Source organism: Numenius arquata, chromosome 8, assembly GCF_964106895.1.
Source record: "Numenius arquata chromosome 8, bNumArq3.hap1.1, whole genome shotgun sequence".
Taxonomy (NCBI): Eukaryota; Metazoa; Chordata; class Aves; order Charadriiformes; family Scolopacidae; genus Numenius; species Numenius arquata.
The window spans coordinates 50,517,645-50,758,663 of record NC_133583.1 but is presented as its reverse complement, the minus strand read 5'-3'; the positions used below and the strand labels follow the sequence as shown (position 1 = coordinate 50,758,663).

The following is a 241,019-nucleotide window of genomic DNA, read 5'->3' as shown; positions in this document are numbered from 1 at the left end:
CCCTGCAGAGGGTCCCCAATGAGACTTGTGCCCGTTGGCAGCGCCATCCTGGGAGACGTGGTGGCTCCCAGATGCAGCCAAGGCAAACTCCACGCGTGTGCCATATTACATTTACAGCTGACGCTGGGTTTGCTGAAGGCTGGAGTTGCAGAGCACAGAGGGGACAGGAGGCGGTGGCCCCAGGGGACACGAGGGGGTGAGCCGGTGGGGAGGGGAAGAAGTGGCCGATGGACACTCCGGGGGAGGTGGTGGCCACCGCCGGGCGGCTGCCCGTGCCTCGGCGGGGCCGGCGCCGCGTCGTCGTCGAGGCGCGGCCACGCGGCGGGGCAGAGCGGAAGGAGGGAGGCGGAGCCGAACTACAAACCCCAGCGTACCTCGCGCCGCGGCCGCCAGTGTGCGCCTGCGCGGAGGGGCGCGGCGGGGAGGAAGCCCCGCCCTCGGCGGCGGCAGGCGGCGCTGCGGTTGGCCGGCGGCGCTGCCACTCAGAGCGGGGTCGGGGGTCAGAGTGCGCGGAGGTGAGTGGCGGTGTTGGGGACTCGTGGTGCGGAGTGTGTGCGGGGCGGGGGGGGGGCGGGCAAGGCCGGGCCGGGGCGGCCCCCGCCGCGGCGGGGGTGGGGGGGACACGGCGCCGCTGGGCAGCGGGCGGCGGCACGGCCGCGGCGGGGCCCGGCCGAGGCAGGGGCCCGGCAGGCCTGGCGGAGGCGTGGGGCCGCTGTGGCCCGGGGCGGGGGGTGGAGGCCCGGGCCGGCGGGAGGGGGGGGCGCGGCCAGGCCCCCCGGCGGCGGCGGCGGGGCCTGAGCCGGGGCGGCGGCCCGAGGCCGGGGGTGTGGGGCGGCGAGGCGGGTTGCGGGCCGGGGCGGGGCGGCGGCGGGAGTGTGGGGAGGCCGGTGGGAACGGAGCGGGGGGCAGCCCCGGGCGGAGGTGGGGGCGCGGGGCGGCGGCGGGCAGGCGTGGCGGCGCCTCGTCCGCTCGACGCCGAGCCCCGGCCCCTCTCTGCCGGTGCTTGGGGCTGCCGGGCCCTCCGCTACCCCGGGCTCTGCCGTGGGTGGAAGTCTGGAGGGTGGCGGTGGCAGCGGTCCCCCGGGTCCCAGCTGGAGCCGGGTCAGTTGGCGTCAGGGCTTGAGGAAGGGAACAAACCTGTCTGCCCAGGGAGCGGGGGGCCTGTGTGGGGTGAGCGAGAGGCAGCAGCAGCCGGGGATTTTCATGTTCCTTTTGGGATGTGGAGGCTCAGAGATGGAGGTGATGGGGGCGTAGGAGGCTTGGTTTTATTTATTTTTTCTTTTTTTTTTTTTTTTAAATCTTTTGAGATTGAACTGGTCACCTGTCTCAGATCTTGAGACTGAAGTAAACTTGAGAAGGCTTAGAAGTGCAGGATCTGTTTACTTGTTTCCTGACTGGCAGTAGGATTTCCTTCTCCTTTTCTTGCTACTGTACTGTTACAGGTGTTTCTTCTAAACTGAGATGTATGAAAAGGTGTTGTCGTTTACTCCTCATGTTTTGTCTTTTACAAGTCCTGTGTCTGGTGGATTTTTGTGGTCATTGCTGGCCCGTTTGCCATTTGTTTTACTACATCTTTACTTATCCCTTTTCCTTACTGAGCTTTTGGTTTCAGAAATGGGTGCACTGACAGCTGCTGCTTAGTCTGAACTCTTAATATTCTTTCAGCTGCGATGCAAGGGACCAGCAAGTTATCTAATAGGTTAATGCTTGCACTGTGCCATAAGAAGGATGAGGTACAGGGCTCCAGGCAGGTACATCTTGAAGGTGCTTGTCCCATCAGATGCTGTTAGACAGTTGTTTGAGGATTTTTTTTATTTATTTATTTTATGGTAACTTGATTTATTTTTTTTTAATCCCTTAGTTGCTCTTTGCAACAGTATAACATCTCTTGATGTTAAAGTTGGCATTTGAACTTCTATTTCCAAGAATGGATTATTCTTAAAATAAGGAATGTGTTCAAAGTCCAGTTGGTTACTCTTCGGTGTGTGGGCTTGGGAAATTTGATTTCATGTATTTTTGTTTCCCTTTTCAAGTACTGAATTCTGGCCTTTGCAACTGAATTTTCATGTTAATTTTTAGTGTGGACTAAATGCTTGTTTTGTTTCAAAGAGCGGCCCTTTTGTGGTTCTCGTTCCTCTCAAACTTTGGGTTGCTCTACATGAATGGTGTGTTGGGGTTTTTTTGTTGTTGTTTTGTTTGTTGGTTTTTTTTTTTTTAAAGTTAGTGTGTATAGCCAGACAGATTTGAATGTTACCAAAACGCAAAAGAAGAAACCCATTAAAGCATTAAAAATAAAGTTCTGGTGTGCTTGATGCTAAATAAAGAAGCGCTTGGATTGAATATACACTGGTACGACATACAGTTTCTGCTCTGCAGTTGAGAAATACTTCACTCAATGTGATTCCTTTAGGAGGCCCAATTACAGCTGTTTCAGTGCTCATCTTGTTTTGACTCTGTTAACTTTGGTAGGGCTTGATTATATATATATATATATGTATTTTTAATATTATTTTTTTCCCCCTTAAATTTTGGAATGGAGTTCTGGAAGAGACCTAAATGTGAGAAGGTTTTGCATTTGACTCTGCCCCTGTATCCATCCAGTAGCCACCTCCCATAAAAGAGCACGAAATGCAGGTCTGGTGAGGTTCAGGTAAATGGTGCAGGACCGGCCTTATGGGCTGTACCTATAGAACACTGAAGGCTATAAAGCAATTATTCATTTGTCACAAGTCTGTCCTTTGGTCTGAAGCACGTTATTGCTTGCCGTGGTCATCGTGCAGACTCCTTGTGTTTTACTCAAGTAGTGCTGAGTTAATACACCAGCATGGTGCCAAGGCAGGCAGGGGAATGAGGGGAGAGGAGAAATTGAGGCTCTCGAAGTGTGACCTAGCGCCAAGGTGCTGGCTGTTGCTGCTAGATACCATTTGGCAATTTTTCTCTCCCTAACTAAGAGAAGTTACCTGTGCTGACCAAATGCCGGCTGAGAAGTTCTGTATTCTCTCCAGATATGTTGTACAGGTAAAAATACTTCACTCCCAACCAAAAAAAAAAAATTTTTTTTTTTTTTTTAATTTCAGCTGTATTTGTTACAGTCATTACTTTTTCTAGGGTTAATATTAAGGTCGGCATCTTCTCTGGCTGGTTTTCCGGGTGCACTGAGACTGGTTTGTGTGGAAACCATGCCCCATTGTAGCTGCTACTCTGTTTGGAGTATTTGCCTGTCTACCAGGACAGAGCTTTGGCAGAGTACAGACTTTCTTTTAACATTTCTGGAGTTCATTTGTGAAGATCAAAAGTGACCAGTGTATTGGGTGATGCAAGTGTTGTCTCCCTGAATCCAGACTGAGATTCATTTGGCACTCTCAGGTGAACTTGGGTTCATTTTTCAGGTGGTGTGCAGCTGTATAAGTGGTTTGAACAACTGTGGCATTCATGTGTATGAAAATCAAGTAATTATGCATGCTAGATTCCATTAAACAAAGGGCGGTCTGCTGTGTCTCCTTTCCACTAAATTAGGCCAATATGCAATAGTAGCTCTTACTGACTAGAAGCGTAGTAGCTACAACTCTCTTACTTCTGGCTCTGGGAGCTCTGCTGTGGATTGAGAGCACTGAAATGCCATAAATTTCCTAACTCCCTCCAAAGACCAGGGTTGGGAAAGTTTGAATGAAAACTAAGATGTGTTATTTTTTGACAGCGACTGGATTTGACCAGTGGAACGAGCTGTCTGAAGGTAGTGGGGAGTCTCCATACTTGATGCTGCAATCCAAGGCCAGAAACTTTTCTGAAAGATCTTCAAGTCCTTGGGCTCAAATCAGGAGTAATGAAGTGGAAACTTTATGGCCAGCATTACATGAGGTTCAGACAGGGTGGTCCGATGGGCTTTCCAACTGTGTTCATGCTGCTGGAGCCAAGATACCTTCTCCGTTTCCTGCAAAGTGCTACACGCCATCCCAGGTGTACGTACTCTGGTCTGAGTATGGGGTTTGGTGAGTGGCTGAGCCGACCAGTGGCTCCCAATGGCTCATCTCCTTCCCGCTTCTGCCCATCCCCTCCTTTGAGCTTTGGCACTCATCCAGCCTGGCCCCGAGCTGATTTGTCTCATGAAACCAGCAGGAAACTATCTTGTTTTAATTGTGTTTTATTCCGGCTGCATTAGCCCGTTTATAGGTTCCTGTGGTTGAGTCAGCTCACAGAGGGCCCGGAGAGGCTCAGGAACTGGTGGAAGGTAATCAGCCAGGAGAGTAGGACCAAGAGGGAAGGACAGGCCTGTCTCCTTCTGGCCTCCTGGAACTATTGGCATGCTTTACCCCGTTTTGTGTAGCTTCACCCTGGTGCATTTTCTTACGGCTCACACACAGAAGGAGGAGACTGGACTAGAGGGTTCTTGGTCCAATCCTCTGCAACTGTTCTCTTCCTTCATACCAAATCCACTCTTCCACTATGGCTTTCCAGTCTTTTGCTGTACTCATCTCTGTTGTTGCTTCTTTTTTTTTTTTAATTTTTGTTGTTTCCTTCCTCTACATTTCCTCTAAGTGACCAGTCCTTTACTGTGTGGAACTTCTTCAGACTTCAGCTTAGACCTGTTTGCCTGTCCACAGTTACTCTTGGAGAAGTTTTAAAAATACACAGCAAAGCCTGTCTTAGGAGACCAGTCCAGGAGCTGACGAAAGTGGGTTGCCTAGCGGAGGTGGCCTAATAAAATTGGAGTGGAATTGTACTGTGCATCTTTGGGACAGCTTCTGGGTGGTCTGTTTGGACGAGTTCATGTCCTGCTGGTGTGGAGTCTCATGCGGGTTTCACTGTGTTGTCAAGTGAACTGAGATGTGTTTGTTTCCCAGCCTCATAGGGTGCGATAGCCCCGGCAAGTCCTTCCCTAAGTAATCAGCGCCTTCGGCCTCACTCATTGTGATCTCACAAGCCATCGCGTCTGTGATGTCACAATGGAAGAGATTCTGGTGCTCTGAAATAGCTGACATATCTGGTGGTGCCTTTGACATATCAGCCAAGGAACGCAGCGGGAAGAATGAGCTCAAGAAACGGGAGAGACCTTCCTTAACCCGAGAGTGCCCTCCATCCTTTAGCCAACCCTTTCTGTGTTCACTTACCTCTTCCATAATGCCCAGAGAGAGGGAAGCTGATGCCTATAGAGATTGAAATTTTTTATTTATTTTTTTTTTAAGTTAAACTACCGAGAAGCATGTAGCTCCCAGATGAGCAGTTGCCTGACTTTGCTCCTGTAACCCTCGTTCTTTGCAGTTAACCCTCACTTGTGTTGCATCCAATTCTAGACTGTAAGTTCTTGAGAACAGGGACCTCTTCCATCTGGAGTGGGAAGAGGCTGGGTGCGATTGCGGAGTGCTGTAAAAACCAAAATGATGAACGCCAAGTTGTATCTGGGCTGAGCAATGATGGGACAGCATATAGGCATCCTGTGGCAATGCTTTGAGAAAGTTATGTTGTGAGTTTTCCAAAACATGGGCTAGGTTGTCTAGCAGCGCTGGGGACATACCCAACCAAAAGCGAAGGGAGTGCAACCATGGAAGTGTACTGGATTAATGTTCAAGGGATGATACTGTGAGGTTAACAAAAAAGCAAATTTACCTGTCTAAAATCATGTTACATTATTAAAATGGTTCTAAAAGCTTTGTGTTTTGTTGTTTGTTTTACTTTATGTATTTTCTTTTAATTTTTTTTGCAAGTTTGGACAGTGACAAGTGGGTAAGCTGGTTTTGTTCATAGTCTTTTGTTTCCTGCCTCGCAGACTAGCCAGGTGCTGTCATTTTTGTACTGTAGTTCATCTAATGAAATATTTGGGTTTAGGTTAAGACTGATTTTAAAAAAAAATGGAGTTGTCTCTATTGTTCTTCAGTTATATCTTCACGCAACTGAAATATGGGCTCACATTTGACCTCTGAGTATGTATTTGAACAGCTACCAAAATGGAAGTCCTGCATTTTTTTGTTACACTCTGTTCCAGGTGTTGTTAAATGTATGCACGTTTGTTCTACAAAAAGCACCTTTATTACCCTATCTTTTTCCTTTTTATAATTTAATAAAGTAAGACACTATAATTTAATAAAGTAAGACAAACCTGCCTTACATTTTGGATGGGTTTTGGTTGCTTAGCTGTGAGTTCAGTTGTCTGTTGGAGGCCAGGAGTCATAGCAGCCCCTGCCCAGGGGAATAAACTGAAGCGTATGACTCCCAAAGCTTGCTTCCTTGCTTTTATTTTTTAATTTTAGTTTATCTTGTCCTTTAGTGTGGGGTTTTTTTTTAGTTTGTTTATTTTTTTAATATGGTGGAGGGCCATATTGCCACAACAAAGTAATTCAGCTTATAAGTGGAGGTTCTTGTAAAACATGATTTCTTGGGTCACCCCTCCAATGTGAACTTAGGTGTTTGTCTTCTTGTCCCCTCCCTACATCACTTAATCAAACTGGACGTTGAAGGGGAATATTTTTGGGTTAAAGGCAAGCAGTTAAAAGTTATGCCTTCTCTTGCTGCCAGGTGATTTTAATTAGATGGGGTTGTAAAAAGTAAATATTAATGTTATGTGCCCATTCAGCTCAAGTTTGTAGGCTAATTTGTCTTGCCATTGATGAATTTGAATCCTCTGCAACTTGCGTGGTGCACATCTTTGCATGTGGCTTTGTGGCTGCCCCGCAGGTGGGGGAGAGCACTTGCAATGCCCTGCTGGCTTTTGTCACCAGCGTTCTTCACGTGGCAGGAGTTCCCGATCTCGCTCCTTGCCACTTGTGGTTGCCCTTAAGCGGCTTCCCCAGTGGGGATCCTGGAGCGCAGCAGCCACCGGTGCAGATTCTCCACTTTGCACTCAGTGGGGCTCCTGGCAGGCTGATGGCTACAGCTGGCACTTGCCTTTCTCTTGGCTTTCCTTACTTGATGGTGATCACACTGTCGGGCTTTACTATCGTGTGCTTGGACCACTAACAAGGAAGAGCAGCGGTCAGCCTGAGCTTGTCCTGTTACTTGCAGCTGATATCCAGAGATTTATTTTTTTTTTAATTATTTTTAAAAGACAGTTGCGGTTTATAGCCAGTGATATCACGTGTGGCACATGCTGTTACACAGCACATAACACAGACTTTATCTCCCAGCCAAAACCCACCACACGTAGCCGCTTCCCATGTTATTGGGTGTTGCAAATGTAAAGTGCTGTCACATTTTCCTAGGTCTGTGTACAATCTGTCAAAATAATTCCTGAAGTCCAGCCTCAGATCATGGTCCCATTACGTTTCATATTTATCTGTGTAAGGAATTGGAGCTGTGTGATATGAAATATTAACCTAGTAGGGTTGAATGCCAGATGTGACAGCTTGCACTGTCTGAGATTATAATCTGACCCTGTGTGCATAAGAAATATATATGTGGTGTTTTACGTAGGTTTGGAAATGGAATCACTGAACATGTGGATTTATATGGATAGAGCTGGGTTTCTAATTTTTGAAGCTGCATTGCTTGTACTGTTGTCTGTTGGAGAAAAAAAAAATGGGATAATTACTAGTGCTTTGCATTGTCATAGCCATTATAAATGCTTTACATGACTTCTAATAAAGTGTGTTTGCTCACCAGCTATCTCGTGCTCTGAGGCATTCTGACCTTGCCAAAGAAGATGATGTGAGGTCTTCCCAGGGCAGCTAGAGCAGTGGCTGTGTAAACACGCAGTTAAAACTTCATTTGGCTGAAGGCGCAGAGTTTGCGGTGGGGTTGCTCTTATTTGTATGCCGTCTGCATGGGGGAATCAGGCTGCAGTACCCCCCTCACACACCTTTGTTGGGAGCATCTCTGCTACGTGGGGGAGTGGGGAGGGAGGCTTCTTTTAGGATGGGGAGCCTGATCCTGTCATTAGACAGGGACCACCTGCAGAAGTTCTTAGCATAAAGAGGCGCTAGATGTTGGCTGTTACTTCCTTCTACTGATGTCCCACAGTATCTGTGTAACACAGACCTGCCAGGGTCTGGAGTGGTGCTGCTGTGTCCGTGTGGTGACGTGCCTGACTCCTGCCGAGGTGGCCAGTTTATCTTTGCCGTGTGGACTCAGTGGCTCGGGGACCTGAAAATTCATGAGGATCGTGGTTGATGCCCTAGTCTTGCCTGTTAAGATACATTAGAGAAGTACTGATCTTGCTCTGTGTGGGTGGATAATGTATGTTTTATTGCCTGTGTTTGATACAGGGGTTGGAGCCTGCGTGCCTCCCCCACTCCAACTGTGTATTTTACTTTATGCAGTAGGCTAAAGACCAGCTTTTACCGCAACTCACTCACAAGCTGCTTTATTCTGAGATACTGTATTTGTTGTGATGGGCCTTTAGATTCATAGCAGGTAGCTTGAAGATTTAAAGCACATATACCTTAAATATATCTTATGTGGGGCAGGTTAGAAGTGAATATAACTACTATTTGGCTGTAATGCATTTATTAATGACAGTAAAAGCTGTAGACGGAAAAGCAATAGGTAGAACTGAGCCCCTTTAGGATAAATGCAATGTTGGACTCTTTGGTACAGTTTTGTAACTTGAGTTTTCAGTTTGCTGGGTACCTGCTGCCTGGGACACTGCTTTAGTAAAGCAAGCAGCCCCCCAAAACGTGAAAGTCACAAGGTGGGGATGCATTTATGCCGTGGAATTGGCAGTGTGGGCACTGGCTCCATCTTAAATTTCTCAGCTCCCTCGATTTTTGCCTTTCACTCAAAACCTTGGAAAGAGAAGGTTACCAAATGCGTGTTTACTCGAAGCACACAACCTGCTCAGCCGCAATTATCTCCTAATCTGGTCCTTTCGAGTTTCTCTGGTCTCGCAGGTAAATACAGATTTAGCCGTTATTCAAGGCATATTATTTACCTCATTAAGTGTGTGTTTTGGCACGTGCATTATTTACCTGACGGACTAACGGATGGGAGAGAGCAAACGCTGTCTTTTGTGCAAACAGCGACTTTGTTCGCAGGCGGCGAGCCCTCCGCTTCGCCTTGCCTGTTCCAGCTCCGTGTCCCTTCCTGGCGGAGTGAAAAGCGAGTGCAGGCACAGGGAGACCGGGCTGGGAAACCAGGCGGGTAGGTGGCACGTGGTGCAATGGAGCTCTTGCCCAGAGCCACGAGCAGTGGGACCAACCGTGGGGATAGATTTAAATCTCCATGTCTATTTAGCGAGGTGTGTGTGTATATCTATCTATCTGTATATATATACACACATAGAGTTAGAGGGGGTATTCATATTCTTGTTTGAGAGGGCTGGGTGGTTGTGATTTGCCTGTTTTTTGCCATTGGTCACTGTACCAGCTATGTAACATCTCCATGAGTTTGGCTTGAACTCTCAAACCAATAAATGTGTATCTGAACAGCCCTGAGGCTGGCACACCTTGGGCAGTGACAGTCCTGTCAAGCTTTTCCTGCAGCGTTTTAAAAGAAAAAGGCTATGGAGGGAAATCCAGGCAATCTCACATAGATAATGCAATTTATTAAATAGCATTTGTTAAGTAGAAGCATCAGAAGTTGATGGCTAGGTCAGTTATTTTTTGGGGGAGGGAGACCGTAACCTATAGAGTGCTGCTTGTGTTTTACGGTTCCTGCAGTTCATGTGTGGGTTTGTTGAATCAATATCCTCCTCTGAGAAATACCTGAAGTAAGAAATCAAGTGTAGCACTAGAATCACATTTCTGAGAAGCCTCGTACACAGAGCAAATGAGAACTTCCCTGGGGAGGAGCCTTCCATCCACCAGCCGCCTGGATTTGTTACGGAAGTGAGAGATTTCGGTGCAGCTAACAGGCGTTTCAGGGCCAAGCTGTTTGGATGGGTTGTAGTGTCGATGTGTGTATTGCTGTATTTAATTCCTGACGTGTATCAGAAGTTGCATTGTATATGAATAGATGAAAGGCCTCCTCAGAAATTTCAATGGGGTTTAGATCAGATTTTCTGTGTTTAAGTGGTTTGTGCTGTGTTCCGCTATGATAAGGTTCAGCAGGCGGGTGTGATCTGGTGCCTGGAGCCATGACTGTTGTGTGTCTCATAGTTCTTAATTTAGAGCTGTTTGCAGAGGTTAATTTCCAGTCGCCTGTGATTCTGGGCACCTTGAGCTCAGTCCAAATGTCATCTGTCGTGCTTAGAGCAGGTTACTGTGTTATTTCAGGTTTGCACTGCTGGAACCTCCACCGGGAAGCGCAGAGAAAATCCCTGACAGAGGAGGCCAGTGAAGAGATACTAGCAGAGATGAGATGTATTTGTGCATGAGTAACGTGAGTCTGTCTTCAGTTTCAGATGCCTCTGGATGTTCAATGATAGCACTTCTCCATACTGGAGCAGCAAAGTTTCCCCAAAACTTACTTCCAAGGGCAAGACAAGCTGTGTGCTCCCTCCTCCCGGCTGGTGTTCTCAAAGGGTACGGCTCCATCGTAAGCAGGAAACTGGCGTCCCACAGCTTTGGAGCTTCCATGGCAGCAATGTCATCCTTCCCTCCACAGAGATATCACTACTTCTTAGTGCTGGATTTTGAGGCTACGTGTGATAAACCACAGATTCATCCTCAGGTAAACGGTCAATCCTGTTAATTATCCCCTTGCAAGTTGCTGCTGCTGTTCTGAAAGGTGGAAGGAAAAAGCACAGTCCTAGCTCACTTGTTTTCTCTGGTTTGTCCCATCTCCTTTCTGTTGCTGGTCCTCCAGGGCTCTTGCCAGTCACCTGCTCTCTCAGGAGCAATGCCAGGACTGTTCAGTGGAAATGAAATGAAGGAGCCTGATTTCCATCAAGGAAGTGACAGTGCATGTGTTATCAAAAACATCTTTAAGTCATGTATGCTTGTCACCTGCCTGAACTGGGGAGGGTCTAAAATTTTTTGGCTGGGAACCTGCATTAATAGAGTACTTGTGGCAATCTTGTTTGATTCTGCAAGGAAAAAGACTGTTGGTAGCCAACAGCTAGAAAAAGAAGAGGTTGAATGATATGAATATGTGCAACATAATGGTGTTTCTAAGTGGAGAAGAACAATAGTTTGGAGCTACCCGATCTCGCAGAGGTTACCTTGCCTGGCTGTTAACTCTGGAGTGTAATGAGACAGGAAGAGTTCAGCTTCAGAGGATTTTCCAGTGCCCTACCACTTGAAATCCAGATGAAGTACAGAGGTTTTTCTGCAGACAGTTCTTCCACAGTAGTGTAGAGCACGTTGGCAAATATATTTTCCGTTGTCAGCAGGATGGACCTAGGGTTGCCATTAAAATTAGAAAAACACGCTAAAAAGAAAGAGACTAATACTGGGTTGGTGTCATGGTTTAACCCCAGCTGGCAACTAAGCACCACCCAGCCACTTGCTTGCTCGCTCGCTCCCCCGCAGTGGGATGGGGAAGAGAATTGGAAGAGTAAAAGTGAGAAAACTCATGGGTTGGGATAAAGACAGTTTAATAGGTAAAGCAAAAGCTGCTCACGTGAGCAAAGGAAACCAAGGAATTCAATCATTGCTTCCCATCAGCCAGCGAATGTTCAGCCATCTCCAGGAGAGCAGGGCTCCATCATGCGTAATGGTTACTTGGGAAGACAAACGCCATCACTCTGAACATCACATCCCCCTCTCCTTCTTTCTGCAACTTTATGTACTGAGCATGGTGTAATATGGTATGGAACGTCCCTTTGGCCAGTTGGGGTCAGCTATCCTGGCTGTGTCTCCTCCCAGCTTCTTGTGCCCCCCTGGCCTACTCACTGGCAGGGCGGTGTGAGGAGCAGAAAAGGCCTTGACTCTGTATAAGCGCTGCTCGGTGGTAACTAGAACATCCCAGTATTGCCAACACTGTTTCCAGCACAGATCCAAAACATAACCCCATATTAGCTACTGTGAAGAAAATTCACTCTACCCCAGCCAAAACCAGCACAGTTGGTAATGAACAGACACAATTTCCGAGTCTCTAAATTGAACTCGGGCTTCTCACCCCCATCTTCCAGTGGGGTATTGTGGGTAATACACGCAGTAGATCAGAATAACTTCCATTTGCTTTGTTAGGAATATACTAAACGCTGAGCGGTTTTTGCTGTGGTGTTTCATTACTGAAGTGATGCGATGCAGCATGTTCATTTCCCAGTGTAGCTTGGGCTTGTCCTGTTAAAGGGATCCTGCAAGTTGGGGTCAAACTTGGCTCCTCTCTTCCCCAGTAGCGCCTTGTTGAGTGCCACCTGCCCCTCGTGTTTCCTGAAAAATGGCCAGTAAATTCCTTGCTCTTTTGCTGGGTCTTTGTGGGAGGCTGTTGTGGCTCTGCATCCCGTTCCGCCAGCAGAGCCTTAACCGCTCTCCAAGTGAGATGTCAGGCTATTTCCTGCACGCTCTGCCTCGGGTGCACAGACCTGTCAAAGCTGTAAATTGGATCTACCTTGTCCCTTTGGATATGGGTTTGGTCTGTGCACATTTTGATGCAAAACCATGATGCATGTGGAGCTGGTTTACAGCTGGCAGTAAAAAGGAGCATGAGTGGAATATGATTACTCCTGTTTTAAGGATCTTTGTCCCCAAGTCCTTGCCAGGGAAAGTAATGGTCTGGGCCAATGCAGATCTGCTATATATTTTGTTGGTGCGATGGCACCTTTAAGGTGGAGATGTTCTTCAGTGTTGTTTTTCCAGTCTGCTTCATATCGTGTGTGGAGAGGGCTGTCAGTCCCTCACATCCCCACAAACAAATTAGTTTGACAAATAAAGAAATGGCTCTTGCTGCATGGGGATCAGTGTAGCTGGAAAGGTGGTAGGTGCCTACCAGAATCGGGCAACTTTATAAAATAAGATTTTAGTCGATGCCAGTACCTACATCTAAACTTTTTGCTGCCCAGCATGGCTTTTGTCCTCTTCACAGCTGGGCTGTATGTCATGGTGAGCAAACTGTGCAGTGTATTTCAGCGATGTTTTGTGCAAGGTTTTTACTGGCAGGATCTTTCACTGAAGCAGTGACAGACAGGTTTTGGAGATACTGTCTAATGACAGACCTGGGAGCTAGGAATGGTCAGGTGCTGACCTCCTTGCAATCCTGATCCTTCTGCTTTTGTTTTATTGCCTGCGAAATAAGAAGTCTAGATACAATGAAATTCAAATGCATTGGGATTTAGCGAGGAGGCTACATATAGAGCTAAGCCATGATCCAGGTTACTTGAAGTGGGTAGACATAGCTCTAAATTCAGCCAGCTCAGCCTAAAAGTCTTGCAGAGTGCACTTGCCGCTGTGCAGCACACTTGAAATTTCCTACTAACTGCTCTTCAAAATATCCCAGCTTCTTGCCAGAGACTACTGAAAGAGCTATCTTTTTATCTGCACTAAGTTGTGTGATTGCCACATCTGCTCCCCCTCCTGCTGTATTTACTTGTGCTCCTCTGCCGCCGGTGGCCTCGCTGCCTTTATCCCTGGGGAAGTCCTTCATGCTCATTTGGGAGCCCTGAAGACTCCTTCATTTCCATTCCCTTTCATGCTGCCCCATCTCCCTCCGAGGTCTCATGGTATGGCCTCTGTAATGGGGATCAAGGAGGGTCAAGGACAGCGGTATTCCCCTGGGAAGCTGTCTTGCATCATGGCTCCAGTGGCTGGAGTGCCTTGTCGCTCCTGCCCTTTGCTTTGCTACTTCTGGGACGAGCACGGAGGCTTCTTCATGTTCCTTGCCCTGCAGCCACAGAGGAACAATAGCATCCTTGCACTCCTGACTTCTGATGGCTTTCAACAGATATGCCCCTAAATTGCAGCTTGGCTTTTGGGTTTTTCGGATATATTTATGAGTAGTGAGACCATCCCAAAGAGAAAAGAAGGTGTGGGTTTAACTGCACTGTTCCGGATGGATAGATGGGAAAACCTGAAAGAATAGAGGCACAGTCTGTGTCGTGTAGTGTTTTAGCCAGCCAGAGGTCAGTAGGGGTTGGCAGCAAGGCATGTTTATGGCTGGCCTCTTGCATCTCTTTAAAGCTTACCTTGTGCTTTTGGGATTTGATCCAAAGTCCAGTGGGGTCAGGTGGGAGCTGTCGTTCTGCGGAGGTTGGTGGACCTCGGACCACGATGGTAGTAGTGTGCTTCATTTTTCAGCTCTAACTCTGACTTTTTTTCCTTTACTGTCTGCTAAGAGTTTGTAAGTACCTGCAGCTTTTATATGCTGTCAGCTCGTAGAGCCGGGTACATATGGTGCATTAGCTACACAAGAGAAGATGCATTAATAAGTGAGAGTCTCCGTCTTTTGTCCCTTTGTCCTTGTATACACCAGTGTTTATGGTGGTCAGTGCTTTCAGTGGCTGTGTTAAGGAGCTCCCCAGGCTCGGATCTGCGTCTGCCTGTAACCTTATTTTATTAATGCAGTGAGTGGGTGTGCCTCTTTCAGTCAGCAAGCCAAGTATCTTGCCTTCAACTTCAGCAGAGTGGAAGAAAAATGATGATTTTTTTAAATGTAAAAAGTCTGAAGGTAGAAATCAGTTCTACTCAAAGCTGAATTTGAAATTGGGCTTCTACATAGGATGTTAATCTCTCCTGTAATTTGTTAAAGCCACTTAAATGAAAACCAAATAAAATTCAAGCTTTGTATGTCTGCTGCCTGGAAGTGTAAAAGAATATCAGACTCCTGACCTGGCAGAAGGAGCTGGATCTAGGAGGCCCCGAGTTGCTAAATGAGCTTTTGCTAATGATGAAGTTGCTTTTTTTTCATGCCTGTTTTTTCAGGTACTTGACTTCAGTGTCTCAGATTCACTCAAATTTGTTAATCAGGTGGGAATTAGAAATTCGCCTCTTCCAAACTCTCTGTAAGAGGAAAGTATGAAATGTTGAGATCTCCTAATTGCCGAAGGAGGTTGTGACCAGAGGCAGAAGAATAAATTGTTTACGGACAGTATTTTCCTTGTTGTCTTAAACAGCACATTTTAAATACAAAAATATCTTGATATTTTTCTTTAGTGTATCCTACGTATTTCGAGTTTGCGTAGCATGCATTTTGATTGTTATTTTGGGGGAATTTTTAATTATAATTGCCGTCAAATGAAACTGGACATAATAATAAATATAGAACATCACTCACCATTTCAACATAAAACCCATAAATGCTGAGATTATGAATAAGCATATGTTCAGTTACTAATTTGTTTTTAAGTGTACAAACAAATCTGGATGATCATAACACATTTCCTGACTGGCAAAAGCATATTAACAAATCGGAGCCAGTCCTTCTGTAAGATACTATTAAGTACAAATGCACGACAAGGTTAAATGGGGTTCAGGCAGCGTTTCCTCGAGTGCTGGTGTAAAAATGCGTTGAAGGCGTTTTTTCCCTGAACATCCGCCTGGCGATTCTGGCCGGTGGTTGCCAGCGGGTGCAGCTGGAGTGGCTGTGATGGTCGCTGCCTCCCTGCCACCCATGCTCCTTTACCCGTGCTCTCGTTCCCATGGCAGGGACGGCTGAACAATGTCTCCCTGCTCCTGAGCCGCCGTGATTTATAGACTGACCTTGTAATGGGAATGGATGTTGATTTCCACCAAATTTAGGCTGTAGCAACAGATGTACAGTCCTTGCCGAGCTCCCTGCGCAGGGTGAGTAGATGGGGGTTAGGCAAGCCACCCTGGGAGCTGTGGCCTACGCTCAGAAGACTTTCTATGAGGAATGTGCCCCTCAAATCAAAAACCTGCTGTGGGAGGAGGTTATGCAGGATCTACTGGGATGTAGGCTGTGAGGTGTCTTCTGCATGCTCTTCAAGGGGGGCTTAGCGGAGCCTGGATCAAGGCAATCCTCGCTGAAGGCCAGGATGGGATTGCAGAAGGTGGCTCACAAAGTAACGGAGCTTGTCACAATCCTGCCCAGAGGCGGATAATGGAGATGTGCCTGTGTCTACCTCTTCTATCTAGACATCCCTGCGTAGCAGCTTTCTTCTTGCACGGTTTTTGTGTGGCTGTTAAGCTCAGTGCATTAAAAATCACCTGCCAAAACCTTTATTAAGGATGATCATGAATTGCTAGAAAAGTGAAGAAACTCAGGCTTGTTTCCCATGGCAACTTTAACTCTGCACTCTTGTGCATAAGTATTACGGTGGAATATTAATCTGCAATTACCGGTCTTCATGCAGCTTAGGCTTGGGTGTAGGTTTAAATAACTACTTCTCAATTCAGCTTCTTACAATGTTGTTTCTAGAGGAATGCCATTAAAAATGCATGTAACACAGTCACTTAAAGTCTTTTTTTTTTTTCTTTTTACTAAAACTAAGTAAAAAAATATATATATTTATCATCTCCTTGCCAGTTATGGCTGTTGTTAGCATAACAACTTCTTATGTTGGAGTGCTTTAAGTTCCTAGAGTGGAAATAGTTCATATAAAAGCTGTTTCAGATGGGTTTTTCTGTTTGTGTTAATTTTTTGAACAATCTTTTGGAAAAACTTTTTGAGGCGTTGTGGCTAGTTCCCCCGAACAGTTAAAAGCTCAGTGAAGAGCACATGAATATCCATAGCTCAACACACTACAAGGTGCATCTGAAATTAAAAGAGATGCTGTTCTTTTTTTAATCTTATTTTCTGCATGTCGTGTGCTTCATTGCAATTCCATTGGACTGTTGTGAATTCTTATTTTGACCAATGTGGAGAATAATGTCTTTATTTTAAAAGATGTATTGAGAAGCCCAGTGTTTTGGAGAGGCTTCTGCAGGGTCTGAGACACCAGGTGTGGTGTAACCCTCAAAAGCTGCATTCTCTGCGGCTGTCACTTTGCCGTGCAGACCTCCCTCGTTCTCCCAGTAAGCGGGGACAACCTTGCTGTGACCCATATGAATCTGACAGGTCGGGTTATGGCTTCAGGCAACAGAATTAGCTGTATTTATTTAAAACCTGAGGAGCTAGAGAACATGAACAGTTACTGAACCCAAATCTCCTCGAGAGCTCAACCACGAGACCACCAGGCAAGACACCTGATGTATGAGAAAATATTCAAAGCGCTTTCTTAATAAACGCAGCATTATTATAGCAACAAGCCTAAAATACCAAGGTGCTCAGGTGGCCAATTGCTGCCGTCCCAGCCTGACCCAACCTGCTTAGCTTTGGGCTGGTTATTGACAGGCCGATGAGATGACTACTTTAAAGCAATCAGTCATGTTGCCCTTTCCCTCGCAGGGCGCGGAGACCCCCACATCAGTTATGCATCCCGGCGTGCGGTTCCCCACCTGTGCTGTTTGAGTACTGTGTCCTTAGCTGTGCAAACATCACACATCGTTTAGGTGACAAGTTGCAAAGTTAAGTAGACTTGTTGTTACAGCAGAAGGTAGTTGAGCGGCAGTCACCCTGAAAAGAAGAGATCCAGGCGGGCTCGGGAATGTGCAAGGCCACCGTATTGTGTTTAAAGGTTTCCTCGCCTCTCTGCTGGAAACGTTCACACCACGTGCGGTTCTGAAGAAGGGAACGGGTGCTGCAGGTTTGTACGTTCTCTGTGCGCATGGCCCTGTACGGCCGCCGATGATCGGTGTGTGCCTGCTGCTGTTTCGCAGCCTCTGAGGCACGAGAGGGTGTTTCGCATCCTTCCCAGCGTGATGTTTTAAAAACAGGCAGTGTTCTTCCGTTCTAGAGTGCTGCACGGGGGTGCAGCTTCGCAGGCTGCTGTGGTTCCTGAGGAATGGTCATTGCTGCACTAAAGTGATCTTCTCCTAGTTTTGAACCAATCCTTCCTGCTAAAGAGAAAGTGCAGCTCAGCAAATTTTGGCGGGACGGGAGCAGGACATGCCTAAATCTCGTGTTTTCTTCCCCTTTGTGCCAAGCTGGCTGTGCAGCCATCCCTGCGTTCTCTTTGTCGGTCCGTGCACTTGTTAGCTGGCAAAATAGCTCTTGGTTACATTATTTAGTTCCTCTCTGCCAGGCAGGAATGTGCTGTCACCAGCAGCTAGTTGTGATGTTTGTAAAAACCCTGGGTGTTCATTTACATGCACCAGCTTGGCCTTTTTTACCCATCCCAGATGTTTTAGTGTTGCTGAGATCATTGATCATTTGTGCTGCTCGATACCAGGTGAAGAGGCTGGGTCTTGAAATGATTTGATAATTCTGCCATGAGGACTGCACAGGCTGGTTGCCTGCGGTAGAGAGGAGCGGACGTGAAAAAGGATATAGTGTTAGTTGTCATCTTGCAATGGAAAGGTAATATTTGGAAATGTGTGTGTGCTGTTTGTAACCTGGTTTGAGTACTAAACTTCCCCCAAAACTGTCAAGCTTAAATTGTTGTTGGCTTTGTCGATGGAGATTTTCTGGGTGGTTAAATATATGTCAGTAGTGCTTGGAGAAACAAGTTGAAATGTTGATGTCTGTTGGTCTATATTTCTCATCCCAGGCGTGGAAGAGGAGGGAGGTTCTGCCTTATTTGTGATGTCTGCGTGCTGCAGGAAAGATCAAAATAGCTTTGTGGGTTTTGGCAGGTGAGCTGATGCTGATGTGGAGAGGAAGGAGCCAGCCTGGGAGCAAATGACTACCAAAAATTTTCTTCAGGGTGGCAGGAGAAGGGTTGTGAGCCAGCCTGTGAGATTTCAGGTTCAATGGCAGGTATGAAAGAAGTCCCAAAGACCACAGTGATAAGTTTAGGGTGAAAATGGCATTTGGGAGACATGTGGATCCTGCTTTTCTTGCCCCTGTAAGAAAAGACCTCAGCTGGGGAAGTGTTTCACTTTGAACTCTGTACTTTAAAAAAAAAACTAAAATAAAAATTGAGATCGTTTCAAGAGTGTCCAAAAGGGAAACAGTGAAAGTGACCAGAGGGTCTGCAAAACACAACCTGTGAGCGTGGGCTGGATGACATTGGGTTGTGTTTAGTGTAGTGAAGAGAAAGGTATGTATGATGAGGTTTTCTATTACAAAAACGAGAAAGGCGGTGTTCTGGCTTGTGTCTGCTGTGGGTAGGAAGAGCAGTCATGAATTTAAACAACAGCAAGGGAAATTCTGATTAGACATTAGGAAAAACTTTCCAATGATAAGACTAATGAAACGGGAGCGCAGAGTGCCTGGGGAGCGCGTGAGTCTCTCTTATTGGAGTCTGTAAAAACAGCCTAGACAAAGTCAGAAATGATTTAGGGGGAGGTGATGCTGCCCTCGGGCAGGTGCATGGACTAGATGTCTCTCTTAAAGCTCAAGCTCCTGGAGGCATGTGATTAGATGGGAATTTCAGCTTCTATTAAAGAAAGAGAAATGGTCCCTCACAGTTGTAAGGAAGCACCTGAAAATAAGAGCTAGGTTTATGCCAGTGCGGAACCCCAAACCCAACTTCATTTATCTTTGAGGAAATCCAACCTTTGACATTGGGCTCCAGTGTCTTGAGTGTTGGGGGTAGGCAGTGAGGCTCACGTAAGAGCGGGGGGAGGCAGAAACTTTGGATATTCAATAATCGGGCAGCAGAATTTACCTTCACATCATTTTATCCCACTGTTTCACGATCTTTTCATATTCCTGCCAGTTCCCTTGTGTTTTGATTTTGATGTGTATTTCCTCCCCTTTGCACTTTTCCGGGATTTATATCCAGTTGTTTAAATGCATTCAATTGTTGGGTGTGTGCAAATGTGTACTTTAAGCTAGGTAGTGATGGAAAAATAAATTTGGGATCAGCTGTTTCCCCAAAGACCTTTTGGCAGGATTAATCAGTAACACGGAGTAACTTACCTAGGACATAAGCGCTGAGAGACTCCTCACCGTGTGTGCAGGTAGGCATCCTCTGGAAAGTCAGCGTAGCCCTGATTCAGCAGAAGCCCTGCTGTCCCTCGCTGCAAAGGTGTTGCCTTTATGGGACTTGTTTTGGTTAGTTTAATAAAAATTTAGAAGTGGGGAAAAGACCTATGAGGTCATCTTGGTTACTGCCCCTGAGGGCCAGTGCAAGGCTGCTCACTTGGAAATGGCTTTAGTTAAAATAATAATTAAGGCAGAGGATGGAAACAGGGGAGGCAGATCTGTGAGGCTAGTGCTGTCCTTACTATGTCCCTTTTCGATTTTAATTGCCTTGGAAAAAAAGGAAAATCACAAGGCTTTAAAAGCTCTGATTCTTCCTGCTCTTCACCCCCCCCGCCCCCTCCCCGATCTTGGAGGCATCAACTCTCATCTGTCAAAGTGTAAATCAGCAATTAAAACACAAACAGCGAAATGCCAAAGATGACCTGAAGCACAAAGCAACTGACAAACAAGTCCGGACAAATCGGCGGATAATTTATAAGCATTGCCCTAAAATCTAATTATTTGGCAATTCGAATTTGCAGCCGGCCAGGGCTGTGCAATAAATTTAACCCGCCATAAATTATTTAGGAGCAGCCCGTGGTGTAAATCAAAAACACGAGTGTTTGTTTAAGAAATAAGCTCCTTGTGCATAAAATGACTTTTTTTTCTTTAAAGAGGGAGGGGAAAAAAGCATCCCTGAACAAAATGAGCTGGTGCTGAGGCTGTGTCCCCTCCATGAAGACTCCCTTGCCTCTTCAGCCCTTACCTTTTTTGAAGGTGTAAAGGGGTCTTTTTGTAGAAAGTTTTATGCTTTTCCTTATCAGAAAAAATCCCTTCCTCTCAACAGTCTCTGCTTGTTTTTATTGCGTTTTGAACAGTCAGCTCTGATTTTTATGGGCATCTTTTATTCTTGTGTTTATTAAACTTCTTCACATGGGGGTGGGCATAAGGGATAAATTATTCTCTGGTAGCTTTTGAACTGTCACCACACGGTCTTCCTCAAATATATAAATCAGTGTCCTGAAGTGTGCCCTGTTCCACTTTGCACATGGGCTTCTGGATTAAAAGGTTTTGAGAGCTGGGAAGTTCTTGCTGGGCATTGTATTTTTTTCATCTAGTGATATCAGTGCTCCCCGGATCCAAAATGATAAGCCAAAAGATTCCTCTGTGGGAATTAGTGTAACTTCAGGTGCTTTCTTCTCTGAACTCCAGAGATCTGTCCGTTACAGAAAATTATTTAGCAAATATAGCTGTGTGTTTGTTCATTTCTTTTATTAGTGTGTTAGAGGGAGAGGAGTTTCATTTAGGACAGTTGGGTAGGGAAAGGCTGGGTTTATAGCAGTGCTTTCACATGCCCTTATGAATTTTTCAAATCCCTCTTAAAAGGAAGTCCTTGGCCATTCCGCAGTTACCCTGCAGCCCCCTGCTGCTGCTCAGCCCACTGGCCTGGGACAGCCAGGTTGCACAGGCAAATGGGACCTCTGTTTTTTTCTTTTGCGAAAATTATTTTATTTTATTTTTTTTAAAGGCAAAAATTCTGAGTGAGCTGTCACACAGATTTGCTTGAAGTACCGTGAAATCATAAACGCAAGATTGTTGTAAAGAGAGTGGACCTGGTAATGGATATGTATAAGCCTGCGGCTCTGTAGGTTCCTATTGTTACCGCGTTTGGGGGCGCAGCTGAGGGGAGGGACAGGGTGCCGATGTCTTTTTCTTTAAGCGTGTTAATATTGATTTTAGAAGCTCTGTGTTCCAACAATATAAATGCAAATGCCTTGTAATTGGGAGCCGCGTGCAGAATTTCTCAACAGAAAACATGTTCAACTTTTCATGACAATGAAAGGAAAATAAAAAGCCTCTTATTTATTGCTGGTGGTTTGAATCCTGGATTTCCTTTCAAGTTACTTTGCGGTGCTAAATAAAATACCTAATTGCAGTGCTCACAAAATTCAAATGGGTACATTTGTTCTTCTGGTAGCTTGCGGCTATTTGCAGCCTCTGGACACCCTCTGCATTATTTCAGCAAATCCATAACTTCTGGTTCCGCTGTAAGGAAAAGCTGTGGGGGGGGGGAAAAGACTTAGAAGCCCCGAATGCTGCTGGCACAAATCACCGCTGAAGTTGGAACATGTGCTCAGTGTTGGAAATGGCAATCGAAATGGGTGATGATCTTAAGGTAGCACTTATGGATGGTCAGACGCTGATAAAAGAAAGGAAATGTCAGTGAACTTCTTCCTTTTAATTGCCTTGTGCTGCTCACCTCCACCTTTCCCACCTGGGAAGAAGAAGCGAAGGTCCTCGGCGGTGGAGGTGGAGATGGTGCTGAGTGTGTTGAGCTCACGGGGCTGCTGTGAAACGTGAGAGAGCGCCCGGCTGCCTTCCTGCATCACCCTCTGTTGGGGGGTGGTGTGTGTGTGTGTGTGTCTCCAAGTGCTCACCATTTCATAATAATTACTAATGAAATTCTAGATCTGTAATAACATTTTGGATATCTAAAGCAAACCATATGCTTGTAAAAAAAAAAAAAAAAAAAGGAGAAAAAAGTGGAAACAGATCAACTTTAAGCCATAAATTCTTGGTAATAGAGGCCTTTTTTTCCTTTTTTTTTTCCCCCCTTTCTGTTTATATTTGATAGATATTTTTGTTTCTGCAGGAATGTCAACTCTTAATTTCATGATGTATCATGGGCTTAAGAAAATTGAATTTAATAAAGGCAAAAGATGAATGGCACCTTTAAAGGTCCCAACACTTGTCTTTATTAGCAGGACAAACTGCAGGGTCTCCAAACACTGCTTCTCTCCAAATGAAAGTTTAAATGAAAAGTACAGCAGTGTCACAGGTTAAATTTCATTGCAGGACTGGCTAACGTCGTTAGTGAGGAGTGGGGCTGATTTCATGGGGCTGGTATCTGTTGCCTTAGATACCAGTGGAGCAAACACTGCCAGAGACTGGAAAAAATCTCTGCTATAGGAAGCGTGCAGATAAACAGCCTTTTGGGAAAGGTCCTTTACCACTTGCTTCAAAAACTGACCAAATAAGCCCAAGAGGCTGCGATTTCTCCTGAGACGTTCAAGTCGCTCCTGGGGTCTCACCCCCGCTCCTGGCTGCATGCTTCCCACAGTCCTGCAGTAATTCTGAATATTGTTAAATTTTCCACATTGTTTTTTTAGTACTGGTTTTTATTTCCTCTGTCTGTCTTAATCCGACCCTCCTGGAAGTGCTTTTTGCCTTTGGTTCTGGAAGGCGAGGGACGCCTTTGTGTATCAGATCAGCAGCGGGGCTGTCTTTCAGTCTCGCTTTGCATCCAGCCACTTGATGGCCCCTGAGGATGTTTGTGGTCCCTTAGGACCGATCTCAGCGTGGCAACGCAGCCCTGCTCTGAAGTCCAGCCGGTGCGTGTCCCTCTCTGGGAGAGGGAACGCTCATCTTGCCCTGCTATGGGCTTGCCCACTTCCATGGTCACCCCCTGGGTGGGATGCAGACCTAAGGGGCAACAAGCCACCCCAGCCCGCTTTGAAGGATGGGGTGGTGATACCCTGGGGTTAAGCCTGGCTCTGTTACGCCATCCTGTCCGTTGGCTTCAAACTTTTCGGTCCATTTTCTTTCTGAACAGAAATCTGCTGCTTTCAGAGCCTTTGTGTGGTTAGTTGTTTTGAAGGGAGAATCAGCTGTATCCAGTTGTTTCTTACACAGATTTTCTTGTGTGCCCTTGGTGGCTGAAGTTGGTGAGTTTGGCTGTGCCACAAGAGGTGATTGGGAGTGATGCTCAGGTGTTTTGCCTCTGTGTCCTCCTGTCCTTCCATCCCATGGGTGGAGTTTTGGCTCTTTCTTTGGGAAACTTGGTGACTCCCCGTGGGGTGGTACGGCCATGGGGAAGGATGCGCCGTTCTGCCGTGTCTGCACGGCACACACCGAGTGAGGCACAGTTGACCGTGGGGAAACGGTTAAACACTATGTCTTCTGCAGCTTTACTGCTTGGTGTCTACACCTGGGCACTTCAGCACTGTTCATGCTTTATTTTATTTTAATTTTTTTTTTTTTTTTTTTTTAACTAACTTCCCATCTCAGCAGCATGTGCTCCCCACGTGCCCTGGTCTGGGCTGTGTGCCTGCTGCTCCTGGGAGCCGCTCTGCTGTGCCACGGGCTCTGACCACCGTGGAAATTGGGTGTTTCTCCCGGCTATTTAAATTATTTGTTGTTTCCATTTACCCACCCATCCTCTTGCCCTCCCTCTGCCTGCTGGGGTGATGATGTCATCAGCTCATATGTATGACCTCACAATAATTTCCGCCTGCGGGTCATGGGGTTTGCAGCCAGGGTCCAAAAGCTGTGTTAGTTCCTCTGCAGCGGCTGCATTTTCCACATGCTAATTTTACTCGCAGGAGTTGGATTTTTTTTTTATTTTTTATTATTTCTTATTTGTCTCTTCCAGATGTTTTCAGGCAATTTTTTTTGTTGTTAAACTAATTCCATTCATGTTTTAAAAATTTATGAAAGCGCTAATAAAAATGTCAAAGTGGTAAAAATGTTAGCTTTTGCTCTGCTTTGATTAAATTTTGCAAACTGTTTTTGAATATTAAAAAGCAATATTTTTTTTATTCTCTCTCCCTCTCTCTGTTTCTCTCCAGAAGTGATTTGAGAGGCTTGTTGCATGGATATCACTCAGCGGGCTCATTTGCACTCCAGAACCTCGGTGCCATGCATCTCTATTAAATAACATAGACAAATTATTCTTTAAAGACACCAAACAAATTGTCACTTCTCCTCTTACATTAAACTGGAAGGAGGAGAGGGAGTGGGGAAGGAGGGGGGTGAACACAAAGGATTTTATCGCTTTTATTCAGTGGGTGGCTTTTTTAATTTCATGTATATTTTTTAATAATTGAGAAATCCATCGCAACTGGATTTGTTTAAACTTTTTATTAACAGGTCCATGTAAATTTTTGATTGCTGATTATTCAAATAATTGAACATTCTTCTGATGAAGAACGTTTTTATTTCCCTATCAGCATAAATTGGCTGCAAAGAGGAAAATGAAGCGGGGTTTGCTACTGTGCTGTATTCCATAGGGATAGGGTTTGGGGAGGGGGGGCTTCCAGCTCCTCTCCTCTCTCTGTTGGAGGAGGGCAGTGCTCCTGATGACTTTGGTTTCAGCCTCTCCTGGGAAGGAGGTGCTTCCTGCAGTAGCTTTGTTGTCTGTCTGGTGGTGTCCTCCCCGAAGACAGCACTGTGGAGAGGGTGGGACTGGTTTTTGGGAGGGCACAGCCCCTGGGGTGTCCTTGCTAAATAGATGGGACCCCATTGCAAGTGCACCTCCGTGTTCCCTGGGTGGTGCCAGCGTGTGCGAGTGATGCTGGACCCTGTTCCTGGGGTTCGGCTTAGGCAGTGATGTGTGCGGATGCTGCTCTGAGCACAGAGACATCCCCACCACCCGTCCCAGCTGCAATCAGCATCAGCACCATCTTCCTCTGTGCTCCTGTCGTTGGATGTGCCCTGTGCTCCCCCACCACCTTCCCCCCTCATAGTGCAGAGCTTCATGTCAGGCTTGTTTTTGTTCGGGAGTGTCAGGCCCCTCTTTTTATAGCCAGCTTGCTAATAGGGATGGTTTCCAGCTTCACTTTTTGTTTGTTTTAAATGAACAGCTGCTTTTCTTTTTGCCCTATTCAGGAAATCATCGAATTCCCTATCCTGAAGCTGAATGGCAGGACGATGGAGATCGAATCCACCTTTCACATGTATGTTCAGCCTGTGGTGCATCCCCAGCTTACGCCCTTCTGTACAGAGGTAAAGTGCAAAGGTTCCCTGGTGCTCCAAGAGTCTCCCTGGGAAGCAGGTTTCCGTTGCACCAGGGGTTGGGGTCGCCTCTTCACGGTGCGGCTGCGAGGCAGTGTGTCATGCCAGCCTCGAGTTAAGGACAAGGGGAATCATTTTTTGTCATTGCGGTGGCGTGTAAAGACCTCGGTTTGGATTCATAAATAACACTAGCTGTGATCTGCTGACTAAGATCAGTTGTATTTACAACTAATGAATGTCTGACTGGGTGACCACAAAATAAAAGCACTCGTGTTAGCTGATGCTCAGAATCCTGTAGCCTTTCTGTAAGCTCCTCATGACTGTGCCGAGCTGCTCTTTGGTGGGGAAGGTCAAATAGAGCATGGTCTGAGGGAAGAAAGTGTTGTACGGCTGCCTGGTTCAGAGGCTGTAAATGACTCTCCCGTGGGCCTGCCTGTTGGGATTTGATGAGTCCTTGAGAGTGGTAAGGTAACCCACAGCTGTATTTTTAAGACTGTCTTTTTGATGTCGTGCTTGTGGGGCACTTGAAATGATTGCTGGAGAAGTGGCCTCTTGTTACTTGGTTACTGTCATTGCCAAGGACAGCTGCTCTCGAGCTGCGGCCACCTTTCCCCAGATACAAACCAGAAGATGAAGGTGGTAAATGTGATCCCTGGCAGTTCAAAGGAATAGGGAGCGGGGATTGTTTTGTGGTTTTTTGTTTGGTTGCTTTTTTTCTTCATTCAGCACAAAAAGTTAACTGTTTCTGCAAGTGCGTTCTTCCTCCCTGCTGTAGTCATCAAAACAAAGTTTCTAAGTTCCTTATGCTTTGGGCTTTTTCCCTTTTACTCCACTACTTTGATGTTGGCCAGCTCAGTGACCAAAGTGTTGACTCAGAGAATCTGGTTATCCAAGTTCTTCGTTCTGTCCCAGTCTCATCCATGATCATTGAAATCTTGATGTGTTTCACCCAACCTCCATGGCTCCAGGTTTAGGTCCTTGAAGGGCTTGTTCCGTGTGTACTAGCTTGATGAAAAATGACTCCTCTGTGTTAGGTGGAGTCCCCTCCAGGACCAACTAGCCCCTTCCATGTTTCCGCGTTGTAAAAACAAATACTTTTCTTTTTCTTTTCATTCTCTTGTAACTAAAAACCAGCTGAAGGTATTTTATTTAAACTTAAAAAAGAAAAAAAGACTAAGCACAGAAAACATTATTCCCAGGTGAGGGGCTTTCAGAAAGCTATAAATGTGTGAAAACAGAGGGTTATAATGGAAACAGTTTTGCAACCTTAATACTAGAAGGCTGGACAACTACTTTGGCTGTCCTTATCCCCATGAGACTTGCTGGACATATGCTCGTACAAATGTGATAAATCTCACAGCTTGCACCTGATCTTTGTTAAGAGCAATGTCAGCTTCTAGAGTAGAGCCCAAAATGTCCACTTTGTATGTCATCTAAATTCTAGAGAGAACTTGTCTCACTCATTAACTCCCACCAAAATTCCTTTTTCTGGAAATTCCTTTGTGTGGTATCCTTCCCCCCCTGCTGCTAAAGGCTCTGTTCTTGCACGAGAGTCTGGGTGACTTGCTTGGTGTGGCTGTCCTGAGCCCAGTGGAGCCTCCAGCCTGCTGCAGCCTGGGGACATGGAGAGGTTCTCCAGGTGCTGAGTGTGTGACACAGACATTCAGCCCATCTCGTGTTCCCACACCGTGGTGCTGGTTTCTCTGTCTTCTCTTGCTCACGGGAGCCTGGAGCAGCTGTTTGTGTCTCTACAGGTTTGTGTCTCCTGTGTGGAGCCCTCAAGCAAGCGAGGCTGTGTGTGTGTGTGTGTGTGTGCTGGCTGTGCGTTTGCAGCAGTCCCCAGGACAGGCACGGGCGTCCCAGTTGCAGCATTGCGCTGCAGATTCTGCCACTGACTTCGGTCTGGTGTCTTGTGTTCAGAGTTGAACAAAAATGGGCACTGCTGAGGCCAGCAGGCAAAATGATCGCAGAACCCCCACCAGTGTGTTATTGGTGGCACAAAATGGTCCAACTTGCCAGGTTTGGCAAGTTCTCTGTTATTAGCAGTGTGGGTTAGGGAGCTGGTTTTAATCGTAGCCTGGAAGCCACCTCGCTGCACCGCATGGCTCCTGTCTCTCCTGGCTTGGTGGTCCCCTGCCTGTTGCAGGGGCTGCCACCGGGTCCAAGGAGTGGGATTATGCTGGAGGCGTAACTGAGCTTATCCCTGAGCCCTGTATCTGAGCTGACTTTGAAACCCTGCCCTAAGAGCCACAGGTGAGCTGGTTATACTGAGGACCTTACTAAACAGTTGCAAAACTATCCTTTCGTATTTGCAGCCACTCTTCTGCAGAGGCTGTGGTGGCCGTGTAGAGACCTGTAGGGTCAGTGGCTCCTTCAAGGAGATGCAGGGGTCAACCCCATGCTGCTGGTGTAGGTTCCCCTGAGACCGTGAGGACACAGCCGGGGCATGCTGTGTGTCCAGCTCCTGCGGAGCCACTGCCTGCGCACCTCTAGTGTTTGCCATTGACTTTCAGCTGGTTTATATTTTCTGAAAAACACCTATTTTGCTAAATGCCAGTAAAGGGCTTTGTCTAGGCACCTCTACTTACAAAGGGTGAGATTTATTGCCCTCTTTGTCTACAAAGAAAGACCAGGCCTGATTATCAGATTGTACACCAGAGACAAGTGCTTAGGTAATCAGCAAACTGTCTTGGAGTAGAAATACGATGGTTTCCCAGATAAACTCTGTAGGAAAAGCAGTGGTGTTGACATTACACGGGAGCTGTGCTGCTGATTTCCCCTCCGCTTGCTGCCTTTGCCGGGAAGCTATAGGACTGCTTGGTATAGACTGCGTGTGGGAGGATTACCGGGGTTGCTCAATGTTACTTCTTGGCTCTGGACTACCCCTCACCTCCCTCTTCCTTCCTGAAGAAGACTGGACAGCATGGGAAGGGTGTCTGCAAGCGGAGATCTCATGGTCACCCTCAAGGCATCCCTTTGCTTAGGTTTTGGTGTGTCTGTGCTTTCCCCTGGCTACAAGAGGTTCCTTCGACTCCCCACACCACTTGCCAGGAGCACATCTTCCAGCGCTGGCTCAGTCTGTAGCCCTCGTCTGGTGCCCTATCTCTTGACCTGCATCTGTAAAGCAACAGGTCATGAGACTCGGTTATGATGAGGGGTGTGCTGAACATTTAGACAGAGAAGGTGAAAAGTGCTTACAAGTGGTTAAAAGCTGTTGTTAGGTATATAAAGCTCATCATGCCCTTTTGGAAGATGCAAGTGGTTTGTCTGATGCCCAAGAACGTTCATGCCAGGAGCTTAAGTGAAAGATTCCCTCTACACAGGAGGTGCTTGTACAGGCTTTTTCATGGTACTTTGCTCTCTTTTTATGATTAATTTTTATTGATTTTTTTTTTTTTTTCCTGAAGGAACAGACAATAAAAGTACAAAAAGATAAATGCCTTATAGCTTGTTTATGTTCCCAAGTACCATGTGCTTCTTAGGATCGCCAGTGAAATTTTACAATTGTGTAGTTTTATGCTTTTATACTTTATCAAAGCTGCAAGACCAGATAATGCTGCAGAGACCCAATGCACTAGGTTGGGTGTTACAGATGGGCGTAACTGAGAACAGAAAGGATCAGAAAGGGTGAGAGAGTAGAAATCTGGTCCCTTTGAGGACTCTCTGACCTGTACTGAAATGTAGCCATGGAGCAGGTATATCCCTTTGTATTCATGTGTGTGATTTCTGCAGCGTGAATCTTGCACACGTGTGTGCTTGGTGATGTGTTCTTGTACGGATGAAGGGGAGGAGGCAAGGAGTCTTGGGCAAGATCAAGCAGAGACTCTTTGTTGGGACTCAGCCCCTGGCACTGCCTTCCCATCCCTCCCTCCCCGTGATGGGAAATGTCTGGATAAGGCCATTTCACCCCATCACCATGGCCATTAGGGGTGCGGCACTGAAGAGATGCAGCCCTGAAGATATCCAGAGCAGTGGAAGCCATTTATGTCAGTGCTGGCTGTGACACCGAGAAGTTGCCTGTCATCCTTTCCCAAAAGCTCATCCGCTTCCAGAGGTTTGATTTGAGCTGCCCTCTGAACTGCCAGCACTTTGCAGCTGGCAAGCTTTCCACCTCTGCCAAGGAAATGCATGGAGAGATGATGATTAAGGGATTGGAGCATCTCCCGTATGAAGAAAGGCTAAGAGAGCTGGGACTCTTTAGTCTGGAGAAGAGAAGGCTGAGGGGAGACCTTATGAATGCCCATAAGTATCTCAAGGGTGGGTTGAAGGAGGAGGGAGCCAGACTCTTTTCAGTGGTTCCCAGTGACAGGACGAGGGGCAACGGGCACAAGTTGGAACATAGGAGGTTCCACTCGAATATGAGAAAGACTTTCTTCACGGTGAGGGTGACAGAGCCCTGGAACAGGCTGCCCAGGGAGGTTGTGGAGTCCCCTTCTTTGGAGATTTTCAAGACCCACCTGGATGCAGTCCTGAGTAGCATTCTCTAAGCAATCCTGCTTCAGCAGGGGAGTTGGACTAGATGATCTATATGGTCCCTTCCAACTCTAAAAAAAAATTCAGTGAAAATTCAGTAAATTCAATTCAGAGGAAGATGGCGAGAAAAGCAAAAAGCAAGCCAGTGAGCTTTAAAAACTGCTCAAGAGCTGTGCATGAATCTCTCAAATCTATTTGCTTTTCAGAGTATGGGAAGTCTGTAGGTAGCAGCTGTTCCCCAATTAAAATACAGATTAATATAAAAACAGTTCCTGGAATATAAAAGAGTGTCTGTGTCCCTCTACTTCCTTAAAATTCCACCTCATAATGACTTGATGAACTTGAGAAACCCACCTAGAGGAACTCTGCATTCTTAAAATTAAAATACTTCCCCTAAAAGGTATATATTACCATTCCATGGAAGTCACTATGAGAAAATAATCTTTCCACTTACAGCTTATTCAGTGAGTCAGGTATTTGGTATTCATTAAATGTAATTACAGTTTAATTGGAGTTTAATCTCTTCTTCTTTTCTTTTTTTTCCCCCCTTCTTCTGAGTTCAATGCTGTAAGCCAAGCAGCCAAAGAAACAAAGAGGTAGAAACCATTGAGCTTCTTTCAGTTGCCACGCATTTAATGAAGCAGAGCCGTGTGGTTTGTAAGAAGGGCTTGTGTTTTACGAGTCGGTTGAGCAGGGCTGCGTGGAAGAGTCACTCCTGGTCGATGGGGGGGCTGTCAGCACCTCTCCGCTGGATGCTGGGGCTTCTGGAGGCTTGGATGCATGTGCAGGCAGCAGGGCATGCTCCTAGGCTGTGTTTGACCTTTATTTTATGAAAACGTGTGAGATGTGTAGCTTCAGGAAAGTGCCATATGAAGTGAAATCCTGTAGTGTGCACTTGTTTTAATAATGATTTTTTTAATTACTTGGGTGCATTGATGGCAAGCTACTGACCTCCGATATTCAATATGTTAAAAGACAGTTTTGTCAGTTGGAAGGCAGACAGAAAAATTATCTGTTTTCCATGTGCCTCAAGCTATCCTGGGCAGACACAGGCAGAGGCCCATGAGACTGCATCTTTTTATGCGTGTGTCTAGCTTTTAACAGCCAAGCAGTCTGGGTGCAGTCAGTAGGACTATCTGTTGGCAGGACCTGTTCCTAAGGAACCTGAAAACCCAAGGAGAGCAAGGTTCTGGGAAAAGGTGGTTTTCTTCAGGTTTTGTTCAGTTGTTTTAAATACAGTTTCAAAATGCAGAGGGATGCTGTGGTGGGCTACAAGAAAGCAGGTGGGCTGGTTGCCCAGCTCAGGGGAGGATGACTGGCTCCACTCTGGGTCTCACCAATAGGAGTCTGTTCTGTTCATCTAATGCTGTGCTGTTTCGGTGTCACTGTGGTAGCGAGGGAATGATCAGAGACCCCAGCAGTTACCACTGCCTGTGTAAGTCAGGGCAACGTCAGAACTGGTGAAATGTATATTGAAAAAAGGCAGCGTTTCAGTCGTTGTGCTGGTACATGAAGTAGAGGGCACCACTGCTCCCCAAGTGCATCCTGCCCCATTGGGAGTTTGCTGTTTTATAGTGTGGGTAGGAGCCTCCCTACCTTTGTGGTTTTGGGAGGAAGCTGTGCCCTTGCCCGTGGCTGGGGAGCTGCCAGGGTCGCTCTGCTGTGGCTGGCTCTTCAGCAATGCCCGTGTGGGTCACAGGAGCATGTTTTGGTTGCAGCGAGATGGATAGGAGAGGAGACCTTTCTAATGATCTTTTTGAGTGCTGCTCTGACGCCTGCTTTCTGTTTGTCTCTCGTTTCAGCTGACTGGGATTATTCAAGGCATGGTGGATGGGCAGCCGAGCCTCCAGCAAGTGCTTGAGGTAAGCAGAGTAACCTTTAGTTCCTGAACTCTGACCTCTGGTCTTGTCGTCCCCTCTTCATCTCTTTCTCTGCACCTCCCCTTGCTGAAAATCGAACCGCGTAATTTGACTATGATTACAGCTTCATTAGAATAACATTTGCTGTCACGTCGGTGACACGCTGCTGAGAGTATTGAACCATTGATCTGTCATCTCCAGCTGCTCATGTCAAGGGTGCTGACAAGATATCCAAACTCCTGCCAGTGGATAGGAGAAGAGGCGATTCTTGCTTGAGCCAGTTTTAAAGCACCAAGACATTGCTCAAGACCACTGCTCCAGGAGGTTCTGCCTTCATTTTTCTTTCTCCTCCCTCAGCACTTTATTAAATTAATTTTTTCTACCTATTTAAATGCTCGATAATACATGTAGTATAGAAAGAAAATGCCTCTAAAATCTAATCTGGAGGATGTGCAAATGCAGATATAGCCCTAATAATGCCGTCTGCTTAATGTTGAATTCCTACAGCATTTAGGGCTTAATTAGCTTGGAAGTATTTCTCCATCAATAGCTTTTGTTGGTAGTCAAATAGTGAAGGAAACCTCCTTAAGCAGAGCTGGCTCAGGCTGCAGGTTGCTGTTCGATGCGTTGTCTCTGTCAGGATTTCCACTGCTGTGTTACCTAATTGTTCCTAATCAGAATAATTGCAACAATTGCTTATGTGAGGAAATCAAATTAAAGGCTTTAAAATCCTCCATGGAGACAGCACTTCATGGGCGCTCACATGGGGGAGTTTAGAAAGGTTACCACTGCTGTCCCTCACCCCAGGGAGCCTTGTGTGGGGCTGGCTGGGAGATTCCGGCAGCCCAGGGGACCAGAAGTGTAGCTGAGCGGCTGGATGCTGCCCTGGTTGGAGCTTTACTCCAAAGGGCTGTTGTACAGTCAGTTGCAGAAAGAAGCACCGTCCTCTGCTGGAGGGGCTGCATCAGTGACACGAGGTGCTCTGCAGAGTTGACATCTTGCATCCGTGCAAGCCCCCAGCGTTCTGCGGTGCTCTCCGGAGAGCACATGGCAGCGGTGCGTGTCCGTAAGCATATGGATGCCTGTGCCTGCTTCCCCCGGCGGGAGAGCCCTCTTTGCCTGGATGGGTGAACGTACATCGCCACTGGAATATTACAGAAAATGGTTCATTCTGTTTCTATAGGAGCTTCTTAGAGTGTGGAAATATTTCTGTAGATTTATTTTTTTTTGTTTGGACTGAAAAGGTGTTCATATAGCAGCATGTTTCTAGGCTAAAATGAGATCCGGGTCAGGCAGCTTCTGGGCCATGCTAGTTTATTCAGGAGCAGAAGATGTCAAGTGAGGGAAAAGAGGAGGGATTTCTCTTGCTGAAGCACTGGAAATGCTGCTAGTAAGGCTGCATAATAGCAGCTGATTGCCTGTCACCTGCCACCAAAAGATTTTGGGCATGTCATTTGCTAGTTCTAGCTGGAATAAATGTCTCTGCAGGAGGTTTAGTCTAGGTTAGTTCTTCCTGGTTAATCCCTGAGGTGGGTGTGCATCCTCCAGATTAACATGGCCTGTTTCTGAAGTGGATCCAGAACATCTGTCCCTATGGGAAGTTGATCAGGAATAGTGGATTCACTTTAAATCCACAGTGTACCCTGAACAAGCACCTCCTCAGCACTGTAAGGAGGAGAGACACAGCCTGGAGAGGACGGAGACACATGGCTTTGCTTGTGACTGCCACACAGTGCTTGTGTGTGCCTAGCCCTTCCATTTCTCCCCCTCTCCCATATCCCCTGTATGAAGCTGTATGAACTGAAGCACATGAGAAGTGCTGTAGGTGAGAGATGCCGACCCAGGATGCCCGTGTTTTCTCCTCACTGCAGGGGGGACAAGTTCTGCTCACTGTGAGCCCATTTGGTGCAGGGAGAGGAAAAGTGGAGGAGGAACGGCAGGTAACAGCGCAGTTGTATCGTCCCGTTAATGCTGCACAACTTCCATCCCTCCATGAGCAGAGCTGCTGTGGTGTCTGATAAGATCATCTCTGCTCTGGTTGCCTGATGTCTCCTATCAGAAATCTTCAAAGGTCCAAACGTGCTGTTGTTGAGATGGCAAGCAAAGAGAGAAGAGAGAGGGAGAGGGTGGATAAGATCACAATTTTCTTCTCTCTTGATTGCAAGCAGCTTATCTGAGTTTAACCGTTGTGGCTCGGCCTGTCTCTGCAAAACTCATCCCTTTTTCTTGCCTTCCTTTCAGAGGGTTGACGAGTGGATGGCGAAGGAAGGCCTCTTAGATCCCAGCGTCAAGTCGATTTTTGTGACCTGTGGAGACTGGGATTTGAAAGTGATGTGAGTATGGAAGGGGAGGGAGATTTTTCTTGGCTTTATTGCTCCCTGCTTGCCTGTAGTGTATACATCTTTGTCCTTACAAGCATCTGACTGTCCCTAGTCTTTGTTTCTTAGGGAAATAGTTGTTTGCTGTGCATAATTGGGAGTGGAGGGTTCTTTAAGAAGACAGGTAGGTGCTGGGCATAGTGCAAGATCACTGCCTAGGATATTCCCTATAGCAAATGAATCCTTTCAGAACCCCAAGAAAGGTTTAAACTGGAGTATTGTGATGTTTTCCCTTTATTCAATATACTTTCCAAAGGAACAGATATTTCTGAGTGCACACATGGAGCTCTGTTTCTGTACACTCAAATCAAGCAATGATCCTTACCTGACTTAGGCATGCAAGGCTTTCTCTCTCTCATTTTGGCACAGTAAGTAGATGTGAATCACAGAGTGTCTTTGGAAAGAGAGTACAAGCCACATCTGGCATGTTTCATTGGTGTTCTTGTCGTTAAGGTTATCTTCATCAGCTGGGTGACTGTATCTAGGGAGTACCAGACGGGGACCTGCACTGGGATCTGCACAAGTCAGTGTATGTGTGTGTTTTGTTATGAAAGTAACTAGACCACCAAACTAAAAATGTTATTTAAAAAACCCGAGTTAAATGTCTAAGAATTAGATTAGCTTAATCTGTAAGGTGTTTGCAGATCAGTGTCATATTGTGCTGAATTCACTTGGATTCCTATAATCTCGTGTCAGCTTTTCATTTCCTCAGAGTGCTGGATAAAGACTCCTGTTGTTATCACACCGGTAAAGCATGGACTTGACACATCCAATGCTAAACTGACATCCACAACTCGTTAGTAGTGTTACTTGGGTTTCACTGTGACATTGGTTTCCCCAAGTCAGAAGCCTAAATAAACTGCACACAGCCTGGGAGCAATCAACACCAGTTCTTCCCTGCAGAATGGTCTTTGTAGAGTGGCAGCTCCTTGCCTCTTCTGGGTGTGATTAGCGAGACAGGAGATACCAGGACCGAAGAAGCAGCACAAGCACTACTGGAGATGAGAAATTTGCCATGCTCCAGACAGGAGTGTAGTATTGCAAGCTTTTGAGTCAAAATCTGTGTCTCTGCTCGAGCTGTGTCCAGAGGTGGTGTGTATTGCCAATTCTTGTCTTACTGGTTTAAATTAAGAGTGAGGCTTATTTTTCTTTATACATCATGTTTAAACTTTTATTAGAGACCAGCACAAAGAAGACAGCTGCAGGGATGTGCTAAACTTCTGTTTCTCATCTGTTTGCTTTTCTCAGTTCTTTACTCCTGTATTGCTGTTCTGAGAGTCCGGTTTACTGGTTTTGGTGGTGGTCGTGAGGATCAGAGCTGTCTGTGCTCACAGTCCATCCTTCCATCCCTTTCACAGTGGGACAACAGGGTTTCCAGATGACTTCCTAACTTGCTGTCTGAATGGAATGGGCAACCTTCTAGGTGTTGGGGGGGGGTTTTGCTTCAGAGGTCTACAGTGTGGAAATAGAGGTGAAGATGAGCCCTGTTTCTGGTGAGCCGGCCCAGCGGGACATGCGGTTCCGGAGCAGAGATACTCAATTCACCATTTGCAGTGGTTTCTCACATGGATTGTGCCTCACTAGTCAGCTGGAAAAGAAGACTCCACTCCTGGCCATGAGGTTGCAGCGAGTGGTTCATTCCTCTTTCTTCCTTTTAAAAAATTTTTTTAAACCATTAACTTCAGAATTCAATCCTGAAGCGTCTCCAGGGCAGAGCAGAAAATACATTGCGTGTTTCCATCCACATGGGTAGCAGGAGTCTGGCTGCAGCCGCTCGGTGAGGAGCACATCACGCCGCTCCATCGCCGATTGGGTGCAGCCGCCTGTAGCGTCACATCTGATTAGCGCCGTGCCAGTGAATGAGGCTTGAGTGAGGACTCCCTGCCAGCTCTGACTTGTCTCATTTCCCATTACTTTTATCCGTCACCGCAAATGCCGACTCTCCCTCCTGAACTAATTAAGTTTGCGTGTGTTTAGACACATTGCCAAATAGGGTTTAGCAAAGCAGAACTGAGCATCTCTTTTTAAAGAGGGAAGGCAGAGAGCTGAAACAAGGCCGCTCAGATAGGGAGATAGAGCCTCAGAGATGTGGAACATCTAGGATTCCCATCCAGGGAATCACCCCATGCTTCCCTACAAGACTTGCGCTGTCACTGATGCCCTTTGCTACCATGTCAGGACCACATGCTGGGCATGGAAGGCACTGGGGCACCAGGAAGGGAGATGGTGCTGCTTGTCTGCATTTGGAGGAGTGTGTTGCTGGAAGCATTGCATGGTAGAAACCCCACTGGGTTGCAGAGACATTCAGGACAATGCGGTGAGTGCAGTGCTTCTGGCTTAGGGAGCAATGATTTGGGGCAAGTCCGTTCCCAGCTCTGCTGCTCATTTTCTCCGCTTCCTTAGTGATGACAGCTCCTCGCACAGCTGCCTGCAGAGCAAGCTGTGGTGATCTTACTCAGTGTCTCCTATGGTGTGGAGCTCCTGTCCTCTGTTCTCCTTAGCTCAGCTGTTGATGGGAAACCATGCAGCTTTGTTCCTGGCTTCTTCTGCAATGACCTGGGTATTTAGTTTGGCTACTGTCTGCTTGTGCTGTTGAAGAGGTGAGGCGTGGTGTCTTCTGGACCCACCTGCTCTACTGTGGGTATTTCCAGTGGCTGTCACTGGGAGGCACATTGGGGTGAGCAAGCTGGAGGGGAGTGGATGGAAGAAAGAGGAGGAATCTACAAGCCTTTTAGTGGTGGATGTGAGGACAAGGTGGGCAAATAGCCCTGTCAAAGCCAGGAGTTGCAACATGTGTAGCACTCCTAGCTCAAAGAGAAGCAGCAGAGGAGTAGCGATTGTCAAGGACCTGCTTTCTGCTGGTGGTGTCTAGCACTATCTGAGGCTGCAGGATTCAAGATGGAAATGGACCTACGAAGCCTCTGCTTGGCTTGGGGATCTTCAGGGAATGAGGCACTGTGGGGCTGCAGACTTGATTTCATCTGAAGGTTGGAGCTTTCTGGCTTCCCTCTGACAACAGGGAGCACTACTCACAAGGAGCTGGGTGCCCAGAAGAGGACACCAAGCATCTGGGAAGGGCTTGTGGAGGTTCAGCATGAGTCAAGGTCTTCAGCCATGCCACCAAAGGCTTTGTCATGGGTGTGGTGCAGCATCAGAAGGAGAGTCCCTGTTGAAAGGATATGGTCGCTGCCAGAGAGAGCCTGTTGTGCGAGAGAGCTCAGAAATGGAGTGCTGATCCTCTACGAGCTGCACTTGGATCAAGCAGCTCCCAGCGCTCGGTGTGTGTGAACCAGGCTGGAGTCAGGGAGACAGCAGCTCTCCTGCCGCCCCTCCCCTTCCCTCTTGTTAAGATGCAATTTCTTTAATGAGGAAAACCTCTTGAGTAGGAACATCACCTTTCTGAAGGCTTGTCCTGACAAGGCAGTTCAAGCCGACAGAGTCGCATATCAACTTCAGCAAATATCAGTCACTCATTACAGAGACTCTTCTCCCCCCCACCCCCCAGCAACACCCCTCGTTCCCAGACAAGGGAATGAATCACACTCCTGCTCTTGAATACATCATGACAAGTTGTGGTTCTAATGAGAGAGGGCCATTCATTCTGGGTGGAAAGTTCCCTGTGTCGACACAGAAATGTTATTAATTAAAGAGAGCTACCTGAAGCAAAAGATGAAAGGAGCACCAGACCTGCCAAGCTAAAATATGAGTGGGGATACAGCCTCGTTAGGCACACGGTCCTCGGGCCTCCGAGCGCTCAGCAGGAGGATTCCTTTAGCCTGTTGCAAGGAGCTATCCAAGTTTAACAGCTCCAGGGCCGGATTCAGGTGGCTGGTGTAGTCTGCTGTGGTGCTGGGACCTCATCCTGCACCTGGGATGGAACTGTCACTAGTGATTAAGCAAATTGCATTGATGTGGCATTGGGTGGTGAGGGTACCGTTGCCTCGGAAGGGCTGAGGGAGCTGCTGACGGCAGGAGAGGGTTTTAGTGGAAAGAGGGTACTTGGTGTCTGCCAGGGTTGAGCCCTTGTAATGTGAGCTCTTTAGTGTGGTTTATCTCCTCTGAAATGTCAAATTGCCTCCTTCCGTGTATGGAACCGGTTTACCTGCTCTTGAGCACAATGTGAATTAATCTTGGCAACCACAGAAGCGTTTCTATTGTGTGTTCATGGCTATAGAGCTGAGCTGCGGTGAGGTTAAGTGACGTGCCTGTGGTTGTGCAGGCACGCAGAGGCAGAGAAAGGAGCTGAAGCCACATGTGCTGAATCTCAGACCTGTATCTCCATGTCAAGACCATCAGTTAATCCTTCTTCCAGTTTTGGATGATTCTGCAAACACAGTGAACATAGCTAAACATGCATGTGGGCTTTCATCTGTATACCTCCGACACGAAGATGCTTATACTGCACTTCACTGTGGCTGATCAGAACATGCTAATTTATGTCTTTACAGGAAACTGCTGCTCAGAAGTTTTTTATTTTCTTAAATAAGTGTTAAAAGGCAAGTACTCTCTAATATAGTGATAAAACACAGTGAAGTGTCTCGAAGTGTTTATAGCCCTTGGTGCTCTTCCTAGGTTGCATATTAGTAAATTCTGAGCAGTAAATTATACCATTGCTTAATTTTATCTTACTGTTTCAATTCTTTCTTTGCAAGTTACACAGGCTGGGAGCGTGCTTGCCTTCTCAGACCAGCTCTGAGTGTGGCAATGGGTTGGTCTTTCCAGCCTTCTCTCCTGGAGGCTTGGTTTGAGATCAACCTTAGGTCAAGAATGAAGAAGGATTGATGGTGTTGGTGTCCCTCTTGCATGCTGTTCTTTATCACAGGACTGGGACGGGGTTGGTAGCCTCTGCCTGGGGGAGAAATTGCAGAAGGCCACTGAATGGAATGACTGGGACCACTTGGGTAGCTGTGGACAAAGGCAGGAGAATGTGTAGGGAGGGCTGGTTGGGTGGCAGCAGGGCAGGAGGTATGTTCAGAGGGTGGCTTTGAGAGTAACAAGAAAGAGCTGGTAACAGAAAGATAACATAATAATCTGCTTTTAAAAGTACTAGAACAATTCCTTTCCAACTAAGGTCTTTGAATTGGCTTATTGTTGTTGTTGCTTTTAGTGGGGATCGTTTTGCTGACCAAGCCTATGGTGTATCTCTTCACACGGTTACATTGGCTGAAGGAAGAGGGTGGCGTGAACTACAGCGCAGGGACGGGACTGAGCATCCAGGGTCAGGAACCTTTCAAGTCAGCTTTGCTGATGGAGTCGTTCATGTAATTACCTTCTAAAGTGCTTTGCCGGAGCTAAGCAAGGCAGCCTTGTGAGCATGCTCTTCTCTAGCACTTACAGGGAGTAGCACTGACCCCATTCGCTTCTGCGACCCTGGAGTCCAGCTTTTTGTTTTTAAAGGAAGTGATATCACTTATGCAAAATAAATTTTGGATTTTAAGGTTCCCAATCTGTTCACTTGTATTTAAAATTAATGTAGCACACTTGACTTTTGTTATCCTTATGCAGCAGTTCCCCTATCTGTCTCCTGTTCTTGGCTTTTGTTTGAAATCCGTTGGTAGCACAAGTTTATGCAAGTTATGTTGTCTGAGCAGTGTGACTCTGGGAATGCCTTTGGGTTAAGCTTTCACTGAATTTCACTGAATTTTTAGAGTTGGAAGGGACCATAAAGATCATCTAGTCCAACTCCCCTGCCGAAGCAGGATTGCCCAGAGCATGTCAGAGCATGTGACTCAGGACTGCATCCAGGCGGGTCTTGAAAGTCTCCAAAGAAGGGGACATGGGAATGGACATGAAGCCTTTGCATAGGGATCATCATGCAGTGGACTGTCACCTTCAGGTCTGCTACTTGTTTGGCACGTCATAGCAAAGACATTTATCATAGTCAGGGCTGTAGTGGCCGCTGGTTTATTGAGCTGTGATGCCCAACACACTCTGGGGAGCGTGGACTCTGCTGCCTGGGAATTGGGACCAAAGATGTTGGAAACAGTGTCAAAGATGGTGGAGAAACTTGGAATAAATTTAGAGTGTAGGGAGAGAATGAGACGAGAATTGCATCAATTACTTTATTTCCAGCACTGAACCATTGGGCTGGGGTAATGAATGGAGATGGTGGATTTTCCATCCCTGGGTAACTTAACTCAAGCTGTGTTTGGAAACAGTCACACTGAACTGAGTGCAACCATTGGACTTGGTGTCATCTGCTCATACAGTAAGGAACCATAATTGCCTCTGCAGCAGGAATCGCGAAGGTGAATTCTGTGTCCAGTGTCACAATGAATTCAGGCAAAATGGTTTCAAAATCAATGGATTCATAATGGGTATTTGGTAAAAAGCATGCCCTGGCCTCTGCCTGCGTGAGAACCCTCCAATAGCAACTCATCATCGTGGTTATCCTGTGCCCTGGGGAACTGAAAAGCTGGTTGGCTTGGGGACTACAGAGGATAAACCACTGGAGGGCTGTTTGCTGTCCGAGTTTTGTTGTCTGCAGCATGTGTGAAAAATAGGATTAACTTCACAAAGTGTGAATTTTCTTTATTACTTCAAAAAGCTTAATTTTTCTAGCATTAGACAGCTGTAGTGTTTCGTGCTGGCGCCAAAATGTCAGCTGTCTCCCTTTGGATCCCAGCTCTTCTTACTTCCCAGACGAAGCAAAGCAGTTGTGTGTTGGCACCAATGCTGCCCTCCCAGTGGCTTGGCTGGGAGTGATGCTCTCATGGCTTCTCTGCTTAGAGAGCTCTGCTTGAAAAATACTGCCAGCCTGGGAGCAGCGTCCTTCCCCTTTCGCTTGCTCTCTTCAAGCCTTGTGTAAGTCAGTAGCTTTCCTGAAAGCTTTTTATTTTGTTTGTGTGTTTGTTTCCTGTTGGGAGCCATTTTCCTGGATGGGTTCAGTCCCTTTTCTCCTGAAGCTCCTGGCTGGCAAAGACCTACTGGGCCATCTTGAGGTCATCCCTGGTATTTTCCCTCCAGCATATTCTCAAGTGCCTTGTCTGGCAACTCTCCGTATCCCGAGGAGTGGATGTCTGGGTGTGTGCAGGACTCTCGGGAGGATGCCAGAACTGCAGACTTAACTTTTGGAGCTGAGTCCATTCCACGTTGGAGTCACCTTTTTCTCTGTGTTTAGCCAGGGTGTTGCCCTCAGCCTGGCACCCCAAAGTCTTGTGCTCTGGACCGGGTGTTAGCAATGATGTGAGGCATGTGGAGGCGGTACTAGAAGAAAGAGCAGAACAGTGGAGTCTGGGGGAAGAAGACTGAGGAAGCAGTGCAATATGCTGGCAGGGCTGTGTGTGGGAAGCTCATGCTAACCAGGGCTTTCTCCTGCCTTGGTCCCACCAGTTATGTCTGTGTCTCTTCCAGCGGGTCTTTATCCTCCCCTCTGCCCAGCACTTACGCTCTGGGACACCCTTCATTTCCCCTCCTTAGGTGCCTCTTGGTCATCTCTAGTTCCCTTGCTTCAGTTTTTCCATCTGGGTGTTGAGCCAGGTCTCGGTGCTGACCATCAACCACAGCATGCCAGAAGTGCCTGGCCACCGGCTGAGCTCAGCTCCTTGTCCCTGCCTGGAGTCACGTGTGTCCCCTGCAAACTGGGCAGAGGGAGGAGGCTGGTGGGAGGTTGCCAAGACCTCTCCTCCAGCTCGCTGTTCTCCCAGCTCTGAAGAGAACTGTTACATTTTATGGACCATTTAGCTTCCCAATGGTGATCCTAATTCTTCACAGCATGTATGTGCCATTTCTTGGTTATTAAAAGGACCCCTGAAAAGGAGCTGCCCTCTGAGTCAGTGCTCTTCCATGCAGTTAATTGCAGGAGGGTTTTGCTTTGACTGCGAGGCTTAATGTTTCCAAACTCTCCCTGTGCTAAGAGGGTGAATTAATACCCAGGTCTTCCCGTGGCTGCAGGGACTGACCCTTGTGTGCCGTCAGTAAGCAGGCAGGGGAAAAACGCTTCTGTTGGGAGTAATTCAAACTTTGAATGGCTCTGGAGGAAGTCCACTTGCTTTCTGCATAGAGATCAAGGGCGCTTTAAGGACTGGCTGGCCAGGTGTCTCAGTCTTTCATCTCTACATCCTTATATTGTGTGACACTTCAGGTGCCAAAATAGCTTTCGCTCCTTGGGGGCCCAAGCGAGCTCCACGCTTAGTGGGAAAGGAGTGATTACCTTGGACTGACAAGTTAGCCGAAGGATGGATGGCGGCGGTTGCACAGTAGGTGTGAGATGGATGGATGGGAGGTGGTTCAAGGGGAGGTTCTTGTCAAGTTACTGCGCTGTGTATGAGAAAACAGAGACGGCAAGCCATTAGGCTGTGTATTTCAGGTGCGAGGAAGCTGCTGAGGTCCCCTGGCATTGCGAAATGCCAAGTGTAATGTTACTGCCACGTGGAGCACAGCAGAGTGCCAGAATTAATGAGACCAGTGTAGGGAGAGCACATGTGGCTGGTCTGGAGGGTTAATGTGTGCGAGGGCGATAGGCTTAGGCAGGGCTTTGTCATCAGGGTTGCTATGCTTGGGAAGCGCGGTCTAATGGCAAGACCACATGAAAAGAAATTGGAGCTTGCAAGGAGAGTGCTAAAAGTCATCAATTACCAAAGTTTTTTTGCCTTTGCTGCAGGCCTGAAGCAAATCGCTGGCTTAAGGGGCTCTAAGCACCTGGGTCTTGCACTGGATTTACAGGTAAGGTGAAATTAGGAGGGGGCTAAGTAATTAATTCCTCTTGCTGTGACCAGGATGGGAGATGATTCTGACTTGCCACTTCTCCTTAGAAGTTTCTTCAGAAGCTGGTAAGGACTCTGGTTATGAAACCCAGGAAGCAAAGAGGATCCCTGGGTGCCTGACAATTCCTTTTCTCTGCTGGTTCTTTCTCGCAGGCAGCCTCAGGCTGCCTGTCTCTTTGTTAAGAGAGTGACAGCAATGTGACACCGTGAAAATAATTACTAACAAATCACGGTGGTGACTGCAAACAGCTCGCTGTCTTCAGAGGCATGTCAGGGAGCATTAGAGCAGGGCCGTGGGAGCGGCAGAGCGGCTAGGGGCTCTTTCTGTGCTCTAGGCTGAGGGAAGATCTTTGGAGACCTTTGGCGCCCGCCACCCCCACACCATTCCCTTCTCGTTGGCTTTTTCTTTCTTTCCTCCCTTCCCTGCCTTTGCCATCAATAATTAAGCCCATTAATTGCTCAGTGAGTTCAGGAAAGCTGTGAACGGTAAGACCGGGCTTCTGCCTTCCCTAGATTCAGAAACAACCCACAGAGCAATGGAGGAATTTCTGGAGTGGTATTGTGGGCGGAAGCACATCCAAGCTGTGTTTCCGAACTTGCAGCCCTTGTGGGCTGCCCAGGGCAGTAATGTTTAGCTGTGTGTCCCTAGGAATTCATGAGCTGCTGGTACAGTTGAAGAATGGCCTGTGTCCTTGTCCCTGGGAGCCTCCAGTCTCAGTGAACCTGAAAGTAGGTTTGTATTTGTGTAGAGCATCATGGCAAACCTGCAGCTGACTGGCATCTCCAGCAAAAAAAGAATGGGCAGAGGAATGAGAGGTCTTTTCATGATGCAGTAGGGTTGGTGCTGATCATTGTGGTTGAAGCTGCAGGTGAAGAAGATCCTTCAGAGAATAAACAGTGGGACAGGTCATGGGTGAAGAAGGTGGTTGGTACCAAACAGAGCAGCTGGAGGAGTGTCTGCAGGGATGAGACTGATGTGGCTGTGCTGAAGTAGGGACCCTTCTCAGAGCTACATGGATGCAGTCTGAGGGGAAGTTCTCTATAAAGCCTCTCTCGTTATGTTGCTATAAAGATCTCTCCAAAGGGAGGGTCCAGCAGAGACACTGACAGGAAACTAGAAGGCAGCTGCTGGTTGAAATGTCCTTCAGCAGCATTGGTGATCAAACCTGTTTTGCCAATTGGCAACCTTTGCGAGGGGAGCTCACAGCTTCCCCTCCTCATTCTTGGTGGTATTTCACCCTCTGGCTTGAGAACGGGCCGTGCCCTCGGGCAGTTTCCCGTGCAGAGGAGCACCCTGCAAGGGGAAGCAGAAGGTGCGGGTGGGAGCCTGCTCCACCGAGCTGCCCTCTTTCCCATTTCCCTGGTTACTCAAGTGATTTTCCCGACTGTCACATCTGTAAATAATGTTGCTGGCGTATCTAGCTAGATGCAGAGTGGCGATGGAGGGGGGAGGGCTGGCGCGGAGGGTGGCTGTAGCAGCCCATCTTCCCGACTCATACAATATTTATGCAGGGCTGGGAGTCGGCGGCACTGACCTCCGGGTCGTGCTGTTAAACAGCTCCCGCAGCCCCTGCATCCTAATTGCTGCACTTGTCCTTTGCTCTGGAGGATTCGCTGCTCCTTCTCTCCGGCGAAGCAAATACTAATGGCAGCTCGTGCTTGGAGGTGGGGAGTGGTCGCTTCCCCACATGGAAAAGACAAACTTGTTTCCCCTCGTGCAGATGCGATTTGCAGCTGCAGAGAAACCACGCAACGTGCCGGGCTCCCTGCTGCTACCAGGCTGCAGGCTGTGCCAAGAGCTGTTGTATCTGTAATTTTGGGTCGTGTATGATCAGAGGGGATGGGGAGGGTGTTTACCCCGTCCCACTGTCTCCTTACAGGATTTCTGTCTTCTGCTTAGTGGGGAGAGGGAAGAAGAGGCAATCACAGAAGTCAGTCGGGAGATTAGACCTGGATGATGTGGTGCCAGAGGAGGGCACAGACAGTATCAGGAAAGAAGAGAGGTTCCAGGAACATCACAATACAGAATGGCATAGTTTCTTGCAGGTAAATGATTTGATGAATGGGAAGAGAGATGATGAAGAAAGTTGGAGACCCTCTGTGTGGGTGAGGGGCTCCTGCCCCCCTTGCAAGTGGTACAGCCATGGCAGGAGGTGAGAGGTTTTTCACCTGGATGGCAGGGACTTTCAGCTGATTCAAGTGGTTCAATAAAGCCCAAAAGATAAAGCTCTTTGATTACTAGAGCTGCCATAGCTTTCCCCCATGCTGTTTGGCTTGGCTCCGTCCTGCCTGGGGCTTCACGTCGGGTGTCTGCGAGTCCAGTGACCCGACTGGCCACCGACATCCCTTCTGCTGCCTTCCTGAGTTGGTATGTCCCCTTTGTGCCTGGAGAAGTGCTGTTTAGACTGGAGACTAATGGCTTTTAAGTGACATGATTGTATTATGTTAAGCGTCTATAGGCTTTACCATTAGGCACTAAGCAGTTTATGACTCATAGCAGAGAAGCTCTTGTCCTGAAGAGTTTATACACTAAATGGTCTGGACAGGTCAGGCATGGAGGAGGCGAGGTTTCCTCCTGCCTGTCGCACAGCAGGTCTAACGAAGAGCTGGGACAGGACGTGTCTTCTCAGTCTTAGAGCAGTGCCTTGCTCTAGGTCTTGCACACTCCAGTTTCCTGGGGAGAAATATTTTTTCAATGGGTATTGTGCAGTGGGAGGCGAAGCACATTTAATTTTAGCTTAATTTCTGTGCGTGTTTTGGTTTTGAGGGGGCTTAGACACGATGCATTGTGGGTGCATCGGTTGCATCAGATGTACTCCCTTACTCAGTGTGTAATTACAGCATCCTGCAGCAGCAGTGTGAACACTCCTTAAAACAGCTAGTAGGCAGAGGACCAGGCGATTACTAAATTAGTGTCTGTATGAAAGACTTCATAAGAGACCACATAGACGGAGAAGGGACGCACTCTGTGTAATCAGGCTCCGCTGCAGTGTGAATCACAGAATATTTTAAATAGAGATCTCTAATCCAGACCCCTGCTCAAAGCAGAGCAAACTTCAGGCTTAGATCAGGTTGCTCAGGGTCTTCTCCAGATCAGTTTGTCTCCAGGGGAGAAGATTCCCCCACCAATCTGTTCCAGCACTTTATTTAACCTACGCGGTGAAGAGTTTTTCCTGATGGCAAATTCGAAGTTCACCTGCTGCAGCCTGTGGTCGTGACGGGTGGCTTTTACTGAGAACATGCCTGTGTGGTAGATGTGTACAGTATCCAGTTTTGTACACTCTCATTCATAAGATGCTGTATAATGTTCTATTTAGTAAGCAGATGGGCTGTCACAGCAACCTTGTGTGTAGAAATCTGTTTTTAAGGGGTTTTCATAGTGTCAGGTTCCCAAGGCTGGGGGGGGACAACCTCGGCCTTGGAGGCTTTCCAGTTTCTCTTTCCTTGGGAGCAGCATCATGCATTTCTGATGTCAAAGGGAAGTCCGCCCAGTCGTCCTCCCTGTCTGGAAGGGCTGTTGAGAGCATTTGCTCTACCCCTTCACTGATCTGGAGGACTCGGTATGGAGGAGTGCAGAGCTTCTGCCTGCTGCACTCCTAACCTCAGCTGAACCGTGGAGCCGGCAAACTCTGGTTTCCTGCATGGTAATTAAGTAGTTATTTAAAAACCAAAAGGCTCAATTCTCATCCTGCTCTCACTGGCTACTTACTAACTCCACGTAGGGTTACTCCAGATTTACTCCCACATGCATAGCAGCAGAATCAGGCCCAGTAAATAGAGCTATGAATCTTTTTAAGAGAAGCTGTTAAGCGGTAACACATAGATTTATTGTAGCATCATGTGTGTGCAATTGTTGATGAACATCTTCTGTTGGAGGCTGAATACCTGCTGTGTTACGGCCTTGCTTTTAATGTTGAGATAGCATCTCTGCCAGCATCTAGCTGACGCACAGACAGATACCCATAAAAGAGCCAGATCTCACATGGTGTTAAATGCCTTCATGTTTCATTAAGGTTGATGACAGTGGAAGGCACACAGTGCTTTGCAGGATGAGCAAGTCACGGCGAGCCACTTGCCCTGTGTGGTTTTTGCAGCAGAATTATTTTCCTAGTGTATACACTGCTCCGGTTGCAGCCTGGGGTAACAGCCTTTCCCATTTGCAGGCTAGCTGCTTGGAAAGCATGGGTGCTGAGATTGTCCCCAGTTGCTTAGTGCCCAGCAAAAATTTAGAGAAGAGGGATCGGGCTGTTGGCATATGATGGGTGGTGGGTGTTCAGACATTTCAGCCAGCGCTGCTGTGAGTCCCAAGGCTTGCAGCTTACCTTTTAATCTTCCTAGGCAGGAATATGCCTGATAGAGAGAAAAAGCAGCACTGTCCACAATGGACATCACAGAAAACGAAAGGAAGGTCTGAAAGTGCCAGGTATTAGCCTCGCTGCTTAGCTTGGGTTTTTTGGCCTCATTACCCTAATCCAATTAACGATTGATGGAAAAAGATAACACACACTCCAGTGAAGAGGTTTGTGTGGAGACTGTGTTCCTTCCTGGGCAGCTGGAGTGGCCCTGGTTATCTTGTGCATCACCACACCTCCCCGGGCCCTGGTGCCTCCACATGCCATGGTGTGTGCTCTTCTCCTGCATCGTGTCTCTCTTATTACTAATGGAGCATGGATGCATTTTAGCTGCTGGTCAGCCCTCATTAATATCCAGAGATGACAGGTTGACATTTGTAAAGAAGACTTGCCTTGACCTTCATGTTGTGCATCGGTGCGGTTGCCATGCGGTGCCCTGTGCTGGATGCTTCTTTCTGCGCTGCTTCGGGAGCGCGTTTGTGTTAGCAAAGGGACAGGCTGCTCTGTAACCCTTTGCTGCTGCTGGGGACGCAGGCAGTGTGTCTGGCTGTCTCTGCATCCCTCTGCCCATCCCAAGGACCGTTCCCTGTAGAGCCTCCATCCATCACAGTGAACGGGACTTGAGGGGTGTTGGGGTTGCACTTGTGGCTCCCTGTGGTTGTTATTTGGGTGCTGGGACCTTAGTGGAAGACAGCGTCATGCCAACGGCAATGTCCCGCCTGCTTCCTTTTCCTGGCTCCTGTCTGGGGATGCAGCAGAAGAAAAGGCTGTGCTGCCCAGGCATCCTGAGCGCTGTCAGTCGCCTGTTTCTCCCCCGACCCAACCCATCCCGGCTAGAGGATGGCTGCAGCCCGCTCAGCAATGACATTTATTAGCAGAGGGGGCTTTGAAAAAAAGGCAGGCTGCTCCTGCAAAGGCTCCTCTCTGTAACTCTGTCTCCTCCTCTCGCCAGCCCGTCTGAGGCAATGGCTGCTGGTGTTGAAATTCATTAGTGTTTCCTGACAGGCGATGGAGGCTTGCTCTGTCTGTTCCCACTTCCCTGCTCTCATGTCCCCGCTTCACGCATGCTGATATTTAAAGCTGATGTGCGGCTCGTAGGCTTGTTGCACTGTGACAAGTTTGGGGGTGGTTGAGAGAACTGAGAGGGTGGAAGGAAAGCAAAGAGGGAGGGAGATGGGACCTGTCTCAGGGTTTCTGTGAAAGCCCAGGGCTTTTCAGTCCCTCTCCAAATGTATTGTCTTTCCACAGCTACTGCTTGTGAATTTAAAGTACAGCCATGCTGGGGTGGTTTGGCCTGCAGTGATGGGGGACAGAGGGATGGTCCATGGGTGTGCTTGGTGAGAGTGGGGTGCAGTCACCCAGCAAGGGTTCATCCATTGGGAAGCGAGGGTAGATGGGCTCCTCTGGCTCCTTGGCAGGTCTGTGGGGCTGAGGACTGTGTGAGTGGGATGCCAGAGGTCTGGCAGGGGGTTTGTCCCTCACTTTTAGACAGGAGCATGAGGGGAGACTGGCTCTGCTCTTGCCTCTTTACACTGAGTGGCATGGTGACTTCAGTGCTGGGGAGGAGACATCTACCTGCCAATGCCTTGGATAATGCAGGAAAGCTGCTCCAGTCTAACTTGAATTATTAGGATGGAGGAGTTGGGGTTTGGGGGTTTTTTTGGAGGTGTGGGTCAGCATGCTTCAATTCCTGCAAGGTGTGGCGTGGCTTGGGCTGTGCTGTGTGCCCAGGATGCTCTGCTCACATGTGGGTGCTGTGGCATCAGGCCACCAGAGCTCTCCTGGCCCAGCATGGTGGTTTTTGCAAAGTCCGGCCAGCCTTTCTGTGTCTCCATGGGGAGCTCCAGCAGCCTCGGTGCTGTGGAGCAGGGTCTTATCCCTTTGCATCCCCAGGCCGTTGAACCCTGCTGGCTGGGACTTACTGTTTTAACCAAGTTTGGATCAACATAAGGCTGCCTCTTTGGGAGGGTGTGGGTTTACCTAAACTGCTTTAAATGTCTAGCTTGACTCCAGCTCACACGAGGCTCAGTGTACACAGTTGTGGCCTTGCTCGTGGTGCTGTTTCTCTGCTAAAACCTCTCAGGTGCCTTAACACACAGGATGTTATTTCCTTGGTAGCTTTCTCTGTTAGGAGAGGGCACCCAAGCTTTCCTCTCGGCCTGGCAGACATCCCACCCTACCTCTCAACAGAACAGCAGCTCTGCACCACGTGGTCTAGAGTCATGTCTTGACCAGCCTTGCTTTGAAACTAGGGTGCAAGGCTGAGATGGCTCCTCTCTTTGGCTATCCCCTTGTTGCTGTTGTGTGCTGCAGCGTCTAAGCAGCTTCCTTCAGGCTTTCCAGCCCTCCTTCAGCAAAGGATTTCCAGGGTAGGAGCCTGCCTGCCCTCTCCTTTGCAGCTTGGTGCAGTGAGGTTGGTCAGGACACAATTAAAATGTTCTGCATCTCTTACAACTCAAGGTCTCCAGTGCATGGATTTTTTGGAGGGCTGAGACCAGGTCTATAAAAACCAAGATTTAATGTCCCTTTATTTTTCCCATAGAGGGACTCGTTCTTTTAACTGGCTCAATATCAATACACCCAGCTTGTAGAAAGTGGCCCAATTTCTTTGTCTTCTGACATCCTGAACCCAGAAGCAGATGGACGTTAACCAGCTCTGATTAGTTGGGAGAATCAAGCATTAATTTTTTATACGCCAGGACCACCTGAGTGACGGAAATCAATTACAGCTGCCCCTCCCCCTTCCATATTAATGTGGTGGCTCCGAGCAGAGACAGAGGAACCTGTTGAAATGAGAAACCCCTATTTCTTAGTTTGACCCCCCAGATAATTAGGGTTAAATTGATATGCTATCGCACTGGTGACACATTTTATCTGCCTCTGTTTGTACAAGAGGATACAATAGTGGAGGAAGGACCAATTTGTGCCCCGCTTTAGCTAACCAGACCGAGATAAAAGGTGTCACTAGTACGATAACGTTCTTGTCTCATGCTCCTTTATTGTTGCTCAATTTGCCTTTTTTTTTTTTTTAATCCTGTTCTTTTTCTTTCAATACCCTTGGTCATATTTTAACTCCATGCCATCGCATAATGACGCCCTGCTAAATGTGTGTGGAGATAGGCAACTCTGGCTGACAGCCTTCCCTGATAACCGAATTCCAGCCCATCCATCACTAGGCTGCTCTCCTTAACTTAAGGAAAGTGATAACTAAAGCAAGGCCGTTTATCACCGCCGAGCTGTGCGCTTCTGCCGCCTTGGAGAGAGCTGGCTTCAACAGGAGAAATGCAGCCATGTCACCTCGCCTCCCATTTGCATCCCGTTCATCTCCAGGCTCCATTTACCCTGTGGAGCAGAGAAGCAGAGCTGGGTGGAAATCAGAGCCTGGGCTGGTGAAGCTGTCTGAAAATGGGGCAGAGCTGCCACTTCTAACCTCAGTCCAAGGAGGACTTGGTCTTGCTTGGCTGGCAGAGGAGAGCGTGCTACCTGCTGTCACTTGTTCCAGGGGGACCTGTGTTTTGGGAACAGGCTGAGGTTATGTGCTTGCATCTCTGCTTCTGGGAGGGCAGACTTTACCAGAGCTGCATTGGAGGCTGGAAAATCCCACAGCCATTTTCAGGTTTCTCTCTATCAAGTACAGTCATACCTGAAGCCACAGTGTTTGGCTGACAGGGTGGTTTTGAGAGCCAGCTTCCTTCCCAGGGAGTGAGAGCTTCAGTGTTTGGGGAGGCAGCAAGACCTCGTTGAAAAGCTGGAAGGATCATGCAGTGTTGAATGCAGTGAAATGTGCCATCACTTCTCTTCTCCCTTACCTGAGGGAGGGCTGAGTCCCCCCTCTGGGGGCAAAGCTGCCCCCAGTGATCAAGGTTGAATTTTCTGAAAGTGAGGAGCCATACTGAGCATAAGAGTGCATTTACCAAATGAGCTGCTCAAATAAATGGTGACCCTGGTACATGGAGATACTTCTTTACAGGCCCTGGCACTTCTGGTCCCAGGAGAGCTGCAGGTGTGCCTTGTTCACTCCACCCTGGAGAATATGCTGGAGAAAGTTCTGCTTGGTCACCAGGCTGAGGAATGGGGGACCACTTCAGGTGACAAGCTTGGACCTGGGGAAAAGACAACATAGGTGTGGTTTCCTTCCCATTGCTACCTGGGGACTTGGTTTCTGTGCAGTGCGAACCCCTGGTTCCCTGTGCTGGGAACACTGCATACCCAGACTAGACCAGGAACAGGTTGCCCTAAGAAGTTGTGGATGTTCCATCCCTGGAAGAGTTCAAGGCCAGGGTGGATGGGGCTTTGAGCAACCTGCTCTAGTGGGAGGTTTCCCTGCCCGTGGCAGGGGATTGGAACTTAGATGATCTTTAAGGTCCTTTCCAACCCGAACCGTTCTATGATTCTATGACAATCCTTCCTAAAGGATTAGGGGAGTGCATTGAGTGGCTGTATCCATGCTGGCCTGGAGCCACCAGACCTGCACCTTCCAGCTCAGGAAGTAGACTGATGGTTTGGTCCATGCTGCTGACAGCCCACCGAGGTTACAGCATGAGTGTAGGTCTTCTAGTGCTTGAAAAACTTGGTGAAGTCTCTCAGGTGCTAACATGAAATGAGGGGAGCACAAGCTGGGAGGGGGAGGGAGAATGTCCTTAGGTCACACAGCTTCACAGGCAGTTTCTGGGGTTGTTACTTGTTTGCAAAAATGGGTCATTTATTTAGTTGACATATTTATTTGGAGCATTTATTTTCTCCAATTAAAGACGTACTGTCCAGCGCCCAGGGCATACTGCCATCAGTCTCAGGGTGGAAGTAGAACCAGACTGTCCAGTTTGTTGGGCCTTTTGGTCCCACAGGGATGGAAATGCTTTAGATGTCATTCATTGCACTGGGTGGTTAGCTGTCAATTCCTGTGGCTAAGAAGAATGATGCTGTACTTGCTTCTTCTGGGCCCTATCCAAATGTTAAGCGAGATGATAATTATTCCTCTAACTGGAGCTGGGCTGAGACCTGTATTAATGAAAACCTCTTGGACTGGGAGGAGAAACCCAGCTTTTAGTGACATACCTTGTGCTAAGTGCTGTCATCATCCTCTCTACCTAATGTGAGCAGTGTAAGGAGAGGTTAAGCTGATTATGTGTCTGTATTAGACTGGTCATTTCTTTTAGATGGTTCCTTTTCTTGTGATCCTTTTTTTTAATTTGGGCACCAATAGAAAGCAGCTTTTCTGGAGGAAGAGCTTTCTTAGTGTGCTGCTTGGGGCTGGTGGGGTCTGTTCAACTACAGGATGTCATGGACGTATGTGTAATGGCTGTAAAACGCGTGGACCAGGCTGCTATTTATGTGACGGCTGTGCAATTGCGAGGAGTGACTCCAGGTGGTTTATTTCAGTGCGATGGTGCTAGCATCAGATGAGCCATGCCCAGAGATGAGACCACGCTGTCAAGTCACATTGCTTACCCTGCAAATCGCCGCAGCCCTGCTGCTTGCAAGCTCGTTCTTTTGACAGGCTTCCTGCTTTCAAAGAGATTCCTCTGGACCTCCTTATTGAAATGTGTTTGTATGACTTAAATTACTGCTCCTAAATGATGGTATGTGCATCTTTTTGGGACCAGGCATTTTGGTTTAGGCGCAGAGAGTCCATTCCTTTCTTAGCCTAAGCAGGGCTCACAAAGCCAGTACACTGCTGGGGCCCAGTGTGTGCTGACTTCGTTGGCCACATATTCCCAGGAGATTTCTCTGGATATGTTTGCCAGATTCCTTCCTTTTCTTCCCATAGAAATGGAGGCAGCACCGAGACCAAACCACTCTGGTTCTGCGCTACCCCGAGTCTCACATTATCTGCAAGTATACATTATCTGTGTCCCTCCATCTCGTTATGTGGGAAACTGCTTATAGGGCTGAAGAGATGCTGCCCTGTTCACCAGAGGGTTTGGAGCTGGACTGAGCTCTCGGGTGCTGCATGAGGTGCTGATGGTGCACACCAGCAGTGTATCTGGCTTTTACCCCCATCTGTCCAGAGCTTGTTCCTGAATTTCAGCCTGGAGCCTGAAGTCCAGGCTGGATTATTCACTCTTTCCCCTATGGAGAGTGGGAGAAGACTTTGCCCTGGACATGGTCTGTGTTGGGATGTTTGAGCAGCTGATGCTGGCACTCGCAGCTCTTCCCTCCTCCCCTACAACCTCCTTGACAGCCCCCAGATGCCCGAGGAAGTTATGAGATTCCCCACCCCCCTCTCTTTGCAAAAGCCTATTTCTGGGGTTGTGGCTTTTAACATGCACAAACGGCTCTAATTTAGTCATTTATTTAGTTGACATATTTATTTGGGATGTTCCTTTGCTTCAGTTAAAGATCCTGTGACCAGTGCCCCAGGCGTGCTCAGCAGTACGTGAATGAGCAAGATCCATCAATTACTCTTGATCAGATCAAACCGGCCAGGGAAAACTCACGTAACTCAGCTGCCTGCAGAGGCTTGGCTGGAGCCGCACTCAGCGGCTTTGCCACTCAGCCTTCCCTGTCTGCTGACAGAGAGGAGGGACACAGCATCGCTCCCCTGCGAAGGCACTGGCCTGGGCACAGCGTGGGAGAAACAGCTTTCCAAATCCTGGGGTCCTGCTGTCCCGTCAGGCAATCCGCCTCCCTTACTGGGGCCGTTTTGTTTTGTAAGTCCTAGTCCAGCGGCTCCCTGTAGCAGGGAGAGGTTAAATACATGTGCTCGGAGCTCTGGCTCCTGGGGCTCAAGCCCGTAGTGAGACAGCACCTTACATCTTCAACGTTGGGACTGCTCTCTTCTTCCAAGCACCTGCTTGGAAAACAGCCTCTGTGTTTTAGCCTTAAAACGTTGGTCTCGCAGCATTACTACCCCCAAATATAAGTGCGTTGGTGCCTCCTTCTCTCCCTCATGTGCTGAGGTATTACAACACCACACTCAGTGTTTTAACCACAAAGGCCAAGTGGAAAAGCACCAGGGCATGACAAGTGAATTGTCAGTCCTTCCGTCTGCACTGTAAGCCGCTGGCTGAGCAGGAGGTTTTGCAGGGATTTGTGATGAGTTCATTTAGCTAAGGACAGCCTGGATGCTCCAGTTGTGTTTGTGTGTTAGCCCCTGTGGAGGAGAGCCATGTGCTGCACTTGCACACAGCTCCTGTTGGAAATGTTCAGCCTGAAAGGTGTCAGCAGCCTGGATGTGGCTGGATGGATGTAAGTCTTCAGCCAAGCTCTGCTCTCGTGAGATTTTTATTTTTTTTCTGCCCAGAGCTATGGCCCTTCTGATGTGCAGCGCGTTACAGCCGACTTGAGGGTCTCTTCCATCTCCGAACGAAATGTACTTAAGAAAACAGAGTTTGTGTTGTCAGGACGCTGATTGAATCAAACCTGCTCTCTCTTCTCTCTTACAGGTTACCAGGACAATGCCAGTACTTAGGGCTGCCGGTTGCTGATTACTTCAAACAGTGGATTAATCTGAAAAAGGTACTTTTGTGCAAACTGCCATGGTCCCCGTCTCCCTCTCTCCCCCCTCCCCTTGTCCTTCTCCTTTCCTCTTGAAGGAGGTGTCTAATAACTACTGCTGTTTTGCATTGAAATGAGTTATTTTCTCAGAAGCTGGGCTGAGCGAGTCCTCCGGCTCCCTATTGTATCTCCTCTAATAGAGTCTTACTGTACTTGATGGGATGTGTTCTGCAGCTGGGGAGAATCCCATTGTGGCAGGCACAGTGCGGTGTCTCCGCATAATAGTGGGACACTGCGAGGCCCCTCTTGAGCAAAGGTTGTGTTGGCCCCAGTGTTGCTGACGCTGTTTTGTTTTGCAGCCGTGTGAGGCTCGTAGGAGCACAGTTCCCTTGAGATCGAATACTGATTGATAAACATGTGGAATTATTCCAGTATAAAAATCAGCATTTCCCTTTGTGGTGTGGGGAAGAAGGGAGATGTCTCAGAAGCACGTCCACCAGTGGTCACTTTGCAAAGCAAAATGCCTTGCACTTCAGTGTCTGGTGTCTTGTGTCGCTCCACACCTTCTGTGGCTGGTTAAGGAGCAGCCTGCCATGCGTCCAGAGAGTCTCCTGGCACAGCTACTCCATCTGCCCAGCGAAATGTGGTGATGCCATAAGTCACAAATCAGTGGGAAGAAAAGAACAAATGTGATTGCAAGCAGTAGCAGGGTGCGGCAGAGGCTGGGGTCTATGCACAAGAGAAACTGGGGTAACCCTCCTGGTTAAACCTTTTGATTCTCTTCCCCCATCCAATTTAATGTTTTATTTGCGTTTCTGTGCCTTTTCCTTATAGTTAGAGGTCTTGGTAAGTGGAATTTGCTTGTAAACAGCTCATTGTACTTGTGGGCTTTTCTTTTCTTCTTTTATTTATTTATTGTTTTAAATGGAAACGTGAGTGACAGGCTGAGCGGCCACAGAAGGACAATTTGCATGATCTGTTCCGTCAAATAGGGTAGAACATGAACTTAACAAGGGATGCTGGCAGCACATTCCCGGCTGAACTTGTCAAAGGGTCTTGTATTTCCCTGCTGTCAGAGCAAATCTTTTGGCTGATTGCTGGTCCTTGGTAAATGAAATCTGAAAGCACATTGGGGCATTCTGCAGTTCAGTGACCATTAATGATTGCCATTTGAAGTTCACTAAACTTCCGGTGAATGGATAGCAGCTATATAACCAGCAGGTTGATGGCTGCAGAATAATAATATTTAAAAAAAAAAATAAAAAAATCCCAATGTACTGTGTTGTTCACTAAGAAGTAGGTTGATCCAACTGTGCTCCTCCTCTGGACCTCAGGATGAATGACTTACGGCTCTTTCCCATAGTTCGAGGCTCCTGGATTTAGTGTGTTAGGAGCTGGGATTCATCATAAGATGGACTTCCAGGCAAGTGGCTGTTTTTCAAGATGGGTCTTCATGTATTGGGTATCAGCAAATACTGTGATACTAAGCTGAGGGCTGGTGAGCATCCATGAAGTACAAAGCACAGGCCTAAAGGCAGGAGGAGGAGGAGGAATGCACTCCCCTGCCAGCTCTTTGGAGGGATCGCAGGCTAAGTGTGTGGGATAGGGGCACATGGGTTGGGGCCTGTGTCCTCTTGTCCCCCTCTGCAGATGTGTTACTCGGAAAGTAAGGTTCAGTCTCCTTCAGATACCATGGGGAGTGGATGTGTGTTAGAAACGTTCATCTTCCTCCAACCCCTCTAATCCCTTAAAAATCTGAAGTTTTTCTGACTCTAATATCTGATGCCATGTGACATAGGGTGGTTACAAGGGTCCCTGTACCCCTCTGGAAAGTGACCCAGGTTGAAGACGAGAGCAGGGACTTCTGTCCTGTGGGTAAAGAGCTGCTTCCCTTGGGGCTTGCCTTACCTCAATGAGGGTCTTTTCATGCTGCTCACTGCCCTGCTCTCTGGTGGTGCTTGTAGGTGAACCACCTGTGTGTTTTCATGAGAGAGGATTACCAGCCTAGATCAGTAATTCTGGCCAAGCAGCTGGACCCAATGGGACCTCAGTCTCTTTTGAGTGAGCTCCCAATTGTGAGACAAATGAGGTTGGACAGGTATCTAGCTCTCCTGCTTTTCCCTGCATAGCTCAGGTGGCCCCTCTTCCCCTCCCTCTGGCATGTTCCTGACTTAGAAATACCTCTTAGGCTGAGCCTGCCTCTGACCTGATCCATGAAGTGAAGGTGTTGGGGAGCACGTGGCATGAAACTGCTAATTTGTAGGTCATGGATAATGCAGAGACTTGAATGTTTCAGATGTCAAGAAAACAGTTCATGTGAGTGTAAATGGCATTTGTAACTGAGAGCAGTTTCCTGCAGCGTGGCCCCACCGGTGTCTGCGATCTGTCCTTTGGGTCTCTGCTTGTGAGCAGTGATACCAAGAGGATTCTACTGAGATAGGGAACTCTAGAGGATGCTATTGACTTGACAGGCTGAAAGAGTTGGGGTTGTTCAGCCTGGAGAAGAGTAGGCTTTGGGGAGACCTTATCACAGCCTTCCAGTACCTAAAGGGGGCTACAGGAAAGATGGTGATAGGACAAAGGGTGACAGTTTTGAACTGAAAGAGGGTAGATTTAGATTAGATATTAGGAGGAAATTTTTCACTATGAGGATGGTGAGACACTGGAACAGGTTGCCCAGGGAAGGTGTGGATGCCCTACCCCTGGAAGTGTTCAAGGCCAGGCTGGATGGGGCTTTGAGCAACCTGGTCTAGTGGGAGTTGTCCTTGCCTATGGCAGGGGTTTTGGAACAAGATGATATTTAAGGTCCCTTCCAACCCAAACCATTCTATGATTCTGACTGCTGATGCAAATACAGGGCAATGCAAAAGAGTGGGATTACATATGGAAAAGTGTGTGTATGGGGCAGATGTGTTTGTGTACTTGTGTGCAGTGTGGTAGCAACAAAATATGTTCCAGATTTCCTCTGCCCATGCCCCCATGGCTTCAGTTCCTCTTTGTCTCCTTTTTGTTTAATTTGAAGAAGCAGTGCTTCCTCTGTGCTGCCTCTACCAGAGAGTGGGGATGCTCCACGGCTCAGCAGTCCCTCTTCCCAAGGTGGTGAGATGGTCTTTCTCAGTGTTCATTGTACAATAAACTCCTTCCTTTGTCACTTCTGTGCTGTAGGAGCAGTTGAGGCGAGCATCCTGTGTCTCCAGGCCTCTTTCAGAGTTTCCAAGACTTGCCACTTGGGCAAGCTGAAGATGGGAATCAGCCCCCACTGGCTGCCATGCTTGTTTTGCCTCAGGAAACCTTCTTGGATTGATCTGGATATGCAGGTAGTGGTGAGCTCCAAACCTGACTGCTGTGATGGTGGATTCGTACATCCACACAGTGTCTTGGGATCCATGAAAAAGCTGTCTGTGGAGGACAAAGGGAGAAAAGCTGCCTGTGCACTTGACCGCGTTCACTGAAGTTTTACCTTGCCCTACGCCCCCCCAGCCTGCTTATGCATCCCTTCCGTCAAGCCTGATCGGTGTTTGCTGACGTTTTTAATGTCACTGAGCGATCTTGTATCTCTAGTGAACTGTCAGTGTAGAGCTGACTCGGGGCAGAGAGTTTATCATGTTCTTCTCTTCGGTTAGCTCAGCCTTGTGGGAGGGCAGCAGAAAGCAGAGGAGGCTGCTTCTGAATGCTGCAACATTTCCGATATCCCCCTAAACCATCTTGATAGAGAGCCACCATCCCGGCTGCCAGTTCTCCTTATGTGCCTGTCATGTCGATGCGCAGAGGCCCTGTGGGTTAGGACTGAGGTGCAGAACCTGAGCTACGTTGTTGGAGCTGGATGCTCAGGATGGAAATAGCAGAGAGCGCTCGATGTCAGGAGTGAGGGGCACCAGCGGAGAAATACGTGCAGAAAGTAGGAGGCTGTGGTTCAAGATTTACGTGAAAAGGAAGGCTGCTGCAGCTAACGAGCTACAACCAAGCTGCTGCCCCAAAAGTATCCTCAGGTAGCCTGGATAAATTCGTTAGTGCTTACTCTAATGCAAGGATCAGCTCTCATTTGTGTTCCCTTTGCTCTTTCGGGAGCCTCTGTGGTTGCGGTTTATTGTTGCAGGCCCTGCTTGAGTTAGCAGTATGGTTGGTCCCGTGATGGATCCTCACCCTGTGGGGATGGAGCTGTGTTAGGCTGAGGCCGTGGTGCCTGTGATCGCAGGGTGGGCAGAAGCGTGGGAATGGGAAACCTGGCAGGGAACAGGAGTGCCAGCACGCTCGGTTTGGGAGCACATCACAGAGCGGAGAGTGATTTGATGAAGGGAGGAGGTGGAAGAAGGGAGGGGTGAAACTAGATTTTCTTACAATTATCTTGTGCAAGAAACACATTAGGAGGATGATGAAGGTGTCAAAATGGCCAGACCGAAGTTCTAACACAGATCCACTCTGTGCCAGAGGCCAGTAGCCAATGCTTGCAGGTGTAACAAGGAGAGCATGGCTCGAGTTGGCTTTCTCTGGTTCGCACCTCTTTAAGGACTGTGAGCTGACAGCTGCCCCTGGACCACTGTGTCTAACACCCACTGGTTTTACCACGTCTGTCTACCAGAAACTTGTATGTCCTTTTCTGAATCCGCTCATGCTTTTGGTTTCTACAGCATCCTGCAGCAATGAATTTTGCTATTTAATTATGCATTAATTGCACTCTGTTTATTCATGTGTTGTGTGAAGATGCAGGTCCTTTTGTTTCTTTTAAACCTACTGTCAGATCATTTTCTTGTGCCTAAGTCTTACATTGGGTGACAGGGCAAATAAGTGTTTCCAGTTCTTCCCCCTTGTGTTATTCTTGATTTGAGACCTCAGCCCTACTCTTGCTTACTTGTTCCTCTTCCAGCGCAGCATCACTTGTCAGAGGGCTGCCACAAAGGTGCTTGCAGGCTCTATGACTCTAGAACTGGGTTGTGGAAGCTATTTTTAACACCGTATGCACAGTCCTGATCTTCCATTTCTTCTCTGGACATTATGCAGTTAAAAGGTAACAGAGGAATATTTGATGTAACCACTGAGGGTTTGTTTTATTCCTTGTTTTTCAAATGATATTTTATTTCTTTTTTAAAAAAGGCAATCTTCATACCCATCACAGAGCTGCTGCTTTCTCAGGACAGCTGTCCTGGCATGTCTGACCATCTGTGATTTCTGTTCACAGAGGGCAACGTGTCTTTAGATGCAGTAATAGTGGTTGCTTTAGAAATGACAGAAAACTGGTCCTAGTTTGACATCATCCTAGAGTCCGGGAGAGGTTTTTATGAAAGGCAAGAGTTGAATGATGTGTGTGGATGAATGCAGCTTTCCTTCTCTGGGCATGACGAAACAGAGGTTGACGGAGCCTTGGGGAGCACAGCGTGACCATGCTGGGGGTGCCATGGCTGTGTGCAGAGCTGGCCTTTTCCAGGCCCACCATTTATTGATCTGTAAATACTCAAAGCCTGGAAGCAAACTATTAGTACACATGCAGAAATGTTTTAAGGTCACCCACTCACTTTGTAAAATCTGACAGAGGAAGCATGTAATAGGATGTTTTTGTTAATATTTGGCAACTAGAAATAAACACATTCTAGACAAACAAAGATTTGCTAACAGCTTTTTGTTTCTCCTCTGAATTAACAATTCCTTCTGCCTTTGGGGTGGGAAGAGGATCTCTGGATGCTTCTCAGACACTTGGTGCTGAACTGTGTTTCATGCTTTGGGCAAAGAACATTTAAATGGGTATAACTGAGAACTGGTTTATTTTTTGGCCCATATGTCTGGAAGTTGCTTTCGTGAGGTCTAACTTCTTGAGGACTTACTGTGATTGTTACTAGTTGCCTGTTTATTGAGTTACTGGCTATAGGGAACATAAAATTCCTAGTAAGGTTAGAAATGGTGGAGGAGGACTCCAGGCAGAGTGCTTCATGGCCAAAGCATCAAGCACGTGAATGGCCACTTAACTGCAAAGAGCTGCTCGTATTCCCGTGGTGCTCAGAGCTTTGCTGGTTTACACCATGGATGAGTGCTCTGAGACCCTCTCACACCTTCCTTCAGTGGGAGCTGTGCTTTCCGGGACTCCTCGCCCCCGGCTGCAGAGCTCTTGGCTGTGGAAGGTCTCTCTCAGAAGGCAGGAATGCAAGAGGTTGTGAAAGGAAACAAAAGGAGAGGTGTGACTCCAGGGTTAAGGAGAGTGAGAGTGTCTCTTCTGTGGAGATGAGGAAAGAAAAGTGCTTGTGCAATGGCACTGGTTCATAGTTGGAAGGAAGTGGAAGAATTGCTTATAACAGCAAAACGATCATGTTTAATAAATACTTTGCTGTGCATTTGCAGAAAGGCAGAGGATGCCATGTCGCTGAGCAAGAGGTTTGCTGTTACAACACAGTTATCTGATAAAGTGGTGGCTTTCAGTTGGCATTTTGCATAGCTGGTTTACAAGAGTTTTGAAAACGCTGGCTGAGAAGCCCTGGACTGTTAATAAGTCTTTGAGCATGGGGGAAGTTCTAGAGGACTGGAAGAAAGCTAATGTTGTACCAGTAATTTAGAAGGGCAAATGGGATGACCGATGAAGTAATTATAGCCCTATCAGCTTGACATTAATTCTGGGCAAAGTAATGAAAAGCCAGATATCATAGTTGATTAATAAAGAATGAAAAGAGGGTAATATAATGCCAATCAATGTGGATTTATGGAAACTAGATCTTTTTCAAACTAACTTGATATTTTTTTTATGAGACTACATGTTTGGTTGATAAAGGTAACCATGTCAATGTAATATACTTCTAGAAGGCATTTGAGTTGGTACCTTATGACATTTTGATTAAGAAACAAGAGTGATACAAAATCAACATGGCACACATTACATTGATTAAGAACGAGCAAACTGACAGCTCCTAGCATTTAATTGTAAATGGGTAATCATCATGGAGTGCATGTCTTCCTAGTGGGGTCCCACAGGGATCTATTTCTCAGGCCTCTTGTATTTAACACTTTTATCAATGCCCTGAAAGAAAACATAAAATCATTTTCGATAAAATGTGCAGATACTGCGTCCAGGAGGCGGCTGCTATTGGATTTATAAACAGGCAATGGTGAGTAGGAGCAGAGGGGCTGGATCATTTCTTTCTTTGGGACTGGTTTGACCAGTACGGAATGCTGGGTCCTATCTCTGCATCGGAAAGGATTCTGGAAACTTGAAGACTGGATGAGAACTGCAAGACCCATGGGAACACTCGCCATGCAGTAAAGACCCTGGGAGCCGTTTAGGGTGCTGGAGAGAAGGGTATGGGAGACTTGACTAAGTATCTAAAGGGAGACCCAAAATGTGGCGAGAGGCTCCTTCAGTCTAGCAGACAAAAGCTTAAACAGTTCCAGTGCCTGGAAGCCAAAGCGAGGTAATTCAGGTGCAGGTTTTTACAGAGAGGGTAATTAACCATTGGAACAACTTACCGAGGGCTGTGGTGGATTCTCCAGTTCAGCAGGGAAAGGTTTTTCCTAAAAAGGTCAGCTCAGGTTCAAACAGGAATTAATTTGGGGCAGCCTCGTGGCCTGTGCAGGTCAGGCCAGCTGATCGCAGCGGTTTCTTCTGCCGTGATAATCGTCGACTGTCCGTCTCGGCGTAGCTAGCTCTGGCTGCTCCGCTCCCTTGCGGTGAGAGCACCCTCGAAGGCTCCTGACTTGGGGGAACGAATGCAGGTGGCACGAATGCCAGGAGGCTGGGGACAGAAGGGACAGCATCCCGGGGAGCGCGGCACTGCTGGCACGGGCAGGGGACCCTCCTGCTCCAGGGGCTGGAGCACGGCAACCGTCCACGACTTCTCCTTTAAATCTGTCGTGCAGCTGTCTGAACTCTGAAATTTCTTTCACTCTCTCCCTCGCCTTGTTAACATGTGTTGCCTTTGGGGTAATCAGGGAAAAAATATTATGTCCTTTTACAATTACCGGGTTTTGGAATATTAAAATGTCTCTCTGCATCGGCAGTGTTATTTTGATTGGTATTCTAACCTTTGACTAGCCCATAAAGCGAGCCGCTCTTCAAGCCAATATTGCAGGACTGAAATTTAATTCCGAAATGATTCCAGATAATAGGGAGACAGATAATATATGCATGAAGGATATTATGTTTGGACTAAATGCAGCAGGGCCAGGGCTTGGGAGTTGAATAATAGCCCAGAGTGAGTTATAATCTGTGGGACAGAAATACCTTACTGTCAGGGCCAGGAGAGGAACTCTTAAATCAAAGGGAGGGAGATGAGGAGGGAGTCGAGGATAGTCATCTCAAAGGGAAAGGGCATCCAGGAGAGGCCTTAAAGGAGCAGCCCTCTCTGTCCCACTGCAGAGGGACCTGTCCTCCCTTTCTTATTTAAAACACGTTTCCAAGGAAAACCAACAAGCAGGCCCTTGTGCTGGAAAGAGAGGGTGAGCGTCTGTAAGTTCCTGACAGTCTTTTCCCTTTCCTCCTCCTGGTCTCATTAGAAGGGGATACAGGATGGGTTGATGCATCAGACTTCTTTGCTTTGGTTTCCCTAGAAGCAAAGGGTTGTTGATGTGGGTTTGCAATATGTGCTAAGGTACAGTGCCCACATAACACAGAATGACAACTGGGGTTGGGTTTATTATCCACTTTCACATAAAACAAAGGAAGGGGAGGCACAGCGTGTGGGCTGCACGGCCAGTAGCTGTTTAGGGCTCTACTTTCCCCTCCTCAGCCTGGGATTGTCTGGTGAGTAGGGTTATCTCCCTCCCTCAGCGCTGCTGCCCAGGCTGGTGACTGGAGACACAGAGTGGGAGCATCCTACGTGACAGCTGGGTGCAAATTCAGTGCCTTTTAAATACTGGAGGCTTTAAGAAGCAACACCCCCCTCTGGGCTCTCTGCCCCAGGGAAAGAAACTTGGGGGTTTTTGCTGTTTGCTTCTCTGCAGGTGGCACTTTGTGCTTTGCTGGCAGCTTCCCCAGCGTGGTGGAGCAGTCAGCGAGGTATGTTTTGCTCTGCAGTAGCTCGGCCCTGTAACTTTAACCTGCTGGGCAAGGAGTTGGGAGTTTTTCTGTAGCTTGACTTCGCAGAGCATCGCGGAGTTCCGTGCCGGTAGCTGTCCCGGGAGGAGGGGAGCCGAGCAAGCGGAGATGGAGAATGATCTCTGCTGCTGGGGTGACACAAACCCATGTCGATATAACAGGCTTTGGCTCAGTGGCACGAGCTTATAGTTTCAAAGTAATGATCCCAGCCTCGCATTTCATTTCCTTTTCTTGCAGTCTCAGGAGCTGGTCTTGCTACAGCTGAGAGGGGCTCTAGATGCAGCCTGGAGGCTTCACTGGTTTTGGATGACTTGAGCGATAACACACATGCCCGTCCCAGGAGGGCAGAAAAGAGCAGTGTCCATCTTCGCCTAAACCATTTGATTTTGTGTGTTTCCCTCTCCTTTGGCTTTTGTTGGTGTTCTTTTCACTGCATCCTAAAAGCACAGTAGCGATTTTCTGTGGAGCATGTGCCTGTACGAACTGTTCTGGGAGCAGACAGGAAAGATGCGATCCTCAGAGGGTTAATGTAAGTTTTAGGTCTTAATTCATCGGAAAGTAGCTAAGTTTCCCGGCTTGCAAAATGTCAGATTAGTTTAGTAATTCCTTCTGGCCTTAAAATCCACAACTGTGTGAAAGAGCACCCTTCTCACTGCCAAAGCAGAAGGTTGTGGACTGGGCACAGGCAGACAGTTCCACTCTCACTGCTATTTAGACTCTGCTGGGTGGGTAAAAACAACCTCTGACAAGGTCCTTTTACATGGAAGCCATTTAGAGCAGCTACACAAGTGCAAAGGGGACGTGTCAGTATGTTGGTCCTATTAACAAGAAGCTCTTCCTTCCTTCCTTCCCATAGTTACCCTGCGTGTGCTTTAGCTGTGTTCATCTCGCACACCAATTAATTTCTTTACCATCAGGGCTTCTCCTACTCTCTTTTGCTAATACATATTGAAATTGCATGACAAAATCTCACCTCTTTTCATAGGCAAGGTGTTTTGGAGCTCAGTTTTAGCCTTTGGGTAAACCAGTTTTGCATACTACACGTGGGGAGGACCTGGCACAAGTGGAGAAAGCCCAGAAGATAACAGAAGAAGAATCAGAGAGCTGGAAGACATGGCCTCCAGGGGAAGATTTAGGGATCTGGGATGTTCAGCTTAGAGAAGACTAAACAGAAGTTGTTTTTGTAGGAATGAAAGTGCCCAGAGGATGGGCAAAGTTTATTCTGGGTGGCTGTGGTGGACAACTTTTAGTCATGTCCTTACCTGCTGCAAGGAGATCAGTAAACATCTCTGGGTGGGGACAGGGATGCAGGACCTTTAGCTCTTGAGATTTTCAGAGTTTAGAAGAATACGGTGGGGATGGTTTGGATGGAGCTGGTCCTGCCTTGAAGCAGACACTGTTGGGTCATCACTTCTCCCTTCCTACTGTGTTTGCTGTGACACTTCCTGCTGCCTTGCACTTGGCCACAGGCTGTCTGCTTTCCTTGGGACACGTTGCTGAAACTCTAGAGTACCTGAGCAGGGAAAGAAGGGGCGGTTGCCTTGGGTGCTGCAGTCTCCACTCCTCTCCTGATGCTGTCTGCCCACATCAGGATGTTTGTACTGGGGAAATCCAAGACAGCCTTTATTATTTGACAGCACCTTCAGGCTCCAGCAAGGACCAGGGCTTCCTGGTGCCACGTGGTACAGAAGTCTCTTGGATAAGGCAGGAAGTGGGTGATTCAAGAGAGAAACTGAGGAGCACAATTATCTTACTTGGCCCCATGCAGCCTGCAGGTACTGGACAAAGAGAGTAGAATTTGTTGCTTTTGTGGTTTTTTTTAACCAGCGCAAAAGCTTTGCATTCGAGATGAAATTGTAAGCAGCAGTTTGCCAAGTACACTGCAGTGGTTGCTTTACCGAAGGCATCCTTGTCTACGCAAGTGGTTGGAGGCAGGTTGGCATTTCTGGTTCTTCCCACATGCACGTCGCCGCAGGCGAAAGGCAGAGAGGCAGCTGCTCAGACCTCGCGTGCTGCTCTTCCTGCTGAGTGCCATATTGCTCTGCTGCACCTCGCTGTGCCCGTGCTTCCCTTGCTGGGGGGGACTGGAACATCTGTCCCCTGCTCTGAGAAGCCTCCTGGTTCCCATCTGGCTGTATGCGTTGCTGCTGCTGAGGTTAAACGTGCTGCTCAGACTGTTACACCATGAGTCTGGTTGCTGCTCGCAGGTTGAGGAAGGATCCACGCTTGCTCTTCGGGTCCTGCCTGTTTGTGGAGCAGTGTGCTGTAGGCGCCAAAGACAAAGTTCTGGAAAGAAGCATTTGAAAGCAAGCAAAATAAACCACAATGAAATCTAGGCAACTTGTGCTTTTGATAAGAAGTCTTTCTGCTATCTTAAGGTTATGCAGGCTGAAGTGGCCTGTTGGTCCCCATGGCGGGGTCTGGACCGGCAGAGAGTTGCTGCAGGGCTGGTCATGGTGTTACTGGGACCTGTCAGCTGGATCTCGCTGTAGCTGGGGGTAACGGTGTGTACAGCATGACCACAGCATGGCTGATGCACCACACACATCCAGACTTGCCTTGCAATATGCCCTTGGCATTGGCGGCCCAGGAGCAATCCAGAGAAACCATAAGCATGGTCAGAATTAGTCCCTCGATCTCCCAGGAAGCGGGTATCTGTCTGGCACAGCTCTGGCGTTTCACCTGCACGCAGGACCGTGGCTGTGCTGCTGGGGCACCGGTGCTGTGGGCAGAAGCTGTGGGCCTCCAATCTCACGTTCCTGCTTATGTGAAGGTGTGGGGCAGCCCGTGTTTTCCCATGTCTGATGCGGTCAGCCAGAGAGGCTGGAGCCTTCTGCATGCCCTGGTACTGCGAGAGGCAAGCCTGACCCCGGGCCTGACACAGCTCCCCACAGTCAATACCAGAGCAAGGCAAGAGGAGAAGGGATTAGAGGCAGGGCATGTTTTACAATAATCCTGCAACGTGTGCTGCATTCCAGGCCAGGAGGAGCTGGGAGGCGAAGGCACAATGCGTGAAAGATGGCCTTTCCCAGAGTCCTGTGGATCAGGCAAGGGGCAGAGCATCCCTGCATCCCAGCCCATCCGTTGGAGCTTTATGTGGGTAAATCCGCCCCATTGCACAGAGGCGTACCGTGGCTTGGCTTTTGCTTCTCATGGGCTCAGTGTAAAGTGGCAAGAGATGCTGAACTAGGAGACAGGAGATACAGCAGTGGAATTTGTATATTAATAACTTACAGTGCTTCACACTCATTAAATTAATTAATTAAATCCCTCAGAACCCCAGGGCTACTGAGCAAGTTGATTTCAGAATTGGATTGGAAGTCTCCTGCTGCCCTTCCCCCATGCTGGCACAGCACTTCTGGCTCCATCCTGGCTTTTGCTGTCTCCACACGCAGCTTTCCTCACTTGAGCTCTTAGCCTTCAGCTTATGGATTGGCTCTATCACAGTGGCTTGCTAAGAACTGGCTGGGAAGTCTGCAGATGTGGTCTGCTTTTGTTTAGGAAACAGCATATCCTTTGCCTTCGTCTAGGCATAAACTTTTCCTATTTTGTGGCCTGTTGTGGGAGGAGGCTCTGATCTCCCCGAAGCATAAGCCCAGCCAGGGTGTATCTCACAGTGGCTGGTTTTTCCAGTTGCATGGACAACTGTCTCCTACAGTCTGGGACCATGTTCTTCTTGGGTGCTCTGGCGTGAATTTTGCTGGTGGCTCTCTGGGCCATCAAAGCTCCTGAGCAAATGGCTGTCCTGAAGTCACGGTCTGGATTGCTGCACTGTAGCCTTCCCAAGCTTGCTTGGTACCCATCCAGTTCTCAGCAGTGACCTTCTGGATGTCAGTAGGTGTGGATGCAAGATACTCATATTTGCTGTCAACGTGCATCTTCCCTTCGTCGTGTTGAATCTTGTGTTGAAAAAGCTCATAGTGATGTTCTTTGATCCTAGGCATCCTATCCACAGATGAGTATGCAGGTCTCACTCATGGCTGATGGATCAGCTCCTTCACCTTTCCTTGAGCCAAGATACTCTAGCATTTCTGCATTGCACTCATGATACCCTAATACCACCAATTTCTATTAAGCTGCCTAGGATGGAGTATAGCTGGGCTGGTGTCTCTCCTGTGTGCAGTGGTGGGCTTCCCCGGTGGGTTTCAGTGGCGTGGAGGTGAAACCTCAGTGCACTATTCTGCCACCGCTGCTCCTGCTTGCATCCTGCAGATGCGTTTTTAAACAAACTCTGGATATTCAGTGTATGGTCTTGTGCCAACTTCAGGAAAGCCTGCTCTCTGTGCTCTCCCAGTGTTGTAACCTCTGTCAACCTGGCTCTGATTGATGCTATTAATATTTTAGAGATCATTTAGGATCTCCGCCTTGGCTGTGCTCAGGGAAGAGCTGTCCTGCGTGGATGCCTGCAGCTGCCAGAGGAGCAGTCTTGCTGTCCGCTGGTGTGTTTTGGAGGAGGCAGGTCTGCAGGGTTAGCAGGGCCACCAGAACTAATGAGAGCGCAAAGCCTTCAATGACTCAATTGCTAACCAAACTGGCCCTTTCTGTAGGTGAGGGTCTTTCAGCCTCCCTGGGACATTGCCTTCCATCCTTACCTTTTGGTGAAGGGGCCAACACCCCCTGGACATTGTTCTACTGACTGCATTTGGCCAAGGTCCTTTGTTGTGAACCCCATGCCTCTGCTCAGCCCTTCCAGTTCCTGGAGCTGGCCTCAGCAGAGCTACAAACCCAAAAGAGAGAGCTCTGCATCTCTCGTGTCTTGGGCCTCCCTTTGCCATTGCACCATGTATGACTTGGCCCCATGGGGTTGGTTCTGCTGCCACCTCCTCTGTGGGGTCAGTCTTGAAGCTCAAGTTGCAGAGTTCACACATGCCCTGGTGGTTCCCAGATGCCACCCTGGTGCTGAGCGGGAGGTGACCGACATCCTCTGTCACTACTCTGCAGCGCACCATCTCCGACTGTCTCTCAGGAGCTGCACATGGACCCATCCTGCACCTCCCAGCCTTGTGCTCTGCCCCTCCGTCTGCTCTACGCAGTGGAGCAGCGTGGCTGTTCCTCTCCGTGCAGGAGAGCTCTGGTGATGCTCTGCTTGCTCAGCCTTCCCCATGGGGCCCAGCTAAATCCAGCTGTAGGAATGGGGCGGACGTGCTGCAGGGACGGGGGCTCTGGTAGATCCAGGAGACAGTGAAGCCGTGTGGCTGAATCCCAGACTGTGTTTGCTCTGCCTAATTATCAAAAGTATGAGTTTGTTCTGCTAGGTGCACATTATGCCTTTATTGTGGTGTAATTATGCCAGCTGCCTATGTTTAGTGTCATAAAAAGGAATAAAATGCCCATTACCCGCCTAAAGAATTCTTCTTGTGGGTTTTTTTTATTTTTATTGCTCTGGAGTACACAGTGGGGATATCTTTGATCGGCAATTCTCCATGTAAAATAGCAAGTGAAATACTGTGCCTTTCGGAGAGCTCCTCCAGCCAGCAGCCTGCGAAGGCAGCTGGCCCACCAGCCTCACCTGGCGCTGCCTCTGCTGCTCACTGCCAGCCCGATCTGCTGGTCAAGATGGTGAAGCCACCACGGTGCCACAACACCGCCCTCCCCTGCGGGAGCTCAGCTGCTTTCCGGCAGTGTTTCCCTGCTGCCCTCCAGGTCCCAAAGCTCCCGCCTGCCAGCACAGCACCCAGGAGGTGTGGGGTGCTTTGCAAGCCTGGGAGAGGACACAGCCTCTCTGCCTGCAGGAGCTCTTCAGGGAGACACAATGGAGGTCTGGCTGAGCTATTTTTTGGACAGAATAATGTGTCAAGGAGTCCTGTGCTCAGGGGAAGCCCATAAGGGGGTCAAGGGAGCAGTGCAGAGTGATGTGCAGGTGGGAGCGGTGTGCTCCTTCACCCTGCTTCGTCTGGAGTGCCAAAAACTCAAGCCAAGTGGTATCAACCTACCAACTGGTGGTGCTCTTGCAAGAGCAGGGATGCTAAGCCTCATCCCCCAGCCAGCCCACAGCCCCTGCGATTGGGCTTTGGCTGCTTTGGGGTTTCTTGTGGCATCTGAATATCTGGGGCCATGTTTCTGTGGTGGTGAGAGATGCCTCCTAGGAGCCACGTCCTCCAAGAGTTGAGGTTCTGTGCAAACATCAATTACCAAAACACATACCCTGCCAGGGAAGAGCGGAGGGAGGCTTGCTTTGTGTGTGTAAATGCTAGGGGCGTTTTGGTGATCTTAAATAATTTCTGATGGAAAAAAAAATACTGAAAATCCCAAATCCAAACCCCACATCTTTAGAGGTTGTTAAAAGCTGCCTCTCTGCCTTTCCTTCTTCTAATAGTTTCAGTCTCTAATTGGAAATGGACTTTATTAGCCTCATTAGGAGTGGTTAGCGCTCGCTATAGATAGCTGTTAAATATACGGTTTCAGTAGATGGTAAATCTGTTGGTTTAGTTGGCTTATTTTTCAAGTTGACGATATTTTCAGCAGTTCCCTGGTCCCCCCAGCCTGGCTGTGCCACAGATACCTCGCACAACGTCCCTTTTAATTCCCTCCGCTTATTTTTTACGTCAGGTGTTCCTTGAAGTGGCCTTCACAGCTCTCCACCCTTTCAGCCGACGACTACGTCAGGGGAAGATGGACTTGCGCCCTCCCCGCAGCTTCATTGCATATGCACACGCCGTCTGCCCCGGCAGCACGATTGCCTTGGTGAAGAATCCAAGGGGCTGCTGATAGCAATCATTGATTAAGAGGGTAATTGTCCTGAAAATTCAGATTGATCAAAAGGCAGAAATGATAACTTGTGTAACTGTGTTTAAAACCACGTCCTGTCAATAGGGGAGACTGAGACGTGGCGAGCAGAAAGCAGGGAGAATTGGATGTGCGAGCGGGTGAGTGTGCCGGTGGTTTGGGGAGGAGGGGGAGCCATTCTTCCTTGGGGTCCGTAGCAGGATGTTTCTTGTCACTGACGCTGGGCTATTGGAGATTCAATCACTTTTATCTTCCCCTCTCTCTCAATCCAAATGCCTTTTCATATTAGAAAATTAGAATCAGCTCTGCTCATGCAAGATTTATTAGCTCTGCTGAGCAATACCACAGAAGAGTAAATGATGTCGCATTTCAGGGGCTTTTTACACATTATGACCAAACTTGGAACTTCTTAAGTATTCTTCCATTGAGCCACTGCAGGGTGCGAAAGGGGTGGGGAGACAAACTTCTCTCTGGAAATAGTTCTGCACCAGTCCGGATGTTTCTTCTTTATTATTGAAATGATTGGATTTGGTTGCTAATACAGATCTTTTCTTTGGGCTCAGTTTCTGCGCTTACTGCTCTTGAAATCAAACTCTAAGAATTGAGCCTGCTTATTGCATTTTTTTCTTGGTTCCCTTTATAGAAGCACTTTTCGGCTGAAATGTATGTCTTTGGAGCTCTGCTGCTAGCTGGCACTCATTTACATCTGAAGAAGAGAAATCTTGTTTCCTGCTCAAATTTTTTCCCTTGTGTTTTGCACTGGGTGGCTGCTTTTTTAAATGCCTTCTGACCTTATCTTGTACACAGCTCATGCTTTGCTTAGTGACTAAAGCCCTTTAAAGACATAGCATCATAGAATTGTCTAAGTTGGAAGGGACCTTTAAGATCATTGAGTCCAACCATCAACCTAATATTGCTAAAACCACCACTAAACCATGTCCCTCAGCACCACATCTACCCATCTTAAATACCTCCAGGAACGGTGATTCCACCACTTCCCTGGGCAGCCTGTTCCAATGCTTAATAACCCTTTCGGTGAAGAAATTTTTCATAATATCCAACCTAAACCTTCCCTGGTGCAAACTGAGGCCATTTCCTCTTGTCCTATCGCTTGTTACTTGAATGAATGCTCGTAACGCTCAATATATAATATTCTGGAGATACTGAGGCACGAGCGAGTTGGAAGATTTTCCTGTGAGTCCGTATCAGAGACTGGAATAGAAATTAGGTCTCACCTCTTCTACTTCTGGGCTTCAGCCACGAAGCTTGTTTGTGAGTCTTTTCATTTTCAAATTGCTTTGCAGGCGTTAAATCCAACGCAGCATCCTGGTGGGCTGGCTGCACAGGAGGGTCACTCAGCCACAAGAGTCAGAACAACCGGCTCTTGGGACCCTCTGCCTGAGGTGCTGTTCAGAGTCTTTCTCCCCCTCTCAAAAATGAAGATATTTGAGATTCACAATATTTCACTGGTGATATACAAATCCCTGGTGCTCTGCAGCACTCCACCCCTCTCACAGTGGGCATTGTGTATGTAGCCCCTATACAGAAATAGTGGCTGTTGTTAAGGTAAACACCGTTTTTCTGCTAGTTCTGGTTTGGAATATTCCCAAAAGGGAGCTAATTTTTCTCCAGCCATCATTATTTAGGAAAGTAGAGAGCACCACACAGGGATGCTGATACCACTGCTCAGTGTCTCACACCAAAATCGGCGTTAAACAACAGAAGCCGGAATCAAGCTGTGGAAGGGAATAATCCATTCGTAGCTTCATCTGCTGTCATCGTCCTGCGGTGGAGCCCAGTGCCTGCAGCTAAGCCTCTGCCAATCTCTTGTCTGTTTGGGTCTGACTTTTCCTTGACGCGGCCGAGCTGCTGGGAAGATTCAGTGCAGACAGGGCGGAGGAGAGGTTGGGGTGGCCTCGTGCTGAGATCCTCTCTCTCACCCATCAGCGTAGCCAACTCGGGGCATCTGCATGGCTCATCATTGTGGGCTCCAAATGCTCAGCATCATCTTCTGCTTGGCAGATTTAAAGGGGCTTTATTAACAGGCAGTACTAATTACATTTAAAACTACACCATACTTGGACCTGTCCAAATGCCAGTCTCACTTGGCGCAAAGTTTTGCCATTCATCTTAGCAAAAGGCATTTGTGAAGAGCTGCTTAAAGCTGTGGCTGGCTGGCAGGGAGGTTTCTTGTCAAGTGTTGGTGCTTGGGAGGCGGATACACTTGACAAGCAGAAGGACTTGACTTTTTTCCCCTTCCGTGTACAAGCACTATGTATTATTCAAGGTCTTCTTAAGTCAATGCTGAGTTATTAATCGGTCGCTTCTCTGCATGTTAAATTTGCCTGCTAATTTCAAGGCTCTGGAAGAGGACTGCAGCTATGAGCTTGCACAGTATTTTCCCTCCATGAGCCTCCCTACACGATTGTGTGCGGTCTGGGGCTGCTGCATCCCCTTGCCTTGGGTTCAGATGATGTGTTGCTGCCTGTGCACCAGTTGCATGTGGAGGTGAGCTCCAGGTTATTGACTTAACGTTCCTGTTTCCAGATAGTCACTGGTGGTGTGGGGGAGCCGGGGCAGAGCCAGAGCAGTAAAAGCCTTACTGAACCTTGAGGGGCCAGCCAAGACCCCAACAAATGACTTCCTAAGGACTTAGGGATACTACAGTCCTGGGTGACGCTAGAGAGAGATAGTGGTGTCCAGGTCTGGGGCAGGCGTTGTGCACAGCCCAAGACAGATACGCTTCACGAGACAGGGGCTACCCACCTCCCCTTGCCTCCTGCTCGGTTTGCAGGCTGATGTAATGAGTTATTTGCAGCTGGTTTGGAAATCTCTGCGTCTTGGGGCTCTTCCTCCCCTGTCCCCCAGCCAGGCCTCCATGCTTCCATCTCCTCTCCTTCCACAAACTGGTGGTGGTAGGCAAGGCACGCAGGCCAGCAGTGCCTGCGCGTTCCAGGAATCACGTCAGCTGTCATTACTTACATTACCTTGATTGGGAACAGTCAGTTATGTCACCGTCCATCATCGTGTCTCTCCCGGGAGACACTGAGGAAGGAGGAGAGGAGCAGGAATTATAAAGCGCTTCTGCGGTGCTCCGCCAATCCCACTGCTCTGTTGGCTGAACATCCGTCATCAGACAGCTTGAAGAGAAGGTGCTTTGTCTGATGGATCTTCCCATTGTAGCTCCACAGGGAGGAGTTTTCTGCAACACCAGGACTACCCCGAGGGAAGAGCACTGGGAGCTTTTGTGGAGTTTAACATGAAGGGAATGATGCCGCTGCCTGGAAAATTCTGGGGGGGACCACAGGAGAGCCTGCTGGGCAGCTGGTGCTGTAGGCTGGGCTCTCCTGGCTGAGGGCTGCTTTGGAGCTAGGAAGAGTTACCAAAACTGTCTCCCATCCGAGTGGGGCAGAGCTTGGACTTGCACGTTGTCCCCACTCCTGACTGCGGAGGATTCCTGGCCATGTCTCAGGTGGGAGTTCATCCTCCCTTTGGCTGGGAGCTCCAGATTCTCTGAATGAGAATGAGCTTTGGCTATTGATGAAGGAAACTTCTTATTTCTAATGGAAAATGATCTGGAAAGCTTCCAGCCCTCCTTGCCCCGATTGATTTGGGACTCTGGCTCCAGTTCCAGCAGTGAGTCTCCTCAGCTGGGGTCCCCCTCGCAAGCTGGGGGGCAACACGTGGCAGTGGCTGTGTCCATCTCTTGTGGCAGAGCCCATGGTGCCATATGAGGACAGTTCGTCTGTCTAGCAGCCTCCTGTGAATAAATTTGCACCTGAACTCAAGGTGGGTTGGAGGGTAAGGAGGAACAGGAGCTCTGTGGCTGTGGCTGGGAGGTGCTCCAGGGCTGTAAGGCCAGGTTCCCCGAGGCATGTGTGACCACATCCGTCAAGGTTGAAAGCGAGAATGGTTCAAGAAGTACACATTGCCTGGCAGGACACCCTGGGAGGTGGGGAAGACAGTAGTGCCTCCTCCTTGGGTTTCTTGCTATGTCCGTGTTGATCCTGGCACTGTGACTTTGGGAGAAATGCTATGCTGTTAAGCACGGTGCTCACATTTTAATTTCTGTTAGCTGAGCAGGGAGCGAGGCTGGTCTGGCAGCAGCTGGACCTCAGCAAGTCCCAGGGAGGTGGGGGTTCAACCCCAGCTGGGGTTCAACCCTCTGGAGGCCTCTCCAGAGATCAGGCAGCTGGAGGGGAGGAAAGCCAGGGCAGGAGAAGGCTGCACCCAGGGACTGAAGTGGGGAAGAGAAGTTTCATGGTTCTGTTCTCCCTGGAGCAGCTCTATCAAAGGCAGGAAGGTGGTTCAAATGGAGATCCTAAAACACACAGCGGAGCTGGCTGGTGCCAGCAGTGGCAGACGGGTGCTACATGTGGGTAGGACATGGGTGGCTGAAGCAGCCTGGTCTGAGCCAGAGCTATTCAAGGCATCTTGTGCGAGTACAGCCAGCAAGCTCTGACCTGTAATCCATCCTGTCACTTAAAGTACTTACTTGCACTATACAGAAGTGATGCTTTATGTGAGTCAGGGGCATCGCTGCTGTAACTCTTAGCTGAGTTTGAAGAGCTCTTGCTGTCCCCAGCTTTAGGTGTACGCTTTGTTGTGCTGGATGGCCCAGGTGCATGGAGCTTGCTAAGCAAAGAAAAGATTGTAGAGGGTACGTGGAGCAGAGGAGAGGTGTTCTGGATGTGGGTTTCCATGGTGGGGGGATAGCTAGTGAAGTGAGTAAATACATGCTATAAACATGTTCAGAGCATCTCTGCGTGAAGAACCCAGCGCAGCCTTTTTGAGTAAATAGAAAGAGAGCCTGGGTTCAGTTCATATGTCTGTTTTCTTTTCTTTTCTTCTTCTGGTCAACTGTGGCTGTAGATAAGAGTTTTCTATTTGAAGTTCAGAAGGGAAGGGAAATCCATTGTTAGAAGAGGAGACTTTCTTTTTGCTTGATATCTATCTCCAGCGACACAGCAGAGAAGGAAAAGATTTGCTATGATAAAGGTTGCTTAAAAAAAAAAAAAGAGGCACACTGAGTGTTGCTTTTCTCTGTACTTCAAAGCCTGGAGTAATATGGAACAGTGTAAAAGAAGAGAGGAAAAAAACAACCTAGCCCAGCCTCTGCACGGGGGCTGTGAATGCAGAGCCGTAACAGAGCGCCATCCTGGCCAGAAATCCAGCGCTCTGCCCCAGCCGTTTGTCTGGGCTTGGCATAGTGTTATTCAGTGTGCACAGCACCCGCCAGGAGACCACGGGGATGGGCTCGAAGGGGGTTCTCATTGTGGGGGGAGCAGAGGGAGTGTTTTGCAGGTGTGCATCCTATGGAAGGACTGAACCAAGGGAAGTCACTCACTGGAAGGAAATTCAGACAAGTCTGGAAGCTGTATGGGAAAAAATGTGCCAATAAACATTTAATTATTAAAATAACTCGGAGATTGCATGGAGTGTTCAATATGGTGTGGCAGAGTGAAAAAGCTGAACAGCGCAGCTCCAGTGAGGGCTGTGGGTGGGAAATGGCTAAATGTCTCCAGGGTTGGTTTCCTGGGGTCCTGGGCTATGGCATCAGCTTTCCCCAGGGCTCAGGTTTCTCTGAAAGAACCAGAGCAGAGGAGCGCTCGGGAGGGGGTGCCTGTGGCTGCCACCCCCTTTGCTTGGAGCAGGCATGGCATACAGAGGGGCTTCAGCCTTCAGAATCACCAGCGGGACTTGGGTGGCCCAAATGTGGGTCCAAGCTGTGCAGCATGAGCAGGGATGGGAGCTCCTGCCAGGGGACAAGGCAGGGGGCAGAGAGGTGCAGCCCAGGGAGCTGGCACTTGTGATGCCCCCATTGCAGTACACCTGTGTCCACCTAGGTTTCCCCTTTCCTCCGGCCCCGTGGGTGCCCTCCAGCCAGACTGGTGGTGTGGGTCCCCACATCTGCTCTGCTGCTGTCACGGTTTTGGTCTTCATCCCCATCCCAAGCTCCACGCATGGTCCTGGCTTCTGGGACAGCCCTTGCTGTGCCAGCCCCCTGCTGCTCTGCCAGCATGTCTTGGGCTTGCTGAGCTGCTGGGGCACCCCTGGAGCAGACACCGGCCGAGACTCCCCGTTCCCCTCCAAGAAGCTTGTGTAAGTAAAGGAGAGAGCAAGCATGTGCTGGAGGCTTTGCCTCTGCAGGAGTCTGGGGAGAAACAGGACGAGAAACCAACAAACTCATTTTCAGTGCTGACCTGAGCGGAGGCTGGAAGTGAAAAGATTTCCAGCAAACCTGGGCTGGTCAGGGTTGCTAACGAGCCTTTCCTTTGAGCAATGTTTTACATTCTTTAAAGATCGCAGGGAGCTCTTGGGGAGAATCTGCTAAAGTAAATGGCAGAGTCAAGTGTGCCGGCTCCTTTCTTTCCCTTTTCTTTTCCCTTTTTTTTTTCTTTCCCCTTTCTTGGTTCTCTTTATTATGTGGAGTTGCTCTGGCTCTTTCTCTCACTTCTGTTTCTCCTTTTGTTCTCTCTTTGTCTATTTATCACACTGTGAAGGTTGAAAGAGATGTTATTAATCTGGGAGAATGAAGGCAGGATTAGTGGTATGAATCGGATTTTGAGAGCTGTAATGATAGAAAGACTCGCTCTGCTGGCGGGCTGCGTGAGTTTGATAAATGGGGAGCACTCCAAACTGACTCGCGCCTTCCTCCGCACTGCTCGCTTTGCCCGCTGGGGCGTGCCATGCTCTCAGATCTGCCAGCCATCCCACACCGCTCCTACCTGAACCAGAGCAAAAAGCCAAGGGTAAATCAGAGACAAATATCTCCCATTGCACTTAAAGAGATCATTTCTTTCAACATCTTTTTCAAACAGAGTCCTGTCAAGTTCTTGGACAGCCTCGTGTAGAGGTAGGATCCTTCCTTGGAGGATGGCTCGGATCTGCGGCCATGCGTTATTGTCTCCTGCTGTGGCTTTGCAGAGAGGGGGGAGTTGGTGTGGCCGCAGCAGAGCTCCTGTCCTGCATGGCACAGAGAAGCAGGATCATCTCTGTAGGGCTGCACCCTGCTGTGTTTGCCTCCTGAGGGTTGCACCAGGCTTCAAAGCCCCATGGGGCTGGGAAAAGGCAGGGCGTATTTCCTCAAAAGTTGCTTTGGGGTCTTTGCCCTGAAATCTCCTGAATGAGGGATCCTACCCTTGCATAATGTGAGTCAGGTCCCCCATTATGAAGCTTTGTGGGGGCAGAGCAGGTTCTAGGGACAGGCAGGCACAGCAACATCCCACAGCTATGGGGCAAAGCAGGACTGTCAGGACCAGTCGCATCTTTAGCGAGTAGGGTCCTTTCCTGAGATCACCCCACTGCACGTTCACCCACTTGAACCCTTCCTCATCCCCACCCTTGGATGTGTGCTGGTCCATATTGCACCCTACAGACCCAGAAAAACTAGGGATAGACTTGTAGGTGTATGGTATGTGGCACGTTGGAGCTGGTTTGTGATTGCCAGGCACACTACCTTGTTGTGGTTGTACCACCAGGCACAGCACCATTGTGCTAGGTCCCTCTTGGTGGTCTTCACCCCAGCCTGTGCTATGGCTTTTGCTATGAACATTTTGGGCTCGCTGCACGCTGTCATGGCTAGGTTTGGGTCTTGTGGGCCAGCCCAGGTGTGTGCATTTGCTGAAGTGAGATGTGGTCACCTGAAGGCCATGTGCAACGTGTTGGGAAGGTGCATGTTGCTGTGTGCTCGGTGCCCCTTGCTCCAGGGACTGTGGACGTGGTCTTGCCCCTGCAGCCCAGCCAGAGAAACAGAGTGTCTGGTTGTGAGTGCAGGACCACCCAACACCACAAGGGTTGAATTTCACCTGGGTTGAGCAGAGGATTATTGCTCAGCAGAGGGGAACGGCGGTGGGTGGGGAGGACCCTGCTTCGAAGTGGGAGTCAGAGCATGGGCAGCCCAGAGTTGTCAATGTCCCTTTAACTACAAGGTAATGGACTCCCCCACGCTCGGGCTGAGCTCTTCTCCTGCCTTTGCAGGAACGGTAATGATTGTCAAGGTAGAGCTAATGAGACGTGCACATCTTTAAAGGATCGTGACTTCTGAGACAAAATTAAAAGAAAAAAAAAAAGGAAGGGATGGAGGAAGGAGATAAAGTCCTAGTGCACTGCCTTGTGCAGCGAGGGGTCCGTCCGTCCGTCCGTCCGTCCTGCCAGCCCCTCAGCAGGATCACCCCTAAATGACTAGCAGGGTCTCTTTGGTTGCTGCTGCAACTACCATTTGGCCCTGGGAACCTCCTTGTCTCCCTGAGGCCCCGCGTGGTCTCTCCACGGGCTCTGGTCCCCAGGATGAGGGACTGCTGGGTGTGTGAGAGTGTGGCCAGTAGTGGCTTTGCTGGGCTGCAGGAAGAGGAGGAGGAGGACAGGCAGCCCAGCTGCTGCGGGGACAGCAGAGCTGGAAAGCAGAATAGAACGAAGGCATGCAAAGAGATGAAGGAAAACAAGAATGTCCTGTCCTAGGTCGGTTGAAGATGTGGGGATGGTGGTGCTCTCAGTCCTGGCTGGCTCATCCCTCTCTCCATCTCTTGCTCCCAGGTCTGGGATGCTGCCCTTGGCATTTCCAGGCCTACATAAAGGTGCTGTCTGGATGGATGCCAGAGTTAATGGAGTTAATGATCCCTCCCAAATGCCCGCCCCACGGTGGGAAGGAAGAGGTGGCTCCCCTTTGGTGTTGGGAAATGCTCCGTGGGCACTCCTGGCTCAGGAGAGGCTGTGCGGACCAGGCTGAGCCAGGATCTGGCCCTTTGGGAAGAGCTGGTGGGAGGGCTGGGACGTTGTGTGCGGTGCATGGTGTGACTCCCAGCACACACGTTTCCTCCCGTTCTCACTATTTCAACTTCGCAGGTTGAATTGGTTCAGAGCAGCCAAACTAAATGAGGAGAGAAATGATCAGTCAAATATTTCTTAAATCCTGTCTTTAAGAGCTAAGTGCTTGGCTGGAACTTTAAGGCAAGTAATGAGGCTCTCTTCAGATCAGCTTGTGATGTGGAAACTGCTAGATTGACCAGGCTGCAACTGGAAGAAAGCTCTGTCACGGCCGGGAACGGTGCGGCATGGGACACCCCATGTCCCGGCACTCTGCTCCAGCCTGCTGCCACCCACGGCTCCCTGCCACCTACACCAGTCTTCACCCTCGTCCTGCAAGGAATAAAATACAGCCGTGAACTGGGGGAGCAACCTGGTTGCACAAAACTATTTGACTCTCCTCCACATAGGGGAAAATGTGTGTCTTTGGAGTCCAACCCCAACTTGCTCCTGGCATGTGGATGAGAGCTTGGGGCAGAGGCAGTGACCCAGGGGACCCCTGTCCCTTCAAAGGATTCTCACTGATCTTCAGTTTTAAGCCAACAGATGTGTTTTGCTGCAAAAATCAGAGTGACTTCAAGCCTTACAGTGGCTCCATGAGGTGTGGGGCCTTCATCTCTAGCTGGTGCAAGGGAAGAAGGAAAATAATGTCATTCTTCAGCACCCTGGTAAGGATGTGTTGGTAGGATTGGTCCTTCCTTTTCAAGACACCATCCTTCCCTCTGCAGTGGGACACCAGCAGTGCTTGCCTGCAGCAGGACGGCACCTTTGCAAGGCACTTGGGGTTGGTTTGCTGGAGGAAAAGTGGCAGCGCAGGAGCAGCAGAGGAGAAGGCAGCAATGCTGGGCAAGATGCGATGTGTCAAGTGTCTCTTCCCAGCTCCAAAATCCTTTAATCTGAGGCTGAGGAAGAATCTGGTTGTTCTGCACAAGGCTGCTTGTGCAAAACTTCTGTGCCCTTGCTCCTTATCATGCCATGCCTGCCTGGCAGCACCTTGCCATCCTGCTCTCCTTTGAGTCTCTCCTGGCCAGGAGCTGGGGACCCTCTGAGCTTCCTGCTTTGTATCCAGGTTTTTTAGGCCTTCTGTTGTTAATTATTGAGATGTAATAATGTGATTAGTGCACTATTAAAAAAATCGCTGATATGATTACCATGGATTTAATATCACATGATATATCATTACATTGTTACATGGTGACAGATGTAATTGAAATACACTTATTGGAGCCTGGGGTCGTGTTTCATTCAATCACAGCAGCACCTCCGGGGGGCAGCGCAGAAATGGCTAAAAAAAAAAGAAAAAAAAAAAAAAGAGGTGTCAGGATTGGAAATTGTAATGAAAACAAAGAAACTTGGAGCCTGTTCAAGTCCGGGGCAGCTGCTGCTTTGGCTGTTTCTCCATAGGAATTTACAAAGGTGTAAGTCGGGAGCACTGTCTTGTGGGTCAGCTGGAGGAGATAAGTCAGGGGACAAGTAAGAGGACTTGTGTCATGGACCTGTACCCAGAAGGCTTCCAGCATCTTGCAGCACGTGAGCCTAGGTGCTATGTTGCTATACCAAGTCACTTGCCAGCCCCGCTTGGCTCCCTCTTAAAAGGCAGGTAGACCCGAAGATGGTGCCCGTTGTGCTGTGGGAAAGCTGCTGCCCACCTTCTGCCTAATTCTGCCTTTTTTTGGAGACAGGAAGGCAGCAGTGAGCTTGCCTGCAGGACTGCCACCCGGGTCGTGTTTCCTTCCATGTCAGTGAGAAGAGGTGACATCTGTCTCTGCCACGTTATCCTTGGGAGGATCTGCACGTGGGCTGTGGGCAGCGGGGGCGAGGAGAGGAGCGGCTATCGTGTACCCTTTGCAGAGGCAGCCAGCTAAACCGGAGCCTGGGCAGGGAAGGGACTCTGCTCTCTGTGCCCATGGGGCTGGGGCAAGGCTTGGGCTAGAGAAACGTGCCTGCGGGAGAAGCATGAAGTCCCTACCTGCTGCTGACACAAACGTGCTACTGGTCCTTCTCAACATGATGGTGAACAAGGAGCTGGTGGTCAACATGGAGGTCTCCTTTTCCTCCACCTACTCCCCTTCCAGGGAAACAACTGTCACCCACCCTCCCAGTCCCCCCAAGGCAAGTAATAATTTAGGGTTGTTGCCTTGGTCAGGATGGGGCTGTGGCAAGACCTCAGAGACACAGCGTGACATACTTAATGTGCATTAATTGCTCTGACCATCACTGAGTGCTAAGTCTCCTTCTCCTGTAAAGATGACCAGTGAGGGGATGTGGCACCCCAGAGCTTTGATTAGGACTTGGGTATGGCTGTCCCCAACCCTACTGCAGGTCCCCATTGTTACTTTATCCCTGCGAGACAGCGTGTAGGTGACTTTAAACACAGCACCTTCAATTTCAATCTCAACCTCATCCAAAACAAAGGAAGAAAGAAGAATTTCTGGATGGACTGAAGATCGACTTTTCCAACCAAGAGGGGAATGGCAGGGTGGTGAGCTTGAGACATCTGGATGTTTGCATAATGATGCGCCGGCATCTGGCCCTGTGTCGCTAGCTCGGCATTCACACGTTCAGCACGGCATCACCCCCTGCTCCAGCGCGTCTGTCCCAGGAGCTGGGTTACAAACCATGCTGATGCTTGAGGGGTCATTTCTATTTCAGGCTTTCGATTCTATGCCTTCCCTCCTAAGAGTGCTCCCACCCCCCTTTTGTGGAGCCAGCATGCCGCCCTGGAAACTCTCCGCGTTCCCATTATAAGCCCTTGTTTTGCTGGGAGCTGTGGAAATTCATTTGCAGCTGGTGTGGGAGCGCTCTGGCTGGGAAGGCTCTGGCAAGCATCTTTCTTTCGAGGTTAAAAACATAATTTCAGTCTGACCTCTGAGTTTCGGTGCTTTTGTTGGTTTTCTCCACCCCCAGATGGTTTTTGTGTGTGATTTTAAAATAGCCTTCTTCTCTTCGTTGAAGCTAGCTGATGCGTCCGCTTCTCATTCGAGGATTGTTGTGTTTTATTAATGCTGTTATTATTCCATTACTGTCATTGTGCTCTTTTATAGCAAATAGCTTAATTTAGTTGAGATACACAGATGCTGAGAGTTTAAGTGAAATCTTCACCACTTGGTATGCTGGGCACTGAGCAGATATTCCCTAAGCACTTTGGTATAAACCTTTCACTTAAAACCAAATGGGCTGCTGGGGAGGGTGCTGGGTGGCGGGAGTTTGGGAGAGGGGAGAAGGGGTGGGGAGTACCTGTTTAGCACCCTAGGGAGGACCTCGTAGACAAAAGTGACTATAGGTTCTCAGGAATAAAGCTCCCACTGAGGGTTTCACCCCCAAGATGGGCTGCAATGGGGCCTTCTTCCCTACAGGTGCTGCAGGACAGGGGGAATTACACAACCAGCATTGCTGGGGTGCTTTGAGTTGGGGTTTTTTAGGGGTGGGAGGGGAGATTGTGCTGCATTTTCTGCAGCTGAAGCTACACGGGTCCTGGGAGAGGTGGGGACTGGTCACTTTGTCACCCTGGAGTGGAAGATACAGTGCCATTGAAACCAGATTAATCTGGTTGAAGAGCAACGTGGCTGCTGGAAAGCTGTGCTGTGCTGTAAGTAGTTCTTGAGGTGGAGAGAGGGGTTGAGAAATAGCATTGGTGTCCAGATGACTTAGGGGCCAAGGGTCTGGTTGTTAGGCCTGACTTGGGTGCTTAAGCCTCCTGGGAAGTTGGTGCAATCGAGGCTTCGAAGTACCTTAGCTACTTCTGAAATTTTACCTCTTATTGTTGACAGATGTTCATCTGAAATGGATGCTTCTTGCTCAGTGCCTCTGGGCATTCATTAATGTTAGTGATAACAATTCCAGATTGTCTCCTACACCTCTCTCCCTGCCTCCATCTTTTAAAAATTACAAAGGTAAAGCCAAAACCCTTTTAGTGCCACATTATTTGTGCACTTAACTCTTACTGCCTTGGCAAAACCTGCTAATCTTGGTGCTATCAGTGCCAAAATTACTTTATGTCGGGCAGGGAAAGCCAAGAAGGGAGTAAAGTAAAATGGAGCAAGCAGGTGCCATGCAGGTTGAGGTGGTGCTGATGGTAACATCAGCTCAAGTCAGGGTGTCCTCTCCACTTGGCCATGGCGGGGAGGGAGCTGTGTCCCTGCAGGACAGTCCTTCGGGGAGCAGCCCTGTGTCTTCCTCCTCTCCCGCCCACAGTTCTAGAACACTCTAGTCTTCCTGGGGAGGGCTCTCCCCTCTCTCAAGCCCCTCATGGGCAGCCTCTTTGGGGTGCAGTTGGCAAAGACGTGCTAACCCCACTTTTTCCCATGTCTGAGCGAGGGAAGCAGCTCCCCGTGGTGTGGTGACAGGTCGGGGAGGAGGAACATGCTGGCCTGTGCTGCCTGTCCCTGGTGTGCATCCATAATAGCTTGGGGATTCCTGGGAAGTTGTCGGGATCATTTTATCTCCCTGCTTTGCAGCAGCTACGTGGCTTTATCTGGCTTTGGAGGCGACCGGGGTAGCTAACAACATGCACGGAGCATCCTCTGCGGAGGAGGCCCGGCGCCCGGTTTTGCTAGAGGTCTGCTTTACCACTTATGAGAAACGAGTTAACCTCCCTTTGATCTCGGTTCACGGCTAACCCTTTAACAAAGTCCGGGATGTGCGAGGAAATCAATACTCAAGGCATTGAATTTAACACCAGCCATCAACTCAAGCGTAACGCACACACTGACTGACTCCGATTACAAGAAGCGGGCTGGTTTGAAGCTCGTTTGCCGGCTCTCTGGGGTGGTGCGGGGCGGCAGCGGGGAGGGCAGGCGCGCTCGCACGGCTTGCTGTCACTCGGGGAGGGGGGAGCGAGAGGGACCTGGTGCGCTCTGCCATGTCCTCCCCATCGGCTCTGCCTCCTGGTGCCCCTTCTCTCTCTCTCTCCCCTTACGCCTCTGGTTTGCAACCCCGGCAGCTGTTCCCCGACGCGGGAACAGAGAGCTTGGATGCCACGCGTGGTGGCTGAACGCCTGTTTGTGTACACACATAATTGCTCTTTGCTGGTGAGGGGCTGCGGCAGGACTCAAGGCAGGGCAGGTTCTGCTGAGCCGGACAAAAAAGGTACTGCAAGTTAAAAATGTGAAAAATAAAATGCTGCAGGCGGGAAAGGTTGAGTGTCTGGTCAAGGAGGCAGCTGTGTCATTTCTCCAGCTCCAGTCCTCCCCGCAGAGATCTAATTAGATCAGTGGAGGGCTAATTGGGACACCTTGTTCCATACCAGCCGCTTGCTCTTTGCTGGCACATTGGCAGGAGGCGGCGGGTAGGCTGCCTGGCATGGCTCTGCGGCCAGGAAAGCCGCGCAGTCCGTGGCCAAGTGCTTTTTTAGACAGCCCATGAACCTCCTCGTCACATCTCAGCCCTCCAGCCCTCTGCTGCAGACCAGCTGCCCCCCCCTGGGGGGACATTTCTTCTCGCATGCTCTTCTTGTTTCCACCACCCATAGCCAGAGCTGAGACAGCACATGTAGGTTAGGGACAGGTTCATGGGGCAGGTGAAGGATGCTGAGAGGGGTGGGATGAGCCTTACGTGGCCCCATAGCTCTGTTCTTGTACCATGATTGCCTGGGGGCTGTTCTTCTGCTACCCACACTATGTTGCATATGTGCTCCTGGGACCTGCTCCTCCTCCTGATCATCAGCAGGCAGCAAATAGGCAAATCCTAATGGCATTTCCCAGGAGCGCTGGCAGGGAAGGGCCAGACGAGCCGCCAGATCCAGTCCTTGGCAGTAGCAAAGAGATGGTTCCTCCTTCTACGGGGAGTGGGGCCTGAGGGCATCCATGTGGCTGGGTGTCAGAGCCCTGCCCAGCACCTTACAACAGGCAGAACTGCAGGCACGGCTAAAAGCCATAACCAGGGTGTCCCAGCTTGCCCAGTAAGAAGACCCTGGCTAGCTCTCTGCAAGAGAGGGTGGTCGCTGCCTGTGTCCTTGCAGGAGCCCTGGCTGGAGGTCAGTGAGCCTGGTGGTACCAAAGAGCCTTTTGCTCCCCTGAGAGATGTGAGTTGAGGCCTTGGGGACCCAAAGCCTTTAATTTTCTATTATCATCCACATCATGATCTCCTCTTTGACCTTCTCAGCACCATACACAGTGCTGGTTCTCTCTTCCCAGTCCAGGTAGCCAGTCCTGCCCCCAGTTCCTGCCTGGCTGTAGCTGCTACGGTTCATCCCCCCACACCTCCTTTAATAACCTCTTCTCAGGACCTTGTCCCGTCCTCCACTCGGGTCCCTTTATTCTCTGCTTTCCTGACCTGTCTCCAAATCGATTCTCTTGCGGCGTGCTGCCTTGTCCCTCGGACCATCTCCTTTTGTTTGCTCTTCCATCAAAATTGGGGACCCTCAGTTTTGCCACCTGCTGCCCGGGGAGGCTGTGCTGGCTGGGCACGTGTGCCTTGCCTGCTTGCCTGGTGTTTGCATCCATCAGAGTTCTTAGAGGCGCCTCTGCTTTAACCTCCTCAGTCTTAACCCTGACCTGAGTCAACAGTCGTGAGGAAGAGCTGCTGCTTAGATGATCCAGTGTAAACTCTACCTTTGATTAGACAGGTATCATCCCCAGGCACCGGCACGGCAGTGCCTTGTTAAGTTTTCTTGGTGTTCCCTCACTGCAGCCATAAGAGCCTCCAACGTGGGCAAGGGACACGGCCGCTGCCCTCGTAATCTTTATTGATCTTTTTCCCTGGTGCCTTGTGCATTGTATTCTCCTGCCTTTCTCTTACTCTTCCAGCTGCCTCTCCTCTGAGTGGCTTTGCATCTTGTGGGAGTGCTGAGAAACTGTTTTATTCGATTCTTGCAGAGCAGTAGTACTCAGACAGCTCTGTTGGGTTGGTGCTTTGCCAAATACGAAAGATTTGGGTTTTGCACGTGAGAATCTACTGTCTGGGAAGAGGAGGTAAGAGGGAGTAGGGCACATCTTTCCATGCCCCTCTGGTCTGTCCTTGATGGGCCAGTTTCTTTGCATCGTGCCAGAGGTGAGTTTTGGAGGTCATATGTCTTGTCCCAGGAAGGCGTGGTGGACATAGAAGTTGTAGGATGTGAGCAGAGGGAGGGATGAATGTGATAAGACGTGCAGGCAGGCGTGTAGAAGAGGTGAGAAGGTCCTGCAGGATCATCCTCTGTTTTCTTTCCCATCTCCCACGGCCTGGGTTTTAGGAACAGGTTATGAAACTGAGATGTGAACCTGCTGGTCACCCAGCACCCCTCCCTTGCTGCCACTTTGCAAGCACCTGACCTTGACAATGCCAGCTAGTGAAAACGAAAGGCTTGAATTGCCTTGTCTCACACCTGCAATGTCAACGGGTGTGTAGTTGTACAGCACCTCACTTCACTTTTCTCTCAGTAACCTGTCCATGGGTCTCCGCCCTCCGTGGTTCCATCCTCCCCCTATCTGGCATGTTTGTGCACAGCAGCCAAACTGTCCCCAGATGTGTCCCTTCCAAAAATGTCCAGAGCACCCTGTGCTGAGACGTGCCATGCGTGGTGCAAAGGAGCGGTGTGTCTGCTCTGGACAGATGGCTTTGTTTTGCCCTGGAAAAACTGGAGTCAAAGTGTCACGTCAGTGTTCCGCGCAGGAATAGATCGCTCCTTTCCAAAGGGCAGCAGCTCTGTCACTGGGTTTTACTTTGTGGTTCCCAAGCAGAGCTGTTCCCAGACAGTGAAACAAAACAATATTTTGGCTTTTCCATCCTGAAAGGATGAAAGGTAATGTCAGAGCATCAGTTTCAGTGGGGTGGACGTGGTTTCCCAGCCTGTTACAGCAAGAGCACGCTGCCTGCCAGGAGGCGAGGATGAGTCCCAGGGATGTGCTGCTTCTGCTTCCAGCACGTTTGATCCAGCCCGGCTCTTTCAAGGTGTGTGGAAATGAGCTACAATCTCATCATTCCTGCAGAGGCTTCTCAGAGGAGATAGTGGAAGGGTCACAGCGCCTCTGGAAATCTCCCTTCAGGCGATGTGCCGTCGCATTTCACAGCAGACAGACAGAATAACCTTTAGGGCATGGTAAGAGGCAGCGTTTTGAACTCCAAGCCGGGGAGCTCGGGAGCTCATTTCTCTGACACATCATCTGTGTCCCTGCCGCTTCCTGCATCCCCCTGAAATACCTTTGTCCTAATCCATCACTTCCTTAGCTGGAATAAAAAAAAAAAAAAAAAGCTGGGGAGTCAGTCCCTTGTGTGCCGGCCACACAGTAAACAGCCTTCCCTGCAGGAACGCACCCAGACCCTCTGCCATGGCCAATTTTGCCTTAATTTGAGCCTCTCTCAGCCTGTGTGGAGGTTGGGGGCTGCCCTGCCAAGCCAGCCCCCAGCAGCGGCAAGGCTCCCCTGCCTTCTCTCGCCTTCCCTGCATCCCAGCCTTCCTGGAGATGTGTGGTACTTGGGTCCTGAGTTGGTTTTTCCCCCCGTATTTCTCTGAGGGGATGCATGTGCTGGCTGGCACGGGCTGCCCTTCTGAACTGGTGGCTCCCACGGCAGCTCCGTGCCGTGCCCTGTGCGACCGGCTGTGCAGCACCGGGAGGAAAGCGCTGGCTCTCCCTCCTCCCCTCTCCGGAGTAAATAATGGTACTTTTTATTTAGCTATTATTTCCCAGTGGCAGATATCTCCTCGGCTGTCTGTTTAACTATCTTTATCTCGCCCTCCTTCTCTGTTTGATATAGTTATAGATAAACAGATAGCTACCTTAGTAAATAACATGTTTTTAAGAGACCGGTGGTATGGTTAACATAGTGCAGCAGCTGTTGATTTGTCTTTCACTGTTGGATTTTTTTTTCTTAAGGAAATGCTTTAAATAAGGGATACTTCATCTATTAAAAAAAAAATACACTTGTAGCAGCTGCTAAGCCCATCCATAAGCCTGCTTTACGTTGTATTTGTGATGGGACTGACAGTGCATGGAGGAGCCTGATTATACACAATTCCATTTTAGCAAGCCCTGCGATGTAATTTCACAGGGCGATCAGTGTTTGAATGTAATAGCAGCCTGTGCTAAGGTGTCAGAATATTAAAGGCGCTAATGGAAAAGCTCCCTGGTACACAAGGGGGACAGCATTACAGGAGACGTCGCAGATGGCTGGGCACTAAACTAATGGGGCAGGATCCAAGAAGGGAAAAAAAACCTAGAGAAGGGAGAGCTCACGGGAGCACGGGCACCTGCTTCCCTCTCACACGGAAATTAAACAGCGAGTGAGGGAGAGGCGAGCGTGTGCGTGTGTAAAAATAGAAATCGAGGGGGGAAAATACCCCCTTCGGAAGGGCTTGAAGGTTTTGACAGCGAGCCCAGCGCTGGCTTTGCTTGGGAAAGGCTCAGGGTTGGATTAAAGTGGTGCATGTTTGGGGGACTGTGGGGCACGTCTAATTATCACAGCCATCGTTGGTGGCCCTGGAAAGAGAAAAAGGGTGTGATCGGTGGATACCGTTACACGTCCTTGTGTAATACGGCAAAACCACACCTCACTCTGGTGGTTGTTAATCTCCAGCTAAACCCAAGGAGGGGGAGACGTGTCCTCCTCAGCGGCTCAGCTCTGCAACACATCTGCTGGGGGCCCGTCATGCTGTTTTCTGTCCTCATGTACCCAAGGGCTGACGGTAGGTCTGATTTCGGGGCAGTGCCAACATTTGCCTGCTTTCCAGCACTGTTGGAGGCCTCTTCCCTTCCCTCTGAACCCCCAGTTTCCCCAGGAGCAGCCAGAATTGGACCATGGCTGCAGTGAATCATCCACAAAGTGTGTTTGTGGGTTTTCCTTGGTGTCATACCCGGCTTCCCCGCTCTACCGACCACGGTGCTGTGGTGGGGAAAAGCTCAGTGCCGCTTTCCTGCTTGAATTGACCCCACAGAGGCCGGTGTGATCCCCGGGGGATAGCACCGCAGGATGTGAACCCATCCTTCACAGTCCTTCCTAGGGCTGGAGGGGTAAATCAGCCACGTGTAGTTACTCCCTGGTAGCTGTCTGTCATGTCCTCGTGTGTCTCTGCCTTTCAGGCACTAATCAGGAGTTATTTGTGCATCTCTGCATTGGGAGCTGATGGCATACATCACCGTAGCTCAGCCTGGATCTCAGTCACCCTGTGGTGCGACCAGAAATGCCAGGACACCACTGGGAAAGCGGCCCTGTTCAAAGAGATGTGACCTGCGGCTGAGGCAAGGGCAAGGCCACTTATTCTAGACCAGGAAAGGCACTGGGCATGTGTCCTCCAGCCCCTTGTCTCTGCTACAGCTTCCCTGTAGTGCTCTGGGGGGACCCCGAGCCTGGATCCCCCAATCCTGCCAGCAGCCCCCATCCTAGAGCTGCTGTCTTGTCAGTTTACGGCTCTGCTTGTCCCCTCTCCTGGGCCAGCGCTGGCTTGTGCAGGCTCCAGCTCTGTTTCCCAGCCCTCCAGGGATCCAGACCTGTAGCTTTGTTTTGCTTGTGACCAAACCCAAGGCTTGGACCCAGGTCTCCACGGCATTAACCTGGTGTGTCGCCAGCCGCAGAGCACACAGCAGTCGAGAACATTTTATCCAGGATAATCCCTAGCCTGGGAGCAAGGCAGAGACTGTTCTTGTTCAAACACAGGGAAATGTGAAGCCTAAACCGCTTGGCACTTTGACACTCCGGAGTCAGGCACACCAGCGTGTTTCTATTGCTGCCAAAGCCAGGGCACGTGCTAATCCTGTGCGGTGGCAGGGCCACCTCCTCACCGCCCGGTGGGGTCACAGCATCCAAATGCACCCCGCGGAAGGGCTGTTGGTGGCTACGGGGTCCATCCTGCCCCTCCTGCAGTTAAGAGGAGTTTCGACAGCAAATTTGCACAGCTGTGGCTGAGTGAGGGTATTGCCAGGACATGGGCAGGCTGAGGCTGCTCAGGCACGTGTCAGGGAGAAGGGACAGAGATGAGATTGTTGTGTGCCTCAGTTTCCCTTTTGTAGTGCTCCTGCGGACAGAGATCTGATGACATGGCCTGCTTATTTTAATAAGGAGAAAGCACACTCAGTTAGGCTGCATCCTCTGCATCTTGTCTGATACCTTGCTGCATTCCCTTAAGTCTGACCTCTCCTTCTCCCGTGCGCACTTCACCTCTGTGAAGCGCTTCCCAAAGGTGGGCAGAGCCAGGCAGCTCCTGTGTGCCCAGTGCTCACCTTTCCAAAAATAAGGCTGTTCATTCTCTTATTTGTTTAATTTACTGCCTTATGTGAGGCATAAAGATGTGGCTGTTTTAACAAGCAGATTGCAAATGGACTGAGGTGGACACCAGCTGGGCTTGCCAAAGGTTGCTCAGCAAGGCCAGGTAGGGCTGGCAAGGTGGCTCGTGTACTGAGGGCTCCCTGCTCATCCAGGACATGCAAGAAGGTGGCTGTGTGGCACTGTGCTCCAAAAAACCTTCACATGCCATCACATGAAGAGGACAGAGGACCAGGCAGTGTCCCAGCACCTTTTCGGCAACGTGGGAGGATTGTGTCCAGATCCCGTCCTCCCACTGCAGGGTGCTGGCAATGGCAGGAATTTCCAAGGGCAGCACTTGCTTCCACCTAAGTGGGGCCAGACTCATTTGTGGTGTCCCCACGTTTTGTGTATCAGTCCCTCTCCTTCCCTGCACAGCTCTCGGGGGCTTTGTGCTCCAGAGAGGAACATTCTCTGGAAAAGGGCACCACTCGCATCTTCTCCTGTATCCTCCCATGTCCAAGCCCCAGCCAAACCGCCTCCTGCTTGGTGGCACTGCGGATTTATTTGGCAGAGGACAAACGCCCTCTACTCTCATCACCCCCACCCCTTAATTATTAGCACAGATCTTTAATCCGAGGCTTCGGTGGGTGCCACGTTGGGCAGAAGTTGTTTTCGTGCACCCGGTGCCACTCAGGACTGTTCGGGGAGCTCAGTGCACCGAGAAAAACTAATTAAACGTGAACAGTGTTAATGCTGTACCTGGTCAGTCTGGAGGCCCCTCTTGCCGCTGCGTTTGTAAGAAATTAAATGCCTCTTATTAGCGGCACAGCATAGATCTGTAATACGCGTGGACAGAAAGGCAGGGACGGATGGAGTTGGTGTCAGGGCAGCAATTGCTTATCATGCCTTATCTGGGAATATGAAACTGTATTGCATGACATCCAGAGGCAGGCTGAATAGATATGCCAATTCATCTCGAGCCCGGGCTTTGACAAGCTAGACTGCCCTTGTTGAAAGGCATCAGTCAAACAAGAGCTGCTGGCTGCTTTTCCCTTTCTTATACTTTCTCTCGCTCCCGCGCTCCCTCTCCCTCTCTCGCCGCCTCCCCTCCCTCCGCCTTTCTTTTTCTAAGCTTTTTCCTCACAAAATTGAAAAGCTTTGGAAATAATAATAATAAAAGCCCCCCAAACTAATACCGTTTTAAGTACACCCCCCCTCCCTCCCCAAATGGGAGTGATAAGGAACCCCAGTGTATGAAGGCATGTTTAGATAACATTGAGAATATTATAGCGAGTGAGAGAAAGTAGGGGGAAAAGCTTCCTGCCGCGTCTAAGCCGGGAAAGGCGACGGCACCCTGGCTAATACGAGTGTTTAATATTTGATGTGTTGGGATAAAGCAGGATCACCTTCGAATTGAATTGAGTGTCAGAATGAGAATCTATTACTGAAATTCTTGTGTGATTTGACAGCAAAGCAGACGATGTTATTCTTCACTAGTTACCGCAATCTTCTCCCCTACATCACTTAAATATTTTTTTCTTTGCTTGAGTAAACACACATTACCTTTTTTTTTTCACCCCCCTTTCCTTTTTATTCTCCCTCTTTTATACTTATTTTTTTATTTTTTTTTCCTTAAATCAAACCTGCCTTTCGCAGGGCTGATGGAGTAGATTGTTATTTCTTTATTTGTCCTATTAAATGGAATTCCTGATCGTTTAATCCTGCTTTTGTAAGTGATTTAAAAATACTTCAAAGGCTGTGAAAGCGGCAGCACTTCTGACTAAACTGCTTAAAAGGGACACGTTACACCTGGATTTAGCTCCTGCCTCCCGACAGCCAGCGAGGGCAGCCAGCTCCTGCGCTGCCAGGGCTGAGCCATCCCGGCCTCCGAGCTTCCACCCCTCCATCCTGCTGGATGAGCTTCCCTCCGTGCCTTCTCTGCGGCAGAGCAGCTCTGCCGTTGTCAGCCGGGGCTTGGCAAGCTGCTTATTCATTACCTGCCTCTTCTTTAATTGCATCCAGCCCCAATCCAGCAGCCTTGCTACTAAATGATTTGGCGGTGGGGTCGGGTCCTAATTGTCATTAGATTTGCCTTGTGTCGTGCCAGAAAGTCTGCATGGCAAGCGATCCCAGCAAGAAATGTCCACATCCCATCCTTGAAGTGGGCTTCAGGTGGCATGCAATTAAAATGGGATGTTGAGGGACCGCCCTGGAGTCCCTGGTGTCCTTGGTGCCACATGGGATTGTTACTGGGTGGCACTGGAAACGTTTTAAGCTGTGTTGAAAAGCCCACTCAGTTGTAGACATGACCTCTTTTCTTCTTCCCACCATACCAAGTAATATTAAACCTTGACACCTCATCGCGGCAGCAGTGGAATGAGGGGAGTTAGAAGGAAATGCTTATTTTGGGCGGACGCGGCATGCAGCTGACATGACAAGAGGAGGAAGATGCTTTTGCTGTCACAAAGCCATTTTCTCCATTGCGAAAATGTCAGGGGGGGTGGCTCCGATCGGCTGGCTGCCATGGCTGGCCTGATCCTGGGGGAGCACAGCCAGCACCCGCTTCTTGCCCAGACCAAGGGCAGCTGGGGAGATCTCACAGCCACTTTTTGGCTGCTTAAAAACATGTTTTTCTCAGAAGTCTTTTTGAAATTCTTAATGGAAACTTTCAGCAAAAAACCACCACTTTTTTACCCACACTTCAGCATCTTCTCAAACCACTAAGCCCTTTTCCTCCTGGGAGGATCTTTTTCCAAAAGGAAATATTTTCTCCCGGCCTGAAAGTGTCTGTATTAATATTAAAATTACAATTAGTGGGTAAAACATTTAAAACCTCTTGATGGGACATGAAAAACGACAGGGTTGCTGGGCTGGGCAGGGCAGGAGGGTGCTCTGTGCTGGCAGCTTTGGTGGAGGGCAGAGGGGCTGGGGGCTGGCCGAGTGGAAAGGATGGAGCTGGCTTGTTGGGCGGCATGTTGCCCTCGCAGAGCTCCAGCAGATCCGTGAGGACCAGCCCAGTCCCTCCTCGTGTGTGCGGGAAGGATTTGTAGGGCTCCCCATGGAAGTGAACATCCTGACCTCTGCACAGGTGCCCTGTTTGCATGATGTGGGACATTAAATCTTGCCTTAATGTGACTGCCGAACACCGGTTTTTGTGAAGTGTACCGGGCACTTCCCCATAAATAAATGATGGAGCATTATTCAGTCCACTTAGATCAATACGTCAGCTTGACAAGTTCCAGTTCTGGGAATTTTCTGACCCCTCAGAACATCTTCTCTGCAGTTGTGCTGCTTATAAACCACGGTGTGTAGCCCAAACAAGCTCCAGGGAGCGGGGCATCAGGACCTGGCTGTGTCAGTGCTGCCACCTTGCTGGCCCCACCATTGCTGGGGATGGAGGCTGGTTCGTACTGGGATTGCAACAAGGGCAGGTGGGGTGAACTAGGTGCCATACTGGGCACTGTTTTTACAAGAACTGGACAAATCCTGTGTTCTCCCTGCAAGCAGCGCCGTGGCACTGCCCAGCTTCATTGGTGTACCCTCTGTGCGCTCCTGTCCCAGCACAGAGGACCATCTTTGACCCCCAGTGCTACTAGAAGTGGTTCATGGAGCTCTTGTTTCAGGCTCTTCGCAAATTGGGGCAGATGCAGCATGGCCACCAGGATGTTTTGTGACCCAGAGCAACAGGAGAATGATCTCAGACCCTCTTTGCTTTATTATAAAGCCATCCCCAGGTGCTGTGATTCTGTGCACGCAGCATCTCCCTGCCCCAGGCTGCTGTACCCCCATGTTTTATTCCCTAATAGCTCCTCACCTTTATTTTTTTGGATTTTCTGCAGGTTATGTGAGGTACGGGTTACCTGAGGACTTACCTCCCTATACTGACACTTTTAACAGGGTGTGGATTGGTGGATTATCTGTGGTGCTGGCTCTATGCATGGAAACACAGTATGTTCCTAATCTCCTGCTGCTCTTAGCTCACATTTATCACAGGAGGATCTGCTTACCTTTGATTCGAGATCCCTACATCAGGGACCCAGGGCGGTATTTGGCTGTGAACTGCTGCGTATGCCTGTGGGATTGTATAAGTAAATAAATATAATTAATAATCATCTGACTTCAGAGCAGCATTGGCAGGGAGGTAAATGTAGCCTTCACAGAATTACAAACAAAATCAGGAAAAAAGGGAGACCTTTCTAGGAGCTGGTGTGACTGGAAATAATGGTGTTCAAGCTGCTTGGAAATTATTCTGCAAATATTGTTTGGGTGGCTTTTAGGAGATCAGAGGCATTGAGTTTGTCTCTAAATCAGAATTTTGTCCAAAACCATATAAAAATAGCTTTTTTAAAAGATTCCTGCATTTTTTTGTCAATTAAAATGCAGATGAAAATAAAATGCCATGGGGCCCTGCCCCTGCTTCAGTGTCTGGCCTAGAAGGGAGCAACCCAGTCCCTGCAACACCAGGACTGAACCAAGAGGGAGGGACAAATTAGTGTGATTTCCTCGCAAAAAGGGTTTCGCGGCATTTTTTTTAAATCCTTCGGCTTGCGAGCGAACCAGGGGCATCTCTGGCTTTCTCAGGGTTTGCCGCAGGAATATAAGCGCCGCAGGGGCAGACGGCAGCTCTGTGGGGCTGGAGCAGCGGCAGAGCCGGCGGGAGAGCAGCTGCAGTCGTCACCGGTGTCCTGGTGGCTGCGGTGAGCCAGTGGTGAGCCGGTGGCCACGGTCAGCCTGGCGGGCTGGGGAGCCCCTGTGTCGGGGAGCCTCCGGCACTTTCTGCCTCGCTTTAACAGTCAGAAGAAAAACTTTCCTGTTTAAAGATTAAACGTTCTCTTTAAATATTAAACAGCAAAGCTCCTCGCTTTTGATTGCGTGGCTGCTGCCAGCAGGCGGCTCAGAATTGCCAATTTTAATTAAAAAACTTTATTTTCCACCACAGCCCAGCGATGGCTCCTCCTCCCGGCCGAGGCTGCCTGGCCTCTCCCCTGGCCTGCCTTCGTCTCTGCCCGCATTTCCCTCTGCCTGCAGCAAAGTGACGGTCCCTGCCAGCCCCGAAGTGTGAGCAGCCTCGGCTGGGACTGATCAATGCCCCTGGCACTTCCTTCCAAAACCCCAGGAAAAACAATTAAAACCCGATCGATCCTGCAGGCAGCTTTGAATATGCATAAGTGCACACTTGACCTTCAGTGGTCAGGCCAACTTCCACCCCGGCTGCTTAGCTAGTTTGCTCAGGTATTGCTGCTGTACCGAATGACCTTGATTAGGAAAGCAAAACGCGATGCAAAGATGGGCCCGGTGCTGATCCCGGCACTGGGACACGCGCCGCCGGCTCCCTGATGCTGCTGCAGGGCTGGGGTTGGCACTAGCATCCCGCTGTCAGGAGCCTTCCAGAACTGTCCCCGGGGCTTTCCCAGTATCCTGCCAGCCTCCTGCTGTGCTCTCTTCGTTGCTCCTTGGCCAGGGTCTGAGGGATGTGTCTGGGCTGGGAAGGCAGCCTGTGATATGGTCATTCAGAGCCCCTGTGCAGGGGCAGCCCTGCTCCCTTCCTGTCCCATGCATCCTCCCTCCAAAGGTTCCCTTCCCCAGGGATGCCCCCCACTGCTGGTGATCCTTGGCCTGGATCCACTGGTGCTGAGCACAGGGACCTTCCTGCTCTGTGCCTGGGCTTGCTCTTTGGGACAGAGCCCAGGAGAGGGAGCCACACACGGAGCTGCTGCCACCATCACCCAGGGCCACCCGGCTGGTGGGTGGTGGGGTCCCATCCTGCACCCCGACCCCCCGACTCTCCCCTGCCCCGTGGCCAGCCAGCCTGCATCCCGGCCACAGTGATGAGGATGCCAGGGCATGTTTGTTGAAGGCGAAGGAAACCTCCCCTGTTGTGTACACAAAGTGTAATTTCAGTGAATTATGCATAGGCTTAATTAGGAGTTTTAATTGCTAATCATCTCCCAACAGGATTAGCAATGCTGTCTATTAATTATCTGTGGAGCCCTCTGTTTTGCTAAGGCAGGAGTAACAAAGCAGCATGAATGGTTACATAGGCCAGTAATAAATTAACTCCCCCAAGCCCCATAGCTCCCGGGGGGCTGCCGGCAGCGGGGGGCTGCATAGGGCAGAGCAGCAGGTCCTTGTGGCAGGCAGGTGGGTGGTGGGCTTGGTGGGGGGTTCCCCAGCCCACCCCAGGGAATGGTGTTGGATCAACCCAGCTGGGTGGGCTGGGGAACCCCCCACCAGCCCACCACCCACCTGCCTGCCACAAGGACCACTCAGTTCCGCTCGCCCAGTTTGTCCCCATTCCCACTGCAGAAAGCATCTCCCCCGGCATCCCCAGCCCGCGGAGGGTGTCGGTGATGCCCCGCCACGCCGTGGCCGTGGTGAGCGATGATCCCCGGTTGCAGGAGGGAGATAGGGGCTGCTGGATTGACCTGATCTCATCTGGGGACAATGGCCCTCGCGGCAGCAGAGATAGCGCCGGCGTGAGCGACGCTAAGCCCGCGCGCCCTTCTTACTGCTCACAATGCGGCGCTGAGCTTAATTCCCCAAGATGAAGAAGATACGTGGCTGTCAGGCTGTAATTACAGCCGTGCCTGTGACACGGGGGCCCGGCTGCTTTCATGTTCGCGTTGTCCGGTGGCTTTTTGTGCTGCTGGGGCTCCTGCCCGCCTCGCTCCTGCTGGGGGATGCAGTGGAGACGGAGTTCCCTCCAGCCCCAGGCTGCGGGCTCCGTGCAGTGGGGTGAGCAGTGCTGGCTCCCCGTGGGGTTTCTCCCAGTGATGGAGAGCCCCAAGGCAACTGGTGCCCTGGGAACGGAGAGGGGAGGGGAGGCTGGGAGGGCTGTGCTTGCCAGAGGGGAAGGGGACTGCCAGACGGGCCACCCTGGGCATGAGCACCCCTTTGCAGACCCCCTTGACTCATGCTGATGAGACAGGAATGAGGGAATGGTGTTGGATCAGCCCAGGGACATGCAAGGTGAGCTCCCAGCTCCCAGCTCGCTTCAGTGTGGCAAAGGTGGCCTCGGGTGATGCCAATCCGGCCCAGCAAACCTCATGAAGGTTGTCACCCATGCAAGGACAGGCCCTGGATACCTCTTCTCTGAGGAGCATCAGGTGGGACAGGCCAGTGTGAGGGTGCTTTGTGCAGGTGGCACCAGGAGAGCTGCTGCGAGGGTGATGGTGGGCGTCCACACTGAACATGGCGAACACAGACCCAGGCCAGCCTCGGAGCAGCCAGGCCTGGGTGAGTACAAAACGTGTCTGTGCTGTGCACCCGTCTGACCCTCTGCTTCTCTCTTCCAGGCGTACAGCTTTGCCATGGGGAGTTGGCCAAAGAACGGGCTCTTAGACATGAACAAAGGACTGAACCTACAGCACATAGGGAGGCCTCACAGCGGGATAGGTGAGTGCTGCCGCCCTGCGCCCTTCCCGTCCCCGCGGCTGCTGCTCTGGGTGCGCGGGATGTGCCCTCGGCTCCCAGAGCTGGTCCAGGCTGGGGTGCTGAGCGCCAGCCAAAGGGCTGCGAGGTCTGGTGGGAGGGATGAAGATGTGTTAGGATTGGCAGGCGGGAGGAGCTCTTGGTCCCTGGCACATCCCAGCATGGCAGACACACTGTCCCTCTGGCCAAGGAGCTGCTCCCCTCCTCGGCCGCTGGCAGTGCTCGGGCTGGGGGTGGATGTGGGCAGCACCAGGGCTCACGTGGTGCCCAGAGCACAGGGCAAGGGTCCCCAGGCTGAGCGGGATGCTCTCCCTGTCGGGCCAGACCTCCAGCTGCTCTGGATGCTATATCTGTCCTTGGAAGGGAGGCTCTGCCAGGCGGTGCAGCCTCAGGAGCTGGCTGGAAACACGCTGCCGAGTGAAGATGCGTGGCCCCAGCTGGAAAACTGAATCATCGTCCCGTTTGCTCACACGTGTGATGAGTTTCATGGTCCCACAGCACGCTCCAAGATAAACAACTGAGACTACCATGCACAGTGGCAGAGCTCCATGTTTCCCCTAGCTCCTCTGCACTAGGGATCAAAGTGACATGAGGAGGGGGACCTGGCCCAGGACCCTGAGGCCATATATCTGCCTGCTGCTTAACGCTGGGGGCGCAGAGCCGGGGCAGCAGCCAGCTGTGGTGCAGGCAGGAGCTCTGATTTATTGGGCTGTAGGCAGGGCTGTAACTCGGGGCTGCATCGCTCTTGCCTGTCTTGTTTCTCTGCCGGGCATTGGATCACCTCTTGGAGACCAGTGGTCGGGTGTTTCCTCTGCCTCCCAGCCCTTCATCGATGGTGACTTGTGAGCATTAAAGTTTGCAAGGAGGTAAGATTTACTTGGAAAAGTCACCTGCTACCTGGGCCTTGAGGAGGCTGTTTAATATTGTTTCAAGACTCCAACCATTAAACTCTCCAATCAATCCAAGTTAAGGAGATGAATTATTTAAAGCTCACCAGCTTTTAATTAGCAAGCTCCTTTTGAACTATGGATCTGGTTGCATTATTGACAGAGGTAGCATTAAAATTTGCTTCCTTGCCTGGGAGCAGATTTGCCTTGCTTGTGTGCCATGTTGGGGGGATCACAGGGAGGGAGCAGGGACTGCAGCAGTTGTATGTGTGTGTCCTGCTCTGGGGGCTCAGGCTTTTCCTAGGGTCTCCTGGGGGATGCAGGGTTGGTCTGTATCTTGTCCTTCCTCATTTTATTTATGGCAAGAGCTCTCTGTTGCTGTCATCTCTTACTCTGACAAAGCGTCCCCAGCTCTGGAGTATCATCTGTCAGCCGGTGGTTTCTGCCCGTGTTTGTATCAGTGATGTTGTCTTGCACAGGTGTCTCTGCCTGATGGAGTTCAGAGAGATGCTGTTCATGTCCCTCCCTGCTTCAGTCCTTTAGGAAGCTTCTGTTTCTTCCTTTCTGCCAAACTCCCTCCGTGGGGGAGCACTCACGGCTCCCCCCAGTTCAGGGTGAGCCACGAGCAGGTTGCCCACAGAGAAGCAGCATGTCAAGGCCCACCAGACAAGCTCTCTTCTTGCAGCAGTGGCAAGAAGATCCCAGTGGCAAATCTGCCTTTCACACACCGTTGGGTGTACGTGAGTGCTGTGAAGGATGCCAGGCCAGCAGTGTGATGGTCTCCATCTCCCTGGCACTGTCAGCGGTGCACACGTGCCCTGTGTGTCGCAGCCCTGCTGGCTGCTCCGTTTGGGCTGGGTCCAGAGTAGCTCTGCCCGGGGTGTCTGCCATCCTCTGTCTGCCTGCAGAGGTGGCAGCCGCTGGCACGCTGTGCCGGCTGGCTTTACGGCAGGCTGAGCCCCTGGGAGTGAGCTGGAGGCACAGCTCATTGCATAGCTTCTCCTCCTGGCCAGCTTGGGAGCCCCAGGCACAGCTGCTGCCTGCAGCATCAGTGCTGCTGGCTTTAGGGCTCGGTAACCCAGCGTCCCTCCTGGGAGAGGGCTCGGGGCGATGCTGGTGTTTGGAGACATGCCTTGCCTGGCATTTTGTCAGGGCACCAGCCTCCTGGACTTCTGGCCACTTCATTTCCCAGCCTGCTGGCTTTTCAGGTCCTAGTCATGGATCAAGCATTGGCTCTAGTGACAGCCCAAAAGGTCCCCAGGCCAAGGGCCGAGGAGGGGCTGCTCACTGCAGAGGTGAGCTGGGCTGGCTTCCTTGGGTCTGGCTTTGCTGCCTTGTCCTGGAGCAAGTGTCGGTCACAGCTGAGTCCCTCCATATAGGCCATTGGGAGTGGGCATTAACCATCCCAGTTGCTGACAGTCGCCCTGTGACCGGAGCCATCCTCAACACTTTCCTTCATGCCTGAAACTGCTTTTGCCTCGGGGCTGGGAGGAGCCATCCCTTTCCCTGCCCGGGGCTGTCCTCCCCTTCCCTCCCTGGCTGAAAGGAGCCTTGCTCCTGACACAGCCCTGCCCGCTCAACCGGATAAATGGAATTCTCAAGGACTGCTGCTGGAGAAGAGAGTGGAGATGGGTGGAGGATGCTGCCTTCCCACAGTGAGGTGGGAGCTGGTTGTGGCTCTGGGGATGCTCCCATGCGGTCTAGAGCCTTGCTTCTCTTCTGTGGCCAGTCCTGGGGTGCAGCAAGGTTGAGAGAAGTTGGGGAGCTGAGAGTGGGGTCCCCAGGGCTGCCCACGGCTGCTGTCACCAGGGTCAGCCTCTGATTTTCATGGGCCTTGTGGGTCACTGATGCCCAGAAGTCTGCAAACCAAACTGGGCTGAGGAGGGAGCAGCAAGGCGATGTGTTTGCCAGCCACAGCGGTTTCAAAAGTACCGTGGCTTGCGGGACAGCCTCCGCACAGCCCCTTTCCCAGCAGCATGGGGAGCAGTCCACGGGGATGCAGGCAGTCCTGTGAAGCCTCAGCTCGCTTATGCAGGGACACGCAACATGGATGTTTCCCTTCAAATGTGACAGAAAAATTGCAGTGGATGGCCACTTGTTTTTGCAAACGATTTGCAGGGAATTTTGCCGTCTCGCCTGATCGGTTGTGTATTGCTTTGTTTTCAAATCACTCTGATTCACTGGCTTCAGCAGACACCTGCTCCAAATGCCTGCTCTTGGCGTGCTCCGGGACCAGTCCTCCTCCATACTGTATCTCCTCTCCTTCGTCTTGTTCAAAATCCAGGGAGTTCAGGGTGCTCAGCACCCTACAGGGCCAAGGCCGGATTCTGGATGGGAACCTCACCTCTAGTGGCTGGTGTGTGCGGGCTGGAGGGGCTCGTGGTGGAGCACAGTGGAGTCTCACACCACATCCCTTGTGACATACCTCTGCTCACACAGCAAGTTACTGAACAGAGCTCAGGTTCTAGCTTTCATCTGGTTTCTGCTTGCAAGCAAGTGAGCTGCAAAGCTTCCAAGGGGTTAGGAAAGTGGTTTTTGTCACCAGGTGTATTTGCATACACTGCAAATGCAGCTGCCTTGGGGTGTGATGGGTGCGTGCGGTTACTTTCTTGGGAGGGAAAAGGTAAAGGAAAGTTACTTTCTTGGGAGGGGAAAGGTCGATATTTCAACGTGCCAAGAAGTGCTGGGCAGAATAAGGAGGTAGGAAAGTCCTGCTTCAGAGAGTGAGGATGCAGGAAATCCTTGGGAGATGGGAAAGGAGCAAAAGAGGAGTGAAACCTTTTCTTTCATGCCTTTCCTTGGGTTGGTATTTCAGCTCCAAGGTTTACCTCTGGGCTGAATGTAGCCTTGAGGACCAGAGAGGACATTTTTCTGCAGCTTCCTTCTTTCCTCAAACGTGGATTAAATGTGTGTCAGCTCTAATGTGGGCAGTAGGATCTTGGGGTGAGGAACTTCTTTTTGTCTGGTGTTTTCTTGGCCCTCAACAAAACGAGGTTGAGTCCTGCCGAGAAGTTACTCATCTTACAGACATGTGTACGTTGCGGTTCTCAAAACGTGTTTGAGGCGCTGCTTGCCAAAAAAGAGCTGCAGCTTGTAATATGGGGGTCTTCGCACTCTGATGCAAAGACCAGCATTCACAGGCTCCACAAGAGCCATGTTCTTGCATTGGGGTCTCTCCGCTGAGTTTCAGAGACTGATATAAATCAGAAGGATTAAAATCCCAGGCTTTAGTTGTGATTTAAATCAGGCAGCAGGTCACTTGCATTCAGTAATTGATTTTTTTTCTGGTTTTGCATTTCTTTTTTCTTTTTTTTACCTGTTTCCCTAAAAAGGTCAAGTTTTACTGACCAGCGCACATCAAACCAAGTGCAGCTTTCCCTACTAGTGCCCAATTATTAAATCTGATTATTCTTTTATTCACCAAATGCCCTGTATTTGCTACATTTATTTTTGTCTATTATGTAATACAATATGCCTTTCGTCTTCGTTTTTAGATGTTTGTTACATTAGAAAAACAGTGAATTATTATTTGTTATTAAGGAGGTGGTGATTACATTATTACTCATGATCTGAGTTGTGATGCTTTTGAATGAAATTTGGAATGCCATGCTAAAGTACCCCAGCAGTAATTTGAATTGTTTTTACTAGTAAAATCCTGTTTCCCTTGCATATACTCAATACAGAAGGGAAAGTAAATTTCAGAATACATTTACGTTAAAAACACCTGATGCATGAAACCAAAGCGAGAAGCGATTGGTGAGTTGAAGGAGTGTTTGTGGAAACCACCCCTTCAAGATTTTAGAATTAGCACATCTCGTCCTCTGCCAGGTTAGTTTGTTGGGTTTTTTGTTTCACTGATTATGGGAAAGATAAAAGGCACACCTTTTTTTTTCAGTCCTTTGTGGTTTCTCAGCTCTGAATGAGCCAGTTGTTGAACTGAAAATACACCGAAAAAAAAGGGGCAAGTTTCCAAATCTTCAGAAGTAGCTGCTGCTGCTGCTGGGAAAAGTTTGTGTCTCATTTGTCATCTCTGCTTCCACCTCCAGTGCATTGACTGTCTTTAAAAGATGTTACCCCTTGCTACTGGTCTTTTTTTGAATCTAATTGAATTTAATTGATTGTTTAAATTTTAGACTTCAGCATCCAGATTATTGTGATTTTAGATTTAGTTCTAAATACCTGGTTTGGGGGGGGCTAGGGGTTTTATTGGGGGGGAAGAGGGTAGCCAGGCTGCCGTGTCTCTTGCTAATGACCCTGCAGTACCCATCCCAGGCGACCAGGAGATCTGGTCCCATAGTAGCACCTGTGCTGACACGATGCCCTTGCTGGGCTGTTTTACATCAGGTGGTGTAATGCTGTGAGCTGTGAGCCTCCGCACGGGGCTTCACCATCTTCCCTGTGCCTGTGGTCTCCCCAGCTGGAGCTGTGCCGTGCTCCTTCCATGGGGGTCTCTACCTTGCCAAATGGACAAGCCCTTCCTTCCTGGGCAGGTCAGCAGCCCATGCGGTGGGCGACCCAGCAAGCCACCGTGCCTTCCCGGCTCCATCTCTCTCTTTTCATTTACTGATTGGAAATCTCGGAAGGTTAGGGTGTGATATTGTTCCTGATCCAGAGCATTAATTAGGCCTCGGAAAGAAGAAGAGGAATTGCGTGTTTTTAACAGTGAGGTTAATGGGATGCTCGCAGAGTAGACAGTTTTAATGAGCTTCAACTCGATGTGCAGTGAGTTTACTCTTTGTGTTAAAAGGGTCACACTGCAGTAGTTTGATGTGGATTGTCTCCTGGCCCCCGGTGTCATAGGTGAGCGTCTGTCAGAGTCCAGTCAGAGCGCATTTACTTAGTGACACGATTCTAATTAACTACTGCGAGCTGCCACCGCTGCGGGGAGCGGGGCCAGTGCCTGCCGGGGGTGCCTCCAGCCCGGCAGAGCCGTCCCTCGCCCCGCATCGCTCTGCCTCCTCCTGTCCCGGCGGCTCCGGGCTGCTCTCTGCGCTGACATTGAAGGAGAGGGCATCAAGGGCCACGCTGGCTAAGTGCGGTGGCAGGCAGCAGGCCACCCGCCGTCATGGGTGCCTTTGGCTGTCAGCGCCAGCTCTCCCCCTGGGAGCTCGGGGGGGGCTGATGAGGCTTCGCCTCACCCTGCAAAGGTGCTGGGAGCTTGTGGTCCTCGGAGCTTGCTGACTTTAATTCAGCCTCCTCTCACTCTTCCCTGCTTTCCTTTCCCCTCTTTTGTTTTCCTGCCTCTCCCCAGGGGTGCTGGGAAGCCTGCAGCCCCCCAGCATCTGCAGGGTACCTGGTCACCCTTGGTACCCACCAGCCTCCTCTGCGATGGGGCAAGGGGAGCAAGGGGACAGGGACAGCATTTTGTGAAACTGCCCTCTGTTTTTTTTTACCACTTTCCATGACAGCCCATGTGGCCCCGGCTGGCAGAGCTGGTCCCATCCTCCCCATCCCTCCCAGGGGATAGGAGAAACCGTGGAGAGCCCCATGCTCCCTCAGAGCAGGCAAACCTTGTTCTTCGGCTCTTTGTGGTGGCACGCAGCTGGTGCTGTGCCTGGGGACAGTGCCGTTTGCACCACACCATCCTTTTCCCAGGGGATGCCGAGAGCGAAAGCAGAGCACAGGGCTCGCTGCTGCAGAGCCGGCCACCGGGCTGCCTCGGGGCCACTGCCCCGCACACAGCATCCCCAGCCCAAGGCAGGAGGGGAAAGACTCCCAGTTAAATAATTAAAAGAGACTTAAGTAAAAATCAACAGAAATGTCATCAAATGAGCAGTGTCATTTTGAATTAGCGCTCGTAAAGGTCAGGGCGATCCAGAACAGGTGGAGTGGCTGCGTGCTGGGTGTCACAGCCGGGCGGCACATCCCGGCACCCAGGGAGGCAGGGTACGGGGACTGGCACGCGTTGGACCACGGGGACAAGGTGGCAGGCAGGTGGCAGGGGGGTCCCACATCCCGAGGAGGGTGGGGAGGGAGGGCCGGCCGGGGCGGCCGGTTAGAGGACACGCGTCTGTCAGAGTCCAGTCAGAGCACATTAACGCGGTGACATGATTCTAATTAACTACCGTGAGAGGTGTCACAGCTGGAAAAGCAGTGAGCGGAGACAAGCTTTTAAAAAAAGAAAAAAGCAATGTGACAGTCTTTTTTTTCTCTCTTTCTTTTTCTTTTCTTTTCCGTTTTTTTTTTTTTTTTTTTTTTTTTTTACTCTTGTGTGCTCTCTCCCCTCCGTGTGGGAGTGGATCTAAAGATAATTAGGATGTCTGGCTGCCTGGGAACCTGAGCCGGGGCTCTTTTGCTTTCAGTCATTTAAGTTTTCGACATCTCTCTGAAGGGACTTGGTGGCGCAGTGGATTACTGCGCGCCAGAGTGACAGAACACTCTTCTAATCGTAAACCCTTTTTAGAAAGGATTCTGCTCTCCCTTTTTCCCCGGGAGCAGCGGGGGGTATGTTCTGATCACTGCGGCTCTGTTCCCATACACGCTACAATGGGAAACTCAAGGTCTTTCAGCTGTTTCCTGCAGTTAACAAAGGAGGCACAGAAGAAAGAAAGGAAGGATGATTGAGTGTTTGTGTTGACTGCGCTCACCCCTCCGTCCTACCCTGCCGAAAGTTGGTCCTTCACCTGACCCCGCTGTCTGCCAGGGGATGCGATGGGTTCGTTGCACCTTGCCCCTGGCCTGAGGGCTCCTGGTCCCCAGAGAGAGTGGCTTTTGGAGGGGAGGGTGAGATGGGCTGCTGGGCTTTGGGTACCTGAGAAAGTCGGGTTGCCACCATGCGCTCCTCCCAGCCGCAGGGCAGGCAGCGGCAGTGCCCGCTCGCTGGGGATGCGCAGAAAGTAGGAGTGAGCCCCTCTCTTCTGGCTGGGAGCAGTTACATTTGCAGCACCAGTGTCAGGCTGTGAAGATTTAAGAGGGATTTATGGATTATCTGCTGTTTGCCATGTTGCGATGCCTGGGATACCCAGCTGCAGATGGGAGCAGGTTCGTCTCAAGCCCCAGACCTGGCCTGATCCCCAGCAGAACAGCGCTGCTGTCATCCTGGAGCCGCCTTTTTGCATGACTGCTGTTGTAACCCCCCCTTCCTCTGGCTTCTGGTTTTAGGCTTTGCCCAGACTCATCCCACCAGCGGTGGGGACTGTCTCCCTTGGCAAGAAGAGCAGATCTGCTGTCCCTCCCTCCTTCCCAAGCCAGTTGTGATCCGCAGCCCAACATCTGGCCCAATTCCTTTCCCCAGCGACAGATGAGAAACCTCTTAAATATGTTTTTCATATCACTCTATAATGTTATTGGCATACGAGGAGCATGAGGAGAGGCTGATGGTTTGTATTATGTGTGCTCTGACTTACCCGTCAGCCAGTCCCAAACCCAGGAGCGTGCAGCCGTGAACTGATCTGTACCAGAGAGACCCTCGCGCTGCCTCGGACCCATCCCACTGTTGGCTATTTGTTCAGTTGTGTCGCTGAGCCTTGCAAAATATCCCCCCCTTACACCCTGCTGGAACAACCCTTGGACTGACCAAGCCGTGTCCCATCATGTGCTGGGTGGGTAAAACGTGTTTGCTAGCACTTGTTCTCCAGCCCCTCTAACAAGCAGCACTTCCCACGCACCGTGATGCATCCCCCGACACAGCGAGACACACGTTAGGTGAGAGACCTTGGAAGATGATTAACTTTCTAGAGAGCTTTTTCTGTAGAAAGTGGCAACGTAAAACACCGAGTGACATTTTGATTTCCCCGTGGATTCTTTTGGTGCCTTGGTGTCTCTGCAATGTGTCCCAGACGAGGCTAAATGGTAGTGCATCTTCCCTTACCTGTGGGGAGGGGAAGAGTTTCCTGTTAATGAACATAAACATCTCAATTAAGAGCTTGGATTGCCTGCCCTGTTTTGCGCCACACTCCAGTAGAAGGTGTCTTTTAACCTCATGCTGTCTTGCAACAGCAATGTGTCCCCAAACCTGCCCTCCTGTACCTGCGTCCCGGCAGATCACAAGGATGCTGCTGTCCCTCTCAAGTTAGCCTGTGTCCCCAGGGGTCAGGGATCCACGTTGTCCTGGCTCTGGCCTCCTTGGGCAGCACAGGGCTGGTAGCTATGGGCACCGTAGTCCTCCTCTGCGAGGAGGAGAGACTCCTGCCCAAGTTTTACCAAAGATCTGTCTTTAATGAGAGTGGTGGCCAGGGTACGGAGGGGAGGCTGCGTCAGCAAGGGACACCGGGTTTAAAGCTGCCCCGCTTCACCTAGTGAGAAACGATTGCGAGGTGCAGGAGGGGAAGGGGTAGCCGCCAGCCGGAGAGACTCCACCGCAATTTAACAAGTTTCCATTCCCCTGAGTTCCCTGACAAGACCCCCCTCTAAGTCTGTACAGGAATTCATAAGAATAGGATAATTAGGATGTTTCAAAGCTGCGACCCTCAGAGGAGTCCTTGGATTAATCAGTTTTTTTCCTTTAAAGACATCTGTAACTACAATCTTTGTTTCTCTCCTCTTCTTCCCCCCCCTCCCCTTCTTTTCCCCCCTTGTCTGTCTCTGTATCTCCTGTCAAATCGTTGCAGACGTAAATGACAAAGAAATCAGAAAGAGAGATCAATGCAGTCCAAATTAGCACTTGGAGATAGACTGTGCTGGAGATGTCAGAGCCTGACCCCGGTTGATCTGCCAGCCTCCGCCGGTGATATTATGCAAATTGCATCCATCTGGCAGAGCCCAGCCAAGGACTAATGGGGCAGGGAGGGGGCCGTGGCCGAGCGCCTTTGGGAAGGGGAGAGAGCTGGGGGTCTTTGGGGAGAGGGGGGTCCGTGATCGGTGGGGGAGATAAGGTACTGCATTGGCTTCGTTTGTGCTCCTGGGCGGATTAAAAACCAAACTCCAGATAAGAGATAACCAAACTTCATTTCGCTTTTTATTTTATTCCTTATTGCTACCCCCACACACAACCTAGCACCAAAAAGAAAGGGGAAAAAAAAGATGGTTCTTGGTGCTCTTGTTTCCTGCACGTCATTACCACTGATGGCAGTTTGAGGGGAGAGACAAAGTCGGGGAAAGAAAGCAAAAAAAAAAGCCAGCTGCTTAAAAGACTGCTGTAATAGGAGCATGGATAATAGAAATCTCAAATTACGGTGATCGCCTTGTTAAGAAGTTTGAAAATACGGCCAGATTGTCTTTAATGAGAGAAATATGGCTGTTAGTTAGTGAAGGAGGAGGGAATGGACCTTGTTTCAAGATCTGTAGCTCGCCCATCAAAGAGGCACCGGCTGTTTCATTTCAAAATCCTGCTCCTCTGCCTGATATTAAAAATAGTTGTTAAAGGCTTTGACTAGCAAGACGATTCTCTTTGGCTTCCTACTCTCTCTCTCCACCTCCCCCGAAAAGACTTCGCTAAGAGAGAACTTCTGCTTTAAAAAACGGCCAAGCAAAGAAAGAAAAAGAGGAAAGTTTTGGGCCGTGGGGTGATGCTCCCCCTGGCACTCCGGGATGCCCGGGACCCTCTGGCCGAGGCCTGCCGGTGCCATAGCCGTCCCCACCGCAGCAGAGGGGAGCTCCATCCACGCCAGGATGAGTGCTGCGACGTGGTACCATCGCAGCCCCAGTACAGGCACGGCGTAGAAGAGGCATTTTTGGCATCCGGAGCCCCATTAAGCACCACGGAGCTGCTTTCCTTTGCTCTCCCCGGTGCCTGGGAAGCCGCGCTGGGCCAGGGCTGAGGCTGTGGAGAAGGGCTGTGACAGGAGCCAGGTCTGGCAGCTGCCCACAGGCCCCCGCCTCTTGTTAAGAGCTAACGGGCACCTCGGTGCTGTTAGGCTCTGACCCGTAACTCCTGTCTTGCCGCTGCTCTGACAGTCCCCTCTTCATTCTCCCCTGAAATCAAAGGATCACATTAATTGGTTTAAGGATCGCTGCCCCGTGTCCTGAGCGGCCTGTTTAAGATAACGAACTTGGACTGTGTTAATAGCCGGTGTAACTCAGCAGAGGATGCAGGGACAAGGCCTGGATGGGGAAGATGCTGCTGGGTGGGGAAGATGGGCACTGAGGCATCAAAAATCTGTCCGGTGCTGTGTTTTTCCCTGTCCTTACACAAATCAGTGTTAATTCCCCCTCTCCCAAGTTGCTAACGTGTTGAAATCCCAGGGCAAAGGTCTCTGGCAGGAGGGGAGGGCTGCGCCACCCGAACTGCTGCCCTTTCCCAGTGTGCCCTTGCTCACTTTGTGGGTCTGCAGCGGGATTAGAGAGGATCTGCTCTCCTCTGTATCATCCATAGCATCAGGGTCTTTCCAAAGCCGCAGCCACCACTGCACGGGATCCCAGCTATGCCATTAACCACCCAAGCTCTGGCTGGTTCCCGGTCCTGCAGGCACTGTGCTGGGATGGCAGCGTTTCCCTCTGTCCCTGACAGTCCTGAGCAATCCTGCTTCAGCTTGGAAGCAGGGGCTTGAGAGCTCCCATCAGTTTTTGGCCAGGTGGTGGCTCAGGGATGCAGTGGGATCAGCGGGGCTGGGCTGGTGTACCAAGTGGGCTACAGGAGTGTCCCATCTTGTCCCCCCATAATGCCGAGCTGATCTTTAACCATGGAAGAACCCCTTCCCGGTGGCATGATGCAAAACATCCCAGTGATGGAGATCACCCGGCAGCCCTGAGTAAGCTTTCCTGCTGTAGTTAGCCTCGCTGTTAATTACACCTAGGCCCGTAATGTGCCATGGGAGCAACCACCCAGCCGGAGGGGCTCTCTCTGTGCAGACCTTCCTGCTGTGCCCCAGCCCTGCATTGCCCTTTGCTTTCCTGCCAGCCCCTCGGCAGCTGGCATGGTGCTGACACTGCTAGTGGCCTGTGCCTACCTGGACACCCATGACCCCTGCCCGCTGCCACCTCTCAGCATCTTGCTGAGAAGCTGGCTCCAGCCTGCAGCTGCAGCTCCCCAGGTCCGGCCGCCCAGTGCCGGGGCCGGGACCCCTCTCGTGTCCTGTGTGTTTCCAACCAAGAACCAGCGATTTGGCTTTATTTGCACACCCAGGGGACTCGGAGCTTGGCAGCTGGGCCATCTCCGGCACCCACAAAGCCCTCTGCTAGTGCTCTCCCCCTCCAGAAGTACGTATATAACAGCCGAGAGAGGCAGAGAGGGAGAGAAAAAGAGAGACAACGGCTTTGCCTCCACGCTCCCATCCAGAGCAGTCTCCTAATGAGAAGAATATGGCTGCTAGTTAGCAGAGGGGTGTGTCCTGTAGGCTAAAATGAGATAGTTACACTGCACTGATTGAAGGTTGAGGTTAGAGGGCAGCACAATTATGTTCAGGAGATTCAAGGGCTCTGTTTGATGCGGCAGTTCTAAGCTCCCAGCCAGTGTCAGTAGTTTAGCTCAGGGTTTCTTTTTTTTTTTTTTTTTTTTTTTTTTTGTGGGCTAAAGACAGGAAGGATAAAAACTATGGGAATGAGTTGTTACTATTATTATAAAGTGGTGTGAGTTTCTTTTTTTTAAAGCCATCGGTTCACCCCCCTTTTGCTTAACTGTTTCCTGATCATTATTTTTTAAGCTGCTCGGAGGGAAGAAGAGAGTATCCCCTTCCCCCTGGAGAGCGGCTCTGAATTTTCTCCCAGATGGGGAAGGTGATTTTTTTTGTGCATGCGCTTGGGCTCAGTTCTCTAACTGCGGATCAGGAAAGCAATTAGCAGTTCAAATTATGCCAAGGCCGAATTCTTTGTCTCAAAATCGCAGGTTAAGAGTTGCAAAAGAACCTTAATTGCCTGGTGCTGAACTACGTATTTTTTTCTGAGAGCATTTCCAGAGCTTAGGGCTGTTTACGGGGGTGGGGGGGGATTCTCTTGTGTTTCAGAAGCCCTGCAGTGGCACTGCCATTTTCCTGGAGCCTGCAGGAGTGTCTGGGCACCGCACCAGTGTCCGGGCACCGCACCAGCATCCCTGGCCTCTCCAGCCTCTCTCCCCCACCGGCCGGCTTGCTGCTTTGCAGGCCACCATGCATCCTCTCATCCATCCCAAGACAATCCTGGTCGCTGTCACCCTTCTCCGCTCTCCTGTCCTCTGCCCCAGCTGTAGCTCTGGGTACAGCCTGCCCGCACCCTCCTCCGCACAGGCGAGGACGACTTGCCGGTGACAGCAGCACATGGCAGTCCCGTGCTGCCCGTGCAAGGAGGCTGTCACTCGCTCAGCAGCAGCACCCAGCCTTGCCTAGGCCGGACAGGGGGTTCCAGCCTGCCCCTGCCGGCCACCCCACCCCAAGGGATGACTCAAGGGGTGCCTGCCCTTTCCTCATCTTGCCCGCTCCCCAGGGCCCATCTCCCCACTCACATTTGTGTCCCAAGCCCACCCTTGGTGTCGCCTTTTGATCCGAGTGACAGCCTCCTTTATTTACTCTAATGGTTCTCAGTTTTAAATGTTAATTCCTCCCTGAAGAAAATGTCTTTTCAGGATGAGTTGCCCATCAGGAAGGCTGGGGAGACCGTGGTGGCATCCCCGGCCTCTCTGCAGAGCCAGGCATTAACCCGACAGGCCAGACCCTGGTGGGTGCAGGGAGCTGTGATGCCCAGGGAGCCCCTCGGTCCCTGCCACCTCCATGGCCAGGCTGTCCCAGGGATGCCACATCAGCAGACAGGGCTGACCAGGACGGATGCATCCCGAGCATTGCGACTCGTCCCGGATGCAGCCCGTTTGGCAAAGCGCCACACGCTGCTGCCACGGCCCCCCGTCATCCTGGCTGCAATTAGGGGTTGATGAATTGCCCCCTGGCCGGGGTCTCGGTACGGTCCCCCCGAAGGGGACGTGGCACGCAGGGAGGTGGGCAGTGGCCCGCTGGGCTGCCGCCGTCAAACAACAATTTCTAATCTTGATTGGAGAGGAGGGCGGCGGGCTGGGGTGAGGGGGAGGAATTGGAGATAAATGTTAGCTCATTTCTTAAGTAATTAGTTACCTCCTCATCCCCATGTTGTAATTGTGAACAAGCTGTAATGTTTAATTAGTGTGTAAATGAAACCCCAATTTCATAATGGCTGCGGTGACAGCGCTAAGTGAGACAGGCACAGAAGGGGCCGCATTGTTTCAGCGGGAGATGAAGCTGTCGCCCAGCAAGCCGAGCGTCTCTGGGAGAAAATGGAAATGATAAACGAAGTGAGGCTAATTAGCAAAATCATACAGGCCCCACTGATGGTTCTCATCAAGGGGAGGTAATGAAGCGGGCGGGCCAAGCTGAGGGGGGATTAATTGGAGCCGATTCCTGCACACGTACAGACGCCGCAGACCAGCCGACAGAGGGATGCAAACTTTCCTGCTTTGCTTCTCTCGCCCTTCCCCAGGAGCCGGCCGTGGGGAGAGCCTGCGGGGAGCAGGGAACAACCCCAGGAGCTGGTCCTGGAGCAGGCAGGATGTGGGTGCAGGGGGTTGTTCCCTGCCCAGGGGTGTCCAGGCAGAGGCACACGGGCACCCACGTGGTGTGAGGGCGCTGAAACATCAGAGAGCTGGTTTATAGCCCGAGGTGGTTATAACCCTCCCTTGGCTCCTTTCAGGTCGTTCCGCCGCTCACTGTATCTTGAGTATAGGTGTTTGGAGAGTAAATAAAGTACCTCTGCATGATGGGTGCTGGGGAAGGGGTAGATTCCCCCCCCCCCCCCTCACCCTCTGGGTAGGGGTCTCTGCAGCCCTGATGCCGGTGGCACCACAGTGCGGTGGCCGAGCCGGAGCTCGCTGCAGCAGGGGAACCCGGGGCATCGCGGAGCTGAACTTTATCCTTCCAAGCTGTGTGAGAAATGCCCTTTCCAGAGCTGCTGGCGCACAACCCCGATCACGTTGCATTACTTACTGACATTTCAGGGAGCACGTGGAGCCCCGCTCCCGGTGGGCTCGGCCCCAACCACCCCATCCCTGCCATGGGTGGGGGGAGGCAGTCCCCAAACCTGCTCTTTACCTGCTGCCAACTCACCCACGGGGCCCTGGTAATATCAGGAGCGAGCAAAAGCCTTGCCAGGCAGAAGAGAGGAGAGCAATACCTGTCTGTCTGGGCACGCGTCTGTCTGTCTGTCCAAGCAGATTGTTCAGAGCAGTGACAGCCCTGCACATGGAGCTGTGGGACCACGAGTGGGTCTTTCCTGTGTCTCGGCCTCCTTTTCTGCCAAAAAAAAATGGCAGTGTGAGCTGTCTGCATGGGAAGTGCCAGTGCCTGGGTTGTCCAGTGCCTGCCCAGAGTCACTGCATCCCTCCCTCATGGCATCTCCGAGCCCCCCGCTGCCTCTCCTGCTGAGTAATGAGAGATTTCCCGGGGCCTCCGAGGGCTCTAAAGAGGGGTTGGGCAATATTATTTATTCAGTTGTTTACAGAAGCGTTTGATCGGGAATAGTTCTTCACTGCCAGCCTGTTGTGTATTATTCATTGCAATAATCTCTGCAGATTGTGATAAACTGTAACTGCGGTGGGGCAGCGTGGAGCAGGGCTGTGCTGCCACCGCTGCCTGCACCAGCCTCTAAAATATCGGCAGCTGCAATCATAAATCTCAATTTACAAGTGGGACTATTGCACGGGGAGTTATAGTTATACTAATGATTACTTCTCTGTCTTATTTTTCATGTTGCAACAGAGTAATAAATTTTTAAGAACAGCCTGGGCAAAGCGTTAGCGAAGGCTGTGCGTCCTCTCGCTGCGCTGTCGGCAGAGAGCGGCGTTCCTGGTCTCCCACGGGTGTCTCGCCGGCAGGGCACCTGCCCCACTTCTCGAGGAGGTGACAGGAAGCAGGGATCCTTTGTGTCCCCACACCGGGAGAGGTGCGGTAGAAACTCCCCACAAGCACGGTTGGCCAGCAGCTGGAGCATCGCTTCAGGGTCAGTTCTGACATTTGCTGTCCTGGAGAAGAGACTTCAGCTCCCTGCCTCGGTTTCCCTGCTGGGAATGGGGGCTGAGACCCCCCCCTCCAGTGCTGAGCTAGTTTTTTTCAGTCAGGCTCAGGAGATCCTGGGGTTGATGAGGCCAAACGATGGGGATTTGATGGCCAAGAGTGGAGCTGACGTTTGAAGAGTGCATCTTGTCCCTGTACCTCACCACCCTCCTGGCGCGGGGGCTTTCTCAGAGATGGAGGGGTGGGAGCTGCCTTTTCACAGATGTTGTGCCTGTGGCATGGAAACAGGGTGATGGCTTGGATCGTCCCAGCTGGAGGAAAGCCCATGTTGCTGGGGTAAAGCAAGGGTCAGCAGGGAAGAGTCTGGCTAGAGGAACCCAGACCCTGCTCCCATCCCCGTCTCTGATCACCCAGTGCCCCCACCCCCTCCAGAGGAGTCTTCATGGGGGCACCCCCCAAAGACCAAGTCTCTTCCCCGGAAGGCAGCGGTGGGACGCGGGGTTCAGCGAGCATTTCCAGAGTGTTTATCACAGCTCCGAGGTCTGTGATGTGAGGCCTCTGATGGATGCCTCCATTCACAGACTTGACATTATGATGTACAGGGAGCCTAGAGACATATAGATTTTCAAAGTGGCCACTTTGAGCATAATTATAAATATCCAGCCTCTTTACATAGTGAATTGCTGCCAGGAAAAGAGGGGCCCTTGGAGGGCTGAAATTCTGGCATCCAGGCTTTCTTGAGAAAGGAGCCTTGGCAGAGGTTCCCAACCTGTTTCGGGGTGCCAGGAAGGGATGGGTATTAAGGGATGATGCCTTTCCCGTTCTCTGCCCCCCTGACAGCTCCTCCCCCCTTCCCCTCGGTGCTGGCAATGTCTCTCACCAGGGGACATCTCCCAGGCACTGTCTAGGGCCCTCTCCTCCCCTGCTTGTCTACACCAGCACACTGCAACCTGATTTTAACCACTTCCGAGTGGCTGGCTCCCTTTCCAGATCACGGCACAGAGCACCAGGGGCATCCGGGAGCTGGGGCAGGCGCTCCCGGTCTCTGTGCCTGATCCATGGCCCTAGGGACACAGCGAAGGAGAGATCTTCCCCTATCTCATGGGCAGCTCATCTCCTTCCACTTGCATTTGGAGCACCACAGCCCACGCAGAGCTGGGACTTGGCACGGGGGGACCAGCTTTCAGGTGGGCAGAAGAAGATCCCTCCAGCAGGATGAGTGCTGGATGCCAACCCTGCAGCTGGGACCCAGGCACAGTCAGGAGCACTCCCACATGCCTGCTTGGACCCACAGGCTCCTAGAAAAAAGGCAACTGTCCTGGAGGAAGCCACCTGGAAGTCTCTTTATCATATTTTCTCTTGTGGTTTGGATGGCATTAGAGTATCACCGCTTCCCTGTCTGTGCTGGAGCCAGGGTGAGCGTGCCCAGGGGAGGGTGTCTGTGCAGGCAGCAGTGGGTCTGTCCCTGTGCATGAGCATTTAGGCTCAAACAGGCATTAGTCATCTCCTTCCCCAACCTGAGACTGGGGCAAACTGGAGTATCGCAGGGAAAAATGAAGGGGATGAGTGAGGATTTGTGTTCTGTTTGCGAGCGGGGTCTGGAGGAGAGAAGGTCAAAGAAGAAAATTGGAGCTGAATTGAAATCAATGGCAGGTAGAGATTAAAGCAGTGCCCCAATTAACTGCAGGGAGCTGAGGGGAGGCTGGGGGAGGGCTCTAGCTCTTCAGGGTAGGACCCCCCAGCGGACCCTGGTTCTGCTCTGTGGAGATGTGGATGCTGCAGTTGGCCCAGGCAAACAGGGACCACCGTCAGGGGCCTGGGATGAGCATGTTGGGCCAAGAACATTGCCGGTGGGCAAGGGCTGGAGCAACTGGAGGCTGCGGATGGCAGCAGGAGACCTAGGTGGTTTGGGGTTGGATTGAATCCCACTCCCTCCTTCCTTCTCTGGCACGTCTTGCCAGGCTCAGTCTCCCTCCCCATCCCTGTCCCAGCTCTTTGTCCTCATTTCCTTGTCCCAGTCCCTTCCCCTGTTTCTCTGGTATCATCTCAGCTCCCCTCACCACCGTTTCCTCCTGCTTCACCTGCCCCCTGACTCCAGCTCTTGCTGGCGCAAATGTTTCAATGGAGCAGCTTCCTCCCTTGCGCTTCCTGGGGAAGTCATTGAGCGCCCGGAGAGCCAGGTCCCCACTCCCCACGCAGGTGCCTGGGGTGGGTGCCAGGGGGGCTGCAGCAGCTGGGAGCAGGGGACTGGTCCGGGGATGGGCGACAGCGTACGTGCATGTCAGCGGGCAGGGCTGGTTTTGCCCAAAGTTGGCGAGATTCCGATGGGAAATCCAAAACACTCCCTGGCCCCAAAGTCACCTTCCCAACAGACTTCAAGGCTTTGTTCCAAAACATCTGGGCACGCACACAAAAAAAAAACCCAACCAAACCAACAACAAGTAGCTGGAATTCAAGGGAAATAGCGACATATTTTTCATTCTTGTTGATGGCAATGTATTTACCATTTGGGCTGGAATTTCCTGGAAAAAAATATGTCAGCAGAATCGCTAAACTTTGGGGGAAATCAGTGTAGGTCGTGTCAGAGCAAGGGGGAACCACCAGCCCCTCTTCTTCCCCAACACACACACACATCCCCACCTGCTCCTGGGGACGGGACAGCCAGGAGCCCAGCTCTGGTGGGCCCATTCCCACAGGGATCAAGCTTTGCTCCCTCCGGCAGCCCTGTGCACTGCAGCATGTTGCACATCACCCAAGGAACATTAATTAACATTGCTGGAAGATCTTAGGAAAGGTGCAATTTGAATGATCTGGCACCGCAGTCATTCAGATGCTGAGTTAATTCAATCCTTGCACACAGTGCTCCTACAGATTGTTGGCTTTAAACAAACAGCGGTGACAGATTTGTTGCTGCGGAAATGTGGTCATTAAGTCGGGAGCGTGTGTTTGACCTGAAAGCGATTGAGTGATGGATGCAAGTCATTTTAAAGCTGCAGCAGCCAAAAGGAAGCTCCTTTTGGAGAGCAATCTTGCATCTGAGGAGTGTAAATAATTTAAACAAACAAGTAAAGTAAGGTGAAAGCACTACCGTTGGCCGCTCTATTGTATTACGGCACTAAATGCAAAACGGGGCAGTGCTGCTGGCCCTGTGGCGGAGGAGCTCCCTTGCACGGCGCTGGCATGAAGAAGTGCAAGGTGCCAGCTTTGGGGCTGTCCCCGGGGAGAAATGGTACCAACTGAGCTTGTGTCACTTCATAGTCACTCGTGGGAGCTGCGTACCCGCTGCTCTCTGAGTGCGAGCGCCATGGGATCCCTGAAGAACAGGGACTGAAGCAGCGCAGTGGAAGTCACCCTGATGTCCTGGCGGAGCAGGACTCAGCTGTCCTGCAGTGTGGGACTGTCCCACTCCGGCCTCTCCTCTCATTGAGCCAAAGGATCCCGATGTCCCCTTGGCTTCCAGATGCCTAGGTTTGGCTTGTCTGGTCCAACAAGGGTGCCTTGGGGAGCCAGGAGCTGAGCTCGCTGTGAGGCTGCTGCTCCGTGCCAGCCTTGCTGTGAGCCGTCCTCTCACTGCTGTTGATGATCATCCTACCCACGGGCTGTGAGCTGGGAGGGAGCGTTGGAGCTGCACCGGTCACGTCGCATGGGTCTGCGCCTTCCGCTGCTGGAATTGGCGTCCCAGTAATGAGGCTGGTAGTTACTGTGCATGGGAAGCAGCCATTGCTTAAGCCTCAATATCTCGGCCGTTTAATTTAATGGGGTTTTTTAAATACCAAAAGCAATTAAGTTCACATTGTGAGCTAATCGCCTACAAAATTTCATTTCAAAGATGCTCAGACTGTTTGTGAGAGAATTGCTGGAAAGAGACCCAAATATGCCACCATGTCTGACCATTTGTCCTTCTCTGCCTTCCCTCTTTCCCAGTCAGAGCCAGGCAGACTTCTCGAAAGGAAGCAACCACCTCAGTCTCCTGCTTTTCTGGCAGGTTTTTCCATGGTGTGAATTCTAGATGTGTAAGTTAAATGCCAGCGACTGGTGATGGCAACATGGCTTAGCTGGTACTGCAGGAGTAAAACTCCAGGGATCTAAGGTCTGGCTGATGGGCAAGAGCCAGATTGCCGTTGTTGGGGAGTGGGTGTGCACACAACTGTGTACCCGGGCCAGGAGGGGATGGTGGGAGCTCTGCCCATAAGCACGTGTTACCCGCTGCCTTGAGGCCATGTGTCTGTGCTGCCGTCCCCGGGGGTGTAAGCGGTGCCCAAGCAGGAGCACCCAAACCTCACACAAACCCTTTTGCTTTGGGAAGGTGTCCCGGGTGAGCTGCTTGCAGCGTGTCCAACCCATGGGGGGTGAGCTCGGCAGCTCATCCCACGTGCCTGCCTTCCCGCTCCTCCTCCGGCCCCGGCAGCCCCAGCCCATTGGCATCCATCCCGCAGGGGCCAGCTTGCCTGTAGGCTGTGCGGCTTTATCAGATCGGAGAAGAGCCGGAGGTCTTTGCCAGAGATTACTTGTTCTCCTAAACAGCCGTGTTACTGAATACGGAATAATCCCCCCTCGACAGCCAGCTGGGGGTTTCGTTTCCTGCACTGTGGCTATCGTGTTAACGCTCTCTCCTTAAAGCACCTTTGCCGGCTGAGCCACCCGTCTGCTGCCTGTCACCCCATCGGCACGATGGGCAGAGGCTCGCTCTGCATCGGCTGAGCCACGCGCTGCCACCCCATTTTGGACACAGCACTGCCTGGTCCGGACCCCCCTTGCCGTCCTTCCCGGCCGGTTTCCCTGGCCGGCAGCAGGGAGGTGATTTATGGAGTCCCGCACGCACCCGGTGAGTCCAGCTCTCTGCGTTTCAGGGAGATCCATTGCGCAGGGAGGGGAGGTCACCGCGTTGCAGGTTTGCTAACCTTGCCCGCTTATTAAAAATGGTAAAAGCCTCCCTCAGGACTCATGAAGTATAGATCCAGAGAGCTCCATATGCTGTTCCCCTTAATGAGATGTCTGCCTGAAGAGCAATAGCAAAACACACCATCCAGTTCAGGGTCCCTATAGCTAGATGGCCTGGCTGTAAACAGAGCCGTCCGTCTTAATGGGCTATCGTGTAAAAACTTCTCCCAGTCAATAAATCAAAGGGGCTCCATTTATATCATGTGCTGCCTTCGCTATTAGGCTGCCTCTGGATGGCATGTTCTGATACAGAGCTCCCCAGGACCACCAGCGAGACCGGAGGATCTAACGGGCATTTAATTTAGGCTTCCCCTTGCTGACACCCGTGTGGAGCTCAGCAGCCGGGGCTCGGCAGGGGATCCCCTGTAGTTCGGGGTGTCCCTGCTGCGCGGGAGAGGGCACCCATGGACTGGGACCTGGCTGGCATCACCTCCCCTGCCCTGCTGGGTAGGAGCTTCTGGTGTACAGGGGACACTTGGGGAGCTGCCAGGAATTGCCCCCCACCCTGGGAAGGGATGCCTGGGGGCTGGCAGGCACCCCTGCTCGTCCAGGAGCAGCAGCAGCAGCAGCCTGGCGCAGGTATTTATTTTTCATTCCCTCCCTTGTGCTGCTCGGATGCCACCGGAGGGAAGTTCCGCTCCAGCCACCATCCCAGGCAGAGATATTAGTCCTCATTACTAATTAAAGGAAGCAGGAGTAATTGACGGATGGTGGATGGCGGGGGAGCCGATGTGATGAACAGCCCCTGTCCCTGTGCTGGGGACGCATGCTGAGCGCTACCTGTTAGCTACAAATAAACAAACCTGATAAATAATAAATAGTTTGAGAAGAGTGGCCGAGCATTATTTAAATTAATAGGGATTAGAGGGAGAGGCCTGAAAGAGCATTCCTCTGGATGAGCTATCCCCGGACGGGCAGGGACTCATTTGTTGAAGACTGGAGTAAAAAAGGAGATGGGGAGGATTCATCACAGCGGGGCCTCGCGGCGCTGCTTGGGCTTTTGATGGCACAGACATGCTTTTCCTGGCCACCCATGCACCCGGGCTCCCTGTGTCCCTCACCGGTGTCACCGGGCCGCCCCACCTCCAGTGCCGGGCTGGGGCATGGGGAGCAGTGGGGGAGCCAGGGTGCTGCGGTGGAGCAGTGGGGAGCGGATGCTCATGGCACAGCTGCCGCGGGGTCCCACGCTGCAGCAGGGCACCCCAAAAGTTTTTCTGGCTGATGGGCACCCACGCTGTGCAGCAGCTGCTGCTTGCCTGCGACCAGGCGCTCGCTGCCAGCCACGATTTGGTCCCAGACGGCAAATCCAGCAGCCGGGGGGGCTCTTCTCACCCCCTGACATTTGGATAACCCCCCCTCCCGCTCCTGCTCAGAGCCGGGAGGCTGGGGGTGGCGGAGGGAGGAGGGAGGGATGCCGGGGAGCCGGGAGGGCGGGCGCTCTGCTCGCTATCACATCTACTCCATCTTATCGCCACGGTAATTTGATGATAAAAAATAATCCAAGGCTGGAAAGGAAACATGTGTAGTGGAGTAAAGATTGAATGTAGGTGGATTGTGCCCTGGGGCGGCGGCTGGGAGATAGAAGGAAATGTCCTTCTGTTTGACATACTGCGGAGACGCGGCCCCGCGCCCCCCGCCTCGCCGAGCCCTGCCCGCGGCGTGGGGAGCCCACCGGCCTGTGTGCCGTGTGCTGGGCAGGAGGGTCCCCGCTGTGTCCCCCCACCACCTCCTGCCCCTCCACCTGCACCCCCACACCCCCGGCGCCCCCCGGGGTGCTGCCCCCTGCCCGGCCACCCCACGGCTCGCTTCCAACGCGCTTCTGATTTATTTTTTTTTTCCCTTTGGTTATGCTTCACAACTCATTTTATCAGCTGTCAGTAGCCAAATGTCTTTTTTAAGGAGTGGGTTATAGCCACTAATGTACTGAATGCTATTGCACTGGCTGCAGTTAGTGTTCCACGGCTAAATTACTATAATTAATGTTCCACTAGAACTGTTTGTAACAGGCAGCTGCAGGAACCCCAGGTCTGGGCTTTCACAGCCACTGAATTATCTCTCCTCCCCGGAGAAAGAGCTTCTCGCAAGGGGAGGGCCGAGGTCAGCACCGGGACAGGCAGGCATGAGCCGAGCTGGGGTCCGAGAGCCATTCCCGTAGCCCAGACCCCCCATGTCCCACTGTCTCAGCTGCTCCGCGGCTGGGATGTGCCACGGCACTGTCACATCACCCCCCGGCCCCAGGGCTTCTCTCGCCGCCCTCCGCGAGTTGCCTTACAAAGATGAAATGCGATGCCTGGAGAAAAGCTCCCCAAAACTCCCTAAGGGCAGTCGGCGGCGATGTTTTCCCAATGCCACAGCGAGGCAGCACCCAAAACCATCCCGGCTCCCCCTTCTCCTCCCGGCGAGGCCGGGAAGAAACATTTGCTCGGCGGGCAGGGAGGCGCACGCACACCCCTTGTTTCGCTAAATGCATTCGTTCAATACCTGCAACAAACAGATTAGCCGGGGCTTTATCAGGGACAAGGGAAGGGAGAGCAATGTGATAATGGTTTTCAGCAAATCCTCGGGCTGTCACAGATTAGAGCGGCCGCGGCAGGAGCATTATCAGCCCTTTCCTCCTCTCCCCATCGCCTCCCCCTTTGTCTCCTCTCGCCATCGGATTTCTCCAGCCAATCTATCCCGGCAAGAGCCGGGCAGATACAAGAAGAAGTCGGTTTCCATCTGATCCGCGATTGGTTTTTCCTGGCAGCCGATCCGTGTCGCAGCATCGATCCGCACGCCCCCCCCCCCCCCGGCACTCGTCACCTTGCGTGTCTGGAGAGGAAGGTGGCAGAGGGACAGGGAACGGGGTGGGGGGGAACACGCTTTAAACGTGCTGTGTGCCATTGATCCGCAGGCAGGAGTGCGGCCAGGCCGGCCTCGCCAGGCAGGAGGGGCAGGAGCCGCCTGCCCTCATCAGAGGAGTGTAAATGGCTGTGACCTTCTTGTTAAAGAGAGGAATGGCTTCGGAGGGGCCACGGGAGAGGGAGGACGAGCCCCAGTCCCCAGGGAGGGTGGTCAGGAGCTGCTCAGCCCTCACTGTCCCACTGAGGGGCAGCTCGGTCAGTCTGACGCCAGGAGCCTTGCCAGGAGCCCTCCTCTCTTGGAGGGGACACCCCCATCCCCTTTTCTGCTCCCCGGCTGCCTGTGCCACACCGCAGTGCAGCCGGGCACGAGCGGGGACACCTGTCCCGGGAGAGGTGCTGTCGGGTGGGAGCTGATGGGTTAACCCCCATGGGTGGGCAGCTTTCTCAGGAGACCTGAAGCCGCAGGGGGTCTCTTTTTCCTTCTGGAGGTTGAGGGCAAGGCTGCCCTTGGTCCTGATGGCCACAGCCCTGGTCTGCTGAGGGCTGCCTGCAGGCAGCTGGTGGCACCAGGCACAGGAGTCTGAGACACCTGGAGATGCTCAGAGGCCATAGCCCAACGGGCCGGGCAGCGGTGCTGTAATGGGCAGGGCCCTGCATCCTTGGCATCAAGCTGGAAAGTCCCGGTGTGACTGTCTGTGCCACCTGCCACCCCCCTGCACCCCTCTGATGGCGTCCCGGCAGGGTGGAGGAGCTGTGGCAGCTCTGCCTCATCTTGCCTCCCCTGGCTCACCCGAGGGACGGCGTGTGGGTGGGTGGGAGGGCAGGAAGGGATATAACAAGTAATGGCCCCGAGTGTGGAAACAGTGTTAATAAAGTGTATTTCACTTTTAATTTTGGCATATAATGTAATGATCTTTTTTAAGGCCCTATCATATTATCTGCATGACTAGATTATTGAGTCTTCATCATCTCCAGATAAATTTATGACCAGGATGATGCTTGGAATTTATTATCAGTCAATAGAGCTCAATACTGTAACAAGGCGTGTAATAAGATATACATATTTAATGATCCGGAGTAAAACAGCCCCGCTAATGGGCAGGATGAGACGGAGGCTGGAGCGTTAATTTCCATCCCCTGTCCCTTTCCGTGGGAGCCTGTGCCGTTCAGACGGGACGCAGCCCAAGGGTCCCGCGTGTCACCCGTCACTGCGGGCGATGTCAGTCTCACAAATAGCACACGGATCTCTCTGAGGTGGCTTTGTAGGTCTGGTGACATCCCCGTCTGCATCACGTATGGGCCCGGCATGGGTCTGCCTCCTTCCAGGCTGGGTGAGCAGAGCATGAAGCTGCCACCAGGCCGGCCGCCACCAAGATAGCTGCCAAAGACCACACGGTGCTTTCCATGTTTCGGAGGCGAGCCTGAAATCCTGCCTCCGGGACAGCGCAGGGCTCCTCCGTGGCACCAGGGCAGATGGACAGTCTCTGTCTCCATCGTGCCTCCAGCCCAACAAACTCAGTGCAAAGCTCTTGGTGGGGACACAGTCCCACATGAGCTGCGCTGGCGGTGCCATGGGGGCAGGGTGCCCCACGCTCCCGCTCAGCCGGTGGCATCCCTGGCAGGAGGACGGGGTGGTGACACCGTGGGGAGTGGGGCAGGTCTGCGTGACGAAGCGCCCCGGCCCTGCGTGCGGCCGCCCGCAGATGGAGTCGTGTCGCACAGGGGCCCATCTCCCTCGCCAGGTTATATTTTGAGCTGCCGGCGCTGATTTTTCCAGCCCTTTGGGATGTTATTAAATTAGTTTCCTAGGACTTTTAATAAGCACTTTTGATGCCTTTGAAGCACGCGGCTTTGTGGGAAGATTACAGTCCCGCATCCATCTCGCTGGGAGAGAAACAATGGCAGCAGGGCTGGCGTTTGATCTCTTCCTCCAGAAGGCGAGAGAGGGTTTGTGTGAGACAAAGAGGTGAGCTGCTGATTTGGAGCTAATGTTTAAAAATAGGTAGGTCTCCCTCCAAGATAAAGAGACCTGCCCTTCTCTGTGTAATCGCCTGCCTCTGCCTCGCTGGACCTGCAGAAACACAGCTCGCTTTATTTGAAGGCGTCGAGTGCGGCGCCGCGGTTTGATTCTGGGTCCTTTTAAAGCAATAACTAGGCCATCGGACCAAGCTTTAAAGAGCAGGAGAACTTTCCATTAGGACTCGCCACACACTCTCGGCAGCACTGGAATTGCATCCTTGCCTTTTATTTCCTTTCTCTGACATCTCGTGTCACTCACAGGCGGGAGAAACTCAGCTTTATAAACTTTCTCATTTCTCCCTTGAAATTTCTCCCTAATTAGGGTCCCAGTCCCAGTGGTGGGACTGGGCATCAGGAGCTGGGCATGGAGCGGAGCCAACAGCCAGGTGGGATGGGGTGTGACATACCCTGCAAACCCCAGAATGGATTGGCCTTTTTCTGCCCTAAATAAACCCTCCATCAGAGCAGGGCATGGCAGAGGCACGGCAGCACGTGGAAGGGATATGGCAGGCAGGGACACCTGCACCAGTGCTGAGGACCAGTGGGAAGGCACGCCAAATTGGGGGACCTCCTGGTCCCCAGCAGAATCGCTCAGGGGCTGGGATGTGGCATCTCCCACGTCTGTCCCAACAGCTCCCATGCAGCAGAACCAGAGTCACCATCCCTGCTGTGCTGTGAATGCAGCATCTGCATGTCCGACCCCAGCGCTGGCTCTGGCAGGAGGCCACGGAGCCAGTTACACGCCATGGGCACCCGGCTCCAGCCGGGCATGCCTTCGCCACGGGGAGAAAAGGCATCAAGGGAGCTGAATTCCCTTTATCTGTGGATAACTACTGCTGCTTTTAACAGCCTGGAATAAACTAGCCATAAATATCGTGATCGTAAGTGCTTAGATATGGCAACTTTACACTGAACAGAGGTTTTAACCTTCCCTGCGGAGGATATCCAGCTCTACATCACTGCTTCCATCCAGCTGCACGGCCAAAGACGAGCTCTAGGTGAGCTCCTCAGAGCGACCACACTAGCTGCCAGGCGGCTCTCAGCCCAGTCCAGCCCCAGTGGTTACCCCAGTTCTGGGGTAGGACCTCCCTCCTGCTCTCAGGGCCTGGTTGCTGCTGCCATGTGTCCTGCTGGAGGGGCCAGGAAGGATCTGTCCCACTGCAAGCTGCCTGCCAGCCACCTGCCTGCTCTGGGGTGTGCACCAGGAGAAGGGGCCATGGAGCAGCCCCCGGCACCATGCCTGTGCCTGGCAGGGCTCCCGTCTCCCACCAGTGGCCCCCGGGACCTCCAGGGACCCGTTCCAGCAGCAGTGACAGTCCCAGCTGTGCAGACAGGGCAAAGGCAGGGCCATGGTGGTGATGGGCCACGGGCTGGGCAGCATCCCAGCTCCTACCAGTCCCTTGGGTTTCTCTCTTGCTCTGATATTGGTAGGGCTGGACATGGTGACACCTCCCCTGCCTGTCCTGTCCCCTTCTGTCACCTACCTGTAGTCCTAGAATCACAGAATTTGGGTTGGAAGGGACCTTAAAGATCATCGAGTTCCAACCCCCCTGCCATGGGCAGGGACACCTCCCACCAGACCAGGTTGCTCAAAGCTCCATCCAGCCTGGCCTTGAACACTTCCAGGGATGGGGCATCCACAACTTCTTTGGGCAACCTGTTTCAGTGTCTCACCACCCTCACAGTAAAGATTTCTTCCTAATACCTAATCTAAATCTCCCCTCTTTCAGTGTAAAACCATTAACCCTCATCCTATCGCTGCACTCCCTGATAAAGAGTCCCTCCCCATCTCTTCTGTAGGCCCCCATCCCCAAGTCCAGCTTGGTCTCCCCAGTCATCCCAGCCCCAGCAGGCAGGAGTCCTGCTGCCCTCTTCTCTTGCCTTCTCCTTTCCTCCTTCCTCTAAGGAAACACCAGCGTTGGAGCCAGCGATTTACCGGGCTCCTGTGGGGACTCACCTCCCGTTCCCCTTCCCACCCACAGCGCCCTGGAGAGGGGGTCCTGAGCCACCAACTTGTGCAGGAACTTGTCACCATTACCTTTTCCCCGAGCCAGACCAAGGGTCCCATACCAGCAAGGGGGCAGCTTGCATCCTCCCTGCACCTCACCAGTGCCCCAGCCCTGACTTTATTTTGCATGGCGACTTTCAGGCGAGCTGTAAAACACTCGGACGAGTTAAATAATACACGACAGTGTACGGTATAAATTACAGGAAGGCAGCGGTGGAGCGACATTGTATGCTGAATAAATTAAAGGCTGCGTGACTTACAGGCGAGATTGATCTCCTGCCGAGCATTTTGTTTAGTGACGTGCTTGTCATAAGGGAGAGCTAATTACGGGCACGGAGGTGCGCAGCTCCGGCACTGGGGAGTTCGGCTCCCAAATGTCAGCGGGGTCCCCACACATCTAGGATTTGCTCTTTCCGATGCCGGCCACGTGCCAAGTCCCTGTTAGCTGGGTGCTGGTCGCGTTCTCGAGGCCATCCAGCTCCATCACATCCCGGGGCAAAGGGCTGTGCTGCCGTGGGGACCTGCCGGGGGTCTGAAAGTGGGTGCCTGGGCTTGGGGAACACAGCTGGTCGGTGGCTCTGGGAGCTGGCTGGTGGCTCTGGGGTCTGGCCCAGGCAAGGGCTGGTGTTTGGGCTGCCTTGGTGGCAGGCTCATGGGGAGATGGAGGTTACCCAACCTGAGCCTGTTCCCGATGGAGCAGAACCAAGCGGGAGCAATCCTTTACTCCTGTGGCTGGTCAGAGCCGGTGGTGCCTCCCTCATCCCTGAGCCATAGCACTGCTCCCATGGTGACACAGGGACACCGCTGGTGCAGGGGGACCCAGGGCTGGCTGAGCAACGGAGCTGAGAGCCATGGGGTGGCTTTGGGGGATGAATAGTATAAAAAGGCACATTCCTGCCCAAAATTAGATAGGGGTCTTGTAACAGCAGGACACTGCTCTAAGACACCAAGGGAGGGAGGTGGCTTCTTGGGGGCACAGTTTGGGCTGGATAATTTTGGGGAAGACGTGCTTTACCCCTGGGGCGGCAGGAGTCGGGTGAGAGGTTTGGGTGCAGCTGGGTGCCCGGCTGCCAACTGTGACCACAAAACTCAGGGCCAAGTTTGGAGGCTCGTGCTGTTGGGCTCCTCCCACGGGTAGCAGACCAGGGACATCACCCCTGCCAGGAGATCTGTCCCCACCAGCCGGGGAGCGATGCTGAGCAGGTGGAGTGTGGCCAGTGAGGCCACGGCAGAGGCCAGCCAAGGGGAGACCTCCCCCAGGCTACCGTGCGGGTGCTGGTGGCTGGAGGCCGTGCTTCGGAGCGGGCTGGCCGTCGGGATGCGCTCCCCTCCGGCTCGGCCGGCTCGGCGGCTGTCTGTCACCCGGCAGGATTATGAGTAGTGAGCGTAATGCATCGGCGTATGAATAGGGTTGTCTGGCTGATGGTGATGTATCGTTTTTCATTACTGCCTCTCAAGCCCTCCCTGCTCCACGTGTGGAAATTCTATTTATTCCCTAATTTGTAAAAATTCCCTCCTTATCTGATACCAATCAGGGAGGGGTAATTGGCTCTCCAGGGCTAGCGGCTGGGGTCCTGATGAAGAGATATGTGTGTCTGCTCCGGCTGTCCAGGCACCCTGCCCTGCTGCACCAGCGACACGGGCCACAATTAATAATGATTTGCAAATGGCAGACAAGCAATAACGCAGAAAGATGTCCAGCCAGCCTCCTGCCCGCCCCTTAATTTCCTTCTGTAATATAAATGGCACGGGAACGAAAATCCAGCGCTATAAATTCTGAAATTAGTTATTCACCGTAATAAATGATTCCCTTTTTGGTGCGCGGACCCCCACATCCTTCTCCTCCGACCCCCCCCAACACACACCCCCTTCCCGCCCCCCTCGCCCGCTACCTACTTCATTTGAGTCCTAATATGCAAATGCTGTAATTTAACGGGATGGTGAAGTTGATTTTCATGTTAACTTAATTACTTTGATTTATGAAGGGCTGGGATGCAGACACGGCTCCATCCTCACCCACCTCCCACCCTCGCTCCTCTGCTGTCCCACTGACCCGCCGCCTCTCGTCCCCTTTCTTCCCTTTCCTCGGTCCTTCCTTCCTCTCCTTTCCCCAAGTTTAGTGTTTTATTAGCTGCCTTTAAGTGGACATAAGTCCTCGCGACAATCGCATGATGCGGAGGACAAATTCCCCGTCCTGCCTTGTTTAATCGTGCCTGGATAATGGATGTATAATTGACTCATTTGAATGCTTTTGCCTACAGGAGTGCAGAGCATTAAATGTTTGATTGCCTTAATTTCCAAACAGATCATTATCCCCTTCTTACCCGCTCTTAATAAACACTTTATGAGGATTTTTTTTGTAAAGGAAAAAAAATCTCCACTCCTCGTACTTCTCTGAAGTGATAAACTCTAATTAAGTCTAATATTTAAAAATATGGTAATGGTGACTTGTTTGAATAAGTGGCCTGCATTTCCATAATTTCATTATTACGTAAAACACGCTAATTATTTGAAGTGTGCTTATTACTAAAAGAGAAATCTCCTTCTAATAAAGATGAAATTGGCTTTTTTCTCTGTATTGCCGCGCACACGCTGCTCCCCTTCCCTCCCAGCCGGTGAGTGGCTGTGGCCAGGAGCGAGGCGATGCCGGCGCTCGCTTTGTTTGCCCAGGGATGCCACCGGCCTGCGAGGATGCTGGCTGTGCGGGGACAGTCGCAGGGGCTGGGGGACCAAGCCAGGGCTCTGTGCACCCTGTGCCACCCACAGCCCCAGTAATGTTGATGCCCCTCGTGCTCGTGGGCTCCAGGAGCTGTTGGGGATGGGATGAGAGAGCTCAGACCCAGCTGCCCATCCCCTCCAGCCGGGGTGACCCTGATTTCAGGGTCCCCTCACAAGGCATCGCCTGTGTCAGGCCATCAGGCAGCCTGTGGGGCTGGCGGGTGTCCCGGCAGCTGGGTGTCCCCAGCCACCCAGATCCAGTCACACTTTTTATAGTCCCCAGTGCAGGGGACAGGAGGAAGTGGCCTGTCACCCATGGGGTGATGGTGGCCAAGCCCAGGTGGCACGAAGCAGGAGCCCCGGGGTGGCAGGTTGAATGCTGGGACAGGTTCCCTCTGCTGCACTCTTCTTCCTGGCTGCTTCCTGGGGACACCCGGCGGTGTCACCTCCCTGCAGACCTGGGAACATCCAGCAGAGATGGATGCTCCCTGCTCCAGCATCCCCGCTGGGTGAGCCAGATCTGGAGTCTTCACTGCCCCCAGTGTGCAGGGGGTGGGACAGGCATCCTGTTCCCCAGGGAGAGGGACAGCAACAGGTAGGGGGAGGATGAGTATTAATTGTGTCTGAACCCCCTTTAGAGCCCGTGCGGGCGCTCTGTGGTGGGGCAGGCAGGGGAGGCACTGGGATGAAGTCAATATAAAACTAATTTTCTTTTCTTCGTGAAGAAATGAGGTGTGTGGCAGTAACGTAATTGCAGATAATGAGGTAAGTTATTCTTAATATTCTGCGCATCGCTGTCAGCTCCACCTAATATACCTGCCGGCTCTGCGGGGCACGCGGAGCCCCTCACCCCGTGCGCAGAATTATGAGGCCATTAGTTTGGGAGCAGCCCGGCAGGACCGTCCCCAGCGTCCCCATGGCTCCCTTCAGGCTGGGTGTGCTGTGCTCTGCCATGTCCTTGTCACCGCTGTGACAGGGCATCCCTGTGTCCCCACCTTCCCCAGCACTGCCGGGTGCTGGATCCCCCAGGATGCTTATGGCCAAGGTCACCCTGGGACTGAGGAGAGTCCTCTTGTCCCCGAAGCTGGTGGGTGTCTGCTTCCTGCAGGGGGAGGGTGGAGGGTGGCTGCTGCCCGTGGGGCTGGGGTGTGCACAGCTGCTGCCTCCTGGTATAGTATGACAATGGGACAAGTGTCAGTGTCCCCCTCCCTGGGCCAGGGGTGCCTTGGGAGCACATGGCGGCCAAAAGCAGTCACGTTTCTTGGGGTGACCCCACTGCAGGGCTGTCCTGGAGCTGCTGCCCAGCTGAGCATGGACCAGGTGCCACCTGAGTGGGACGTGTCACAGTGGGGACGGATGCAGACCAGACACAGCTCCCTCCTGGCTGCAGCACAGACAGGGCAAGTGGCTGCGAGAGCCTGGCTCCATGTGCCAGGTGAGCAATGTCACTCCTTGCCCGTGACAGCTCTGTCCCCTCCTGGGGACATGCCCGCTCAAGGGGGAGCAGTACAGCCCACCGGGGAGGGGGGAATAGCACCCAGTGCTCCCCTTTGCGATTGCCAGGGACACTGGCAGCAGTGCCGGGCTGCGTGGAGACTGCACAGCTCCTGCCGGTCACAAGGCCACCTGCTGTCACCTGGGGCCGGCAGCGGGGAGACGAAGGGTGGCAGTGGCCGGGCGGCCCTGTTTCCGCTTTGCAGGGAGCTGTTATACAAAGGCAGCAGTGATATTATTCATTAACAGTAATCTGCCATTAGAACATTGACAAATGGCCCCTCGTCGCCTGAGCATCAGTTCTTGTACAGCCCATAAAGCATGGGGACAGTTTAAATATGGACCTGCTCAGCTCGGGCTGGGGGTGATCCGTCTTCCTGGCCGTAGCCCAGGTGCGGTGGGGCTGCCTCCAAATGAGCACATTTAGGGGGGCCCTGTGCTCCCCCAGCCCGCCCGGGCGGCTGCTGGGATGGAAAAGCTCTTTCCGTGCACCGCAAGGGTCTCAGGCCAGCGCACAGCAGTCGCAGCGGCACTTGGCCCTCCGAGCCCCCGTGGCGGTGGCATCTGGGTGGTCTGCTCCCGTGGGGATGTGGGGACAATGCCAGCAGGGCAGCGTGCATGGGGACTCAGCCCCTTCCCTTCCCCCCAGTGCCTGGGTTGGGGGGGCGGAGGTGATGCTCTTCCCGAGCGAGCATCCTGGCAGCCCATTCCCACGTCATGGCGGGGCTGCGGGCCAGCCTCTTGCTGCTGAATTCCTTGAGCTTGTCTTGGTTTCGCAGCGGTGCCGCTTCGCAGCAGCCAGAGGGAGGGGCAGACACCGGGCAGAGAGCCCAGGGCTGCGGGCTGAGGGGTTTCTGCCTCCATCCCAGCAGAGGAGCGCGATGGGACCGTCAGTGCCCCTTGAGCACAAGGGCAGCCAGAGATGCTGAACGGCGGCAAACTCCAGCCCTAATTAAACGATGGGTTCTGCCGCCCTGCACATGTGTACGTGCTGCTGTGCCTGGCTGTCACCGCGGCCGAGAGCTTGGCAAGAGGCAGAGAGGGCCAGGACATGGGTGTTACAGTGGGTAATGCCAAAACACTGGATAGAAGGGTTAAAACCCGTCGGGACTAAGCCAGCCGGGGCGAGGGGACATTGGGGTGGCACGTCACCCCCACAGCCTGGCCGAGGATGGTCCCAGAGGCGGCCGGGACCCAGCACCTTGGGGTGGGCTCGACCCTGGCCATCCTGGGGCTGCGGCGGGGGGACACGGAGCGATGCTCGGAAGCAGCACGACAAGGCGAGGGGCAGGGAGGCAGGACAGAGCCACCAGTCCCTTTGCAGGAGGCAGGATAACCCCGGGCTGACCCCTTTCACACACACCGCACAACACCCCTAAATCAATTGCATCTTATTATTACAATATCAATATACAATATTCCTACAATAACACCATTGATTTTCTACTCAGAGGCTGCACCTAAGACTGTTTTAAAGAGGAGGGAGTTAATAGTGCCCTCATTAAAAATCTATAGATTACCCCCCAGCCCCAAAAAAGAAAAAGCAGTTTATATTCATTAGTGCTATTGAATATAAAGTAATATGTTTGTGTAGGACATTGGAGTAATGTGATAATCCGTCCGCATATCAGGGAGAAATCCACTTAGCAACACTGTCAGCTTGACAAGAAAAATGTGCCCATAAAGTCGGGAATACATTGAGGGAGCGAGCGCGAGGAGAGCGGGGGCGCACTGCGTGCACACCAGTGCGGCACCCACGGAGCCACACCGGCCGGTGGCACGGGGCCACCTCCACCCCGTCCCCCTGCTCAGCCTTGGGGACACGGGAGGGTGCCCCAACGGCCCCAGGAGGTGTCTGGGAGTGGGGCGAGCCAGGTGTGCTGGGATTGGGATGGTGGGGGGCTCTGCACCCTGCCAGCCTCCCCGGGCCCAGGCAGGGTCACCCTGATGGGACAGGGCTGGTGGGTGCCGGGGCTGGGTCAGCCCCACCACAACCACATACCCCCCAGGGACAGCCAGGCCGGGGGGCACAGGGTGGGCAGGGCTGCCCGTGCCCCCCCCACCTGCCGCAGACCCCACTCATCCCCTGCCCCGTGGTCACCTTTGCGATGGATTAAGCACTGAAAGAGCAGCAAAGCAATCCCGCGCGCTCTCTCTTAGGCTGTCAATTGCCATTTTTGTAATAGAAATTCCTTTCACAAGGTAACGACGGCCAGATTTAGAGGATTTCATATTGCTAATAATTCCCCAAACAGCCATCTGACTGTGTTGTTTTAAAAGCCGCTTAGTTTTTTGCTTTGGAGTTTATGAAAATCTCCCACTCTAATATCCCGAGAGCCAGCCTATAATTGTGTTATTAAATCAATCGGAGCGGATTACATTGTAAAATCAATAGATGGCTGTAATTGCATATTAGAAAGTTGTTCTGCTGTTGTTGATTTTTTTTTACATGGATAATTATAATAAGCGTGTTTACCTTAGTGCTGATTTGGAATGAGTCTCACTAAATGACTTACGATGAGCTTGGTGCTCCCGCTGCCAGGGGGCCGTGGCATCGTTTGGGACGATGAGAACGGTGCTGTTGGCATGGGCATGTGGGTGGCACCGACCCACCGAGGTCCCACCGGCCTTGCAGAATGGTAGCCCAGAGGCCAGGGTGGCTCCCAGCGCTGGCACCCAGCGTGAGAGTACATCAGAGCTTTGGGGCAATGGCTGGTGGGGTTTTAGGAAGCAGCTGACAGTCCCAGAGTGTCTCTCCGGGGACCAGCTCGGGGGTCCCAGGAGGTGCCATGGGGTCTCGCTGCCAGTTTGGCTGCTCCCCAGGTCTCTGTGCAGTTCCCCTCTCAGCAGTATGGAGCAATAGCCATGTCCCGGTGGCCCACGCTGGCCCGGGGTGATGCCACAGGCAGGGAGGTGGGCAGTGGGATGCCTGGAAGCAGGGACAGGCAGCGGCTGGGGCTGCGCTTTCAGATCCAAGCCGTCTACCTGAGGTAGCTCAGAGGCCAGGGTTTGCTTTGCTGTTACTTTTCGGGGGGACCAGGGCAGGGCCGGCTGTGGGGTGAGGGTACCTTGGCTGCAGATGGTTGCACTCCCCCTGCCTCAGTCTCCCTGGCTTTTGAGACACCATTTCCTCATTAGGTCCAACTGGATGCTGGCTCCAGTGCTGGTTTCCCAGGGGCTCAGCTGGCTGGGGGGGTGAGATGGATGGAGCAGGGGGTCCTAATGACAACAAGGGGCTCGCTTGAGTAGGAACAAGTGGCAGTGGGAGCTAGCACTGTGGCTTGGCCAGGCAGGGCACCCATCATCTCCAGGGCCCTTCCAGAGCCATCGGTGCCACCTTGGCCATCAGAGAGGACAGAGACACAGAGAGATGGGCTGTCTCTGTCCACATGCTGGCCGGTGGGGCTGGGGACACCTCTCCTTCACTAGGCTGTCGTTTTGCCCAGCTCCCTTCCCCAGCCTGGCACACCTGCGAGGGGAAGGGGTGCCATGAGAGGGGCTGGGGGGACACTCGGGAGGCACATGGCTGTGACGGGGACGTTGGGGACATTACCTCTCCCCCTGCCGGCCATCAGCCAGGAGAGTCCTTGGCAGCTCAGGGCAGTCCCGCAGGAAGCTGCACACTGGGGGAAGCCCACTGCCCCTCCAACCAGCACTGGGGGACAAGTGACGACTTTGCCACCAGGTCACTGGGGGCCACGGGGCTGGGCAGGGCTGGTGGTCTGGCAGGCAGCGGCCAGGCGGGCTGGCAGCCCCATCCCTGTGGGCAGTAGCCTGGCACAGGGCAGTGCTGCCCCTCTGCGTGGGGCCCTCAATCCGGCACGCGGCACTGTCAGCAGGCAGCCTGCTGTCTCCTAGACAGTGAAATATGGCCACAATTAGCCCGGATACAGTTCAATTATGATAAACAGCGTTTGCACCCTTTAAGCCGTGATTAAAAGGCCTCCTCCCGTTGATAGAGAGACCTAATTTCACATTATTATCGCTGTAGCTTGATTATAAAGCACTCCCTGGATTTACAGTTGGGAGATGGATGTGGAGGCTTCTTTATCATTTACACATCAGTAATGATGCAGCCTTCCTTCCACCACAACATCCATCCAGCGGCGGCGGGGAGAGGGGGGCCCTGCCTGCGCGCCCCCCCCCCCCCGCCCCCCTCCCGGGGCACCCTCTCCCCATGTCAGCCGGGCCCCGCTGCCACACGCAAGTGGGCAAAGTCACCCTTACGGTAACAGCTTGATAAATGGGCGGGCGGTAATGAAATGGAGACATCAAGGCGTGGGGCGAGGAAGAAAGAGTGGTAATCGGAACGAGTGGAGCTGTCCCGAAACGGAGGGGAGCGGGAAGAAGGATCGCCTCTGCGCCGTGTGCTGTCAAGGGAGAAATTACACATTTACTCTTGCTTTTTCTTAAGGAGACGGCCCTCATAGATCAAAACATGGATTTACAAGCCAATTTTCAACATGAAATATAGACACCAGGAATCAATTTAAGCCCAGCTTCTATTTTAGCAAACGGTGCCTGCGTTTAGTCCCAGGTAAATAACACCAGCCGGAGCCTTCCCCCTCCCCGGCTTGTCACCCTGCCACCGCTCGCTCTGGTGGCCACACTGCTGCCGGCTGGTCCCCAGCACCCACTTTGTCCCCACGCTGGGGACGGCTGTGACTCACCAGCCTGGCCACCAGCTCTCTGCCAGCCTGGGGCCAGCGGGCACGGGGCAGCACCGAGGGCTGGCTCTGACAGGGATGGGGACGACCCCGAACGGTGGTGACAAGCAGAGAGAGCCAGGTGCCACACAGCCCCTGCCCGAGGAGAGTGAGGGGAAGGAGAGGACCCTGCTTGGCTGATGGAGGGCAGCTCTGGCATCACCTGCCATCCCCATCCTGGTGCGGGGACAGCCCCTTTGCCAGCCAGTGCCACCAAGCGACGGGGCTGCTGGAAGAGGAGGCTGCGGTGACCAGCACTGGGCTTGCAGGGAAGCAGCTACTGGCCAAGAGCTGGGGTCCGACTTGCAGGACCACCGCCTTCCCCATCTACTGGCTCCCCATGGGAGGACCCAGGGATGGATCTGTGGTCCCAGAGGACCCAGGGATGTGGCAACCGGCAGCCTGTGCAATGCCACTGCTTCAGGCAAGCCTCTGGGTCACGGACATGGATCCATCCCAGTGCAGAGTGGAGCCATACTGGGATACAGGTGGTCGGTGCCAAGGAGCCAGAGGACCCTACACTCACCCCACACTGCTGCAAGGCACTTTGGACAGAGTGCCTGGACTGGTGGGGACGTGAGGGCTGTGCCCGGAGCTGCACAGCCCCGCCGTGTCCCCCTTTTGGGGACGCGGGGAGCCATGCAGCTCCGGGCACAGCCCCAGCGTGGGACTCGGAGCTTGTTCCAACAGCTCCCGGTGGGATCGCGGCTCTAACCCAGCATCTCTGTGCTCTCTCCGCAGACGACTGTAAGAACATCGCCAACATCATGAAGACACTGGCCCATAGAGGCTTCATCTTCAAGCAGACCTCCAAACCCTTTTGATCCCCAAGGCAAGCCAGGCAAGGGCTGCATGTGCCCGGCGCCGGCGAGGCGGGGGAGGACGGGCTCCAGCATTAAAATAAAACGGCAACCGAGGCCAGAGGAACCGACACAAAAAAAAAAAACAAAAAAACAAAAAAACAAAAACAAACAAAAAAAAATCTCAATTTCAGCTGTTAACTCCAGTAGAGGTTGTATATATGGGAAGGCAAATCTGTGTAGACCTGATGTGACTCCCTCTCTGGGCTGCTCCGGACATTATGCCATGCTAGCGGACAGCCGCGTAGGGCGCTTGCACCACATTTTAGACTCGTAGTTTGTTCTTTTTCTTTGGCTCCCGATTTCCGTCCCTCCCTCCATATCCCACCCCGTCCTCCCTCTCCCGCCCCGTAGCCAGAGCATCCCCCATCTCCTCCCCGGCATGGGCCGTCCCCGCCTTCCCTTCTTCTTTCTTTTCTCTGGTTTTATGTTTTCGAGGCCTCGACGGCTGCTGCAGCGAGGCCGGCGCCTTGCCCGTGCCCGGGCTGCGCTGACGGAGGCTCAGCAGCGTCACCACGGCTCCCTCGCCCTCCCCGCCAGCCCCCTCCCAGCCTCTCCCCCCAGCGCCTTTTCCCCTTTTTGAGTCAACACTAATCCCTCTCTGACTCCTGTATGTGACAAACGCGATCCGTCTCTTTATGTTCAAGGTGAAGTGCCTGTATTCTCCGCTGCAGAGCCCCTGGCAGCCCCACAGCGGGCTGCGGGGCCCCGGAGGGCTCCCTTCAGTGGGGCAGGGGTCCCGGCAGGTGGGCGGGCGGGCGGCAGGAGGGAGGTGACAGTGTCCGCGCAGAGCCGTGTCCCATCCCATCCCCGTCCCCCTCTGCTCGTGCCTCTCGCGGGGTTGGGTGGGATGCCCAGCCCTGCCCCGGCCCCGCCAACCCGTTCCAGCTCCAGCGGGGCCAGGCTGGCCGTGGCACCGCGTCCATTGCCGGCGGTGGACGTGCCAGCGTGCGCTGGCCCCCAGCCCACAGGTACCCGAGCAGGGGAGCTGCAAATCGCCCCAGGCCCCTGACCCTGCTCCCCTCCCACCCCATCCAGCCTCCCTTGGTTCCCGAGCTGAGGCTTGGCCCCCTCGCCCCACCACGTGCCCACAGTCCCCCCAGGGGCCGTGCAGTGCCCCTCATGGGTCCCCACGGATGCTCAGCAGCAGCTGGCTTGTTGCCTGAGAGAGTTGGCGAGCACATCCCCCTCCGGCTGGGTGGGCTCCCGGCCGGCCAGGGCAGTTGGGGGGCAGCCGTGGGGTAGGCTGAGGGCGCACGTGTCCCCCCACCCCCCGGGGTGTCACCCAGCCCCGGGGCCCTGCTGAATGGAGCCCTGGTCCGGGCGCTGACCTGCAGGGAGGCTGCAGCCCCGGGCCCGTGCGTGCATGGCCTGGAGCGAAGCCGGTGACGGCAGCCAGAAGGGCAATACAGGCACTGAACTTGGCGGTACATGACTGCATGGTGTGTGGTGTTCCAGTTAAACCAACCGATAATGCAAACCCAGCATTTTCATTGTCTAGTTATTCCAATCCTTGCTGTAAATGTGCCACATTAATAAAGTTTGGGGGTAAAGGAGCCCGGGCTGTGCCCATGCATGTGCGAGTGTGTGCAGAGAGAGGGTGAAGGGGGGGGGGGCGGTTGGTGTCGCCTGCGAACGTGGGAGCAGGGTGCCCCCACCGGTGGGGCTGCCCTCACCAGGGTATGGCGCCCCAGCATGGCCATGCTCCACAAAAAAGGCAAAATTTTTGGCTGTGACAGGGCGGTGCGGGTTCCCTGCTGCTGGGAACACTACCCTGCTCTCCAGCATGGGCCAGCAGTGACACCCAGGCTTCTGCCCGCTGCAGGGTGACAGCCACCACCATGTCCCACTGACATCTGCCATCCTGCCCCAGGCAGCAGAGCCAACGTGAGCACAGCATCATGACACGTGGGAGCCATGCTGAGCCGTGCAGGAAAGGCCACCACGTCCAGGTGCCCAAGGGACCCTGCCCGGTGCCGCTGGGTGACAGGGACACAGCTGTCCAGCTGGCACGGAGCAGGCAGCTCCCAGAGGAAAGGGGCAGCCCCAGCCCACTTGCTCCACGCAAAGGTCACGAGGTGTTTAATGGCTCCCTCTGTGCAGCCCCTGATCAGCTTTATTGACCTATTTTCGATGGAGTCGTCTAATTAGTTTTCTATGAAAACTAAGAACTTGGCCTTTGCCCTTTACTCCTGCAGGCAAGAATGTGACTCAGAGGACGTTGTCACGGGGGATCGATCACCAGTTACACTTGAAAGGCAGCGTGGAGGAGCAAGGCACACAGACGGGGCCACCCCTGCCCGTGATGGCCGCTGAGGCGGGGCACGAACCCAGGCTCCCATCGGCCATGCCTTGGCCCCTCCAAGGCCCTGCAAAACATGATGGGCAGGGACCCTTCTGACCACAGACCGAAGCCAGAGGTTTCCACCTGCCCTGGGAGTAACCCCAGCTGCAGCCCTGTGACAGAAGGGGACAGGCTCAGGGAGAGCCACTGGCAGCCAGGGCCACCAGTATGGCTAGCAGCACCCAGCCCGCCCAAGGCAGAGGCGAGCTGGCTTGCAGTGCGTCCTCCTGCTCCGCATGGGCTCTCCAGGGCTAATGACGACTCTGCTCCAGTACAAGTGATGAGTTCTGTATTTACAGGGAGGCTCACGAAAATCTGGCATTAAAAAAAAAACCCACCCCAAAACCACCAGAACAAACCACAGCTAGTGACAGCAGCCATGGGGCAGCCTTGGGTGGAGCAGTGGCCACTGGCAGAGCCTTAGGTAGCCCTGGGGCCACCCTCCAGCACCGGCTGCAGGTGTGTGGAGGCCGCACCGCTCCGGATGGGGCTGGGGTGGTGACACTGGGCAGGGGATGGTTCCTGCTGCTCTCTGCAGTGCTGTAGCGTTTGCCCCAGCAAGGCCCCTGTCCTGCCCCATCGCTGCAGGCAGCCAGCTGTCCCCAGGGGCTCTGGCAGGGGACGGCACTGACCCTGCACACAGCTCCGCACCTCCTCCTTGCCCAGCGCAGGGGGCTCACGGCTTCTTCACCTTCTTGACGGAGGAGGAGCTGGAGGCCGAGTCCCTTCGCTTTCTCTGCTCCAAGAGGGAGACAGGAAACAAAAGAAAAACCAGGGTCAGCGGGTGGGAGTGCCCAGGTCACAGAGAAAACACAACTGCCTGCCCCAGAGCCAGCCACGGGGCTCTGGTATCACACCCAGCAGCGCCCAATGGACCATGCTGCCACCTGTCCTGCTGGAGGCAGAGCCAGGCCCTCACATGATGGGAGGGTGAGAGCTAAAGACACAGTGACGAGAGGCCGGGATGGCAGCCTTGTGAGGGATGTCACCTCCCTGACAGGGGCAATGGAAATGGCTTTGGGATGATCATCTTTGCGGTGCAAGGTCTGGGAGTGAGCAGGAGAAAGGGGCTGAGCTCTGCGACACCCCGACCACTCAAGCTGGAATACAATAAGCCCTAAGGACCTTGAGAGATGTGCACAGCAGCTCTGCGCTACGGCCAGCTGTGCTGGGGACGTTTGGTGTGGGACAGGGCAGAGCCTGGAAACACTCCTCCACCATCCAGACCTGCCGTGAAGCAGCCCAGGAGCAGAGCAGGAGGCTGAAAGAGAAACACGGTTCCTCAAAAAAAACCCATCTCTTTTCTGGGCAGTGCACACCGATACACCTGAGCGAGACCGGTGGGCTCTGGTGAGCCTCACCCTTCACAGACAAGGTTTCTGGGCTGAACCCGGCCATAGGAAAGATGGGGCCACTCGCACCAAATGTGGACTGTCACCCTGGCCATATCGCTGCAGTGCAGCGAGACTCGGCGCTGGGTGCTGCTTGGACCCTACGGCCAAGACCGCAGCGAGTTCAACACCCAAAGCTGTGCTCTGTGCCCAGCCATGCCAGAGCCACCAGGCACCCTAGGCACCGGGTGCTGTGGGGACACACAGCGCTGAAGGGACACACGGGACACACACAGGACCTCTGTGGTCCCACTGCACAGTGTGAGATGGGGTTCGCTTTGCACAACGCACCGCAGGCAGCGGCAAGAGGCTGGCTCTGCAGGACACGCTGCACAGGCATGGTGACCGCGGCCAGGTCCCTGCTGCAGCCAGCCCTGCAGCCATCCCCTGTCCCCAAAGGCCTGCAGAGCCACTGGCCCGAAGGCCAAGCACCCAGGGGAGGGACAAGGCAGCACCGACACGCTCTCCGGAATGAGCCAGGCCTGTCCGTCCCCGCTCCTCCAGCCCCACCAGTCCCGGCGGCAGCGTGCGTGGTGGGAGGCCCCGCTGCCTCCCCCGGTGGGAAGGCGGCCCCCAGTTCCCGCTGGGCACTGGGCAGAGGGCAAACAGAGCATGGAATTTGCACGGCTAAAAGTTAAATACAACACACACACGGATTTCGTCAGAGGCCCTGGCACGGCTGCCTTGGCGGGATCCGATTAACGGGGAAATAAAAGGGCCAGGGAACCCACACAGCAGTGTGAACAGATGCCCTATAAAAATCAAATCCATGGTAATCAAGGGGACCGAAAGGTACATTTAAAAAAACAAAAACCCACCCTGGAAACAAAGGAGCTGGGCTTTGTGGCTTTCCTGGGAGGGCTGCGGAATTAATGGGGAAGAGCACATGTGTTTGATAATCTTTATATGGCAAAAGACCCATCTTTCAAATATGTCACAAATTCATATTAATCACCTTCCTATTGCCTTCTGTGGCGCAGCTATTCCAGTTGCCTTGGGCAAAATTGGGAACTGTCTGGTTAAAAAAAATGTTTTACATTATAATTTACAAGAGCCTACAAGTCTAGTTTCGTTTAATGGAAAGAACGATTAAAAAAAAAAAAAGGAGAGGAATATATATACACCCTGGTATATATACACTATATATATATTAAAATATATATATATAAAAGACAGATATTGTAACTCCATCTGGAAAGAGAGAATGTTTGATCTTAACAATGTAACTTCTAGCTTTCAAACAGGCTCAGAAAACAAGAAGTCAGCAGGAGTTCAGATAAAGGAAGCTTAAAAGTCAAATAATTCTGACTCTGAACCCGAGACTTCTTAGACTCAGGGTCCTTTCCTTTACCCATTAATGGGCTGACTTGTGAGCTCAGGAACAAAGTGCTGCAATGTGAGGATTTCTGAGAGTCACTCATTACAGATCACTGAGTGGAGTCTGAGTTGCGGAAATCAAAGGATCTAATCTGGAGTAACTGGCTGAACTTCTGCTTGGAACTAATTTGTTCCGAGTTCGGCTCACCTTTCACCTCCCAAAGGCCTCGAGTAAAGTCCCTACCGGGGTCAGCAGCAGACGGCACTGGGGGGATCCCAGCTCGGCTTTAATGGTCAGCCATGGCCACTGTAGCCCTGAGGAGAGCGTGGACGGGCAGCCAGGGCAGGAGGGATGTGGTGGACACATGGCAGAACAGAGCCCCCGAGACAGGCGGACGCCTCTCCTAACCTGGGCTAAAATACCCTGCTGAGCCGTCCCCCATCCCCATGGCTGGCCAAGGGGGATGGTGACAGCCAGCTGTTGCCACAACCAGTATCCCGGGACCCTGATGTGCCTCCAAGCCAGTTGCTGGAAAGGAGTCCAGGCATGCCAGACAGGGCTTCGGAGTCAGGACTCCTGGTCCTACTCCTGGCTTTGCCACTCGCTCCCTCCAACATCTGGAGCAAGATTCTTCTCTCCGGGGAAACAAATCTGGCTTCAGGGGCGCAGCTGGCTTGGAGGCTGAACTAATCCTTACTTAATCCAACACGTGGAGTGCCATGGATGGGCACTGCTAGACAGCACAAAGGGATTCTCCAACTCGGAGGAATCTGAAGCAAGGAGATTAAATGATTCCTCCAAGGGCCCCCGGCGGCTCAGTGGCAAAGCACACACTTGAAGTTGGGAGTTTAAGGTTGGTCCAGCAGGGTTAAACCGCTGGAGTGGCCCCGATGAGGGCAAGGGCAAGGTGTCACCCGCAAGCACCCACAGCCCCAGGGCTGCAGGAGGTGATGGAGGCAAAGGCCACTGCAAAGCACAGCAGGCTGCTTTCTCAACGCTGTAACCTGGACCCACTGCCTCCCACACTGTCCCCATGGCACCAGGGCCTGGGACACCTCAGGGTTACTGCTATGCAGGGTGGGGACACCCCACCAGCTGAACAGCCAGCAACTGCCCCAGCCACCCCCCTTCTCAGGGCTGACCCCAGCCCGCTCATCTTCCAGAGGTCGATCTTAGCCATGACACTGAGCGAGAGGCACTGGGGGCTGCTCCTGCCAGCTCCGGGCAGAGCAGGGAACATTGTCAACACACGGCCCCCACTCAGCTCAACCCATCCTTGGAAAAGCTGGCCGTGGGTCACAGGCTGCTGGTCTCTTCCACTGAACCATGGGAAAGGTTCACTGCAAGCACATTTCAGGCCCTGCCTGACTCTCCAAACATACCTGAGCCAGGGAGAATGTGGTACAGCAGCCCCATTCCTCTCCTCTCCAAGATACCCCTCCAGCTGGGATGTAATTTTTCCCCCCCTCGAAAGGTAGCATAAAATGGTCACAGTGTGAATGTGCTTGACCTTTTGTCTTGGACTAATCTAATTGTGTCGTCTTTGTGTAATCAGCCGGTAAAGGTCAGTGCTGTATTTAACATGGGGGCCCTTTAGGTACTGAATTTGCCTTGCAGTGAATTAACTTGATTATATTTCTTTCAAATATGTCAGAGACCAGGTCAGTTTAACCCTCTCTGTGCTGCCTGGGCCCATCCCTTTGTTTCCAGGAGGTGGCACTGAGGAACAAAGTGGTCAGAAACATACACATGGGCTCCCTCCTCATGCAGCCATGGCCACCACCACCACCACCGTCATCACCACCACCACCTTTCCCACCTTCCCAACAAGCAAAGTCTCAAGGGAGAGCGAGTGTGTTGTGAATCAGCCCGAAAAGTTTGCAAAACCGGGACACTCCGGACCGCAGGGAAGGGTGAGATTTCAGATTGAATGCAGTAGGGAAAAGAAAATTCAGGAGACTCCTTTGCAAACATGAACCTGTCTCAGTGGAACGCTTCCTTAAGACTCCATATTGTCACAATCAAAATAGGACATTACTCAAGTCCAGATTAACGTGTCGCCTCTGCCGTTGACAGATAAGGTGTTCTCAATATCCTGCAATACATTATACATTTCAGAAAGTAAAGGTCTGTGCTGCTACCAGGGGCAGTATGTCTGAGGCGTCAGGGATGCCACTGTGTGGAGACGGGCAGCTTTTACCAGACAGCTCAGCTCAGCTGTGCCAGGGGACCGCGCAGAAGGGAAAGCAGCCTCGGCTGATACCCAGGCATAGCCTTGGCCCTGAGGCAGCAGTGAGGGGCTGGGCAGCCTGCTCTCATGGAGGCAGCAGGGAGAGGCTGGTGACTCCCATCCTGCAGAGGTACATGCACAGGACATTGTCACAGGGCTCACAGTGGATGAACCCCTAGGTCCAGCTTTCCTTTCTCGGCACTGGAAGTGGGGTACAAAAACACCCCTTTGCTCTTCAAACACCTCTCTCCTTCCAAGCCTCCTGCTCCAGGCAGGGATTGATTCCAGGGACTTGGGCAGGTCATGGCTCATCATCTCAAGACTGCTTTCCCCTCTGGCTTCCCCCTGCTGAGCAACCCTTAAGGGGCTGTGTCTAGAAGGAAAATGCCTCAGGCCTGCAGCTGTACCGGCATCACTATTGCTGCCATAGCACAAGCTCTCGTCACCCAAAGCTTTGCTGCTTTGGTCCATGGTGGCACCCACGTCAAGCCATCTGCCTGCATGCAGGATGTAGAAAGCCCTGCTGAGCCCACCTATAGCACCAAGAACACTGTCCAGCACAGGAGACGAGCCCAGAGAGCAGCACTGGGACTTGGGGGGAAACAGGCGTGCTGTGCTCCCTTGGACGTGCACGCCTGGAGGGAGAGCAGGGCAGCATTCCCAGCGCTTGTCAGGGCATCTGCGTCGGAGACCTGAGTGCTCCCTGTTCTGCCCCCCCAACCTTCCTTCTCACCGAGTTGGGGGTCAGTGGTGCTCCTACTACATCAATGATCTGGTCCTTGGCATCTCCTTTGCCCTCCTCGATGCCGAGCCCTGTCTGGCCATCCGGATGGGCGCCTTCCGCACTGAGGGGGCCAATGCTACCAGCTTTGGCCAGGGCCTCATAGCGGTGCCGTAACATCTGCAGCTCATATTCACAGTTGGCAAAGGCTTGCTTCAGCTCGTACAGCAGCACCAGGTCGCTCCGCAGCTCATTGAACATCTGCACAATCTCCTCTGTGGGCATAGGGTTGAGATCTAGGGAGAAAAAGGGGTTCTGTTAAATACCCAGACCTGCAACCCTACAACTGAGGATCCCTAGAAAGGTCCTGGCTGCCCATTCACTCCCACAAATATATGCCAGGAGCCTCACTCCCATCACATGGATCATTAGCAACCAGCATCCCTAATGGTTGGAGACATGAATTTCCAGGCTGTCCTTTGGCTCTGGCCAAGGACTAAGGGTGACCCTGCAAAGTCCAGGACTCAGCAAGTGAAAGATGATATAAGATGCAAATCAGACCAGACAACTGAACCTTGCTACCCACCAGGCCATATGAAAGGAGCTCAGTCTTGGGAACAAGTCCTCACACGCTGCTGCAGAGGACAGAAGAGCTCCTGCTGTTCCCTACACCTTCACCAACAAGGGGAGGAGAGGCTGAGCTTCCTTGCCTCTCTTGTTGCTCCTCCCAGGATAGGACTGAGACAGAAAATTGCTCTGCTGCTGTGTTACAGACATGTTTTAATGCAGATCTGAGCTGCTCGTAGCAGGGGCTGGCAGATCACCTCCCCACACCACACATTCTGCTGCAGCCCATCACATGCACACACAGCCAGGAAGAGCTGCATGTTCTGGAGAAGAAAAGAATGAAGCTCTGCATGTTTTCCCGGATATACAGCAGTGGCCCCCTGTCTGCAGGGCTGCCCCCATGACCTTTTCCTGCTAGCACTGTGTTCACCCACGCAAAGCCCAGGTGAGTTTCTGCACACTAAGGCACAGCAGGGCTGGAGCACCAGGAAGCCCTCAAGACACATGTGTTTTGTAAGGCAGGAGTGGGGAGTCAGGAACCCCTCCTTACCCTCATGGAAAGTGAGCTCTAAGAAGCACGCACACCCTCCCCAAGGCTTCCCTAGCAAGCAAAGATGGTAACTCCCTTAGTTTTAAAGCAGAAAGGCAAAACCACCCTGGTTGAGCTGCTTTCACCAGCCACAGGAGGCCTTCAGAACTGCACACAGTCTCTGAGACAACACATCAAGTCATAAACCAGTTGGCCCAAAAAACTAACAAGAGTTAACAGAAGTCAGTGCTGGGAGCAGGCTCAGTAATCTATTGTAAATCACCAATAAGGCTTTTTTTTCTTCTTTTTCTTTTCTTTTTTTTTTTTTTTTTCCTTTTTCTATTTTTAAAAATATCCCCCAGCCACAGTGGGGGGAAAAGGGGATCATCAGGTGTCTAATCAAGGGGCACTGCATGCTGGGACTTGTAGTACCTGCAAACTGTACCCTCTGGATGGAGGGCAGCAGCCAGCCACGGGCCGCACTACTTCCCCTCTAGCTACGAGTGGATATTGTACATGTTAAGTGAACCCTTCTTTCTGCTGCTAAGACACTGGAGTTCAAGAGTGAGGGATGTGTGTTTACTTGCCTTTCAGCAGAGATGCTCCAGATTTTCACACAGCATGCAACCTATAAAGGGGGGACAAACAGTCCCAGACGCATTTTGGACTTGCCACCATGAGCAGTAAATTAAGAGGAAACGAAGCTTGAAAGCAAGACAGGGCAGCCCTGAACAATGCACATGCCGTGGTCACTAACACACTTAGAAGTACCTCTCCCGGCAAGGCTGAGATTTGCCTTCCTAATACTGTGGTGCCTCTCTTGATGGTTAAAAAGGCCCAAACAAGAGAGAAACAAAGGCTCTTTTAAAACATTTTTCTACTGGGAAGAAAAAAAAAAAAAAAAAAAAAAGAGCCCTGTGCATCTTGTTCTGGCTTTTACCCTCTCTCTTTCTTTTTTTTTTTTTAAACACATAAAATATTTTAAAAACCATTCACATACTGTTATTCAAGAAACTGGCTGTATTACTAGGGGAAAAAATAGCCCATCTCGAGAACAAAGGCTAGCTCTGTGTGTCTCTTTCTCTCTCGCGTGCCCCCTTTACTCACCTACTCCGAGTTCCATCAGCATCTGCTCCAGGGCTTTAATCTTCTTCTGTCCCACCGAGCTTGGCAGTTTCATCTGGAACACAAAGGTAACAGAGCCACACAGCTCAGAGATAGCCCTCACTCACAGCCGTCTAGTTCAAAAGGCAAGAGAGCTTTTCTTTTTATAGTGCAGGGGGAACAAAAAAAGAAAGAGAGAGAAAAGAAAATCAAGTGGTAAGAGAGGGAGACAGGGGCTGAAAGTTTTCAGACTAGGTCCGAGGGCAGGTATTGAAAAGCCCGGTCGTGAGGGCTTTTATTTTCTCTCTCGTGTGTGTGCAAGACACGCTGTTTTACAGTTTCCATGTGTCACTGAATTAACAACAAAAGTTCTTCTTGGCTTCAAACCCTCTCCCGCGGTGCCCAGCCCATCAAAGGGCTCATTTACACAGCGGCTAATGTGCAATGCTGCCCTACTTTATTCGCTTTAGCCGGCCTGATTAGACTCATGCGCTAACAGACTCACTTCTCCTTTTACCTGCTGAGCCCCAGACCTGTGGGATTCATTTACAGAGCAGGCTTTATAACAAAGGGGAGAGACAGAGAGAGCACAGTTACTTGACTGGCGGAAGTGTGAACACACATTTACATCGGAGCTAAGGGGCTAGGTGAGAGAGGAAGCATCAGATGTGAGCTATGAAAGGGACTCGGAGCTGGCCAGGAGAGGAAGAATGCATACACTTAGCAGGGTCCTTCCTCTGCATTCATTTGGGCTCTAGCAGGAGTGCTTGCTGCTCAGACCAAGCATTTATTAGATTACAAGCAGCACAAACGCAGCTGGCACAATATGGCAGGGAGAATGGGTTTCCAAGAACGAATGAAAGCACTTTCCTTTCTCAGCAATGCTAGAAGACAGACCAGGAAAGAAATGATTCTGAACATCGCAGTGTCCAACACGTCATTGCACATGGTCGTAGGCTGTCCCTCCGTATACAACCCGGGAAGGGGAGCTCACACCTCCACGTAGGGATCACCATCCCCAGCCCAAGCTGCCCAACAGGCTACTGAATAGCCAAGAGGTGAGGGCATCCTGCAGCCATCCTGCTCACCACTTACGGATCAGTGGCCCCAACCTTGGCCAAACCAACCATGAAACTGCAACACCGGGCTGCGAATGACCTGAAGGAAGAGCCATTCTTTGCTCCACCTGGCCTCTGAGGCGAGCTCACCAGAGGGTCCCATGGTCATCTTACTTCCCATAAGCCACAGGCTGAAGGTCCTCAAAACAGACAGCCCAATGTCAGTCGCACAAATTAGGCACATCTTTTCCACCATGTTCACTGCCCTAACACAAAAATTACAAGAGACACCATCTGGAACTTCTTAATTCCTTTGAAGGCAGGAGCACTGCACACACATACCCAAATGCTGAAAGTGCAAACCTTAACTCAGCTATGGTTGAATGGGTCCCATCAGCAGCCCCACAACCCCAACGCAGGATCTGCTGGGAAAACCTGCCTTTTCCACCACACCACTTCAGTCAAGAAAACAGAGTACGGATACCACAGAGCACCAGAGGGGAATGGGCCTTTCACAGTATATGCTAAGCAGCACCTAGTCCCTTTGCTAGGTATTACCACCACAGTTAAGACTCCAGGAGAAGGACCAAGAGGACCATCAGGGAGGATTTCTAAGAAACCAACCTGATCCAGAGGATCCAAAAGGAGCACTAAGTAAAAAGGAAAACTCACCCTCGTGCAAACAGCCAGCACTGGTAGGGACTAGAGGACATCTCTGTCCTTCTTTATACCCTGAGGGTCTTTGGCTTAGAGCTGGGGTTTCTGCACAGCAGTGGATTTCATACTTCAGCAACTGAATCTTTACAAACAAGAATTACTGTTTTAGCAGAAAAAAGGTTGCCAGAGGTATCAGGTATTTGGATTTCAGTCAAGTCTTTGGTCCAGAGTCTTAACGTGAGCAGAACCTTACTCAAATAGGTTTTCCCAGGAGCTCTGCTGCACAGATTACGTGCACAGGCTCTGCTGAAGAGCAGCAGGACAGGGTAGAGCCTAAGATAAGGAATCCCAGAGCACTGGGACAGGAGATGGTTCTGTTTATTTGGCGGGTGCCATGCTGGAGACAGCAGCGGATGCCAAGGAAGGAAAGGTCACTTAGCAGAGCTTAGCAGGAGACAGAATGGTTAGCCTGGAGCACCAGGAAGACATTCCTGAGAGCAAGAGGCCTTGGTCGAGAGAACTGTTCTGCCCCACAAGGAATCACACAGAACATTTAAGATGGGCCATGTAACCAGCTCTGCCTCAGCTGGGGGATATATGGGCTGACCTAGTCAGACTGTGCTACCCTTAACGTGCAGGACACAATGAGCTAACAGAGCCCAGCACCTCCTCATTGAAGAGCTCTGGACACACAATACTTGTGTGATTATCAGAGCCCTGAGAGTCTGTCTTCACCCTTGTCCCTAACACCAACATCACAGTCTTTCCAGCTAAAGGCAGGATTCCCTTCTGTTAAACACCAGCTAGCAAAAGCGTGCTGGGCTTCACACCAGCTTCAGAAACAAAGGACAAGAAATAGGAAAAGTTCATGCATGGCTAGGATAGGTGGACTGACCGGAGGTCTTGGTTTGTTGGTTAGAGAAAGAGCACAACCTTTTCTCCTGGGAGGCTTCCACTAGCTCAAGGAACTGCTGGCAACACAAATGATTAACCTGGAAAAGCCTTCAGCTGTGATGTTGTGTACGTCCTGCTCATGTCCCACAGGAGTCTGGTCAATGAATACCAAGCCAAGGTCTTCACTGACACTCCTGAAGATTAGAGGATGGAGCAGGGAGAGGCAGGACAAATTAATTTAACTTCAAAGAAAGGAACACTAGAGATGCTCAGGAGGAGCGGGGCTGTGAGTTTAGTTTAAAAACACATCAATTAAGCTTCCTTTTAATTCAGGCAGGAGGATCTGGCCTGCAAACAGGAAGGCTTCATTGGTTTCTCAAAGCAAGAGTATATTTTAATTTTACCATCATTAAGAAAATGTTATGATTTATGTGGCTGCTGTCGGACTAATATCTTTAGAATTTAGCTGGCTAAGCCAATTCATCTCTAAGACTGATGAAGGCTGATTGCTCTCTATGCAAAATGTATTAAAACTAAATGAGCAGTCTATTACTCAAATGCTGCTGATAATCTGTTAGCCAGGGTCCGTTAGCTGGGCTGCCTTGTTGCAGGAGAGAAGCCTTCATACACTGTACAGCTCTGATAAGCCCAAGATTACTTCAGCAAGCCCTTCTTTGTTTTGGTCTTTTAAGTTGACGTCCAGAGATACACCAGAGTGCTGGAAGCGGTGTATCACCTGCCCTCATTCCTGAGGAATCGAGACAATCCACAGGGACCACAGGTCCCAGCCAGCAGCACAGAGAACAGCCTTCTGGCTTGAGATGTGTGCGCTGGGGTATGTGGTTTCTGCGGGCCATATCTCTGCATTAATGAAAACGCCACTCAGGGCAATCTCGTTGCTTACACCACGGCTCCTGGGATGTTCTTCTTGTTGTCATGGATCGAGTCCTCCACAGGGGCTGAGGAAAATTATGTTCCTCGGAGAACTCCAGCAGCAACCGCAGCTTCTGAGGTGAATGGCATTTGCCCTTTTCTTTTCTTGCTTATACTAGACTATTATTGTTATTTATTATCTTTAAAGTCCCCATATAATAATAATACCTGGGAAACAGATTGCTCCAGTCAGAAAACTGATTAGCTGGGATTTTTGAGGTTACTATATTTTGGATGCTCTTCTCCTTTGACAGCCTCTCCCTACAGCCCTCTTTGCAACACCATCCTGCGCTTATAATTACACCAACATCACTTTTGATTTAAGGACTGTAATCCTTTGTCCTTGCTATAAACAACCTGCATTAAACACATGAACTGTGTGTACCAAGAGAAAAATAAATAAAGAGCTACAGAAAATTGTGTGAATCAACACCATGGAGCCACAGTACCAGAGCCTACCTATGAAGAGAGGAACCTTCCCTGATGCTGGGACACACAGCTTCTGCTGGCCTGCGAGGCACGGAGGACACCAGTGCTGACCCTGTCTGCTCCCCCCTGAAGGAGGAGGGCACTGCTCAGGAGTTGGGCCACACAGCTTAAACAGATGAACATAGCATCCACCCCACTTTCACGGCAGGGGTTGAGAGACCTGGGGGGTGGCCCTGAACAGTTTGATTTCTATAGAGGGTCTCACCATGGAGTAGCCATGAGGTTTTGAATGATGCAGGATTTTTATTTAATGTTCAAGACATTCTGCCAACAAAACCTTGCTAATTCACACTAATGACTAGGAGACCTACTGCAAATTAATTGCTAATTGGCAAAATTCATTAAATGAACAAACACGATAAGAAATAACTGAAGAGATAACCTCCCCAAACAGATTTGGTTCATTTATTTTTGTGTGCCATTCAGTATCCATGATTTATGCTAATACTTTTAAGCATAGTTGTAAATGTATTTGAGTATATTTTAGAAGAGTAATGAAGTCTAAGTAATAGCAGAGCTTGCAACACAGTCCCCTGTTATGTCTTACAGCATCACCACCCGGCAGGTAGAGACTGTCATGGGGATCTGCACTAGGAATGGAAGAGATCTGCAGGATCCACAGACAAATTCATCCAGGTCCCACGTGTGATTGTATCTATGTGGTCGGCTTAAATGTCCTGCTCTCACTTTCTTCACAAATGCTCCATTTCTGGTACTTACAACTTAACCCCCCCCCCAAAAAAAAAACCCCACTTTTGTGCTGAAACCTTTTGTTTGGTCTATCGCTCTCGTGATTTAACCCCAGCCAGGACTGGGCAACTAGGACCACACAGCTGCTTGATCCCTCCCACCGCAGTAAGGTAGGGAGAAGAGGGAGAAAAGGAGGGGAAAGGGAAAAAACTCATGGTTGAATTAAACACAGTTCAATAGAACAGTAATGGAAGAGGGGAAAAAATAGTAAAAGAATATATCACTTTATTTTGTATAACACAAGTTACTCTCACCACCCAATGATCGGTTGCCCAGCCTGCCCTGAACAATGATCATGGACTCCTGCCCCCTCAGCCAACCCCCATTGATATACTGAGCATGACATTGATGGTATGGAATACTCCTTTGGCCACCTTGTCCTGTCTATGCTCCCTCCCAGCTTCTATGGGAAGCTGAAAAAGCCCTTGACAAGTGTAAACAGTACTTAGCAACAACTGAAACAATGTTACCAACATTCTTCTCATACCAAACCCAAAACACAGCAGCTACTAGAAAGAAAGAAACTCTATCCTAGTGAAATCAGGACAATCACCAAAATACAAGGTTTTTAAAATTAATTAGTAGTTATTTGGATATTTCACATGTACCCTCCCTGATGCTGCACTTCATTTTCATTCAATTTTGAGGCAACCCTTCCCTTAAACTCAACCTTCCCCAACCCTAAACAATATGACTGTCCTAAACCATTAATCATCAAAACTCCACACATCTGACCTGTGTCTGTACAGCTATAAACTGTGGGTTTATGCACCAGCACTGGTATTGTTGTTCAGCATTATAACACAGTTCACTGACATTGAAAATCACCTTCTTCATGGATTTCAGCAGCAAGAAAACTTTCTCATTAGGCACCTTCTTCGTGGGTATCTTTAGAGCACTGAATTGCTTAGTGGGTTTCTGGGAAGGAGTGCTAAAGTTTCAGATGAATAATGTTTTTTGCATTTTCTGGCTTAAGATGGGGAAAGAAGGTCAACCTTTTCCCGGCTGCATGGCTCTACTCTGCAGAAGCACAGAGTCTCCAGTCCTGCACAGTTTTAAGACTCAAGGAAGGGAAGAACCACATTAAGTACTTCAGTCTCAGAGCTCTGGAATTTAAAAAACCTCAACAGAGAAATTCAATTTAAGATATGAGTGTGCACATTTCTGGAAATTTGAAGTGCTTAACTGCTCAGAACTAAAGTGCTACAATGGAAGGTGGATGGGCAATTGCAAAAGTTTGAAAAGTTTGAAATTGCACGGGTATTCTCTGTCTCAATGAACATACATGCTTCCCCCTGCCCCAGCTTACAGCCATGGAGCCCGTGTCAGTCCCTGCTGATCTGCCAGACTAAGATTTAAGACAGATCAAAATAAAGAGTTGTACCGCTATGCCATCTCTGCTATGCTATCTAACACATTAAACACACAGCGATCACTCTGGGATGGCACATGACCATGGCTTGCTCCATCAATGAGGCTTAATGCTAAATAAACCATTCTTTTAAGAAGAAAACATTTCTATATTAATTTATGTAAATGGTTATTTCTGGGTGGTTTTTGACTAGTTAGACATACTTCACCAATTCCCAAATCAATTGTGCAAAAATATAAATTCTCTACTTGAATCCTCCGAGTAAGTGAAATCGGTTTTACTTGTTAGAGGAACAGACCTAGTGAAAGCTTTGTCAAGGATGAGGGAGGCCAAAGGATCCCAGAGAAGCACAGCACCATCAGGCATATGGCAAAGTGTCAGCTCACTGATCCTATAAACACTGATGTCTCGTTATGCATCTATAGCACAGATTCAAGGGGTAAAGCTAAGAGATACTTCCTAAAGAAACTGAAGGTCCTGGCGCATCAATGTCACACCAGGACGGGTTTTCACAAGTGCAGGTAACAAGGTCTTCAAGGTTTTTATACTCTCCCACCCTTTCCCCTCGAGGAAGGGGGTACAGACTATTTCAACACAGCACAAGTGGCCTAATGTGAGAATGACTGGGAATCCACACAAATGATGGCCAATAACCTGGAAAGAGTCAGCTTTCTCCCAATTTGACACACAGGTTGTGACAAGAAACAAGACACCTGAGAAGACAAGAAGAATTCACACCTTGCCAGGACTGAGAAGACAAGAAGAATTCACACCAGGCCATTTAGAAGGTGGTCATCTTCTAGTAAGCAAAGCATTATCTGCCACTTACCAAACCTGAGATTTTCTTGCCCTTAAATACATTTTGCTTCAAGTATACTGCAAGCCCATAAAACAAATGCAAAAGGACTACAGGAAATGTTCGTGTAGGGAAAAATAGTAAAATACATGGTGCAGAATCATAGAATCGTCTAGGTTGGAAGGGACCTTTCAGATCGAGTCCAACCATTAACCTAACAAAAACCATCACTAAACCATGTCCCTCAGCACCACGTCTACCCATCTTTTAAATACCTTCAGGGATGACGACTCCACCACTTCCCTTGGCAGCCTGTTCCAATGCTTGATAACACTTTCAATGCATAAATTTTTCCCAATATCCAATCTGAACCTCCCCTGGTGCAACTTGAGGCCATTTCCTCTTGTCCTATCACTTGTTACTTGGGAGACTGACCCCCACCTCGCTACAGCCTCCTTTCAGGTAGTTGTACCGAGCGAGAAGGTCTCCCCTCAGCCTCCTTTTCTCCAGGCTAAACAACTGCAGGTCCCTCAACCACTCCTCATAAGACTTGTTCTCCAGACCCCTCACCAGCTTCGTTGCCCTTCTCTGGATTCACTCCAGAATCTCAATGTCTTTCCTGTAGTGAGGGGCCCAGACGAAAGAACTTCACAGGACATTTTTACTGGAGGGTGTTCTACATTAAAAGCACATTACCAGTATGACACTCCAGTATTTTGCTCTAGGACATCTGCAGATTCCCAGAGAGTCCTATCCCTGCCTCTTGCTACAGGTACAAAAGCCAAGTTCAGACCCATAGAGGTGGCTGTGGGAAATGGAAATGGCTGCAGCCTCTGAGCTGCCTCTGACCAAAACAAATCAAGAGCACAGAAGAGCACACTCTGATCACGGGGGGGGGAAGCCTAGGATAGGCCATGGGAGGGGGAACTCCGAGGACAGACAGTACGAGAACATTATGCAAACTTCCAGATCACACACAGATCCAAGAAACTGTAGCAAACCATGCATATAGTCTTGAATTGATGTTGCTTTTCTCTTAAATAATTTAAGTGAAACTACATTTACACAAATACAAAAAAACACAGTGACTAATTACACTCCGATCATTATATTGGGTAGGCTAATGAAAGAAAAAAGTAATATATACGGTGCTCTGCACAAGTTACAATCAGATTACCTGACGAATGAACACCTAAGACTGTGTCACTATGGGCACACAAAGGTAGTAAAAGCTTCCCAAATTGGTCCAGGACTGGCAGACAAATGTCCCCGAGGGCTCATACTGCAGAGACACTGTTTAGTACCTCATGATTCAACAGAAGCAGCAACACAGAGTATCCTTTCCAGAACTACAACTTATTTTAAAAGACCCCATTACTGTACCCAGAGTGCTCTACTTATACCCAAGAGCCTACTCAGGCTTTGGTCCAGATGCTCTCCCACACCAAAGAGCTCCACGAAAAAGGTGACGGATGCATTTTCTTTCAGCAATTTAACATTAACTGCCTTTCAGTTTAGCTAAGAATGAGAACGGAGGAAGAGAAGCGTTGGATTCACTTTTTCTAGTTCATTCAAGGTTTTGCATCCTTTGCTGTTCTCTTTAAAAGTAAATACTCCAACTTTTTCATCTTATTTCATTCTCTAAAGGCAGGAGTTTGATTAGGAAGTGCACCAGCACTCTCTTGGCCCTAATTAAAGGGCATGTAATATAACAAATAGATGGCAATGCCACAACATGAATTCGATCCAGCCTGCATCATTTGTTCTTAACTTTTATTCACAGAAATGAGACTACTACTTTCCTTCCACACCTCTGTCAGGCTCCCCGTGGAAATTACTCTCATCCACTCTCTTGTAGAATGCAAAACATACAAGTTTGCTAATGAAAAATTCCTAGCAGAAGCAACAAGCACATCTCAGCTAACTAATCCACGGGATGTTCAGATCTGGAAACATAAACTTTCCTACCTAATAAAGGTGTGCTGATCTCTATCAGATTGATGCCAGGTTGCCTTGGAGTGCAATCAATACAAAACAAATAAATTATTAATTGCTCCAAGTAATTAAATTTATCAAACCCAAATAAAAATAACTGGTATTTTATGGAACTGCTTCCAAAGCTGAACCTCTGAAGGGACAGTATTGATCACAGGAGGACAGACAGATGTTTCACATATTCATAGCTGATGAGGTCTGGGTTTGCATTAATGACAGGGAAGGAACAGAGCCAACAGCCTCCGACGTAGAGTAAACAGGCGGTGTGCTTGGCCATTTAATTGTGGGTCAGATCAAATATGGAGAATAAACATGTCTAAACACATACATACAACCCCATCTTCCTCGAGAAACATTATTCACCTTGGAGCTGTAGTAAGCACTCAGTTTCCAGTCCAAGAAAAAAATGGAAGAGAACTCTCACACATGCGTTCCCCACATAAACACTGTAAATTCTTACTCATTAATCAGTGCTAAAAAAAAAGCTCAGCAGGCTAGTAAATATTTAAAAGCTGGTGAGTGTGAATATTTGAATCAATGGGTACTAAAGCTATACTTGTAATTTTCTTTCCTCTACTTCTTTTTTAATTGGTTCAACCGGCAAATTGTCTACAAGATCCCAGTTAGCAGATGGGAGTCAGACTGCTGGCTGGAAGCCTTTTCTGAGGGGAGGTGGCCAGCTCTGAATGACTAAGCTGGAGCATCCCTCAGTCATTTCTGCAGACTGAGATCTCTACAAACTCCTTTTCACCCCAGACTTTTGTTTTGTTTCCAGATGAGACATCACTCAATCGATTCTCTTCCAGTTCCTTTGTTTCCAAACCCGTGACAACACAGCAAGGACACAGACTTACACCTCAATATGAGGGAGTGGGGACAAACATCTACCCTTTTCTACCCATCACCTTCTTTCTTAAAAGCACTGCTGCAGCAATTCAACAGCATTAACAAAATCATAACTTAAAATTCACAGATAAGGCTGAGAGAGAAGATGAGCAACTTAAAACACGCTGTAGAGATGTTAAGTGTGCCAAAGTCAAGTACTCTGAACACAGTAAAATCAAAGACAAAGGTTAAACTTAAAAGAAACCTGAACATGACATGGTACAGAAATACTGCAGTGAATTCAAAACAAACTCAGCTTTGCCCTACAGAAGGAACACAATGCCTAGATCACAAACACGGGGTTATCGTTGGTTTGCTGGGTCCTAGAAAAGATTCAAGTTCAACAGCTCCCATTTTCCTTTCCTTCAGGCAGATCCCCAGCAAAGCTTTCCTCCCTCATAGCTCTCTGCTTTCCCTTTAGTCTCTTCCTCTCCTTTCCCTGTACAGATTCCCTACCCATCTCTCATTTCCTCTGGCTCTTTGGCTGTCTGCCCTCCAAGCTGAGCACACCTGGTCTAACAGGAAGTTTTCCACAAGTAACACATAGGATTAATAATACATTTCTGGTGTTATTTTCATAACACTGTTTTACCGACAGCAAAGGCAAAGGTCTAAAATTCCTTTTCAAGAAACTCCTGAAAGGCTTACCCCCTTCCAAAACATCTGCTACTGCCTCCTGCTCTCAGTGGCACCAAGGCAATACACTGCCTTGAATTAAGACGAAGCTTTTCATAATGCCCAGCTTCCTGCTGCCTTAGAGAAACTTGCAGTCTGTGCTGTCAGGAGGCAGAGGGGAAATCCCATGCAGAGCAAGGGCACGGGGGCTGTGGCCTTCTTTGCCTGTGGCCACAGCCCCATGGAGAACAATGGGAGACTGAAGCCATTGTGATAGAAGGCAGCTTGTGGAACTCACTGGAGAAGATTACTCTTCAGCGTCTGCTGAAGGAGAAACTTTCAGTTATGAAGAATAATGGTCGTAAGTGACCATTAATCCTGGGGGAGGGGGAGAGAGAGGGGAGGAAGTCTTCAAATTCAGCCTGTGCATAAGATTTCGTAAGCTTTAACAACAGAGGGAATTTGAAAAGCCAGGGCTATTGTCATAAAAACTACTGGGAACAAATTAAGTTCAATACAGATTGCTAACTTTTTCAAGGACTCATTTCTATAAACTAATTTTAACTCAAGTTTTCAGACTAATTGTAAATCCTGAGGAAAAAAACAAATTATCTCTCTAATCAAAGAGTAAGCACTATTATCCTGGGGATGATATGGTACATTTTTCACACGTGACAGAGGTTGCGTCCCTGATCTCAGTGCAAAATCCAACTTCGTTTAACTATGAAGGCGTAAAGCAAGGTAGCAAAGTACAAAATAAAAGAGGACAATAGAAGCCCCCAGGTGAGGAACCCTTTCGGTCCTCAGGCAAAAGAACTTACTGCAGGATGTCCCAAGCCTTTAGAAAGGGCAAAACTCAGGGCAAAACATCTTATGCTGGATGTTGCCAGAGTACAAGTTTCCAGTACAGCTTCCCAATTCCTCACTTAGTCCTAGTTGGCTCCCACCTTTATCAATTCCACACCACTGGTGTTAGAGGGTTTGCCACATAAATCCCACAAGCGAAATAATTCAGATTAGCACGGATTGTCAACTCTAGACCACTTCACACTTCAGTCTCTCTCACCAGTTCAAAAGGCCCGTACTGACCTCATGTAATTAATCTCCCCATCACCCATATGTGAAGCAAGTGAGTCTATTAGCTCCCGTTTTAAAAACTGGATACTGCGGGCTGAAAGTTGCTGAATCAGACCGCTGTGCCTCATCTTATCACCGCATTTTGTGAGGATTAAAGAGAACAGGGAGAAGCATGTAGCAACCGTTTTCACAAAGGCTGGGATTTGAATTGCCCATTTGGCACACGAAAAGCCTGCCGGCTTTGCCAGATGGTTCCATCACTGACAGGTTATTGCTCAGCTTCTCTTCCAGAGGGTGTATAAAAATAGAAAAGATCAACCATCACTTATTAGTTTTCAAAATCCAAATCAATCTCCATAAATTACTCTATTTATCTTAGTGCTGGGGAACACATCTGCCACATCTCCATAAATCTCAACACATGCACTGCAGTCTTCCTGTCACTTGCCTGTGAATTCCTCAAGGCTGTAGCCCCTCACTCAAACAGGTAGCCTGCAGATGGTGACACCTGTACACTAAAGGGGTCCACCAGCACTGACCCTGCTGGACCATACCACTTCTAATGTGCACATGCACCCGTACGTTGCAGCAGCCTGATCCAAACACATTTCTGTTAACAGCCCCAGGGCGTTCCCAGCAAGATCTGAAACTATTCTGACATCAAACGAACGTCCCGTAAAACATTCTTTAAAAGTGACCTAGAAAATTACTACACCAAGTGAGAGTGCCAGGCAAGGAACCTACTTCTCCACCTTTGCTGCAATAAAGCAACTAAGGATTATTTTATTTGGCTAGAAAAAAAAAAAAAAAAAAAAGCACTTATACTGGGCAAATAGGATTTTTCTATCAAAACCCCTCTGAAAACATACAGTTGGCCAGGCAGGTTTAACTGACTCAGTATCCCAAAACTTGTCGCTAAGAGACAGGCATCATAAAACAGCAAGAAAGTTCTTTTCTCAGGAGTATCTGTGCAACAGAATGAACAAAGGAGCTTTTCCCCAAATATTTTCTGAAGATAATGGCAATAAGGCTAAATATTGTATGCATTTATGTGTCTCTCTTCTTTTCAAGTCACAACCTGAACATCCAGTTCTTAAAAGCACCTCTCATTTATTAACACGTGCTCTATGAGGCCTATTAGGTTTGGCTGGGAGCTCTGTTTGGACTAGTCACCTCCATTTGGGTCTGTCACGTGTGTCTAACAGCAGAGCAGACACACCACTAACGAGCATCAGCAAGCTCAGGTGCCCCTGCAAGGCAATGAGCTGGCTTGCACAGAGCTAGCATTCCAGGTTTCTGAGTCTCCACATTTATGGAATTCCTTTCTTATTTTAGAGGCAAGAACTTGACTTTCTTTAGCTATAAAAGGAGACCAGATGAGGAGACAGACAGGCAGACTGAAAGACATTAACAGACGTCCCAAGGGACCAGGACAACAGCTTACCCTCTGGCTTCGCAGCGTGACACCTGCAGATTTGAAGTCAGGAAACTTGATGCCAGCAGTCTCAGGAACAGCCTGAAAGAGATCGAAACAGGATGTGTTGATGGAGGAAACACAAGATTTCATATACAGACTATCTGAAGGGGAAACACTGTTTCCTATGACAGAGAACCACCTGCCACAGCCACATGTCAGAGCTGAGGCAAGAGGAAAATCCCAAGCAACGGGATTCAGTGGGAAAATCCCAAGCAATTCACTGAGAAAAATACTCCAGCTCAATGTATCTTTGGAGAGCTTGAGCATTTTTGCTTGGTTGATTTAAATGCACTGCTCTACACAGAGCCTTACACCCATCCACACAAGCATAAACCCTAACCCTAAATGCTACTCCTTATACTAACATATGCACATTTGCACAATATCATCCTTATTTAACTTAGGGCCATTTCACTGATTAAAACAGCCCAGTAATTCCCCAAATCTTGGCTTTTCATTGCAATTTCTCTAAGGAATGAGCTGAGAAACCTCTGATCTGTACGGACATGCGCCCACTGATGAGGACGTAAAGACTGCACCCCTCCAGGGAGGCCTGATGTTTATACACGTTGCCATTTGACCACTCATTAGATAGTTTTCTTTCTTCCCCACTTCACATTTTAAGCAGAGCAATGCAAGGCAGCAAACTTCTAATGTTACTGCTGCTGGACAATAGAGCATTTAGTTGCATTTCAACAAAATGGAAAAAAAAAAACCACAAATGCGGTCCCTTAAAAATCTGTGCTGCTGAGCAAAGCACAAGGTGCAGAAACTTTTAAATGATTCAACCAAGCTATCTGCAGGGCCCTGTGCACTGAATGGTGTGCAGTGCACTGAATGGGGCAGCGATACTCATGATTCAATTTAACAATAGCCACAATCTCTGCAAAACGCATACTCAATCACGCTTTTCCAAAAGGAAGAGTTACCTAAAATCTCCCAGTTTCTTTGGAGATGGTGTTCGCCTGCTGCTCCCACATTTCTCTGTAGAAAGGCTCTGCGGCTCACTCTTTGTTCATTCCAGACAGGGCTGAGACAACCAGGGCTGCCCCAAGATCATAAGAGATGCTGAAGGACAGTGACTCAATTCCTCAAATGCCCTGCCAATGACTCTCACATCTCTATCAGCTATCTCTATGTCATGGTCTCGAGGATGCACCTTGCGAACCGCTCTGCATGGCCAGGCATTAAGATTTTTTTCAGTTATCTCTGGTCAATCCAATAAACAGAGGCCCCAGGAGGAGATTTCTAAATGTGATCATGGTGGGAAAAGTATTCCCTAACTACCAAGAAGGCTCATGAACTCGTAGGGATTGCTTTGATCTTGGGTAGAATGTAGCCTCCTGCTTGGATTATTAGAGACAAAGAAGGCTGCAATCAAAAACCAACCCTCTCGGATTCCTTTGGATGAAGGCTGGCTTTCAGACCCCCTGAACTCTGCCCCCCAGCCTGTTGCTGACCACCCTGACACAAGCAGTGAGGGGAAATCAGCATCGTTGGCTGAGCCAAGACAACTCTGACTGCACTCGGCGCATAAGCAATTAAATGGGTTCTTTTGCCTTGCGTGCCTGTACATGCTGTAAACGCTTCAACCTCAATTGACTCTTTGGTAAATGATTTTCCTTTGTTGAAATGATGCTGATGCAGCTCCCGATTCAAATTCTTAGTTAAAATGCAATTTTTTTCTTAACATTTCCCGGCTATAGTTGGTAATTGACTCCTAATGGACTCTGTCATGGTTGAAATGATGCTACTGCAACAACAGAAACTGCTTCTCTGTCCACGCTGGCGTGCCTATGCACTATATGCCTGCAGACAGGCACCAGCCAAGAGGCAATATTTAGGGTTGGACTCCCTCACCTTGGCATCTTCAGCATCTTTCCAGCCTCATTCTCCATCACCACCCTTTTTCTATTACCACCAAGGATGAGCTGCTTTCTTAAGAGGGAGAAACACCAGCTATGGTTGAGCTTTACCAGATCAACCCTCAAGGGAATTCAATGCACAGGGCATCCTGTGATATTACATTAATTACACAGAGGGGCAGGGGGGCGACCAAAACAATGTTTTAAGGAAGTGGTAACCATTAGGCACACTTCATCGAGCAATAACTGTCTAGCATTCACTCTCCACTCCCTGCACAGACTCTTCTGGAGGACAATGACACAAGTGCTCTCTGTTCACAAGGTGGAGGGACAGGAATTCCCAGGGACTCACTGGAAACATCTGAGATTTTGTGACAGCCCTTTCCTACTGAAGGTGCTGAATTTAGTTCAGTCCATGCTGTCCTCTTTCCAGAATGGGAAATTGAGGTAACATCAAATGCAAATTGAAACCTGTGTTCTGTGCTCCTTAGACTTTGGCTTGGCTCAGGGAGAAATAAGAAGCAATAGCTCCTGGAATACAAGAGTCCCCCAGCAGGACTGCTCTGATCACAGTTGAGGATCAGGAAAGGGGCATGTACTGAGCTTGGGGAGATGCTGCTGAGACCCAGGACTGGGGAAGAAAAGGGAAACCTGGACTAGAAAAAGAAGGCAGGTGAAAGACAACGGCTTTGTGGGATAACCCTGCACAGCAGTACCAGAATGCACCTGGTAGAAGCAAGGAGACAGACACTTCTCCTTGCCATGAGGCATGAATGGCTGGCATCATTTCATCCCATTTCTCAGAGAGGGAAAGGGAAACAGGACTTAAACTGGCATTTTTCAAATGGCAGAGAGACAGGGAGCACACCAGACGACTCTGACAATGGCTGCCTTGGACCTATCTGCCTTTTGAAAGACATAACCGAAAAGGCATCTGCCAGAAGGCAGCCAGCAGCTACTCCCCCAAAAAGAGCTGAGGGCCTGATCCCAGTAGGATTGCTGAAGGAAACACATTACCAGCCAGAGCATAAGAAGGGGAAAGTTAAAAAAAAAAAAAAAAAAAAGAGGAAAAAGAAATATTTACAGGCTTCTCTGTCTCCTTCTTCTGTGGCAGCTTCTTCTTGGGAGCCTTGCGCTCAGCACGTCTCTGCTCAGTGGTGGTGTCAGCAGCTGTGATGAGCTTCTGCAGGTCTTGGGTTCTCTTTTCTCTCTCTTTCTTCCTGGTCTCGATTTTGCGGAGCTCCTGGATGAGGTATTCTTCTTCTGCCACCTGCAGACCAGAGCACGTAAAAGCAATCAGAGCAGCAGAGGAGGCGAGCAAGGCAAGGGGGCCATCTACCGGTAACAAATCTGCTTTGTGCCAGCCTGGGAACGACTTTAAGCTCCCCTGTCTAATATCTTGGATTTGCAGAGCACGTTATGCTCCACAGCCTTACCCTGCATCCATGACAATGCCAGTCTACAAACTGGCACGTACTGTATCACAACATCCATGATGCGCCCTTCAGCAGCATCTGTAAATGACTAATCCCACCTCCAGACAAAGAGACCGAGAGCACAGATAGAAGGGTAAAAAAGCCCAAATATACTGTAGTTGCAAATGCAGTGTTGGGAAAAGCCGGCACCCCTCCCCAGACATAGCATATAGAACCTAGAGTAGCTATGCTTAGTATCAGCACACCTATCAATGCGGGAAGGACAAGTAGACTCATTACACGTATGAACTTGTCATTAGAGGGAACTACTAACAGAAAAGGATGCTCTCTCCCAGGCTTTTGCGGGTGGGGGGAGGACGGGGGACGGACAACAGCTCCTTAACCTCTAAACCCTGGGAGTCTTACACAACTTCAAAAAAGAGGAGAACTAAACATGCAGATTTACAGTCTTTGATGTCTTCTGGCAAGATTTTTATTCTAAAGGAAATAATTCTCTCTCCATGGGACTGAGGGACTCATAAGGACTCTGATCTGAGAATTTCTTTCTATTCAGAGAACTAGTACAGTAAGTGTCACAGAGAAGGTGGTGGCAGTTACCAGAGATCATAACTCTGCTCATCTAGCCCTCTCTCCTGCACAGTCGGATTTCTCAGTTACTGTCCTTTTGTATCCCTAAAAATGACATGAACTCAGTAACAAAAGCAATACTTGGGTGTTGCTCTTTTCTTGTCCAGTCTTTCTTTCCCTTTTCTACCCTCTGGCCTATTTCATCCACCTACTGATTCAACTTATCATAAATCTTTTGGAGCTGTGCTGCTCTCTTCCCCCAGTTACCTGTTCTGGTGTCCTATTGTACAGCCTTTCCAGTTGTTCCTTCCTTCGCCTCTCATGGCCAGCATCGAAGACTGGGATTTTCAAGTCTGTGCCTGGAGCTGCGCGAATATTAGCCAGCTTGGCACAGATGTGATAGTATCGTTCCTTCAGGTCCTCCACTGATCTTTTCTATGGAAGATATTACAGGAACACAGCATTATGGAAGAACCAAGCAAAACCTTGTGCAGTAGCCAGCTCAGGACCACTGGCTGAAGGGTGTAAGCATGTCACACACTGCCTGGGAGGAAGAGCCTTGCCAGTCCCAGTGGAACCACAGGGATGGGGGAATTTCTCAGTGAACTGTGTGAATTAACTGTCATGAGTTCACAGGTACTGCTTTTAAAGCACCCACCAGAGTCCAACAATACAGTTGAGGGTTAGAGACAATACAGCAGTGAAGCACTCTGAGATAAAAGGATGCAAGATAGTTGAGAGGAGAAAACCTGTAAAAAGAAAACTGTGACAAACGCACAGGAGGCCTCCCCTGAGCTGTTCCAGACAATGGCCATTCAAGCCATAACCAAGAAGGTACCAGCTGCAACAATTTGTTGCCCATCATTACGTGAAGTCTGAGCTGCGTTGCCTTACTCCAAGCACCGAAGATGTTTGGGCTGCCCAGCTGGGCAGACTCTTATTCCACTTTGCTACAGGCTCTTCACATGAGCATTCTGGAGGGCAACAAAAAGCACCACATTTGGAGTGGTTCTGTAAGTCACATCATTCCCCTGTGTCACCAGGAGGCATGGAAACAGCAGCTACAGGAGATTTACAATCATGACACCAGAGTTGCATCTTCAGACCACTGATGGTCCCTGCTTCACAGCAGAGATGACAGAAACCTGTACCAGGTCAGACCACAAGTCAGGAGCAGCACTAGGGTAAAATCTCACTCCCTGGAAATCATTAGCAGATCCTTCTCCCCAAGCCTAGACTCAAATCCAGGGCACCTATCCTGCTCAGCTAAACAAACTCCCCAGCTGCCTTATCTTCAAGGAACAATAAGTTGTTCTCCTGGCAGGGGCAAACCTTCTAACTTTCTAATAAAACACAACAGGGAATGAGCACAAGTCACAGTGGATTTAATTAGAAACAAAGCAAGCAGCAATGCCCTGTGCTAGAAATTCAATATTCCTTGCTGCCAATAATTCATTATTTTCCCCTAATTAAGTTGATATAAAGGGTAATTTGGTCTTTGCAGTGCAGCAAGCCCTGCACGTGCCATAGCAGCAGGTTGCTAGCAGCGCCTTGGCCCCCTGGACTCACCTTGAACTGCTGGTGGTCGTAGCGATCATGGATCACCACAAAACGCAGATCAAAACGCCGAGCCAGGTCAAAGAGGTGGTCTGTCTCAGCTTTGGTCCACGCATCATCATGGAGATACATCTGGTACTCCTGCTCTGAGTAGACAGGTACCTGCACTGTCTATGCAGAGAAAAGAAAAACATGGTAGCTCTCCTGCAGTACCGTCCTTCTCGCTGACAGCTGGTAAGGGCTGAGATACCTGAACCACGAACAAGAGCAGAGCAATGACAGGAGGGTGCTGCCAGGACCCTGAGCATGGGTGCTGGTAGGAAAAATGAGGAGCAGGCAGAGGACTTGGTAAGGAGCAACGTGTGATCTCAGGGCCACAAACATGATGTTCTGGGGAACCTACAAGGAAACACTGCCTGGGAGGCTGAAACCTATTTCAGGTGGCTGACACAGGCAGAGGTCAGCAACCCACATCCTGACAACAGGTTTCAAAATTATCAGGCTAACGTGACAGTGAAACCAAGGATCAGCCAGCCTCTCCGCATTCCTCCCATATAGCAGCACCAATACCTTGACATAAACTGCTCTGACAGTTGACTCCACTTGGGTTGGGACATGCCCACTTGTTCGGGAAGAACGGGAAAGGCAAGGAGCGTCAGTTCCTAGCATTTAGCACACCTTCTGCTTTGATACACAACCCACTTCTTTCATGTTTGGTGCAGACAGTGCCATGAAGATCTGAAAGGCTGGGTGCTGTACAACTGAGGGCCACAAACTCGACAAACAACTTTGTTCCTCCCTTCCTTATCCACCCTTTCTCCAAAAGAGCCACAGGGCCAAATGGCAGTCCAACTCTGAGTGTCCCAGGTGTCTAAACGGCCAAACCCACACCACTGTTCCCAGCCCAGAACTGCTCTGCAAGGTCTCTATCCAGAACACGTGTCACATGAGTACTAAAGGAACCGTAAAAATACCTGATTTATTAGGGGAAGGCCTAGCACATGGTAAAGTAAAAGTGCAAACAAGCTTGTGCTTTCCTCCCTTACCCCCCCACCACTGCACTGAAACTTTGCTCAGCCTGAGGAAGTCCTGTCTCCACAAGAAAACATCATGTGCATGTGAGCAGCACACATGCTTCAACACCTCTATGCCATCCCGAATCCTACACCAGAAGAGTCATTCTCATGAACTCCACACAGCCCAGAGTAGTATTTCTAAGCCTTCAAATCCCAGCCTCTTCAGGTCTACTGCCCTTCTTCCATCACTTAGACACAGGAGCTTCACCTAAAGGTGAAGCATCTCTCTTCACTACACCTCAACCTTCAATTACCACTTCCACCAGGAGAAATGCCATCCTACTAAACACAGTAAGGATGTCCTATGTCCATCAAGAAAAATAAAATATTTTCTGAAGTAGCACACATACATGAAAAGAGCCAGCAGGGTCCTCTGCAGTGGATGGAAGGGAAGGTGGCAGATGTCTGATCAGAGAAAAGAATGGGATAAGAACAAAGAGCAGTCCCCAAAACACTTCCTCAGCCCCACTCATGGCTGCTCAGGTGAGAACTGCTGAGCAGTAAGAAGGTGGGAACTCATCAGATGGAAAGTTTGAGCCAGCCACGGGAAGACTATAAGTTCAAATGCAAATATGACCCCCAGAAAGGGATTTCCAGCAGAAACTGGCAGAGCTTCAGTTGCACAAGACCTTGGCAGGAATACCAACTACAGCTCTACTGACCCCTGTTCAGGAAAAATGAACTGAAATGGGAACGAGTATAGAGAAGAGCAACAAGGATGAGTAATGGGGTGGAGAGCTTGTCTTCCCACAGCAGATTGGAGGAGAAAGGAGCCCAGCAAAGGAAGTCTGAAAGGGAATCTTACTGCAGGCTTCAAGTATGCTAGATGTAATGAAAGGAATACCCATGGGAAGAAAAGAACAACTGAAATAAGGACAAAGAAATTGGCTTGCAAAGAAATGCCAATTTAACATGGAAAATTTAACACGGAAATGAGAAATAGAGCAGAGACAGACTGGAACAGCTTCCCAAGGAAGCACAGGGGCAGGAAAACCCAAGTGCTTTTCAAAAGGAACTTGATCAGTTTATGAAAGGGACTGGATGGTGCAGGACCCGAAAGAGCCAAGACGACAATTCAATGGCCCAGAAAACCCCTCTCAGTCCTACATTTCACACTATAAACTCACACAATGATGGGCATTAAATTAGCTGAAGCTGCTCAGGAAAAATCCTGGAGCCATGAGACAGTTCTGTAAAAACATCAGCACAATGCTTAGAAGTGGTGAAAAGACGAACCGAGCAGTAAAAATTATCAGGGAAATAAAGAGAAACACAGCCAATGTACAAACCTGCCATGCTTCCCTAAGTGAAACACTCACTCCTAGTCCACCCATTTCAAAAGAAATTATATTTGAGAACAACAAGGATGAGACAGGGCACAGAAGGGCAGATGTATGTCCAATTACAGAACACCCAGTACACAGCAAGGACAATTTACTGCATCATGTAACACAACATCTCAGAAGCATGAAATAAAACCCCAAAGCAACAGTTTAAAATGAAGAGAAGAAAGCACCTTTGCACACCATACAAAATTAACCTGAAGAACTCATTACCACGGGATATTCACAAAGCAGCTTTCTGCTCTGAGCGTACCTAGCAAGAATTATTAAACACAAATTCCAAGTTAAGAAATCCTTAAGCCAAAAATCACCAGAAGCTAGAAAAAAATGCTCTAAGCCTTTACTAATGGTATCCAGAAACAGAATATCGACTGAGAGAGGCCTTTGCTCTGACACCAGTGAAGCTGCTTTTATATTCCTATTTCACACCCTGGATCAAGACTCAGTGTACACTGTGAAACGTAAGTTTACCTTTTGGATCTCACAATGAAGAGGAGGGATTTGGTTTGGAGACCGGAAGCACAGAGAAAAGGCAAAGCAACTGAGCAGTGATGCAGGAGCCAGGTTAAAGAGCTTGAGCACCCAATAGGACAGACTACACAGGAAAATGGGCTTATGCCAAGGGCAGCAAGAGATTTGGGCAGAGGTATCAAGTACATGAGAAGGAACCCACAGAAGAGACTGGAAAAGTAAATAAAACTCCTCATCAGTGCCTTCTACCCCCTCAACTATGGATCCACAAGGGTAAAAACTTGCTCATAATGTTATGTAATTGTGCATGTGCAGATGGCAGAGGTCTGTACCACTAATCTAAAGGTTGCAGCCTTGCTGAAGGCTCTTCTGTCTGTCAATTCACAGTACACGATAAAGTTAAGGAAACGAGAATCGCATAATTACAACACCCATGTGTGGCCCTCTCTGATAAACTCAGTTGAACTCAGCCAAAAAACTGTTACAGCAGTAGAGTCTTAGAGACAATTACATTCCCCAAGTTTCACTCAGACAGCTGGGTAGGTGCCTTGACTAAGTGAGTCACGCTTCAGACTTCCACCCTAGACATCAGAGAAGAGATACCACAGGAGGCTCTTACCAATGTCCCAGCAAGACGAAAAGCATCAGTCAGAGCTGGAGCCTTCTAACATATAAGGTCAACCAACCACTTAACTCTGCAGGAAGCCAGGCTTTGTTAGAGCTGATGCTCTGTGGGTTACAAACTTAAAATGTTGTATACAGTTATATGCAAGCAGAGCTTTTGTGGAATCATGTTAGCACACATTTTTTTCCCCCCTTTCAGATTTGCATCATGAAGGGGTTTAAATTACATTATGGAGGCACCCTAACTCTGCTCCTTCCTAACTTTGGAGGTCCTGACTTTGAAGTATAAATCTTGATGTAGTTTTCTTTGTGCATACACATGAAAGCACCAACCACTCAAAGCAGATACATCTGGGACAAAAGGCAGCAGGAGATTACAACAACACACCATGACAATTTAATATGAGACGCAAAGAACAGGGTACTGCACCACACTGATACCACAAGAATAATTTCAGAGGGAACGCAATGTAATTCAGCATCTGTGCTGGAAACTGGCCAAGAGGCCACAAGCCAGCTTTTTGGCCACAAAGCTCAGGCGATTTTTTTCATACTGGGCAAAATAACAAGACTTATGACTTTAAAGACTCACTCAGAATAGAGTATCTTTTACTATCTAAAGCCTTTAATCAGGGGGAGGATATTGGTTAGGAACTGAATTATATGGCAGAGTGCCTCCTTACCAAATCAATGACTGCACACCTGAAACACAGAGGGCTCTAGCAAGCTCTAACCACATACTGAGCCCACTTAGCTTGAATGATTTGGAGACATCATAGCCTGTGGTCACATGGCTGCAGGCCACACTGCAATTTAAAATTGCAAAATCTAACTCAGCCTTCACTTGTTGAAAGAACCAACTTCCTGTCTGGACATTCAAGAAGTTGACCGAAGGGTATTTTCCAGCTGCTATTTATATGCTTTTGTTTGAAAGTGCTCTCACTTACTTTATTGAACCTGGCAAAAGGGTAGTCCTTCCCTTCCTCTGCTGCTCTCCTCCAGTGGTAGAACATTGCTCCATCTTTTCTCGCTGGGTTGGTGAAAGGCATCCACTTCCAAGGCCGGACTTTCTTGGACCCCAGTTTTGCTTTGACTGTTCGATAACCCTGAGTTGTATCACTCGGCAGCAGGGGAGGCGCATCCCTGTAGTGGAGAAAAAAACTGGCTGACAAGAAGCAAGAGGCAGCCCAGGACAAACCCAAAGAGATTTCAGACTCAGAGTGGGATCTGCCACCACAATGCTTAGTTGCTTAATGCTTAAAGCTGAGTTTAAGCTTTATTCCAGGTTTTGCACTTCCCAGACTGTACCAGAGGACAGAATACTCCCACATCAGAGGACAGAATACTTGGCACGGATGGGCTTGAACAGAACCATCTGGAAAGTAAACTATGCAAAAGACCCCTGGGGCAAGGGCACAATCCATAACAAGCTAAATACAGGCTCCAGCAGAACTCTTTTTGCAGAAATAAAAGCAGGTGCTATTCCCAGTTGTGAATAAAAGAGAATTAGATACAGAAGGGTAAGAACACTGCCTTGTCTGCACTAGACTATCGTGCCTGTACCGAATTCATCTCCTATGCAGAGCAAACCCCCCAAATTCAGAAGAGAGAAGACAGACGTGGGCCATGACTGTCTAAGAGAGAAAGAGAAGGGCACCAGCATGGGCCATGCACAAAGGGGAATCAATGTGGGAAGTAAGACTGTCTGTGGTTTCCAGAGGAGGCTGCCCTGCCACCAAAAGCCCAGGCTACCCCACAACCTGCACAGATGACCATAAGCACTTACTTTTTGTCAGAGTAGAGGAGTGCATAAACTTCTCGGTGCATTCCTTCTGGCCTCTTAAACGTCAATGTCTCTGAAGATTTCTTGGATTTTTTCTGAAACGAAATAATTGTATTTTAGATTTAGAAGTAGCAAACCCTGAGGGAACATTAAACTACATAACCTGGCACCCTGTGAGGCTTTTCACTTTTATCTCTTTTTAGGCACCTTGAATTTCTCCAGGAAAGTGCCTGTTCCCAGTGGAAGACACTGACAGACAAAACGTGCCCACTTTCAGTGATAGCACTCACCAGTACTCAGACACTTCTTGTTGCTGATAACACACACTTAAATTCCAAGTTGAACATCTGGCTGTGGTTTTCAGGGGCTGGTGCATTAAGCCTTTTTTTACTAGGTAAGCACTGTCCTTACATGAAGGTATTAATGCATTTAACTAAGTGATTCTCTACCTTTTAGAGAAGCTAATAAGAAACGTCTTCCCACCTTCTCTTAGTTTTTGTCACTTTGTTCTGCAGAAACTTTTTTTACCAGTTGTGATCAAGCCCTTGCAGTAACCCCAAATCAAAACTATGGGTATCATGTACAAAAGTAAATCCCCATTCCTGCCTCCGCTCTCCCATTTATACAGCAATAATTTTTTTTTTGACATAGTTTCTTCATATTAGGAATTCAGGGTAGATGATGCAATCTGGCCCCTGAAACCTTGTCAGAACTTACGGTTTCTAAGACACAGTCCGCCTCATATCACATATACAAGTTTATAAAGTAATCAGCTTTGGATTAAGGTAGATACAGTAACAGCCACATTAACAAGCTATGCTTTATTTAAGCAGGCCAAGTTTACCGAGTAGTGCAGAGCATTTAGCCTTCTTTATAACTACTAGCCACATCACTACTTTTAAATACTTGTTTATGGTATCGCTACCAACTTTTAAATCAAAATACTTTGCAGTAGTAAAACTAACACTGTATCATAAATTGTATTAAATCAATAGAGTCAGCTTTATCAAGCAAATTCAAAATCCCATTAAAAAAAAAAATAATAATCTATCAGCTTGGACTACAACTACATTCCATAAAACTTCATGGCAGACGTTCATTATATTACCACCTTTTTACTCCTAATCAAACACCTTTCTCCTAACGTGTCCATCACTTTGCCCAGGAGCAATATAAGGCCAACCGAAGCAGTTACCCACGGGTCACCACACACCCTGTTTGAACACAGGCTTCTGGAATTCCCCCAAAGTTCCCAGATTTATTAAAAGTTAATATCATCAGGGCAGAGATCAGCTCAGCTAGCTCTTTTAGGAGCTGAGAACAAATTACTTGGTCCTGCCGATTTAAATGTTTTTATGCCTAGTAATTTTTATTTTAACGTTCTCTGTCACTAATGGACTGGAAAGTACCTCACGGTTCTCTTGTGATTTAAAGACATCAATCTGTTTCTCTTCTAATTGAGAACAGATCTATTTCCTGGGCAAGTGCTGCACTGTTACTAGCAATTTTGTTCTCTCCATGCGATAATGGCTTATACCTTTGGTTTGATTTAGTTTCGGTACTTTGTAGAAATTCAGAATGTTTCACTCATGGCCACAAGTGGCCTCCTGCACTTCTCCCAAAACCTCTCGCTGCACCTGCCCTTCCTCTCTCTTTCCATTAGAGTAAATCTGAGGAAAAACCCATCTTATTCTCTGCTCCAAAAGGGAGACAGACAGGCAGCAGCACTCCTTCAGCTCTCTGCTAGCTAGCAAACACATCTAAGTCAAGGAACTCTCAACTCGGAACACTTAGTGGCACAAGATCACAGGCTGAATCCAGCCAACGAGCTGCCCACTGGACACGCTATTCACGAACACAGCTGATAACTGGTGATTTTAACATCTCAGATTTTAAATTACTACAACACATCAGTTTTCAATCACGGCAATTATACTATACGTCCTATCCCCTGCAAGGCAGCCATGAAACCACTGTGCTTCTCTTCAGAGACAAACATTTCATTGGAGGCAAGTAAAGGCACTCAGTAAGTACTTATAGGGATGGGGTGGTTGTATATGTTTGGTTTTGTTTAGGTTTTTTTCCACAAACAAATACAAAGTCTTTACTTCAATCAGACCATTTCTGTATCAGTGAGCTCCTGGGGATTTCAGCTACCCCGGCTCATTTCCAAGCACCTCCACATCTCATAACTCCTTGTGAATTGACCTTCACAACACTTTGCAAAGCACAGGACACCCAAGACCTTGCCTGAATTTAAAATACAGAAGGCAACAACATACCATAGCATATTACCACACAGAACACAGTACATGACAGCATACATCCTAAACAGAGCTTATTAACTTGCTCACATTCCCACAGGCAACACACCCCAGTTCTCCCAAACCCATCACACACCTTCCCTGCATGGGGACTGCTCCCATGGTTTGAAGACATTTACTGTTCAATCAAGTCTGCTATTTTTTTCTTTTAGAACAGGAGCGTGTTACATTATTTCCACCTGCTTGGGAGCTAGATAGTAAGTATACTTCACACTTACTCCACAAAATGGGAATTTTAGAGACAGCTGAAAATGTCCTGCGGCCAGGCCCACCGCACCAGGACACCACTTACACAGCTCCAGCTTAAATACTGCCCCAAATGCTACAGCACAGTTAACTAAGAACACCAGGAACTCAGGAGTGGGGCCCTCTAACCATTTCCAGATACTCCTAGGAAGCCCCAAAACAAACAGACTATGGTAGGAACATGCTTTATTCCATCTTTTTTTCCAACATTCACCCCAGACATCACACGCAAAGCCAGTCAGCGCCTAGAAAACAAGCAGTGTCCCCTTAGGGCGTTGTGGTTCACCTTATCCGAGTTGATGATATCCTTTTTGTTGATGGTACCCGTGTTCTCCGACTCCACGCCACCCAGCTCCAGGATGTCCCGCACATCTGCACCGGTCGCCATCTCTCCACCGGCCCCCTGCCCTTCTCTGCTGCCGTCCTGTCCGTCCTCTCCAGTTCTGGGAGCGGGGGAAACATGGGGGCCGGAATTAGTGTGCACCTCCCGCGGGGGCTATCCCATATATAAACAGGCATATGTGTATATATATATATATACACACGTATATCTACGTACATACACGCCCATATATACACACACACACATATATGTAGCTACATATACATACACACATCCCGCAGCCGCCTCCCCATTCTCCCGAGGCCCAACAACGGGGCCTTCTACCCAGCCGGTCCCAGGGTCGACGCACGCCAAGGCCAGGGCCTAGAGCCCCGCGGCGGGCTCCCGGGAAGCCCATGGGAGGATGGGGGGGACGAGTCGCCGCCACAGGGCCACAGCAACCCCGAATCGAGCCAATCCCGCGCTCACTCACCCACCCGCGCCGGCTCCACGGCCACCGGGACGGTGCGACCACCACAGCGGCCCGGGCAACGCCACTTCCGCTCCCGCCGAGAGGCGCCCGGAAGTGGCCGGAGCCCTTTGGAGGAGGCACCACGGGGGGTTGGAGGGGGGGCGGTGGTGAGCGCAGAGAGGAGCGGGGAGTAGCCGGTTCGCGCCCCGCTCCCGGTAGGTCGAGGCAGCCACGAGCTCGGCGCCGCCAGTGCTGCCTCTCCCGCGGCAGCATCCGGAGACGCTCGGGGCCGCCGCTCTTCCTTCCCCTCCGCGGGCGAAGAGCCCGCTGCAGGCGGGACTCGCTGCCGCGCCAGGAGGTGGCAGCACAGCCGTGCTCTGCCGGGGCCCGGCGGGTGTCCCCGACGCTGGCCCCGGGCCATCCTCCCACCTCTGGCCGACCTAGGGGTCGCCCCGTGTGGGGCAGCAGTGGCCTGCAGGGCCGTCCAGGGTGCTCCCACCCTCGCCCCCCAGTTGCCCGAAGCGACAAGCCCGGGCGGGGGGGGCCGTTCCCCCGGGTCGCTGGGCTCTGCCTGGGCCAGCAGGGCTGTGGGGCAGGGCAGGGGCAGGCCACACAGTGCCCTGCTCTCCTGAGGGTCTTGAGGCTGACCCCTGTTCCCCACAGAGCTCGTAAGGAGTTTTCCTGTCTCTTCGTTACCCGGTGGCTCTCCCACCCTCACTGCCAGCCGTGCTGGCCTCGCTGGTGGCCAACTGGCCGTGCCAAATGGCCACCTGCCAGGCGGGTGCTGCACCACGTGGCGTGTTTGGGCTGCCCATCCTGGCTTCGTTTGACAAAGCGTCAGCTCCTCGCCTTCACGCTTGGCAAGAAAACCCTCCCGAAGTACTTCAGAGCAGCAGCGCTTCCCTGGGGCCATGGGGCAGCCTGGGGCGAAAGTTTTATTAACTGGACTGTCCCATTTCCTCTTCCCTGTGGGAGGAAAGAGAGGGAAAATGGGCAAAGGGGAGGAAACAGCAGCGTGGGATCAGGAGGGACTTTGAAAAATCACCTTCCTGCTGTATGGAGGCAGGAGCAAGGCTGACTGGCAGGGGTTTGTCTGAAGCAGAAGGTTTTGGCATGGGGCACAGAGATCTACAGGGATCCGTCAGCCACCTCGGATAGCCCAGGAGAGGGGGTGTCCCTGAGGGGATCGCTTCTCCTGTGCAGCAGCCCCGAGGTGAGCTGAACCCCGCTGTGCCGGGGTGACTCCAGCACACAGCCCCTGTACACCAACCAGGCTGTGCTGGAGTTGCCACCATTCCCATCCCACTGGCGCTCCCTTCCCACGGGGACTGGCACCTCACCTCTGCACCAGGGCCCAGCCAGCGCCAGTGTGCCCCAGTGAGAACTGGTGGCACCCCGGAATGTCATCTGTTGTCCCCAGTAATCATTTAAGACCTTTTCTACCCCCTCCCACGCTGCCAGGGATGGCTTTTAGCATCTTGGCCCTTCCTCCCACAAGGACAGAGCTAATCCCGATGTTTCTCCTGTCCTGCTCTGCTCATTTGCTCTCAGCTCTGCCACATCCACCCAGGTCCTTCCCCATCAGCACGTGTGGCTATTCCTAATCATTTCTAGCACCTTTCCTTGTTCTTTTGCCGTGGCTGGTGTGGAGATGGGGTGCGTGCTCCCCCAAGGTGGGTCTGCAGAGGGAGATGAGGCTTTCCCAGCGCTGCCTTTCTCTGCCTTTGCAGTCTCACCCCTGCTCTGCCTGGCAAGTGTGGCACGGCTGCTCCAGGGAAAGCTTTTTAATACCTGAGAAAGAGGACCTCTCTTTTTGCCCCTCGCTGACGGGTCGTTCACAGTCTGTTCATGCTGTTAAATGGCACTTAGAGAAAACACAACCAGTCCTGAAATAAAATCCAGAGATAGGTGGCCATTCAGTGTCACGTTTAGATTATATCCCCCACTTTTAGGCCTAGACCTGCTCAAGCCCAGCTTCCAGCCCTCGCCCAGCAGGACTCAGCCCAAGCTCTGCCCCAGTGCAGGGTGATCACCTCCTCTTCAACTGAGCCCGCAGCACATTTTGAGCTCCTCTCCCCAGGGCAGCAACCTTTTAACCTCATGAAAGGTGGAGATTGTGGGCAGCTGGGCTGCGTTATTCACCCGCCCACCTCCCCCGCACCTCTGTGAGCACGGGTGTCACTGCAGGGCTGTGTCCCACCAGCGGCTGTATGGACCTGCAAGCAAAACACATTAGCTGGGTGCTTCTGCTAACTTGATCAGCAGCGGAGCAATTAGCACTGTCTTCAAAGGAAGCACAGAGGTGTTGTTTCTGGGATGCAGCCACTGCATCCCAGAGCTTGTGGAGCCTTCAAAGAGCAAAGGGACACAGCTGGAGACCTTTGTCAGCACACACGCACCTGGTCCATCCCTGAGAGTCCTGCTCAGGGACACATGCCCAGGTCTGTCACCTCCCTGGAGGTGCTGTGGTCCTGCCCTGCCAGGGCACAGGGATAGCCCAGGGGATACAGCTGGTTGGGGAAAGCCAGCAATGGCAGGGAGCCCAGTGTTCCTGCGCCCCAAGGCTTTGACAAGGGGACAGCAAAAGCCAGCAGCACTGTCTTGTCACTACAACCCCATCACCCACCTCCTGCCATCCTGTGGGCACAGAGAACCCAGCAGCTGGAGGAGGGATGTCCCCCCACAGTTAGCCCTGGCAGAAAGGCAGCGCTGGCTTCCTCTCAGCGGCTGCCCTCCTGGGGTCCTGGGGAAAGGATGCTCCTCATGCCCTTTGCCCATGTCCTGGCTGCCAGGCATGGCCAAAGGTGGCCCTAGGCCAGAGGTGTGCGTGTCTTCAGCCCAGGGCTCAAGGTGTGCGTGTCTCCCAGCCTGGCACCAGCGGAGGAGGACAAGTGCAAACACTGCGGCCAGTGGGGTGGGAGGAGGTTATCTGGGGCCCGGCAGTGGAAAAACTCTCAGTGTGTGACTAAGGCATGATAGGACCAGGTGTGGGTCCAGGCAGGGCGAGTGAGCCAGGGAGTTATCGCTTCCCCGTGGGTTCAGGTGCCTGAAGCCAAATGTTTCCTAAGGGTGCGGTGACAGCCACAACCCCGTTATCACGGCGCCTGGCCCACCCCAAGTGGCGGGAACATGGGGGCAGGCTGCTGGACCTAACCTCCTTGGCAGGGATGGGACACTTCCCACCACCCCACTGGGAGGAGGGACACTAGCCCTGGGAGCATCCTTCAGCAGGGATGCTCCATCCCTGAGGACCCAAGCTCCCACCTTGTGTTGTGGCGAGGAAAGGTCTGTTAGCTCCTTCAAGCACCCCCAAATTGTCCGTCCCACCCCAAAGCACTCAGGCTACGTCCCCCCTCCAGCAACCATATCCTCTGCCCAGCTCAATGCTATCCCTGTGGACTGCAGCAACTCCAGGGTTGAGCCCCGGGAAAGGAGCCCTCCCAAACCTGAAACCCCCCTCCTCCCCAGGCCAGCTCTGTGGGACCTGTTGGATGCAGCACAGGGGATCCCCACAAGCTGGGTCACTCCCACAGGACAGAAACCCACCCGAGCTGCTCTTTTGCCCCCTCTCCAGCCATGAAACCCCCAGGGCCCTGCTCCTGCTGGCAGGTGACTGTAGGGAGCCAGGCCATGCTGCGGCCATGACTCACCCCTCTGCCGGGAGGTGTTTCTCCATACCTCTCTCCTTCCCTTCCCCGCTTGCCTCCTCGCTTCACCCCAAAGCCACAGGGTTGAGCTTTAAGGTTTGCAGGGGGGCTTAGGGACCTCCGCATCACCCACCACCACAGCTCTCAGGGGCCTTTTTGCCAGGAAGTGACCAAGGGGTGAAAGGAGGGCCAGGCTGACAGAAGGAGATATGTCCCAGAGCAGCGTCTGTGTGGCCCCAGTGTGAGCATGGTGTTCTGGGCACCACAGCATTGCCCTGCGAGCCAGCTTTCCCTCTGCACCGTCCCTGCAGCAGCCCAGTGTGTGATCCAGAACCCTGAGACCTGCCCCAGGCTGGGCCAGCCATGGACCCTGGGGTTGTATGTGGGTAAATCAGCCCTTCAGGAACCAGCGTGGCTTATCCAGAGCATCCCCCTCTCCTCCCGCACAGGACACACTGTTAGTGCCACATCTGCAAAGCAGAGTCCCACCTGGTTGACTGAAACATTTTGGGTCCCCGTGTGCCCCTGCCAGGCTGGGACAAAGCGCTTTCCAGATGACTGTGGGCACACAGACCACAGGCAGGGATTGTGCCCCAGCCCTGCCTTCCTCAGCACTGCCGAGAGTGTTTTCTTGCTGCCCTCATCACTTTGCAGGGCAGGTTTTGCTGGGGACAGGACCGGGCTCCCTCCTCCATTGGAGAGTGCATCTTTGCCCAGGCAATTGGAAGAGGGTGTTTTTTATTAACAACAAATTAACCATAATTGTCATTTCCACTACAGCCACTCCTTGCCCAGGCAAGGTTCCCAGCCATGCCGGTCTCTGCAACCGCCATGCCCCATCGTGTGCCCGAAGGAGCGCCTTGCCCCGGGCCCAGGGGAGCAAACCTGGAGTGGCTTTGCCCGGAGAAGGAGCCAAAGTACCTTCCCCTGCTCCCGCCTCCATGTAAGGCAGCGGCAGCAGAGCCGGACCTCGCTCCTGCCCTAGCGCAGCGATGATGAAAGGCGAGGAAGAACTGGTTTGTGCTCTGATCTCAGAGCTGAACCTCAAAACAGCCGCGGACCGTCACTCCGGCTCCCAGGATGCTTAGGGAGGACAGGACAGCAGAGCCAGCCTTTCCAGTGGGACAGGATGGTTGGAGAAATTCATCGTTCCCCTGGAAATAAAAATAATAATCATAATAAAAACACAAAGCCAGAGATTACTTATACGCATACAAACACACAGGCACGCACTCTCTCCCCATCTGGCTTTGCCAGCCTGACTCATCGCTAATTCAAACAGCCCACACCTTTCCCTCTCCCTCCATGTGACATTTTGAACAGGATTCCGGGGAAGAGGCAGCAGTTTTGCTCCAGCCACTCCACCAGTGTTGGACCGTCGAATTTGGGTAGCAAGGGTCCCAGGAGCGAGACACCCCTGGTATCCCATCACAGATCACTTGTGTCCCACCCCCACGCAGGTAGCTCTCAGAAAGTGGGGCAAGTGGAGGGTGGAGGCGGCTGTGGAAAGGACAAGTGATTGAGCCTGGTGGATCTGTGACACCTGTGGATGCAGTCCTATGGTCCCATACCCGGGCCTGCAGGCAGGATGCGACATCCCAGGCTGCTGCCACCCTGCCTGGAGACACCCACAGTTGTTGTACCTGCTCAGGGCAGACCCCAAGGCAGGGTGCTGGCCCCGGAACACTCAGCCTGACCCCAAAACACTAGCCACCCCTCGGGAAGGCATCAGTCCCGCTTTGACATTCCCATCTCTTTTTCCAGCTTGACTTTCCACAGCTGCAAGCAGGAAACCAGGAAGGAGCAGGATCAGCCCTGCCCAGCCCATGTTCACAGCACAGCTACATCCCATTTCCGCTTGCGGGGCGAGGAGCCCCAGGGCATCCCCCAGCGCTGGCCGGCCGCCTGGGGTTGCGGCAGCAAGCATGGGAGGAAGCCACCACCACCCTGGGCCAGGGCACCACACGGCCCATACAGCACGCTCCCTGCGCTGCCAGCATGGCGTCAGGTCCGGACATGTCCCAACCTTCAGAGGGATGCGTGCATCACAGGTAATCAGCCGTGGGAGGGAGGAGGGATGGAGCCAGACCTGCTTGCTGAGCTTGGGACCTGCCAGCACGCTCATGCTGAGTCACCACCTATTAACGCAGGGAAACCTCAGCACCTGAACCCCGCCAAGCTGCTGGGCCACCCCTGGGAGGACAGCAGAGACAGCACACAGGGCTGGGTGGCTGCCACCGACCTCCTGGTTATGACCACAAGGCTGATGCCACAGTGCTCCTGCTGCAGGGGACAGCGGGACGGAACCGCTCGGGAACAAGACGGGACCAGCAAGGCTCCCAGTACGGTTTCGGCTGCCGTTCCCCTTGGCAGTGACTCACCGCAGGACCAGTCACGCCATCCCGGTGCCGCAATTGCCCCATCTGCAGATTAGGGAAACTGAGGCAGGGGGAAGTGGGGTGACTCAAGAGCTGTTGCACAGGAGATGCTGCTCAGATGCCGAGGCTTGGGCGTTCCCCATCGATCCTCCGCAGCTAACTTAAGCAGAAATGAACATCGATGTAAATATTTACTGACAAGCGAGCCCAGCCTCACCCTCTCCTCTTAGAAGAAAGCTTTAAAGTAAACTCTCCTGGCTCTTTCATGTTTACATCTTGTTTATTTATTATACAGCAGATCACAATATTTCAACAGTTTGCATATAAAGAAAAGTAACATTTCGGAGTGCGAGAGACCTAACGTGCCCAAGCAGAGAAATGTTAATTAACAATATACACAGACGGGAACAGTGCACTTCCCAAAGCCGAGACTCATCTGTGTTCCCAGCTGGAAGAAAAAAATATATTAAAAAAACAGAAACATTATATATTACTGCTTTGTTTAATTTACAACTTGCTTTGCAGAAGCTGCACATAAAAAGACTCATTTTCTTTTGAGTTTTCTCTTTTTTTTTTTTTTTTATCCCTCTACGAAAGTTTCAAGTATAGCAGAGACCTGGGCATTCATAGCTGGACTCACTGTCCTTTACACACTAAGTTTTAAAAAGCAGCATGGGGAAGGCAGCTGCAGCAGTACCTGGTGTCATCCTGAGGGGAAGAACATGACAAATGAAAGCAGACGAGAGCCAGGAGAGCCATTTTAGGCTCCTGAGCAGAAAACTGTGGGAATGGCCAGGACGGGACTCCCGTCAGGGTCCCAAGCTGGCAATGGGAGCATCCCCGCTCCCTTTGCGGAGTGACACTGCACTGCCAACCCCTGCAAACCTTTACAGCCATGAGCCACAGTCAGGTCCCACCTTCGCCCCGTCCAGCCTGGGTCTTTGGGTCAGGAGGTTTGTTCCGATGGCCACAACCAAGAAGACTAGCAACACACTTCCCAGTGCTGCGACCCACACACCCAGTGGGCGCAGGTCTTTGGCTAAAGTCTGCCACCAGAGTCCCTGGAGCCAGGGGGGTGCCAAGATCAGGGGAGGAGGAAGGGTTTTAAGCTGATGCCAAATACAAGCCAGGAGCTCTGGGGACAGATCCTTGCCGCACCAGCCCCGTCACTCACCAGGCTGGGGGGGACGCTCCAGGCATGGGGAGCTGAGTGGTGGCACCCAAGCAGGGGCTAGAGACACTTCTTGCAGCTTTGCTCCCCATCTACACCCCAAAAGCAGCCCTTCCCCGCCACTCGGCTGGGCCCAGCTCTCACAGCAAGGGCAGGAGGAGAAAACTATTTATCAGCTACAAGCGGAGAGGGCTGGGCGGCCGGGCTGCTCCCCAGTGCCATCCCCGGCCCAACACTATTTACACTGTGAGCTGGCTCCAGGGACACCGAGTCCAGCCACAGCCTGCCGCTCACATGTGCCGCTTCATGTGGAGGGCAAGGTGGTCAGAGCGGGAGAAAGCCCGCTCGCAGAGGTGGCACTGGAAGGGCCGGTGCCCTGTGTGCTTGCGGTAGTGGCGGGTCAGCTCATCGGAGCGGGCAAATTTCCAGCCACAGCCTTCCCAGGTGCAGTGGTAGGGCTTCTCGCCTGTGGAGGAGAGGGGGTGTCAGTGGGCTTGGAGGTCCCCATCCTCCCTATGCCTTCATCCCTGCACTCCCCTGCCCAGCACTTCCACCTTTTCAGGGGAGACCCCTTCCCACTATCCTTAGGAGAAAGGACCCCCACTGCGTACTCGTCCCCTGCACACCTTTGCCTGACCCACCTTTCCTTTCATCCCCCATCTTCCTGCCCCTCCCCATGTGCTCCACTGTCCCATGTGCCCTGCATGGGGCTCATCCTCTGGGTGCTCCTGCCCCATAGCAGCATCCCTCCATGTAGCCCTGCCCCACTTCAAACTGTGGGTGCTCCCCCCACCCATCCCTGCTGTGGGGCAGCACCATGTGCCTCATCCCAGCTCTGCCAGAGGGTCTGACCATACACCCCCAGTCTACATCCATCCCTCCCCCTTGCCTCCATTTGCCCACGGCCCAGCTGGGGGGGGGCTTCTCCACGTGCCCCCAGGTCCTGCCTCTTCTACCCCTGGGCCCTAAGGGGCAGTGTCACAGCGATGAACTCACTGTGTGAGTTAGTCCCCGTGTGCCCCTTCCCGGCACCACAACGGGGGTCCTTCTGAACACTCCCGGGGACACCCCAACTTGCACCCTGCCCCACGCAGGATCCCTCCGTGTAGCCCCCTGCCGGCCACAGGGTCTCTCTGGGTGTCCCCACCCGGCCTCACCACGGGGACCCTCCGTGCACTCCCGGACTCACCGCGGGGGTCTTATCCATTCGCCCTCAGTGTCACCTCCCTCGGAGCCCCTCCACACCCCCGGGAACCACGCCAGAGCTGGCTCGCGGGTCTCACTGGGCGCCCCGGTCCCCCCAACTCAGGACCCTTTCCGAACGCCCCCCGCGTGGCCGCCGCCTCCGCCCCCCCGCCCCCCCACCTCGCCCCAGCGTGCCCTTACCCGTGTGGGTCCGCATGTGCGCCTTGAGGTGGGAGCTCTTGGTGTAGGTCTTGCCGCAGCCCGGGTATTCACAGTTGTGCGTGGCCGTCCGCTTACGCGCCCACGAACGGCGGCCGCGCTTGGGCTTGCAGTCCTCGGGGGGGGCTCCGGCCGGGAAGTACTCCAGCACCGGGGAGTTGGGCGGCGTGACCAGCAGCCCGGGCAACCCCGCCGGCCCCGGCCCCTTCAGGGGCTCCCTGAAAACACTGAAGTGTCCATGAAACTGCGGCGGCGGCTGGGGGGCGAAGTGGGGCGCGTAGCGGTGCGGGGCCACGGCGTAGTGGGGCGGCAGGTCGGCCAGGAGATGGGGGTCGGCGCCGGGCAGCGGCTCCTCGGGGGGACCCAGGCGGCCGTGGGCGAAGCCCGGGTAGGGCAGCGGCGGCCCCGGCACCGGTCCCGGCGCTACGCGTGGCTTGTGCTCGCCACCACCCGGCCCCAGGTACTCGGCGGCGGGCAGCCCCAGCATGCAGGCGCGCTCCTCCGGTTGCTCTTTCTTGATGCGGGGCCCGAAGGGCTGCGCGGGGTCCAGGGGCAGCGGGCGGGCCAGAGCCGGGTGGAGGGGCGGGTGGTGATGGGGGTGGTGGTGAGAGGGTCCTCCGGGCACCCGCAGCTCCGTGTACTCCCTCCGTTGCAGGTCGCAGTGGCCGGGCAGGTCCGGGGTGAGCAGCTCGGCCACGTAGCTGTGGCCCTGGCCCTCGGGATAAGGCGCCGGGTACTTGCCCGGGGTGGAGTAGGAGCCGTCGCTGTCGTAGGTGGTGCCGCAGCTCTCGGGGGTCTCGGGCAGGGGATAGTTGGGGCCGGGGCCGGCTGGCCCCTGCCCGCCGCTGCTGGTGTGCGCCAGGATGAAGTCCAAGTCCACGAACTTGCCCAAGTCGTCCTCTTCCCGCTTGACGGCGGCGGCAGCGGCGCCGTCCTGCTGCAGCATCCTCTGTGGGGAAAAGGGGTGTCAGGACCGGCGGGGCGACGGCTGCGGCAGCGCCCGCCGCCCGGGCACCGCGGTCCGCGTCTCCCGCTCGGGGCGGCGGCTCCCCCCAACCCGTCCGACGGGTCGGCACCGCTCCGGCTACACCGCCCCCGGGGCGCCCTCCGACAGCAGGAGGAAGGCCGCCCCCACCAGCCGGGCTGAGCCCCATCCCGGAACGCTCTGGCCAGTAACCCCCCACGCCACCACCACCACCCTTGCCGCCCCCTCCCCGGTGCTTACATGGAGCATGTCGGCGGGCCGCTCCTCCAGCGGCATGAGGTCGGCGAAAGTGGAGATGGAGGGCAGAGTGCTATCGTCCACGGCCGCCGCCATGGCAGGCCGGGCCGAGGGGAACCGGGGCGGGCTGGGGGAGCGCGGTGCGCGGAGCCCAGCACCGCTCCGCTCCCCGCGGCGGCGGCAGCGCAGCTCTGCGCCGCCCCGCGCCCCTAAGCTGTTAACAGCATGGCTGCGCCCCGATTGGCCCATCGGACATTGATATTCACCGCCGCCTCCTCCCATTGGCTCGCCTCTCCTCCGGACCACGCCCCCCTCGCGTCGGGCAGTCCCGGCGGGCGGAGGCGGCCGGCCGCCCCTGCCCCGACGGCCGCGACGGGACAGCGTGGCGGGGGGTCCCCGCGTCCCGCCCCACGCTGCCAGCCTGGGTCCACCCGCGCCGTGCCCCCACGGCGGGAGACCCTGCCACCCCGGGCGGTGTGGATCGCAAAGCCCGGCCTCCCTCCTGCCCGTCCCCACCATGTGAGGCGGGCAGCGGTGCCTTGAAGCCTCGCCCCACGCTGCGAGCGGGGAGGTAGAAGGGGCTGTAGATCGCTGAGCCAGGGTCCCCCCGGCACCCCGCCACGAGTGGGGCTGGGGCAATGGCCGTGTTGCACGCCAGCGTGTGTGGACACGAGCAAGAAGGTCTGGTGTGGGGTTACAACTGAGAGCATGCTGGCCAGTGAGCTGGGCACAGCACTCGCCATGGGGGATACCGAGCCCACCAGTGAGCAAAGGTGGTGTCGCAATGGGTGCTTGTGCCAGCCGGGGAGCTGGGCCGGGGTGGCTGAGACCCACTGCCCCCACACCACTCACTTCATGTGACAGAGCCTGTGAGGCCATGTGCCCCCACGCCGGTGCTGTCGGTGAGGCAATCAGCAGCCCAGAGCGCAGCAGCTCCCATCTGGTCGAGCACAGGGTGCGTGTGCGAACCGAGATAACTGCCCAGCAGACCCTGCTGGGGGGCTGGCACCCTGCCTGCATCACCTCATCTCGTCCCACAGCCCCTGTGGGACGTTTGTCTGCCCTGCCTGGGGACCGGTGCCACAGCCGAACCTCTGACCGCTCTGCCACAGGGGGCACGGGGCCAGCTGGCCAACTTTATTTGTCCCATAGAGCCCCCAGGACAGTGCTGTCCTCCTGAGGGCTTCCCATGGCAGGGGACGTGAGGGGATCAGAATGTCCCACCTCATGGGTCACACCTAAGTACCCCACTCCATGCCAGCATGTCAGGATGTGGCATAGAGACCCGGAGGCACTGGGCAGGCCTCCCCGGGGGCTCTTTGCCACCCTGTCCGGCTCACAGCGAGACCTTCTCCGCTTGGCCCCTGTCCAGCCAGTACCAGGAATGGCCCTGCTACTGTTGCGCTTGTCAAGAAGCAATGGCCCTTATCTCCTGGAGCCTGTCTCCCTGCTTTCTGGGGCTTTCCATCCCCAGATACCTTTCTAAGAACTGTGGCTGCTGCCTGCGCTATTCAGAAGAGAGGAGTCGATTTAAAAAAAAACAAATATAAACACCAAAGGTGAGGTGCGCGCACACACACGCACACGCTGCTTCTGGATCCAAAGCTACCCTACCAGTTGCTTTCATCACCGTGCTTTAATTATAAGGGTGGAGCAGTGCAATAAATTATTTCAGTAATCCAGTGGAACAACAACGATTCAGATCTTCCCCCTTTTACCAGGAATCCCTGCCCTGGTTTCCAGAGCACACACTGGGTCGCTGCCTGGGCCCCGCGTACCCGGCTGCCGGCGAGGGAGCGGGTTTATTAATGCCACCCAGAGGGTTGAAACACACCGGCTGCGAAGTCCTTCCTCGGAAAAAGTCACCTCCTGAGTGACAAAAAAGCATGTGGGCATCACTTGAAATCCCTTTTAGCCTGGCCCCAGAGTAGCTTGTTTAAGTCACCGGTGAATCCCATTATCTTGTTTCTTGGCCAAATAATAATTAATAGCAAGGCAGTTCCTGCCCCAGACTTTTATAGATAAGTGAGAGCAGATGCCACAGGAGACAAGCACTAATTCCACTTGGTTTTCCCCTTTTTCAGGCAGTTTTGGCATCCACACCCGTGCAGCGCTGGCTTATTTAAAAAAAGGCATCGCCAGCGGATCAGGTTCATATTTACAGCCAGTATTTCTTGCAAATGTGGGATATTGCCCCGGAAACTCTTCTTGCTGATGCTGTGGTGGGAGGGCCAGCACGGAGGGGAGCGGCACCATGCCAGGCACCGCACTAACACAAGCGCTGCCAGCGCTGACTGTGCACAGAGCCAGGGAGGGCAGCACAGGAGAGATTTGCCTGCTGTGAGCTGCAGGGTGGGCATGGGGGTCCCCGCCGCTGTCCTGCCAGTCCCTCAGCCACGGGAGCCTCCTCCAAGCCAAGAGTGGGGCGAGGAGGAGCAGCCGGTGTGTGCACAGCCCACTGTTGACAGAAGGCCATTTAGGAAACGTGGATTATCTCCCGCGCCACTACAGCAGGCTGTAAAGTTGCTGGCATCTCAGGAGATCAAACGGCGGCCCGGCAGGAGAGCAAACAGAGGGTGGGAAGGGCTGCCTGTTCAGGCGATGGCCAAAGCAGAAAGGGTTAATTGTTATCCCTGCTCTTGGCACATCTGGCAGCGAAGAAGGCATGCTGGAGGAGCGTGTGATGCCCAGTATGGTCTGACAGAGGTGGCTGCGTCAAGCCAGGAGCATTGGCAGCCCTGCCAACACTGCCACGGCACCGTGGCACCCTCCCCATGGCACGCAGCACCCTGAGGCGGGCAGAGGGGTGATGCCCCGTAGCACTGCTGGAGGTGGCATCAGTGCCTAGGTTGCCCGGAAGGACCCTCAATAGACCCAGGGGAGTTCTCTACCCCACAAAACACCAGGGACTGAAGACGCCCACATTGCGCATTGTCCCCATGTGTCCTCCCTGCCCTGTGCTCCATCAGCTGTAGCTGGGTGCCTGGAGGGAACCTGGAGAGTCACCTTTGGGGCATCTCCAGTACGCCCTCTCCAACAGGAACTGCAGAGCCCCTCCGACACGCGTCATGGTGTCATAGCACAAAGAGCTTCTGCTTTGGTGGGAGGCAAAACTCGAGCCCCAAAAGCTGTGCAGGGGACCCCATGGGGAGGTGCAGTGGGGACCCACACAGCAGGACACCCTGTGCTGCTGTGACATTCCAGGGTTATGTCCCTGAGAGCAGAAAGCGGATCTTTCTGGGTTTTACTCTCTGTCCTCCCCTCTGAATGGGATGAGCCTGCCTGGAGAAGGGTCCAGGACCCCCCAGACCTGCCTGCACCCCACCAAGACCCCTTCCCCTCCTGAAAAGAAAAGAGGAACCGAAAATGAAATTAAAGCATAATTCAATCCGGAGCGGGTCCAGAGTAAAGTCATCTGCTCTTATCGTGTGCTGGCAGGCTCTTCCCGCTCTGCAACAAACACAATGTTATCAGGGCACAGAGGGCAGATTCGTTTGCACCGGCCGAGCAAGCTGCTGTGTCCGCCCTGCCTGCCCCGGGCCTGGGGAGCACCGGGATGCACGGCCAAGGACCGGGGCTGGGGGGGCTGGGGGAGGCAGGCAGCACCCCATCAGCACTGGCAGGGAACTCAGCCCTGGGATGGGGTGCTCTCCTGAGGGCCACATCCAAGCTTTCCACGCAGCTCTCCAGCCAGGAGAGCCAGGTCAGGTCCCTCCCGGTGAATGTCACTGTGGAGTTAACATTGTGGAGGGACATGGCTGTGGAGAGACAGGGCTTGGGGCTGATGTCGTTGCCTATGGGCACGTACATGGCCCCATTCTCACAGCTGCCCATGAGAGGTTGCTGAGCAGGCAGAGCTGGGCACCCTGACCCCCAGCACGGTGGCATGGTGGCACGGTAGCACCCCCCAGACCCTGCACGCGCTCCCAACCCCACTGCGACGCCTGGCCCGCATCCTGCTTTGATCTCTGCCTGCTGCCTGGCTGTGCCCCGGCGGCTGCAGGGCCAGCGCAGCCCTCTCCGTCCTTCTTTATATACCCCTGTTATTTTTAACTCTGCCTACGCAAATCCCGAATCCGGAATGAGCAGCGGCCGGGGGCCAAGGGGAAATGGACATGGTGCAAATTTCCTGCCCTTTTTACCTCTCTTCCTCTATAACATACAGCAACGTTTTTCCTCCACTGCTTAACTTTCACTGGTACAGGAAAGCTGAAAGCATCAGGCTCTGCACAGAGCCACAGGGTCCAGCACCGTGATGGATGGGGTATCCCCCTCCTCGGAGGGGACATTGCACCCGCCGCAGTCCCAAGAGATGCCCTAACCCGTAACGCATGCCGCAGCATCCATTGGCAGTGCGACGTGCTCGAGGCGTCCAGCCAGCCCTCGCAGCAATGGCCTCACGTGCAAACACGTGCACTCATGTGCCAGCCCAGGCTCATGTACCAGCCCAGGGCCACATCTTGCACCCTGGCCCGGTGAGCCACCCCGGACTCGGCCACAGCAGCCAGGTCTAGACCGTGGCCATGAGAGCTGTTCGCTTTGGCTGCCACCTACAACAGTGCTGGAGAAGACCTGTGCCACCCCAGCAGCTCCAGAGGTAAAAGGAGGAATTGCTGTTTTTTGGTTCCTTGTGAGCAACAGGGAAGGCCAGGAGGAATGCGGGATATTTTGCCCAACATCTCTGGTTTAATCTTTAAAAAGAAAAAGCCCCAACATACTGTGCCAACAGGTTGCACAGGGAGTTTTGCAGTGGGCACCATGGTATGGCTGCACAGCACAGGGGACATGCACGTTAGAGCCCTTCTCTTGTGCCTTGGGGATGAATAGCTGTGCATCATGTACAAGCAATTCGACTACAAATGTTTCAAATAATACACATAAAAATCTCCACCACTCTTTTTCAAGCAACCTCCATCCTTCCTCCCTGGACTTACTCAAAGATATTTGGCGTGAACCTGGACTCTCACCTGGGGGGGAAAGCCTCCCTTGCCTGTCCACAGAGGCAGGGAAAGTATGGGCATCGAGGCCAGCACCAGTCAGCCCTGTTCCACACAGGTCCACGCTGTTTCCCAGCCTGGAGAAAGTCCAGCTGACCCTGGAGGCTGAGCACTGGTGTGGTTGCAGTACGCAGGGCACTGCCGCCCCGGCAGGGAACAAGTTTCCGATGGGAGCTGTGGCACGGGGCTGAGCGAACGGGCTGCGCCATGAGTCACTGGCACCCATGGGGACACAGCCCTGGTGTGAAGCAGCGGGAGACACCCCCGGGGACAGCAGGACAAGCAGGGAGCCAGGGGGATGTCCTGCCCTGCATGGAAGCCTTTTTCCAGGACATCTGATTTTGTTAGCCCTCCCATGCAGCTACCTGCCCGCAGCCACCTCAGGGTGTGTGTAAATCACACACCGTAGAACGTTGCATGGAAAAGCCACCCCACTGCCATCCCACGCCACTGGGACACGCGCTGCACCAAGGTCACCCACCCCAGCGCAGGATGGAGTGCCACACACAGCCCCGGCTAGCAGCCAGCCACAGGCAGGTGCCACGGAGCAGTTGCACATACACAGCCCACGAAAGCACATCCTCCCGCCTGTGACACGCGTGGCAGTGTCCGGCAGGAGCAGCGGCTGCCCCACGTCGGGACCAAACCCCTTTGCACCGGCGTTACATAAAGCTGCTTCATTCTGCTCCAGGAAGTGGCGTTTAATTACCCAGCCTCTCTGGTAGTAAATAGGTTTGCAACACGTTACAAAAGGTTGTATTTTTTTTAATTATTTTTTTTTTCCCCAACCCTGCTCATGGGCTGCCGCCGGTGAGCTCATCCCCTGGGAATACCGGCTCCAAAATAGATTCGCTCCCTTGTTGGAAATAATCAAATGGGAATCCAAGCTGGCCGAGCCCAAGCCCAATTCCTCCCTTTGTTCTGGGGCTCTGGCAGTGAAGGGGTTCGGAGCGGGGCGACAGGAACTTGCCTTCTCTTTAATTGACCTCTGATGATGAAACAATCAACCAAACAATTTAGAAATATGCATCCAGTGAGATCATCGGGAAAACTTCTCCGGGAAGGAGTCTGGTGAAAGGAAGGTGGTGGTAATCCACCTGCTCCAACCGCCTCGGCAGGCTTCGCTGTGTGGCACAGCACAGCCACCCAGCACCCCTTGGGCCACCTCACTTCATGCTGGCAGCTGCCTCACCAGCGCCAACACCGGGGAAGAGGGCAGTGGGACTTGCCCCAGCGATGTGAGCTGAGCAGGGACTCTGCTTCCCATCCACCATGGTGCCAGCACCACTGGCAGGGTCACCATGTCACCAAGCCCATCCCAGATGCTCCCTGGTCCCAAAGGCAGGGGGGTAGCCAGAGACACTTGGTCCCATTCCAACCCAAAGAGACACCTATTCCCCTTCCAACCCAAATCATTCTATGATTCAATGGCATACCTGTCCTCCTCACTTCCAGTCCCAGCCCATCAGTAGCTGCACCAAGTGGCAGCACTGCCCATGTCCATCCCCAGCTGCCCCGGCCCCACTATGAGTGCTGCCACCCCAGCGGGCATTTCTAGGGCAGGACCTGCTATTTCAGGGTGCTGCAGAGGGAAAACCCTCCTGGCCCCACGAGGGCTACCTCCTTGGGGATTTCAATCCCTGGCACCCTTTCCCCAGCTTTTCACAGCCTGGCAGGAGGGCAGCCACCCGGGAAGGGCTGGCACGGCTCCCCAGCCCTGGCTATGCCGGCAGGGCTGCCCTGGCTTCCCCAGCCAGGGTGAGAGAAGGCTCTGGCTTGGCTTGCGGCAGGGGCTAATTTTGGCCCAAAGGGTTTCCCTTCAGCAGACTCGGCCGCCAACGTGGTTTTGAAGACAATCTTAGCCGGAGTCTTCCTTCCTCAGCTGCCAGCGACCCGGAGCCGGGCTGCTGTGTTTGTGTTGTGTGTGCATGTGTGTGTGTATCTCCAAACCGCAACAAATATTTCGTATTCGTTTTCTTTCTTTCCTTTTTTTTTTTTTTTCCCCTCCGAGCCCTTGGCTGTGGTATTTAAATAGTAGGTGTGGTCCCGGCGCTGCATGCCAAAACCAACACCAGCTCCGGAGCAGATAATCCTACGAGCAAACGCAGCAGCGAAACCACACCGAGCTGCTGGGAGAGCTGTGCCAGGACGGGCAGTGTTGCCGGCTATGGCCACGGCACGGCCCCACAGGCAGGCGGCAAGTGAGCACAGTGGCCACGTGGCTCCCCGGCCCCTTACACGAAGTCTTGGGCACAGGGGCTGGGGCAGAGGGAGGAGGTGGCGGAGGGAGCGTGTCCGGCTGCAGGGTCACACGCTGGCTGCTTGCTTGTGTGCAGCCAGGAGCTGTTTGGGATGGACCCAGATGGTCTTCAGTTTTTTTCTTTTATAAATCAAGACAAAACATTTTGCTTAATTGTCTGTTTTCCATGTTACAAACAATCAACAGGATTTTTTATTTAAAATGCTACTTTTCTCCCCCAAGAAGTAGAGTGCGAGCAAGTGGGAGAAGTCCCTCTGGTGTTTTAAGAGCAGCTTGCAAAGAAACTTTCTTACACCCTGATGTTTTTCTCATCCAAGTTGAAAGCCCTGAAATACGGTGAACGTCATGTATTTCAGCATGAGTCATTCGGAGAGAACCGGCTGCTTCACCTACCCCAGTGCTGCTGGCAGTGCCAGATAGGAACAGCGGGGACAGAGGGAACCTCTGGGTGCTCTTGGTCCAAGGATGGACAAAGGCAAATCCAGGCGGGCAAGAGAGAGAGGAAGACTGATCACAGCAGATCCAAAGCCTGAATCCTGCCCTACTGTTCGCTGGGGCTGCATCCATTTCTGCGGATGAAGAGGGGTTGCCTTGGAACATCCGTCTAGCTTTGAAGCTTTGTGGCATGAGCATAATCCCCAGGAAGCTTGCAAGCTCATCTGCAGGTGTGTGGCACTGGTGGTGCTAAAGCTGGTGCCACAGCACCCCTGCTCCAGCAGAGCCTGTGCCTGGCTGTTGGTGTTTCCCAGGGCAGCACCCACATCTGAAAAGGTGGAGGAAGACCCTTATCACAGACTTCGATCCCCGCACTTCCTATGGGGCTGGCAGGGCAGCAGGTTCCTTGAAGGGTAGGCTCTCACCAGGTTTTGCTCCCAAGGGGGCCCAGTTGCCATTTCCAAGTGGTGGGATAATGCCTGGGGGAGGGATTATGAGGAAGCCCTGGCTTTCCCAGCCGCAGCGTGCACACTCCACACGTCCTGGGTGGTCCTGATGTAGCAACGCTGCTTTGCTCCTGCCATAAGCAGGTGCCCTGCGGGAAGCAGGCAGAACAAGTACTGCCATCCCCTCCCCACAGACCCCACTGCCCTGGGGTGAAGGGCCCCTGGGACCCCCAGCCGCTGTGGGCAATGTCAGGAGATGGGAATGTTCCTCTCCACCTGCTCCAGGGCACCGTGCTGCCAGGGCTGAGCCCAGCAGCCTGCCCAGAGGATGCCTGGGGAGAAGTGTCTCCCGGCCGGACAGTCCCCAGGGGTGGCCACAGGCTTCTTGTCCCCAGGCTGGGCTGGTGCGCAGCCACAGCGGGGTGTGTGGCAGGAGCAGCCTGGGTATCCCTCCCTGCCTCCCGGCCCCGCAGCGGCTGTGGCGCTGGATCAGAGCCGGCCCAGCGTGCAGAGCTTCACCAGCAGCACAAGGTGCACAGCGGGGCCGGGATCCACCCAGCCCGTGGCAGAGTAGGAGGGTCCTTGGCAGACAAGGTGCTATTTTAAAATCCACAGCCGAGCCGGCTCCCTGCCCGACCTCGGCGCGTGTTCGAGCTATAGGCAAACAGCCCCAAGCCCAAACCCAACATCTAGCGGCCTCCATTTTCCCCAGCTCCATCTTTCCCGCTGCACCTCAGTCCCGTTCCCCCGCCACCTCCCACGTGTCGGCGAGGGGCTCGGTGCAGCCGTGGCGTCCCATGGCTCCCCAAGGACCACTCAGCCCTGCTGGCACGTGTCCCAGTGCGGAAAGGAAAATAAGGTTCGGATGTCACCTCCCCAGTCAGGAGAGGAAAAATCTTTCCAACAAAACACGTTTTTAATTCCTCACCGAGCATAGCCAGTGTTGGAGTCCCCAGCCCCTCAGATTCCTGGCCAAACAGGGAATTTTCCACCTACATCAAAGCAACAGGGTTTTACAGGGATGGACGCAGAGGCCATGCCCTGTGCACCTGCCCACCCACCTCCTTGTTTTGGAAAGTGGTGGTGACTGTGAGCAAGTGACCACACAGGACCCCAAGCTTCCCTGTTCCCCTCCATGCCAGTGCAGCCCCTCCTGCTTCCCTGGCACCCTATGCACTGTGATATGCAAGGTGCATCCCGGGGTCTTTTCATGGGCTGATGGCCCCTCACACGATCTTCCCTCACAGAGATATGGGATGAAAGAGACCTGACTGAATTCATGGCACATGTGAGGGTGAGGAGGCTGCTGGAGCAGGGGTCCACAGCATGGCCATGCCCATGCCGCAGGGAGGGCAGAGTCTGGCAGGGAGGAGAGGAGATCTTTTGAGGGGTTGGGGCTGCAAGACCACCCTGGCCCCACTGCTGTCCTTCATGCATGGCCTCATACCCTTCCTGCTCTGGGGCTGAGGCTGCTGGGGGGCAAGGTGAGTTTCTGTGGGGCTGCAGTTGGGCTCTGTGGGGCTGTGGAGCTCTCCATGGAGCTGGGGGCTCCTGGGGGTCTCTTTTAGGGCTACCCCGGGGCAGTAGCCAAGGGACCACGCAGCGGGGAGCCCCGCCCTGCATCCCAGGCACTCCCCACACCAAGGCCTTTGTGGACCCTGCCCTCACAGGCTTACAGCCCAGGGGTGGGGGCAAAGAGCCATGGGGCAGTGGGCAGCCCCCACCACCACCATCCTGCCTGAGGGAGAGCCCATAACATCTTAGGGGACAGGTGTGGGGTGGGGGCATGGGGTGGCACAAGGTGCCCCGGGGGCAGTAGAGCTGCACTGTGATGGTGCTGGGAGAAGGAGGAAAGCCTTCCTTGCTGCCCCGGGGGGTTGGGGGCTGCCACATGCCAGCGGGCATGGTGTCCCAGCCTCCCTCCAAGCACTCGGGTGGATTAAGAGAGCTGGGATGCTCCTAAAGTGACTCAAATCCGGGGCTGACCAAGTGAGTCTGCTCCAGCTCACCTGGTGCAAATGGGGCCACAACGGGCATAGGGGCTCGGGGGACACCGGGGGGGCTCCAGCCGTGCCTGGACACCTCCCCCAGACCACCCCTGCCCCGGGTGGAGGATCGCCTCCCCGAGCCCCTCTGGGCTCAGGTTTAGTGGATGCATATCCCCATTAGCCCAATCTGATGCACTTCAAAGCTGGGAGCCCAGCTCCAGGCTCTGGGGCAGGAGCCACCTGCCCTGGGGACATTAGTGGCAGGCAGGGGGACATGCGGGGAGCCCGAGCTGGTGGTGGGGATGGTGGGAGATTCCTCCGGGAATCTGAGCTTCCCATAAAGGAGGCCGGTTCCGGGAAGGCATTGAGGCTGCGATGCTCCGCACCTGAGGCATCAATGGGACCATTACGAGACCACTCAAGCCGCCTGGGAACCTTTTTGTCTCCAGCCAGGTCTGCTTCCACCCGACGGTGATTTTGGGATTCTTCTCCCCTCCGAGTCCACAATTGCAGGGTCATTTGCACCTAAAATGGGAGCCGGGCCCTTTAGCAGCTCGTCTGCTCCTGATAGCCGGGGCTGGGTGCCTGCCCGGGCATTAAACCCGCTAATGCAATCAGCGGGGCCGGAGGCTTCTGCATATCAAAGGTCCCGGACTCTCTTATAACAGCCTCCCGGCCACAAACCTCCCCTCCGCCACCTTTCATCACTGCCCGGGTGGCTGTCACCCGGTTCGTGGGAGACGCGGACTGCGGGGGAAGCCCAAGGGATGGAGAAGGGCCACCAGCCTTCCCTGGGTGCCGGGATGGGGGACACAACTGCGCCTTTGCCTGCACCACTCTCTGGCACCCCGCTGTTGAGGTTTCCTTCCCCATAGGGCTGAATGGAGGAGATTTTGTCCTCATGCAGGTCGTGGCTGTGGACAGGACCATGGGGGCTGTGGGGCCAGCATGGGACAGGAGCGCCCACAAACACCCTGACTCACACGTAGGGTTACAAACAACATCCGAAAGGAAACTGGCTGGGGCAGCCCTGGCCCACATTCCCTGCACCAGGGAGTGGCACCGTCCTCATCCTGCTGCGAGGTGTCCCTAGGGAAAGGACCAGCGGCCCCAGTGGCACATACCGGCAGGGAAAGCACCGCTCAGCATCCGCCTAACGGGGTGCCAGGCATGGGAGGCTGGACTGGGTGGGACAGCCAGCACGCTGGGGTGGCCTGGCTGTGGCTGCTGCATCCCCCGAGGCAAGCTTGCAGATGGACTAGTGTCTCCTCCTCTTGGGAAAGTGCTTTGCTCCTTGTTCATCCTCTCTGCAACCCCCAGGCCTCCCCCCTGAGCACCTTTCCTGGGTGTGGAGAGGACCCATGGCCCAAAGTAGCATCATGCTGCACCTGCAGGCAGGACAGACCTGAGCCATCTCCACATCCAGAGGGATGTCCTGGGTGTTTCCACACTGTGGGCTGGTGGCCCTATGCCTCCTGCTCAGGAGGACTCCAGAGCCCCCTTGGGTCACTGTATAATCCTCACCATAGGCAGCTGCTGGAGACCAAGCTCTGCCTGGATGAGCTCTCCTAGTGTCTATCTACAGCAGTGGAGGGGTGCTCCTGGAAGGACATGAGGTCACCCACGCAGTGGCACAGGGCTGCTGCCTGAGCTGCCTTGGCGCCGTCTGGGGCGCTGGCCCATGTCTCCTGGCCGTCAGTCACCTCTCATGGCAAACACAGCTGCTTCCCCATCCTTCTCCATAACTCACTGGCAGTGCCAGCGCTGGTGCCAGTGACTGTTGCCATATGGTGCTATGTGTACACAGTGTGTGGGTAGGCACCACGTGGCAGGGGTGCTTGCACCGGGGGGACCCAGCACCCCCCAACCATCTGCACCCGTTTGCAAGGAGCAGGGTGGGAGACATCAGGTGTCTGCACAAGGGAAAGGGTCCCACCGCTGCCTGCTCCACGCCTGATCTGGCCTGCTGCGGATGGGGCCGGGCTCCTGGTATGGCCAGGAGCCCTCCGTGTGCTGGGGAAGGAGCCCTTGGGGCAGGGGAGTGGGTTTTGCCATTCCTGTTGGTTACTTGGTGCTGCCCAGTGCGACTGGGGAGTGCAGTGGGGTGCCAGGCAGCTGCGGCAGTGCCACCCCGTCAGGGAAAGCTGGCAGTGACTCACCGCCCTTGCTGGCCCTGCTTGCCAGGTGACTTCTCCAGCACCCACTCCCTTGGATCCCGCCAGCCCCTGTACTCTCCCCATGGCAGCGGCCACAGTCCCAGATCCTGCAGGGTGCTGGGAGGATGCTGGCGGGGGTGGCTGCCACCTGTGGGGGGCTTCCCCTGGGCCTGGGGATGGAGGGACCCCACACCCTGTGGCAAAGACTGCACCAGTCCTGCAGCCAGGTGGCTGAGCACCGCTTATCATCCTGCTCCCATGCCCTGGCTTGGTGGTGCCAGACCCAGGATAGGGGACAGGAGGAAGTCTCCCCCCCTCTGCTTTTTCCTCCCTTCTGGGGGCAATACGCATACAACCCATCCCTCAGGGTCACTCTATCCCCTTGCTCCCAGCTTGTGCACAGGGCAGGGAGAGAGGGAGCCTTTTTAGGGCTGTTCCTGTCCCCAGAGCAGCACCTGGGGTTGAGCAGAGCCCTGCACAGCCAACACCTCCCCTGGCTGTCCTGGGGCTCACAGGGGTGTGCGCATCCTGGAGGAAGGATGCAGGCAGCATGTCAATGCATCCAAGGAGGATGGAAAGTCACATCGGGATGTGTCCAGGTGGTCAGCCCCCATTTTGGGAAGGGGCCTCTGGGTCAAGAGGGGCAGGGAGGGATGGGGCAGCAGGCAGGAGGTGGGATGGGGAGATTTATGCCCAGGGTCTGGCAGCAGGCAGGCTTAGGGCTGGCAGAGCAGGGGACGAGCCCTGCCTGCCCCAGCCATCCCGCACCAGTCCCATGGGCACCTGAGCTCCAGGAGACCTGCAGCGGCTCCCAGCTGTCACCCCCAGGCTGTAGGAACACAGCTGATGGTTTGCATTTTTGGGGGCTTCCCTGCAGCCCTGCTCCATCCTGGGGGCTGGGTACGGTGAGGGGCAGAGCAGAGGGATCAAAGGGGCGGGGGAGAGGAGCAGCTCGTGAGTTGTGGGTCATTATCTGTTATTAACATCTGTAATCTCCCAAAGAGCAAACTGAGATTTACAGCCTGTTATTAGGCTGTTACTCAACCTGTTGTGCAACAGCTCAATTTAAAAAAAACTGAATGTGATTAATAGCCCGCTAATAAGGGGGAAATCTCTCCTTTTTAATTCAAACAGCCTCTGCCTGGGCACTCCAGGAAGGTATGGACTCTCAGCCCAGGTTCCCAGGCTGGCTGCTGGACTCCTGTTGGCATCTCCCTGGGAGCCTTCATGCCACAGGACACTGGTGCTGGATGGGAGCCCTGGGTGGCAGCAGGTCCTGCTCCCCCCATCAAGACTCCGGGATTCTGAAAATATTGGGATGTAATCATCGCCTTCTCCCAGCACTGGTTCAGTATGAAGTGGGGTCCCAGCTGGTCCCTGTCTGTCCCCTATGGTCACCTTCTGGAAGAGGTGGAAACTCTGAGTCAGCTGTGGTTCTTATCCGAACATCTCACCTTTTGTTTGGCCGTGACTCGCACCTGACTCACTTTGACCCCACAGCTTCCTGCCCTCCCGCCTTTCACTGCCCGTGGTCCAGAGGGTGCCCTTTGCCCCTAGATGTCCTTACCCTGGCTATGGCTTCACCTCTTGGCTCTCACTCCCTTTTCCAGACATCCAAACCAGTCCTGCCTGTAAGCACCTCCGTGGCCCTGAGACCACCTCACTGGGGGTGCTCCCTCATTCCTGAAACCCTCTGCCCCTGGCTCTTCACCTTTCCAAGTCATCCCTTGATAGGACAAGGACAAGTAGGTAAGCGTCACATGGCTGTTTCCCCAAACCCAAACCTCTGGACACTGTTTTCATCCCACCTGGACCCCAAGGACCTGTCCCTGGTCCAGGAGTGTCATCATCAGTCATGGGTGGACGAGAAAATACCAAAAACCCTCTTGTGCTTTGCAGTCTGGATTCAGCCTCTGCCACGCATTCTGTCGATGGCCTCACTCAGCTGGCTTTTGACCCTGTGACTGAGCACCATGGTTAATTGGATTGCAGCCGGCCCCGTTCCTGCCCCTGCTGCCAGTCCAAGTCCTGCCCTCACTCCTGGGATGCTCCAGGAAAGATGCCAGTTGGGACCCACCTCTCTGCATCCTTTCCCTCTCCCTGCGGCATTAAATCCCTCGGCCACTTCCCTTTGGGTACATGCTGGCCCTGCCCAGATGGACAGAAATGCTTTACCCTGGATGGAGAGCTGTTGCTGTCTGGTCTTGTGAGGTCTTCTCCATCCCCTGCTGAAGGTAACATTGCTTGCAAATGCCAGTGGTCCAGGTTTTGCCAGCAACAGCCAGTCTCCAGGAGCATCCGCTGCCTGTCCCAGGTGGTTGGAGGCCCCTGGGAGTGGAAAAGCATATCTTGCCACCTCCAGATGACACCTTGGGAGGACTAGGGGTCCCTGGGCAGCTTCTTCCAGCAGCATGAGGTTTGTTCAGGAGTAAATATGCCTGGGGAGGGGCTGGGGCTGAGTTGGGGGGACTGGAGGGTCCTGGTAACATGGAGAACATCCATGGGCAATGGGGCAGTGGCATGTCACAGTGGGACACACAAGCCTGGAGCTGGGTTCCCCACTTTCCACACCCCACCACCCTGCAAGCTCCAGCAGTTTTTCTTCATACTGCCCAGCTGTCGGCGATCACCGGTGGAGCTGCCACCTGCCACCATCACCCAGCACTGGGCTGCGGCAGGCAGGGGCTGAGCCCATGGCCCCTGGGCTCCCAAAACCACCCTGGCCAGCTGACGATGCCAGCTGGGCAGGCGGCCGCACCGTGCCAGAGTGCCACACGGTTGCTCAATGCTGCAGAGGAGGGTGAGCTGAACCCGTCCCGGCGACCCACGCACTTAATTAGGACCTTCGCGGCGCCTCGTCAGCAGGGCGCACTCGCTGCCCCGGCCGAGCGTCGCTGCGTGCTGCACGCGGCGATGGAGCCCGGCCGTGCTGGCAGGCCTGGCCCTGCCTGCACCTCACGTGGCGCGGCGGCCGAGCTGCATTTTCCACATTCCTCCCAGCTCTGAGTCACCTGCACCTTCCCTGCCAAAACCTTTACCTGCGCCCGGTCGTGCTGGCAGCCTGTGCCGGCTCCAGTGGCCGCACGCGGCTCTGTGAAAGGCGATGAGTGCCCGTCCCTGTGCAGACCCTTCGGGGTGTCCTCCCCTGCCCTGGGGTTGGGTTTTCTACCGTGGACCCCAGCAGCACAGGGCAAACGCTCCTGCCCTGCCCTGGGAAAGCTTTGGTGCTGGAGGTCCTGCACTACGCGGGGAGCACCCATGCTTGTCCCCTTTGCCCCAAACAGCCTGGGGAAAGGGTTGGCATCCTCTGCCACCGCAACGGGCCACAGCACCCTGGCTCTGGGCATCACAACCAGCCTCACTAACCTCCTGCCGCCTCCTGCCCCGGCTCGCCGTGCCTGACTCTTTCGAAGAGCGCAGCGGTGCTGGCAGCAACCTCACCCTGCCGGCAGCCAGCCCGCCCCGGCCCCAAGCCCTGCTCGCAGCCACCTGCACTGCCCCACGTCCTCATCCAGGCATGCCGGGAGTGTCACCCCTCAGCACCAGGGGTGGCCTGGTACTTGCCAACATAACCGCCACTGAGTCCTCCGGCACACGGGAAGCGCTTGGCTGGTGGCACCATGTGCCGGGGAGGCCACAGGGATAGAACATGGAGGGAGGGGGCACTGGGTCAGCAGGGGGTGAGGATAGTCCCTGCCTCCTGCCCGACTCCAGCAACCTGCCCCTGCCACCTCCTCTGCCTCCTGCCCTGGCCAAGGGCTGCAGGTGGTCAGGATCTCCTGGCAGTCTCCTGCCCAGCAGGGTGCGTGGGACCCTACATCCCACATCCCCCCCCGGCAGCCCCTGGGGATTGCTCACTATCCGCAAGGAGTGTGTGTGCCTCTCCCACTGCCTGCTCATCCCTCCTGGCACGGCACTCCCCAAATCCGCTCTGGGGCCCAGTAAAGCTGCGCCAGGGATTGCCGAGACCTGGCCTGGCACTGGGGTGAGGTGTGACCCCCCCCAGCATGGCAGCAGCTCCCACCCTGGCTGCCCTCCCACAGGACCATGGGCTCATGCTAGTGTCGATGTGTGCAGTGGATTTGCCGGGCCATGGCTGAGCCCAGAGCAGTGTGACCACACGGGTGGAGGCCACGTGGGTGGAGGACAAGTCTGGGTGGCCGGCATGCCACAGCACCTCACCACAGAATCACAACCCTCGGGGGACCAGCCAGGTGGGGGGTCGGTGTTCGTGGGGGATGTACAGGAGCATGGAGACATATGGTCTGGGGGTGTCTGCGAGAGTGTGCCACGTGTCCTTGTCCCCACACAGCTTGCAAGCACATTTGAGCCCAAACTGAGTTGTGGGGCAAGTGGAGGAGTGGGGTGATGGGGTGTGTGGGTACGTTGGGGGTTTGCGTGTATGATGGGTATGCATGTGGGGCATGGGAGGTGGATTCCATGGCGTGGGGTCTGTGTGGGCTATGCATGGATGTGGTGGGCGTGCGTGGTGTGTATGTGACGTATACCTGTGTGTAGGGCGCGTATATACGTGTGCAGGGTGTGCACGCGTGTGAGGGGTGCACACACGTTCAGATGGGGCATCTGCAGAGGTGCATGCATGTGTGCGGGGCGCTGGTGTATGCACAGCGTGTTTGGGGGTGCATGTGTGGGGAGGCCTGTGTGCGTGAGTGGGACGTGCAGGGATGTGCACAGCCCCTGCTGGGGACCACAACAGTGGGGTGACACGTGTGGATACACAGGGGTGTGCACCGCAAGGTGCACGTGGTGTCAAGGGTGTGTGTCTGTCCTACACCGCACAATTACACATGCAAGTGTCCCCAGCAGCAGTCCCCGGCGTGCAGCGGTGTGCCGGTGAGCACCGCTGGCTCACTTGGCAGCAGGTTGGTGAGCTCTCGTGCGAGCAGGTGGCTGAGGAACAGCCCCAAGCCCTTCCTGGTGCCTCTCCCTGCAGCGGTGGCTCCAAGCCGTGACACAGGGGCTGGGCTGTCTCTTTCCGGCTCTTTCCCAGCTTGTCGGGCTAGTCGTGTTGGGTCTTGCTGCGATTTCCCGGATGGCTGCTTGGCACCTGCCTCTTCCCTGTCCGGATGGGCAAGTTCCTGGAGCACCAAGCTGGGGTAACACATCCTGCTAGCCCCTGCCCTGCCTCCCCAGCTCCGTGCCCCGGCTCCGGCATTCCATCCCAGTGTTGACCGGCTCCCCGCGGTGCCACAGCCACCCTGCCTGGTGATGCTGGGCAGGTGGCAAGGGAGCGGGACTGCAAGCGCCGCTGGCAGGTGGGCACTGAGTCACGCTGGGACCGGGAGGCGCGGGGAGAAACCTGCCGCCTCTCTGCCGGGCGGTTAGGGTGGCTGGACTGGCTGGGCAAGTCAGGCCTGGGCGGGCATCGCGGGCGCCGTTTGTTTGCCGCTGTGGCTGGAGGACGTGCCGGGAGAATTGGTGCTGGTGGGGAGAGGCATCTCATCTCCTGGTGCTAAAGCCCAGGGAGAGGCACTACTGGGGCCGCAATGGAGGGCAGGGGCTGCCCGGGGCTGGGAGCTGTGCAGGCAAAGCTGGGCTAGGATGGCTCCAGTGAGCAGGGCTCTCCCTCCTGCTGCGCAGGATGATACTGGCCACACGGGGATGCTCAGCCTTAGTGAGAGGCCAGACCTTTGGCCAAACTCAAGCTGTCCATGGAAAACCCCTTCTCTGCCCAGAGCTGCCTGCAGCCCCGCGCTCGGGGTGAGGACATGGTTTTGAGCAGAGGGTGTAGCCATGACCGCAGGTGGGTGCATGGGAGCCGCTTGCCGTGCTGAGCCCTGCCGTGCCTCACTGTCCCGCAGCCTGCCCAGGGCAACTCAGGCTGTGCCACCACTCCTGTCACAGCAGCAGGACAGCTCACATGCCCACTCACCCACCCCTCCTTCTGCACATGGGGAAACTGAGGCAGAAAGCATGGCAGAAGAGATATGCTGGGTTAAGCCCTGGAGAAGCCACGGTCACCAAGCCAGCAGCCTTGCCCAGCCCCACACTATCCCAGAGCATCATTCAGTGACGGCTGGAGTGTGGGACTTGAGTACTGTAGTGAAGCCGGACCCATTTCAGGGTCCCCAGCAGTGAGGACACTGTCCTGGGGACATCTTCCCCCAGGCCATGCTAGGCTGTGCCTCCATGCCCTCCTCCTGGCCATGCCAGGCAGGATGAGGGCTCTTGGCTGGGGCAGGGGAGGTGCAACCCCCCAGGCATCCCTACCTGCTCCGTTTATTCCCACAACCGGTGATTAACATTACTGCCGGGGTCTGTAATTACCCACAGCTATCCCTGCCTGGAGCAGGGGCTGCCTGGAAAGTGCAGGGGCAGTCCAGGTCTCAGTGGGGCAATCCCCTGGCATGGAGACAAGGGACCCCGGAGCTAGAAGCTCCCCCTGGTACCCTCGCCAGACCCAGGGGCTGCATCCCCACAGTAGGGATGGAAGGACGTCCTTCATGCCAAGCCTTTCCAGGAGCCCCTCAGGTGTGGTGTCCTGGCAGCTGTTGTGCAGGTGCAAGGGCAAGAGATATGTGATGGGGCCGCCCATGGGATGAAGGAATGGGGCTGGCCAGCCCCACTGCTGAGTTGGGGTCTCCTCCCTGAACAAGAGAGGCCAGATCCTGGCTGTCAGAGGAGGGATAGAGCCCTGCGGTGCCCAGAGGCTGAGCCCATGAGCTCTGCTCTCCATCCCTAATGACTTCCCTCCCATTCCTGCCATCGACATCTGGTTAATGAGCCTCATAGCTCCTGCTGGGAAGGTGCTGGGAACCAAGTCCTGCTGCGGCTGTAACCCTTCCCTGTCCGGGCTCCCGCAGCCTGCCCTGCACCCTCTCCTTGCCAGCACCCAGAGGGTGAGCCTATGCACCAGCCATAGTGACCCAGATTTTGGGGACATTGACGAGTTCAGATACCCCAGTGGACCAGGATGTGCCCAGCTCATATGATCCCATCCACTGCCAGGAATGCCCTGGGGAGTGGGTTGGGGGACTTGGGGCAGGCACGCTGGGGAGACCCAAGAGTCGCCATGGTCCTCACAGGGCAGCAGGGTCGAGGTGCAGGGACAGGGGCCAGCAGGGTGGAGGTGAAGGGATGGGGCTGTGGCAGGGGCCAGGCTCCAGGCTGCACCCCAGAGTGTGTATTTGGGGGGCAGCTCTGCCCATAGCAGCCAGTGGTGATTGCATGGCAGGGCCAGGACTGCCGTGGTGTAAAGCAGCAAGTGAATTGCCCCAGATGGGACAGCAGTGATTTGCACTACTGGAGGAACCTTCTCCCGGGTGCAAGAGGGTGGCAGAGCCTAGCACATCTGCACACACATGTGCACGGGGCTGTACATGCCTGGCACACACAGAGCATGGGCCAATCCCCTGCAGCAGCGTCTGGGTGACATCTGCAGCCCTGCCCTGGCTCCAGCGCCAGCGGAGTGCAGCGGTGTTTAGGGCAAGAGTGCTGGACACCAGTGCCCCAACAAGCCCATGTTGTCCCTTTTGTCCCCCATGTTGGCCTGCCAGGGCCCTCACCCCATGAGTGATGCTCGCCCGGGGCTAGGACAGGTAGAGCAGGCTCCCTGCCCCAGCCTGTCATTTTGGCTCTAATTGGATCCCCTGCTGTTCCCCTTCATCAGGGCTGAATGAGGGGCTGGCTAAAGAGGGGAGTGTGATTAGCGGGGCAGGGGGCTGGCTCTGGGCACAGAGAGGCTTCCCTGGGCTGGGTAATGACAGGCTTTTCTCCCCTCTGCTCCTGCTCCTGACAGAGGCAGGTGGATGTGGATGCCCCGGGCAAATAGTGGGTACCAAAGGGCTGAACTCAGCAAGTCCTGTCTGTTCCCACCCCCCTGCAGTGTTGTGCTAAGGGGATGCCTCAGGTGCAGGAGTCTGGCTGGGGACGTGAGAGTCCTGGCTCCAGCTTGGCTGCCCAGCCCCATTGTGTGGCTGGGGGGACATCCCCAGCACTGTCACCCCCAGGCCTGGGGATCCTGGACCTGGCCGGGAAACCCATCCAGCCATCATGTCCTGTCTTGGGACACCATGTTTCTGGTGGTCAGGGTGTACCCAGCATGGGACGGATGCCTGGACAGCAGGCTCCAGCCTGCATCAGCCCAACGCCAGAGCAGCACAGGGTGCAGAGACAAATGGGGCCAGTTGCCCCCTTTGCTGCTCACCCACACAGGGACCAGCATGGGGACACACATAGCCGGCGCTGTTGGGGGCACATATTTGAGCCTATGGCTGCTGGGACGCAGGTGCAAGGTCTGGCTCTGCATGGGCTGAGCTGGATGCTGTACCCAGGAGCATCCAGGCAGACCAGGGAGAGGAGCAGGACCAGCTCCCACCCTGCTGTGGGTGCTGAGGGTGCTCTCAGGCCTTTGGGGACAGGGGTGCAGGTCCCCACTTCAGCCAAGCTCACATGGCCAGCACTCAGACGCAGTTCAGCCCTGCCAGGGTCCTGCACCCTGTGAGGCTGGAAGGACACGAAGACCCCAGGCTGGACACAGGGTGTGCACAGGCAGGACACTGCAATGGGACCCCCGTGCACCCAGGACACCAGGCGGGCACCATGTCTGCAGCCTGGCAAACAGGCTGGTAGAGAGGCAGACAGATCGTGTGCGATGGGCTGAGGATAATTCATTGCACCGGAGGAGAGGAATCCTCCACCTGGAAAGGAATCTGCCCCCCTCCACCCTCAGCCCAGGAGGCTGCAGGGCCCGGAGGGACTGGGAGGGGTGTGCAGGTGGGCTGCTGCTCCATGAGCCTGCGTAGGAAGGGCCGGCAGCCCCCCTGGCTGGGGGAGGGCACTCGCAGTGCCGCTGTACCTGACCAGGACCCCTCTGCCCCACGGACTTGTGGGATGCTGGGGAAAAAGCCGTGGTAGGCGCCAACTGCTGACCCACCCTGCACCACCCACGCACACTCGCCATGGCCAGCAAGGTCCCTATGCCAGTGACACGTGCTGGGATGACCCCCAGCAGCTCTCATCCCTGCATTTGGGTGGGAGGGTGATCCGGGCAGGATGCAGACAGATGCCCCGGCAAGGTGCGGTACATGCACAACTGTGGGAAAAGGCTGTGCCAGGCTGTGCCGAGAGGGCTGGGAGCTGGAGCGGCTCAAGGGCTCATGGGGATGGTATAACCTGCGTGCCCCAGCCCATCACCACTGCATTAGGGAAGCCAGCTGCGTGGCAGGCCCTGGCATGAAGAAGCGTCTTTGCTGAACTCCTCTCTTGTCTTAGCATCTCCCAGTGGATGCAGTGTGTTCCCCCATGGATGTTCCAGCCCTGGGGCTGCTGAATGTGTGCAGACACATGTATGTATGAACATGAGCATATCGACTGTGCACGTGACACATCTTTATTTGGGGCTAATTAGGTAGTGAGCTAATGAGCAAGAAACCTTCCCTCACCAGCTTTCTGGGGACAGCAAAGGAGACAAGCAAAGATCAGTGGGGACACAGGTCACCCCCCAGCATCCCTCTCAGGTACCCCTGAGCCACAAGCAGCCTCACACCAGGGTCGGGGAGAGATCTCTCCTGGGAAGAGCCAGGGGAGCTTTCCCCACCTTCAGCCAGGCACCCCATCCCTGTTCCCCCTATCCCCAGCTCCCTGCCTCCCTTGGGAACAGACCGAGTTCCTGAGGACAATGGGCTGTTGAGGATGCTGGAGAAGGCTGCCAGGTTGAGGGACACTGAGCCCGGCCCCATGCAACTCAGTGACCTCAGCTCCTCAGAGTGGATGGACACACTGGGGGACACCCCACTGAGCCAAGGGCACGCATGGCCATGCCAGGCATCCTGCCAGCAGTGGGCAGGACTGTGGTGGTGTGCACAGTCCTCTCCCCAGCACGGCCGCCCTCCCCTGGCAGTCCCCGTGTCTCCCCGCCATCCTGCCCCGCACAAACATTCCCTCACTCCCGGCCACAGTAAATATTGTTGCAGGGCAAACAGTGAATCAGCCCCCTTTGTTCGAGTGCTGCTGGCAGCCCCGGCTTGTTCGACTGCTGTTTAATGGCCCTCCAGTTGTGTACCCTGGAGCTACTCATTAACCCCAGGCTGCAGATGGTGAAGAGGACGGATCCGAGCCAGCCAGGAACAGATTGCCAGTGCTGAGGATCAGCTCCAGGCAAATTCTGGTGACCTTTTACCAGGTACTGACACGCCAGAGGTTTTTCCCTCACACCTCTGCAAGGTGTGGCAAACCTGCTGTCTGTCCAGTGCACCCACAACCCCATGGCCACCCCACAGCATGGCATGGCACAGCCCAGTGGGGCTTTGTTCAAGGCAGCATCTGCATCAGAGCATCCTCCCCAACTCAGCCAATGCTCCCAGCACAGCTATGGGTTGTGGAGGAACTGCTGACCCTCGCAGAGAGATGCTCAAGCCCTGGTGTGTGGCAGGAGGGTTGGAGAGGTCCAACACTGGGAGCTGTGTGGTGGAGCACAGTTTGGGCAGGTTGGTTAGGACTGGGTGGAAGTAAGCAGTGGGAGACCCTGAGAACCGCAAGATGCAGGACAGGGGCTGGAAATGGGCAGTCCAGGAAGGACTGGGAGGAACTGGGCAAAAGCCTGGCCCAGAGTACAGAGATAGGGGCAAGTGGGGGCACAGAGCTGTTGCTCTGGCACTGATGCCATCCCATTGGCTGAAGAGAGGCTGCACATCCTACAGAGAGCCTTCATTCCCAGCCCCAGAGCTCCATGCCAGTGGGGGTGGGAGGGGGTGAATGCTCTCGTGTGTACATGCTGGTGCCAGTATGGGGTGGCTCCACAGCACCGGTGCTGGGACACTCATGGAGGGCAGGCAGGGGCAAGGCTGGGGCAGCCCGTGGGCATTGGGTCTGTGAGAGTCTCCTGCCAACATCGTGGGGCTGCTCCTGCCCCTCTGCCTGGTTCTCACCTCTTGTTCAGGTGGCCCTGGCTCCACCTCCAGCTCCGCCCCACGTTGTAGTCTGGTTCCTCCCCCTATTGTGGTCCTGTCCCCACCCTTCACTGTGGCTCTGGTCCTGCCCCACGGTGGTCCTATGGTGGCATGGCCCCAAGGGGCAGTGCCAGCACAGCCTAAGAATTCCCCACGTAAGAGCTCTGGGGCTGGGCCAGCAGTGCCTCAGGGTCCCCAGAGCCACAGCAACGGTGGCATAGATCCACAGGGTGGTCCCCCGGGCCAGGCGGGTAGTGCCCCACACCAGCTACAGTGTGTGCCTGCCCCATTGCCCCCTGTCCCCACACAAACCTGTTCCCAGGGCACCAGGCAAACAGGGCTGGTAGCAGGAACAGCACAGGGCCTGGGGCTATCCCCGCTTCCACGAGCAAACAGCCAGAGCCAGCATCTCCAGAGGGGCAACAGCAGCTGCTGGACCTTTTCCCTTGAGGGCCCAGTGGGATCAAACCAGAGCCATGGCATGGGGCAGGACCCTGTTCCTAGTCCCCATCGGGCAGTGCAGGACCTGGCTGTGAGGAGGGGACAGAGGGGACAGCCTGGGGAGAACCATGGGGACTGCACGGGGTGCCTGTCATGCTGGAGTGAGGCTGCCAGGAAGGCTCCGATAAACATCTAGCCTCTCTGTTTATTTATGAGCGAGGATATTTATACCGCAAAGTCCTTTAAATTTAGCTGGGGACACACCCAGGCACCATCCAGTGCTGACGGCCGTGGGGGAGCTCCCAGCACAGCCCGCGTCGGCACGGGCAGTGGGTGCACCAGCGGCACCAGACGTGCCCCAGGAGCAGCACCCCCAGGAACAACACCCACCATGGGGTGCGATGCACAGAAGCACAGCTGTGGGGACAGCAGCGCTTCTCATGTGGGGCAGGATGAGGCCGGCATCCCAGAGGGACAGGGCTCCCAGGGATGATAGCACAGGCTCCATGCCCATGCAGCAAGGACACCGGTGCCACCAGGGCAGGTCCACATCTCCCCAGCCCCAAAGCACCCTGGGCCAAGCCAGCACCTTCCCGTCCCTGTGCTTAGCGCCGTGCTGGGGTTGCAGGGTCAGAAAAAACCTTTGGGCTATTTCCCGAAATTATGGCTCAGAGCTCGGTCACGGCTGGGCTCGGAGCAGCCCCGGGGCCGTGGGGCACACTGCGCCACGCCGGCTCCGCAGGCTTTGGCCCCTCTCCCCCTGTCCCCTTGTCCCCTCCAGCCGCTGGTGCCGGTCCGGCGGGGCCGTGCCGGAGCATCCCCCGCCCCGCCGCCGCGGTGTCTGCCTCCCTCTGCCGGCAGCGGGGCGCCCACTGCTCCCCGCTACCGCTCCCTGGTTCTTCGAGCTCCGGGATTCCCTCAGCCCGAGGGCAGCAGTCCTGCTGTTCCCTGCCAGCCGGGCCCGCTGTCCCCTTCTCCCCTCCGCCCAGCTTTGCGTGAAATGCGGCATTTTCACTGAATTTCACTGAATTTTTAGAGTTGGAAGGGACCATAAAGATCATCTAGTCCAACTCCCCTGCCGAAGCAGGATTGCCCAGAGCATGTCAGAGCACGTTACTCAGGACTGCATCCAGGTGGGTCTTGAAAATCTCCAAAGAAGGGGACTCCACAACCTCCCTGGGCAGCCTGTTCCAGGGCTCTGTCACCCTCACCGTGAAGAAGTTTTTTCTCATATTTGAGTGGAACCTCCTATGTTCCAACTTGTGCCCGTTGCCCCTCGTCCTCTCACTGGCAACCACTGAAAAGAGTCTGGCTCCCTCCTCCTTCAACCCACCCTTTAGATACTTATAAGCATTGATAAGGTCTCCCCTCAGCCTTCTCTTCTCCAGACTAAAGAGTCCCAGCTCTCTCAGCCTTTCTTCATAAGGGAGATGCTCCAATCCTTGAATCATCTTCGTTGCCCTTCGCTGGACTCTTTCCAGTAGTTTCCTGTCCCTCTTGAATTGGGGAGCCCAGAGCTGGATGCAGTATTCCAGTTGTGGCCTCACCAGTGCAGAGTAGAGGGGGAGAATGATTTCCCTCGACCTACTAGCCACACTCTTCCCTATGCAGCCCAGGATTCCGTTGGCCTTCCTGGACACAAGAGCACACTGCTTGCTCATTGTCATTTTGCTGTCTACCAGGACCCCCAGATCTTTCTCTTTGGAACTTGTCTCCAGCAGGTCCACGCCTAACCTGTATTGGTGCCTGACATTCTTCTTCCCCAGGTGCAGGACCCTACACTTTTCCCTGTTGAACCTCATGAGGTTCTTCCTTGCCCAGCTCTCCAGCCTGTCCAGGTCTCACTGGATGGCAGCACGGCCCTCCGGGGTGTCAGCAACCCCTCCCAGTTTGGTATCATCAGCAAACTTGCTAAGGATACACTCTGTCCCCTCGTCCAGGTCGCTGATGAATATGTTGAACAGGACTGGACCAAGTATTGACCCCTGGGGGATACCACTGGTTACAGGCCTCCAGCTTGAACCTGCTCCATTAATCATTACCCTTTGGGTCCCGTCACACAGCCAGTTCTCAATCCACCTCACTGTCCCCTCATCCAGCCCACACTTCCTTAGTTTCCCAATGAGGATGTTATGGGAGACAGTGTCAAAAGCCTTGCTGAAGTCAAGGTAGATGACATCTGCTGCCCTCCCCTCATCCAACCAACCATTTTGTTCCCACACACTCTGCAGCTGCTCGATGTGTCACTCTGTCCTCGTCACGACGGCATCGTCTGCAGAGCTGGCTCTGCAGAGCTCAATCAGCAGTGGCTTGGCATTGCCCCTGCCCCATGGTGAAGTGCACAGCGGCCTCCAGGCATCCGCAGGCATGGCTGCCCATGTCCTAAGTGGACCCTCTGCAAGATGCCGTGGGCGCTCACCTGAGCATCCCTCAGCGCTTGCAACCCTGTGTGTGCGGACATGTCACCGTGCTCACCTTACCAGACTGCTTGCTGGTCTGCCCAGTGAATTACTTATCTCAGAGAGGGACCCAATAGGTTTGGACAGGCGAGGTCAAGTTTCTAGGAGGCAAAGGCAACATGCATTAGGATCCCTACCCATTCAGTCTTTGTTAATTAGATCTCATCTCAGTTTCCCCTGTTTCTCCAGGACAGATGTGATGCCCACCAGCCTCTGACTGCCCTTGACAGCTAAGACAGCCCTATCTCCTCCCATAAGTGTGCTGTACCTCATCCCACCTTGACACTGAGCCTTTCGCCTCCAGCTTGTCCTGAAATCCCTTCCTCCTGGACTAAAAGAAGTCCTAAATGATGCTATCTCTGAGCTGTAGAAAATCAGGGCTGCTCAACCTGATCAGGGTCTGCATGTCCATCACGCCAGCATCTCATCCCACCCGATGGGGACCATGCACCCGGGTGCCCCCCTGGCCTGGGCCATCCCTCCCAGCCTTTTGCAGCTGTCCCCTCTGTCCCCTTCTTCCTTTACTGCTGCCAAGTCACATTAAGAGCTGCAAAGCTACGTGGCGGAGTTAAAGGAGAAGCCACTGCTCGAGCATTCACACACGTTTCATGATGTTGCGCATGCACACGCGCACACACACACACACTTACTCTCAGGTGTGCTTCCTCCTTCTTCAGGCTCAACCCTAGGCTTCGTGCAGCAGAGTCTCAGGCGTCATCAGATTATATAACATAATTAATTTAATTGGAATGGACAGCAGCAAGGACAGTCCAGGATGGGTGCCTCCAAAGAGAAGGACCCCAAACAAAGAAATCCCTGGGCAATTATACCCTTGTGCTCTATACACCCGCCCCTCACATGTTCTTCGAGTGCTGTCCACATGTCTTTTAGTCCAATGGTGAGTTTTAGTCTAGGGTCTCCTAACACCTTACTGGATTCTTTTTCTGTGTCCAGGCAGGCAGGCTCTTACCTTGTCCATTTGCAGTTTCAGCCAAGGGTTGGAGCCTGATTTACACTCCTTCTGCACCTGCACTCGCTGGCAGAACATGGAGAACTGAAGAGTCCCAGACTTGGGGAAAACACTACCAAAACACTACCGTGATATCAACATCTTCCCATACTAAAAGACTAAACACAGCACTGTACCAGCTGCTAGGAAAATTACTAAGAAAAAGAACTCTATTGCAGCCTACAGGCTTCAGCAAATCTGGCTACTCATGCTAAGTAAAGCTAAGCAAACAGCACATATCACACCAGACTATCATCCTAAATAATTTATTCTAATTAAAACCTACTTATTTATGCTAAGCAACTGATGTCCCTTAACATCTCCCTTTGTTTTTACTAAGCATCCCTGCTAATATGCTAAACAAAGTTAGTGAATCCTTTCAAGTCACCCAATCATTCTCCCCAATTTTACACATAAGATGATTATCAGCCACAAGTAGAACACGGCCAGACTTAATAAGATTACTATAGGATGTAGCACATGGTTGTAAATTTATGTCACCGTGTGTCACCATCCAAAAAGTGTCCCACCATCAATGCTCTCTGTCCCTTTTTCCCCTTTCAAGAACACAGTGAATTTCTTCTGCGTCATGGTGTACAGTAATTAGAACCCTCTGTCCATCATATCTCATGTGTTTTAATACTCTGTGCTGTAGTAGTTTTTGTACTAGTGTCAAATTCTTTCCTATAGGAGTGGGCAACAAATTTTGGTATAACATATAGTCCAACCAGAGCAATTGTTGGGACATGATAGGAGCTAAGTAATTAAAATTACACCCCATAATTTTGGTAAAGTCACAAATACAAATATTTGAGTGATTACTTACATTTACTATGACGTTGTCTACAAATATAGTGCTACAAAGTGTTCTCATATAGACACAACCTTTACCAGTATGTACAACTGCAGTTTCGGGGTTTTCATCGGGACTTATCTCAAAATGGCAGAGTTTTTGTTCACTGTCAAGACAAACGTCTTGGGCTTTGATGGTGTTACTGTCGCAGACCATCTGTAAGCAGGGGGCATATCTGTATAATCTACTTGCAATCGTTGAAAAGGGGAGTAGGCCCACGGTCACCCCGCCAACTCTGAGGTCAGCCTGGTACTTGAGAACTTCTGACAAGTCGGGCAGCTACGGGTGATCCTTTTCACAGCAGCATGAATTCCTGATGTTGTCCATATTTTCTGTACCTGATTAGCTGTGGCCTCTGCTCCCCCATGGGTTTTACCATAAAACCATCTAGCCACAGTAATTACGTATTTCTTTGGTAGTGTGGGTTTTCCCCCAGTTGTCCATATTCTGTCATCATCTTGCTTGCTTCCCATTTTTTCCACTGTTCCTTTTCTTCTGCTGAACAATCTTTTTCATGCATGGTTTTAGGGTCTGTTACATTAGGCCATTAGCCATGGTCCATTGCTGGAATTGTAACCAGGCATTCTCCCAGAGGTTGTCAGGCTGCAGCCCTCGCAGCTGCATTAGCTAAGTCATTTCTCTTACTAATTTTGGTGGTGTTTGGTGTGGGCAGGGCAGCATACAATAGCAATTTCTGTAGGTAGCTGGATTGACTCCAGCTAGTCGTCTATTTCTTCTCCATTAGATACCTTTTTTCCTGATGATGCGATAAATCCTCCTTCTTTCCATAACATCCCAGTTGCATGACATACCCTGAAGGCATATCGAGAATCTGTATAAATATTAATTTGTTTACCTTTTCCCAGACGTGCTGCATGCATTAAAGCTACCAGCTCTGCTCCTTGGGCACTCGTTGTTGCTGGGAGGGGTTCAGCTTCTATTACCTGCCCTTGGTTGACCACAGCATATCCAGTCCGACATTGTCCGTGCAGGTAGTAAGATGAGCCACCTACGAGCAGAGTTAGGTCTGGATTATGCAAAGGAACATCACTTAAATCTGCTCATGGTGTACTTGAAACATTCATCACCTGCTCAGACTGGTGGTGTTCTTCCCTCTCATCAGGCAAGGGTATTAGAGTTGCTGAATTCAAAGTATTACATCTTTTCAAAATTACGTTGTCTGCCATTAGAAGGATCAAATCATATCTGTGTGCCCGTTGTGGTGACAGGGCTTGAGCTGCACACTGTTTCAACAGTATTTCCACTTTGTGTGGGACTGGAACTGCTACAGGGTGTCCCAGGATGAGGGGGCGACTTCTTTCTAATATTGTGGCCGCTGCTGCCACTGATTTAATGCAGGTTGGTGCTCCTGCTGCAGCTGGATCCGGTTGCACAGAGTAGTATGCAACCGGTCTCTGGTGGGGTTGTAACTTCTGTGTTATCGCTCCACTGGCTATTCCTTTTCATTCATGCACATATAAATTGAAGGGCTTTGCATAATCCAGGAACTCAAAAGCAGGAGCTGATGCCAAAGCTCCTTTTATCGCTTTAAAAGCTTGCTGTCTCTCCAGACTCCATGCAATAGGTTCTAACTCCTCATTTCTTGTTGCTTCTGTCAGACATTTTGTTAATTCTCCTAATCCAGAAATCCATGGCCGATAGAATTGGAGTTGGACTAGATGATCTTTATGGTCCCTTCCAACTCTAAAACGTTCAGTGAAATTCAGTGAAATTCAGAATCCCACAGCTCCAAGGAACACTTGCAACTGCTTCTTCATGATCAGATGTGGAAGCTTTACTATTGCTTCTATTCTTTCTGGATCTATTACTCACTGCCCTTCCCTTAGGATGAACCCTAAATTTTTGACTTCCTTCTGACACAGGTGAAGTTTGGACAGAGATGCACAATGACCCTTCTCTGCTAAGACAATATATAGATGTATAGTATCTTTTTTACAAGCGTCTTTGTCTTTACTCGCTATTAGCAAATCATCTACATATTGCACAAGAGCTGATTCACCCAGTAGTTCTACATCTTTCAAATAATTTCTCAGTATTCAAGAAAAAATAGTGGGAGATCCTGCAAACCCTTGAGGGAGACGCGTCCAGGTTAATTGTTGTCCTTTCCATATAAAGGCAAGTAAAAGCTGCCTGTCTTCATCTAAAGGAATACTAATCGGGCACTACTGGATGAGGACCCACCACTTGCTGATTAATTACCCGTAGATCTTGTACAAAATGGTATTCCGGGTCCCTATCCTCATCCAATAGATTATTTTTTACAAGGAGTATTATGACACATACTTTTAAAATTTCTTTGGCTAAATACCAGTCTATTTGCTTTTGAATGCTTTTTTTCAGCCAAAACTAGCAATCCTTCATCCATGCTAGTTTTACTCCACAGCTTTGTTGATACGGATTTCAATATTTCCAGTAATTTTAGCTCATTATTTGGGTTCTCAGTAACCACAGCCACTCCCATGACTATTAAATCTATTCCTTCAGGTAACAAATGTAATTCTACATCCAGAGTCTGTAAAATACTTCTCCCTGACAGGCACACTGAGGAGTCCTCCACTAGTACAAACTGCCCCCATATACTCTTGTTACCTACAGTTAATAACAGGGGTTTACTTAAATTCTGCTCTTTCTGCACAGTGACTCCATGTATTAAAATTTTACCTGTGGTCCTAGATCTTCTCAGGGTAAAATTCAAAAGGGATAACGTGGCTCCTGTGTCTACCAAGAATTCAACTTCATGACCTTCAACTTTACCTATAATATGTCCCTGCTGGTCCAATTGGGTTACCCACATATTGAAAATCTCTAGTTTTTCTAGCCTCCGCTCCAGATCCACAGGGTCCCATTCCTCTAGTCATTGCGACTGTGAGACTTCCCCGGGCAGTTCCCTCCAGTGACAATCTCTTCCTGATGTCCTGTCCCACAGCCGTTATGGGTATTCCCACCATAAATCTCCTAAATTCCCACAATAATAGCACTCCCTTCCAGCATTCCTTCCCTTTTCACCTTCCCTTCTTCCCCAGTCTTAGTTCAGACCATGAATCCGATCTTCTCCCCCTCCGGCCCCTATCTCTCATTTGCAAATTCCTTGCTAAAGCCGCAGCCAGTAAATTTGCCTCCTGTTCTTTCTCTTTTTTGTGCTATGTAACCTGCTCAACCTTTTTCCTTTCCTCACGTCCAACATACACAAACACAGCAACACTCAAAATCTTTTCCAAATTTTATCCCTGCCACCCAGGCATCTTTAAAGTATTTCTATATATCAGGGGCTGCCTGATCCACAAAGACGCTAATTGCAAGCATTTTATTAAAATTTTGTGTGGTCATTCCCCCATATTTCAACAAGGATTGTCAGAGTCGCATCCAAAAATCACTAGGGTGTTCATCTAGCCTTTATCTGCACTCCAGTACCTTACCCCAATTTAACCCTGTTTCTTTGCATGCCCTCATTGCTTCTACTAAATTTCAGAGTGCAGTTTGGCAGGTGGCTCTATCCCCTGCTTTATTATAATCCCAATTTGGATTATTTGCCAGCCAGGGGCTTCTACATCCTCCAGCCTGTTGTGCTAGTTCTGTGTCTCTATTAATTATCTTTCCACGTTCACCTGGCCAAAACAAGTCTCTTAAAGGTATTTGAGTGTCTTCCCAATTAGGGTTATACTGGGTGCATATATTAGAAAACAACTGAGCACATTTTTCAGCGTCCTCTCTCAGTCTCAGCATTTTACTCACTCATGTAGCTAAATCACCAGGATTCCAAGGCTGATTAGCAAATACGTGCGGCACAGGGGGAGCCCCACCACCTCCTAGTTGCATAGCAGCAGGATTAGGTAAGACATTAGAAATCATCAGACAGAGTCCGGCAGCCAGCGGAGCAGAATCAGAAAACAGAGAAGGAGCATTAGGCACATAAAGGCACATAAAGTGGAGCAGAAGCAACCGGAGCATTTTCTGAGGCTTTGTTTGGGGCAGAAGCCTTTGCTATTGCAATGTTACTTTTGGTGATGCCCCTTTCATCCCGCTCCTCTGACTCTAGTGTTCCCTCTCCTGCACCCAATCATCCCAAACATAACAGTAATCCATTTGCTCCAGGAACATTTCCTCTAGGCGATGTCACAGAAAGGTAAGTTTGTGCTGGTCAAAGGTCCCTTGCGGTGGCCTCTGTTCTGCCAGGTTTCCATCTCTAGTTATAACTGGCCTGTCTTCTTTACATAAAAAGTCAGCACGCCTTTTTGATAGAGTTGCTGTACCAATAATCCTATTCCAATTTTGTATGACCTCAGCCAAGGGCATCCCCTTCTTTGAGCTGGGTGAGTGTCCCGTCGTTTCCTCTATCTCTGTGCCTCTGTGTGATTTACACTGGTCAGGCCACGCACCCTCAGCAGCTACAGCAAAAAATAAACCTTCTCTCTCTATCTCCCCAAAACCTGCTCCGGGAATTTTAACACTCAAACTTCAGCGCCTCCCACTCCAAAGGTCCCAGGTGAACTCACCAGTTGCCGGCCATTGGAAGTTTGGAGTCGAGAGGATCCAAAGGTGGTGCCCTAAGGTCCCATCTGGGGTGCCAGACTGTTAAAGGAGAAGCTGCTGCCTGAGCATTCACACACCATTCATGGTGTTGCACACGCTCACACACTCTCAGGTGTGTTTCCTCCTTCTTCAGGCTCAACCCTAGGCTTCGTGCAGCAGAGTCTCAGGCGTCATCAGATTTTATAACATAATTAATTTAATTGAAATAGACAGCAGCAAGGACAGCCCAGGATGGGTGCCTCCAAAGAAAGGGACCCCAAACAAAGAAATCCCTGGGCAATTATACCCTTGTGCTCTATACACCCGCCCCTCACATGTTCTTCGAGTGCTGTCCACGTCTTTTAGTCCAATGGTGAGTTTTAGTCTAGGGTCTCCTAACACTTTACTGGATTCTTTTTCTGTGTCCAGGCAGGCAGGCTCTTATCTTGTCCATTTGCAGTTTCAGCCAAGGGTTGGAGCCTCCTTATCTTCTGGTTTACACTCCTTCTGCACCTGCACTCGCTGGCAGAACATGAAGAACTGAAGGAAACACTACCAAAACATCACCGTGATATCAACATCTTCCCATACTAAAAGACTAAACACAGCACTGTACCAGCTGCTAGGAAAATTACTAAGAAAAAGAACTCTATTGCAGCCTACAGGCTTCAGCAAATCTGGCTACTCATGCTAAGTAAAGCTAAGCAAACAGCACATATCACATCATATTATAATCCTAAGTAATTTATTCTAATTAAAACCCACTTACTTACACTAAACAACTAATATCCCTCAACAGTGGGGCCGCCTGGGGTGCGTGTCCTGGGGACAGGCGGCTCTGCCTGACAGAGCCTGGCCGTGCCCAGGGGCTGCCTGTTCCTGGGGCACTCCGGTGCTTGTTTTCAGGGTCGGGGACACTCGGCAGCTCAGGGCAGGGATGCTGGATTTTATCTGCTGTGAAGGGCCCCGAAGGGAGCCACCCCTCGGCAGTACGCCTGAAGCTCCTGCCAGCTCTCCCCAGGGACACAGGAACCGTGCTGGGGACGATGGGTGCCGTGCTGCAGGGGACAGGCGTGGGGCACCCTAGGAGGAGACAGTCCCTGTCCCTGCCAGCAGCGGGGGCGCAGGATCCGGGCAGGATCCGGCCCCGGCTGCTTTGCCGGTGGCTGCAGTGAGCGGCACTTGTCCCCAGAGGGAGCCCGGTCGCTTCCCAGCCCTCCCGGCGGCGGGGGGGGACAGCCTGGCACCCGTCCCTCCTCCTCCTCTTCTCCTCCTTCTCCTCCTTCTCCTCTTCTCCTCCTTCTCCTCCTCCTCCTCCTCCGCACCGCTCAGGCCGGCAGTTCCCCTCGGGGCTCCGGCCCCTCTGCCCGTGAGATGAGAGCGTGGGTCCTCAGCACGCGCCAGGTCCCTCGGGGGTCCCCTCCGCAGGGGGGGACAAGCCGGTCAGGCGGGGAGAGGGGTGACATCCCCCCCTCGCCGGACACGGTTGGGTCCCTGTCCAAGCGGCGTCCCTGCCTCCATCCCTCTGGACCTGTGCTGGGGACCCTCCCAGCCGCTTAGGGGATCCCCAGCGCTCACGTCTGGCCGTGCCTGCATCATCTCTTCTAGCTCATCTCTTCTAGCTCATCTCTTCTAGCACCGGGGATTTCTCCTGTCCTGGGGTCTGTGGGCTTCAGCCACGGAGCCCCCCATCTGCCCCCTCCCACTCTGGCACCCCCACTCCAAACACAGCTGGTGTTTGTTTTGCGCCAGGAGGTGCTGGTTTGTCGTGATCCCAGTGAGAAAGGCACTCAGACTCTTTAAGTGTCATTTAAAATACTATTTATTAGAGCTCAGACTATAGAGAGGCTACTACAGATAATCTTAGATCCCTTCAGACGCAGGAACTCTGAGCTGCGCAGCATCAAACAGACCTCCAACCCACGCACAGCACACCATGCAGACCCCATCAGTGGGAAGGGTTACCCCATTTTAGTCATTTGAGCTATTATAAGTTTGTTTGGTTGTTGTTTTTTTTTTTTTAGAAGAAAACAACTCTAATAATGCCAAAAAATGCTTGCATGAGAACTTCTTGCTGCTGTTTTAGATAAAGACACAGATACGCAGGTGGCGGGTACCAGGTATGAGCTCCCTGCAGACTCCTCTCTTACAGCCTTGCTTCTAACCCACCCGAGCTCACCCCGCAGCCAAGGGATGCCCACAGAGCAGGTCTGGGCCTGCTCAGGCTTGCTGTTATGCGGGTCACTAACTCCTCAGTGTACCATGGTCTCCTGGCCAGGACCATGGCAGCACCCTGGCTGGAGCAGGGTGTCAGAGCTTCAGGAGGCTGTACTGTTTCCCAGGGCCCCCAGCCCCACATTGTCACTGTGCATGCTCCAGCCCTGGGGACACTTGGCTGAATTCCCCACAGGGACTTGCAGCAAGGGTCAGGGGCATGACGTGGTGGAGGATGGGTGGAGGATGGATGATGTGGATCCGTGTGGATGGTTACACCCTGTGTGTCCCCCGAGGAGAACCGAAACCCCTGTGTCATGCAGGATGGGGCAGTGCGGGGTGAGCTGGGCGGGCAGCACATCGACCTCCTCGCTGCACTCAGGGGTGCAGAGGAGATGGCCCTGGGGACTACCTCTAGGGACCTGCATTGGCAAGCATCGAATGTGGCCAAGTGCTGGCTGCTGCTTTGCCAGGCTGTTGGTGCAGCCATTGACCCCTGTCCCTTACCCTAGTGTGCTCTCTGTGGGAGTGCCACAACCCTGCACCCCAGGGACGCTGCCCAGTCTGGCCCCAGCCGCCAGCCATGATTTATGCCCGGCCGCCTGTCTGCCCATCACTCCCCGGGGACGCAGCACCAGCCCCGGCAGGGCAGCAATGCCACCCCCTTTTGCCAGGGGCCAAGAGCCGGCTGGCTGGGCCGGGAATGGGGACCCGGCGGCAGAGAGACACAAGCCTGGTCCGTGTGTGCGGCTGGCTCGTGGCATGGCAGGGACAGGGAAAGGGACAGGGGGGCACCCTGCAGCGTGTGGCTGACCGCCAAGATGCAACATTAGCCGGGAGCGGTTCTGCGAGCCCTGCCCAGCCTCCGGGCACCAGCTATCCCTGTCCGGGGGGCAAAGGTGGGTCTGCAGAGCCCCAGGGCCGCAGCTGCACACCCTCCCCGGGCAGAGCACCCATGGGTGCACTGGGGCAGGGTGGTGCTCAGGGCACACAGTCCCTGGGGCGATGCTCGTCCCAGCCTGGGGTCCTCAGCAGCCTGTGGGCGGTGGGCTGAGCATTGCAGCAGGATGGCAGCCGCCTCCAGCTGCTCCAGGTCCATGGGGCACTGTCATGGGATAGCTTCCAGTGGCCAGGCAGCAGGGGGAGTGGGGACAGCTATTTTGGGCAGCCCAAGGCACCTCAGCTGTCATGCTCTCTGCAGCACAGAGCCTGCGCTGGAGCAAGACCCGGGTGCTGTCCTGGGCAGTGTTAGGGGAGGTGCCCACGCTTCCCATGAGGACCCCAGCACCCTGCTTTTTCCTGCACCCAAAGGAGAGACACATCCCAGGGATGAGGCAGCCCAGTGCAGAGCTGACATGGGTGATGCTGAACCCATCCAGACAGCTCTGTGCCCCCAGCCAGCTGCAACCAGGGCAGAGGGAGGAACAACAGCCTTGGGACCTGCAGCCAAAGTATGAGTTCCCGGCAATGGACCTCTTGTCTGCGCCCAGGGCTGTCCCTGCTGTCATACGTGTCCATGGTGTGAAACACAAGCCCTGTGCTGTGAGCTGGGCACCATGTGTGCCACCAAGGTGGGCTGCAGGGAGGGCAGCGTGGGGCAATGCGAGGGCCTGACTTTATCCTCCATGGCCAGTGGCCCCAGGACGCTGCCAGTTTGCCCACCTGTCTTGCTGCCCATCCGAGCCAGAGCTTCCCCCAGGCTGGCTGGATCTTCCGTGAGGGATTTTTCCAGACCTTGGAGTGGAAAGTCCCCAGGAGCTGTGGCTGGGGAGCTCCCTGTGGGAGCAGCTCCCTGTGGCCAGGAGCAGTGATGCCTGCGGCATCTCCTCCCATCCCCGAGGCCACTCGCCTGCCCTGGCACTCACCCAAGCTGTGGCACTCAGCCGAAGCCGGGAGCCGGAGGGGGTGTGAGCTGCTGGCTTAGCCCCAGGGCAGGAGCACGGCAGAGTCTGGGAGGAAGCTGAGCCCAGGGCTGGGTGAGGGGCAGCCCTTGTCACAGCAGGGACAGGGGACCAGGACGCAGGGGAATGCCAGAGAAGGAGTATGGCACTGCTCCCACAGCACTGCAAACACATCAGGTCTTTGCTGGGGAGTGATGTGGGTCTTATGAGGTAGCTTCAAATTATTGGCACATCAGAAACAATTTTGGGATTTTCCAAGAGCTCTGGTACCATCACAGGAGCTGTGGGGCAAAAGATGACGTGCTGTCACAGACCAGTTCCTCTCCTCGTGTGCCAGGCAGGATGTGGGGGACGTGCTGGGGAGAAAAGCAAGACGGGAAGGCTGAGATGGCAAAACATGAGCTGGTGGCTCTTTCCTGGAACTTCCCTGCCCCTCTTGTAACATCCTTCCTGATAATGCAGAGGTGGCTGTGCCACCCCCAGAGTGGGCACGTCCAGCCTGTGTGTGGACTTCTACCCTCATCTCCTTCATCCTGATGTCAGAGGATGTCCTCTGCCAGCTCAGTCCCTCCCCAGGCTCCAGTGCTCAGGTGGGAAGCTGGGGGACTGGGATAATGGTCACCCCAGGGTGCATGGTCCCCCTGTTTCTGCAGCTCCCCAGGCATCCCAGTCCCCTTCAGGGCTGGCCTGCAGCCTGGTGAGCTGGGAGCCCCTTCTGAGAAGCTGGTTTAAATGAAAACAGGTTGATTGTGGTGACATGCCATCATGCCAAAGCCAAGCTTTGCCCTCCCCCTGCCTCCCACCCTTGGACACACACAAGTACCGGGGGTGGGATCCAGGGTGGGAAGGGCAGGGACCCCCTGGCCCTGCACGCAGCATCCCACCACAGGGAGACCTCGGGCCATATCCATACTCAGTGACACTGGGACTCACAGTACTTGGGAAGCAGGTTGGGACACTGTCTCGGGGTCCCCCCGGGAGGTGCACAGCCGGCCCCCATGATGGGCACACAGAGGGGGACAGCATTAAATCCTGCTGCATTTGGTACAGCCCCAAACTGAAGCTCTGGACCACGCCAGGACTCCCAGCACTGAGGGATCACCATGGCTTCATGCCACGGACCTGGTGCATGGGAAGTCTCTGGCGATCGCTGGTGCTTCGGCCGGCCCAGCCCTCTCTCAGGTGCTGGGAGCTGGCATTTCCTCCCCACCCTTCACCCCTCTGGATCCCTGCCCACGTTTGCCTGCAGTTTCCCAGGCAACAGCACCCATGGAGATGGGAAAGGAGAGGAGAGGCCATGCCGCTGAGGAGTCTGTGCCACCTGCACATTGACCCATGTCCCCTGCAGAGATGCCACAGCTGCCATGGCATCACTGCACCTGCTCGCAGGGGGTGAAGCCACCAGCCCCACAGATTTGAACGGTTCTGGAGAAGGGGTGCTGTGGCATCACCCCCACCACCCTGTGGGGACTTGGGGGACACCTCTCAGCCCGGAGGAGGGATGGTGAAGCAGGAGAGAGATAGGTGCCCCAAGGCGGGGGGGGGAAGCGGGGGGACAATTACTACCAGGCAAGGAGAGACGGGTGAAGGGGGTACAAGCACAGGCTGAAGGCTCACACCCATCCCACATCCCTCCGACACTGCAGCCTCCCACGCCACGGACCACATTTGGCCTCTGCCCCTGCTGCGACACCGGGCACCGTGAGACCCCAGGGGAGTCCTGGCCAGCACAGCAGGACCATGGCCAAAGCCATGGCTGAACAAAGTGCTCGGGCTCCTGGGGAGGAGGCGTTTGCACCCAGATGCAGAGTGCTGCAAGGGGCACTGCAGCATCTGGAAGGCTGTGGAGGGGCAGGAGCAGCCCCTCACTGACCTGCCGGGGGCTATGGGGTCCATCCTCTTATTTCCCCAAGTCAAGACATGGGAGAGCACACAGAGGAGATGCACAGAAAGGGACCAAGACCCTGAGGAGAGGGGTTGAAAGCATGAGTTTCATCCATAGAAATTCATCCCTTGAGGGTCAGGTCTGCATCTGTGCAGCTGGTAGCTCCTCTCCAAAGCCCAGACCCTCGGGCAGGGGTGTGGGTTCTGGCTCTGACGCAGGATGCTGGGCGTGGGATGCTGGATTCAGGATGCCAGGTGTGGGATGCTGGATTCAGGTGCTGGGTGCCAGATTTTGGGTGCAGGTTGGGATGCAAGGCCACGTGCAGCCAGGAGCGAGGTGAGCAGCCTGGCTTCTGGTGCAGAGCAGCCATGCGCGGGTGCTGGGAGGGCGTGGGAGGACACGAGCACCCGCCGGTTTCGCTGCTGCCTTCCCCTTCCTGCTGTGGGTGCCTTGACTTTGGCTTTACCGCACTTGCAAAACGAAAGCAGTGCCAGCCTGTGAGTGTGCTGGTGAGGTCTCCCATCCTGCAGCCCAGCACCCCGGAGAGTCTGCGGCAGTGGGGCCTGCAGTAGTTGGCCAGACACCCCATCGCTGCCACCACTTCCACCCCATCCTGTGCTGAGGAGTTCCTTAGCCAGGCAGCAACCCGCAGGGACAACGGCGATCCGTGGAGAGACAGGTGAGGGATGCTGCCCAAGTTGGCTGGAGCACTGGGGGGGTCAGCCCTGGGATGGGGTGCGGTGCTGCAGACGCAGCAAGGACCAGGGAGCACTCCATGGGATGTGGGAAGGGCTGTGCTATTGCTGAACTTGGGGTACTGGGCTGTGGGGTGCAAGGTCCTCACTGCACCCCTGCCACGCTCCCTATAGTCGGCCCGAGGCCCCAGTGAGCAGCATGCCCTGGGAGCTGGGAGGGATCCAGGGTGCAGGGCAGGATGCCGGGGTGCAGGCACCCGTCCCAGCATGCGGGAAGCCCAGCGGGACGGGGAGGGGAGGCCTCGGCGAGGGGCCAGGCGAGGCGTGGCCCCCAGTGCACCCGTCATGCATTACTGGAAACATCTGGCCTGGGCTGCGGGGGCGTGTGCTGGCTGCACATGCATGTGCACACACGTACATGGGTATGGGGATGCACACGGGTATGGGGATGCACATATGCACATACGGCTTTACGAGTATGTGTATATCAGTACATGGATCCACACCTGTGTACGCTCATGTTCACGTGTGTGCATGTACCCACATGTGTACACACACATGCACAGGCATGGAGGTTTGCACACACATGTAGCTTTCCACATACATGTGTATGAATACAAATACAGACATGTACACTTACATGTGTACACACACATGTAAATACATAGGTATATGTGCCCAGATTTGTGTGCATACATGTGTACATGTGCCAGCAATCACACTGGCTGCAGCATGCTCGTGCATGGACATACAGGTGTGCGCGCATGGACCCACACATGTGCAACAGATACAGGCGCACACACATGTACAACAGACACAGTAACCGCACGCATCCTGGCCGGAGCCTGTGGTCATCCCCCTGCCTGGATTCGTCATGGTGCTCACGGTGCCCATCTTGGTGCTGTGTCCTGCCAGTGTGAGCCTCTGTGCGCACACACTGTGTGCGACTGTTCCTGTGGGTGTGCTTGTAGGTGTGAAAACTGTGTGTGCGGATGAATGTGTGCTCTGTAGGGGCCAGTGTGTGACCTTATGTCCCACGTATGGGTCCACATGGGTATCCACATGCATGTCCTGGGTGTCCACATTCCACATGCGAATGCCCATGTGTGCCAAGTATGCCATGTGTGTGCCCAAGTGTGCCAAGTGCATAGTATGCCCGTGTGCCCATGTGTGCCCATGTGCGCCCACGTGCCCGCGCACACCCGTGTGTGCAGCGTGCCCGTGTATGCCCGTACGTGCGCTTGTGTGCCATGTGTACCTGTGTGCCCACGCGTGTGCACGTGTAGCATGTGTACCACGCGTGTGCCGTGTGCCCCCTCACGCCCCGCCACTACCCGCCGGTGCCCGGGCCCCCGGTGCCGGTGCGGGTACCGAAGCGGGGCGCTGGGGAGCGCGGCGGCGCGGGGGGCGGAGCGCGGCGGCGGGGGCGAGAGGCGGCGCCAGCCCCCACCGACCTCCAAACTTTCATTAAGTCGGCACCACCGGTAGCGGCGGCTCCGGGCCTGGCACGGCACCGGCACCGGTACTGGCAGCGGGCCGGGCGCGGCGCCCCCGCAGGCCCACCCGGCGCGGCGGGAGGGGCCGAGCGGCGACATGGGCACGGTAAGGGGCATATACCTCCGCCGGTACCGGGTGCCCGGCCCGGCCGGCAGCCGCGGGAGCACCGGAGGGGAGAGGGGCGCGAGCTGCCGTGGAGGCGGGACGGCGAGGGGCTCCGGGGCGGTGCGGCCGGGGACGCCGGGAACGGCACCGGGAGCGACACCGGGAACGGCACCGGGAGCGGCCCCCCGCCAAGACGGTGGTGGGAGCGGGATGCGGGGCGGTCTCGCATCTGTTGCTCTCCCGGCGCGGTCGACGCGGTACCAGAGTAGCGCGGGGGCGCGGCGGGCAGAGCGGGGCCGCCGGCCGGTGCACCCGGGGGGGGGGGCACTGGGGACCGGGTCGGCCCGGCCCGGTGGCGGGGCGGGGGGGCTGGCGGTAATTTTCCACGGGCATGTGCCGGGGCGGGGCGGCGGAGCAGCCACCACGTGGCGGCTGATGTAACCGGGCCCCCCCCGCCGCCGCGCCGCACCGGGCGGCGGCGGGGGGGTGCCGGGCGGCGGGCGCGTCGCGGCGGGCGCTGCCCGCGGGGCCGCCGCCGGAGCCGCCTCTGGTGGCGGCGGGGGAGGGGGTGGGAGGGGAGGAGGGAGGGCAGGGCGGCGGCAGGCCAGCCTGCTGCCCGCCTCCCGTGGGTACCGGGCAGCCCCGGCTGCGGCGGGCCCGGCGGATGCTGGTGGAGGAAATGGCCTCGCAGGTGACAGCGGCTGCACCGGTGCCTCGGTCCGCCCGCCAGGTGGGAGGGGACAGGGACGGCGTCCATCCTGTGGTTGGGCATCCATGGCCTTCACCTGGGTGCTGTGGGCTGCCGCCCCTGCCAAGGTGTGACACCCCAGCTGGGAGCCCCTGTGGGTGCCCAGATGCCCCCGCTTCCATGGTGCCACCCTCCTGCATCTCGAGCTACAAGCTGCCCCTGCCTTCCGAGCTGTCACAGCATCCTGCAGCCTCAGGAGAGCTGCCCGGTAGCACCAACGCATTGGATCCCGTCCTGTTCCTGCTTGGCTCTCCTAGGGGATGCTGAAACCTCGGGCATCCCTGTGTCCCTCCTGTGCTGCTTCACGCCTGGCTGGGTGCTCATTGCCAGGCTGGGAGCCGAAGCCAGCAGCATTTACGAAGGCACGAAGCCTTATCAGCGCCTGGCAGACCCTGGGGGGAGTGGCGGGCCATCCCCTTGGGCGCTCTTTGGGCGCTCTCCCTTCCCAGAACACAGGATGAGTCCCCAGGCCGAATTCAGGGCCACAGGGTGGGCAGCTTTTGGCTGACTGGTGATAGGTGTGCGGTGGGGAGGAGGTCTGGCCCCCGGCCCCGCGCCTCCCACCTCTGAGAGGTCCCTGTGTTATGCGAGGAGCCGAGCTTGTGGCAGTGATGACATCTTAGCTCTCCTTGGAAATGCAGCTGCTCCTGGGGAGGGGTTTGGTGGTGGGACTCGGTATCTGCTGGCAGCAGCCTGCCTGCACTGGAGGGGCTGTGGCCGAGGCTGGGGGCTCGCCCTGTATCCTCTGGCCTCCTGCCCTTTATCTCCACTGCCCATGCTCCCTCCTCACAGCTTCAGGGCCTTGTGCCCCTCTGCTGATCGCTCCAGACCCACGGCAGCCTGGGGATAGGTTCTGGGGTGCTCAGCTGGTAGTGATCCGAGGACTCTGGGCCGGGGGCAGGGGTCCTTCCCTGGCCAGCAAGGGCACCGAGTGCTGAGTGTGGGATCTGCAAATACTGGTGCTGTCGCACGGACAAGCAAACTGGTGTTTTGCAAGAGCGGCTGTCCCTCTCTGTGAGGTCAGGCCCCGCTGCTCCCCTGAGGCCCCCAGCAGCCCCAGGATGGGGCAGGAGTAAGGGCAGGGGAAGCAGCTGCCTGTGCCCATGCCCTGTCCGGCAGCACCTGGCGCCTGGCAGAGCCCGGTGGCTTGCCCCCCCCTGCCCTGCGCTGCACGTGCACGCGATGCACCGGGGCAGAAGGCAATCATTTCCCATCTGTGTCCTGCGCGGCAGCTGAGCCCTGAGCTGGCCCCGCTCAGCGCCCAGTCCTGGTGCTGCCCTGTGCAGCAGCCACTTCGGCTCCTGCTCTCGCTGGGGAGAGCTCGGGGGGCCCCTGCTCCTGCCTGCAGCCCCCGACGCCCACCTGCCGGGAGGCCAGCAGCCAGTTGCCCACAAGGTCATCTGTCCACACCGGGTAAATTTTTAACTGCTTCTTGGGAAACACCTGGGAGCTGCCGCTCGTGTGGGTGCCAGGGGGTTCGGAGGCGTTGGAGGGGGTGGGAGCCAGCAGGAAGAGACCCTGCCTCCAGCCCACTTAGCCCTGGGCCCTGTGTCCCCCACCAGCCCCACTCCTGTGTGCCCTGCGGGCAGGTACAGGGGAGCAACCTGACTGGCACAGCCCCCCAGTTCCTGGAGGGAGGGGGGGCCCGGGGCGGGGATGTGCCCACCCCTCCAGTCACGTCTCTCTTGGTGTCTCTCTCCCCTCTGCCCAGCTTGCTCTGACAGTGGATTGAAGTGTGCCAGTGCCGCAGCCAGCGCAACGGAGAGCAGGCAGACGAGGAACCCGGCAGCGGGCAGCCGGCACCGTGCTCCAGCCTCCAGGGATGGCCGATAAGTGCAGCGAGGGGCTGCTGGTAAGTGCCGGGGGTGCGGGGAGTGGGCTGGCATGGGCACCTGCTGTGAATACCTGGAGCACCCGGCACAAGGAGCAGGACACTGGGGCTCCTGTAAGGCTCGGTGTCCTCCAGGACCCCCAGCCAGGGTTGTGCCACCTTAGTGCTCCCCCAGCACGATGGGGTAGATGCTGACCGCCACTCGCCCTGAGCCCATCACCTGTGAGGCTCCTCGGGTGCGGTGTCTTGCCATGCCTGGAAATGCTATCGCCTGTCCGAGGTGCTCTGCCTGGCCTTATCGCCCACCCCAGCTCTCTGGGAGGGCGGCAAAGGCGGGAAAGCTCCAGCTGGGTGGCTCCTCTGCATGCTCTCGGCAAAAGGTGCGGGTGCCCCACGGTGTGGGGCTGCTTCCCCTCTGCCTCCACCCGACAGGCTCTCCCGGGCTGGGCTGGTAGGATGGTGCATGGGCAGAGCCAGGTTTTTCCAGGCACCGGTGTGGTGTCCAACCCTCTGTCCTCGCAAGCCGTGTGTCGCAGGGTGCTGTGCACTGCCCTGCACTCTCCTGCTCCAGGAATGGCTTCGGCGCCCTAGGCGGATGTGGGACATGCCTGGCGTGTGTCTTCTTTAGAGGGCTGCGATGGCCCCATGCTTATGATGACTCTGCTGTGCCAGACCTTGCAGTGAGCGCTTTGGGAGCCCTGAGCTTGGGTTCCTGTGCCGAGCTGCTGCGCTGCACTGGGCAGGTGAGCCCAGGGTGGGCTTGGCTCTTCACTTTTTCCCAATGGATGGCAGCTGAATGCTGGGACCAATATCATTCCGGGCCCTCCCTTTCCCGGGGGGCTTCCTGAAATAGCTGCATGCTCTAGCCAGAGGGCCTGGAGCCAGGACTTCCCTGGGAAGCTGAGAGCCAGGGCAACGGCGTGCTTCCAGCGCGCTCGTGTGCATGCGGCTCCTCTGCTAGCATGTCCCAGCGTGGCCCCACTGGCTGTGCCTGCAGCGGGGACCCCAGTGCCCACCCAGCCCGTGGTGGGCAGCATGGAGGGATCAGGGTGGCCAGTGGGATGGGAAGGCGGGTTTCTTCAGGAGAAGCCCTTGGCTGGGAGTGGGTATGTGTCTGGACTTGATCAGGGGTCTGTCACAGGGACGTGCTCCTGCACATGCGGGGTGCTTGCTGTTGCTCCATGCTTGCCACTGCGTCCTTGCCCTGGCCGGAGCAACTGCCATCGCACTGGGGCGAGGGCTGAGCCTGGACCTGCGGCAGGGAGCCAGGCATGGGAGCGCCCACCCGCTCCTGGTCAATCTTTAACTCGCTTCTCGGAAGTACCTGACCAGCCCACCCCAGGGTTAGGGCGAGTGGAGAGGTGGGGACGAGTGGGGAAACCATGGGGTCTGGCACGCGCTGTGCTGGCCACCCTGGCTCTCAGCCCTCTGCCCAGAACTCCCCTGTCTGCAGGGCTGGGAGGACACCCATGCACTGTGCAGGGGCTGAGGGAGGAAGGCAGGTCCCTGTGAGAGCATCCCCACTCCCGGAGCATCCCTGTGCCACACTAGCTGCAAGAGTCTTAGGAAGAGCTGCGGTGGGACGGGTGCTGGCTGCTGAGCTGCCTGGGTCACTGGGGAAGGGAGCTAATCTCCTTGGCCTGTCCTCTTGTCCCTGCCTGCAGGTGTAGATCCTGCTGCCACAGACCCCAGCCCAGCTGGGGTCCCACAGCACAGCCCCTGCCCAGGGGTGTGTGTGCAGCCTCAGCACCCTGGTGGATTTGTGTTGGGGCTTGTGATGCCCACTGTGCCCAGCCTGGGGAGGGACAGGAGTGATGGAGGCAGCAGCTGGGCAATGTACAGCCAAGCCTCAGTTTCCCCACCTGTGAGCTGTGCCCTCTCATCTGTCCTGGGGTGAAAATGGATGCCATGTCCTGCTTTTACAGCCTTTGCATTTTGTGGATGCCCCTGGGAAGCTCTGCGTGTTCACTCCAAAATCACAGGCAGGAGGGCAGGCACTGCCCTCCTCACCTCTCTCAAACCCTGCAGAGGCCATGGGCACTGGGGTGCAGGGCTTCTCCAGGGGCTGGACCAGTCCCTGTGTGGCCAGGCAGGGGCGTCCCCTTGGGGCTACAGGGGAGCAGGGAGGGTCTGACAGCCTCTCCCTCCCCAGCATTTAAGGACATCTTGTTTTGTCCTCCTCAGGGCGCTTTGTTCGGGCTCCAGCAGTGCCAGTGGCTCCTGATTCCCAGGGCTGCCTTGCTGACACAGACAGGCAGCTTTCGGCTGCGAGGTGCCCAGCTCAGGTGGGCTCCTGCCATCGCCCCAGCCCACTCTGGGTGGACAGCAGGGTGCTGTTTCCATATGCTGCCAGGGGTTAAGGGCTGGGGGGGAACCCTGCCTGTCCCAGACACCCCCAGCAGCGCAGTGCCGCCGGTCAGTGGCTGTGAGCAGGGGGGCCAGCGGAGATGGCTCTTGGCTGCAGGAGCCCTTCCCGGAATACCAAGGGGCAGTGATGTGGGGGGGCGGCGGGGGATTTTTCTGCCTGAACGCCCTGGGAGAATCGTGTACGCCCTGGGAGAATGAGGCCAGAGAAAGGCAGCCCCGGCGGGAAGCGCCCGGCTAGGGGATGGTGGCATCAGGGCAGGTCCCTGGGCATTGTCCCTGCAGTCCTGCTCAGGGATGGGGTGACAGGGGCTGGGAGACCCATGGGTATCCCCAATGTGCCCAGTGCCCCTGCCTCACTGGTGCAGCCCCAGCACCGCCAGCCAGCCAAGGTGGGGTCTGGTGTGTCAGGGAAGGCCAGCATACAGCTGCAGGCCCTTTGGTTCCAGCAGCATGTCCCCATGGGGCTGGCAGTCCCCTCTGCCCACGAGCCTGGCTGTCAGGGGAGCAGCGCTGTGCTCCCATGGGCTGGTGTAGGGCCTGGCATCCTTGGGATGTGGTAGTGGGTCTCACCATGGTGTGCTCAGGCTGCTGTAGGGGGCAAGGATGTCTGGTGGTGGCCCATGGGCAGCCTGCGCAGGGTGATGCGGCTGAACCGGGGCATGGAGGGATGCTGGTGTAGGGATTTTGTGGGGTGTCAGGGCACGGGAGATGCCTGGCTGCATGTGGGGCAGGGCTGGGCTGGTGTTGCTGGGGCTGGCACAGCATGGGGTGGCTCTGGGCTTGCACATGTCCCAAGGGGCACAGTTGGGTGCAGCCATCACATGGGATGGGGCATGTCCCAAGCTACCGGGCGGCCAGTGCAGGAGGGGACGGGGACAGGCACTGGGTGCTGGCGCACGGGGGGCTGAGCGCCCGCCCCGCACACGTGTGCTGTTCACGTGTGCGCCCGCGGCTGCCGCTGCCCGGACCCCAGATGGTTGCCCGAAAGCACCGGCCCGTCCCCCCGCCCTCGGCGTGCCATCACGCCTCGCTGGCGCCTTGGCCGCACTCCCCAGCCGGGGTGAAGGGCTGGGAGCAGCTGGGGCACCCCAAGCCTGGCTGGGAGGCACCCCACGCTTGCCCTCCCGTGGGACACGGCACCCCACCAGGGTGCCACCCCACACTGGCAAGGGGGTGAGCGGGGAGGCTGCAGGGTGCCTGGGCGGCAGGAGGGTCGCAGCACAGCCCTCCTACTAGCCAGATGGTCCCCCGCAGGGCAGTGACCTTGCGAGGGTTGCCATGGAGACCCCATGATGTCGCCAGCAGTATGACGTCAGAGTGAAATAGCATGGCACCAGGCTGGAGATGTGCCAGCAGGCAGGTTTGCCCCCCACATCCCCATCCCCCAGTGGGGCCGAGCCTGGTACCTGGAGCCCTCTGGGACTCCAGGGGTTGGGGACACCCGTGCAGAGCTGGGTGGCTGCGTGGATGATGGACATAAGGGCAGGAATGCATGTGTGGGTCTGTGGGCATTGGGGTGTGGGAATGGAGAGGTCTGAGGGGACGTGGCCCTCTGCCATGCTCCAAACACAGGTTCTCACCACAGCCAGACAGGCAGCGGTGCCCATGGGGAGGGCAGCGCTGCCTGCTGGAGCGTGCGGGGCTGTGAGCAGCTGGACCCCGCTAATGAGGCCTCATTAAGCAGGACGGGGCTCAGCCCGCTGTGAAGCCTGCTCTGCCTGTGCCTGCTGTGGGGGGGGATGCCTGACTGGGGGTGGGGGATGGGGAAACTGAGGCATGGAGGTTCCCTGTGGTGTGGGGCAGGCAGGGATGGTGCCGGGGCAGGCGTCATGGTGGGGCACCAGTGTCACAGTGGGGCGGGCATCAAGGGGCCGAGCCTGGCCGGGAGGCAAGTGGGGAGCGGTGCCAAGCGCTGGAGGCAGCGGGCGGGGGGAGGCGGGCGGGTGGCTGCTGCGCTGGAGCCCGAGGTGCCAATGAAGCCGGGGACTCACCGAGCCGGCCAGCCTGGCCCCCCCGATGGCAGCCGTGGGCAGCCGGACCCCTTCAGGCCCCCTCAGCAGGTCAGTGGAGAGGCGAGAGCAGGATTGGGGGGGGGGGTAGAGCGGAGAGCCAGGCTGGATGGCAGTCATGCCAGCACTCTTCCCCCACCGCCATGGGTCTCCAAGCCCCTTTGTGCTGGCTCTGGGGTGATGGCCCTGCAGGACTGAGGCACAGCTGCAGCTCTGCACCATGGGACGCTAGGGAGGCACCCCCAAGCCCCACAGCCAGTGGGGTGCCCTGAGGGAGGGAGGGCACAGCTCAGCACCAAGCGCTTCCACAGTCTCAGCTGTGTTGGGAGAGTGTCTGACAATTGTGTATTTGTTAACTCTGGAACCTACTGATTACAAGAGGGGTGCACAGCACCCCTTTGCCTTGCTCAGTGCTGCAGGGGAAGTGTCTAGTGAAGATCCCCCCCCCCCATTTCATGGGCATCAGCAACCAATGTCCCATGGCACCCCCAGGCTGGGCTGGTGCTGCCGTGGGTGGCTGGCAGAGCGTGCTCAGGGCTGGGCAGCATGGGGGGGTGGTCAGGGGGATATAGCACTGCGGGGGTGGGGTGTGTCCCCTGTGATTTGGACATCCCCCTCAGCACTGCATCACCCTGGCCCTGGGAGTGCCCCTCTGCCTGTGCCCATCCTGGCACCCACAGCTGATGTTGCCACAACCCACGCTGTGCCAGGTCCCTGTGTCCCCATGCCATGCCTCCGCTGCACCAGGGCAGGGGTAAATGTGGGGCTGGGCGCTGCAGAGAGAGGGCAGAGATAACTGGGATGTGCTGGTGGGGCTGGCAGAGCCAGGACAGGCAGGCTGGGAGGTCACTCCATCCCCAGGGACCCCCACCCCAGGTGAGGGTTCCCCTGCACCCCACTTCCCTGCCCTGGAAGAATGGCTAGTTTGGCAAACAATGTAATTAGCATCTATTTATACCTTCCATCGGCCCCCACCTTGCCCAGCCATGACTGCGTCACCATCGCCATGGTGAAGAGCGATGACATCAGGCTGATGACATCAGGGGCTGATTGGTACCCTCTGTTGGCATTGCAGGAACAGCCCAGGGCCAGGGCAGGAATTGGGGGTCCCCCCCTTGGTTCAGGGGAGGCTGGGTAAGGATGATGCCCCATGGGGTGCTTCTGATGGGCTGAAATACCCCCATGGGGGGCAGTTTCAGTGGGGGGGAAAAAATGGAGGAGACCATGCTGGAGATGCCTCCCATGGGGACATCCCCTCCCAGCATTACCCCTGCCACTGCCACAAGCTTCCCAGCCATAAATCAGGGCCCCTTCGGGAAATGGGGGGCATCCGGGCACCCCAGCCAAGCTGTCATTGTGCAAGGCAACGCTGCTTAGCATGAGAAAGGCTCTGGTGCCAGGCAGCGTGATGGATGATTCCTGCTCTGCTGGGCTGGGGAAGCTTTGGCCATGTGGGAGGGGGGTCCCGGGGAAGGGGGAGGAAGGGTGCCCCAGGCACCCTGAACATTCTCGGGGACGTTCAGGGTGCCTGGGTCATCCTTCCTCCTTCTCCCTTCCCCCCTCTGATGTTTTCACCCAAGACAGGCATCTTTTTGCGCTACATGGAAGCCCATGTATGGAAAATTTGAGATGTGGGAGCAGGACTCCCCCCATACAGAGGCTGCATCCTTGCTGGGGGGCAGCTTCCCTTTTGTAGCCCAGCTCTGTCCCAGCCCCACAGCAGTAACAGAGGGGGTGTCTCATCTTCCTGGATGCCTGGGTTCTTTGTGCCCCCCACTCCCTTTTACCGTGTGGGCTTGGAAGGGAGGTTAATGAGTGTAAAGGACGGGGTGACCTTCCCAGATTTGGGGAGGGGGGGGTTGGAGCAAGCTGAGGGGTGAGCATGCAAGCGTGTGTGCACGTGTGCCTGCTTGTGCATGCATGGGCACACATGTGGCTGCCCCCTTATTGGGGACAAGCGTGCTGAAGCCCCATGCTGCAGGAAAGTGGGGGGATAGCAGAGGCCTTGCACTCTTGTTGCACTGGTGCCAGGCAGCTCAAAGCTGGGGTATCCCATCGAGCATGGGGATGAAGGTATGCTGAGGTCACCTGAGCAGAGGGGTGGCCCTTTGGCTTTAGGACAGGGATGAGATCCCCTTTGGGCTGAGCCAGGGCCATGCAGTGTCATCCCCCCCGAGACCCTTTGCCAGGGAGGCTGGAGTGCTCCCCCCCTTCCTGCTGGCCATGCTGCTCATTAGGTGCCTTGTTAGTGCAAGCAGCTTAATCAGAGGCTTCCCGATCCGATCAGCCTGCTCGAGTGGGCAGCATGCCCCAGCGTGGGGACAGTGCCAGCATCCCCCCACCACCCTGGGGACCCCTCAGCCCTGCTTCCGCTCAGCACCCCGCAATAAGAGCCTCCCCTTAGGGGGGGTCCCCCGGCACGCGAGGCTGCAGTGAGCTCATTTCTGATGGAGCCTTCGCCCGTGGGGTCCAGCGTGGGCACCCTGGTGGCATGGCTGGCATATCGCCCTTATAGCCCCTATAGCCTAGCCCAAAGCACCTGCTGATCCCCCCACATCAGCCCTCTCCCCTAGCCCTGTGCCCTGGCAGCCCCCCCGCATCCCCCGGCGCGTGCGGGCCCCACTCACAGCAGATGGCTTTGTTTGGCAGCGCGGTGCCGGAGTCGCCGGGCATCACGTCCCGGCTGTGCCGGCCCTAATCGAATGATACGGTTTGGTGCACCGCGCCTGCTGCCCGCGCCCCGCCGGCGTGAGCAGATCCGAAGCGACGGCTCCCATTTGTGGCCCGCTCGCTGCCGGCGTCAGCCATCACGGGGGGCACATGGGGCGGGGGGGGTGGAGTGTAAGGGGGGGAGCAGCGTGAGTGGGCATGGGTACAGGGGTGTCTGTGGTGGGGAGACTGGCACCACGGAGCTCTGGCTTCTGCTAAGGCTGCTGGCACCCTGTGCTGCTCCCATAGAGTCATGGGTGCTGTGGGGCCATGGACTGACCACCACCCTCACCCCATACACCCATCACCTGGCCTTGGGTGGGGATAGGAGGGCTTGGGGCACCCGTGGCACCCCAAAATGCCATCTGCCCTCATCCCGACCTGCTGGAGCTTGGCAGCATCTGGGCGGGATGTTAGTGCATGCCTGGGGCCACGCTGGGATGGAGCCATCGGGTGATGAGTGCCGTCTCCGTCGGGGGTGATGGGTGCCCGTCCCTGTTGTTGTTGTTGTCCCCGGTGTGAGCTCTCATTGTGTGGCAGCCTGCACAATGTGCCCTTTCTTGCCCATGTCCAGCCCCTCCCAGTTCCCCTGCGGTGAGGGATGGCTGGGTGCTGGGGCTTGTCCCCAGGGGACCCACCTGCACGGGACACCCCCTGCGCTGCCCCAAGTACTGTGCCCTTGCTGGGCTCTGAGCCATTGGCAGGACCCCAGCTACAGCAGGGTGCCTTTCGGGGGGGATCACACAGCCCCTCGCCTGCTCTAATCACTGCAGCCCACTCCCCATTGAGGGGGGGCCCTGCTTCACCCCAGGGGTCCCACCATTCTCCCCCAGCCATGGGCAGTGGCCACCCAGCAGGGCCTCTCTCTTGCTGGGCGCGGGGAGGGGGGGGTATGGGAACAGAGGCCCCTTTGTGCTCAGGCGCCCAGACCTGCTTTGTATGAGTTGCAGGCTCTTCCTTTGCTGCAGCCGGGCTCCGAGCAGAGCTATTCATCGGGGGGGCTGCCACCGCTGCCCTCCCCCCTCCTTGGCACTGCCTGTGCGTGGCGAGGGTGGGGGGGGCTGGCATGGGGGGAAGGATGAGGAAGGATGCTGGGGACCACCCAGCCCCACTCAGTGGCCGTCGCCCCTCTGATGGGGCTGGCGGGGGGGTCCCTGGTTGATGCGCCCCGTGGCATCTCTCCACAGAATGGCGCCGTGCCCGGGGAGCGGGGCAAGCAGGACAAGAGCGTCAAGCGTGGCAACTGGGGCAACCAGATCGAGTTCGTGCTGACCAGCGTGGGCTACGCCGTTGGGCTGGGCAACGTCTGGCGCTTCCCATACCTCTGCTACCGCAATGGGGGAGGTGGGTGTCGGGGGGCTGGGGGAGCGGGGTGCTCCAGGGCAGGGGTGGGGGTGTACACTTGGCCCCATGCGGTGCTTGCTGGTCCCCCAGTGCAGGGGGCACAGCTGTGCCCAGGGTCGTTGCCCACTCTCACCCTCTGGTTCCTGCCCACCAGGTGCCTTCATGTTCCCCTACTTCATCATGCTGGTGTTTTGTGGCATCCCCCTCTTCTTCATGGAGCTCTCCTTCGGGCAGTTCGCCAGCCAGGGCTGCCTCGGTGTCTGGAGGGTCAGCCCCATGTTCAAAGGTAAGGGGCTGCCTGTCCCCACCGGCACACACTGGCACAGGGTACCCACTGGCACAGCCCCCCTGCACACCCCGTGTGCCCCCTGCACGCACACCTCTGGCACGTTGCACAGCCCCGTGCAGACACCTGTGGCTCGCACAGCCCTGCATGCCTTGCACACGCAAGCCTTGCACACACATGCGTTGCACACACGCCACTGCCCACGTTGCAGGTGTCCCCTGTGTGCACACTCAGCCCAGGCCACGCTGCAAATACTACACACATTACACACATCCCTGCACACACAACGCATCCCCTGTGCACACCCCAGCCCTGCACTGGCATCCACTGCAGGCATTACACACACATCCCTGCACACGCCACATGTGTCCCCCGTGCATCACCCTTGTAGAGGCTGCTCAGGTCCCCTGAACATGCTGCAGGTGCTCATGGACCCTCTGGCTGCGGGCACAGTCCTGCAGTCTTCTCCCTGCCCCATGGGCAGTGGGTGCTGACCGTGCTGTGGCTGGACTCCGCTCCAGGTGCACCTCCTGGCACACAGATGTGCTCCCACGCTGCTGGCTCCCCTGGCCTACATGCACCCATACGTGCTCAGCTTCATTGCATGTCCCCATGCTTGTGTGGCCTGTGTCACCTGCCACCAGGTCACTGCAACCCTAAAGTCACCATGGCCATGCAAGGAGAGACCCCTCACCCAGTGGTTCTCCAGGGCTGCTGACCCCAAGGGTTTGCCTGCAGGCCAGGCACCCCCTGTGCTTTGCCACATGTCCCAGGGGACCCTCAGTGCCACCGGGCTTGCTTGGAGGTAGGGGACCTCATGCAAGGTGGTGGGCTGAGCCATGTGGTGCTCCCCACCCCAGCGTGGCTGCAAGGCTGCTGACAGCACCGTGTGTCCCCTGCTCTCCCCGTGCCGCGCCGTGCCACACTGTGCCGCTCACCCCTCCCCGGTGCTGTTCCCAGGCGTGGGCTACGGGATGATGGTGGTGTCCACGTACATCGGGATCTACTACAACGTGGTGATCTGTATTGCCTTCTACTACTTCTTTGTGTCCATGACGCGCGTGCTGCCCTGGACGTACTGCAGCAACCCCTGGAACACGCCTGACTGCGCAGGGGTGCTGGACGGGAACCTCTCCAGCCACGCTGCCCTCAACCTCACCCAACTCCTCAACACCACCCAGAAGCGCACCAGCCCCAGCGAGGAGTACTGGAGGTACTGGGGATGGGGAACAGGGGACAAGGGAGGAGGTGGTGGTGGTGTCTGGGCCCCACTGATGCCGGCTGCCCCCCACGCAGGAGGTACGTGCTGGACCTGTCAGATGACATTGGGAACCTGGGCGAGGTGCGGCTGCCTCTCCTTGGCTGCCTGGGCGTCTCCTGGGTCGTCGTCTTCCTCTGCCTCATCAAGGGCGTCAAGTCCTCGGGGAAGGTACCCACTCCATGCTCTGGTCCATAGCCCTGACCCTAGTCCATGACCACACCCCTCTGTCCCCAGGCCACACCCCCTTGTCTGTGGCCCCACCCCCTGTCCCCAGCCCCGCCCCACTGAGTTACTGCCCTGTAGGTGGTGTACTTCACGGCCACCTTCCCCTACGTGGTGCTCACCATCCTCTTCGTGCGCGGCATCACGCTGGAGGGGGCCCTCACCGGCATCATGTACTACCTGACGCCCCAGTGGGACAAGATTCTCAATGCCAAGGTGAGCGGGATCGAGGGGTGGCGGGTGGCTGGGAAGGAGCAGGGCTGGCGGACACAGCACTGACCACCTCACTGCTACAGGTGTGGGGTGACGCAGCCTCGCAGATCTTCTACTCGCTGGGCTGTGCCTGGGGCGGGCTCATCACCATGGCCTCCTACAACAAGTTCCACAACAACTGCTACCGGTGAGTGCCAAGCCGTGGCCCTCCAGTCCCCCTGCTGTCCCCCAGCCCCACCACCAACTTTTACCACTCTCGCCACAGGGACAGCATCATCATCAGCATCACCAACTGCGCCACCAGTGTCTATGCTGGCTTTGTTATCTTCTCCATCCTGGGATTCATGGCCAACCACTTGGGCGTGGATGTCTCCAAGGTGGCTGACCACGGCCCTGGCCTGGCCTTCGTTGCCTACCCTGAGGCCCTCACCCTGCTTCCCATCTCGCCCCTGTGGTCCATTCTCTTCTTCTTCATGCTCATCCTCCTGGGGCTGGGCACACAGGTAGGTCATGGTGGGGCAGTGTGGTGGGGCCAGCAGGTTGGGTTGGAGTTGCAGGGTGGCATGGTGGGGACAAGGTGGTGGTCCAAGCTGACATGCTGCCTCTCCACCCCATGCACAGTTTTGCCTGCTGGAGACCCTGGTCACGGCCATAGTGGATGAGGTGGGCAATGAGTGGATCATCCGCAGGAAGACCTTTGTGACACTGGGTGTGGCTGTGGCAGGCTTCCTGCTTGGCGTCCCACTCACCACGCAGGTAGGTGACCTTGGTGCCATTGCCAGTGTGGTGATGGGGTGCCATTGCCATGGTGACCTTGCTGTGCTGACACCATCAGCCATGTCCACATAGTCGCCATCACTACCCTGATGGTGGTGGTGACACTCAGGGCCTGATGTTTCCATGCCAACACTGGCGATGGTACCCAGACTAAGCATCACCATGGCAACATTGGTGATGGCATCAGGTGTTGCCATGCCGACTGCGGTTGTGGTATCCAGGCTGTGTGTTGCCATGCTGGCACTGGCAGCACAGCTGTGCCAGTGCCCTGCTGACGGCGGTGGTATTTCTGGGGCAGCTATGGCAACGGGTCCCTCTTGCAGGCGGGCATCTACTGGCTCCTGCTGATGGACAACTACGCTGCTAGCTTTTCCCTGGTCATCATCTCCTGCATCATGTGCGTGGCCATCATGTACATCTATGGTAGGTGCAACCACCTGTGGCCAATCAGCTGGCAGGGCTGTCCCAGCCAACCAGTGGGAAAGGGAGTGTGGTAACTTCTGGCCAATCAGCGTTTTGCTGTGTGCTAACTGGCTGAGGAGTGCAAGGCCTTTGGCCAATCAGGGCAGCCATGACCAAAGGGGCCTGGTGGGTCCCACCACCCAGGGTCTGGAGCTGGTACTAGGCAGGGGTGGGAGGGGGCTCGGAGTCCCACAAGGGCCCCAGCCTAGCCATTCGGGGGCTGACGGCCACTTGTCCCCACAGGGCACCGCAACTACTTCAAGGACATTGAGATGATGCTAGGCTTCCCACCCCCGCTCTTCTTCCAGATCTGCTGGCGCTTCATCTCGCCTGCCATCATCTTTGTGAGCATCGCGATCATGGGGCACGGGGCCATAGGAGGAGAGGGCCGGGAGCCCACCTGGGTCCCCCACTTGCCCACCCTCGGGAGGGGTGTGCTGGGCTGCAGGGAGGCAGCAGGGATGGGGCAGAGCAGGGCAGGTGGGGGGTTGCAGAGCAGGTTGGCTGCTCTCCACTGGCTGATCCTGCCTGTCCCTCCCCAGTTCATCCTGGTCTTCACAGTGATCCAGTACCGGCCCATCTCCTACAATGACTATGTCTACCCTACCTGGGCCATCAGCATCGGCTTCCTCATGGCGCTCTCTTCTGTGATCTGCATCCCCATCTACGCCATCTACAAAGTGTGCCGCTCTGAGGGGGACACGCTGCTGGAGGTGGGTGGCCAGGGACTAGATGCCCTTCTCCAAGTCTCACCTGGGACTGCCTGCAGGGGTGTCCCCCACCCCACTGAAGCTGGCAGCACCCCGCAGCAGCTGTCTGCAGGCAGCACCCATGGGGGCACCCCATCTCCAGCCACCCCTGGGAGCCTCTGGCACACTGGGGGAGGCTGGGGCAGAGGAGCATGGTGGGTGCTGACCTTGTCCCCATCCTCTCCCTCTCTCTCCAGCGCTTGAAAAATGCTACCAAGGCAAGCAAGGACTGGGGCCCGGCGCTGGCAGAGCACCGCAGCGGGCGCTACGCCCCGGCGTTCAGCCCCTCCACTGAGTCTAACCTGGAGGTGCAGCCCCTGCAGCCGGAGAAGGCCCGGAGCGAGGCGGCGGCTGCCTCCCCTGTGCAGGGCAGCAACGGCTCAGCCCACAGCCAGGACTCCAGACTGTGACCCCCCCGCTGTCCCTGCACCCCCTCTAACCCCTCCCACGCGGTGACACTTTTGCACCTTCCGCTGGCGGAGCCTGGCTCCGGGCCACACCGGACCACGGGGGGCTCTCAGCGCCAGTCCCCGAGAGCCCCCCCACCTCCTTGCCGGTTAACCCCCTCTGCCCCCCCACCCCCCGCCCCGTGGCGTTCGTTAACCCTCGTGTTTACGGTAACCTTTGTGCGCGACGCTGGGACAAGAGAGGAGGGGGCACAGCCCCAGGAGGGCCGGGAGCCAGAGGCAGTTTGCAGGGGCCCTGCCCCGGGGGGATGCACAGGATGGGGGGGAGCGAGATGCCCCCCGGTTCCCAGGCCCCCCGCAGCCGGGCAGCCTGCCCTGCTGTGGGGTACCCTCCTGACCTACCCATGGGGATGGTGTGGGGTGTCCCCTATGGGGGATACCTGTGGGGACTGGGGGCTGGGGCTTGCAGGGACTGCCCATGGGCCCCTCAAGCTGTGTATGCACAGGGCCGTCATGGCAGAGGTTGGCACTGTAGGGACCCCCGGCCTGTGTGGAGCACCCGCTGTGGCTCAGAGTCTGCAGGGTCCCATGGGTGGCTATGCCCAGGGATGGTGCCAGGCACTGGGCCAGCACAGGGAGACGGGGTGGGGGGCAAGCACACTGCCTGCACAGGCAGCGGGATCTCACAGCACAAGACACAAGCACTTAGAGCACACGTGTGCGTGTGTGCGTGTCCCTCGCAGACACGGTACAGGCACGCATGCAGCACATGTGGGCACGCACATATATACGCTACCCTGGAGCTGTGCAGGCGGCGAGCTGGTATGCCCCCACCCCCTCATGCAGCACTGCAACCCCACACCGCCCTGCAGCCCTGTGGAGGGGCTGTGGGTGCCTGCTTGGGCAGCCAGGCACTGCCGGCAAAGCTGGGCACAGCCGTAAGCAGCGTGGGCACAGCCCGGTGTTGCTGCCTGCCCTGCAGCGGGGCAGGAGGCTGGGTAGCACTTAAGCCTGGCCAAGGGGTGACAGGGCAGGGCTGGGGGGGTCCAGCCCTCCCCAGCAGCCCTAGCATGGGCAGGAGGGGGGCCTTCCATGGTGCTAAGGGGGAGCAGGATGGACCAGCCCCCCCAGCTGCTACTAGCAAGAGGTACCAGCGGAGACACAGAGGGCTGCACCAGCCCGCTCGCTCCGAGCCATCTGGGGACACTCAGTCCCCAACCAGTATTAGTGGAGCAGGATGCACTGGCAAGGCCAGGCAGTCTTAAATCTGTCTTCCAGCTCCAGCCAAAGGACTGGAGCTCTCAATTTGGGGTGGATGGGGTGGGACCCTTCCCATCCCGCTGCTCCCCTCCCAGCCAGTGCCCTGTGCTCCCCATGCCGCAGCCCCAAGGTTGGCACAGGGACATGTTGCGGCTTGGCACAGCGGCGGGAGGCAGCGGGCAGTGGGCACTGAGCCCCAGCAGGACGTTCCAGCTCCCCCGTCCCAAGCCCCCCGCCGTACCCCGGCGAGGGGCGCAGGTTCCCGCATGGTGCCCGTGCCCTGCCCCATGTGTCACGCCGCTACTCTTCACCTCTAATTGTTAGCAATAACGCGCGCGTCCCTGGGCAGCGCTGCCTGTGCCAGTGTCTCTCCCAGTGTAGAGTTCTAAAGTATCCTAGATTTTAATGAGATTTATATTCCTGAGGCTGTGTCCCTGTGTGCCCTTCTTTGGGGACCCTGGGGAGGGATTCGGGGTTGGAGAGTGGGAGACCATGTCCCATGGGTGCAGCCCTTTCCCACTTGGCACTGAGCAGCCAGGCTGGGCAGTGGGGAACACTCCTTTGCCCCATTCATAACTACAAATCCTGCTGCAGCTATGGCAAAGGATGGGGGGACAGGGACTTGTCCCTCCTGGGGGAGAGCACTGTCCCCAAGGGAAGTAGAGGCAGCAAGTGTCCCATGGCACAGTGAGGGCAGCCCTGAGCACCTTATGGGGCAGAAGCCCCCCCAGTGTTGCCCCCAGACTGGGAAGCTGGGGGGGGGGGCTCTGCTCCCAGCCCCCAGCTAGAGGTGGTTGGCAGGGCTGTCCCCTACCCCATCCCACTGGATGCTGAAACTGTCCCATCTCATGGTGACAGCCCCCCATCCCACCCCCAACTCTGGAAACCCCACAAACTTTTGAAACTTTTATTAAATACAAAAACCCCGGTCTCTGTGACCGAACGCTGCATTCAACGTACGCTCAAAAAAAGGGTCAAACATTCAAATGTACAAAAGTTGCCGGTGCCCCCCCCCAGCCCCGGCGTGCTGCCCCACTCCTGGCCCCACTGCTCGCAGCCCCCCGCGGGGTGTGGGGGGTGCTGGGGCTCCTAATCCCATGGAGGGGCACGGGGCACCCGCCCTGCACGGCCCCGGCCTCTCCTGCCTGCTGCCCCCCTGCCCCAGGCCTGGAGGGGGGAAGCCAGAGAATGAGGAGACCCCAGTGGCCCCCAAACCACCTGTGGGGCACCTGCTGCTGGAGGGAGCTGTGGGGCAGCTCCCCCCCCTGCACCAGCCCCCCTCAAGAAGGGCTGGGGGGGGTTCAAATGAGCCCCACCCCCACCCCCCCCTCAAAAGCAGGGAGAGCAGGCGCAGGCAGGGGCTGAACACACACACAGCATCTGCCTTTGAGGAGGGGGGACGA

General features: G+C 53.2%; 4 protein-coding genes across 9 annotated transcripts; 2 read left to right on the top strand and 2 right to left on the bottom strand.

Annotated features, from left to right (window-relative positions):
- Nucleotides 1-501: 501 nt before the first annotated feature.
- Nucleotides 502-135,154, top strand: ERI3 (ERI1 exoribonuclease family member 3). Its single transcript, XM_074152128.1, has 8 exons — nt 502-515; nt 10,265-10,539; nt 25,324-25,440; nt 31,725-31,784; nt 34,023-34,114; nt 54,602-54,674; nt 97,647-97,746; nt 134,962-135,154. The coding sequence occupies exons 2-8, from the start codon at nt 10,288-10,290 to the stop codon at nt 135,042-135,044; spliced, it is 777 nt and encodes a 258-aa protein (XP_074008229.1). The 5' UTR covers nt 502-515; nt 10,265-10,287; the 3' UTR covers nt 135,045-135,154.
- A 2,543-nt stretch (nt 135,155-137,697) lies between these two features.
- DMAP1 (DNA methyltransferase 1 associated protein 1) lies at nt 137,698-172,446 on the bottom strand. Of its 2 annotated transcripts, XM_074152096.1 has the most exons (11): nt 172,390-172,446; nt 171,861-172,017; nt 169,008-169,099; nt 168,169-168,364; nt 163,720-163,878; nt 162,418-162,585; nt 161,232-161,417; nt 158,250-158,321; nt 145,288-145,360; nt 143,097-143,380; nt 137,698-138,160 (listed from the first exon to the last, which is right to left on the bottom strand). In XM_074152096.1, exons 2-11 carry the CDS (start codon nt 171,960-171,962, stop codon nt 138,101-138,103), a joined length of 1,392 nt encoding a protein of 463 aa, XP_074008197.1. In that variant the 5' UTR covers nt 171,963-172,017; nt 172,390-172,446; the 3' UTR covers nt 137,698-138,100. The 2 variants fall into 2 exon arrangements, with proteins under 2 accessions (XP_074008197.1, XP_074008196.1); XM_074152095.1 differs by lacking the exon at nt 137,698-138,160 and having other exon boundaries at nt 142,101-143,380.
- A 6,218-nt stretch (nt 172,447-178,664) lies between these two features.
- On the bottom strand, nt 178,665-182,286 carry LOC141467735 (uncharacterized). Its single transcript, XM_074152396.1, has 3 exons — nt 182,194-182,286; nt 180,951-181,917; nt 178,665-180,030 (listed from the first exon to the last, which is right to left on the bottom strand). The coding sequence occupies exons 1-3, from the start codon at nt 182,284-182,286 to the stop codon at nt 179,855-179,857; spliced, it is 1,236 nt and encodes a 411-aa protein (XP_074008497.1). The 3' UTR covers nt 178,665-179,854.
- Nucleotides 182,287-225,267: 42,981 nt separating this feature from the next.
- SLC6A9 (solute carrier family 6 member 9) lies at nt 225,268-238,359 on the top strand. 5 transcript variants are annotated; one of them, XM_074152656.1, is made up of 13 exons: nt 225,268-225,291; nt 233,823-233,934; nt 234,134-234,265; nt 235,226-235,478; nt 235,562-235,694; nt 235,830-235,964; nt 236,045-236,148; nt 236,227-236,464; nt 236,583-236,717; nt 237,062-237,161; nt 237,444-237,544; nt 237,743-237,913; nt 238,147-238,359. In XM_074152656.1, the coding sequence occupies exons 3-13, from the start codon at nt 234,142-234,144 to the stop codon at nt 238,357-238,359; spliced, it is 1,707 nt and encodes a 568-aa protein (XP_074008757.1). In that variant the 5' UTR covers nt 225,268-225,291; nt 233,823-233,934; nt 234,134-234,141. The 5 variants fall into 5 exon arrangements, with proteins under 5 accessions (XP_074008757.1, XP_074008756.1, XP_074008754.1 ...); XM_074152655.1 differs by having other exon boundaries at nt 233,823-233,979; XM_074152653.1 differs by lacking the exon at nt 225,268-225,291 and adding an exon at nt 225,542-225,571 and having other exon boundaries at nt 233,823-233,979.
- The last annotated feature ends 2,660 nt before the right edge of the window (nt 238,360-241,019 follow it).

Coding starts and splice junctions, on each gene's coding strand:
- LOC141467735 (XM_074152396.1), bottom strand. CDS start 182,286: ATGGCGGCGGCCGTGGACGATAGCACTCTGCCCTCCATCTCCACTTTC. Junction 181,918..182,193: donor GGCCCGCCGACATGCTCCAT/GTAAGCACCGGG, acceptor TTTTCCCCACAG/AGGATGCTGCAGCAGGACGG. Junction 180,031..180,950: donor GCACATGCGGACCCACACGG/GTAAGGGCACGC, acceptor TCTCCTCCACAG/GCGAGAAGCCCTACCACTGC.
- DMAP1 (XM_074152095.1), bottom strand. CDS start 171,962: ATGGCGACCGGTGCAGATGTGCGGGACATCCTGGAGCTGGGTGGCGTG. Junction 168,365..169,007: donor CTCCTCTACTCTGACAAAAA/GTAAGTGCTTAT, acceptor TCTCCACTACAG/GGATGCGCCTCCCCTGCTGC. Junction 158,322..161,231: donor AGAAGGAGACAGAGAAGCCT/GTAAATATTTCT, acceptor GATCTCTTTCAG/GCTGTTCCTGAGACTGCTGG.
- SLC6A9 (XM_074152652.1), top strand. CDS start 229,891: ATGAAGCCGGGGACTCACCGAGCCGGCCAGCCTGGCCCCCCCGATGGC. Junction 234,266..235,225: donor GGTCAGCCCCATGTTCAAAG/GTAAGGGGCTGC, acceptor TGCTGTTCCCAG/GCGTGGGCTACGGGATGATG. Junction 236,465..236,582: donor TCCTGGGGCTGGGCACACAG/GTAGGTCATGGT, acceptor CCCCATGCACAG/TTTTGCCTGCTGGAGACCCT.
- ERI3 (XM_074152128.1), top strand. CDS start 10,288: ATGATAGCACTTCTCCATACTGGAGCAGCAAAGTTTCCCCAAAACTTA. Junction 10,540..25,323: donor AACCACAGATTCATCCTCAG/GTAAACGGTCAA, acceptor TGCCCTATTCAG/GAAATCATCGAATTCCCTAT. Junction 31,785..34,022: donor GCCTCCAGCAAGTGCTTGAG/GTAAGCAGAGTA, acceptor CCTTCCTTTCAG/AGGGTTGACGAGTGGATGGC.